The sequence below is a fragment of the Aythya fuligula genome, chromosome 5 (assembly GCF_009819795.1).
Source record: "Aythya fuligula isolate bAytFul2 chromosome 5, bAytFul2.pri, whole genome shotgun sequence".
NCBI lineage: Eukaryota > Metazoa > Chordata > Aves > Anseriformes > Anatidae > Aythya > Aythya fuligula.
In genome coordinates this window covers 4,103,974-4,363,076 of record NC_045563.1, presented here as the reverse complement: position 1 = coordinate 4,363,076, position 259,103 = coordinate 4,103,974, and the positions used below count along the sequence as shown (strand labels likewise).

Here is a 259,103-nt window from a genome sequence, read left to right as displayed (position 1 = left end):
TTCATTAATTTTTCATTTACGGTAGCAGCGAAAATTTAGAAAGGGCAATGACATCATAAATAAAATGGAAGAGCTGAAAGGATAAAATGATCTCGAGTATCATGGTGGCACCTTAAGAATGTGTTACAGGCTCGTGCCTAACACATAACTCTTTCCTAAAGACCCTAAAGGAGTTTTAAAAAGCAGAGTAGCTACAGAGAGTGACAAAGGCTGTTAGGAGGCAAAAAGGCAGTCATCAAAAGGCTACATCTAAATGAGGAAGAGGGAATACAGCATAAACACTGGTGAATACAAAACCACAACAAGACAAGCAAAAAAGATGTTACAGAACAGTTTGCCAAAGGCATGGAAATGCACAGAAAAATATATCAGGGACAGGCTGGGGACAGCCCACAGTACAAGGGTGAAAGAAATGGGGATAAAAAAGGATAAAATTGTGGTGGCTCAGCTCAGTGAAGCCTCTGCACCAGGACAGGGGCTGGAGGCTCCCAGAACAAAGCTGTCTTCATCAGGGCTGGGGAACTGCTTAAATACCACTGTCAGCAGCAGAGATTTTAAAATAAACAGGTTAATTGAGAGCGGAACAGATTGCTGGGGTGAGATGTCACTGGCCCAAGGGTTGTAAAGAGGTTCAGGTATGACAGGGCTGAATTATGAACAGCGTTTGTCTCCAGCAGATGGGAAACACCAAATTTGACATCATGGGCAAGCTTGAGAGCTGTGTTCCACTCGGTCTGGCTTCTGTACCACCAAATCTGTAGGAAATACAGTAAGAAGCAGGTAAATACGGATGCTTAGGGACGTAATTAATAAACCTGAGAGTGCAACAGGGGCTTTTGCAGAAAGAAGTCAAAGTTTGTAACCTCTGAAGCAGCCAAAAAAGATGATCGCATACCTGCATTTCACGAGAGTTTTGCCACATAAGGGCTGTGAAAGAAATAAAAGCAGCACGAGATAAGAAAGTTCTTCATGGAGTAACAGCAGGAGAAACCAAAGGCTTGGAGTTCTCTTCACGGTGGGGAGAGGTTACTGCCGGGACACCGTGGTCTTCTTGTGGGACCTTGGCCGGGCAGCTCGCTTATAATGGAAATGTTTGCTGAGAAGCCAAAAATTTTAAGCTGACTGCAAAGAGTTATAGGAGGACCTAGCAAGAAAACGTCCAAGTGAAGTACACAGAGAAGATGACCTTAGCCATATCTACCTAATGACTGGCTCTAATTGAGCTATTATCATTCAGCAAAGACACGCTGAGATTTTAGTCACTATAGGTCCTTCTCTTGCAACATTAGCCCAGAGATCAACAGAAGTCTCAAAGACAAATAAAATGTGCCAAGGAGCTCCTGTACGTAAACGTGTCTGTCTTTTCCAACAGCATGGGTTATCCTGAGAAAATCTGCGATGTCCCTGGCTGGGTGGTCCCCATCCCTTTCCCTGTGGGGTAGAGCCAAGGGCATTGCTCTGCCCCGTGCCCCAGCAGCTCACCCGTGCAGTTCCTCTCCTGAGGGGCTAGCTAAGGGGGAAAAAACATATTTTGTATGAGTCTGCCAAAATCAGAAGGAGCAGCAACCCGGCTCTCAGCATCGCCTCTCAATATGGGTCCGCCTGCAGCCCCAGAGCTGACCCCCTCTCACATCACCATGTCCCCTTTGTGGGATGCTCTCTCCCACCCCAGTTGCTCACCCATGAATGGACTTTCCCTGTCCAAGATGTTGCCCTTTTTCCTATTAACATCCTCTCTGTTTAAAAGTTAACACTAACACAGCGACGGTGGGAGGTAGGGAACGGGGACAGCTTCCCTTGAATTTCCTTGGACCCAATTTAGGGAAAATTCTGCTGCTCCAACCTTCATCCCAACAGACAAAGCTGGTGATCGACCAGTTCCCAGGATTAGATCACACTGTCCTAGTGCAAAAACCATCCCCAGCAATGACACTTCCCCCTGGGAAGACCCGGAGAGGAGCTCCAGCAGCAGATGGCTGGGTCCACATCCACAAAGAGACAATCAGCCAGCCCATAAATCAACCAGACCTCATCCACTGGCCTTAATGAGAATGCCCAAATCGCTGCAGGATATAAGGGGGGGAGAGGAGCTCCTCTTTTCTAGCTGGGATGCGATGGGAGCTCTGCTATGCCAGCAGGGTGAACCTCAGACCCCAAACTTTCACAGTTTGCAGCCGCTGAAGGATTTCACCCAGCAGCAATTCAGGAACACCCACAAAGCCACTTAAAATCAAGCACCGTTTGCACATATTTCCGCGACAGAGAATGAAATGCGCTTTAGAAATTATTGCATATTAGAAAGGAGAGAGGGTCCCCTGGCTGCCGTTCAGGCAGCGGATCACCAGCACGTTGCAGCAGCAGCCTCCAGCACGATCCCACACGCTGCTCCCCAGCAGAGAGCAGCTCCCAAAGCCCCCAAGGACCCACGGGGTCCTGCTCATCCTGCAGGACCACGCCGTCCTTGTCTCACTTATACATGCACCTGATTTTACAAGGAAAAAAATAACATCATTTTGCTGAGGTCTGTGGGATCTGTGGTTAATAGATCCTACTCCCAATTTCGGACTTCTCCGGCAGCAAGAGCTCACAGCTAATCAGTTTTCTCCCCTGCATCTGCTTAGGGTAAAGAGGGGCTGGGTCATAGCTGAATATGTTAAAAGCAGCGTTTGGTCTGCAAAGTATATACATCAGTGAAGTCCTGTAACCACCTCCTAGCATCTGACATTCTTTTCATTACTATAATTTACTAAGTGAGTGCATTGCCAGGTGCTCCTGGCAGGCATCCAGGCTGCCTTCAGCCAGGCAATGGATAAACTCAAAAAAAAAAAAACACAAACCACACAACCACACTGAAACCCCCAAAACCTTGAAATCTAAGCACGAGGAAAGAAATTAAAACAAACAAAACCCCAGCGAAAGCAAACAACAGATGGGCACAGATGTCAGGAAGATGTAGCCAAAGGAACAATGTCCTGCAGCATCCTGTTAAGGCACCGTGCAAGGGCAGCCCCCAGCACTGCCTTCCTCTTGGCCGTGGGAGCGTCTGCAGTTATCGATGGTGGCTTCTCCTACACCTGCAGGCTGTGGGCAATTATGAAGTCGTTAGCTTTGTAAGCTGCAAGGATCACCATCAGCGTGGGGATCAGCCGAGCCGCCGGTTGAGTTGTCATTATTATGGGCACTTCAGCAGATGGATGGCCGAAAAGTGTATTTCTCAGCAATAAGGTAATGACTGGGAAATGCGATTCTGGTAGCCCCCTGATTGCTGCCGGCTTTTGCTGGCATCATTAGGAGATGAAGATGCCTCGTACCTCATCAGATAACGACTTTCCTTAACAAGGGAGCGGAGTTATTTTGGAAGAGGGTGAGAACCCCGCACCTTTAGGGCCAGCAAAAAGGCACGGCCGTAAGCTGCTCTGCTGAGATTTACCAGTGATGTTAAACTGGGGAAGATTTTGTATGGGAACATGAGAAGAAGCTCACGAGACCATGAGAAAAAAAGACCATGAGACTTTTTTTTTTTTTTTTTTTTTTGACAGTAAGAGACGCAAGATGAATGAAAAAAGCCTTTGAGCTGAAAGAAAATCAACACGGATTCATTGCTAAGTGTTAGTGGCCGTAGATATAGCAGACGTCCAACCAAAGCAATGAAAAATCCATTATTGAAGGGATAGAAAGAACAGGCAGCCGCTTGCTAATAAAAATCACCTTCTGGAATGAAAGACTCCCTGTTTCAGATATTTTAGTCAAAAATGAGGCTGCCGGTCATTTTTTCATGCAAGAGAAAGCACCTGTATCCATCCCATCTGGACAGCGAGCACCCATGGAGCCAGTGGCAAACCCTCACTGACCTCACGGGGAAGGATGGGGTCCTACCAAAGGGTGAAACCCCCACCAGGCTTCACCCACAGCCCCCTGCCCAGCTGAATATTTGGCAAAAACACCCCAAACGTGCCCTGAGGAAAACACACGTGGACCATTCTCCTCTCTGCGGGCTGTAAAACCCAGTGCAGGGGAGGTGCTGAGGCTGATGGTAGGAACATGCTGGCATCTTTATTAGGAAAAGCAGGACCTGACAGCCCTGCGTGAGTTACTTGGTGCTGTGATCGTGGGATTTTGGGAACAGATGGGAGCGGGGCCACGGGAAGCCTCCCTCGCCCAGGAGCTGGCCCAATGTGCAACCCGCATGGCCGGACCCGCAGCTCGCCCCATCTGCAGCAGCCAAAAATCCGGGTGAGCTGCCAGCCCCTGCCTGCAAACCTTTACGTTTGCCACACGCAGCCCATCGATAACTCGAGGGTGTGAACGGAGCATATGGAGGCTGGGGCGAGCGGAACAAAGGCAGAAGCCGCGGGCGATTTCCAGGATCAGGAACAGAAAAGGGTCCCTCACCATGCAGAGGTCACTGCCTGAGCACGGCGAGACATTTAAATATTTCAGCGCGTGCTGGATCCTCTCCGAAACGTCTGTGTGTGAGCAGGAGCTCCTCTGAGCTGCAGCAGTGTCTGGGGTAAGATAAGGGAGCAAGGAACAAGTGCAGATGTCCCTGCTTGGCACCATGTGAGAACTTTAAAGCATCCCAGGGGCTCGGGGCTTCTTTTCTCCCCGTGCTTACTGTGCTGATACCCTGAGCCCAAGATAAATGCCGAGATAAATGTTTTTTGCCTCCCCAAATCCACGTGGGATCTGTGCCATGGCTGCTGGCACCGATGGATGTGCCCACAGGGGATGGGTGCTGCGGGGTGTCACCTCCACCACGGCCACCCCGTCACCTCCCCTGTGCCCGTGGGACATGGCAGGGTGAAGGAGACAACGTTGTACACTTTTTCCCTCCTCCTCCTCCTCCTCCTCCTCCTCATCTTTTTCCTCCTCCTCTTCGCGACTGTGCAGCAGTGAGAAGGGACATTGTCAGGCAGCCCGTGGGAAGCACAAAGCGGTGGCTGTGCCGACCTCCTTATGAAAATTCAAGGCTGTCCTCCTTTTTCCTGGAGGTTTCGGTGTTTTCGCACACACACGTATCTTTGTTGTTCCCCCACCCCAACACTGCCCTATCCAAAAGCCTCCGGAGCCAGCCCAGCCCTGCCACCCACCCAGAAAATAGCAAATTTTGATGTACACAATCAAAGCGAGGACAATTAGGGAGAAATCCTAATCATTCCTTCCTGGAAAAAAAAACACTCTTACTGCTGTTTCCAGCGGTGCTACCAGTTAAAAACTTCAGCTGGGAGCACTGGCAACTCAGTTTTTTCCCCAGATCCGTCCCTTGAAGCCTCTCCTTGCTGTGAGCTGGGTTTCCCAGGAAACTACTTAACATGTGTGATTTGGAGATTTTCATTTCAATACATAATCCATGACCATGAGGTCCCTTGGCTGGAGTCCGTGACTTTTAACAAGGATTAATGATGTGGGAGCCTTCATCCAAATGCCCCAAAAGAGGGTCAGACCCGGTCGTGTGCCCTCCTAAACCTTCAAATCCCTTTTGCTTTTCTTTTTTCAGCCCTATGCTGATTTTTTTCCACTTTCAGACATTGAAACCAGAAGTTTACACAGGTATACACAGCTTTTTTAAGATCCCTTGATTTAGCAGCCCAGCAGCTGGTACAACCCCCTGCAAGGCTCAGCTGCGTGGCAAGTTTGGGCACCCACGGGTGCTGTTGGTAAATATGGGCCGTGCAGGGGCTGTGCAGGGCTTTTCCCTTAGCCGCAAGCAGGATTAAGGCCGAAGAGCTCCTTCCTGCCAAAAATCAGGGAGAATAATCCTGTCATAAGCTATTAATGTGGAGCTGTGCTGGCACTTGGCAGCAAACCACCAAACCCGCAAAGTTGTGTTTAATTTGCTGGTAGAGGACAGACCGAGCCTTCTTCGCTCAATTATACCGAGACGGTATTTCAGCACCCAGCCCTGGAAAAAAGCCACCGTGCAGCTCGTGTCAGCCCCGTGTCTCCATCCAGGGGTCACCGGGATGCCCTGAGCCCCCGGTCCCCATCTCGTTGTGGCCCTACATGCATGCTAGGGTAGCAAGGACAAGCAGCAATAACCCCGCATCCCTCCTGGGAGAAGGGCTGGGAAGGGGGATTTTTGTCTTTTACAGGGTTTCTTCGTCAGCAGCGGGCTTTGCCTGTGCCTTCCTGCTTCCCCGGCTTCCCCCTCATGCAGGATGTCCTTTCTCTCTTTTCTATTTTTACTCAAATCCCTTTAACTTCTTGACATCTTTCAGGCAGCAGCCCGGAGGAAATGGATTATCCCGGCGGTGGCACCGCGCGGCTCCAGCCCCAGGCGAAGCAGATAAAACTCCTTCTTCCCAGGGCTCGCCACATTCCTGACCTGGCCACAGCTCCTGCAAAATAGGAAATGCAGTGCCCATTAGCTTTTGTTCGGTAAAACCTGATGATTAGTCATCATATCCTTCACGTCCATGGGAAACGGCAAGAAAGGAACATCTCTTGCTGCATCGACACGTTTCAACGCACACAGCCTGGGAGGCAGCCCTTATCCTTTCATCTCAGCTTGTGGCACATCTCTTTGCTTGCTCAAGGCCCAGCAGAGTCAGGAATCTGCTTCCCTGCCCCTGCAGTCAGCCTCCAGCGCGTGGTGACAGCCAGCAGGGCACACAGATGCAGAGGGTTTTTTTTTTTGCAAACTGCAGTGACTGAAGCCGGGGCTGCCGCTGGTGTTAATTTTTCCCCACGCTCGCTATGCAAAATACGAGCTTGATATTTCCCTCTTTTTGTTCTGCGACTGCAGGGCCCAATTTTCTTTCTTTTTTTTTTAATTTTTTATTTTTTAATTTTGAACAGAACAGCTGTTGTGTCCCTCTTTTCCTTTGTTTGCAGCACGCAGGGATGTGCAGAACAGCCACTGCCTTAAGAGCGTTTAAAGGCAGCACCGGGAGAAACTCCAGAGCGGCTCCAGGGAGAGCTCCCACGTTCCTGAGATTCCTCATCCAACGCTCCGCAGACAGGCTCGCAGTTTTATTTGCAAAAACTGGGAAAGCTTCCAGCTCCCAGCCTGTAAAGCCTCCCACTAAAAAATAAAATAAAATCAAGGAAAACAGGAAAATCACATTTTCCCCCACCACGGAGCGAGAGCCTTGCGAGCAGCGAAGCCCCTGCCGATGTGCCCCGGTGAAACACCGCGCTGCGAGTGCTCACCACTGATACATTGCTTCCCAGCGAGGGTGCAGGGCTCAGGAATTCAATTTGCAAGCACTGCTCTGGGTTGTGTCTCTTCATGCTCTTCGTCGGCAGGAAAATTCATGATGGGAATACACAGCGCGTGCTGGGAGCCCGGACAGAGCAGGGGCCCTCGGCTGAGCTCTCACACATGTGAGCAACAGCAAGGGTGCTTCTGCAGGGTTTTGCACCATGGGTTCAGAGCTTTGTAGCACACTTGATTTTTGTTCCTTCCTGTTTTATAGAATCATAAAATCACCGACTCATTTAGGTCAGAAAAGGCCCTTAAGATCACCATGTCCGACCATCAGCCTAACACTGCCAAGCCCACCACTGACCATGCCCCTAAGCACCACGTCCCCATGTCCCTTAAATACCTCCAGGATGGGGACTCCATCCTTGGACAGCCTGTTCCTGATCCCAACCACTCTGTGAAGAAGTTTTTCCTCATGTCCAATCTCTTATCTCGCCAGAGCTCAGAAAGGCTTTGACCTTGAGAGCACGCAGCTGCCCTTCTCTCAACGTACCTCCCTTGGTCAGTTGGTGACACCAAAGAGAGAAATAAAAACCCAAACGAATGGGCAATACATGGTTTTAACCTAATTTGAAACATCCCAAGCAGATGATGCAGAGAAATCTGAAATCTGTAATCAGATCTGTGGTGAGGTGCATTCATTTAACTGCAGATAAGCCAGGTTAGTGATGGAGAGGCTGCAGAGGCTGGCCGAGATGAGCACGTGAGGCTGGGGCTCCTCCGTGGCCATGGCCAAGGACGGTGTCCCGTGGCCCTGGCAGCACCAAACCCTGCACAGCTCAGCTCCAAAGGCTGGAGTTGCTGGAGGACCCCATGAGCAGCCCCGATCCTCAACGTGGAAAGATCTTCAAGATGGAAAAAATGCATTTTCCTGCCCTGTGCCTCTTCCCCAGTCCTCTCCACACCCAAACCTTTGCTCTGTCCAGATCTGGGCACCATCCTGCTGAGGACTGAAACACTCCCATCACCCCTAGGTTAAGGTTTGAACACAGATTGTGGAAAAGGAGTGAACCTGACATACCCAGATCCCGCAGGAGAACCTAGGCGCCTTTGAAAGCCTCCCCTCCTGGGTGCAGATATTGCTCTCGCTTTGATCCGAGCCGCCCGACAAACAGCACGCCGGGTCCCCCACCTCCAGAGCGAGATCCGTGCCTGCACAGTGCAGCCAAGCCCTGCTGGAGATGTTATCAGGAAAGGGAATTATTTGCTACTGGAGAATGTACTTGTGCCTTGCAGCTATTCGGCTGCACAAATATGCGGAGTGTTGCCGATAACTCACTAAGGGAAGTCTGGAAAATGGATTCTGCAACGAGATAATTCTGCTTGTAGACTTATTTTGTGTATTTCTGTTTCCTTCCTCCCCCCACCCCCCTTCAAATTTACATCTAAATGGGATCTTTGTTTTTTTCTGAGTCAATATTTAGTCACTGGCTCCCCGTTCAAGCCTCCGAGCTCGGTTTCTCAGAGCAGGGCCTTTCCCCGGGGAGAGCGGGGTGGGGGCGAGATACTGGATCCGCGCCCCACCGCTCCTCCAGGTACTCACGGTCCACCCTTAGCATGACTTTTGCACTTGGGTTTATAACGAGTGAGCCAAACCTCCTTACTGCAAGCACCCAGAAATGAAAGCCACATCCCATGTGCTGATATCAGTGGTATTTGGTGTTACAGAGGTCTGGGATTGTGCCCACCTTTAGCACCGATGGCAGCAGCAGATGGAAGTTCACATAACTTCAGATACAGAGACACTTCCCGAAGACCCTCCTCAGACAAGAATGTGTTTCGGATCCTCTGTCTTGCAGATCCTTGCACTACTTCCAGGAAGAGTCAAGGAAACCTATCCATTAATGGATTGATTTCCACTGAGGGATCGGCCGCTCTTCGTCCACTCTTGTCAGACCAGCCGATGGGGCTCGGTTGATGTACAAGGTCCCAGCACTCATGGTCATTGCTTTTTCTTGCTTTTTGCAGTAAAGCCACAATATACTTACTTAGGTTTGCTCCTATACACAAAGGTATTATTGGCTTGTCAATATGCAAAGGTATTATTGGCTTTTCAGCAAGCTGAGCTACACCCGCTGGAACACAAAGCACCACTTGTCATTATTTTAATGAAAGCCCCTCTTAAATCACATACTCTAACTAGATTTAATTTACGTTTGTAAATAAGTAGATACAATACGAAGGAAAAAAAACAGATCTTCTTAGTTTCACATAGAGCATCCCCACAGACTTGTGCTGAAGCAAACACGGGTTGGGTTACAACCTACAAACTTGGCAGTTTTTCCAGCCATAAACCCAATAGGTTTTTTTTCAGTTCCACCACATGGAGAACCTGCAAGGTGTGACATCAGATGGATTTCACCAGCCCTCATGCACACAGCCACATGGACCTTTTGGGTTTGTTTCGTGTGTCCCTTGTTCTGCCTTTGCCCAAATCAGCCAGGAATGGGACTCAGCTGCATGGCAGGAGCTGACTTCCTTGGGGAGCAGAAGTTGCCAAAAAAACAGGGGTGCAGAGCTCCTGGGTGGAGACAAGGAGGTTCCAAGCACCATCTCAGTACCCTGCCTGTGTTGCTCTGTAGAAATGTCCTCACCTGATGGGTCAACAGGAAAACAGATGTACTGGAGGGGTTAGGAAGAAAAATAGCTTGTGAGGACACCAAGAGTTGTCCAGGCCATGGATAATCCCAAGTTATCAGCCCACACAACCAGCAGGATGGAGGTGGGCTTCACTGTGACCAGAAAAGAGCAGGGAAGAGCTTGTGTGGGGACAGGGAGTGGAACAGCTGCCAGACAGCCACAAGGAGATGTGGGGTGCAGGCTACACGCCTTGGTGACCAAGGAGCTAAGGAGGATCTGTGAGATGTCCATGTAGTGAACAGACAAATCTGTGCTGGAGGATGAGTGTTGGAGACAAGGTGTGAACAAAGAAGAGGGACCCATGTCCTGAGTCCTCCTACTTAAACAGCTGGTAAAAAGAGGGAAGAAAATCAGCATCTTTCAAAGTGAAAAACAAGGAAAAAAAAAACATCTCACACCCTCTTTCCATGGGGAGGTTTGGTGCAGACCAGAGGGAGAAACACCCGCCCCCTTCAGCAGAGCTCTCCCAAGGACACGCATGCATATGCACACATCTTAATAGGCACACATATCTAATTGTAACCAAAAGTAGCTTGAATCTGAGTGATACGATCTAAAAACACCAGGCTGGCACCTGGCTCCAAACCCCTTCTGCCTCCTAAGCCACTGAACGCAGCAGGGTGGTTTTGCAGCCGGGCTCAGTGTAATTCTTCTGCTTGCTGTCTTGAAAACACGCGGAGATTGAATTATATAACAATATTGTTTAAGCGCTAGCAAAATGCACAATTTGATTAATCTCAGCAATGCACCAACTCAGAGATCTAAAAAGACAGCTATGTGCATTTTAACAAAGTTAAAGCCCAAAGCTTTTCATTTCATCCTAATGGATAGCAAAGGTCATTCTCCATTTGATAAATGACGACAGCACTGCTGCATTTGTCTTCTGGCTGGCAGTGCCGGATTCCTCTGAAGCTCTTGTTAATGAGATTCCTCCTACCACAGAAACAAAATCCTCCAGTGAGGCGCTGGCACTGGATTTATCACCAAAAAAATACCAATTCTGCATGCACACAACAGGATAAATGCAACTTCCCATCGCGCTGGAAACATGCCCACGGCAGCTCTGTCCTGATGGAATGACGCTGTCCATGACATAAATCCCAAGTGGTGGGAACTAACCCTGCAATGAGACATATTTCTTTTCCCCATGACTCAGCTGAGCAACATTATTCACAAGGAACACATATCAGCAAAGAATTAAAGGGTACATTCAGTATTCCCCCCTTGGGAAAAAAAAAAATTGCCTAAAATAAAGCTATCAACCCAAATCCAGGAGGGGTGATATTTATTTTGCTTGCAAAACCACCTGGCAACATCCAGAATCCAAGGGGTTCCCAAGCTGGGCCATAAATTAGCAGAGGCACGTGCACGTGCTTAATGTTGCTCCTGTGTCCTGTGCAGTGAGAGGTGGATGAATTAAAGCTGCAGGGGACAGAGAGCATCTCTTCAAAGGGTGAGCTAGGAGCCACAGGGGAGAGACCAGACAGGAGTATGGAGTGTGAGATCATGCCACAGAGGAGAAGGTCATGGTCAGAAGCTCTGGGAGCAGGCAGGGGTGCTGTACAACCCCCAGAAGAGCAAGCACTGCTTGGCAGCCCTCCTCCTTCTCTTCCTCCTCCTTCTCTTCCAGCTCAGCAGATGACCAGGGAAGCAGCAGGAGGAAAAGCCCAGGAGAAATCTCCAGAGGAGAAATCACAGCTGGAGCATCAGATGCCAAACTGGGCATGACTAATCTGACCCCAGTTGTTCCCAACTCTTTACCCAAAACCATGGGTTTTGAGGGCAGCTCCAGCAAGGAGACAGACTTTTTCCATGACTTGCTGTGTCTTCACAAGCATGTAAAAACCCCTGGTTTCTTGTGCTCTCAAAGAGATGCACACAGAACCCCTTCCTTGGGATGGAGAAGCCCACTGCGATTTTTCAAGTGGAGACCAGACCCTCAAAATCTTGAGGCTGACACTGAAAAATCAGCAGATTCCAGAAAGCACCCTCTTTATTTTCATTTGACAGCATGCTCTTAAAACTTCATATTTTGAAACTGCTCAGCACCCATGAAAAATGAACTTTTCATTTAAATAACACAGGCAGCTGGGATTCGGTGCTTTGTAAAAGATGAGCAATGCGGCAGCCGGCCACGCTGTGAGTCTAGAAACCATCCCCATGATGGACAAGCTGATTTCCACTGCGATTCCTCCTCCTCCACAAATGTGAGCGCTGCTGTGAAGGGAAATCATGGGCCATGGTGGGTCAGGGCTCTGACTCCAGCCCTGTCTCCTCCTGGGTGTTTTCCTGCCTCTCCTCAGACAAAACACCCTTCACCCTTTGTATCGTCCTCAAGTTGCACAAAGGGAGGTTTAGACTGGACATCAGGAAGAATTTCTTCATGGAGAGGGTGGTCAAACACCAGAACAGGCTGCCCAGGGAAGTGGTGGAGTCCCTGTCCCTAGAGGTGTTTAGGAAATGTGGGGACGTGGCACTGAGGGACAGGGCTTAGTGATGGGACGCAGTAAGTCATGCTGATGGTTGGACTTGGTGATCTTCAGGGTCTTTTCCAGCCTGAATGGTTCTCTGGTTGGTTAGGCAAGAACCTGCACAGGTACCCAAAAAGCTTTTTATATTTTGATGTCTCAGCAGCACCAGCTTTAGTGTCCCCCACCAGGACAGCCCATGGGCAGCAGAAGGTGCAAAGGAAAAACCTGGAGCCACCCAGCTGCTGGGTAAGCAACACAGCTCATGTGCACCCATCATCTCTGGGGACAGTCCTTTGGGGTGTCTATAGCACAAGAGAGGCACAGCACAGCCAGCATGTGCAGGCCAGGAAGGAGCAGGAGAGGTTTTAAAACAGCTCATCTGTGGCTGTCATCTTACCCTGCTGGGGTAACGAGCCCTGCTGGGTGCCCAGCCTTGCTCATGCTGGGTGCACTCAATGGCTCCTTTCATCCTGGCCTCCAAAAGTTACCTCCCTCAGGCACACACAGCCCTGCTGGCCACCACCCTTGTGATTTCACCGCCGTCCAGGCAGGAGATGTGGTCCTTCCCAGGAATCCCCCCAGAGAAGTTCAAAGATCTGCTCAGGGAAGCCTGACACTGCTCAGCCCGTCGGGTTTAGGGTCGATATCTGCACCCCAGCACCCCAAAGTGGGCCAGGGTTCACCTCTCTGAGCTGGTCTACAGATGGAAGCAACCAAAAAGCCACCTGTTCTGCAAACTTAGGGGCCTGTTTTGGGTCGGATATGTGTGTTTTGAGTTGGACACAGAGCCGTGAGGTGCTTGGGGCCAGGCTCAGAGGCTCTGGGCCTAGCACAGAGCCCTGGTGGCTCTGGGGGTTCCTCCTTGGGGAGCTTCAAAACCCACCTAGACATGGGCACCCAGCTCAGAGGGCACCCTGTTGGGGCTGGGGTTGGACCAGAGGCACCCAGAGGTGCCTCCAGCTCAACCAGTTTGGGATTCTGTGGTTTCATTTCAGTGCAGGAGCCGCTGCCATCCCTGCATTGCCCTGGGGGCCTCCCCTCACAGCCACGGCCCCGTAACTCCAGCATCAAGGCCAAGGGCAGCAGGGTTTAAGCATTAAAACATGAATCATATTTGGCTGAGTCACAGGGATTTGCCTGGACACAGGCTCCCTCCCCAACACACACAGATGCTGCTGTAGGGGCTGGATGTGCTTCTTGGGGGGGATCCTTTGACCCCCTAGGTCCACCTCCACGCTCCCTACAGTGGTGCTTCAGCTCCATCCCGGGTGCTGCTAATAAAAAATACGGCTGGCTGTGTTTGAATATGAAGCTGCGACAGTGTCTGAGACTCGTTAAAGGTTATCACGGCTGAATCACTCATCCCGGGGGCAGGCGGGGGGAAGCAGCTGACTCACATCACGGCAACACGCGGCCGGCGAGACCGGAGTCCTGATTTTCCCCCTGGCCCAGGGCTGCTGTATGAGCACAGGCTGTGATTTTCCTCCACAACTGCTCTTTTTCAGGACTGGCCTTACCACATGAAGCTCTCTGCTCCTGGATAAAGGATCTGGGAAGTACCAGGATAACAGCAAATTAACGCAAAAGCAAGAGGGACCAGATTTCCCCCTTGGTTATGCTGCTTCGATCTACAAGCAGAGCTGTTAAAGAGTGTGATTCTCTGTGCAGTGACATGCCAGACACTAAGAAGCCTTGGTTCTAGTCCTGAATTTTAAAGATTTGGTTTGAGTTTTTCTGCCATAACAAGAAGCCCCTTGCAGGTATTTGCAAGATGCACATCCCTCGCTGTTCACAGTAGAGATGCTCTTGCAGAGCCAGTGAGGACATGAAAAGAGGGGACCTGTCCGAATGCCAAACCCTCTTAAACCTGAACTCCCAGGAGAGGTTCCCTCTGGTTCCTCCTCATTGCAACAAGGGGAAAAAAATACTCCAATACTCACCTCTGGCAGCCTCGAGTGCCTCACGTAGCCTAGGGGTGCCTGGTCTAAGCCTCTTCCCAAAGCAACCCCACAAACTGTACATCCCATCCTGACTCCCACTCACATGTTCTGCACTGTATTAATGGAAAAGCCAGCCGACAGGCATGTACGTAAATTAAAAAAGCCATTAAGGCTCTTATCACAGCCATAAACCTCCAGTCGCCCTAACAGACATGCCAGACCCCTCTGCCTACTGGGGTGGGCTCAGCATCCAGACAAATCTCCAGACAAATGGGTCCATCAAACTGACCACTTCTTTCTTGGTGGGGGGCTTGGCCAGGGTGTGAAAACAGGCTCACAAGATCTGCTTTTCCCCTGGCCTGACCCTGCAGCCTTGATTACTTTACAGCAGCGATTTGAAAACATCCACGATGATCATGCAAACACCATGGGTAGCACCTCCTGGGGGTGGCATGGCTGTTAGAAGAGATGCTTCTAGCTTTCCCCATGAGATGCAGCAAAACCCCTCTCCCAGCAAAACAGCCGCTCCTGTTTTTTCCAGCCGTCTCTGTTATTTTTGTGTCACATTGCTAGTTAAAAATAACCCTTGCCAGCATGAAGGGAGTTATTTGGGGCGCCCTTGTTTATCTTTGTTTGGGAAGAGCTCAAGCCTCCGTCAGCTGCTGCACTCCTCCTGAAAACCAACTTCTGCAAAAACCATCAATACCCCCAACTGGTTCACAGCCCTGGAGGGATGCTTGTGGCTGTGCATTTAGCCAGGCCTGGTGTCACCAGCAAAAGGGGACAAGGACATGAATGTCCATCAGATATAGTGTGGGGGATATCCCGTTGTCCTGGACATCAGTTTGCGGCTTTTTAATGAGTTCCTGCGAGCACATCCTTGGCTGCAGGACAAAGCAGAGGGAGAAACCCTACAGCAGGCACTGGGGAGATGCACAGCCAGTGTCCCAAAACATTCTCCTGTCCCCTCGCACACAAGGAGGGGGACGGAGACACACCAAGTCCCTCCCAGGGTCACACAGCTGACAGAAAACACAGTGTGTGTGACTGAGAATGGTGACAAAAATGCTCAGGTCAGGGCCTCCTCAGATGATCCTCCCCAACCCCAAGGCAATCCTTCCTTGCTTTTATTTACTGCAGGACGTTTTATGACCCAAAAGCATTCCTGGGGAAACTGTAGCACCCTGTTTGCAGCCACGGCGTGTTCTCATCAATGAATCAGGCCTTTCTTCGTGCCCTCCGTGGCGCTGCCTTTTTTTTTTTTTTTTCTTTTAACAGGCTAAAGCAATCACATAGTAAAAGTCTGGAATCCAACCACAGGGAGCGCAAAAATATTTAACCAAGCTGTTTTAAATCAGGGCCCTGACTTGCTTTCACGCTGGCCTCCTTGCTTTTCCTTGCCTTGCACCACGCTTTCAATCCAACTCAAGGACTTTCAGTGAGGCTTCCATGTTCCCATGTCCATCTGTCCATGGGAAGACCCCAGCAGGACCCACAGAGCCCCAGAGGTGACACCGGTTCCCCGGTAGCCTCTATTTCTTAATTTTGTCCCCCTCTGCCTCCAGGCAGCCAGAAGGGCCGAGTGCCTCTGCTCCTCCATCCTCCTGCCCACCACACCATGGCCTAGTCACTGAGAGCCAGAGCTCCCTACTTTCCATGGTAAATAATGACTTTAATTAGGAACTATGCATAATTAACCGCACTGAGCTGATGACTCAGCTGGCTGTTAAAAGACCCTGCAGTCCCCTTTTTGCCCTGATTTTTTGAGTTTCTGCAACTTGACTCTGGGCCTTTCCCCATGGATGTCAGTGCAGACCTTTGTGCCCCTGCGAGAAGGTGGCACCAGGTCCTTCAGGTCCACCTCAAGCCAGGACACATTTCTGAGGAATGAGGGTAAAGCCCCTCTACTGCAGAGGAGGGCCAGTCCCTGGAAATGAGGTTATTGTTGTCCTCATTTGAATTTTAAAATGCAAGCAGGCTCTGTCTGTTCAGACGTTACACTTAGACTCGGCGTTGTAAATAATGCAAGGTTTGCTCTTTTTATCAGCTTGCTCGGCAAATCAATCGGAGGGCTCGGGAAAGTGTTGTCATCATAAACGAACAAATTCATTAAGGCCCATTGTGTGCCTTCATGTTTTAGTGGAAAGCAAAGCAAACACATCCAAGCAGCGCTCGCTCAGCCGGGCGGTCCTAGCAGGACAAGGATCTCCCATGGGATTTATTTTAACCCCCCAGGACGAAAAGGGAGCCTGGGTGAAGATGACTGGCAGTTTGAGGACTTACATCTCCCCTCCTGTACATATCCCAAGGGAAAGAAATTCCTCTCCTGAGCATCTTACCCAAGACCACCAATTCCTAGCAGGGAGGGAAGGAGTCTGGCTGTGCTCCCACCCTCTTGAGCCCCTCGTCCCTCGAATGGGAGAGGTTTCATCCCGTCAAAAGCACCCGGACAAAGCACTGCGTGCCAGAACTCTATTTCTTTAAGCCATTTCTGCGCCCTCTGACAGCCTTCCCTTTCTATGAATCACCACAGCCCAGCCAGGGCAGCTGTGCTGCTGCTTACACGTGCTCAGTAAATATGCTGTCTGGCAGTGAGCGGGGAGGTTTCTTCACAGCACGTTGGATGCGCAAAAGGGGAGAGATGCAGAGCATCAGCTCCCTCTCTGTTGCACGGCCGTGAGTGGTTTCACGAGCAATAACCCATGGGACATCCAGCTGGGATGTTCCCAGAGCTCTGTGTCCCCCACCGCGCTCAGCCCCTGATACCTCTGGGTCTGGAGAGAGCTCTGGTGTCCCTCTGCAGCTCAGGGGTCCCACAGACCCCAAGACTTTGGCTGTGGCAGCAAGGGAACTTCAGAGGGACCACGAGCCCACTGCAAGAATGCCTCTTGCCAAAGGGAAACGTGTTCTTGTGCAAGCCCCAAAACATCAGTCATCACACCCCTTCTTCGCTGGAGCTCCTTAGTCACCTCCAGGTACCTGATATTGCAGCTAAATTACACAATTTCATAGCATTTGCCAATTTTGCAGGTACCTGCAGCCACAGATGGCCTTAGAGCATTGCTCTAAGGACTTAAACTGTTAAAAGATTTGTTTTCACCCCACTTTCTCAGCAACAGAAGTGACCCTTGGGCCGCCCCTGCACTAAGTCCTCCTGGCACAGCCTCTACATGGGATTAATCTGGCCCCGTACAGCGCCTGCCTCATCCGAGCTGCCGCCAAAACCAAGCTCATTTGCACATATTTATCGTAAGAAAAAAAAAATAGCCATTCACTGATCCAGAACATTCATCTCTAAATATTTACAAAGCATTATTTATCCGAACGAAAGAGACGTTTTTCCACTCAACAAACCAGGCATATGGTGGTAGCAGGCGATAGGAGATGAATTGCACAGAGCAATTCTAAACAGATTTAATGCCAGCAATAATTATTTTTAATCAGACAGAAAGTTCCCTGGGTGATAACCGAACATCCAGCATTTTAAAGCGACTGCGTTGGCCCCACATTGTTTGATACTAGTTGTGCAATTAAGCTCATTGTGCCTTTTGATATTCCAGTGTGACTCTGCCCCCTTTCCCCCTAGTTTTGGGAAAAAAAAAAAAAAAGGAAAAAAAAAAAAAAGAAAGAAAAAATACACCAATCCCTCTGTCATTTATTTCAAGCATGTCTTTTAATTACGGAGCTGCACTGAGATGGTGCACACAATATTCCGGGCTGGATGCCGGATTCGCAGACTCCCCGGTTGCTGCTCGGAGCTGCTGGGCAGAACAGAGTGAATCATGAGCAGCTCCCCCACTTCAGACCGTACCGGGGAACACGGAGAACAACATGTACCGACACAAAGCACTTAACAAAGAAAGGCACGGGAGGAGGGATTTTGCCAGGTTTGTTTTTTTGGAGGGGTTGGACAGATGAACCCGCAGCCCTTAGCCTGGTTGTTTGCGCCCAGTCACACACCGGGGGGAGCAGAGCAGGGGACAGTCCCCTGCCACCGTGACAAGAGCAGATCCCACGCTCAGCCCCCAAAAGTGGCATCCCAGGAGAGATTAAGTTATCTATCTGGCATGGCTCATGGTTTGCAAGTCTCCTACAAGCCCAGTGACAGCTACAGTTAGGGTCAGCAGTGTAGGATCATCTGCAATTCAAGGGTTTATTCATACAGTTTCCTGCATAAGGGAATTGTGATTGGGATGGTCCAGCACTAGGATTTCATTGCCTAAACCTTCACTAACCTTGCACAGGGCAGTTTTGGGGTTCAGCAAGAAAATGTTTGGGGTCTGATGCACCCACAGATGCTCAAGGATCTTTTTTCTGCTCATCCCAGAAAAAAAAACTCATCCAGGAGACCCACTACCACTCGCATCATCTGGGGGAAGATACCTGGCTGGAGACGTGTCTCAGACCCTGGTGCCCTTTGCAGCTTCACCTGGGGGATGCAGCACAGGTGCCATGAGGACAGTCCTGCTCTGTCAGCCTTCAGGGCTCTCCTCCTATCTGCTGAAGTATTTCTGATAAATCTAAGGGGGTGCACACCGGAGCCAGAAATCCAGCCGACGAGAAGCAGGCTTTTCATCTTCACTTTGGGGACTGCTAACAAAAAAACATCTTCAGAGAAACCTGTCCCCTGTGTGTGAGAAGTGCTCTAACCTGCTTCTAAATGGGACGGACACGCTGGTTGTTTTAATATCCCTCCCAACCACCAGCATTCAGAAAAGATAAATGGGATTTTGCCTACATCCACAGAGCCTTTGCGCCTCAGCTAGGCTGGAGCACAGCAGCCGGCATGCACAGGCTGAGCTGAAACACAGTTTGTTCCAGCAAGCAGAAAGCTCAAGGGGAATCGTCTGCTGCCTCTGAAGTGATACCATCAGGCCAAGAAGGTCTACGGCTGGCTTTTAATAGGCAAGATTATTCTAGGCAGGAAAAAGGCAGCGCAGTTTCACTCCGGGGACTTGGCCAAGCGCGAGGAGATGGCTCTTGACTTGTTCTCCGCCTTGGCTCGTGGCAGCCCTGGGCACTGGGGTGTCCCTGGGGGTAATTTTGGGGGTGCTGGAGAGGGTTTCCCATGCAAATGTTGGAATTACTTTCCCATATAATTATTATATTAAATGTAAATAAGCCCAGGTGAGACCCGCCTGCCCAGGGCAGCTCTGGCAGGGCACAATGCACAAGCCCTGCCAAAAATCTCCATGATCTCCACATTGACCTCGACTCAAATAATCATCTCCCAGGGCCCAGGGGTGGGTTTTGCCATGCAGCTGTCCTAAACTTTGCAATTACACCCAGATTTACTGGCTCTGGGTGAAAGGATGGCTGCTCATTGCCGGCATCAAAGCTGCGGGTGCACGCAGCGCAGCGCTATCAGCAGTTCATTATCCCTCCCGGCCGCCCGGCCTCCTTCTCCTGCCCTGATAAGATGAGCAGCAGAAGAGAAAGGCGTCATTCTGGAGAAAGCTCTCGGGATCTGTTCATCAGATTTGCCCTTTTATAATAAGAGCCATCTAATTTACATGCTCATTTAAGGCTGTATGCAGGCATGCGTCTTAGAGAACCTTCCAGGTACTTTATTCCTTTATCTGAAAACCAACCCATTTACAAAAACAGCACTTCCCTTAAACCATAATTAGGTCACTGTGACCCCACAGAAGCTTTATCAAACCCCTTTTGTGTCCAAACAGCACAACTTCACAAATGCTTTATCCAAGCATCCCCATCACGAGGTTAGGCGTATTCCAGTCCAGTGCATTAACAGATCCACAAGCTTCATCTGATTAGCAAAACCGAAATGCCTAGGGAAAAAAAAAAAAAAAAGAATAAAAAATGGGGAAATCATTCCTAGTTCTATTTCTGCTGCAGAACAAGCACCACTTCCACCCGGGGAAACCTCTCCTGCTTCCCTCGCATGACCCTTTCCAAAATCCTACATGTGGCAAACCTCCCAGCGAGGACCTTTTCCAAAAAGCACCAAGAGGGCTCGGTTATTCATCAGCCTGGGGACTCCCAGCCTGCAGGATATTCAGACATTCAGAGTAACTGGAGGGGGAAGAAGTCAGTTTTTCCCATTTCTGGGCTGCTGAGTACCCTCGGTTTACGAAGCACTAATGCAACATTGCAATGCCATAACAGGACAGCCACAGCAGCTCAGAGCAGTTTTGCTCACCCATGCATCCTTCTCCCAGGCAGAATTTTTTGCAAATAGCGTGTGATAGATGGAAAAAAAAAATAATAATCAGAAAGCATGCAGCGCTGTGAACAGCCACCACCAGCAGTCCCATATGCTCAGGGTCACCGGGACACGGCGGGTGCAAAGCCCAGGAGCTCCCGCTAATTCGCACAGAAAAGGGATTTCCCAGCTCAGCTTTGGCTCTCCCGTCGGATCCGTCATCCGTTTAGCGGCGCTGCCTGGAAATCAGCTTTGTGGCCGCTCACCCCGGCTCTCCCCGGAGTCCCAGTGCCCCAGGACCCCGGAGGCAGGCTCTCAGCTCCTCCTGCATGTGTCTCTCCCAGTTTGGAGCTGCTGGATTTTCTGCTGACATCGCCCTTCACCTCCAGTCTGTTTGCTCCCTCCCCGGTGTTTACGCTCCTGCCGTATTTATAGGCAGGCGTCGCGTCCTCTCCCAACCTCCCTGGCCAAACACAGACAGCACTCTTCACGTCCTCTCCCAAAATAACCCCTTTTCCCTGCCCTTCCCAGCCTCACTTTGCTGCACCTGCTGTGATTTAAACTCTTCTTTCAGGGAGAACTGAGCGGGCCCCCGGGGCACGTTCCCAAAGGGATTTCCCGATGTTTTGGGAGCAGGGAGCACCATCAGCATGAGCATTTCCCTACAAGACTTTAGGGCCAGGACTTTAATTTCCCCATAGCTCATTAACTCACCCAGCACCTCGCTTTGCTGCCCACACTTTATATCACCAATTATTCCCTCCATCCCCTTTCATCCTACCTTATGAACTCAAGAAAAAACAAATCATCTCTGGCTCATGGCTGGCTCTTTTTCCCCCTTCTCAAGTCTTTGCCACTCCCCAGGCAGACGATGCCACCTCCAACTCCTCTGTCCACAAAGGGCTACCTTAAGTGTTTGATGCGGACGCTGCAGGGAGGAATACTCCCTCCGTTTCAGGTTATTATCTCACCAGAACACCATACATTATCCTGCAATCTCCAGCCGAGCAGGGGGTCTGCGGTATCATCGTGTTAGCTTGTTTTGAGCGCACAGATTGCTCGCTTCATGTTTCTGCCCACAAAGAAGGATGCATTAAAAAAATAAAAAAATAAATAAAATAAAAACAGAAAGCATCCACGTAGGCTGCTGATAATATCCTGGTGGAAAAAAATAAAATAAACTGAAGCAATGGCTGGTGGCACAGGATTTGTTGCAAGTGCGGAAAGGCTGTTGGGGAAGCACTCGTAGGGGTTTGCAACTAGGGGAAAAAAACAACCCTGCAGCCCTTGGAGCATGCCACGTGTTGTGATGCTCTGTGTGACCGTAGGGCTTCGTGACTGTGACTCTGCAGGATGTTTGGTGCATGTGTGCCAGCAAAGGATGCTGAGCTTCCCAGCAGAAGGCAGAGTGTAAATGCTAATGCTGCTCCAATGGGGCACAGCACCTCTTATGTGAGGAGGCAGAGACCCCTGGTTTTCCTTCCAGAGCTCAAAAACTTCACAAAATTTTAAAATACACCCTGTCAGACACCCAGCACCCTGGGCTTTTGCTGGGACAAGTAACCATCACTAAAGATATCTCCTGGCTTTCAGCGTGTTTGGGACTCATTTCTCATGTGAAGGGACCCCACGAGCAGCCAACCTCCCCAGCACAGCAAGGACCTCACAAGGACTTCCCAACTAACCTGGCACTAGTCCTTTAGGGGTTTAAAGAGAGAAGAAAATTTACATGTCCAAGATAATCAATTCCTCTGCTCAATTAGCCTTGCAGATTTAAGACAAAGATGGATCTTCTCAAGCAAAAGCCATCAGCATCTCCGTGGCACGGCTGCTCCCCGAGGCTTGACACAGCACCAAAGAGCAGCAGGACCTCAGCATGAAAATGGGCAACGAGGAGAGAGCATGGGCAGAGCAGGATGATGTCCTGACCCAAGGAAGGGGCAAATTCACCCGCCAAGGCACCTCAGAGCAACATTTCCCAAGGACCAAGTGTATTTTACTGCATTTGCTCTGCACTTTCCACCTGGAGAGGTGGTAGAAACCCCAGCTCTCTCCCGAGGAAATTTTCCCATACTCATCAGTGCTATCACAGCCTCGGATTAAATCCCTCTGTGTTTGACATAGAAATAATTGATGCTGATCCAACTGCAAGCTATTGCTTTTGGTAAGGAAAGGCTCTGCACCAAGCAGCATGAAGATCCGGAGCAGTGAAGAATGGTGCTGTTATATCCCAGGAGAAAAATAAATTGTGAATTTGGATTGGGGGGAAAAAAGGGAAAAGAAAAAAAAAAAAAAAAGGTCATGAGGACAAGCTGACCTTAGGGCAGCCTCATATATAATGTATAATTGGGGCGCAGCAGGACAGCGTTTGAGCAAAAGGTCAGCTTGTGCCTGCGGAGGGAGGAGATAGCCGAGGACACAGCTCCTGGGGGCTTGGAATGAAGAACTAAATCCTGCGGGGCTGAGCCTTTGAACAACCCCACGTGGCCAAAGCAACTTTGCAAATCATTCTTTTTTCTCTCTTCAGAGACACCACCTAATTCAGCCGCTGCAGCTGCCTCTCCGCAGAGAGCCGGGACAGCCAGAAAGCTAATCATGTTCCCCACAGCCACGTGCAGGGAAACGATGCTTTACGCCAGGAGCCATCACTCCAGGGCTGCTGAAGCTTTGCAAAGCTTTGCACGGGGCAGCTCAGGCTGTAGGTTGCAGGCTGGGCTGCGTTACCTTGGATCCACTTCCATGCTCCCCCCCTGTAGCCAGCGGGGTGCCACCTAAGGACCCTCCTGTGATGCTCAGGGATCTGTCCTTGTCAAATACAGCTTAAAAACCCACTAATGCTTATAACAATTACTGTATATAAATGCTTTTAGAATCCAAACTAGACATTATATAGGACACAGCCCACGCAGAGCACGTGGACCGTATAAAGCACCTGGGCCATGTATAGCACCCGGCCCCTATGCAGCACATTTCTGTGGCAGCGTTCATGCAGGGAAGCATGCGAAGGCAAGAAAAAGCAGCAAATGAGGCTGGAAAAAGTACCCGTGGCACAACAAAGCTGACCAGATACACGGATCGTAATTTAAGCTGAAGGCTTTGCAGAATGCAAATGTGGTCTGCAATTTCTTACATTCACAGCCAGAAGCAGGAGTCACGGCAAGAGGGAGGAAGAGGAGGGCACCAGGGATCCCAGCTCACCTCCAGGGTCAGTGCCATTGGGTCTCTTTTCATTAAGTGCACCTGAAGCAAAAGGGATGATGGTTTTGCAGTCCCAGAAGCTAATCAGCATTTTGCAACCTTCGTTTTTTTTCTTTCTCAATTTTCCAATACTTTTTCTTTCTTGCTAGAACTGGGTGTGCTGGCTTGGCTTGCTGGTCCAGGACCAACTGAAACTCTTCGACTAAAGAAATAATTATTAACTAGAGAGTTGATTTTATTGAATGAATGCACTTCACCATTCGAATTGAGTAATTTTTGACCAGCCTGTTGACAGTTTCTGTTGGAGCACCGCTGTTTTACTCATCTATGTGTGTGCACACATACATGAACCCTTTCCATCTGGGAACAGCATCTTACTACGGTAGGTTTGTCACGCAGAGAAGTAAACACAGTTGTCAACCTTTGTAATACAGATGAGAGCTGTGGTGCGGATCCAGGCACAAAATACTGCCCCAGATCCCCTGCTAAGCTGAATACTGTCTGATTTCTCATGTGCATATCTTTCTGCTCCCTTTCCCAAGCCCTGATGAAAAAGAAGCCGCAAGGATGAAGGAAAAGGAATAATGCTGCTTCACCTACAAAGAAAACAGATTTTTCTTTGCAAGGAAAGCCAAGCAGTGGTGGATTTCGGAGATGCTCTCAACCAGGGAGCTGCTCAATCCAGAGCTCAGCCCCCATGGGGCCATACAGGATCCTCTCCATTGCTGGAATTATTCAGGATTTGGGGTCCAGAAGAGCATTTCCATGCTATTTCTGAGTAGCTCTGAGTGCAGACTGAGCTACTTAGTTCTGGGCTCCACATTCACACCTGTACTTCCAATGGACTTGTAACCACAGGAGAGCCCTAAGGATTTTAGGTGGGAGCTGGGAGCATTGGGCTTGCCCAAGCACCCCTTGTCCCCTGCATTTTCCAAGACTGCAACTGCGTGCTGAATGGGGATGGTGAGTTTATTTATATTCCAGTGGGCAGCTGTATTCCTTCTGGTTTGCTGCACACAAGTGTTATTCTTCCAACAGAGCCGCTCCCTTCGCGTTGGCCCTTTGGATTACCCAAGCCCTGAAATGCTCCCTCCTGTTTCCCACAGCCCTGTGCAAACAGGACAGCAAGGCAAACACCGTGTCGCGAGGGCACTTACCAACGCTGCCAGCTCTTAAAAATGCTGGAAAAGTGCTTTCTGTGCACTTTCCTGTCCTGCTGTGCTAATGCAGGGTGTGCCCCCAGCCCAGGCGTCTGCCCTCGGGAAGGGAGCATCGTCTGGTGGTTGCGCACGGTCGGATCCTGAGCTCCCCGCCTGCCCTTTTCAGACAGCACGCCGTGCCAGGAAGGGCATTATAAATTCAATTTAATAATTTAATCTTCTCTCTCTTCGAATTAGGAAGGGCTTCCTTGAACTCCCCAATGATTTTGCTGCGCCGTGGCCAGCCTGCTGTCCTGGTGTCTCGCCGGCCGCTGGCTTCAAACGCGGCACAGCCAAATGGGAGGTGACACATCTCGGCACTGCACATGACCAGAGGCACAGCTATTTAATGTATTTATTTTAAAGCCCTTTTTACTGGTCCATTAGTCACACGCACGTAAACCAAGCACGTTTCTTGGGACTGGCTGGCGGCACGGACAGGCAATTATCTGCCCTTGGCTACCAGCAGCAGCGCTTGCTGCCCAAATTTGTGCCAAATTGGCAAACCGTCCCGGGATTATTTGATTTGTTGAGTGGTTGTGGCTGAAAACACAAGGAATTTTGTGAAATAGAGACACCATGGGCACAATGTAGGATCTTGGGATCCCTCCAGGTCAACTTTGGAGACCTCACTAGAGGTCCCAGGATAAACCCTAGCCCAAGGGACGTGGCCACAAACCCCTCTTTAACTTCAGCAGGGCTGGGACATCATCTCACAACCCTTAAGAAGGTCTCACCCTCTTCCTGAATCCTGGATCAGCTTGACTGGGGATTCCCGTGACAGACCCAAAGCTAAACTGTAGGTCCTGCTACGGAAATACGCTGGGAGGTTTTCCAAGGAGGAGGAATCCCATTTGGCACGGGTTCTCCAGGAGGCTCAGGCACCCACAGAAAGGCTGCTGCTCGAGAGGGCTCAGCAGCAGCAACACCAGGCTCAGCCCTGGTTATTTGGGGATGGCTGCAAACTTTCTTATCCCCCCCTAAACCTGGGAAAGGTCATGACAAGCAGAAGTGAGTCTGCTTCTGGGTGCATTTGGAGCTTGTCACCAGGCACAGGAGAGAAGCAGCAGAGCACTTGCTGGTGCACGCAGCCAGCTTGCCAGCCGAGCTTATCCATGGCAGCCAACAGACAGAGAGATGGAGATCTGCAGTAATTGAACGGAATAATATCCTGTGCAGGGATTTTAAATATTTTTCATTCAGGGATAAATTAGGCTTTAATTAAACGGTGTCATTTAATGCACTGCCCAATAGATATGGTAATTGCTTTATTTTTTTTTTTTTATAAGAGGCAGCGTGGTTATAGTTACTCATTCGTAAAGTGCCAGCGATGCTAATTCAGCCTGGTGGATGTACAGACAGCCACGCCGCACATCGCACCCCGGTGAGGCCAAACCCCAGAGCTGCCTTTGATCACCAGCACTGCAGCTTGTGCACCCTCTAATCCCCTCCTGTTCCCATCCAAACCTGTCAGGAATGAGCACGGGCCTCAAGGGGAGAGATGTGGCTCCTCTCTCCTTTTTGGCACCAAAAGTAGACCGTGCCCATGCTGGGGACACCCTTCTCGTGGGGCTTGTCTTTGAGGATGCAGAAGGGAAAGGGGATGCCTTGCCCTTAGCTGTCTGCTGCTTGTATGTGTAAGAACACCAGTTACACCAGTATAACTACTGGAAATTTAGTTTTGGAGCTGGTGAGGAGTCCTTTGGTTTGGTGCTTTATGTGAGGCACATTGCACTTACCCCGAGTTGCTCGCAGGTATCTCCCTCCCTGGAAAACCCTGGTTAGAACAGCATTTCACAACATTTTAAGGATTACCCAAAAATGCCTTTTACCACTCCACTCCCAGAGCCCCCCGTGCTGGATGTCACATCTCCCTCCATCTGCTCCCTGCTGGGTTAATTCCCCTCGCTCCGAGCTGCCCTGCCTTTCATCCCCGCTTTAATGAGCTAAGTCGTGGTTAATGATGCTCCTCTCTAAAGCAACAAAAGAAACCGGGTTAATATTCGGGGCTGTTCTCTCAGGCTCCCTGCAAACTCAGTCTGGATGGACGGCGTAAATCTGCCAGGCGAAGTGGCAGGTGAGGTGATTTATGGCACGGCTGCGCCCTCCGCACCAGCAAAAGGAGAGCTAGAAATATTTTGATTGTGCAGCCAGCACCACTTCACACCAAGAGCTTCCAGGTTTAGCACTGCTGATTTTTCTCCCTTTTTTTTTTTTTTTTTTTTTTAATTTCAGATTGAACAGTTATTTTGCAAAGAGGGCAGCTAGGGACTTGGGAATAAATTGCTATAGACACGCACCAGGACGGGTAGCTGGGGAGTTTTTGCAGCTCCAAGAGTTTTTTGTTTGTTTGTTTTTTGTACCTCCAGCACAAGGTTCAAGACAACAGGACCAAAGCTTGCACAAGGTGAACCCAAAACAAGCCCCAGCTTGGAGAGGAGCCGTGGTGTTTACTGCGGCGGCGGCGGAGGAAGGATGGAGAGCAGCCCTCACCAGTTAATTTTAACAAAGCGCGCATTTTCCTGGCTCTACAAGGCACTCGCATATTTTAGCTCCTATCTTCTGTTCAGCAGCTAAAAAGAGACTTTTCATGCCAGTTTTGGCTGCCGCGCCGCGTTCCCCATTCACAGGCTGCTCCACAGCACAGCCGGCAAGGGGAAAGTCAGGGTGTGGGGATGTGGGGACACCCCAAAATCTCCTCCGCAGGCAGCTGGGCTTCTCGGGCACGGTGCTGCACAAGTCCTCACTGTGATGCCTGCAGCGAGGCAGGAATGCCAAGCAGCACCCGGGCTGAATTAGCTTTCTGCCCACAGCTCGTCCCAGGAATCCTCACCAACAGAGATATATTTGTATTGAACAACAAAAAAAAGATTATAGGAAACCACATAAACGCAATCCATCACCCACAATTAGAAATAAATGAGGGCAGAATCAAGAGAAACTTTCCCTATTCACGTCCTCTTACAGCAGTATGCTCATGTATATGTATATATTCATATATTCAAGGACTTTCGTTAAAGATAAAGCTAAGAGAGTACATATACATTTACATATAGAGTGTGCATGCATATACATGTATATCTATATCTGCATATAAATATAGAACCATAGAATATCCTGAGTTAGAAGGGACCCGCAAATATGAAGAGATATATATATAGATGATAGAGATAGAAATATAGGTATATAGAGATGGTATAGATAAAAATATAGGTATATATATCAATAGAGATACAGATGATGGTATCTAGCTGTAGCTAAATATAGATATATAGATAATTCTAGATATAGATAGATAAACATACACATTATAGATATACACAAGCAGCCCAAAGATACAGACCTTGCTGGCCTTGCTAAAGCCCAGGCACATCAACACCCAAAGTCAATTTTATCCCAGCAATTCACCTATTTTACCCTTTTTTTTTTTTTCTTTTTCTTTTTTTTTTTTTTTCCTGCAAATAAAGACCCAGCTCCAGGAGGCAGGTGAGCCTTTCATAACCACGGCATTCTTCGGGAAAGCAACCAGAAAAGATTATTCAACCAAAAATATCTCCCGTCAGAGCACAGGATCCTTAATCCCCCGTTATTGCCTGTGGGTAAAAACTGGTGAAAAGTAGAAATTACTCTCACTTTAATGAGGGGCAGACCCCTGCAAAGCCCAAATAGCCAGCACAAGGCCCCAGCAGCCCTCTCACTGCCTCTCCCACTTGCTGCAGAAGGCACTTTGAGGAGCACTAAACTTACCAAAACCCCTTTATAAGATAATAAAAAACTTATTTACTTGAAGAGAGTGGGAGGTGAAAGGTTTCTTCAAGTAGATTTAAAGTGAAAACCATTAGAGGTGCATTGTTCATTGAGTTCCTTTACCCATGACATGAGAACAAAATGATCTGATCTAAGCAAAACTTCTGGTTTCATAGCAACAACGAATATATATTTTTTGTGGGGAAATTTAATGCAAATCAGCGCTTAGGTGCATAACTTGTGACTACTTTATTTCCTGTAGTCAAGTCTGTTGAATCTCTATTAAAATATAATTTAACTAAATGGTTTCCTGGAAAACAGGAATAATAAAAAAACTTGTTTTAAAGTCAAAAAAATGTCGACAAAAAAAAAAGCTTCTGAGGTTCAGTTGTTAAAAATAATGCTGTTTAGCTCTTGTAGCTCACTTTGCATGAGATCTCAGAAAACTTTTGGGAGACATCTGGGTGCCTTAGCCCTCTCCTAGTGCCAGGAGGCAGCAGGAGGGCAGCATCCCTGAGGTCCATAAGCATGCTGCGAGTTCACCACTGATGCTACACATCTTCACCGAGACATAGGAGCTGGGAAATGCACCTTTTCTGGGTTTATTCCCATAACTTTCACAACATATGGCCCAAAACATGTCACCTTGCTCCACAGACACAGCCACCATCACGTCCATGCCATCCCTCTCCAATGGCCACCTCACTTTGGAAACCAAAATCAGGTTCCTGCAGGATGCAAAGCATCTTCTATGCTGAAGAACAGACATCTCCACCAAATTTTCTGTCTCCAGGTTATGATACAAATATGAGTGGTAGCAGCTCCTCCTGGCCCCCAAATTTGGGTGAAAGTGTCCACATCTCTCATGCTGAGCTGGAGCTCAGTGCTCCGGACACAGACAGCCAGGACACCAGGTATAGAGGCAAAAATATAATTTTCTTATGCCATTTTTTAGCCTCAATCTTCAGACACAAGCCATCAGCCACTTTTGGACACATGGTCTTCAGTCCAACCAGGGAGATGATGGTTAAAATATAGGGGAGTGGGAGCAAGAGAAACTGCACCGTGATTTCTGGGCAGCTCATGTGTAAGCTACATAAAGAACCTAACCTCCTAATCAAAGCAGAATTTAGCCAGTATATGTTTTGCCTCTAATCTTCTTCATTTTCTGCAAAAGAAAGGAAATAGTTCCTTCAGGGCAATCAAATCTATGAGTTTCCAGGGCTGTTTTATCAGAAATTTCTCCCACAGGCTGCTGCTTCTGGAGTTTCCCTTCCCTGAGGGGAAAATGGGGACTAAAGGGAGTTTTGCTGCCCTCCCCATAAAAAAAAAATAAATAAATAAAATAAATTAAAAAAAAAAGCTCCTGGCATTTAATTTAAACTCCCCTGCTGCAATTTAAAACCTTTATTTCTTCTCCTGTCCCTGATGAACAATAACAGAGAAATATTATCACACAATATAAAATATTAAACACCTGTTGTAAATATTAAATTATACACAAATACAGCCTGCAAAGATAATACTCAATACATTGTTTACATTGCTACTGATTAATATTGGAGATTAAAATTAATACTCGCATAATATAAACATCAACATGCTTTTAGTGTGCAATTAAACTGACTGATTTCATCAGCACAGAATGTTCTCATCCTTGCAAAACAAGACACAGTAAAACCAAAACCGAAAAGCAGGTCTGAAAATATTGCCAAAACCAAACTCCCCACTACAACAGCTTTGGATTGCAATTTTTTTTTTTTTCCACTTTGGAAAATAATTTTCTCAACCTGGCAGGCGTTTGGTCTCCTCCACGTCAGAGTCCATCCCTGGCTATGGATGGGGTATCCCAGGGGCCATGAGAGCCACTGATATTTTCTTTCCTGAAGAAGCCTCTAAAATGGGATGTGTTAACACAGCTGCTGGGTGTAAGGCACGTTGAGAAGCTCACGTCTAACAAGGTCTCACCTGGAGAGTACCACCAAGGGAGGATGGAGACAAAGAGGGCAGAGCCCCAGGTGGTGAGGGAAGGGGGATCAGAGGAAGGGAAAGCAGAACCCGGGGAGCAAGGTCTGAAGGAAAAAGGGAGAGAAATCAGTGGGAAGTCTTCTCAACAGTCCTCAGGGGTGTGAGGTCCCCTGGAGAAAGGAGCGCACAGCTCTCCTCATCTGTGATGGGCAGATTGAAGTGCAGCGCATTTGTGTGAGACGTGAGGAAGCCTTTCTAATGACAAGGCTAATTAGGCACCTGTATAGATTAGCTGGGGAAACAAAAGACTAAATCATTGGAAATCTTTATGAACAAGTTAGGCAGGCACGTAGGAATGCTGCAGAAAAGGCAGGGTTCTTTTCCAGCCAGGGAGAAACCTGGCGCTGTGTTAAATGGCCATCTATTTTCTCCAACTGCTCCTACCCTTGGCTTTTTATCTCTCCAGGAGCCTGTCCTGCTGGATCTCAGCAACGGGAGCTGAGAAGCCGTGCATTAGCTCCTCTTCAGGCTCCCAGACACCAACCAGCATGAGGGGAGACCAAACCCAGCAGAGGTCTGTAGGAAAACCCCTTCTTGCTGTCACCACGCCGAGATGCAGCAGCGCTCCGTGTGCCTGCTGCCTCCGCAGGGGAGAGCAGGATGAAGACAAAACGTGGCTGTGCCATTAGGTAATGGCACACGTCTTGGCAGATGACTGCAGTGATAAAGCATGCCGTATGTCCCAGCTCCTGTCTTTTTTCTGACATTTTCCTCACCTGACATTGCTGTGGAGCGTTTGAGAACATGCTCTGGCCCTCAGTGCTTTCTTTGTCCCCACTATGTGCCACACACCTAAAGGCAGTTAACCTCTGACATGGCCTGGAAAGGATCTGCTGCATCCTCAAAGTGCAGGCTGGTCCTCCCAAATCTCCTGCTGCACTGCCTGCAGGGAATGTTGCCCTCAAGAGCCAGAACAAGTCCACGTAACACATGGTGCACAACGCAGGGGAGAAATCCTGCGCTCAGCAGGCGATATTGGCTGCTCTCTGCCAGGCTGCAAGGGCTCTGGAGGAGCAACCAGTGCCTGGGCATTCAAAATTTGCATTAGCAACCCCGCTGACAGACTGCAGAGCGTGTTACAGAGCGCACAGATAACTCTGGGCTAGGAGGACTGCAAGATTTTTTGGAAGGCAGCTGGCTAGAAATGATCTGAATAAATTTGGAGCGATTATTTTAAATGAGCTAGACAACATTCAGAGAGGCTAAGAGCTGTGCTTGGGATGGGTAACTGAGACACCCAGATCCAAGCTGGAAAGCAGCTTTTGGAGAGGCTGATAACCCAAAATAAAGGCGGAGGCAGTGGTGATGGCCCAGGCTGGGATGCTGAAGAGCAGCCAGATGTGGTCAGCCCACGTGGGATGGATTAAAGGACGGGAGGCTGCAGGCCCGTTCACCATCTGCTATTGAAAAATAACAACCAAAGCTCAGGTTTTAATTTGCCAGAGAAAAAAAAAAAAAAAAAGAAAAAACAACAACAACAAAAAAAAACAATAATTGGATACGTCCAGCTGTGGATTTCCCAATAAGCAGCCTCATGTCAGTGGTTAGGCCCCCAAAAAGGGGCTCTGCCCCACAGAGAGCTCCTGGCCAAGGTTTCCTTCTCGGCAATCCAGCACCAAGCTTGGTCACAATCCTGTTGCTGGTTGCCCTCAGGTGCTTGCATACTCCTGCAGCTTGCAGAAATGCCAGCAGTGAGATTCCTTCATTTTATTCATTTTATTAAATTTGTACTGTGGGCACAGGCACGTCGCCGTACCTTTCCTGGAACAGCTGCTTGACCTTTTCCTTCATTCTGTTGCTGCTCACCATGAATTTTTGTGAAGTCCTTTTCAAAATCACTTCTCTGGTGAGACTTTTTCCCTCGTTTGGGTTCCCTGAAGTTGATTTATTCTCGGCTGAGGCCTGAGCATCAGCACTAGGGAAGCAGGATAGGTCCCTGCAGCACAGGGTGGCTGGAGCAGGCATCATAGCTATTGTTCTCCGCATCCGCTGCTGCTACAAGGGGAGGAAATCAGCTCTACCTAAAGCAAAGAAAGACATCAATTAAGAAAATCATTAGAAAAAAAAAAAATGTCTGGCAGTAGTGTAGCAATGCATGGGAATAGGCAATGCAGGCAGCCACAGAAAACAGATGTAAGGGGGTGAGGGTGGGCACCCCTGCAGGGTGTTGGGGGGCAGGGGGTGAGGGTGGGCATCCTGATACATTTCCTGAGTGACTCTCGGATGGGGCAGGCACACAGTGGCTCTCACAGTGTGCTCTGGAGCCCACCCAAGCACCACCCGTGTGCAGGGAGTCCTCGCTAATGGGAAAGCCACCTGTTATTCCCTTACAAGGGGAAAAAAAAAAAAATGTTTTCCTTCTGCTAGCCCTAGTAAAGCGAACAAGCCAACCACCCAACAAGTCTCTTTTGACCAAATCTCCCCCTCTGAATAAAATTTGGGGGAGAAAGCAGGGTGATGTGCTAACCCCTGTGCTGCTGGAATGCCTGCTGCTGCAGAGCAAGCCCAGGCAGCCGAGGGGACCCCTAAAAAGGGGGGCTGCCAAAGCTCCTGGCACTGCCCCCAAAATCCCCATCTATTTCCTAGCAATCCCGTAGCCATGCTGACAGCACAAATGCTCCTGGATAGAGATATTTAGGGGAGCATCTTTCCCCTGAGCCTGTTGGTCCCTGATACCCCCTGCCTCGCCTCTGCATCTCTCCATCTCCACCTAATGAATTTGCACTGCTCGGGTCCCACTCCTGAAATAAATATTGCACACCCCGGGCTCCCTGGGGTCTGGCAGGGTTGGGGTGGCTCGTGTCAGGGAAAAGCCAGCGCCTGCCAGGGAAGGAAGCTCCGGAGGGGAGATGTATTTTTGTTACTGTGGCTGTGTTTGAAGTTTCTATAGCTACCAGAAGCGAGCTGTTGGGAAATGCTGCTGCGCCCTTCCCCACGCGACGCTTTGGAGCGGAAAAGCAGGAAACGGGACCCATCAAAATTGGGTTTTGATTTCCCTTCTTTAAGCATCTCTCATCTCCGTGCCCCCTTTCTGGCTGGGCCATTTGGCTGCGTGTTAGCCATGCTCCACAGAGCCTGGCGATCAGATTGCAGGGGCAGATGTCTCACAGCTTCCCCGCAGAGCTGCGAGCGACGGCGGCCAAGGACCCCAAAACCAGGTGGGGAGCAGCCTGCCAGGCTGAGCGGGGGCTGCCCAGCCCTCAGCATCTCCTCATCCCGGCCATCAGCATCACATGCTGCTGGGCAACCCCGTCGGGATCCTGCATTTCTATTTTTCCTCCCTTTCCCCGTTTCCATCAGTCCTTCAGCATTTACACACCCACCCACAGGCGCAGGCAGCACGCAGCAGATAACCTTTAACGAAGCTGTAATTCTGCTTTCTGATGCTGGCGACTCCAGCCCTGAGACCAGAAGGAAAAGAGACCAGATAAAAGAGGCAAAACCTTTGGAAAGCCAAAAGCACTGCTCCGAGCCCACGCCAAGCCCCGAGACCACCTTTGCATTCTGGTGCCTGCATCCCCAGCTCGCTGCTGTGATGGTTAAATCCACCTTCCCTCGTAAAACAATGAGCCAGTCTTTCACATGTGCTGGGGAATAATGCTCACTCTGTTATATGTGGAGCCGAAATTGCTCCGGGGGGACAGAGGGGTACTCAGCTACACGATGATAAATGGGGTGTAAGGACCATTGCCTCAAAGGGGTTCAGGTATTCGAGCCCTGGCGGTAACAGAACTCGTTTTGTTCACGGACGGAGGCGTTTCTGGAGGCTTTATCTAGACCCAAGGCGTTTCTCCTCCTGCTGCCAAGTGTTGGGACGCAGCAATCCAGAACAGTGCACTCACGTCCCTGTTATTTTACGTTACCGAAACAATTCGGTCGCCTTTCCACAGTGCAGACACGCACGTACAGAGAGGGGCTGGTCCCTCAGCGCTGATGAATTGCTGAAACGCGCTGCTGGGGAGGTCAGGGGTCGGGTGCGTGCAAACATCCTCAAGTTCAAATGTTTCCCCAAAGCTGGCCTGAACTTCGCACGACCTTCCTTGGTCTGGAAACACGAAGCAGCCGGCGCTCCTCGTGAGATTACCAACACTTCGTGAATCCAGCACCGTCCGCAGCACCCCCAGCACAAGTTGCTTTTCCTGGAGCATCCGGCCCTCGGCCCCAGCTGCTGACCAAGACCTGGAGAGCTGGGCTGGAGGTCGTGGCTGAACGCCAGGAATTGCTTCAGATGGCTTCCAGGTGGTCTCTGATGGCGTGGACGTGGCCTTCAGACGTTTCTCCACCTGCTGTCAAGATCCAGGGACCAGAAACAGAGAGGAGAGATTTTGTTATCGAGCAGAGGCTGCCTGCCCTTGGCTCGGGTCAGTGTTTTAGTTATAATTTGCCTAACGGCGTGCACTATTTCTGCTGTTGCTTCTAACAAGCAATTTGCCACTTTGGCTGTTGCCTGGAATGCCAGAAGATTAACAATCTCTCTCCTGGGCCCACAAAATCTCCTTTTACTGCTGAAACTAATTATGCTGTTAACCACTAATGCTGCCGAAGGAGAGCTAATGAGTTGCTAGACGGTGGGCGTTTTATCTCCCGTGCACAAGGAGCTGCAGCGACGCAACGTGCGGCACCACCAGGAACCTTGTGCAGGGGCCGCAGGCTGTCTTGAAAAAGAGAAAACCGGGGAGGAGAAAAAGCCACAGCTCCTCTTGCCGTCCCCATCACCTGCGACGCTCAGAAGAACAGCCGTGGAGATGGAAATGAAAGGACATCCCGCTGCTTTTACACCCCCAGGGCGCTGTCAGCCTTAATGAGTTAATATCGTTAAGCCCTTCTGCTATCATCAGCTGGGAAGTAGTGGAAGGGAGGCTTTTCTGAAAACAACCCCCCCCCCCCAAGACAGCGTTTGTATGTTCTTGGAACAATTTTTCCTCCAGCCGTCTGCTGCCTCTCCACCTTCCCCCAGGAGGTGTGACCTGCACCTTGCACCGCTGTCATCGCTGCTGGTTTTATTACTACTGCCATCACCATTCCTTAATATTAATATTAAGTGGCTTGGAGTGCTAATCACGGTCTTGACCCCCTCGTGCTTTGTTTTGCACAAGTTTTGGCACTGCTGTGAGCTGCTCTGGTCCCGGGCACTCTCCGGTGCACACCGAGTAAAGCTACGGCTTTGCTGTGCTCGGTGCTGCCTAAAAATCCCCTACACCCATCCATAAAGCTCCCGTGGGTTTGCAGCCACAGAGCAGGGCAGAAGCAGTGTGCAAGGAGCTGAGTGAGCTGTCCCCTTTGGGGGGCTGAGCAGGAGGATGCCCAGGAGAACCTGCACGATTTGGCCCCCCCATCGCAGCAGCTCTCTAAATTACTAATTTAGGAACTAACTTACCACTGCATTGGAGTTCAGAGGTGAAAAATCATCACAGGTATTGGTGACACTGCAAATTTTACATTGGACCTTCCTCCCCATTTTCTCCATATGAATTCTTCCTTGTCCCCACAGCAGCACCAGTGAGGAAATGCTCCCGGGAGCAGACCCACAGCTGGGGAAGGTCTCCAGCACCCTAAACCTGCACTCACACCTCCACCTTGCCGAGCATCCCACCCAGCCCCACAGCAGCTGATTTCCCTGCACATCACCCATTTTCAACCTCAATATTCAAGGCATTAATTACGCCCAACACAATTATTCTCGCCTCACACAACAGCCTCCACGCCTGCCTGCCCTCCTGCCCTGCTCACGAAACTCCAAATCCTCTGCGCCCAACTTTCTGCTCCGTGCAGCCTTTCCCCGTTTTGAGCACAGGAACATTTTTATTTTTCTTTCTTTGATGGATCATTCAAAGGCTTCGACAGCCGTGTTTGGGTTTTTTTGTAACCTTTTCTGAGCACTGCCTACTGCTCTTGTTTACAGCTGGGGCTTTCGGCTGCTCAACAGTTCCTCCATAAAAGCATTAGCTCCTCGCACTTGGGTTGAATGCTTGGCTTGAAATCGGGGCTCTCTATACGTTTGTGTGCATTTTCTGCACCTGGCTTGGCTAGACGGCAGCTCGCTGCGTCCTGGGGAGAAATTGCCTCTTCAAGAACATCCGCTGCATTGTTATGATGAATTTTGAAGGAAGAAAATAAAGCGTGCAGAGCCAGCAAGGTAGGAAAAAAGGAGGTCGAAACACTTCAGGGACTCGCACAGCCCTCGCAAGCTCCTGGATGTGGAGTGGGGAGCATTTGCAAGGTGGGCATTGCTTAGGGGAACTCGTTTTCCCCTAATTTACCCTTCCTCGTTGCCTTGCCCACGTTCCCAAGGGACCTGCAGGGTGCTTCCCCTTGGGAAAGGGGACTGGTCCCATCGCACCGAACCAGCAGTGGTAAAGGGCTCACGAGGGAAACAGGAGGGTTGAAATGACCCAAAAACTGCATGTGGGAAGTTTTATTAGTCTATGATGAACACCACACAGCCTCTCCTCTCCCCATGTCTCTTTCCTATCTTTACCAAGCCCCACAGCCAATTTCTGCCCCTCAGGCTGGTTTCTCCCCTTCTCCTTCTCCCCATTTGCTTTCTCATCATGTTTTCCCTTTAGCCTCCATCCTCCCAGCTGCTGCAGTTAGTGCTATTGCCCTCTTCCCTCTGAGCCTTGTTAGGTGCTTACACAAGAGCCGAACTCTCCCAAAATGTCAGGGAGCACCACGTGCTTGAAAACCCAGCCCTGCAGCGCCCTGGAAATCTCACTGATTACTGCAGAGGTTGTACAAACAGGGGGAAATACAGCGAGCCTGGCCTCGGGTGATTCCCAGCGTCCTACAACAGCAAGCAACAGGCAGCAAGGGAGGAGGGAAGCCGTATGGGTGTCGGGGTGTGCTGTGTGCCTGGCCAGGATGGGAACATTGCAGGCAGTCCTTGGTGCCAGGGGACAAATCCTGCTGTGCAGACGTGAGGATGGCAGCCAGGGAATGGGTCCCAGTGAGCCCTTTAGGCAGGCTGGGCTTGATGTTCCCCAGGGCCAAGGGTTTTCTGGGTGATGCAACTCCCCTCTGCTGTTGCACAGCATGCCCTGTCCGTAGAAGATGCCCATCCTAAAAAATCCTAGATGCCCATCCCCAACCTAGAAAATGCCCAAGTGGTCCTTCCCTTCTCCTTGCTCCTTGGTCTCTCTTTGCCCCTCTCTCCCTGCTGCTTGCACTCCTGCTTTCCCATATCTCCAGAGCAAGCAACCGAGTTCTTCATTTGGGATAGAGGAAGGAGCCCCATGCAACCCCATCCATAGCCAGAGCTCTCCACCGGCCTTATTAGAGATGAAAAATTAATGAGCTTAATCCCAAGAAAACACAAATTTCTCCTGTTTTTCTAAAAAAAAAAAAAAAAAAAAAAAAAAAAAAAAAAAAACAATGAGAGAAACAGCCCCTGAAACTTCAGAGCTTTCTTGCAGTAGCTCATGTTACTGCTGGGGGAAATGGCAGGGGCTGGGGTCTGCATTTTCAGTGTGTGGAGGCACATTGAGAGAGCCCGTGCCACCCCAAGAGAGATTTTGGTCCAAGCAGACAAAGAGGAAGAAGGACCTGAAGTGCTAGAGAAGAAGCAGGACCAGATCTCCTGCTTGCCAGCCCGGTGACCTGCTCACCCTTAACGCTTCTGAATTTTCCCCCGATGTGGGCTGTATGGCCACAAATTGTTGACTTTGCCCCTCTGGAGGACACGTGGGGGTTGAGTTTTATGGACTTGCAGGACGGAGCTCTGCTCACAGCGGGTTTGCTGCCTCCTGAGGAGTTATATTTGCTCTTCCTTTCCCTGCTGTTTCCTTAACCTAAAATAAAACGTCCCAGACTGAAAAAGAAAAAAAGAAAAAAAAAAGAAAAAAAAAAAGGAGCATGTTTTGCTCCCAGTGTCTGGACAAACATCTCACTTCCCAAGCCCTAAATAGAGCTAATGGGAGCTTACATGAGCTGGTGAGAGCTCGCTGAGATGCTGCAGCTTCAGAGGGTCACGAGAAACGTGGGGCAATGCAGCCCATGGATCCCCTCCATCCACCTTGCCAGACCCACAGGAGAGGGCAGCCTGGCCGTATCCCATGCCACGAGCCTTGAAAAAAAAACAGAAAATCAGCTCCCCCTTGAAAAATCAGCCTTCCCCTGGCTGTCCTTCTGTGCTTCTCATTACAATTGTGTGGCTTTAATTAGCACAGCCCGTGCTGCTCACAGCCCCTCCTCGGGGACAGCTGTGGCCGCAGACATTTATTTCTTCCCACCAAAACCCAACATTCGTGTGCCAGCAACTCTTCTGCAGGGTGAGAGGGCTCTGCACTTTGCATCGGGTGAGAAGCAATGGTCTGATTCGGCATTTTGGAGGAGTTTATAGTTTTTTGTTGGGTTGATGGAGAGGAGCCGCCTGCACCATCCTGCATGGGGATGGCACAGCTCCTGGGGTACAGACACGGGTCCTTACCCAGCTGTGGGCACCTCCAGGGTCCCAGCAGGGCAGGGAAGAGATGTTCTCCTTGGGTCACCACCAGGGCAGCTGGTTCCTGTGATGTGCACCCAGGCTCACCATTCCTGCTTTCCCCCTCCTCCAAACGTGACACAGAAAAGGATCCCTCCCCTCCTCTGGGCCTGTCTGTTTACACCAGGGACTCTCAGCCAAAAATACAACCCCATCCAACCACAGAAGTACATTTTCTACTACCCTGTTTGCCATGCTCAGCACCAACAGCAGCCCAGAGCACAGCTCCCAGTGCAGCTCTGCGACAGATACCTGTGCAGGAATCACAACCCCATCGCCTCAAGATAAGAAAGGGCAAGCAGAAGGAAATCCACCTCCATTGCTCAAAGCCCAGCATCATTCCCCCTCTAAACCAGCCCTGCGAAACCTCACCCCTGTGCTTTTTTATTTTAGTTTCCCTTTTATATTTTTGGGGGGTTAATCCCCTTCCAAGCTGGCCTTGCAAAAATAACCTTGCTTCTGGAAGAGGAGAGAGACTGCTTCTGATTTACTGTTTATTTACCACCAGGATTTAAGTTACACACTCAGGGATGGACATGAAGGGTGCCCAAATTGCACGGATTCAGCTCTGTCCAGCGGGGCTTTCACCTGGGAAGAACAGGCATCATTTCCATCAGCTCCAGGGCAAAAGTATTTAAGGGCAAGATACCGAGGCTCAGGAGCATTCGGTCCCTGCTCCATTCTATTTCTCAAGGCAGAGGCCCCTGGGCTGCCCACGCTGCTTCCTCCCCTTCCTCCCATACATCTCGCTGCTTCTGGGGCTGTGTGAAGCCCAAAACCTTAATCTGTTGCAAAAACATCTGAAGCCAACACATGTGCCACGTGCTAAGCCAGGTGCCTGAGCTGCCCAGCGTGCTCTTGCATTTGGGAAAGCCTCGTGATGTTGTCCTAAAATACAGTGAGCTGTTTTCGAACATTTCCTTTGCACAGCTCTTGTCATACAAAGCTTTAAAGGCAGGCTGTAAAAGCAGAGCAATACACCCCCGATCATTAATGCACTTCCAAAAGGTGTTCTCACTTCTCTGCTTTGCTTTTCACAGCCCAGACGACAAAAAGGCTGATGTGAGCAAATCTAAAATTAATCACCTGAGTGTCTTACAGGCTTCCAGGTAACGAGGGCAACTGCAAATTGCTGCCTTTGCGAGATGCACAGACCCTCACAGATTGCTCATCTCCTTGCTCCTCCTGCTCCTGACATGGGTTTGTTGCTCCAGGACTAGAGCAAACCTCCTGTCCTTACCTGCGGGTGTGAGAGGCAGAAACTGGGCAGCTTCTCTGCCTCACATGGACAGGAAGAAGCTTATTAATTAATTAATTAAGAATATTAACACTGTTCTTCTGCAGCAGGTTCTGCTCCAGCAAATTCTGCTCCAGCCTTGTTCCTTCTTCTCCAGCATCCAGGATGCTCCAGAAACAATCCCAGAGCCAGAGGTGATGAAGCTGAAGAGCTTAGATGACCACTAGTATGATGAGCATTATTTACACAACAAAATAAGATGTTTAGACATGACAGACCAGACAGAAGGTTGCACGGAGCTGGAGCCTAACAGGGTGCAGAGCCACTCTCAGGAGCACGCACCCAGGCTGTCAGAGCTGAGCTATGTGAGGGAAGGAGGAGATTTAAAAATCAAGCATGCATTAAATGGTGAGCAGGCTGGACGTCAGACTGCTCTGCCAGCAAGCTCAAAGTCAAAGGTTTCACCTACAAAACAGTCCATGGGTGAAGAACGTCCTGGAGAGAGACCTGCCTCAGACCCAGCTGATGGAGAATTACTGTCTGCAAGCACACCACTGCTGACTGCTTGGGAATGAGGGAGGGATTTAGGGGTTTTGTGTGAACCTGAGCACTGGGACGGGCGTGATCCAAACCTCTTGGAGTTCAGAGACACCTTGAACCAGACCCCAGACCAGTCGATCTCCAGAAATCCTTACTGGATTGCAAAGTCCTTAGGGCTGCCAGGGATGTTTGAGCTCACAGGAAGCTTTTGCGAGCAGGGATTAATTTGCAAGAGGAACTGAGAGCTGGAGCTGTAAGCCAGGGCCCTGACCCAGCACGGCAGGCTTCTTTCATTGCCACTGTTCCATAATTATTTGAGCAATGGCTACATTTTCCCAGATACTGCCTTGAAAACCTGGGGAGAATTTGATCTACGGCTTGGCAGAGGGTGCGCCTGCTGCCTACCTGCAGCAAAGGCAACACTCGCCTGCCAAGAGCATGGTCTGGATTCATTGGGATTCGGGCTGGAATTTGCAATATCCCGTCTGCCAAGCACATATTCAGCTTTATGTGTGCTTTGATTAAAGAGGGAGGAGAAGCCTTTGCTGTAGCTGATGTCTTTCGTTGCCCTGAGAACACCTTTCTGGAGGCTCTTTCCCCGTTTCATCCAGCCTCTTCATTCTGGCAAGGTTTTCCACCCTGCTGGGTTTCCCAGAGCTGTAAATCAGTGTGGCGTTGGCAGATTTCATGAATCCATCGTGCCCAGCTTTCTCCTGCCCAACTACAAGCAGAGCTCATCTTTTGCAGACCACTCCGAGAAACACCAGCAGGGTGAGGACAGTCACCTCGCCACATCTGGAGCTCCTTCCACCCATCCCCGAGGCATTAATGTTAAACTTTGCAAGCTTCTCCTTGCCTTTCCAGTTTTGTTGCCACAGAACAGACAAATCTGTATTGCTCCGACTTCTCACAGCACCTTCGGGCTGTGAAAACCATCCACCAGGAAGCATTTGCCAAAGCCCTCCATCTCCAGCATCCCGGCCGCGTGCCGTAAGCGATTGTAATCTTGGATATTGGAAACAAGGGTCTGTACTTGGTGCCTCTGCAAACCAGATGTCTGCAAACTTAAGATCACTTACAGGATGTTGTTCCTCATTTATCCCACATATATTTTCAGTGGAGACGGGAGGACAGGCACACCGCAGGTGACCTGAGGAGTCAGCTCCCCATCAGACTGCACACTCTCCTAGAGAATATGCCCTTAATAGCAGTTACTTATTGGCATCAGGAGATAAATGCAGACACCAGGAGTGCCGTATTTTCTTGCCTTTCCAACAAAACATGTAAGGAAGCAGCAGTGTAAGAGACTCCTGTGCAAAGCTTACCTTAGGGCAGCACCTGGGGCTATGACGTGTCCCGGCAGGGTCCTTTCCTACCAGACCCACTCCTGAAGTTTCCCTTTTCCTGTCATCACCCCCTTTCTATTCAAAGGCTGGAGGCTTTCCAGACCAGCTTGGGGTCACTGTTTGTGGCCATCCAGGAGGCAGGAGAGGGGCAGCTTTGCCTGGGACAACTTGTGGCCTCCCTGGCCCCAGCACCACTCAGTCCCTGTGCAACCCTGCCCCATCAGTGCAGTGCCTTAACAACAAAAGCATAAAAACACAGACTCACAGGCTGGTTTGGGCTGGCAAGGACCTCACAGTCCATCTGATTCCAGCCCCTGCCATGGGCAGGGACCCCTCCTGCCAGCCCAGGCTGCCCCCAGCCCCATCCAGCCTGGCCTTGGGCGCTACCAGAGATGGGGCAGCCACAGCTCCTCGGGGCAGCCTGCGCCAGGGCCTCACCACCCTCTGAGGGAAGAATTTCTTCCTCACATCTAACCTAAACCTACCCACTTTTAGCTGAAAACCATTGCTCCTTGTCCCACCAAGAGGATTCCCTTGCACACGGGATGCTGCAGATGGCATCCATTCAGGGCCAGCACAGGCAGCATCCCCCTGCTTTTGGCATCCCCTTTTTTCTGGAGCTGAGCAGAGGTCGGCTTCCAATCAGTGCCCCAAGTGTCTTCATTAGAGGCTGCTCAGAGGCTCCCGGCTGCTGCAGCATGGCCTCTGCCAGCTCCACGGTGGTCAGGAAAACCCTGCAGGCTTGGTGTGCTTGGTCTGAGATGACAGGTCTGAGAGCAGGGAGACTGGCTTAGAGCGCTCCAGTCTGGACACCATTTCTCATAAACTCCTAAAGCTCCTTTTTTTCCCCAGCCTAACCCAATCCAGCACATTTGTTACTCGGCTAAGATCCAGCAAAGAGTTTTATTTTGAATGCCAACAGCAAATTTTTATGACCACAAAATAAACCTTGAAATATGATATGTTTAGATAAGCGATGGGAATGCTAAGAGACTCTCAGCAAATTGAATCAAGAGGTGTGAACAGCTCTGCTTAAAGGACATTCAAAAATAATGGCACCGGGGCTGTGCTGCAAGTTCCAGGAGGAAATATGCTGGAGGCAACAGTCAGCAGACCATAATAATGCTCTTTGAATTATGGCTCTGCAAAGATGAGCTATAAAGGAGCAAGAGGAGACGCATAACGATCAGTCCTGAAGCAAGGGCGAGGTCCCAGAAGTTCAGACCCCAAAGAGGTGCCCCAAACCTGCCTCCCAAAGGCTCCTTCCAGAGCTCCTGAGCAGCACAACCAGCTTGGAAGAGACACGATGAATCCCACAGGGCATGCACGTGAGCTACAGCCTCTGCTCTCTTATCCAGGGCTCCTCAAAAGGCTGCGGTGGCCACAGCATTGGTCTTCTTCCCTAGGTGCTACACAGCCCAAGAAATCCCAGATGTGGTTTCAGGACATTCAGCAGCCCTTGACAAAGCTTCAGGGCTGTTGTGGGTTCTCTGCTAATGCAGAACAACACAACAAATACTGAAGATTGTGGCTGAGCATTTAACAAAGCTCAACGTCTGCCCAGAAAAGAAAACAGGAGACACTTTCAGGACATCACCTGGCTCCCGATTTCCCCCTGACGCCAGACTCAGGCACCAGGGCGGCACCTCCTGATGTTCAGACAATGCTGAGTGGGCAAACACCCTGCCCAGACGATGACCTGCCCTCGAGCAGGCTTTTTGCCATCCCAGGGCTGAATTGCAGCTGCGGCACAGCCTCAAGCCCAAGTCATTGTCAATCTGGATACCCCAGGGGGCTGAGGATGCTGCGGCTCACGTCCTCCATCTCGGCCTGTCCTCCCCTCTCTCTGCCTTCTTCCCCTGGGGATTTGGGGTCACCGGCTTTATTTCTGAAGCAACCCCGTGGTCGGGCTCCAGCCCAGCTGAGCAGACCAGTAACAAGCTCAGCCAGTGGTGTTTGTGCAGGGGGCAGAGCTCAGCTGTGCATTAGCAGAGCTTTCTCAGGGGGGTCGTTGGCGACGGGGATGAACTCCCCCAGGAGCCCTCGCAGACCTCCCCATCGCGTGCAGAGGCCGTTCTGCTCACGTCAGGAAGCCAAAACAACACGTTCTCAAATTAACAGGGAGCAAACCACACAAACACTGCCCCGGAGGGGAGGACGGGGCGGCACACACCTACCAGATGCCGGCCACCTGGCTCCAGGCGCGACTCGGGGGCACTCAGTGCTGCAGCAAGGAGCTCGGGGCTGTAAAATAAATCTGGGCTTCGACTGCCTGATGCTTTGCTGTAACAGTGATGTTGCCAAAGGGAATGGGAGTCAGTGTGGCTTACCCTCAAATTCAGGTGCACCGCTCAGCAGGGTTAATATTTCAATTAAAGCCCCGGGTTCTGGAGTCAGTGCGGTGATGGAGAGGGCTCCGCTCTTCATTTTATAACCAAGTTCAGCCCCTGAAGCCTGAACTGGAGCTGGAAACGCAGAGTCTTAAATATTTTAACAAATCCATATTTTGAAGCCAGACCCAAGGGCAAAGTGAAAGCCACCCCAAATTGCCCCGTGCACAGCTCCAAGACACAGAAATATTCTGGCACTGAGACCCCGCCCTGGTGTCCTGAGCCTTGCGTTGGCTTTCACTGTGAATTTTGTGAAGGAATGAGCCCGAGCCTGGGACTCCTCTCTATTTTAATCCTGTTCCATCACTCCCAGCAAGAACCAGACAAGCAGCCCCAAGAAATGCCTCAGAAAGTCTGGAGGACAAAAATAAATGCCCAGACTGTGGTTAGAGGGGCTGAGCTTGGCCAAGCCAGCTTGGGCTGGAAAACAAGTGGGCTGTTTTCTTTTAAAATAACTCCGGTGCCCCGAGACACAGAAATGCTGTCCCGTGAAAGTGTGGCTACAAAAGGCAAGGGAGGAGGACAGGGAAGGATTCAATTTTGGATGCATCCTGGCCTGGATGCATCCAAAACTGAAGCTGCCATAATCACAGGTGCTACATCAAAGAGCTTCTTTCTTTCCCTTCTGCATCCTCCTTGCCCTCCTTCTCCCTTGAAGTCTGTACCTGTATGAGCCAAAAATAAGCTCGGAAATCCTGCTTTCGCCAAACTTCAGCCACCCACAGGTTCTTTGCTCCCCTTATCCCCCAGATGCTTAAATCATGCAGGTTAAAATGAACCAGATGGATACGATAAAAGCTGACAAAGCAAAACTTGTGGCTTCTCCAGACCCAGTAGAGGTAGACTGACCCCATCGATGCTCTCCAAGCCAACAATTAAGCAACCCATGGCCAGATTTGGGCCAGGCTGTACCTCCAGCTGGCCTTGCTGGCAAAGCAACCTCCTCCTGCTCTTCATCTGCTATAAATAAAGCCATAGCCCACCTAAACTCTTCCATACTCTTGGTGGCTCTTAAGAAATTCATGCAATCCTTAGTAGTCAAAATAATGAGATTGTCTCCTAATGTGAGATTTCCTTTGCAGGATAAAGTACACCTAAGGGCTGCTGATGTAATTCTCTCATACTAAGCTGATTAAATGCTGAGGAGTTAGAGCCTTTTACAATTTTATTACATTAGATTCCAGAGATGAAATGAATAGAAATGACCAGACACTGAAGGAGGCAGAAATCTGTGTCCGCAGATTTTCGAGGCTATAAATTACATTCAGCCAGTATAGCTAGGTGTCTGCAAGAACAAATCTAATAATAGAGTGTCCGTCTGTTCGACAATATGGATAAACTTGGGCTATCGGTATTGTACAGCATTAAAAGGAGAATTACAAGCAGGACCACAGAGAACAAGTAAAGGTCGTCGGATCCCAAGGATTCGTGCCATCCACCCGAGGAAGATCAGCAGCCATAAGTACTGCTTAGCAACTGACTGCAGGCTCTTATTACCACCGCTAATTACTTGTGGTGAGAGATGAAGGCTGGCTGGGCTGGACAGGGGAATTGACATTACGAATCCATCATCCCTGCCCAAAAGGTCTGAGCTGGATCCAGCTGGAGCACATCTGTATATACAGGCTCGTTACGTCCTAGATTTGGCTGAGATTGGAGAGAAATGAGGATTGCAGCCCCCCTGAAGGAGCCTGGATGCCTCTCAAAATCAAGGCAGAAACAACAATATGCTTCTAGGCATGGATTGAGACGAGGTTTTGACTTTGGGTGATTTGTCTCCTTTCGATAGGCTCTGACCTACATGAGACAGCTGGGGAGGGTGATTAGCACCAAGGCTCCTGATTCTTGAGCTCCTTCCCATCTTCCTTCTCAAAGAAAGATGGATTCAAAAACCACTTCCAACCATCTTTCGTGCATGCTTTTAGTTCAGTATTGGCCACACGACCTGGTTTGTAGTCACCAGACGGGGTAATTTATGCAAGTGATCAACAAAGCAGCCAGTGTGAGTCGTGCGACCTAATGTACAATGTGAAATTCGAGGGATATTCATGCACCGATGCTTTACATTTTTTCTCTGGGCACTGCCGTCAGCAAAACGCTCCGGTATTCAGATGAGGGTCCTACGAAAGGTCAAATTGAAATTTGCTTGCATATCTGAACAAATATTTGTGAACAATTTTCCCCATTATTCTCTAAGCTTTACATATGGCCCATTCAGCTGAGAAGAGTGGTCCTTTTCAGGCTGTCAGGAGGGATTGCAATGACTTAAAAGCAGCCTGAAAGCAATTAAGAAGACGACTATTCAAATGCATTTTCTGCAAACAAAAGTTTATTTGCTATATATAGATAAATGCTGCCAGTGGGCTAATTTGGAAGCATTGTTGATTACCCATTGTAATGAGGCCTATTACATAATTAAAAGAGTTTTCTCCTAACTGCATTTTGCTGCTAATTAACATTTTATGCCATCTACAATGGACACTTTGGGCTGCATCAAAGACATTATTATGCAATTTTATCCTACGAGCAGCCTATGAATTATTAATTAATATTAAATCTGTTGATTAAAGGGTAATTTGTAAGTAAGCCAGTCATAACTACAAACATGCTTGGCCCATAAGTATTCCCCTGAAATCAGCTCCAAAATTGCACGGACTAAACAAAAGGTTAACCAAAAAAAATAAACAACATCCAAAAGGTTTGAGAGTGTGAAACATGGGATACCAGGAGAATTTATTTACAAGGACCTCTGATGTTTCTCCAGAAATTCCAGTTGCTGGCGTTTTAATTAAATAGAGTCTTCTGAGATGCTCCGTCATGTCCCAGAAGCATGCACGACGTGAAGGCAATGCAGTCCTCACTCGTAGCCCTTGCTCTTCGTGCACATCAAACAGTGACAGAGCCACACTGTGCAGGTTCACCACAACCTGGAATTTTGGGTCAAGAAATGCCCATCCCTGGGGCATGGCTGGGATCAGGGAGTATCTAAAGAGATGCCTTTGCTGCAGCATCACCTTAAAAATTAAATGTGGGCCAGACCAGGGCTGAACATGGGGACAGTTTCCTTCCTGACGGTCATCTATACAAATGCATTTGTCTTTGTACAGGTTCAGGGTGGCTGTTGAATTGAGATTCTGGGCAAAGTCCTGGCTTGCTGGAGCTGGGAGCAGACTCCCTTCAACGTGAGCCAATTCATCATCTGAACCGCCCACCACAGGTGATAATCAGTGCTGTCCAGGTCCCATAACTTGTACCCCCACCAGCTGCTCCCCCTGTACTGGGTGAGGGGGCTCTGGAGGGATGTGCTGCCCCTGGGCTTGCTGCTCTGCCTTCAGCTGAGGGGGATCCACAGGGAAAGAGGGGGGCTTGGGGGAAAAAAACTCTTGCTGTAGGTGAGGAAACAGGCAGACGGGGCTGGCGGAGCAGGACTCAGTCCTCTTTGAGCTGTCAGAATAGGAAAATGGAGCAAGTCACCCTGAAATGTCACACTCAGGGCATCACCAAAGGCCAGCACCCTGCAGCCAGGGCTCATCCATCATACTCTGAGGCACGGCACTGTCCCGTGTCTCAAAGGCAAAGGCACAGCCCCACGCGTCCTCCCCAGCCCCAGCATCTGCTCAGCGCTGCTGCAGCCCCTTTGTGCTCAGGCTCACCCCGGGTGCACCCCGTCTCGAGGTCGGGAACACTATAATAGTGATTGCAATAGCAATAACAGCACTGATAATAATAGCAATAATCAAAATAATCATTGTCATCATCACCGCCATCATCCAGCAGCCTGCTGATGCGCATGCTGTACCACAGGGAGAGGCAGCCAGGCTGTTTTTTCTCCAGCCTGTCAGGAGAAACTACCCGCAGCTCTCTTGTTTACCAACATGAGCAGGCTGCGGGAGTGCCACGTGTTACCAGGATGCAATCAAGCCCCGTGCTTTAATTATAATGGGGGGAACATGGGGGGAAGCACGCCAGGGGTGTTTGCAGCACGGTGCAGTCCTGACTCTGTGCAGTGGCTCGTGATGCGTCTCACACCCAGTGTGAGCACAGTGGCACGTGACTCGGGTGAGAAAAGTAGCAAAATAGATCAAAAATAGAAAAATAGGTCAAGCAGACAGCCACGCTTCAGCTCTCGGACATACAGAGATGTCTTGGATGGAAAGGGCATTTCTGAAGGCTAACAGGGGACCCATGACATTCCTGCCTCAAAACCAAATCTAGCATATTCCCACTCTCAAAAAAAGGGTGAAAATGACCCAGATTTCTGGCTGAAACAGATCCCAATGCTGAAGGTCACTGCCCTGTCCATCCTCACTGCAGTAGCTGCTCTCATGGACTCACCCCCCTGCGAGCCTGCATCAATTAGTCGCTGCCCTCCTCCCAAGAAATGTACACAGAGGAAATAATAGTTTGAATTCATAAGCCCTTGGATACTGAGATAATTAACGGGAGTATTAACTATAGAGATGTGCAGGAAGATACAGCCATGTTTACATCAGCCTTTCCCATTGTGTCTTCCTCACATTGCCTTCTCCCATTACCCTGAAGACCTGATGCAGAGCTCCTTGCAGTTATGTAGAAATGAAGCCAGACAGCTCCCAAGGTTTACAGCTCATAGAGGATCTGGAAGGCTTTTCTTTACAAGACTTAAAGTAATTTCGAAGAAGGCAGACTGGAGGAAAGGGATGATTGCATCATTTCTTTGCACTGTGTGTAGTCATCTCACCTTTGGCTAGACGTTTTGCACTTTGGATTAACTGGCAGCTCCGTGAGAAGCAGAAGGTATCAGCGACACAGTCTCTTGCTGCTTTGGGTGCTTTTCTTTGGTCCCCAGCACCTTCAGCCCTGCCAGACCCCAAAATCAAGGAGTTGCTTCCCAAAACTGCAGGGACACTTGTATGGCACACCATGGGAGCTGTGCCGTCCAGAGGCCGTCTTCTTCCCCGGCACACTTCTGGCCATCAGGGCTGCAGAGGGAAGCAGGAAAACATCAACTGGATGCACAAACAGAAGAAAAAGAGCCTATTAAATGCTGTTTTTCAGTTTTTAGAAGCAGTCTCTCCTGGCTAATTTCTGCTTTATGACTGTAGGAAAGTGGAGAGCATTGGGGTCACCCATCCACCACCCAACGCAGCTCCAGCCTCAGCATTTCCACTCCTCCCTGATAGCTCTCCCAACGAGACCGACCCCTTCATTTTCAAAGCCACGAAAACACAGACGGCAGCCTCCTCTCCCACCCCTGCAGGCTCTCCGGGTGGTGAAAGCCATGCCATATTTCCTCCTTCTGCCAGACGAGGCTGTGCACTTTCTGACCCGGGCCACTGGCAGAAAGCCAGGCCAGCCCGTGGACTGCAGCATTATTTTTTTTTAAAATAAACGTTTTGCTATGTGAGGGCCTATAAATACCCAGTTGGTTCACTGCAGATTTACCACTCTCCATTTTTCTGATCTCAGCGCTGACGCTCAAAGTTCAGCCCCCCCTTCCAAATTAATACACAGCAGTAGCTTTGCATGTCAATTAGAGCGAGAAGGTTATTCTCTGGCCCGACCTCGGAGATCAAGTGCTAATGCACTACAGGAAAACGCGGTGATTTATCACCCAAACTCCAGCAAGGAGCACTTTTTCCTACGAGGAGGGCTCGCAATAACTTACGTGGCACGATCAGTCATTTCTTGGCCTTCATCGCGGGGGCACTCGTGGTATTGCGTCCGTGTGCAGGAGCATTGAGCCCCCCGACGATGATTGAATGCAGCGTGGTGTTATTCATTTTATGGTCGTAGCTTCGTGCCCCGGTCATGGAGCCAGACCCAGTCGTGGAGAACAGCAGACCTTGTGCCCGGAGACTTTGTGGCTGGAGGATGTGCTGCATTTTCATGGCAAATTGTTACAAGGGTTGCTGGATAGGGCACTGGGTAAAGGAAGAGAAAGTGAAGTGGTGAACAGTTATGGCTGGAAGTGGCAAAACTTAATGTTTTTAAGCCATCCCATTGCCACATGTTGTGCTTATTGGTAATCCCAGGGAGGGCAGGCTATGGCACAGAGCAGGAGATGTCACCATCAGCCTCTCCTGAGCTGTAAAAGCATCCCCACGCACGGCTGTGTCACAAATTGGTGGCTGGGCTCCCTAAGGGCCAGGACGAGCAGCCTGGGCTCATGTCCCACAGCTGCAAGGACAAGATTCGAAAAGCCCTCCTGGAGCCAAGCTTAGCTAAGAATGGTCTTTATAGGGAATATTTGGAGGTGAAAAGGAAAGTTTAAAAAAATATATCTTAATTTACCATCTTGGCTTTCCTGCTCTTTCCCTTTTTTCCCTCCTTTCCTCCTGCTTCCCAGTGAAGCAGAGCAATTTGCTCTGGAAGCAGCAGTGGGAGAGGACTCATGGGCAGGCAGGGCTCTCTGGCCAGAGAGCTCTCCACGTGCCGCTGCGCTTTGAGGAGCATGGCACCATCCCAGGTGCCCGTCAGGGTGGCTCAGAGCCTTGTTTGCCTTTTCTCCCCAATTGCATATTCATCTGCTTCATCTGTAAATCCCCGGAGCCTCGTTTGTCCAATTAGTGCTCGCTGAGTCTCTCGCTGCTGGCAAATAATAGGCCCTTCCATGCGCTATTGCATTACCCAAAAGAAAATTACTCGGTGGCTCAGAGCTGAGCATCTCGGTGCCACGAGGCATGGAAGGGAGGAGAGGCAGCTCCTGCCCCTCAGCCTGCCCTGGCACGAGCCCTATTCAGCCAGGAGGGGACATGGATGGGGTCATTTCAGTGCTGGTTTGGTATTCTGGGAACTGGGCTGGGAGAAAACCCTGCCATGAACAAACTGCGTTGGCTCCATCCCTCCCCATCACCCCGTTGCAGGAGCTGTAGCATCCCGCAGCTCCTCGGCAGCATTTTTGCTTTGCTCCCCATCACTGCTGCTGAAAGTTAATCTCTGCACCTCCCCTCCAGCCAGACCTTTTGCAGAAGAATAAATCATTTGAGTGGGTTAAAAAAGACTCCCAAGCATTTGAAGAATGAGGACGCATTTGGGGCCAAAAAAAAAAAAAAATAATACATAATGAAAACTTATTTTTTTCCTCCTCCTCCTGCTGGTGCGGTGACTCCAGCAGCGAGAAGGCTGTTAGCTCCACCAGCACCCCAAACAGGCAGCACTGAATTTACCAGCATCAATATTGGAGGTACAGGTGGAAATTAAGCTACTGACCTTGACTTTTTGGGGCTGGGGCACCTAACACCATGGCAGGGCATCTTGCTGGGCACCCATTGCGTGGCCAAAAACGCAGCATCCAGATTCAGGAGCGAGGAGAGTGATATAACTGATGAAATCACCCGTGCTGGGACATAGCAGGACCACAGAGCTCTGGTTTTCTTTCCTCCAGCCTGACATTCAGGCAAGGCTTATATATATTCCTTGACAGAGGTTTGTGAGCAATTTGACCTGTGCTAATTCCTCACCCTGGCTGGGAGCGTGCTGCACACCAGAAATCAATCTGCCCGCTCGATTCCCTGTCCAGCTGCATGCAGTTCCTTCAGAGGAGGCGAGCGAGTCCTTCCCTGATTTATCATACAACTCTAATAAGTGCATTTTATAGTTTAGGTCATATCCTTTCACGACTGCCGTTATTTTAGACTGGCTTTATAGCAAAAAAAATGTGTCGTAAAAGTGTCTTTCTGGAGTGGAGTCAATTAGCTCTCAGCTCAAGCCCCCCTCAAGACTTGGAAAGAAGGAATTTTGTTTGTCAGTGGCAAGCGAGAAACCCAGATGACGATGTAAGTGCTTGCAAGAGGTGTCAAACGCAATTACAGCTGCAGCTGGAGTGTGTTGAGCCCAACATTGCTCACTCCCCAGGATGGGATGGGTGTGCTGCCCATTCACAGCTTGCCAAATCACGTCCCTGGTGAGGGTCCTGTGCCCACAGACCTGCCCTTGGCTTGATTTCGGCTTTACACGGGTGTAAAGGAGAACAGAACAGGGCTCGGACATGCTGGAAGATCACCCATCCACGAGTCAGCTTGGTATCAAGAAAATTCAAAGTTTCATCAAAGACTTCAGTGGACATCAGCTCGAAGCCTTTGTTCTTCTCCAGAACTGGAGATAAGCCAGAGTCAGAAATACCCACCCAAATTTCGGAATAATCTGACCTAAAACCAGGAGTTCAACCTAAATTAGAGATTGATCCAAGTATAACATCCAGGTCCAAACCCACTTGGCCTTTCAGGACAGCCTGGCACAGGAGCTAACAACATTTTGGGAGACCTTTTTGACACGATGCCAGTCTGTACCCTGGTGCAAGGACCAGGGACCTTTCCAGCAGGAGGCCAGAGGGTGAGAGAGGGTGAGAGCCCATCCTCTGGCTTTTAAAACTGTGTTTCCAGCTGGTACAGACAGGGAAGAAGGAGCTCTATATTTAAAAGCCATCTCAAATTAGCGAACATGAGCCAAGCCAGGCTGAAGGATTAAATAAGCCAAAGGCTGACAGTGCCTGTTAACCTGCTGTAAGTGGTTGCACGCTAGGTCTGTTCTACTCTTCCAGCAAACATCTCCCTGTCAGATCCAAAGCCAGGAGATTTCACCACTCCAACGTGCTCTGAGGTCTGCCTTCACCACAAGGATCCCATCTCCCTCTTCCCTTTGCTTTAGCACAGAAAGAAGCAGAGACCCACCTACAGAGGACGCGTTTCCCTGCTTTTCTGTACCCCAGAGGCAAGGTAAGGAAGAGCTATGAGCCACCAGCATCCCCAACCCTCCCAGCCACCCACAGATCTCTTCCAGCTGGGAAATACTCGGTCCTCGCCAGCCCACACACCCAACAATCCTTTTGCAAGCAGGAGCCGAAGCCCACGGGGAGGTGCATTTGCTCCATCGCATTTTAAGGTTCCCATCTCTCTTCCTCACAAGCATTAAAGGCTGGAAAACCACTCCTCAACTCAACCACCACCCAAAGCTCTCCAGCAAGGGACTGAGGACACGGGCTCCCCGTTTAATTAAGAGGCAGGTGAGCGTGGAATAAAAATAATTTGGCTCCACCCGTAGGCTGCATACCTCCCCCAGAGGCAGGCAGAGGAGCGCCCAGCATCAAAGTGGTTTAAGGCACTTTCAGAAGCATTGGGTGGAGATGCTTTGCTCCATTTCTGCTGTTAGTAGTGAAAAGAGGCCATCAAATATTCCCATGCAGACTAACAGGGTATAGATAAATCCATTCCCAAATACTCTCCCTTCAGCAAAAACCAAGACATCTGCTTTTGAACCACGAACTCAGCACCATGCAGCAATTATTCCTCGTGAGCCTCAATAGGTACCGAGTGAGTCACAACTCCATCGTTGAGCCGTTTTGGTTGTATTTTGCAAATATTTGCTCTCGAGCAAAAACGTTACGCTTGTCGCACCAGCAGACTGGTTCCTTTGTGGAAGGAGCCTCACTGTGCACGAGGAGACACACAGGAGACACACAAAAGACCTCGACGAGCAAATGCACACATAAGGAGAGGGCTCCGGGGTGAGCTGCTTGCAAATCCAGCGTTGTGTCCCGGCACAGGGCGGCCACAAGAAACGCTCCCCAGAGCCACCACTCTCCCTCCAGGCTTCTTCCAGCTAAAGCTGTTAATTAGGTGGGTTAAACGCCATCGTCTTCACAGCCCTCGTTACTGTCAGCCTCCGTTTGGCAGCGGAGAAGGAGGAGAGGCTGAGTCTGCCTGAGTTGGGTCTGATCGTTGGTGGATGTCATGAGGTTGTGGACACGGAGCCAGGGATGTCAGGCACTGCTTTGGGCTTCACGTGCACCAAAATGCTCAGGGAAGCAGCAGGTCTGTGAAACTGGGGGCTTTCAGGGTGTCTGTGCATGGTGGGTGTCAGAGTGTGGTGTTCTCAGCCCCCAGATTTCAGGAGGATGAGCTGAAGCTAAGATGGAGTGGCAAAAATAAAATAAAATACCAAAACTCCATGCCAAATATCAGCGGTTCCCCTATCCTCCCCAACAATGCTCAGACTTCAATGCATAAATCCGGGCCCCAACCCAAAACCTGAGCCACGTGGGACCAGGGAAGGACCCGCAGAGGATCCCACTGCCTCTGCCACCAACCCTACGTTTGGGCTGCCATGGTACAAGCCGGCACGTACCCAGCCACTGCAAACTGCCATAAAGCCCAAAATAACGATGCAGGTTGTGCTGGGAACGGAGAGCGCCTGTTCCTAACGCTGCGTTAAAGCGCCGAGCTTAGTGCTGTAACAGGTTTTTCAAACATTTCTGGCTCTGCTCTAATATTTTAACAGCGCTGATAGTGTTTATCATGCGGCTGGGGATGGTTGGGCTGGAACAAGCCGTGACTCCAGCTGGCAGCCACACCAGGAGGCAAGGAGCAACTCTCTCTCCTCCGCTCATGCACCCCGGATCATCCCTGGGACGAGAGCAGCAGGGAGCTCTTTGGGATGAGCTTTTTAAACGTCCCGGATGACCTGAGCACATAATTCAATATAAAATCAAGGAGGCTGAAAGCCAGAATTTTTTCAAAGCATTTCCAGGACTGAGGCAAAGAGTTTCCCGTTCCAAAAAGCTCTATATTAATCAACTTTTTCCGAAGAGGGCTCTTTCCACCAGGCAGCTCCGAGGAGGCGTCGATCAGGCGGCAGCGGTGCTTGTCTCAACGTGCAGCTCGCCGCGGGGAAGCCGGGGTTACGTTTGCAGGATATTCCCCACGGGCAGTACTTGCATTTACATCCCGGTGTGGGCAGGAATGAGGCAGGATCCCAGAGAGGAGGATTTTCCACAGAGGTGGACAGAGCCCGGGGCTGTGCTTTTCCTGTTATGCAAACAAAGTTTTAGGTGGGTTTCTTTGTGTTTTGTTTTGTTTTGTTTTCCATTTCTCTCCGACATTCCAGAGTTATTTGGTTGATTCAGGCTCTGTAGTCAAACCTCCGAGTGCACCACGCCTATCTATCGGGTTTCGCCCTGGCTTCGGGATGTTTAATGTGCATACATTTGCTTGCACGCATGCATCAGCCCAGGAGGATTTTCATGCTGCTCGGAAAGTTCTCACTGGCTGGAAAGGACTCCTCCAGAGACACCACCACGAGAAGGAGCAAACAGCATCAAGCAGAAAATTATGAGCTATGATACGAGCACGGAGCATCGCTCAGGCTCCTGCTTGCATGGTCCGCCTGCCCCACCAGCAGCTCCAGGGCAGGCACACAACCCCTGACCACCATGGGCTTGCAGGAGATAAATCCAGGCCCACCACCAGGTCTCCTTGGAGGTGCTGCAGCATCTTAACCATGCAGGAGACCACACATGGGGCAATTGAGCTGTATTCAGCAAACTGAATGTGCTCACCAGCAGAAGATCGCGCTCCCAGGACCTGCAGCATCCACCCAGGGGGACCCAGATCCCCGGGGAAGGTGATTTGCAGCTGATAAACAGGCTGGCTGCAATTTGCCTTTTTACATGTCAGGAACTGAGCTGGGAGGGCACGGAGTCAACATCTGAGTGGGAGAAATCGACCTTTGTCACCTCCTTTGGCCATGCACATGGTACATTTGGAACATCTCCTGGTGCAGCACGGGGACACCGGGAGGCCTGGGTTAAGCATTGCCTATTTTTTTATTTTTTTTTCATAATAAAAGCAGGAATGTTCCATGATGGATTATAGGGTTTTAATGAACGTGCACCTCACATTGTCGTTGGAAAGAATTAATGCAGCAGGAAGCGGCGAGGTGGGAGGTTGAGCACTGGGAGTCAGAGCCTCGGCTGGCGTAGCAGGGGCTTTGGTGGGGATGGGCTGGGTTATTGGGGCAGGAAACCCAGCCTGCCAGGGGAAGGAGCAGCCAGCAGGGAAGCATGGAAAAACCTTTTTAACTAGAGGGTATGAGGTTTCCAAGCAGGGACCCCACAGTCCCCCAGGAAGCCCTGCTGTGAGCATTGCTCCTTGAGCACAAACTTTTAGCAATGACAAACCCAGCAAGTGCAAGGTTCATCAAGTGTCCTTCACCCCTCTTTTGGTGGCACGAGGAGTTGGGTTGGGGTCTGGTGGGGTTTGAAGGCATTTGATGTTCACAGCTGGCTTCAGAAAGCTTGTTGTTCAGCTCCCCAACCTCTGGGCTCTGCTTTTTTGGGATCACAGCTCACAAGCAAGTGCCCGGGGCTGCAATATCGAAAGGAATCCAGAGCAGCAATGAATTTCCCTGGGATCTGAGCGCCGCCTCCGTCAGGTCCCTTTCCAAGCCCCACCCCAGCAGAAAGAAGGGTTTTGGGAACCAGAACAGCCCCGGGGGAGCCTCGCTTCGTCACCTGCACACGCACGCTTCGTACGCAGATCTGCTGGCCCCAAAATGTGCTGCTGACGGGGCAGCCAGCTCCGCAGGACAGACAGCAACCACAGGTCTGTGCACCGATGGACACACATCACCGACCTGCTGCCGCTAATTACCCTTGATATTAACGCTGTCGAGAGCTCGTAAGGCTGTAATTAGAAGGAAAAGGAGGAGATGGATGGGTGGAGAGGGGAAGAGTGGGAAGCGTGCGAGGCGGCGGGTCAGCTGGGCAGGCTGGAGAACATTTGCAACAAGAGACCTCCACGGGCGTCGTTAATCCGGATCTTCTAATTGGGAGTTTGGAAGAAGCCTCTTCCATCTGTTCTCAAGGAGGGAGGGCCAGGGCTGCCCAAGCTGGCCGGAGCAGCGTGCGAGGGATGGCTGCCGGCCCCTGCGAGGCTGACATCAGCTCTCCTGCGAGGATTTCCACCTTCCCTCACCGCCAGCAGCTCCGGGATGAGGGACATATGACATGGCACATCCCCAGCCCATTCCATCTCCCCACATCCCCAGGGGAGGATGAATTTCTAACGCTGCTTTCAAGTCTTGCTGCTGGTTATTGGTTACCGCCGTATCAGCCATCAAAGTTCCCATGAAGCCAGTGAATAGGACACAAATTGCAAATTAGGCTTTAATTAGAAGCTGGCACCTGCTTTCTGACCAAGAAATACAATGAAGATGTCTATATGTTGCTATGGCAGTCCAGCAACATAGATTTCTCTTTCAGGACCCTTTGAAGACAAATTTACTCAGCACTATAAACTTGTATGCCAAAGTGATTAACACTTTAATGCTAATATCAAGCTGGACCAGTTACACACATTTTATTCATTAGAAGGCATCATTTTTCAACTGTGTCTTATCAGTATGTAAATGAGATTTTGACTCGGTCGTTGTCTGCTCCCAAAAGCACAGCCAAAGTGAATTCAATTAATGCGATTTACATCCCAATGTGACACGCGAGGCTGCGCGGGGCTTGATAAGGCAGCCCAGATGGGAGCTGGGCCCCCGGCACCGCCGTGCCATCACCCCCAGCTCCCCCAGCTCCACGGGGCTGAGGACGTAAGGAAGGGAGTGGGGAAAGAAGCTCAGCTTGGCCAACCCGAACCCAAACCTTATGTCCTCGTCGGTGCCCCCACTGGCATCCTAACGTGTCAATAACCACGAATATCTGGTTATGGTCCCTACAAGTCAGCAAATTCACAGGCTGACAGAAGAGGGTCCATAGGCCGAAGGAGTTAGGTATTTTCATCCTGGAGAAGAAAAGGCTCAGGAGGGACCTCGTTGCATTATTCCAGCACTTCATGGGCAGCTACAAAGAGGATGGAGGCTCTCTCTTCATGAGTTGCCACAGAAGACATGGAGCGATGGGTCCAAGCTGCAGCAGGAGAGGTTTCGTCTTGATACAAGACATTTTTTACTGTGAGAACAATCAACGGCGTGGTACAACCCCCATCCCTAGAGGCTTTCAAGATGTAAATGGACAGGGTGCTAGAAAATCTCACCTAGGGTCCCTTTTCCCATGAAAGGTTGGACCTGATGATCTTCTGAAGTTGTTCTACAATTTCATGCTACATCCCACCTCCCCACCACCGCCCTGCTGCCCAAACCACCGAAATGGCACTGAAAGCACCGGGGACAGCATGGGTCACACTGGGGTAACTGAGGACAGATTTACCCTTTTTCCAACAGGCCCTGCAGGTAGGGAACATGACTGGAGGAGCAGCTGGAACGGCACAGCCAGATCCCCATGAGATCCTGGCTCTCCTTTTTTTGCTCAGTTGGCTCCAGCAGGGGCTGTGATGGGCGATGCTGCTGGGCCATCACGTGCCCGACCACTGGGACATGTCCTTCATCATCGGTGAGGTGGGAAACCACAGACCTACCAGGAATGGTCTCATGGGCCCCATGAAAACAGGAATGAGGTTGGGTCTGAGCATCCAGCACCCCTAAATGGTGTTTGGTGCCTGCTCGTGGCAGCCTGGGCTGGGGGCACGAGGCTGAGAGCCACCATCCCGCTGCTCACCGGGACGATTTGTGCACCATGCAATGAATTTTCTTGTGCCAGAATGAGCCCTTGCTAATATTTCTCAAGCAGGCAGTATTTACAGCTTTGTTTGTGCAATGCTGCTTGTGTCCAGGTAAATCACCGGTGTCTCACCCGACCTTGGGAATAAATACGAGGGAAAGGTCCCTGTTTATGGAAGAAGCCACTGATTTAGGGCTGGGTTCGGGCAGCACCCAAACACCTGCTGTCCTGATTTGGGGACAAAATGAGGGCACGGACGGAGCCCAGAGCCTGCCCCCAGCCCACCTGCCCCTTGTCCACCCTGTGTGGATGCTCATATCTGGGCGCTCCTCTCTTCTTTGTGCAAAGCAGAAAAGCTTTTCCAGCCTCGGCAGGCAGCGAGCAGTTTGTTATCACAGCTGGGAGTGGGTTTAACCTTTTTTAAAGACAGACAGAAACTTTCCGCAATAATTATTCACCTTAACAGTCTGATTGTGGAGAGGAACAAAGAGGAAAACATGTTTCTACAGAGCAGAAACACAAGAGGATATGAATACTGCCCCCAGGACCCCAAACACAAAGTCAATCGGTGCTAAAAATCCTCCCTGGCAGGGTCCAAAGGACAGGCAATATGCGAGCTCAAATTATTGTCGTGTATTAATGAAGTTTTACGTGAATTTAATGAAGTTTTACGGAATTACCTGCTTATTCACGTGAATTCACTGCAACCAGCTCACGTGTGTTGTCCACAGAGGGACATGAATATAAACAAGCTAGTTTGTGGGAGATTTGGCCCCTCTTGTCTGAGTGTACAAGTGCTGATGATGGGAGAGGTGACACCCTTGTGCAGGGCTGGGGACATCCCTGGGGCAAGGGAAAGGCAAGGCTGGGGTAGAGGGACATGCTGATGGCCGGGAGATGCCGAAGGATGCCAAGGTGCCACCCTCTCCTTGTCACCCCCCCCCCGGTGGCACCAGCAAAGTGCCAGAGCCCAGCTTTGTGTGTGCAATCTCTGTTAATCACGAAAATAAACACCGAGCTGGTGGCAGCTGGAAGCAGTGCCTCCTTCTGGGGGGACGTTATCAGCCCCTGTGCCAACATCAGCACCAATTTTCATGTCTCCTTCCCACACCACTGCAAACTTTAAATACAAAACCTCTGCTGCTTGTGTCATCTCAGGGAAGGATCTACTGTCATCGGCTTTTTAGGGCAGTCTCAAAGCATGGCCAGGGCATTCCCGGGGCACGCGGTGTGGATAACAAAAGAGACGAGCAACGTCAGCTCTTGTGTGCAAAGCGATTAGTGCACAGCTTCAGGAAAGAGGGGCTCCTTTGCAAAAATGTGATTTTTCCATTTGTTGTTTTCCTATGTGACGAGGCTGTTGCAGGAAGACAAATATCACCTTCCTTTTCCCTTATCGGCTGGGGAAAATAAAACCAACATGCTGCTGACCCCGGCCAACCCCATCCCACCTCAGCCAGCAGCAGTGATGCTGTGTGCACGTGCGCTGCTCCCCGTGGCATCAGCAGCCTGCTGATTTATTGCAGACCCAAAAACATCCCTGATGCCACAGAACAGCAACTGAGAGGAGAAGGGGGCTTGTTTGTAATGAAATATGTTCAGATTTTTGGGTGCCAAGAAAGTGAGGAAGAGCGGAATAATTCCACGCCAGCTTTGAGGCTCTAATAACTCAGAAAGGGCTCGGGGCTGGGTTGTTTCAGGGCTTGGTGCCCAGCTGGAAGAGGCTTTGAAGTGTCAGCTCAGGCACTTTCCAGGGCTTGGGGAGATTTTTATTGCATGGGAGTGCAGGACCAACTCACAGGTACAATGTGAGAAATCCATGAGAGATGAAATGCTAGGGTAAGGCATGGGTAGGTCATAATACCTACCCAAGGGTGTCGTAGCGCTGGTTCTTCAGCATTTTGGCCAAATGACGACATTGGTGCAAAACGTGTGTTGAAGTTAAATTTAAAATTTCACTCCTGTCCCTAAAAAAAAAAAAAAAAAAAAACCTATTTCAGAATATTTTTAAAGCCTACCAGCCTACCTTATTTCCGCTGAGCTTCACATTTCACATCAGGCCATCACCAACTAACTTCAGTGAAGGTATTTGGCAGCACAGCCAAGGCTCACGGTGAAACTTTCCTTCACCAGAGCACTGCTCCAGGGTGGTGGCACCTCCATCCTGGATGGTTTCATGTTTTCAGGACCCTAAAATGTTTTTTTCCCATTGAATTCACATTGTTCCTTTGGGAGATGCGTCGGTCACAAGGTTTGCAGCTCACCGAGCCTGCTAAGGAAGCCACGGCTGAAGAGCAACCTGCCTTTTCAAGCTCTTGGGATTTCATCCTTGGCAAGCTCCAAGGACAAATCCAACAGCAAATCGGGCTGGGAAGCCAAGAGCTGGGACATCACTATGGCCTGTCCACACATCCCACGGGCAGCTGCTGCCCCATTTCCACTACAGAGGTTATTTTTAATATAATTTGTCCCTTATCACCCCTGTCCCCAGCAGGGACTGGTGGTCGGGGTGCCACCGACCCACTGCGTGCAGGGTGTGCCCCCATCCAAAACCCCTGCTGCAGAAAGGTTGCTTCGGCTTTTTTTTTAATATTATCATTATTATTTTTTCTCTGACTTCCTTCCATGCATTCCATTCAAAAATAAAAGCAACAGCAGCTCCCTTTAGGAGCAGAGAACAAAAGAGCTGTAAAATTAGGCGGCTGCATCTGAAAAGCTGCTGTCTGTGCTGCTCGGGAGTTCGTGGTGCCCTTGCTTCCCTTTTGAAGCCTTCTTGTAAAATCCCATTATTCTTCACTCAAACACACAAAACAACTGCAGTTGGGCCCCTGTTAAAGGAATAATATCTTTGCCTCAGTGCCAGCACTCTGCCATTAATGTTTTATTGCTTTTAAAGCAGTTTACAGCCTCCCTTTCCTCCTTCCCCAAGAGGTTTTACACCTTGGAGACACGGGAGATGCTTCCACCAAGCTGCCCTCCAGCCCTTCATCCTCCCCAGCCGGTGCTGGCCAGCAATCGAAACTGCTCAGCCTCTCACAGGACCAGGGCTTTAATGGATAAAAAAGCCCAAAAGCTTCTGGGAACATCAGTCCCCTGATTGCTGTGGTCTCCTGGGTCGAATCGAGCCGTCCTGCTCTGTGCTGGCCAGCTGAGCTGTTGTGAGAACCATCCCATGGGGAAGGTGATGCTCAGGGATGAGTACGGCCTGGGATGGGCAAGCACCACTGTCACTTCTGCTCTGCTTGTTAAGCAATTAACAGCTGCTATAATCAACCTGCAGCAGCAATACTGTAACAGCACCACTAAGCCCTGTCCTTGCTCACCCCACCACCCCAGAGATGGCAGGATGACATTGCCTTGTGTTTATTCCCCATCTGTTTTCTGAGCTTTTCCAAAGGCCAGGGAAATCTTTTAATTCTCTTCACCCTTCTACGATGACTCCATAGCTTCTATTACAGCCCGTGACTGGTGGGCATGCAGCCACGTCGCCGGATGGATAGCAGCGCAGGAGAGTGCTGAGGAACCAGGCTGCTCCTGTGGGCATGAGCATTGCTGGCCAAGAAGGGAAGGGAATGCCTTATCCATGCCAGCACATGCTGGAGGTGTTTTTTGGAAGCCCGTTTCGACCTGGAGGAAGGTTTTGTTTCATAGCAGCAGTCCACCAGGCCAGGTGAGGCCATAGCAGACAGGATGAGCATTGCATCTGGTTCCTGCCACGATCATCCCATAGGTGGTCTTCTGGTGGGGGGCAGGATGGCTGTCCCCTCACCTGGGCCAGACGCTGGCCTGTGAAGAAGTCACCAAGAGAACAGCCACCCCCAACCCATTTATAAGTCAATGATATCGCTAGCAGCATCATGTCCTGTGTCCCCAGACCGCGCCGGTCACGTGCAGGGCAGAAAAATGCAAAGCACAGTAATTATCTGTTGCAGAGCCCTGTTAATGATTAAGTTTGGGAGCTGCTAACAATCAAGCCTATTGAAATGACTACAAGGGTTTCAAAGTGTTTCCTCCGAACCATGTGACGGCAAATTGTTCTGGGTAGACGGCTCTTAATTCAAATGCTGGTTGTCATGGGGACGGGATAACACCCCTCCTATTCAAGGATGCCACACAAGAAGCCTACTATTTGCTACAATAGGCTTTTTAGTTCGGGCTACCCTGTATAAATAGCCCCCCAAAAAAAAAAAATCCAGAGAGTGATATCGGCGCTGACCTTCCCTAACACAGCAGAGCCTAAGGGCCAGCGGGCACCAGGCCTGGAGGAGTTGCTGTGAGCACACAGACAGACAGACGGATGGACGGCGACATCCCGTGCTCTCCCCATGCTGATCAGGCTCAGCCATGTGAGCGTGGGCGAGCAGTTTCTTTTTAATTCCCAAATGTCACTGGCAAGGTTGCCTCCCACTCATGCTGGGGCTGAAAAGCCGCCCAGGTGCTGCTGGGCACTGTTCCTGGAGCCCTGGTTGGGAAACCCAGCGGTCACAGAGACCCCCATTTAGAGCAACCGCACCTGAAAACCTCTTCTCTCACCAATTTTATGGACAACAACAGAGGCCCGATGGCAGAAGACGGCAGCCCCATGGCCCAGGAGGAGGCCTGGATGCCCACGTCAATATACCGAAGCAGACACCAACCCCAGGACCCCCGGGGCTGCTGCTCCAGCCCCTCCATGGGCGCATCACCACAGGGCTGAGCCCACCGCTCATGTCCAACATCCACAAGTTTCCTCAAGCCTACCTCACTCCATTCCTGGGCCTCATAAGACACCAGGAGACACATTGGCCTATGCTCATGCCCACCACACATGGATCTGCCCCCACTGCAGATGAGGCCAATGATGAAGGCCTCAATATCGCCTTTCCCCTTGGGAAACTCCTACGGGGCTTTTTGGGTACATAAATGGGGCTCCAGCAAAGAAGCCCCAAAGAGAAAAATGTGGAAAAACAAGAGCCAAAAGCATCTCTTATGTTATCCTGAGCAAAAAGACAACAGGCCTACAAGAGTCGTATGTGACACATTTCCACCAAAGCACAGCCCTGGTCCCCTCTGCAGTGTTCCCCCTGCCCTGGACCACGTTCACGGCCCCTCCTGGGAACCCGTTTTGTGTCTAAAACACGCCAGGAATTTCTAGAACAAGGCTCCCAGGCTTAAAGAGCTTTGTTCACAGTTGGGGTTACAAATGCAGGACCATTTGTGCAGGAAATGCACCCCAGGAAATCCCATGTTGCAGCTCACTGGCAGCTGGAAAACATTGCTACAGCCCTGCCTCAGCTCTGCCCTGCACTGGCAGCTGTGAGAAGTGGGGTAAGGGGTTTGGGGAGCTCAGGATGTCACCCTGCCACCCAAAAAGCCCTTTTCTCCTTGGTGAAGCACAGAACTACAAAGATCCCTGGGGTCTGGAGCTGTGCAGTGGCACAGGGCAAGGGTCCTGATCTGCTTGTGCTGGAGGCATCCCCCAAAGCAGCTGGGGCTTCAGGCTGCAGGAGAAGGCACGGCAGATTTATCGCTTCCCCTGCTCAGGAAGGAGGAAAACCACCCTCCTGCGTGGGAGCAGCGCTGAAGGGCAGAAGCGACCTGCGAGACGGATGACTCATTTCCATCGCCACCTCCTCCTCCAGATCCTGGCACCCTCGGAAGAGGAGCACTGGAGGCAACTCTTCCCTTTCAGGCTCCTGCTTTGCCTGCAGGAGGACACACCGCAGAGCTGCAGCCCCCAGACCCCATCCCTGCAGCCCCCAGGGCAGCAGCTTCACTGTGAGGGGGTGAAAACCCTCAGAGCATCACCCTCACCCATCAGCACTGCCCACAGCAACAGGCTTGGACCAGGCTTTGCCCACAGCAGCAACCAAGCAGCAATCCCACGGAGGTGATTTCCCAGCCGAGGGCTTCCCACACCGCCTGCAGCAGTGTCCCAAACCAAGAGGACATGGGGATAACCCTGCCTGTGACCAGCAACAGGCCCCAGCCCCAAAATCCCCTCCAGCTTCTCCCAACATGCAGCAGGGGCTGCAGGCAGGGGGCTCCTGCAGAGCCAACACTGTCCTCGCTGCTCACAGCTGGTGACTGGGCAAATTTAATGGGGTAGGAAGAGACAAGAATCTTCCAAACCATCTTAAAATTAGGAGGATGGACAAAACTGGCCACACCTTTGATCCATGCAACTGCAAGCACTCCAAATGCAAGAGGGAAATGAATCAAGGGGCTCTTGGCTAAGCATTGGTGCTGCTGCTGCTCTGGGAGATGACATGGGGTAGGAAACGCAGGGTGCAATCGTGCTGCTGCGTTTTCAGCCACCAGCACATGGGATCTATCGTCTGCCAGCACGGGAAGAGAAATTGCACACACCGAGTCAGGAACATTGCCTTCTGTCAAGTAACAAAGCATTTTTAGTCTTCCTACCTCCAGGATACCTCATCCTCACCAGTCAGCAGCAGCAAGAAAAGACCCCAGGGTTTCACATTAAAGAGTTTGGGGCTGTGCTTTTTATTGTGGAAGAAAAGTAATGGAAGGGGGAGAAAAATAAATGAGTGGAAAACACTGAATAATGTCAGGATGCAGCATTTCAAAGTCTCTGTGGCTGTTGATCCATGTAAGCTTAGCTGCTTTAATCTGATCCATCATCTCACCTTCATAAGATGCCCGTTGCTCTACTCACAAGGTACACAGTGTGTTTGTTATGCAGCCGGTGAGCAAATGGTAATGGAATATTTTAATCAGGTTTAAACAAAATTCACGTCCATGCACCCAAGCGGGAGAGTAAGGCAAACACCAGAAAGGAAGGCTTAGCTTGACTTTCTGTCTCGTGAACCTCAGAGCTGCTACGGGGATGAGCGGCGTTCATCCTGGTCCAGCACGGACGGCAGTGCCACGTTGGTCTGAGCTTCAGCTGTCAGCAGGAACTGATATCAAGGATGGCCGAGGAGGGGCAAAAAACATCCTGGGGAAAAGATGCTGTCCCTGAGGACAGCCTTCTCCACCCCTACTGACAGCCCCACCACAGGGGTACCAATCTAGCTACCGGACTGGGCTCACTGAGCCACACACTGGGATGATTGCATGCGTAAAGCAGCGATTTTCCAGCTGGAAAAATAGGAATAAAGTCATGGTGTGAGCAGGATACGAGGAGAGGGGTTGGCCAGGGGCCGATGGCCATCACAGCTCTTGGGTGTCTACTAGGAGAACAACTCCAGCAACACTCACCAGGCCTTCCAGCTGGGGAAGGAGACATCACCTGCGTCCCCACTGTCACATCCATCCTGGCTCCGAGCCTCGTGCCACCCGCTCTCTACCTGCTGTTCCTCACGCTGAAGGCATCTGCCTGGTGGTGGGGGACACAGGGACACGGAGGAGGAGCCTCCCGTCTCCAGAGGGACAGATTAAGGCAGGATCTCCCTGTTACCGGGTTAGCACTCCCTGCTTTTCCTAATTGACACGATGCACCTCCATCCTTAAAACTTCAAGGATGACAGTAATTAGCTCAGCTAGCCTTTATTACCGCAATCATCTCTCCCCTTCAGGAAGCACAAGATCTAACACAGCAGCCACGAGCATGAAGAACGACGTTGCAAGGCGGGCATCGGTGAACCTCGCAAGCCGCCCTGCGATCTTGTAATGAGTGGATTAGCACAGAATACATATGTGTCCCTTTCAGAGCGAATATTTATTAAAAATACATCAATATATCACTGCTGTGGCACACACGCAGCTTATTAGCCAGAGACCCCCTCCTGAGCTGGCTTTTGGCAGCAGCAGAGCCGCAGAGATGAGCGGTGGCTCCTGTAATTAAAAGTAGCCCTTGCATTAACGCCGATTGCTCGTATGGCAGCGCGTTGTTCCTGCTTTGATTTATCCATCCTTGGGCAACGTTAACTGCAAAGCATGAACCTAATACCCGTAGCCTTATGGGTTAAATATATATACACACACACAAATAGATGCACGCACATATAAATGTGTTGTATACGTGTGTGTTATATATTTCAGAGCCCCCGCTGGGACGAGCTGTGCCTCACACCGTAGCAGTGGGGCTGCCTTTGGGATCAGCCCTGCAGGACTCATCCCTGCACCTTCAGCTGCCGAAAGAAGCCGTGACACTGGTTGCACAACTCCACCAAGAGACTTGCTAAAAGCTGTTGAACGCCGCAAGATTTACGATAAACTTGCCGAGACCGGCAGCAGGAGGAATCCAAGAGGAAGGGAAGCTCTGGGACGATTTCATGTCACGTATTTATGGCTATGCACATGGAGAGAAGTACACCTGTGTGGCTCACTTTCCCCAGGAGTCACGTTTTCAGGCTCTTTTATTTCCTTACAAACACTTGTGAAACCGAGGAGCTGGCTTCTCCCCTGCAACGATAACAGGTTGATCTCGCCGGTTTTCCCCATCAGGTTGCAAAAGTGGCTTGAGAGGGGAGAAGTGCCACCATCAACACCCTCCAGATGGGAATTGTGACGATGGTGTCCACAAAATGCCCGCACACCGCTGCTACTCAGTCTTCTTCACCCAGTGCTATCACTGCTGTATGAGCCCAGGAGCTGGAAAAACACCACGCAGGAGCTATGTTACCATCCTGCTCACGGTCACATCCTGCTCACGGTTACACATCCTGCTCAAAGCAGTCAAGTCCTGCTGCACGAGGCTTTAAAAAGCCAGGGATAAAAAGCAGACATCCTACAAACCAGCTCCATTTTTTGCATCTTGCTGAAGGCTGCTGGTCCCATTCAGCCTCACTGAAGAGCCAGCAAAGCCACGGTTTTCCCCAAAACCCTTCCCTGTGCAGACAAAAACATCTTTGGGCCAAGCATTGCTTTAAAAGAGCAGAAAAAAAAAGAGGAACACCCAACAAATGAAAGGCAACAATTCCCCTGCAAAGCATCTCAGCAAGGCTGCGGGGAAGCAGCAGTTGTAATTTCGGCTGCTGCGCGTCCTCAGCCTATTTACAACCGCATCCATTGAATTAATAATGATCGGCTGGGACTGGCGTCGCTGCTACGAAGCCGCTCGCGCGGCTCCTGAAATATTTATTGATTTTAAAGAACAACAGCCCAGCGCCCCGCGCAGCTCAGGTTGTTCTCAGTAGGGTTGGATTAGGACAAGTCTATTTGCTTAAGCAAGAGATCAGAGCTCCGAGGCTGTCCCCAGGCAGCCCAATGTACCACGGAAAAGCAGCTGGCCCTGAATGAGAGCTCCGAAATGGGCTCAAGCTGCTTTTTCTCTAGGCTTTAAGCTTGGCTGAGGATGGGATGGGTGTTTTAACCCAACAAGAGAGCAGCCGAAGGGCAGAGTCCCTGAAAAACCTCCCCAGGTCCCCGTCCATCTCCTGGCTTTGGTCCCGTGGCTATTTGTGTTGGCAAAGTCACCCCCGCCTTTGATTGCTGGTGGGCAGCCTGGAGAGAAAAAGCCCACCAGGTCCCTCAACACATCCAAGGAGGATGTTAACTCCAGATCCCACATTAATAGGATGCCCTTTTTCAGCCCCAGCCCAGCAGGAAGGGGGTTGCAGCAAACCGGGGCTGAAGCTTCAACAGGGAAAAATTGCAAAAAGGAGGAAAGCGGCAGCTTCAGCAATAGGAAACAGGCCCAGTGACAACGCCTGCCTTTCCCCCCCTGTTTAATTAGTGCTTCATCGACACAAAGGCAGAGTCTGCCTTCCCCCGGAGCCTCAAAATGTATTTTTAGGTGCGAAGGCTCCAAAAATAGAAGCAGCCCTGCAGGAAAGCCAAGAAAAGGCTGCGAGGAGCCCACGCACAGGTTGTGCTGCAGAGGCACGAGCCAAGAGCAAACCTGGGAGCAGCCGAGCAGGGGGGAGACCAAAGCACACGGCCTCTGAGCAGGGGCCAGGGGGGCATCCCACACAGGGCTAGGCCTGAAAATAAAAATAAAAATAATTTTAAAAGCCTTTCTCCCAGCTCCAGGTGACACCACGCCTGGTGGTGTTTCTCCCAGAGAGATGGGCAAAACCAGGCCCAAGCTCTTATAAATCATGGTTGGAAGCATTTCGGAAGGGAGGTATTTTGTTTTCTTTCCTAGAAAGAATATCAGATGGGAAGGAGGAAAATAAAACAATAACTTTTTCCCTCCTCACAGGAATTCAATTTTTTGAAGGGCAGGGGCGGTTTTGTTTTTTTGGCAGGGTCATTTTTCATTTACTATTGTTTTCCATTGACTTTTTTTGTTGTTTAAAAAAAAAAAAAAAGAAAAAAAAAGAGCCTTATCCTGATGAGAGCCTCGGCGACCAGCAAACGATTCAAGGAAATCCACAGCTGGCTGCAGGAGGCACCACGAGGGCTACAGAAAAGGGCCAAGGCCATGCGCTGAGCGAGGGGGACACAGGGGACCCTGGTGGCACCAGCACCCCCGTGGCACCAGCAGCCTTGGGGAGAGACGACAGCAGCACCGCTGCAAAATTGCTTTTACAGCAAAATTATTTGGGCTTGAATTAAAGTTGCATGAGATTTCTTTTTTTAATCGCGATGACAAAACGCTGAGTGAGTCACGGCCCGGGAGAAGCCAGCGGCGGCTACGAGACGAAGGGGGCTGCTCACTGCTGGGCAAGGGGAGGAAGAGGAGGCAGCACAGCTCCAGAGATGCTGTGAGATCAGGCAGGGGAAGGCTCGGAGCTGCTTTTCAGCTGCTTTTCTCGTTCCCATTTGGAGGAGCAGAGCGAGGGATGCCACTCGCTGCAGATCCAGCTCGAAGCCGGGGAGCGCTCAGCGCCGCACGTGGCTGGCGGCGTGCGGCTTCTCCGGCAGCAAATGGCCCCGGCACCGCAATTATTAAAAAATAAAATAAAATCTATTGCTAACATCTGAACACCCAACGCTTGGCCTTTTTCCAACAAAAGCATCTCTGCATCCATTAGCTATTGTCTCCCTCTAGCGCGGGCGCGCACCAGCGGCTCCGCTCGGGGCCAGGGGTGCTCGGCCCCGGGGGCACCTGCAGCCAAAGCCCTGGGGAGAGGGCTGGGAACACGGGCAAAGCATCAGCTCCCCCTGCACCCCCTGATTCTTCAGCTTCATCCTCCAGAGAGGGGAATGGGGTTTGCTCAGCAGGGCTTCCAGCTGCCTTTAACACCTCTGTGCATCTCCTAAAGCAAAACAGAAAGCCTGTACTGGAATTTGAGGAAAAAAAGATGTCTTGCATCCTCTCCTGGGAGGATTTCTGCCAAGAGAGATGTGAATGATGCCACAACTGTTTCTCCTTTTAAACTAAGCTCTGCAGCACCACTTAACCCCCTGCTCTGCAGCTTAACCCAACAGAACTGAGGACCTCAAGACACCACCAGGTTTCCATTTGGTTTCCATTTCCATTGGTGCTTTACTCCTTCAAACGCTGCACCCAGAGGCCCTCCAGGCACCACCATCACTTCCAGGAACATTTCTTCCCTACCTGAGGCACCATAAGCACCTGCAAAGCAACCTTTGAGAAAGAGGAGCCCTCACTTCACCTAGAGACCCGTTTTCAGTGGGACAGTGCCAAGCTCCAGCCAAGCTGTTGGAGAGGGAGGAGGACCAGGAGGCTCCTCAATCTGCTCTGAATTCATGGCTCAGCACCTGGGAGGAGCAGGCTGTCTCCTGAGAGATGCAGGCAAATGGACCCTGCTCCAGTTGCTGTCTGTGCAACCTGTTTCTTACTTACCATCACTTTTTCCACATCCAACAGGCTCTTGCAAAGCAGCTGCTCCGACCTGAAGACAGAGAAGACCACGATGGAAGGAATTCACTGGTGCCCATCCACACGGGCATCTACAAGGAGAGGAGCAAAGAAAGCCAAGACCCAGACCAGCCAAAGGAGAGCATCTAACCCAGATTTCCATCCCAATGCATGCTAGAAAGCAAACAGGACAGCCAGGAGGATAACCAAGGCCACAAATGAATTGCTCCATGACAGAGAGGCCTCCGATTCTTTCCTTGCCCTGGAAGGATTTGTACCACAGACCCCAGGCCAGTGCTGCCCTGAGAACCACCGAGTGGGTGCATTTCCCAGCCTCACTTCTCTGTCTCAGTGCCACAAAATGCAGGTCTGCTGTCCTGCACAAACACCCCAGCCAGTATCTGCCTCCTTGTGACTTGTTTAACCACATGAAACTGCTTTAAAGTGGAGGAACTTTCTAGCTGGGGTGCTCATGGGGATTCTGGCTGGGTAAAACCAAAGCACCACAACGCCCCCAGCTCTGAATAACCTCACTGACACCCATGGAATACATCCAGAAGTAGTTTCAGATCAAGCCTGCATGGATCCACTAAGCTGCTGCCCACCAACAAAACAGGCAGCCTGATGCCTGCTGAAGGACCAGCACCTGACCATAACCTGGGCAACTGTGGAGCACTGCAGGCCTTGGGTTTCCCTTAGGTCAAGCTGTAAGGGACGGCCCTGGCACCAAAAATGCTTTTCCTGCTCCAAAGCACCCATGAAACAGTTAGGCTAAAGGCCTTTGTGTTTTACTCTGTGAAATAACATCTCTAAGGAACTGACTGTTCACTTAAGTTTCAGCTGCAGTCGATGAAAAGTAGCTTTTGTACATGTTTTTTGTACAAAACCATGTTTTAGAGTTCTCTTTCCCTCTTCTGAGCTGTTCCTTAGCTCTCAACAGGATTTGCATCATCCAGGAAACCACCGAGTCCTTGTCAGGATGAAACATCTCAGCCTTCTGTCTGGTCAAGGGGGCTGTGTGCCAGAAGAACAAAATATTAACAAAAAGAACACAAAAGCAAGAGCATGAAAAGCTCAGGGTGAGCAGTTTGAACCGTTCTACCTCTACAATTAATTCGCTTTGGCCCCCAACTGTTTTGTTGCCTTCCCTCAGACAATCACGTCCTCGAGTGTTATCCAAAACTCAGCACGAGCATCTCATTCTGCTTATTTAAGAACCTCACGCAGAACCGAAGGCTTCCTCCGAGCTCAATGAAAAGAACAGAAACACCTCGAATAATAGCATCCCTTTATTTGCTGACACCATTACAAAAACTGATTACATTAGCAACCAAAAAAAAAAAAAAAAAAAAAAAGAGGAGTGTTTACTTGAGGTTGAAGTCAGAGGCAACTAATCCCAAAAAATGTATTTAAGTAAAACAGTGTACAACATCAGTATTAAAATGTTATAGCCCATTGGTGACTTTACCGTGTTGGAGATTTCTGAACAAGTTTTATTGAGCAAAATAAGATAGAAGATTACGTGTTTACTGTCTCTCCAGGAATGTAACGGTCAAATTATCCAAACAGGTTTTCTTTTTATTATAAAACTAAACTCTGGAGGTGTCTACAGAGTTGGGTTTTTTCTTTAAATCAGTAGTCTAACAAGGATTAGAAAAGACAAAACTCTGTTCAGTGTTTCTGACGAAGTAGAAAGGGTGAAAACATAAATAAGGCTTTAATTTGGCAAAATATAATACAATGCCTTCTGCTATCCTCAAATCAGCGATTCCCCCGTGACTTCATTCTGCAAAAGAAAGAGAGAAGACCACGTGAGCCCAGCACTTTCTGGAGGGAGCACTCAAGCAAATCCACACCCAGCAGTTCAGCAGCTCACACCCGCAGCTTCGTTAGCGTTGGTCAGTGATGAACCTGGCACTGATGGGACGCTGAACAAAAGCAGCCCCACAGAAGCCAAGATGCAGGCAGCACCTACCTCCCACAACCCCGAGGCAGCCCTACAAAACCAGCCTCATCCACCATGAGCACCCTAGTACTGGCTGCCCATGCTGTATTAGAGGCAGGAGCAGAAAAAAAAAAAAAAAAACTTAAATTAGGAAAAAAACCATCCTCAGTAAGTTTAAGAGGGAGTTCTGACATGTCTTGCACGCTCACTGCCAAGACTTTGCTGCTTCCCATATTGAGCAGTTCGCAACCCGCCTTCAGAGCTGCTTCCAGCTCATCTCGCAGGGCTTGCTCACAGATTCCTGACAAAGTTCACCATCCCAGCTTTATCCAGGTTTAGCTAACTTGGGGCCCTTTCAGAAGTTTACCAGCATGATGTAAGTCAACCACCAAGGCCCAGGTTTCAAAGCTGGACGGATATTAAAATAAAAGCCTTGCTCGTGTGCCTGTAATTGGATCAAGAGTTCATGCCAGGCTGCTGCTTTAGATATTCATTATCACCGTGACCACAGCAAGCCACTGCTGCTAACTCAGTGGAGCCCAGTGGGGTTACTTGATATCCTCCATCCCAAAGCAAGCAGAGCATGGAAACACAGACACTTTACTCACATAACTGGGAAGGAGGAAACAAGGCACAGGCATTGTTTTGTTGGGGACAAAACTTTGGGAAGCCTGCTGCATGGAGTGGTGAGCAGTGGAAAGGGATGGATAAAGAGTTACATGTCCAGAAAGGGACATGGGGTGTGAAATTAGTCCCACCTAAATGAAGTCTGGATCCAGAGAGGGATAAATCTGTCGTGTACTAGCAGCTTTAGATGCAGTGCACGTAGGCAGTTTCAGGTTTTAACGCCTGGCTCATTAAACCTGGACAAAGCCATCGCGGACCAGCAGCACCTACCTACTAGCTGGTAGTGTTCCCGTCCCTTTGACAGCATTTGGCTTACTGACACGAGCAGCTTCTTGAGATGACCTACATCCTGGTTAAGATTCACCGCCACATTTAGTCTTTTATCAGTCAATTCCTGGAAGAAGAAAAATCATTAAAAACTCATTTACAATCTAATTACCAAGAAAGTCTAGAATTAGCTCCTCCATATAAAATTACAACTCTTCGCACAGATGGGAACAATTCGTGTAAGTCAGAGGGTTATGGCCACATTTAAAGAGAACATTGTTCACAGGCAAGAAGCCATTTCCCATTCCAAGGGATTACCTGCACACCGCACACACCGGTAAGAGCATCACTGATCCCCTGCTCCTGCCCTCCCTAGGGCAGCATTGACTCACTGCTTCCAGGAATTGTGCTCCTAACCACAGCTCATCCAGCCTCAAATCCATGCCAAGTGACCACCACGAGTCCCTGCAAGCCGTGCTCCAAACCCCAGGCTGAGGAGAGTGCGTGGGTTATCAGGCAGGTGGCTGAGAACGGCGGTGGTGGCCCCATGGGGAGGATGGTTGGAGCCCACAGCTGTGCCAGCGTGGCTGTGGGACCACCAAAGGTTTGGTTTGGACAGGGAGAGCAGGCAGGCAGCTCGGGGGAGAGGTGGACAGTGGTTATTTCAGCAGGCTGGCACATGCTGCAGGCGTGTATCACTGGCTGAAGTCAGCAGGAGCCACAGCTGGCTGATGTCCCTGCATTTTAATTTTTATTTATTTTTTTTTTGTCCCGTGCCCTTTTCAAGGAGCCGAAGGAGCCACTGAAACCTTTCATCTGTAGGTCTACTGCCCTCTGTGGGATCCTGTCCTCAGCAGGACGTAATAACGGAGCACGAGGCAGCTCCAGCTGTGAGTGCTGACACCTTCCCCTGCCCACACTGCAGCACCAGCGCTCCCGTTCAGGCTCAGACCTCGGACACTGGCTCTGCCCCTTGGCCTCCCACGGGTTCCTGCTCTGCTCCGAGCCCCCAGCAGATTCCTGCTTGCCAGGGGCACCCAGGCTTGGAGAAGGACCTGGCAGAGCAGTGTAAGCACCAGTCAGCATGGAGACACACAAAAAAAGGGCTGCCCAGAGCTAGAAGCCTGGTTTCCTGAAATGAAGACACCAAGCTTGCTGTTTTTTCCTTTAAAAAACAAGGAGCTCATCAGTTTAATATTAATAGGGAGGCACTACAACTCTAAACAGACTTCCCTTCCTGCCTGCCCTTCTCCCCAAAGCCGCTCTTGCTGCGCTAACGCTGATCTAATCCCCGCTTTATTACCCTCATTGATTACCTCCTCCAGAGCCACACAAAGGGCTCCACGTTCAGATACACCTGCAGGAGAGCTTCCTTCTGCAATCCGGCAGCCACAGATCAGCAGATCTGCCTCGGTGCCAGCGATGCAGAAGATCCCAGCTCTCCGTGTGAGCACAGGCGTTTTCGCGAGCGCTCAGCACCCGCTGAGAGCAGCCTGCCAGAACGAGACCGATGCAAACACGCTGGTGCCAACCTCTCCCTGGGGTTTAAGGGAAATTAGAGGGAGTTCACGGAGAGCCACTTCCCCAGCTCCCACTTCTGCAGAGCTGCTGCAAGGCACAGGGCAGTAAATCAAACCCAAGCACCTGCCCCATTACGGAGACCGCTGCGGGCTCAGGCAGGAGAACAGAGCGATGCATCGCCAAGCTCCCGCTCGCACACCACTGCTAAACATTTTTCTGCCCTAAAAATCATTGGGAATCTGTATCAGAGTAGCTTTAACCCATTTCACCCTTATTAAGGTAGGAAAGCAGGGCTGTTAAGGCTGAGAATTTGCTTAACAGTCTCCTGTAGGTTGATGAAAGCAGAGAGGCAAACGCAATTAGCATCGCAGCGAATGACTGAGTCGTGGCACTGGCCGATGGTGCTGGCAATAGGACTGTGTGTGTTAGAGGAACCAGCACGAGCAGAAGCGATGAAGGAGCCTTTCCATTCACCCTCAGCCCTCCCCCCTCTCCTTTCCTCGCTCCTTCCTCTTCCTCCCCTCTATTTTGTGGCTCCGCTAATACCGCTCGGTGTTTACCCGTGAGTTACAGGCACACCCCCAGCCCTCCTGGGATCCGATCCTGACCAGCAATCGATGGATTTGGGCCAAAAACACACACACAGCAGCTTCTGTTAACCCAGGGCTGTGAAGCTGCCTTATGGGGCCAGTGCTGAAGCATCATTTGCCCTCTCTGGTTAAGCCGCCTGATGTTTGCACACACTGCCCCAAATCCCCTGGATAAGCAGAGGTCTGCAAGATCTCCTGGGGTCTGGAAGATCTCCTGGGGTCTGGAAGATCTCCTGGGGTCCTCTGCAATTCCCATGTCCCTCCTGCCAAGCATCGAGCTGACAGATTCAGCCCTGCCATGCCCTCCATGTACAGCACCTCCCATTTCCGAGGATGGGGCGTTTCACACAGATTTGGGGAAGAAAGCACGTTAGATGGCACATAATCCTCAAAATAAGTTCGCCACCGAGGAGAGCTGCTGAATATAAACGACCTCCTTACAGCACACTGAAAGGCAGCCTTTAGTCATCAGCCAGTCCCACAAGTGACAAGGAGGCTGATTAGAAAACCCAAATGCTCTATTTTTAAATAGAAAGAAAAGGAATCTAAAAGAAAACACCGAGTGTCTGAGGGTTTACGCAAGCATCATTTCTGAATTTTGGGGGCTGGGTCTAGTCCCCAGAAGGAACTAATATGCTCGTTTGCGAGCATGTGTTTTCAGGTCCTTCAGGAGAAAAAAAAAGGCACTGTTGCTAGGTGGAAGTGGCTGGAAGACTTTCTTTTTTAATCGGCGAGCTATTTTAAGCTAGGTTTTTAGGCTTCCGGGGAGACAGCTTTTTTTTTTTTTAAAAAAAAAAAAAAAAAAAAAAAGCAGCAAAATGGGTTTAGAGAAGGAGAGAATGTTCTAATTTCAGCCTCTGCCGATGGCTACCTGTTTAGACAATTAAGATTTCTACTAATGAAGGCTTAATTACAGGTTTATTAGGAGTGTTTTTTCCACATTTCCCAGAATAAAGCAATAGATATTCTGGAGGGGGAGCCTGGATGGGGCTCCCACGCTGCTATAGGGGAGCAATCCACGAGCCAGGGGGGTTGTGCAAGGCTCAAGGGATTAAAACCAGCTCCAGCCACAGCAGGGCAGATCTAACAGCGCCTAGCTGAGGGTCTGCCAGCACCTCCAGCTGTGAAATGCCATGGCTGAGGCTGTACCACCACGCTCCTGGGGGTTTATTTCCAGCTGTGATGGTTGTTGGGGGACAGCCCAGGGATGTTTGAGGAGCTTTGAGATGTGCTCGCTGCTTGTTTACGGTGGGTGAGCGTCCAAAGAGGTTGCACTAAGCTGGGAGAGCTCCACGAAGAGGGAGAATGGGCAGGACAAGGGATTTCCCTCATGGTTGGTTGTGTTATTACCCTGCCCCAAACCTTGCACCTGCCTTTTTAGCACCTCCATCCATCCGTAGCATCAGTCCCAAAGGCAGGCCACCAGGAAGGCAGAGCAGAGGGCAAGCAGTTTGTCACCGACGTGAGGAGGGCTTTTCCTCTCCTTCCTGCTGCAGACAGACCCAGAGCACCCAACTGGCACCGTCTGACCTTCTGCTGGCCACAAATACCTCACCTCCCTTCCAGGAAACCAGCTCCCAGGGCTGGGACGTGAGCGGTTTCGCAAGCCCAGCTGCGTCTCTGGCTCTGATGTGGTCAGCCCACAACACAGAGGTCGATCAGCATCCGTGACTGATCGCTCTGGGAAAGACATTTCATTTCTGCTAACGACTACAAAGGCAAAGGCTTTTCTACAGTGCTCCTTAGAGGACTCCTGGCTTCCTCTTCCAGCTGATGAAACTACTTATTTTCAGTGGCTAAAGCAGTCGATATAAATTATTTGTCCTACCAGCAAGCACTCGTCTCCCCCTCAAATGACAGCGTTTCCTTCCACTCGATCCATCAGAAGGAAACGGGTAATGAGTTCCATTGACACCACTTAGCTGTGCAAAATGTGCTGGGAAGACATCTGCTTCAGCCTCCCCAGCTGCCTTCTGCAAAGCTGTTCTGAAGCTGACGTGAAAGCTCTTGTTTCCAGGGATGGGGAAGCCCTGCTACAAAGCCAGGACTCAGCCGCTCGTACAGGTGCTGTCTTTTTAGGGCCAGCACTCTGGGAGTAACCCACAGGGACAGGTGGTTACCCACTAGCATGAGGAAGAAACCACCATAGACAGAGTTTCCCCAGTTCCAGATCCTGCAACCCCTTTACACATGCCAACCCATCAGTTAGTATTTTAAGCTTAGTTAGTAATCAGATCTATTTTTAGCCTTCTTTCTTGAAGGAAGGAGTCTGGGTATCTTCCCTGAACTCTTCCCACTTTTGCCCAAACCAAACCAACAACCCTTGGCAGTGCAGATCTCACGTCCAGAACCTCTCCCCCTCCTCCTTGCAAATTTGAGCTGTGGCAGGAAGTCACAATCCAGGTGACAGCAAAACTCCTGGTGCTTAGAACAAGGTCAGCATCCCTGGGATACAGCTCCAGGACAGGAAACTTCATCAAGCCTCACTCTTCCCATCAGCAGCACATTTCTAAGCAAGACGTGACTTCCCAAAGCTCACTCTTAGCATGAAATTTGTGCTGCCCCTGAGTACGGTCTCAAGAGAAACACTCACCGAGTCTGTGCGAACGTCGCTGTTTTCAATAACGTTGGCATCCCCAACCACTTTGCCAATTTCTCTCTCAAGAGATGCCAAGGACTCCTGGGCCTGTAGGGTGGGAAAAGAGAAGAAGAACAAGGGAGAGAACAATTAGCAAAGGCTGAGAAGCGAACCCCCAACTCTCTAGGAGCAATGCTAGAGACAGGAAATCATTGTTCAGTAGGAAATGTGTTTCATGCCAAATTTGCTCAGGGGACCAACACATTTGCCAAGATTGACATGTCTCCTTACAATCAGTGCGCCGAGTGTCAGCCTGCCTGCATTTTAAAAGCAATTCTGTGGGGAAGCTCTAATAGTCTCGTGTCAAGTTATTAGGTAAAAAATTGCACATTTTTTTTTCCACGTGAGAGCAGCAGCACAGGCAGGTCTCTAGAAGCCGGATTGCAGATCTTCATTTACACAAAGCACACCCTGTACCAGGGACATCAGCGCTGCTCGCTTCATATGTCAACATCCAGCATAACTGTCCTGAGCAAAGTGTTTTCAATGCTATCACAGCAGATCTCCTTTGTCTTCACTTCCTGCAGAGCTTGTGATCATATCTGTCCCCGTCCTTATCAGACAGCCTGCCTCCTAGCCCAGCAACAGCTCTCCCCCTCCAGCCCTGCAAGAACCCAGCCCCATTTCCTTGCAGCGCATCTGCTTTCCCCTTCCTTTTTTTTGTCCCCTTGCCTTGCTGAGCTACACAGCTGAATTTCTCATCCAGCCATTGTTTTTGATGAACACAAACTAACCTTTTGGAATCACATCTCAAAACACTACAAGAAAACCTCCCCCTTGCTTGACAGTTTGGTCAGAGCAAACCTTGTTTTGCTTTCTTCCTCTGCTTCCCATCACAAGCAGAGTGTTCTCCTCCTTCCAGGACTTTATTCTCACCTTTAAGGAGAAACTCACCTCCATCCTCTGCTTCTCAACCTCTTCTCATCTCCAAATACCAGGAGATGGCAACAGAGGTGTTTTATGTCCCACTAACCATTCTTCAAGCTGCCCCATGACAACAGCCCAGCTTCCACGAGCAAACACTTCACCAGGGCACCAGGAACATCCTGCCAACCACCCCACTGGCCCACTGATTCCTTCCCAGTTTCATGTCATACTTGTGGCTAAGAAAGCAGCCTCACTGAAGGAACAAGGTGGTGTAAATGCTGAAGCCAGACCTCAGCTTCTCTGCAGCCTATTCTTGTCTCTGTATATCAATTCTCCCATGAGAGGCTCATTTCTGGGGTGACAGCACTGAGACCTCATATGCTTAAAGATTTCCCACTCCATTCCATTCTCCAAGAGCAGTTGTTGAGGAAAAGCAGAGGTAACCCCACGTGCTCGTCCCACCAAGCTTCCTTAGAGCTAACGTTAAAGATCTACCAACCGGCTGTAGCCCAGGAGATGGCAACCATGTGCAAATGGGCAGGTGGTTTGTTAGCCAACTTGTAACCACTGCCATTCCAGTCGGGATTTAAAACCTTCAGGCTCTGACGTGGGTGGAGGGCTGTGGGATGGGATATTTGTTAGGCTGGGTTTCTTTAAAGAATTATTTGTCAGCCCCAAATCACCACTTGTTCCTGCTGGCATACAAGTATCACGGACAAGAGGCATTTTCAAGAAGTTTCCCAGCATTTTAAAAACTAGAGATCCTGATGACTCAAGTCACACTGAAGATCTGCATCTCATAAGGGTCTCTGCTTACCTTTGGCAAGTCACCAGCCACCTTCTGCCTCTCATTTTGATCAACTTTGAGTTTTGATAGTGTTTCATTTAACTGTGTTTTCAGCTGCAAAATAGTAACAAAAAAACATCAGTTTTACAAACATGCAGATTTAATTTGTCTTTCCCCTGGATAAACCCAGTGCACATGGACTGCAAAGGGAGCGAGATTACTAAAAATTACTGCACGCACTTGATTAGTCAACATATATGATGAGGTTTACAAGGACAGTCAAGGAAGAGAGATTCCATCTGTGCAGACAAATGTAAAGAATGGAAACTACAGAAGAAAAGACATGGTTGGAATCAGCTTGATTACAACTGGTCTCAACTTTGAGGCTATATTGCCAGTAAAACTATTAGCAGTACTGCATGTATGTAAGCCTCTCCAAGCACTCCTATCACAAGTCAGTCAAGACTTCAACTTAATTCTTGGTAAATATGCCAAAACGTAGACTGTCATCTTATTAATTCAAGCTAAACAGTCACCTTACTGCCAAATAAATTAAAAACAACAACAACAACAGCCACCCCTCTACTTGTCATCTTAATGAAGCACCACTTGTTACAACTCCGTTGACTTAACCAGTCTGCTAATGTCACATGAAGGAATGAATCACTGACAGGGGTATATTAAGTTGTCGATCGTGTTTAGATTCAGCCCAAGAAGTGAAACTATTTCAGTCAAGTGGGACAAATACTTTCTACCGGCTGCCCTTAAAATACAGCTTTGCAAAGAAAGGATATAAACATTTTTTTTTTAAAAAAAGAATATTTCGATTGCTCTTCAACACAGCACACAGAATGAACCACAGCACTTAAGGCGTGAGCCTCAAATAGGAACACTAACAAGAAGCTTGAGTGCCAATTCTGTTGGATTTGTGACTCTGAAGTGCACTGTGCTAATGTTCACTCTTCCTGCTGTCAATCTTCTTGGGAGCCAGCAGGGGATAAAAGAAGTGAACAATAGGCTACTCAGAGTACCAAATTCTCACTAGTTCCCAACCTCTGCATTACATTTGTCTCACGCACAGAAGGTTTCCCCTTCTGGAGCACCTGTACTAACGGGTGCTGGTTTTCTACATTTGGAGAAGCACCGTTGAGCTCCTCTGCAGCATCTGTTTCTCTCTCCTTGCTCACTTCATAAATTAGATGGGATTTCAAAATATATTTCCCAAATTTCTATCTCCCAGCCTCCTGCCTACTGAAAAAAAAAACAAACTCATACACTGGACAGCATTCCTGAGCCATTTGCACAGAAGTACTCGTTTGCCACCTCCTCACTCTCCAGCCAACACAGCAGCATCAGATTGCAGAGTCAAGCTGCCCTAGCAGGGAGCTCAGCTTTTTAAGCTTTTGTTGTTACAGGCATAATAGATTGTTGCCTCTTATATTCGAGAGGTTGGCGTTTACTGATTAACTTTAAGATATGCATTCAATTCCCATTTCCCTTGCTTTCAAAACGAGAGGCTTTGGTTGCTGAGGAAGGATGCTAATCAGTGCTGTACTAGACTTGCCAAGCATACGATTAAACTTAAGTAGATTGTGTTAGGGTTGTGGTTTTTGGTTTTTTATATCAACTATTTTAACCCAGTTACATTAGCAGCGGTGCCCTGGTGAGATCAGCAGCTTAGCCTGCAGTGACAGGTTATCCCATCAACTACCCTAAAACCCAAAGACACGGTGACAAACAACCTTCCCTGATTCCGGCTCAAAAGCACAATGAAAGCACTGTTCAAGCACAAGCAGAGGAAGGACCTGACTGCTGCAGCCTCAGAAAAAAAGCCACTGAAGCAAACGAGAAGTGAAAAGACTCAAATTGGAAAACCATGCATTTGGGGGCCTATAGGTCTGGCCTCAGTTAATCCAACTGCTTCTTGAGAAAACCTGGAGCACGAGCATTATTGGCTGGAGAGCATTTCTAGCCAAGCATGCTTACGTGGTGCATGCCACAAGCCAGAACAGCTATTCAGCCACAGCAGAATGCCAGCCGCCAAATGGCTGGGTACTCTGAATTAATCTAATGTTGTTTTGGACCCATTGCTGCATGTACAGAGAAGGATGGAAAAGCCTCCATGCAGTCAGAGCATGATTATCACTGGTGCATCCTCCAAAGCTTTGGGAAGAACAACCAGAGAATAATCCTCAAATTCAACTGATGAGAGCACAACTTTTGCTGCTCCGAGGGCATTACATTTGCAGTTCCTTACGCCTACACTGTTGATTCTCAAGAAGTTTCAGGTATGAAAGTCCTGAAGACTTTTTCCAAAGTCTTAAGAACCAGACATGCTATTGTTAGGAGCAGAGAAAGAGACAAATTGTAAAAGTCAGACTACATAAATGATTGCAATGGACAAAAATATCAAGCTGAAGAGGTTAGCAGAACAGACAGGATTTGGAATAAAGTCTCCGCTTCGTAAGTATGCTGGGTGTCTAGTTTTTGCCCAGCGGAGAACAAGCTTCTTACCAAATTTAACTCTTCATTCTGTCTTACTGCTTCAGAATATGAATCATCAAGTTTTTTCTGCAACTCAGTCAACAGATCTTTGAGCTGAAATGAAGTTTAGAGTTTTAGGATTTGTCTCCTTAGGATGCCCGCTTTTCTTCTGCTCAGTTATTAGTGTGTTGCTCTACCCTAAGGTCACAAGCATATAAACCCCTCAGCCGCAGGGGCTAAGCGTTAGATTAGTTTGCCAGCCAACTGGTAACCAAACGAAAGAAAAAGAACAGTTTGGTCAATTATGTTTACCTCTCTGACTTCTGAAACATAAGTAGATCGCTCTATTTCTGCCTTTTCTAGTTCACTTTCCAAATGTTCTCTCTCTTTTTTAAGCTAGAAACAGAAAAACAGAGTTAAAACAGACATTTTCAATGTCTTCCTTGCAGTACCATTTTCTTTATTTATTATTAGCTATGAATTTCTATCAAATAATAGATGACTTCTAGAGAACTTTTCAAATCCAATGACTGCACAACACCAATTTAAACTGTTAGACTTCAAAAAGATAAATATAGAAAGAATCATAAAAAAGAATCAAGCCCCAAATTACTTTGATATATCTGCTTGTTGGTAAACTGCTCTGTCTCATCCCAAAGAAAGGGCCCCACTTTCCAGAAATAGCAATCCAGTGGATGAGTACTGAAGTAAAAACAGGATAATTTCCAGTACTCTGCATCTATGCTTCTTAAAAACACTGGCCAAAAGGTTCAGCTTGAACTACAACACAGGCTGTGCTACTTGCATGAGAGAAGGCCCAGGAAGTGCGGATTCACAGCTCAAGATTAAATCATGTTTTGAATAACAAAAAGCTTCAAAGAGAAAAACACCTGCACGTACAGTTTCGACTTCTTTGATTTCTTCTCTTAACCTCTCTACCTCGTGCTCCAAGGAAAGGACTGAAGAGCGCATCTGCAGTTTTCAAGAAAGATAGAGACATCATTTAGTTGGTGTAAAACAAACTCTCCATATACACACAGACTTGCTTCTACGATTCAAAAAAATATTAGGGATGATAAAAACCAGTGACTGAATAAAATAAGATGCTCACTCAAATAATTTAACGTACTGAGTCTCCATTATGACACTTTTCCTACTTCATCCCAACGTGAGAAGTTCTGACATATATTTAGAGCCTAGATGCCCAAAAGATTTGGGATATAAGGACTAAAGCCAGCTGTCCTTCAGTCATGGTAGGAAATAGCCTTCCCCGTTAAGTGACTAGGAAAGATATTTCCATTCATGAACTACACGTAGCTAAACCCAGCATATTTTGCCTTATTACAGACTGTGCAAGTACAGCAGATGGTAGCACATCTATAGTTCACGAGCTGAGAGACTTTTATAAGACCCTCAAACAAGAGGTTTATAAATCATCTGTATGTTCGCTTCAGGCTCATGCTCTAGCAATCAAATTTGCTAAGCAGAAGTACTTTAGAAATATTTTTTTCAAAAACACAGTTTGACCTACTTTAACTCCAGATGAGGAAAGAAACATAAAAGTCTTTTTTCTTGCTACTTGTGCTAGCAACAGAGCCCTCCTAAAAAGGAAAGCTTTGCAAGCAATTTCAAGTGTAATTAGTTGACCATAATGGATTAAGTGCTATTTTAACAGCTTCAAAAAAAAAAGTTATGATTATATGATACTTAAACCTTAGTACAAAGAATCTGTATCTGTTCACAAATGGACTTGAAAAAAAAACAGATGCCTACAAGAAATACAATTTGAGCTGCCAGGATGATAAAATTATATTTTTGGGCACATTAATGGACACTCTTAGCATGAAACAAAGTCTTGCAGCAGAAAAATTCTTCTGCTATAAGGAGGAGTAGTTCCTATTATACTGGTTGCAGACTTCACCCTTTTCATCTGCTGGTCATGCACACATCAAACCAGGAAGCCAGCACTGTTCTACACCAGCCTTTGTGGCTCTCAAACACCTTCTGCTACTTCAAGCAGAAACTGCCTGGCTACTGAAAAAAAAACAGGTCTTCAGAAATACCTGTTTAAGTTCCTTCTGTGATTCTTCAACTTTTATCTTCCATTTGCTTTCTTCCTCTTCCACACTCCTCTGTAGCCTTTGTAAAATCCCCTCCTAAAAAGAGTGTGGTTTGAAAGCTTACAGCAGAATAAAGGCAGCTTACAACATCACAAGGCACAGGTGACCAGGCATTCTGCTTACCGTCTCTGCCAGAACTGATTTGTATTTCTCACACTCCAGTTGCAACAGTATGTGCATCTCCTCAGCCTCCTTCAACTTCTGCTCCATAGCCTGAAAAAGCAGGAAGGGGACCAGAAGAGTTCAATCTCAGCTGAAGATTTAAGTCCTATTATTTATTTCAAATAGCAAGCTGATGGCATTCCCATTGGCAGGTTTTTCTTTCCAGCGTGTACAAGGATGCCAAAAGCAAGTGCAACGTTCACCACAAGTTACTGCAGTAACTCCACATTGCCTAAAACCACCCCAGTTACTTGAAAGAGGGACCAGGCATTTCGAATGTGATTAATGTTTTCACAACTCCACAAGGTCCTTTTCAAAAATGCAAATGTATTTCCAATATACATTATGCAAGTAGCTGTAGAACAATTATCTCATCGCCTGTTCACCAATTTGAACTTCAATCCTGAGCACAATTTGTGAGATTTGTACCAGAAAACATGCGATGCCATGCACAAGGAAGTCATCCACTGTTTGTGCTTACCTTGACATCTTCGGATCCCGAAGCCCCTCGCAAATACTCCTTAGCCATCTTTTCAAATCCACATATCCATTCACTGTGACTCTGTTGGGAAACGCATTCAGTCAGAGCTCCAAGTAACCTCAATCCATTTATCTGGAGGACATTTGTCTCCCAGCTGCAGGCTTACGGAGCAGTGTTTCAGTCCCCCAGTTCCCATGAGCTAAGCAGCAGCCTGACAGCAGTTGTTCAGCTATTACTGTACGCAGCAGACAGTCAATGGGCAGCAATCCAGGAGCACAGAGTTATGAGGCAGACACAGTTCACAGGGGCCTGGAAGCACTAAAATCCAGCTGGGTCACTGAGGTCTCCCTGCAATTGTCAGGGCTCTCTGATAACTATTTCAACACTCACGGAAACTTTTTCTAGAAGTCTCTGAACCATTAAAACAGACACTTGCCGTGTAATTCTGGAAACCTCACTACAGAGGCTGCTTTATAACCTTACACAAACAGCCATTTTAAAAGGACTTTCTAGTTCATCACAAGACTAAACTTCAGGATATAAAAGTATTCATTTGAGAATACTTTTAAAAATGAATATTTAAAACCTCTAGATGTTACAAATCACACAGACCCCCACTTTCTGTAGCCTTGCTTTACATCATTCACACAGTCTAACCCACACAAACCCACTGCACTTTGTTTGCAAACAACTGAAAGCCACTGAGAGCATAAAATTGGAAGGTAGTGGCTTTCAAAGGAACTCGGGGAACAACACAAAGCCTTCTGAATTGTATCAGCTGGCAGCAAGGCAGTGCAGCCCCTCAGAAAAGAGAGGCCAGCAAAGATCTGCCTGTCAGGCAAAGAAGACTGATACCCATCCCATCAGACAGCGAGCAAACATACAGCAGACTTTATCTGCCCTGAAAATTTACCATCTCAGTTAGAGACACAGTAACACACGCAGGTGAAATAGTTGTTAAGGAGGTTAAAGAAAAAAAAAAAAAAGAAAGCAAACCTAACACTTTTCTCAAAACAGTTAATCTCTGCCTCTCTTCTGCTGGCAGTTATGGGTATCAGCAGCAGAAAGCATTCGCCTCCCACTGGAAAACCCTTGGGGAGCAGACGACCACAGGGATGTGGTGCAGGCTGCCAGCACAGTGGGACCCCAGCTCCCCAGCTGTATGGGATGAAGAGACTTCTCTTACCACATTAGTAGGAAGCGAGACGTTCGGGAACAGCTTCTGGAGTAGCTCTCTGGTCTCCACTTCGGCAGCTTCCAGATGCTGCTGCCTCTCCTAAAGCAAGAAAACAGCTCACATGAAACTGGGCAACACACTCCACTGACAAGGCAACAGCCTCTTCTACACCTACAGTAAACTTGTTTAACCCAGAAAGGCGGTTTGAACTGAGGAAAGGCTCTATAGGCTCTAAAATTGCCACTAAATTACTTCCAAAATTGACAGCAAATTGCTTCAGAATTTGGCCTTCGCATTTGTTCACACTTTTAAGCTTTTTTTCATTAAGATCTCCTCCAATCTAGCCTGCTCGTGGAGCACTTACACCATCGTTCACTTGTTCACAGCACAACACAAACTACACAGTGTTGAGTGACTGTACCCACAGATCACACCAACACTTCCACTTTGGTCGAGCAACCTCAAAAACAAGTTGGGTCAATCAGTATTTAAAAAAAAAAAAAAAAAAAAAACACTTTTAAGAACTATTTTAGGAGGAAAAGTCACCATAAATTAACATCACCACATAAAAAATGGAGAATTACTAAGTCAAAAGTAAACTTTGTGTTAATGCACATTTGAACCAGGCCAAGAAAGCAAGACTATCTTCTAAATATTATTTCTAATTAAGTGCTTAACAGGGAGACCCTTACATCCTCCTCCTCCAAGTTGGATGACATGGGAAATAATTATTAGAGCTGTGTGAAAATCTTCTTTTTTTTTGTCATTGCTCTGCAAATGGACATACACAGAGCCAAGGGGCACCACATATCCCTTGCTCCTTTACAATTTATCTAGCATTAAGAGCAGAGCAGCCACAGGACACTTGCTTGCTGTGCTTGTGGCTGGTGGGTTTATTTAGGCATACCCCACTGCTCAGCCAGGCTCCTGCGTGAGTTTAAGTGCAGAAAACCTAACCCCTGCTCAAAGGCAGCTTTCAGCAAGCCTCCATTGCTAGTATTTGTTTTTCTTTTCCTTTGACATCAGTATTACTGCTCTGAGTTCCTCTGCTGCAAGAGATCGGTGGCATTAGTAGGTTGGGATCCAGAGACAAAAACGGACAGGAGACACATTAGGTTGTGACGCTGTGCGAGGTGCGTTAGTTTTCAGCAATTCAGAAGCCACCAGTAAGTGGCAAATGGCTGCTTAATGAAGTCTTCGGACTGCAAGAGAAAGCAGGCAAGCGTTAGCACACAGCAAAAGCAGGTACACAAACTCCCCAGACACAGGGCTGAGCAAAGAGCAGAGACGTCTCCCAAACACAGACACGCAGCCCCAAACTAGAGCTCGTCTGCTCCTGGCTACCTGCCTCCTGTTTTTAAAATTACTTTGATGCACAGTGAATTCTGCACAGTGACAATTAGCACAAAGTCATGCTCATAACAAATGCAAGCTCCTTCCAGAGCAATCCGTGCCCCGTGTCATTTTAAGCATTGGGTTTGACGGGACCTGTCAAGCTTCAAATAGTTTCAAGGAGGAAATTCACAGCTGCGGTGACATAAGTTTTCCTGAGGAGTTCCCAGGTTTTGAAATAATAATCTACTTCTAATTCTACGTGGGGCCAATAAATTTATTCAAGCACAGAGAAAGCCCAACAGATGAAAGCAGGCTGCTCACCAGCGGTTTTTATTCCAGAACTCCTCACAAAGTGATTCACGACAGCTCTAACAATTATGCAAACAAATCAAAAGTCAGCATGCCCACAAATTAAGGATTAAAAAAAAATAAAAAGAAACCTGGAGACGACAGGGAGAAGCAGAGGTGAGAGTATATGAATGATCACTCAGAACAGACTGTATTTAAACTGCAGTAAAAGTTAAAATGCCTCCATTCCACTTAAAATAAACAGCTGCAGAGCTGCTTCTAGCTTAACGTATCGTTTCTAGCAGTTAACATTACAACCTTGGCAGTCTTGTTCACTTTGTCCTGCAGCAATTTTTCAGTTGATGCCAATGCCTCCATTGCTTTCCAGTTTTTCTCCCGAAGGTCCTAATCATTTTTAGAAAGAATGATTTCAGTTCAGCCAATATTGAAACCGTTTCCACTTTTACTTCAGAGATATATTTTGCATCACACTCCACCATTTGCATTTAAATGCTGGTTACTGCGGGATGGTTTTGCTGGGTAGGATGACATACACGAGCAAAAAACAAGTGTCATGTTCAACGAGGTCCAATGAAATAGTGCCAATTTCTCCCCAACCTGCCCCCACATCCAAAATCGATCCCAGTGCTACTGGGCTGCAGAGCTACCGTGCTAGCGACCCCACACTTTGACTGCACTTGTAAGAAGAGAGAGGGAAGTTTCCAAAAGTAGTGAGAAACACAGACACCAAACCACAGATTACACGACAGAGTGTTAGGCATGTCGCATTGCAGAACCCAGCGTGAACCCGAATACACATGGAGGTGTACACATTTATGCCCCTGATGGTGCAGCCGGATCTGCCCGTGCAGATCCTGATGCCTGAGCACGAACCTACTAAGCCAGGGCTGACTGCAGGAACACAAAGCTCAGGGCCTCTTCTCGCAGTACCTACCCACACAGCTGTGCCCAAAAAAAAACCCTGGGTGGCTCACCAGTGCCCTCCTGGAAGGCTTTGGGGTTTTTCACCAGACCAGCAGGGAAGCAAGGCAGCGCCGTGCTGCGTCTTTCTTGGCAAGGTCATCAAACGTGTACTCCACAAGGCAGCGCAGTTATAGGGCTGAGAGCTCTCACGAAAAGTAAATGCCTTACAGCTCTTCTCTAGGAAGGACCGTGGGCCTCGTGGGGAGGAGATTGCAGTGCTTGGGACTTGGATTTTTTTTTTTTTCCCTCTTCCTCCAAACCCTCAGAGCAACCTGCCTCAGCGAGGGACTGTTTCTGAAAGGCATCCGAATCCTAGCACATACCTACGCTGGCTTTTCTTAACCACTTCCTTGTACTACCTGCCTGTCCTAAGAGCTGTTTCACAGGCTAAAAAAACAAAATTGGATAAAATTGCAGTGTGGCAAGCTGGGACCTATAAACATGGTGTGCCTTTGTCAGTAACCAGGTTTGTGGTTGCACCATGAAGGGCACTGCGACCCTGCAGCTCCTCTGGAAAGGAGCCCACAGGAAGCACACAACTTCTACCTTTCCAGCTCACCTCTTTTTTAAGACCCAGCCACCTCCCCCCTACTTTCTTTCAGCTCTTAAGCAATGCTACTTGCTCAAAAGCAACACACAATCTCAATGTTTTCCTTGTGTGCATTATTTATATCATCTCACTTTTAAGCAATAAGGCACATTGCGTGGCATTCAGCGGGTTTTATAGGCTATCAAGGAGAGAGAGAGAAGTGAGCCAAACCCCTGTATTCTAACAGCTTTCTTCCATCTAATTTGAAGATGCCATTCTCTTGCCCTCCACATGTGTTACATGGAGGTACTTCAGAGATCTCTAGTGGAAGATATGCTCTCTATTTCACCCACCAACAACCTGTATTGCGCCGTCAGTGGCTGCTGCAAAGGAAGGCTGACTGCCCGCTGCCTCCCACAGAAGAGCAGGATTATCCGCTCCCAGGAGTGGGGAGAGGCAGATCTGAGAGCCCTGAAGGTAGCGCCTCCTCCCTTGTACCCGCACGACAAACACAAGTCGGGCAGAGCACAGCCCTTTCATCCTCCCACCCTCCCTCCCCTAACCCCCTCTCCTTCCCCTGGGAAAGGACACGTTTCTGAACAGGGCTGACGAGGCAGAATCCAAGGCTGAGAACTTGCTGCAGGATGTGTCCTCCAGCCAGTCCCCTCCCTCGCATCAATTCAGCACGAAGTCATGGAGCTGGCACAACTTGGAGCACTACGGGATGCTTATTCACTCCCAAGAAAAACGAGGAGTGTCCAGAGGACACAGTATGGCAGACAATCGTCAGAAATTTCTTAGCAGAGCACCCTAGGCATTGAGAGAAGTGTTGTGCATGAAGGTTTGGGGGAAGGTTGCCGTTTTCTTTTCTGAAGGGAAAGGGGGGGGAAGAGTTTTCTTACGTTGTTCTTCTTCCTCTGTTGCTCAAAAGCATTTCTCTGACAGGCGAGCTCGTTTTGCAGACTGGTGATTTCCTTCTCTTTCCCTGCAACTCTGAATTGGCAAAAAAAAAAGAATCAAACAAGTCAGGAGACATTTCAGACACTTCAAGTGAAGCAGCGCTGCCCTTTCACATATGCTAACTTGCCTTCTCTTCTAGCAACATACCCCCTTTGAAAAACTGCTCTCACCACTTGGCAACACTGTTTGCTTCCTACTGCTCTGTGAACTGTGGGCTGTCGGAGCAAAGCCCATTGTAAACCTGTTGTTTGCTTACAACAGGCATCTGCACACATTTATCAAGGCCATGGAAAGGCAACACATTAGACGAGGATAACTCAGCCAGCCCACGCTAACACAATGCCACAAAACAGGCATTGCCTGCTGAATAAAAGCATTCCTTTTCAAGCACCTAGCCCGCAATTTATAAGTCACTTAACTTAAAAGAAAAATAATTCAGCCAGCAAAGAAAGCATGACAGTGGCAATTTGTGTAGCACAGTATAAGCTGGCGTGGTATTAGCTTCCACACAGTGCTTTAATGCACTTCATCTTGACGTTATAGCATCCTTTTACCCCAAGACCTTCCTTGGGAACAAATTTCTACCAGGTGATTTCACGATATGAACAAGAGCCCTCTCCGTGGCTGAGGGTCTAACAAAAAAAAGCTTGTCACTTACTTGAAACGCCAACATTTAACTCTTCAGACATACAGCTGAGTTAGCATGCATCTAAAATTAAATCAATCGTGTCTTGCTTACATTGTGACCGTAACAGATACAGCAAGCACTGCTTGCAGAAGACTGCAGCCGCAGATTATTAATATGAGCAGAATCTTTATGTTCAATTTTTATTAGATGTTAAAGACATTCGCTGATTTTTTGCTTGTTTTTGTTTGTTTAGCTTGCCACTTCACACCTAAGTCTATCATATAGTTGGCATGTATTTCATACTCTAAATTCTCCACGCAATAAGTGAAATGAAGCACTAATTATTGCATTCAACTTCTGGCAGTACTCACACTTGCAGAAGCTCCTCGCTTTGGACAGCCAGAGATGCCTACAAACAGATCAGAAACTCATTAGGAGCAGATCAGCAGCAAAGAGTGACGCAGAGAGCATGCTCTGCCTCGTTAATCAAGCACTGCTGCAGCATTCAGCTCCCCTTCAAGGGAGTCCTGCCCAGCCTCCTTTGGCCAGGAGAACCCTGGCTGTGCTACAGTGTGTAAAGACAGGGTAGAAAGCTAGACGAGAACACAGGAGGCATAAGAAACAGCACAAGGCTGCAAAGCCACACATTAAAGGGAAGCAGCGACAGATATGCAACAGCCAGAAAAGCTGGCTTACTGCAAGTCAACGCTGCAGCTGTCCCTGGATTTGCATGGTTAATGCAACTACTGGTTTTCCATGAATCCACACAGGCTACCGCAGCCCGCTGACTTCGCTCAGTTAACAATGCAATTGGAAGCTGTACCTGTTTGCAGTTCTCCTGTTTTAATTCTTGAATTTGAGCTTTGAAAGATTCATTTTCCTTTTGCACGTCCTATTTAAAGAAGAGACACGATGTTTTATATATTTATGTATACAGATAACTATACACACACACACAGAGTAGATGCACTCCCCCTTACATCACAAGGTACTTCCACTGAAGCTTTACCTGCAATTGTTTTACTTGGCTTGCAATTTCTCTCTCTTTTTCTTCCAGTACGGCTTTCAACTTCTGCATTTGTTCTTTTTCCTCTTTCAAACTACAGAGGTGTTTTGGAAAGAAAGAAAAAAAAAAAAGAGTTAAAATACAAATTGATACTAAGAGACAGACGCTAGCTGGGACAAAGTTTTCAACAGCAGAAAACAACTAAGCTTCATATGCTATGTATAATCAGCTGCCACATGGAGAAGCAGCCATTAGAGTATGGCTCTAAATCAAGAAAACTATCCAAAATATGTGCCAGCTGCAGGAACGTGTATGGCAAACACTTACCTGCTAAGAACTGGAGTGAAGCAAGCCAGTCATTTCATGCGTCAATCAGCAAATGGGCTTAGTCATGACTGATCTCAGTCAGAGCAGTAGTGGGAGAGGAGCAATTGATTCCCCAGGCGAGTCCTCCAAGCCAGCTGGCTCTGAAGGAGGTGCCAGGCACAGGCTCCCAAAGGTGAGGCTGCCTTAGGCACCATGAGCAGGCTGTACAGGAGCCCTGCTTGGAGGGCAGTGCTTTACAAGAGCAGCTCTGAAGACAGAGTCTCTTTTGGCACAATCACATACAAGCTCTCTGCAACTTAGAGCAGCCGGACAAAGCAGAGTCAAAACAGAGGGAACTCGTGCTGCATTTCTTTATAAAACAGGAGCTGGGAAGCTGGTCACCGCATCTCAGACTGAAACCAGCAAACTATTCATTGCTTTTTACCAACTCTCAGGTACTTAAATCCACACTCTTTGTAAAAAACTTGCTAAACAGAAGAAGAAATTATTGCTGGACGCAAAAAGGAGCAGCAGTTTCACTGGCTAGTAGAGTCCTGAGCAATCACTCACTCTTACAAAGCGTATGAACACTGCTACTTACACCAGGCAGGGACGCCAGACACTTGCTCTAATACACAGCAGCAGACGTGCTGGCTAGTGTGCGTCCATCAGCACTAACACCTCATTTTAGCAAAGCCCATAAAATCCTTGAAACTCTCGTACATTCCAATTTAATATAAATGCCAGCACTGCGTGCATGTTATCATTAGGTGCTTGGGGAACTGCTACTAAGCATACTCACAGACTCTCCAGGTCCTGGACATGGGATGCAGCAGGCACCTGAAAAACAAAGCAAATCCCAATCTCATTTTGACTGCACAAACAGCGCCAGTGAAGCCTTCAAATTAACAGCAACGCTTTGCAGGGGCGCCACACAGCTTGCAAGACACTTGCCAAGGAAATACTGGCAAATTTGTGTCATAACAAAACACACGTTGCTCCAAGAATATCTAAACACATGGATTTCAGAAGCACAGCTTACACCAAGCATCACAAACTTTGCACCAGCCAGTTTCTTTCCATTCCACCTTTCCCCTGGGATAAAGGCCTGTCTAGACATCCACGCAGAATAAGAGTGTAGCTCAGCTTCTCCCCTGTATCACCACCAAAACCCAAACTGAGTGGGAATACCGCCCTATTGGAAGGATTTCTCCAATTACACCTGGCTTTGAGAACATCCTATCAACTGTTCTCAAGTTGAGTGAAGAAAATCAAAAGCCAAAATATCCCAGCCAATTGCAACTTCTGGAACAGGCAGACAGGAAGAAATCAGAGCAAAGCTTAGCCACTTCCATGTAAGCTGCTATGCACACAAACGGCAAGAGCTCCACCATGACCCATACCCCTGCAGGGACACTACTTCAGTGTGTCAAGAAGGTGCCTAGGACACAGCTATGCCTACATCTACGAGCTTTAACGTCTCCAGACCAGGGCTACTCTTTAAGGACAGCATCATCCGAGTTAAAGAAAAGCTCTCAGAACTCAGTAACTGTGCAACACCTGCTTTGGATAAGCACAGTTGAACTATTAGGCTTTCAATGCTGTAGACTCTACCAATTTAGTCAAGTAGAATTTAAAATAGCTCTGTACAGCAAACAAACCCTGTAAGAACAGTAGAGGATAAAGAACAAGCATCTTCCCGTTCAACCAAGCAGCCCCCTCAATCCCATCCCCTCTGCAGGCCATACCTGTTGGAGCTGTTGCAGGTTCTGTTGTTCTAACTCCTGAACTTTACTGGTTAACTGTGCAATTGTATCCTGTTGACCCTTTGGACAAAAAAACAAGAAGTGTAAATGTAGCCTTTCCACAAGCAGAAATACTGCGACAGAATTTATTTCCCTAGGATACCAAGAAAGCTTACCTTCAGCCATTCTCCTTTCTTAATGATCTCTTTCTCCTTCTCTTCCAGTAAGGCCTCCATGGTTTTCACCTGATTTTCCTTCCCCTTCAACCTGTACCAATACATACACACAGACACAGAATAAACCTCTGCTCTTTTACTCATTGCAGCTTGTAACAAACCACAGCCGCTTATGTGATCAAAGGTACAACCACAATTCGCCTGCTGAAAATGAATGTGAGGCTTTCACTTCAGTTTTAGCAGGAGCTGCCATTAATCAATGGTACTGATCAGTGAGAGCAGGCAGATTTTGCACCAACATACACTGCAGGGATCTTACATGTGCTCTCTTCACCTAAAAATAATTCCATCCTCCTCCCCAGCTAGGGACGTGAGGGACTGATGACCCTGGCAATTCAATTCTTATTTATCCACCCAGCTACAGTACAGGCATTACTAAAGCAAGCTTGACACAGTACCTTGCCAATATGCTTCTATTCTGACTTGAATTTAAACCCACGTAGGTTAATTTGGGCCCAGAAAGCCACAGAATACTTCACCTTGTTAGCTGTCTCAGACAGGATCAAGCAAATGTACTAAGGATTCACGTATACTAAAATTGGTGTGACCAGCCTGGCTCATTTCCTGAACATTTTAACTTTAAAATAGACTGGAGCAGGGAAGTGAGGGGTGCACACAGGGCAGATGAAACGTTAACAACTGTACTTACAGAGTCTGAAGTTCTTTAACTTGTGATGTAATCGACACCTAAAGAAAACAATCAGTACTTCAGTTCAATATACATTGAAAGAGACACAAATGCTACAAACTTTAGACAGAAATAGGGGAAGAACAATAAATATTATTGAAATAGGCACAATTCACTGCAGTCATGTAAGCATAAACACACATTCTTTGTGGAAAAATAAATTATGAGAAGCCAAACGTCTCCACTATCTACTTTCATCACATTTAAAACGGGAATTCCACAGCAGAAAGGAAAACAGTGCAAATGGGAACGCAAGCAGGCCAACCATAGCACCGTTCCACTGCAGGCAACAAAGGAAAAAGTGGACACTGGTGACAACCATCTCACCACAAACTGCAGCTCAAGTCAGAGATCACCTCTGGTCATTTAGATCTTTATAGAAGCAAGAGCTTTTTAGACACACTCTGCAATGTCAGTGCCCCTTTTAAGTTTCCATTGTAAGATTGAATGTGAATCGAAGAAACAAGATTGAGTGGGAATATTCCCTCTGAATTTTGTACAGAAGCCTAACAAACTGGAGACTGGCTATCTGTGTAGATACTGATGGTGCAAAGAAGCACATTTAGTTTAGTCCTCTTCTACAAGCTCTTAGACATTCCCAGAAAACACTGTTCTGCTCACAGAACACCCAGAGGTGCATATACACCACCTCTGGAGGAGACATCCCTTATATGCAGCTTTCCAGGGACAGCAACTCCAAAATGCATTTTGTTTTGGGCTCTGAGTCAGTTCCAGGGAAGGAAAAAACACACAAATAATTCCTCCAGTTCCTGGGAATCTGTCTTAAAAAAGAGGCCCAAGACGGAAACACTTTCTACGAAACTTTGCCTAAAAAAGGACAAAACTTTAACGCTAAGGAAAACAGAAAGTGGGTGACATGTTGGAATGTAGCTAGAAAAAATGAAAAAAAGCACAGACCAAAAAAGCCACGCACCCCCGGACAAACAAGCAAGCAAGCTTCCTGCCAGCACGATGGATTAAGCTGCCTGCAGAATGGGCTCCCTAAGGAAACATGGGTTCCTGTAGCTTCAGATGCTAGACAGCAGGCATGCCAAAAAAGCCAATAGTCCTCCATTTCTGAATTCCTGATAGCTAGAGTAAAAACTCCCTCTGCCAAGACAGGCTTTCTTTGGACACTGGAAAGATAATGGGCTTAGGTTTACCCAGAAACCAAATAAAATTTAGGTCAGTAGTATTCTAGCAACAGAGAAAAAGACCAACAAGAGGGGAAGCACTGTCAGTAGTGGAAATTTCTGAAGTCTCAGCCCCAAAGGATGTCCTGGGATTTCGTGTTTACTGCTGGGACAGTACATCCAGTATACACCATACCCGGACAGAGCTAATGCTACAGTGTTTTAAGTGCTTTGTCAATTATTTGGCAAGAATAGCCAAATCTCACAATAAAAGTCCAAAAAGCTCGGGCATCCATAGGAAGGTGGTTTCTGCAGGGCAGTAGCAGTTACACTACATATTTACAGCTTCACGTCCAAGGAAAAGTATAGCTCTACATTAAAAAGTTCCCGTATCCAATGACATTCAGTGAAACAAAAACTAGAACAGAAATGAGTGAGCAGTGCATCCAAGGCAAGTCTTTTCCACGCTTCTGGCACTAAGGCATTTTACCTGTTTTTCCATCTCAAGCTGGGAATTTCCTACTTCTTCTTTCAGAGCCTCTATTTTCTGTGTCAAAGCCTTTTCAATGACAAAACAGACAGGATTGGACAATGGAAACAAAACCACCAAAAAAAATGGACGCTACAAGTTCGTCACTACAGAATGCCATGCAGTAACGAATAAATGGTAGTTAATGGCATAGACACAGAAAGGAGGAAAAGTATCGCAAGGTATCGAGACAGATACCTGAACAGTCTTCTCCTTGCTTGCTACTTTAAGGATTTCAGCTTGTAGTAGTTCTTCCACTGATTTTATTTTTCCATCCTTCTCATGGATCCTGAACAAGAACAGAGGAACAACATTAGGTGGCTGAACAAGTGTGCTAGGTGAGCATAAAAATACTAGATTTGGTTCTGCCATCACATCACACTGCCAGCCTCTGGAAACCATCATGGGACTTCCCACTATTGCAGTTACATCTCACTGCAGTCCCAACACCAGAAGCAAGAAGCAGGAGAAAAAAGCAAGAGAAATAAGATGGAAATAGCACAGAACATACTAGATTATGTAACTAGTAGCTCGCATACTAATAGATACCTTAATTTGCATTTTTAGACAAAAATTTGATCATCTCTGGAATGACACACACACAGCTTCAGCCTTCACTCGATGTTCCAGCAATTTATTAACTTCAAATGCACACACACAAAGCGCAAACAAGCTCAGTCCTTTTAGAGTACCTACTGCAGAAAAACAATTATCTGACAATTCAGAGCAATCCCTTGCCTAGTCTAAGTTAGACTTATGAATTTAATTGCTTAGCAGAGGAACAACTGGATTTTCAGAAGGTATTGATCTGACTTGACATGTTTCCAAAGCCCTGATGCTTCCTGCTGCATACACGCACACTTCACCCAGTTAAAAGCAAATTCTTTCAGGAAAGCAAAACACAGTCATGAAATAAAACCACACAGAAGTAACGATCAGAAAGTAAATTGGCGCAGTAACTTACACTTTCTGGAGTTCTTCCACCAGTGACTGGAAGGAAACCTGTTTGAAACAGATCTTTAATTTAGAAAAACTGAAGAAAGCAAAACAATGCACAAGTGCTAAGGCATAAAGCATTAAAGAGCCTGGGCTCTTTGGCACCAGGTAAACTACGTAGCAGCCAAAAGATTTTATCTACCCTTTATCCTACAAAATTAACTATTGGTCTTCGGTATCCAGCAAGCCAATACTTTTGGGTCTGCGACAAGTTCCAGCAAAACAGAACAAAACACCCACCCCATCTTTTCCAGGAGAGGCTGAGGTTCAGGACCTGCATCTGACCAGTTAACCTTTTCATACTGGCATTGTACAACTCTCCATAGCTATTCATTCATACTTTTTTTTTTTTTTTTTTTTTTGCTCTCTCAAAATGATTTTCTAGAAGTGCTCTCCTGAGCTGTCGTAGCACAGCTGGACATTGAGGAAAAGCACTTCCTGATAAGTGTTGAGCGCATATCAAAAAATGGAATACTATGATAGTCACTGAACAGAGACAAAGAGAAGTGGGCTAAGTCACATCCATACAACTACAGATGGACATTAGAAAGCCCAAATATACAAACGCAACGCAGCATGAGCTTCCTACCAGCCATGCTTGTTGCACTAGGCTTCTGGAAAAACACAGCCTACAGCCTCTCAGTACGTAGCACAAAATCAACTCAGAGCTGCCGCTGAACTGGAACTTTTGGATCCACCACACTTCTGACACTTATGCAAAGGAAGCGTTTGACAGAAATATCAGCTTGCAGGCCAACACTAGAGGAAAACAGGATGCTTTGCCAACAGGCTTCAAAGACATCTTCACCTTTTTCCCTTGACTTTTGCAACCACAGCAAGATCCTTTTAGATTTAAGTTTAGGTGTAATCAAAGTTTTAGATGAAAAGTATTACCTGCTCTGATAGCTGAATTTGCAGACTTTGAAGTTCTTTTCTCAAGGATGAATTTTCCGTATGCAGTGCCTTTGAAAGCAGACACACAGATAATGAACGACTCATTTATTGGGGAAAAAAGTGTTAAGCTTGACAGAAAAATAATTTTGGAGCAAGTGAAAGACTATTTGAAAGCCTGAAAGAGACCCCCCTCTGCAGCAGTTGAAGCCAAATTATTCAGTGGAATAATTATTCAATTATTCTTCAATCTATAGGAACACTTCAACCTATAGCAAGTGGAGGGAAACATCTAGATGATGTGCTCGCGTTTTTGGCTGTTTGGTAGCCTGACAGTTTGCTAGTGTGCAACTTCTCCCAGGGGCCTCAGCAATGCACCTGGAATTTAGGAACACTAAGAGAAAATTGTCTTACTGTGTCCAGACAGACAGGACATAGCATTCCAGCAAAAACACTGCTGAAAACAAACAGGGATTTTTGTACTGCTTCCCAGATTTCTCATCGCTAGCTTTTTTTTTTTTTTTAAACAAATAAGAGTATGGAAACACCTTCAGCATCATCCCAAATTGCCACTTGTTTACAATTCGTTTAGCACTTCAGATTATTCAGTAAAAAGATGCAATAGTCCCACAGTGCCAAGTTTTATAAATACCCCTTTTCTAAGGACAGATTTGTTACAGGTTACATCAAACCGTTCTGGAGATGCAGGGCAAAATTTATTCCAAAAGACATCAGGTAAAGACACCAGTAAAATCTACTCTAGACTAGGCAGAGACAAACGCTTACTGTATACCATCAGCTTAGCTTCTGTTACCAAATAGATTTTAACCTTGTCTCCGGGATATGCCTCTCCTACTCGCAGGGAATGATCTCAGACTGCGCTATGAATGCTCAAACATGCAGATTAAGAGCTCTTGTGCAAAGTGTATTTCCCCATAAAAAGATAATATGAGGGATTTTACCTTCAGATCCTCCTCTTTATTAGCCACCTGTATGAGTCCTGCCTCAAGCAGCTCTTCAACTGTCTTGATTTTATCGTCCTTCTCTCTCATGCTGAGAAATCAAAAGTGAGTATTAGGAAAACAGCGTTAACCTCTAAAGGCAGTTTAGCTATCAATAGTAACCTTGCAGCCAGCAGAGCTGGATCCCTGTTTTATCCTCTGATTCAAAAGAAAAAAAAATAGTTTCTTACCTTCTCTCCATCTGCTCTATCAAGTCCTTGTTTGCCTATTAAACAAAATAGAAGGGTGATCACTAATTGGACCAATTGGTTTGGGATTTTAACAACAAAAAGAACTACAAGTATCAACTTCCCCTTAAATTTAGTTACTGAACTGCAATCCAGCAGGGAAAACAGAAGGGGGGAGGATATCTTCATAGCATGGGGGTCTAATACCAAGGTTAGAAAAGATGTCAGTCTTTCAGGAGAGGCACAGATCCAGCCCAAACAAGCACCCAAAAGATCTACCTCCTTTAAGCATTTCCCAAAGTCACAAACTCCACTTGGGGCTCACCCAACAGAGCATTTATGACTTCTCAGAGACCAATAGCGATGCATTGCAAGAGACTACACAAGAAATGTAGACCAGCTCCCAGGAAAAAAAAAAAAAAAAATCAGCTTTCAGACATGATACTAAGCCAGCCAGTCCTAGGGGAATAAGGGCTGCAAATCTGGTTATCTGCCAGAAGACAGGGAAGCACTCCAGACAGGTTACTGCAGACTGGCAGATACCAACATGGGGCTGAAAAGGAAACAAGTCTCCTGCCCTGCAAGTCTTTCTACTGTGTTTCAGGAAGCTCATTCCACAGTGGTATGAAGTCACGGGTGTTCAGGGCTCTCCCAAGCACCATGGGGAAAAAGATGGAAGACAAGGCAGGGGGGTGGAATACACCACAGTGAGTTTTCTTCCATTCCACGGGTCCATTCGTTGGTTACTACTAGTTTGAGAATTCAGTCTGGGATGGAAGAACACAGACAGTGTTAAGATCTTACTCTGGTCTCCTTACAGACCAAGAACACTTCTTCCCAGGAGGGTTGGTTGCTCATGGGGTTTTTGTATTCCACAAAATCGACATTAAAACTGGGAGAGGCTGCAGAAAGAAGTCCTTCCTTATTTTAAGCTAGCATTCTTCAGGGGAGGAAAAAGTCTGCGTTTTGTTTGCTTACTCTTGACTAGATTTAGAAGACAGCCACAGCTGTCCAACGTGGACTTCCCATGCATGCCTAAAATGCAGACTTTGCACATCAACCAGCTCACCCTCTGGCCAGCTTAGCAAGAAAACATTTAAGAACTTGAAAAGAACAGAGGATATTTGATACAACCTCAGCATGCACTGGCTGCACAGGCTCAGACAGGAGAGTCTGCAGCTTCTGAACTTCAGCTTGCAGAGTTTGGTTTTGATCCTTGAGAACCTGAAATTTAAACGTATCAGTTCAGAACTGCATGCCCAAGCTACATTTTCATAATGGCAATGAGGTAATTAAATAACACAGAAGTTGTTACAGTGAGTTCTTTGGAAGCTACAAGACTACAAAGAGTCCTTTCCCCATCTTCCTTGCCTTTCTGTATTAATACTTCTGTCCTTATGTTCCCATAAGGAATTCAGCTGTTACCATCTTTATTCCCTGGCAGAGGATCAGACAGTACCAGGCGTAAGAGACAAGAGAAACTGCATTTTCCTCCTGAAGCAGCATCAGCAGCATCTCCAGATTTGATAGCTGCTTTTTATGAAGCACTCATCCAGCAAATCCAATGGTCTAGGATCACCTCCCTGGTTCTCTTCAGCTGCCTTAACATTTATGAAGCACAGCAAAGAACTGGCAGCAGAGATTTGCACAGCTCCCACACTTCGGTCTGAGCGTGAGCTCAGGAAGAGGAGCAGCTGTACCACAGCCCTTGCCTCCCTGCAGCATCCCCTCTCAGAGCAACAAATGAAGCAACCCTTAGCAAAAAGGCTGACAACTCAGATGTACAATCGCTGCTCCTGGGAAAAGGGGTTCCAGGAACCAGCGTGGCTCTCTGCAGCAATTCACCCAGCGGACATCATACAACTTGCAACACTCTATGGCACCAACTGATCACTGCACAAGGTGCCAGAAGGAAAATCAGCCTCTAGTACACAAAACACCGGAGAGGTCGTGCCATTTAATATCACCGGTCGGTGCTCTCATCAGGAGCCTTCTTGTGAAGAATTCATTCAGCCTGCAGTAAAGCCCTCTGCTCACAAGAGGAAACGCTCAGACCCAAAGCCTTACAAGGACAACACATGCAGGAAGGGACAGCAAAGGTGAGGATTAACAAATTGCTGTTTTGAGCTCATTTTTTCCCCTCTTGTGTATGTGGAAAGAAAGGAACACTTGCTCAGGTAGAAGCATCCAGGGCAGACTTCTGTTTGGGATCAAAGACAGGGAGAAGAGATTAGAAGTGCACAGAACATCCACGCTGAGAGTACACTATAGGTTTCCAGAGTATCCTAACAACAACCATCTGCACCCAGGTCCCTGCTCACTTCCTAAGAAGTGACCAAATTTCTGCCAGCTGATTTTTGGCCATTACAGAGCACCAAGCTCATTTCAGCACATAACCACCCACAACACCTCTCAGGTCTTTTTCCACGAGGAAAGTTCAGGTTATTCCTCATCATATTCGTTTTCAGCACTTCGCCTGCCATTTTGAAACACTGCACCACCTTGAAAGCCCCCTGCAACTCCTGGGAGTCACACAAGGTAATCAAACATTATTAATAAACCTGCCACTTCTTCCTACTCCCCTTTCTCAATTGCTTACACATCCAGCACACATCTCCCTGAAGGTTCAGATGATAGCTTTATCGTGAAAACCAGCCATCTGAAGTCCTATTTTGTTACCTATTCTTTGACCAGATATGAACTGTGGGAACAGTTTCCCCTCTTACTCTCTGACAACCTAGAGAAACTACACGCCTTGCAAGGGACTCGCATCAAAACATCTTCCAAAATGCAACTTCGATATGTGAACCAAGTTCACTACTTGCCTGCTAACAGCTTCAAAGACCTCTAGGAGATCCATGAGGCACGACTTCTAGAGAAGCCTTGGCCCCTATCATCACCAGCAAACCTCCCAACATGGTATGAGATTCAGACAGTGACCTTTTTCACCCAAAGCAGCAGAAAAACAGCGCTGCCCAACGTGGGTTTTAAAGGAGTTAAGACAACTGAGGCACCAGCTTTCACAGAAGGTGGATCTAAAGCTAAAGTTCAGAAGAAAAAGCCTAAGGTGGCAGAGAGCAAGGAAGAGTTAAGTTGATCTTTGTGTACACCGCTTAGGAACAAGTAGCAGCTCTGCTTTGCAGACCCCAGATGGCAGAACTAAAAGCTTTGGCAATTTAGCTGCTACCTTATGAGAAACAATTTGGAAACCGGCAGGAGGAAAATAAGCATTTTTACACCTACCTTGACAGGAAAAAAATTACAAAAAAAAAGATCTGACAGCACGAAAACCCAAGCAATAAAAGCTCCCACCAAGGACTTGGAAGTTGCATTAGGGGGTAGAATGCAGAAAAAATGCAATAGTTTTTATTGAACGTTTCTAAGACCTCACTTCACAACTACATTTGACTTGAATTACGTCTCTCACTCAGCTGCACAGTCTGTTGCTACTACTCTGATATCCCACAGTGCTCCTGCCATGTAAAAAGAACGCTGTAACACAGCTTAACACCTGAAAGTCAGCTCTGTGTCACAAATCAACATCGTATGAACTGCTTCACAACCTCACAAGTCTGGAAAACTTGCTGTCAATAAGCACAAGGGTAGTTACTCTGCATCTTACCTTGAATTCTTCTTTTGTGTTTGCAGTCTGCGCAAGTTCTTCTCGAAGCTGCTCTTCAAGAGTTCTTATTTTGTCATCTTTGATGTGAATGCTGAGACACAGCAGAACAGTTAAATACGTCTTAGAGAAAGCATCAATTCAAAAGAACATAAAAAACTGATAAAAATTGTTTATCAAATGCCAGAGCCATTTATTTACCTTTTCTGCATCCTTTCTAGCTCATGTGCAGCAGCAGCCTAGATATAAAGAGGATTAACACAGACTTAGGATACATCACATGATTCAATCAACCTTTCATTCCACAGTATTAAAAAGCTAGAACAAGTCATTTGGCCTCTCAGCACATGACTCACCAGCAAGTGAAAGGGGTGAGCTTGTCGTTACGCACTTTTACACCACCAATACATACCAGGCAAGCATGCAATTATGAAAGGGGAGAAGATCTGGAAAGGATTCGTTTAACAGACAGGATTTTCTGTAATTAAACACAACATTTCCACCTCCGTAATGCACAGGCCACACAGCAGTAGCTGGGGAAAGGCATTTTGTTTGGTTCTAAAAACGCTTGTTGTCAGGGAAGGTTTGCATTGTGTAGTCTTGGTTTCTGCTTTTTCAGATGGATGCTTACAAGCCCTTCGTGCAATTGCCAGGTCTGTATAATCAACCACAGTTGTGTCTGCTCCTGTGCAACATCCTGCACTTTGCACCCTGCAAATCTTGATAAACCTAACGAGCAAAATGCTTCCTTAACTTGGCTGTCCAAGCAAGAAACAGATGTAGCTGGTGAAGAAGGGAGGACAAGAAGCATGCCTCTGACCAGCTACAAGAACTCAAGGATATCACATATTAACCCTATTCTGTAACTTCACACCCTTAATGGGCTTAAGCACAGCTCACTCAGAACAGCAGATCTGCCCTTGCTTTTACGACAAACTAGACAGCGGGAAGAGACTTAAATGAAGTCTTTAATGAATCAAGCAGCTATTTTACCTGCTCATTTGTCAGAGCCTGTAACTTCTGTACTTCTGATTTCAAGGACAGGTTCATGTTCTGCAATACCTGAAGGAAGAAAGGAAGGAAGAAGAAACACTTGCATTTTTCATACAGATGGTCTTTCAAGCATGCCCACTCTTCAGTGCAAAATATCCCTGGTTGCTTTTTGTGATAGTCTAGAGGTAATAACAAGGAAAAGCCTCAACCTTTGTTATGAATGACTTTCCAGCATCATGCATTGGTCTTGCCTGGAAGAGCAAAGATCAGCAGACTTGCAGCCAAAGGAGCTGGTTCTAGATCCAGACAGCAGCAGCCTCGCAGGCTTCATTTCATATGCACATCCAGCGAGCCTGTCCCTCTACCAGCTGGCATTTACACATTCTTTTATTATACCTTGAGCTCTTCCTCCTTGCTGGTTAAATTGGCGTGTTCGTTGCCTAATGAGTCCTCCATCTGCTTTAGCTGTTTGTCCTTTTCTGCAATCCTGCACAAATGAGAAGTGATGACTTATCAGTACTAAAAGGCCTTGGATGGAAGCTCCGCATGAAGCATCAGGCTAAACACAAAGTACACGCTGGCCCTTCGGTCCAGCTCCTGCTCTCATTCCTGCTGACTGTATACTTTTGGTCCAAAAGCTTTTCCATGCTTTTTAAATGCCTTTTGCTTGCCAAAAATTTATGGGATGTTCTCTAGCTCTGAAACACAGCTACCCCATCTCCCAAAGGGAGAAATCTCCTGGCACAGCAACACAGCCCGAACACAAACGTTCTCATGGTCACGCACATTCCTGCTCACTGCAGATCCCTGCACACAGGCAGCAGCAAACAAGAAGAGTCGCTGCTTTCCATGCAGCAGGGACACGTACAATGGGCTACAATTCAGAAGCCAGACAGAGAAGGGAAATCCGCAGGAAGCATTTTCCCAGCTCCTAAGTGAATCTTGCAGCTAGAAAGTTAGAAGCACAGACAACAACATTTCCTTGGCCAGTCCCTCCCGTATGCACTGAGCACACTCTGAAAAGGTGGTGTGTGTTAGAAGCCAGTGACACCTTCCAAATACCAGGGGAAATGAATGCTCACACTTTGTGGAGTTCTTCTGCCAGGACTGAAGCTGAGGTCTGCAGAAGGAAAAGAAAAAAAAAAGCAACTGAGTAAAGCAAGTCAAAGAATCATCTTTTTCAGTGAGCCAGGAATAGCATTTTTTAAGATTTGCCTTGTTATTTTAAACTGGCACAGGCAGATTTCAAGTATTTCCTGGCTAAGGAACACTGGAAGAATCTCAGCACATATTAACATCCCTTCCCTTTCTGCTTAAGGCAACATAAGAGAAAGATGAACTATCCTATTTGCCATTTTGCTCTTCAGCAGAATCAAAGCAGCACTTGTCTCCCAAGGACTAAACGCTCTATGGGACACTGCTGTCAAACCACTCAAAGAACTAAGAGCAAAAAACCCTGCACAGTGCATCAAGACTTGTCTTAGGAACAAAAACAGCAGCATAAGAACAGCAAGTGGCATCTTTTCCTCTCTGGTAAGAGCCTAATTCCTATATGGTCACACACACGTGTGGGCACAGTGGTCTGGACAAATCCTCCACTGGATCCGCACTCCAGAACAGGGCAGGAGAGAGCTGGCACACAGGTGATTAGGAGGCATCTAAGAACCTCTGCAGGCTGCCTCATGCCCAATTTGGTAGCAGCTACAGCAGAACTTCATCTTCTTTGTGCTTCAAACAACTGCTTATCCCTACCCAGCCTCACCTCTGTCCAAAATCCCTGGATCTCACAGAGCTTGTCCCCGTGGCACCCTACAGCACTGGGATTCCTGCACTGCCTCATCCAGCTTGTGCCACAGAACAGCAACAGGCACAGTCAGAAGGGAACAAACAGTTCCAGTCCCAGATCTGTCTCCTGAATGACCTAAACTATTTCATCAGCCCTCACATCCACAGAAGTATCCAGTCCGTCCCCGTTTCCCCAGAGTGGGATTTTCACACACACTGCCCATGGGAGAAAAATAGCTCTGCGTTTTCACAGCCAGACAGGCTACCAGGGGAAGGGCTTGTTCTTCCTTGGGTAACCCAGACCAAAAAAAATAGTGAAGTTTCCCTAGGGATTCATTTTCAAAATCCTTTAAAAGGACTGGGATAAGGGGACTAGGTCAAGAAGAAACCGTAAATCCAGAGTGCCTCTTTCTTCACTACTGTCCCAACTCAAAAGGTTAAAACCAAGCTCTTCAAACAAAGCCTAATGACACATTTTCAGCCTGATGTTGAATTTATTCAAACTACATCAAGCGTATCTGTAATTAAAAAGTCAGCACCCGATTGCATATGAACAGGGAGCTTATGACTGTGTCCAGTTGTGCCCACAGGAGTTAAGAGTTTTTCTGAGCTGATTTCTGTGATGTAGCTCAACATGGAACTCAACTTCAGAGACTCAGACACACTCTCTGAAGTTTTACACACTTATAACAATATTTTCTTAAAGAAATCAGGAAAAATAAAATTTTAGAGATTAAAGTGAGAAATAAGAGGCTTTGTGCACTGTGTGGGGTTTTTTGTCCTTGTTTGTTTTCTGTCACCACTGGAACCAGCACTGGACTGAACAAAGCTTTATCTAATAGCTGCCACAAGTCACTACTTCTCCACCTGATGCACAAGGGAAAGGCATTATCAGGTGGTTCACACAAGGAGTGCAAAAAGACCAAAGTACCACATGAGACAGAATACATATACATGCAAAGCTATGGAGAAAAAAAAAAAACACATTTAAAATGGTATTCCACCCTTGATTATAAATGAAAGCTGTGGCAGGAGGAGATAGGTGGATTTTTTTCCACTCCAGAAAGACAGCAGAAGCTTAAGTTTTAAGCCAGGTTAAGAAGCACTACAAAAAGAGGATGCTAACAAGTCTTCACTTTCATCATTACACATCTCGCATCCAACTACAAAGAAAAAAAGTCTGCCTTTTTACAGAAAGTTTACAATTCAAGACTACAAAAGAAAGGGAAGAGTCCAAGAACAAGCTGTACCTGGGCAGCCATTTGTGAATGAAGCTTCTGAAGCTGAGCGTTCAAAGCATCTTTCTGATCCATCAGTTCCTTGTAAGAAAGCACAAGAAAAAAAAAAAGCAGGTTGAGATCTGCAGCTAGTCAATTTTGCTAGCATTAGCTCCTAGCTGTGATTATGTTAGTAAGAACAGTTCAACATTTAAATGTCACATTCCTTGGAGATGCTATTTTTCTCCCCCACTAGGATCAAGTGGTTTGCAGGGAAGAGTAGCAGCCTGCTGTGTGTCACAAGGATTCCCTGCCACCACACACCCACTGGTTTCCCTAAAGCAAAGGCTACATCTCAGGTCCAAGATGACCCCAGACCTTCTCACAGCACTCCACGCAAGTTCTCATTTCGTGAGCTGCTAGATGACAGACTGGCACACAGGCCTCATTCTTTATTCAGTGGGAAAGCTCTGTGAAAACTTGAAATGCTGCTTTGACAGACACAAAGGGGGGAAAAAATAAGATCTGTGAGCACTACCTGCACCCGCATTTGCATGGAGTCCTCCTTAGTAGCTCTCTTTTGCTCATTCTCCATCAGCTGCAACATCCTCTGCTCCAGCTGCTGTTTTGACACCATTGTATCAGTAAGTTTACTGTGCAAGCTCTGGATTTCATTGTCTTTGGCCACAAGCTTATTCTGCACATCTGCAGCAGAAACATCAGGGTTTTAATTCAGAAGTAAATATTTGAACTCTGGGGGAAATAACTTTTACTGCCAACAGGGAAGCTGATTAGAAGCCTTGTTCCAGCAAGCCAAAGTTCTGCTCGTCAGCATTTAACTAACTTGTATCACAGCACACTATTTCCCCAAGGTGCTGAAGCAGTACTGGCTTCACTTGAGCTTTATTCAAGCCATTTATTCAACAATGCCTTTAAAAAAAAGAAAAAAAACAACACACAAATGGCAACAGCAAGATCACTGCAGTTAACATTATCTGGGAATTGTTTCATACATGCCTTGTTGTGCTGCTTCGTGTTCTGCTGTTCTTTTCCTGAGATAAGCCTGGATTTCTTCCCATCTTCTTTCTGCTTCCTGCTGCTGGACCTTTATATTGAAGACAGAGTTGATGAAAAGAAGCCTAACCTTTAATTTATTTTTGAAATATTCAGAGTTCATCACTTCAGTGCTATTCCCAAAACATATGGCAAGGAAGAAAAGTTGTTCCTTGTTTCCATTAGAGCACATCAGAGAGACGGAGTGCCCTGTAATCCTCCTCCTAGGACAGTTTATCCTATTAATTTGAAAGGCAAATTGTGAACAGGATTTCATCATGGGCTTTTAACAGGATGACTTCTGTAATATGAAAGTGTAGCATTTTTGCTCTGCAAGTTCAGAATTAACACTAGAAGCCAGACTAGCTACGTATCACACAAATCCACATCTTTTAATTAAAAGATGTCTCAGCCACAGATACCAATTCTTCACCTGCAAGGGCAGGTGAGGCCGATAGAACTTCTGGTGACCAAGATTTAATTGCAGATACAAAAAGAAGTAATGAGCTCTGAATCAGCATTCTCAACTGAAGAAGCCATATTTTTCTTCTGAAAAGAAAAGAAGCATGAATACAAAGAGACCTTTTCTTCCAAAGAAAATGAAGAAGATACATCAAAACATTGGCAGACTGGTTTTTGAAGTCTTTAGAAATACATTTCTTTAAAAATTTAGAAGTTCATTGAAGCCAAAGTACTTAGTTTCCAAAAAAAAATCTAATCTTGCTCAAATTCATACTCATAGAAAAAAAGTTCAATGCCACCAATTACACTTTGCAAATATATTTACTTGGGAGGGCAAGTTTCACTTCATAGTTTGGAACCACTGAAAATATGTAGTACTGAATGCAAGTGTTAAGTAAGCCCACGGGATGGCTCAGCAATTATCTATTTTCAGGTACTTGTGCATAAAAAGAAAGCAGATTAAGTGACCAGGAAAACAGCTGAAGTGATTCCCACACGCCTCGCATCTGGCTCATCTCAGGACTTGGCGCAGATAAACCCTCAAGCCCAACTCAGCAAGGCAGAGAAAAACCAAAGTCACCTTTAGCTGAGCGACTGCCTGCTCTGCGTTCTTCTTCTGGAGCTCTTCTTGCTGCAACTTGCTGCTCTTCTCTCCCAGCTCATTCACCAGCCTGGCATAATCCTGGCGTAGTTTGTTCAGTTCAGCCGACTGCCTAAAAATAAACATTTTTACCGCTTTTTTCAACCTTCCCTCTCTCCAAGAAGCAGGCAATAATCACAGCTACTCAAATACCAGCATTAGGTACATATTTGCAGCCAGAGGGCTGTACTGGGTTTTAATCACACTGCTTCATCCTAAAAGGATGAGGGTCGGAAGCACCAGCTATCAGCACACACAGCAGCTACAACCCACTGAGTCAGAAACGAAGGTCAGCAAGACGCCACAAGCAAACGTTTTAAAGGAACTGATGCAAGCTGATAAGCACAATTTGGATAGCTTTATGTAAAGAATTTCAGCTGAAGGAAAGGTCTCACTGAAATGCATGGTCTGTTCCTCTTCCCATGAAGGATTATTGATCTATAACTTCGAGACTGTTCCTTCTGGACTGCTAACTGCATGCATCTCTTTGGATTACACACCACCTTGTAGGCTTGGCTCATTATCAACTTGTGAAGGTGTACAAGGTATATAATGCACTCTCCCACTTTGGGAGAGATGATGTATTTGTATAGCCCAAGACAAGTGTTTTGAAAGGCTCCCCTTTGTATATAAGCAAGTAAAATGCATTTTGTTTTTATATTTGCTCAAATTAAGCATTTTTCAAGGTAATTTGGTGATCACAACGCTTCATTTCTACAAAAAGGGTACCTCTAAAACCAGGTACCCTCTCCTAGCACTTCTCACACAGGCAGGGAGCAGAACATGCCTCCACCAAGTTCTGCTCCACAATTCAGGAAGAGTCAACAGAAAGGTCCGTACAGAAGCAGCATCTTGGTGCAAACACCACGGCCAGAAAATGAAGTTACAGTGCCATTTCCAAGTCCTGACACTGTTTTGACACTCAAGTCCCCAAATGTTACAAATCAGTTATCTGAGAGCCTGCGAAGAGTGGTTTTTGCTTTCTATTGGCAGGAGCCCACCAGCAGCAGTTCACCTGTCTGGCTACATCTCTTGCTGGGCACTCAGATTTATCACAACACGTTGTGAGTTTGTCCTCTGTCAGCTCAGGAAGAACCAGAGATGAAACCTTGAGATGTTTTTCTGACTTCTGTTTCTCCAAACACCAGTGGATAAATCCAGCTGTCACCCAGTCACACCATTAACTGCAGAGTGTTGGTATTTTTTTTCTTATTACAAGACTGATTTAAGTTCAGAGCTGCTGTCCTCCCAGGAGCCCAGCAACAGCTCCTCCCCTAAAGCTACACGGAGAAGAAGAGACACCCTACAAAACAGGCTGAACACTTGTGCTAGCCTTCCTGTTGGACCTCAGCACCTGCTCTGCCTTCAAACTGATAGGAGACACTGATTAGTTTTGAAAGTCCTGGCTCGATGCAAATACAAACAGGTACCTGCCCAGTCCAAAACAGCTGTGTTTCCTAGTTTAACCACAAATTCAGAGACAGCCAAGAAAATGGAAACAGAAGGAGCAGAAGCCAGAACTCTACAGGGAAAACTTAAAAACACACAGAGCTCCAAGTAGCTGCTAACATACTTGCTCTCCATTTGATTGGTAGAAGTACTGACAGCATCTCTCAGGATACCATTTTCCTGCTTCAGGTGGCTTATTTCTGCCTCCATCTGCTCACGGAGTTGCTGGAACTGAAGGGAAGAAAGATCAATTCACTGAAGGAGAAAAAACAACTTATCACCGCAGATATAACTACACAGTACTTTAAGTAAATAACACCAAGTGTTTTTTGGGGAGAGGGACAGTTTTACCTCCTTCCACACACACCCACTCCTCAATTAAACTATGCACATCAGCCCCTCTTGCTTGAATAAAAGCAGTTTTCTTTTATACCAGTGTATCGAGACATTTAAGTGGTACACAAACATTACCTAGGGTACTGATTACTTGGCTGTGTAACTTTAGATATAACTGGTTATCAGTTTCCCTTTTCCTGAGGGAAAGAAAATAAACCCCCTGTGAATTAACATTAGAAGTCAACATCTTGAAATAAATCAGAAAAGTTTTAAATAACTAAAAATACGCAGGTTATAGCATGTGAACTACAAAAGGCAAGTCTTCAACTAATACCCTGAAGTCAAGACTGTGAAATAGATCTTTAGGCAATATGCTTTGACTGCGTTTTTCTAGCACAATTTGAGGCAGGGAGAAGCCCCAATAACCTAAAACTGCTTCAGAATAGTTCAAACACGATTAAAAGACAGGGTACAAAGGAAAAAAGAACGGATTTTGCATATGCAGATGACAACACAGCTGGTCTTAAAACCCAACAACCTGCTCTGAAAATCTTCAAGCGCATGTAGCATGTAATACTTTGTTCTTCTACCAGTGCCAATTTGCAGATACAGCTGACATCATTTCCAAGACCTAGTTTCTTCATGACTGACTCATCAACGAGGATCTCGTACACAAAGAAGCCCAAACAAACGTTTGCATAACAACCACAGCAGGAGACAGCAGGCCCTTGTAGGGCAGCCGCATCCAGTTCAGCACCAACACATGTAAAAAGCTGTCCCTTGGGCACCTACAGGCTTTTTAATGTTTGGTTTGTGGGTTTAAAAAAAAGCCACACATATACAGATGATCCCAACAGAAGCAGGGGTGCATGCCCTGCATAACTGGAAGCTTTGATAATTAAGGTTCAGCTTCTATGCAACGTTACGAAGCGGCAGCAGGGGGAGCAGAACCAGAACACCAATCCCTCTGCACGTCCTTCTCCAGCTCTGAATGCTGCAGGCACATTTACAGAAGTCACACCTTGGTGCCCAGACCTCCTTCAAACAGTATCTGCTCTGGAGATTGTGGTTCTGCTCCAAAACTGCAGAGATGGCACTCTCCGGGTTGCCGAGATGCAACAGAAGAAGCAGTGTTGAGGCTGGAAAGCTCACATGCTAGGCTTGACGCTGTGACATTTACGTAGAAAAAAATACTAAAATGTCATATCTAAGCTCCTGTCAGTAGGTATAGGAAGGGACATTTTTCTTAGAAAAAGAAGTCAAATTTTTTAATCCCGTGAAAAACTCTGGTGAGGTTACTCTGTTATAATGCAACTTCAGGAGAGGGTAACAAGGGTCTAAAACCAAAAAGAATGCAAGAGCGTGCCCTGCAAATATTTTCAGCAAAGCACTTTCCCAATCAATGGTATTTCTTGTATATTGACTTGTCTAATCACTCTGTACTACGATTTTAAAGTAAGATTTATCAGCTGCTATACGATCATCAGGATTAGTGTCTCTCTGGAGTTGAATATTTCAATGAGATTTCACACTTAATTGCTTAACATTTCAGCAGAAAGAACTGGACCAGAGACAGGCTGACTAGCAGTGGTCTTTCACAGACTATGATACAGTCACCTACAAAAAAAAACTTGTCTTTCCTTTAAGCCATGAATTTTTCTACCCTCTTGCAGGTGGGTCACACCACCAGCTAGAAGCACTCTGCACTCAAGGCTTGGGGTAAGAAGTGAAGCCAGTTTCTGGGGAAGTTTACCTTCATCTTCATCTGCTGGGATTCTTGGTAGCTAACGTGGATTTTACTCTGAAACGTGCCGTGCTCCTTTTCCAGAGTGTTGATGCGTTCCCTCATTTTTGCTGTAAGCAAGCCGTTCCTCTCCTTTTCTGCAACCAGCTCCTTGGGTGGGAAATCAAAGGAAAAGGGTAAGAAGTCACCTACTTCAACAGACACGATGTTTTATGTTTAGAAATGTATCAAGTATACAAACCACAGTCAGCATCATTTAATCTGAAATTACAGCATTACCCCTGACAAAGCTTTCAGTACCTTCATGAGGATTTCAGGTCAGCATAATTTTACATAAAAAGAGGTTTGCCATTTTAAACAGCAGTCTTCTGTTGTCTTATATCTACTGAGTTTGGCGAGTTTATACATGCAGAGTCCTAAGAATTAAAGCCAGAGATACTACACAGAGCAAACCTTAGATTTTCCTCCCAAGTACAGCAAAATGGAACAAGTCAGATAAACTGCAGTGAAACTACAAAGCATTTCAGAGCACGATTGCTTTGTAGCAGGTTGAAAGGCAACGTTGGAAACAGTTTTGCCGGAGGAGAGGGGCTATTAGTGCCCAGCAATAGCCAAACAGAAGTCCTGAATCCCACCAGCATGACACCACATTACAGCTTTCAAAATGAAAACACACATTTCTATTTGGATTAATCATTTATTAGCCAGGAATTCAACCTGGACACCTGAGAAGCCCACAGAGCTGCTGCTCTGTGATGTAAGTGCACTTGCTGTAGTAAGCAAAAACATTAAATGCAGCTTTCAGCAAGCCCCAGTCACTGAATGAGGCATTTGCAGCACCTCAGTTTCAGGTGCCTCCAGCTCCACGCAGCGCCAGATGTTTTTCCAGAGGAGATTCAAAGTGCCTGCATTAGGAGTCAGCCTCTCTTCTCACAATTTTAAGCACTTAAATGATGCCTGAATACCTCCCATCTCTTCACAGCTTTTTACACATTTTTATTTAAATAAAAGCTTTTTTTTTTTTTTTTTAGGATGAACAAGCTAGATTCAGGAAGCTGTTTCTCCCAGAATGAAATAAGCAAGATGAGTTCCCATGCCCATGTTCACAGAGGTATTTGGGAATTTAAGTCACCCCAAAAGTTTCAAGTCACTTCTGAAAATACACCTTAAACAGCTTGACACAAAACCTTCTCAGATATTAGTGTCGTGGTATTTGCACCCACTAAGATGCAAGAAGAGGAAGGGCACCAGGGCATTTTCTAGCTTCCTTCTCCACCAGTTTCCACCATCCATCTACAGTCCTCAGAAATCCATGCAACCTGCCAAGGCGGTGCCAGAGATGCTGCCAAGATTAGCTTTCACCTAGCTCATGTTTTGCCAAATACCGCAGAAGTCAGGCACCTCTTGCTCTCATTCATCCTCTCCAGTTTTCATTTGTATCAACACCCCTCAAGAACACCTCTGCACCTTCCCCTCAAAGTCCCTCCGTAGCTTTTGAGTGTGTTCAGAGGAATGCGTTGATTAGAAAATAAGAGCTTTGTGTCACTTGAGCTGAGCTTTGTCCCTTGTTTACCCTCACAATTCAGCACTGCAGCAGCTTTGCTTTTACCTGCTTCCTCCCAGCTTCCAGGAATGCTCTTTTATTTCTCCTTCTCCCTTCTCTCCCACAGCCCAAATTGCAAAAGCTAACAACGTTCCCTGCTTGCATGCAGGTCCTGCCTTGCCTTCACAAGCACCACTTTGCAGATTTTCCCCCCACACCTTCCTTCATCAGCTTCTCCCACACCCAGGCTCCTTCTCACACTCCCTCTGCTTCCCAGCCAGCTTTCCGTGCCTCGCTTCTGTCCCACAACCTTCCTGGTTCCAGTGCCAGCCAGCTTCCAGCTTACCCAAAACACAAGGATCTTTCCCCCAACAAGTCTGATTTACTACAACATCTGCACAGCTATCTCATTCTACACTAACTACTTCCCTTTGAAGCCTTCATAATCAAAATAAAGTTTCATAAACTGGTCTGGACAGTGGTGCATCTGTAAATATGTCTAAAATTAGCAGAGCTGCAACTCTGCTAAGCAGAATTTCAACTTTATGCAGCTTCTTTCATGAAGAAACTGATGAGTATTGTGCCTAGAAACACACAAGCATGCAAATACTAGAACACATACCGAATTAAAAACTGCACTGCAAAGGGGTGGTTTCTATTTGTGTCCACAAAACCATGTTATGCTCACGAAGGGAGCATTTGCTTTTAGTAATCTTTTGAGAAGGAAAATAATCTCAGTTTAAAAGTCTCTGTGTATGACCTATCTGGAAAAAACTACTGGAAAACAACTCTGCCTAAATACATTAACAGCATCATAAAAACAAACAGTCTTGGTAAGTTTTCCCAATATAAGAGATTTTACCTTTTAATATTTAAACTCAGCAAGCCAGCATCTGCCTGCTGCTCATTCTCCAAGCCCCTGCTCCTATCCCATGGCTCTGTACGCAAGAACTTCTTCACATTTACCTGGCTGAGCTGCTTGCACTGTTCCTTTGCGACGGCTGCCTCCTCCTTCACCGCAGCGAGCATTTTCTCTTTGTCTTGCAGCTGATGTATGGCTGCAGCCGACTCTGCCTTGCTAGCCTGCAGGAGAAGCACACACAAATGGTCATACATGGCAGGAGTACCTGCACAGCACCCCAGCAGGCAGCAGAACGAGCCCGAGAGGAAGAAACACCCTCTCCTGCCCCCAAAACAGTTCATCCGCACGGCATACATGGCACGGGCACCCAACCCTGCTGCTAATGGATCCTGCAGCACCGATTTCATGAGACCAGGAAATGCATTTGCCACTGCACTGAAACCAATTAAGAGGATAAATGGGCTCTTAAGGTGCTTCCGCTTGGAAGACAGCCACTTTGGTGGCACTGGGGAAAACAAAGAAGAGCCATTAAGAGAAATAAAGGAGAACAACACCGAGATGCTGAATCATTCAATAATTGAGCTTGGAAAGGACTTCCAAAATCACCTGGTCCAACCCACGCTTAAAGCAGATATAATCCAACTGGATTAGGACTACAAACAATCTCCTGAAGCCTCACTACAAAGGGAAGAGGGAACATTGATCTGCTCTCCTTCCTCTTAGCAGGAGAGCCTCCAGTTGATGTGATCACGTCTCTGCTGGGGAGAACTGCAGTGAGTTTAGAGATGCTGCAGGAAACCAAAGCAGGGGAACGATCCCTGCAGCCCTGCCATTTGTTCTCCACCCTGAAAATGGACTGACTGCCAAGGGGAGCAAACCCAAGTGTTTGCACTCAGACTCCACTCAAAGTCTGGGCATGGAAGAAGCAGAGAGGAGCCTCAGTGCCACAAACCCACCCTGAATTTACTTGGAAGCTCTCCTTTAACGGCACTGTTTCTGCTGTGTACTTGTGGTGGAAGGGAAAGGTTAAATAAATACTGAGAAAATTATTTTATCCAAGCTCAGTTCATGAACTAGTCAAGTGTTTTTCTCAGTATACAGGGAAAACTCTGAACTTAGCCTTCTTTCCACGAGGTCTGAGGGGTCAGGCAATAACCTAGATAGGAGGTACCTGAAACTGTGCACTGCAAAAACCTTCTGCACTGCATACATACACAAAACACACTGAAAATACCTTGCATGAGCCAGAGAGAGGAAAATATTCACATTTTCACCTACAGAAATTAACGTTTATTGGTTTTATACAAAACAAGGAACCCACTTGGGTCATAAAGGTTTAGCTTTAACACCAAACCTTTCTTTAAAGGAAATAAAAGCAGCAAGCAAGCTGTCTGCTTTTCCGAATAAAACAGGTGATTCCACTACAAGCAGATTTTCAGACAAGCAATGAAAACAGGGGCCTAGAGAAACTGTGAAATATCCATCCCTGAACGTTTCCAGGACCCAGCTGGACAAACCCCTAAAGAACTTGGTAAGAACACAGCGTTGATCTTGTTTTGAACAGGAGGTTGGACAGATTACATGAGATTACGTTCCTGAATTCCCTTCCAACCTGAGTTACTCCGTGATATGCTACTGCATTGTCCTAATTGAACTGACACATCCAGTTCTACATTTCTCTCCTGGCACCACGTCTGCAGAAGAACAGAAGTGCAAGGCCAAGTGTGACAAACGGGATGTTACAAGCACAGTGACAATGCAGGAACGTGTCATGGAAGAGAGGAGTAGATATATGCAAGGTATTGGTGGTCACTGTTCTCTTCTGTCTTGATAGATACAGAGATTATGAAAGCCAAAAAATAAAGAACCACCAAGTACTGCAACAGGTTGCCCAGAGAAGTTGTTCAATCCCAGTCCTTGAGGATTTAAGGGTAGGCTGGATAAAGCCCTGAGCAGCCCAGGCTGACCTTGGGGATGGCCCTGCTTTGAGCAGAAGGCTGGACTGCAGACCTAGCGAGGTCCCTTCTAATCTGAAGCATCCTAAAATCCTATGAAAAACATCCAGAGTCAGAGTACTAGAATATATAAGCTTACAAGATGAAATCCTACAAAACACAGAATTAGCTGGTACAATGCCCAGTCACACTTTTTTTTTTTCCCTTAATTTCTACTATAGTTTATCCTGTTTACACATTTGGGAAAGATTTCTCGTAAAGTCACCAGATAGCCTTTCCCAATGTCAGTACACTGGAGCGAGCAGCAACAGCAGCCCTATGCTATCCACCCTACACTTCATGGCTGTGCCTACCCTTTAGGAGCAGCCAGAAGCCACCAGCCTGGCTAGGCAGCCCACGGGATGGCAGCACGCAGCTATCCCACAACTGCTTTCCACCTGCAAAGCAAACTCAGACCAACTGGAAAACAATCTCCAATGACAATACAGAAGTCACAATGAAATCACCAATACAGCTGATTTCACAGCATCTCTCCAATTTCTGAGCATTTCACAGCTTTCTCCCCCCCACGCCCGGGGACATTCACCTTTTGTAAGACATCGTGAATCGCACCGGACTTCTCCTTCAACACCTCTACTACACAACGGGCCTCGTCTTCAGTGAAGATCATGTTCTTCATGGCCATTACGAAGTCTTTAAATTTCACTTCAGCATTTTCTGCAACACAGAAGGGAGGATATGTTTACTTTGGACTCCGCAGCGAATTATTTATTTTGCCTCGAAACAGCATGTGATGGGGTATCATTACGCATTATATTTAATTTCAGTCTGAAATGCCAAGAAGCAAAAGGTCACGAGCATTCAGCAAAAACAACATCTCCCATTTAAATCCGATAACAATCTGCCAGCTGACAGTTTTGGGAAAAGAATCCCACCGCTTTGTTTGTTCAGTTGGTAACATTTATAGTGTCACTACCAGGAAGACAAAGCATAACACAGATTTTGGGGGGGAAAAAAATAGCACGAATGTGAGAACTTGTAGAGTTCTTCCCAGTGTATTATGACAGTAATTCAAACTGAGCTCCCAATTGAGAGGGCAGCCTGGCTCCAAAAGCAACGTGCAGATGACAGCGTAATGAATTTAAGAAGCGGCATTTCTGATTACAATGCATGGAAACCAGAGAAATATCCCATCGGTCTAAGTTTGGAAATGAACTTGTGCAGCAGCAGACAAGCCAGTAAGATCCATCTTAATCGCAGATTCCAGAAGTGTTTAAAAAGACACAAGCAGGCAAGCGTATTTCAAATCAGTTACACTCTTCCAGAAACAAAAATCATTTTTCATTAACAAGGAGGATGCACACACAGAAGTCTTTAGGTGGCCCCCTAACTTAAGGAAATGGAAGTACAAGACTGAGGCACCCAGGATCTCTCAAATGTTCACTGTTGCATCAAAGTCTGTCAAGGGATTGGCAGGAAAAAATAGCACCAGAAAAAGCCTACAGATAGTGCTTGGTTCAGAGAACATCCCACAGAGCACGGAGAAGGGTCCAGCTTCCTCACCACAGGTACTGCTAAATGTGCCACTGAAACCAAGCCACAAGGCAAACCCAAACCTCTCCAGAGATTAAAACACGAATGAAAAAAAATCAGGAAACAAAATACTGACGATACAAAGCCCCTAAGAGAAATTATCGAGCATAAACTATTGAATAGCAGTCCAGAGAGGTGGGGAGAAGCCCTGAGGAATTCTAGCACATCTTCTCCTAGTCGTAAATCCAACTTCGCCTTGGCCAGAGACTTCAGATCACGTCCCTGCTGCACTGACACCAATGACACTGTTGCCAGGAATATGCCAAAACCCTGAGAGCAGAGCCTGGTTTGCTGGGAGCCTGCTTGGCTTGGAGCAGGCTGAGCCCCGCGCTCCCTGAACACAGCAGGAGCCTTGCCCTTGCACCCAAGAAGCTTACAGTTAAAATACGGGAAGATTTCTATATCGGGAGGGCAAATCCCAGCTGACACAGAAGAATTAGAAGCTCACATAGAAGGTTACAGCTTGCAAAGGAAATGAGAAGGGACGGGTGCACACGGAAGGCTGATGCCCCACAGCGATTAAGGCGCAGCCGCTGAGCTGGAAGCACAAGAGGAGCCTCAGGCAAGTGGGAATCCAACATAGGTACCAGAGAGAGCTGCCAGGAAGTTTTCGAGCGTGCATTTTAGAATTTAAGTCTAAAAACAGAGAGTGCAGTGAATCACCAAGCAGACAATGTGAAGAGCCAGCCCTCTGAACAGACCCGAACAGGGGAATCGCTGCTCAGTGACTTGCCTGTCTCAGCCTGCCTACAAATTGGAGGATCTCACCCCACAGCTCAGGAGGCCTGGCATCCTTGGAGCAGGTCAGTGACCTATTTTGAGGTCTCAGGTTGGGATACAGCGCTCAGAAGTCACATCAGGCCTCCTTAGGAAAGTAGGAAGGAAGCTTCCCTCTCCTAACTAATCCCAACTGCATTAAAAGGAAAAGTCAGCATCTTGGTGGAAGCCACCAGACTCAAACTCCAGGGGCAATTTCCATCAGGTAACCCTGTGCTGCACACGTATTTGCTAACTGGCCAGCCCAAGGCAGCTTTAGAACAGCACTGGAGCATGCAGGCTGCACCCCCAGGCACAAGCAGACTCCCGTGCTTGGGATTCCAGCACTGATACCAATACCTGACCCAGCCACTGTGCAGCTAGGGAACAGGAAACAAAATGCTGTCAGTACTAAGCCCTTAAGAGAAATCATTGAACATAAATTAGAGAAGAATAGTCCAGGGAGATGGAGGGAAAGCACTGAGAAATTCTAGCACACCCTCTCATGCATCTGTGTGGTCTGTGATCACCCGTTTGCTCACTGTTCGGACACAAAAGCCTACAGTCAGCACTAAAAGGGTTCAGATGAAGCAAAGCCCTTTCAGCAGTGCCAAAAACAGGGCATAAGTGAGCACAGACAAGAACAGTGTCCTGCAGCCACAAATGTTCTCCTCAAATCCTTTCTTCCTAACAAAATAAAAGATTCCCCTCCCCACACGCACAGCACGCTCCCTCCCTGCTCACAGTTTGATGCCCAAAGCAGTTATCTGCGTTATTTTCTTACCTTTATCAGTTTCATTCTTCATTTTCTTGCCACTGCTCTTCTGGATCCCCTCATTCATGTTTTGTTTCACCACTTCAACCACTTCTCTCTTCTCTAAAGCGCCAGCATCAGAATTATCCATCAAAGGAATATACGTGGTTGCTTGAATAAGAGGTTCATCCACCAAAACTGTAACCAAGAGTCCACAGGGTGGGTTAAAGCTCTTTAATAATTAACTTCAATGTATAGAAAAGGTGCATAACACATCAGTGAGACGGATTACAGCATCTCTAATCTCAATAGTTAGTTATATTAATAACCTTCAAAGCTTAACTCCTTAAAGCTCTTCAGGTAAATTCATTACACAAACTTCTCTAATGCATAAGAATTGAGTAGCTCCAACTTATATTTTCAAAGCTGCCTTTTAGCATTTTAAGAAGTAGCAGAGAAGAACCTTCACATTTTGATTTCAATTTCATGTTTTCATTTAAGTTGCATACAGCATCCGTGAGACTGGTTTACTTCGGGCTGTGTACGAAATGCATGCAGCATCCCTGAAACATGCATACAGTAAATCTTTTGTTCCTATTCTGTTTAAGGCTGGTACCTTACTGCCAGCATTTGCACCCAGATTACATCACCAGCAACCTAAACCACTTCGGCAGAACATGTGGTAAGGGCAGCAACCCATCTTATTCCGCAGGCAGACTCAGCTGCACTTAATAAAGACCTCTCGTCTGTCAGAGCAGGCTTCAGGCACCATTAATATTCAGAGAGACACCCAGAGGTGCTGGCCGACCTCAGTCTCTGTTCACACAGCACTGAATCCACGTGGTGAGAAACAGCCTCTGCCCAAGGAACTGCTCAGTCTGCGCTGCTGAGGTAGAAGCAGGGGAGGGGAGAGGAAGAATGACAGAGCAGGGACGACAGAAGCAGTCAGTGACAGAGGTGGATTTGGGGGTTTGCCCAGTGCACGCTGCCTGAAGCATGTGAGGCATCCTGCACAGAGCCACCACGCAGCAGGGAAGCTCCTGACCCACCCAGCCCAGCCGAAGGGCTGATGGGGAACAGATGCCATGCAGTGGGCTGGAGAGCAAAGGGAAATAGGTGGGAGAGAAGATTTCAGGCATCAGTGCAGCACAAACGTGGCTTCCTGGCTGCCAGAGAGCCAGCTGGAAAATGCTTCCACATTCTGCCTGCCCTTAAGGAGGAAAACAGGCCAGATGGACCTTCCACATAACCTGCCAGAGCCTCTCATCTTAAGCAGCAAGCAAACACCTGCACATGCATGGCAAGCACTGAAGTGAAGAGAGGTTTCCTCTACAAGAAATACCCAACATTAATTCTGTTAGCATCCTCATTTTTTATTTTACTTCCTCTCCTTATTATCTTCCCCTTGTTTCGTTCCCTTCCTCTCAAAAAGCCTGTTTAAGATCTGTGAGACACTCTGCTGCCAGTCTGACCTGACCAAAATGTAAAGGAAGCACAGAGACCAACACCATCTACTCCAGGAGCAGTCCACCAGCTTCTTCATCGCTGTCCCAGCGAGGAAGAGTTTTGAGAAGCTAACAAGGTGGCCTCAGAGGACTCCGTGGTCACGCTCTTCCCAAATGCCACAAACACAACAGCACTCATTGTAAAAAAACTGAAACACAAGAGGCAGACTGAGCCAAGAGACGAGAACCAGCATCTTGGCAGGGAGCGAGGGATGACGAACAGTAAAGGCCTTGACAGCGAAGATGAGCAGTTTATGTTGGAGCAACAGCTAGCTAACAAAAGGACAATAAGAGAGGAAAAAGCAATTGGCTAAAAAAAAACGAAACAAAACAAAACAAAAAAAAACTGCAGTCTTGTTTGGGGCAGATGACTGCAGCCGTTAGAGACGTGCCTTGCTCAGAGTCTGGGCAGCTTACACTATGTCAATACTTTGCTCCTCAATTCAAGTGGGGATGTGTGGATCCAAAAGACTCAGAAAGGTGAAAGGTTCACGGAGGCATGCCATGTTCAGTGGTACTCGTTGTTCATAAAATAAAGAGCAGTCTATAGGATTTTTCCTACCTTTAATCCCTGCTTTTTCAAATTAAGAAAATTAATCTACAGGTTTCTTTCCCAGAAAGAAGGCGAAAGAAAGAAAAAGGTTGAGTTGTCAGGCACGTCTGAGCTAAGAAACGCTTGGTATTCTCACCATTATCAACTTTCTGCTTCTTTGCAGAGACTTTCTTCTTTCCTGATACATTTTCTGGCTTTATCTCTTGGTGGAGCAGGACAGGGTCTTGCTTTTTGGCAGGAGATGCAACAGAATCAGTCTTAGAATCTTGATCATCTGTAACAGACAATTGAGACAATGAAGAGCATATTCTCATTTTTAAATCAGTGACTCTAATCACTGAGATCTAAGCCCAGAAAAAATCATGTATTTGAAATGAGAAGTTATGAAGTTATACACACAGACAAAAACGCATTTCCCAGACCAGATGAGACCCCAAAGCAAGAGAAAGGTTTAGCAGAGTGAAGGGCCACAGCACCGAGTGTTTTGACAGACAGGACTGTCAACTGCGAGCAGAACACAGGCGATTAAAGTGACCTTTTCACAAATCCAATGCAGCTTTTACTGCAACAGAGCACACAGCATGTGTTACCGTACCAGGTTCTCGTTTGCAGGATGTATTTCCCCCAACCCCATCCCCACCGTGAACCCCCTCGTGCCTTTTACACACACACACCCCCAACAGCTACTGGGACTGTGAGAAGCAGAAAATAAGTGTTTTGCATTAGGGAACTGTTCTTTGTAAAAGTTGTTTCTGGAGAGGGGTGCTTTTTTTGTTGTTTTTTGTGGTTTTTATTCTTTTGGGACAGCTTGTGCTACAGGATATGCTTGTCAGAGCTGACACACCACGCAGGGTTACGGCGTTAGCTCATGCAAGCAAGGATAAAAGTTAGTTGTGGCTGCCCTCGGAACAGCCTTTGCAGACCACATTTTCATCACGCCACAGAGATTTTCAGAGAGCACCCACAAATAAGATTTGATGCCGTTTTTGCTGGTAGTGGGCAGGTCTTCCTTCTCCCTTTTTCAGGAAAAAAAAATCACATCAAGCAGCAGTGTCGTTCTTTTTCCTCCCTCCCTGTAGCAAACCTGTTAACTACTCCTTATATTATCTGCAAATATTTTGGTTTTCACTTATTTTTGAAACTGGATTTTTTTTTTTTAAGCTTCCATGAATGGCCATCCACATATTTGCAAACAACTTTACAATTTTTCAGTCTAGTCTAGGTTGGATGCTTCAGCTGCAACGGCTGGATCAGTATTTTTGTTTCTGTTCCATCCCATTATAAAGGTGAAACGGGTGGGAAGTGACTTTACGTGCTTCTTTCTTCCCATGAATCAGCCACCAAACCCCTTCTGGCACATTAGGCCTGCACTTAAGCAGTGATTTATTTTGCACACTCAGCTACGGGGGTTCCCTAGACGTCCTTCCCTATTAGAGCAAGTGCTCTTAGGGCTCTGCTTTTTCATGGCTTGACATCAGAGTGCACACAGCAAACATTTAATGACTTCTTTCAGGTAATTAACATTTTGACAGCTTGAGAGCAAAGGAGCCAAGCCATAGAGCAAAGCAGAGACACAGGCTACTCTGTTTCCCTCAACGATCTCTAATAGAAGAAAGCAAGGACGGGAGGAGGAAAACCAGAGCATTGCCACCAGATGGAAAACAAGGGGGGAAAAAAAAAGCAATAGCTCGTAAAAAGGAAAAGGTTAGAAGTGAGCTTTGCCCCACAGAGATCAGGCAGAACAGTTCTGAGAGAGACGCTCTGTGGCCTCGCAGGAAGCAGAGCACAGTTTTGGCGTTCTGTGCAAGAAGCATATGCAACGTAAGGTACCCATGCCATTTTTCTGCTTCTTCTGCCCAGGCTTCTTCTTAGATGCGGCTGATTCAGATGGTGGAGTGGGCTGTTTTGTAACAGGGACTGGTTCTACTTTCTTGCCTGAAGACTTGGATCCTTCCGACTCCTTAGTTACATGATCATCTTGAGGTGCCTTCTGCTTCTTCTCCTTCTTCTTCCGTTCCCTGACGCCGCTCGATGCTTCGGCCATGCTCAAGGGAACAGGAACGACGTGCTCTTCATCCGTACCCAGGGCATCAGAGAGCTTGAAGTCCCGAGGGGTACTTTCGGAGTCAGATTCATGGATGTTCCCGTTCTGAGCTTCTTTCTTCTTGTTCTTCTTCTTCTCTGTTTTCTTTTTATCGCTCTTGGCAGGCGGAAACTTTAGGTCCCTTTTCTGTTTTGCAAGGACTTCGTCGTATAATGTTTCTTTCATGAAAAGCCAGAAGAAGAGGAAGATAACCGTAATAACCACAGAAGGAATGAGGATGATGAAGTAGGTAGACTCGTAAAACTCCATTGTGCTTCTTCTTAGCTGTATTTATAAAAAAATCTATAGGGGAAAGAAAAAGAAACAAGAATTAGTTTTTTGACCAGGTTTTGACACTTTTTTCCTCCTGCCAATAATATTGATAAAAAGCTTTGACACTGCCCTAGAGAAGCCTTAAAATTTGCTTTTAATAAAGTTACCAAACTAATATCAAGCATGGAAGAACTTTGAAGGCTTTCACTGTTTGCTTCAAAGCTGCTAACCTGCACAGAAAGGAACTGTAGCTGCTGGGCTGAGCCTGGATGGGAGCAGTTCCCTTTCTTTCACTCATCTTCCTCATTCTCCCTTCTGAAGTGAAATTCACTAAGTGAATACTTTTGACATCAGAACTGCTGTGAAATACGGACCCATACATTTAGAGGAACTCTTTTTTTTTTTTTTTTTTTTAACCTTTTTTCCCCCCCATAAATCAAACATCGTGATGTCAGTTTTTTTTATCTTGTCAAGCGGGAGTTAAATCTCAACTTTTGCTCCCAGTTTTATGAAACGCTCAGAAGCAGAGCAAGGAGAAGGGAGAAAGGCCTAAATGTTAGTCAACCATAAAGAATCAGGGTTTTTTTTCAGAACTGCTTTTTGAAGTCTAAACCAGCTTTAAACTCATGAAAATTCCACACGTTTATGGGAAAACAGTGAGATCTGTTACTTATTTTGTGCATGTAACGGCACGGCTCAGAGCATTAAATGAATAAAACAAAAAAGCAGGAACCACAGAATTTAAAAGAAAGTGAGAATTAAGGTTTATTTTAAAAAAACATTAGTTTTAGGGCCAAGATAAGACTGATTTCCCCACTTCACAACTCTGGTCACTATGAACAGACACAGATTTTTGCAGGAAGAACTCAAACCAGACTGTTCCAAGGGAAAAAAAGGCATTGATCCTTGAAAAACACAATCAAAATTCCAACTAAGCACACACAATTGCTGATTCACCAACTCAGTTTGAAAACTGCCACAGCAAACACGTGCTTCAACCATATTTTCCTCCACACCAAGAAGAGGACACTCCAACTCAAGTGCCCTTTGGGAAACCCATTCCCTTGGGAATGAAAGGCAAGGGATGTAACCCGACTTGTGTCTCCCATCACAAGAGTTCACACAGCAGGATGACCCCAAAAAAGGGTAGGGGGAACTGCCCCACACTTCTAAATTATATTTGTTGAAATGTTTGGGTTGGAAGGGATCTTAAAGCCCACCCAGTTCCAACCCCGTGCCACGAGCAGGGACACCCTCCACCAGCCCAGGCTGCCCCCAGCCCCGTCCAGCCTGGCCTTGAGCACCTCCAAGGATGGGGCAGCCACAGCTCATCCGGGCAGCTCATTCCAGTGCCTCACCAGCAAAGAATTTCCTCCTTATATTGCCTGGGGTATTGCCACCACTGCTTAGAAGAAAATAGACGTGTACACTGAATGCCCAGGGACTGCAGTTGGCAGAGACGTTGTGCAGCACAAGGAAAGGACAGGTTCTTGCTTCTGAGCAGAAGGTTACTCTTTAAATACCTTCTAGTATCACACTTCAGCCTTAAAAAGAAAAAAAAAACATCTCATGGCTGTGCTAGAAGCTGCTCTTTAAGTCAGCTTGCCATCCTGCCCTGTTGGGAGACAATTTATTTGTACAGGGCACTGAGCAGTACAAAGAGCAAGGAGTGGGAACTCTAATTTGGCTATTAAGTTATCAAAATAAATGGCTAACCTTTCAATGCACTAATTATTCATCAGTTGTCTTAACGCTGTCTCCTCCCAGGTTGTGTGTTTTATTTTCCGTGTGCCCAGCTTGCTGGAAGGGCTCGCAGCTGGAATCAGGCACGGGGTTTTGCAAGGGCTGTGAGGGAGGAAAAGCTCTGCTTTTGGGGAGAAAAAGCACGGATGCATGAAACTGAGCTGGAGCTTTCAAAGTGATTCATAAAACCAGCCTGCTGTACGAAGTGATCTAATATTAGTTATCGCTTGAAGGAAACAGATCTGGAAAATTTGCTGCAGCCAAAGTCAATATTGAGTGCTTACAGGAGAAGCTAAGCCCCAAAGAAAATGTGTAACGAAGCAGATTTCTCACAAACATGATGAGGTTGATCATTACAGGACCTTACTGCCCCAATTACAACACCGAACCACAAGGAGCCCCCAACGTGCCCAGCTCTGCCCCACAGACACCGGGGCACGCAGCCGGCCATGCACTGACCCTTTTACATGTTGTAAAGGACGGAGGCACCGAGTGATGGGATGGCCACCAAGGCAGGACCGAGACGTACACAGCTGCTGTCATTTTGACATGGAAAAGCACGAAACGTGGCATCAGGCATGATCACAGCCCGACCACACGGCGAGATCAGGTTCCCAGTTGCTTAAGCCCTGAAATACCTCCCAGCACCCCGTTAAAAAAATAAAGGCAAGAGAGTTTGTCTTTACGTTTTAACCAGAACCCAAAAAGTCTTTCAAAGTTGGAATTAAAGCAAGCCTGCTCCCGGAAAACCTGTGTTTTGTTTGTCGAAAACCTGTGTTTTGTTTGTCAAAGGGGTGTGCACAAAGCTGGGGAAAGCTCCAATCTTTCTGATGATCTGAACGCAAACACAAAAAGCTACAGAAAGGTTTGTAGCGTGGCTGAGTCATCCCCAAAGGGAGCATCAGGTACGGGATGGCTGGGATAAAGCTGTGACCTGGTAGAAATACTGAAGTTTCCCAGCCCAGCACGAACAAGGGAGTTTAAGCATCACCCTTGGGGTCTGTGGGCAGGTGTCACAAGGTCCTCACCAAGTGACACCCTCGCCACGGGGCAAAGAGGCAGGGGTTTGCCTCACACAGGGCTGTCCTCTGACAACCTGCAGTTACTCAAGGAATTTCTCCATTCCCATTTATCCTTCTATATTGCCTTGAGAAACCGTCTAGGAAGAGAGAAGCAGTCTATAGGGGAAAAAAAATCATATGCTGCCCTATGAGAAACAGGACAGAGAAGCTCCTCCTATTAAACCAGAAGAAAGAGAACACTACATGAAGTTAAAAACCTTCCCACGTGAGTTTAAATGCTCACCAGGACCCGGTTCCACCACTCCCCATATTCCTGCTAGCTGCAGACACACGAGATGCCCTCACACCTCTCATGCCACGCAGGACCGGTCCCTTGGGAACAAGCCACATCTGTCCCAGTGCACACACAGACTCTGTTCACGTTCAGTCCAACATTTTAAACAAAAGAATTGCACTTTTGTTCCCCCAAACAGAGCCCGTGCCACAAAAACTGCTTCTGAACTCCAGCGCAGCATCAGTGCCTGCACCTGACTGCCCCGCTAGTTAACGCTGGCCTGGGTTTCCCCACACACCCCCGGCTTTCTGCATTTACCTCTCGAGTTTCACTCAGCACAGAAAGCACATTTCACGGGATATTCGTTCAGTTTGGGTCCAGGGGATTCACTTACTTGAGAAGACAGAAATAAATTAGGGCTCCATCTGGCTAATGAGTCACTCGGAGCTCAGCCCCAGCACGGTACCAGCACCGCTTCTCTAAACGCCTGGCTCTCGAGATGTGTGTAACCGCCGGGGGTTTGTGCTTCTGAAATAAAATAATGTTAAATCAGGGGGAAAAAACAGGTATTGGGGCAGCCTCTGCACAGCCTTCCCCGTGATACTGGGCTTAACACCCAGCTCACGGCACAGGCATCTGGCCGGCAAGGGGACTAAATAAAACCCCTCGTGTTCAAGGCACTGGGAGCACAGCAAAAAGCCTCAGAGGAGCATTTGCGTTGAATAAATTCCTCGAGGAGACAACACGAACACTGTTTTCCCCTTCATCTGCACAGTTAGCAGCACAGCTCCTACTAGTCAGCTGCGTGAGAGGGTCATCTCGGGAACAGCTTCGCTCCCAAACTGATCTCCCTGCAGGGCTCCTGGTGAAGACATCCAGCAACTTGGGCACTACAAGAGGGAACCTGTGGGAAATCAGGGTTTGGTAACAAAAGGGAACGAGATTTTAAAATCCAACAAGTTCAGCCACTGCACAGCAGCTCTGCATCCACACGGCGGCTGGAACCAGCTCCAGGAACCCCAGAGCATCAACCTAAAGTGCTGCAGGGCTCAAGCCCTAGGACGAAAGGCTGCCAGAAACCCTAAAGATGGGGTTAACCCCATTTAATAACAGCATTGGTACAAGATTAGCAAAGTCTGCAGAATTAGAACTTAATAATTAAGAAACACTATTTAAAGCAGTGCTATGGTGGCACAGAAAAACACAAGGTGTGCTCCTCGTGCCCCGAGACGAGACGCTGAAGGCAGCAGAGCCCCTGCAATGTGACTTTGCGAGAGGCAGGGAGTGAAAGCTGTCACAGCAGGCAGGGATTTCAGCTCATCAAACCTGCTCCAAGCTCGTTAACACCTGGCCAACCCCTGCAGGTAATCAGCAATGGGAACAGAGGGAGCCAGCACGACCCAACCACCTCCACCTTCCTGCGCAAGGGTCACGCGTTCCCAAAAACTGCCCTGCAAAGGAGGGACTGCACCCGAGCCCCATTTTAAGACAGGGCACTGAGATATTGCACGCATCTCACCTGTGGCAGGAGGAGCACAGCTCCCAGGAAGCTCACACCATCTGCTTACAGCTCACTGTTAAAGCTGGCACAATTTAGAGGCACGCACGAGGCACCCAAAACCAAGATCTGTCGCCCTGCCAGTTTTGACCCAGATGGCAAACTCTAACCCATTTATTTTTGTACTTTTTTGTATGCTTTTCAGACACCTTTGGAGCTGCCCTTCCACGCTCTGCTGGCAGCAGTCCTCCCAAAACTCCCACCTGGGGGGGAGCACAGCGACCAGCAATGCAAGGTGAGGTCTGCAATTAAACCCTCGCCCCGACAGCACGATTTATACAGCAAGAGGAAAGCTTCAGCCACTTGAATTTACAAGCTAAACCTGCCACATCCTAAAGTAACCCTGATTTGGGAAGGAGACCTGTTCAAGTCAAGCTTAACAGTGCTCAAAACCCCCTCTAAAGTGTTCGCAGCAAGAAGGGGAGGCTTGTCAATAAATCTTTCCACTCTTCACTTGATTAGGCTGATACAATTAAGCCATTTGCAGAGCACAATCTCGGCGCTGCAAATACCCTCTAGGTAAATATTTTCCATTCCAAACGTGCCGCTGTTTGTACCATCTGTTGGGCTCTGCTTGATGTTAGTTAACAGAGACACACTATTTATTATACTCCAGAAAAGAGTAACTTTGCTTCAGCAGAAGCCTTTGCTTTTTTTTTTTTCCCCCCTCTTCCCTTTTTAAATGCATTTTTCCAGTCAACACCTTGGAAAAACGCAGCAGCTGCCGATGGGATAAAACCCAGAGCCAGAATTAACTTCAGCAGAAGCAGAGTGTGAAACCTTGCATTTACCTGGGGATAAACACTCCCTCCTCCATTCCTGCAGCTCACCCCAAAACCACACAGACCCCTTCGGTGAAGCCTCCCGGGGCTGTTGGTGCAAAGAAACAAGAGCGTAACGATATCGGCATCACTCAGGACTGAAGAATCTTCAGAAAATGAAACATTTCTTGCAAGAGGAAGTTATTTTGGATCAAAAACAGCTCTGAGAAATGCCATCAGGGCCAGAGCAAAGCGTCCTCACCCCCACCAGACTGCAGGTTTCCCCCTGAAACCACCACATCCTAACACACACACCCACTAACGCGCTGTCCTCTGCCTTTGGAGACCTCTTTACCTTCTCCCCAGCTGCCCGTACGGGACCAAAAGTTGTGGTTTCCACCTGGAGCAGGCTCTGGGCATCACCCAGCACATCTGCCTCTTCCCATCACTGCTTCCAGGGAGCCCCTGAGGCTTCCTTCCCTCCCAGCTCCTGCCGGGACGTGCTGTGCCCACCGCCTGAGCTGAGCTGTGCACACCCAGCACGAGCAGGCAGGATTTGAGGCACGCGTTTCCTTCTGCTGCAAGCCAGGACCAGATCCTCACCAGCTCTTAATTTTCTTGCTCACATCTCCGTACGGGGGAACTGGGAAGTGAAACTTCTCAAGCTAAGGAGGAAAAATACTCACTGCGATCGCGCAGACGGAGAAACCTGCAAGTGGAGATTAACAGACTCCGATTTGGTCCGCCGGCAGCGATAGCCGCCAAGGTCACTACAGCAAGGAGCTCCCAACAGCCAAAATATCCCCTGCTGTGTCTCTCGCTCTCTGTCTGCCGTGTTACATCAGAAAGTAAGGCTTAACAGCAAAAGAAAATAAAAAAAACAGCCACACGAATGCAGCAGCAGGAGCTGCTCTGCTGATGTTAAGGCAAGGGGAGCCGGCCGCGCACCGCTCAGCCCCACGGACCAGCTGCATCTTTTAACCACATCATAGGAAATGCTCAAGTTTGCATTTCTAACGCTCTCAAAATACCGATTTGCTCGAAAATAAACCTCGCTCTTCTCACCACGGCGCTGCTCAGCTGATTTGCAATGGGCAGCCACCATGAAGTGGCTTTGTAACTCTGCAGGAACACCGAGCCGTGGCGTTGCCTTGCTGGCACATCACGCAAGGCCATAGCAGGATTACCTCCTAAAAATAAGAGACAAAGCTAGCAGATTAATAGCTGGCTGAGGTTGGATTACCAGCCTGAAGAGCAGCTTTGCGTGCCATGTGGCTGCTCAACATCCAGGGGTCCCCTGCAGCCCCAAGCTGCCCAGCAGCGCGAGCCAGGCACAGGTTTCAGCCAGGATTTGGAGGTCAGCAAGGCAGAAACACCCAAATTATGTGTCTGGATGGGAGGCAAGAACCAGGCCACACCTAGTTTTATTGTGGTTAATCACCTGGGAAGTTCATCGTGGTCTGCACAAGCCACTTCCACACGTTAAAGCCACTAAGAGCCCCAAGAAAGGCCTTTTGCTATCTGCCTGGTGAATAAATAGGTGTCTGACTCCCTGTTCCCAGCCTGCTCTCACCTGGGCTGCACAGGCAGCCCTGGAGCACAGCTCTGCCAAAAAAAAAAAAAAGGCAGGGAAATGCTCAGCCAGGAGGGCAGCTCTTCTGATGAATTTGGGTTTGCTACACCCCTATCATCTCCAGGCACAACTCAACCTCCACAAGGACAGCAGAGCAGGTACAAGCAGCAGCTTCTCAGTACTCAAATTCCACTCGTGCTTTCACAGTGAGCTGCAAAGAACAACGGCTGGAACCAAAGCTTTTCCCCTTTCCAGTGTATACAGTAAATACGGCTACACAAACATACATTTCTCTATTATATTCTCTTGTTTATATTAAAAAAAAAATAAATGGAAGAGAAGGAGACAGAAACAAAAGAGGAAAAGGCCTTAGCCCAGCTTTTCTTTTTTTTTTTTTTTTCCCCCTGCAGATTGCTGTGAAACTATGAATGGAATCCAAGAACTGGGAGGCTCATTTAAAAAACAAAACAGGTTTTTTATACACCAGAGCTGCAACCAGTCAAGGAAAAGCCCCAAGCGTGTTATCGGCCTCTCCATCAGGCTGCCACATCCCAGCAGAGCCTCCTGCACCCCAGTTTCTGGCTGGGACGAGCTCCTCGTGGTCACAGCACCGCAGCCCGTGCCTGCTGAGTGGTGCCAGGAGTTGAACTTGATGATCCTTCCTTATGGGTCCCTTCCAAGTTGGGATATTCTCTGATTTTATGCTCCTGGGAGGCACAAACCAGCCTTCGGTTTGAAGTGAGGGCAAGGCAGACGTCCTCAGAGACAGGAAAACCACGACAGATTGCTAACGAGGAAGCTCTACATAGCAGCAGTTAGTTTTGGGGATGCATTGCTGAAGTTTGCACATACCTGCACTAAATTGTCCTCGTTTGCTGCTTGCTTCTCCGAGCGGCTTCCTAACCCAGCCCTCAGCCAGCTCGGTCAGTGATGTGTTCGCCTGCTCCCTAGGATCCCTCCAGAAGCACAAGAAATGCCATTTTAAACCTACCACATGTCCTGCACGTCTCCAGCAGCACAGCCTTTCGCCAAATTCCTCGCCAAAGCACCAGAGAAGAAATCCTGCGAGCAGCGGGGACAACTGAGAAGCCGAGAGGCTCCGACCTTGAAGGGCTGGCAGGCGGCTCGGGGCAATGCAGAATTGATTAACCTTCGTACCTCCACGCCCCAAAGGCACAGGGCAGTCCCACAGTCGAGCCCTAACAGTGTCCCATTAGGGCTTTTTGCAAAGCTTCCACCCACGGTGAACGTGGGGAGGGGGAGGCAACGGGATAGGAGGCAGACAACGAGCCAATCTGCAAGTTTTCCTCTAAAAACCCAACCCAACACCGTTTTCCTGCGAGAATAAATCACATCCCTAGCAAAAAGTATCAACTTGGCTCATCCTAGAATTTCTTTTCCCTATAAAAATAAATCAAAAGACGTTTTTAGTGTGAATCCCGTTAAAAACAACTTCATCCAGACTTATTTTTAAGCGTGCGTTTGACGGACGAGAGCAGAAATCATCCTCTGCCAAGGCAGGTATTAGCCCAGGAGAATCCATTCAGCACAAGATTTCCTAACCATACAAAGATTTCACTCAAGCATGTGCCTGCAGTCCTCTGCCCTGTTGCAAGAGGAACAAAGGAAAAAGGAAATGACTAATCAAAGCACCAGCACATTAATACATTTTGGTATGTGGAAAGGGAAAATTGTAGCGTGTATTTTTAACATTCCCAACAGGAGAATGCGCTCCCATGCGTATGCCAGCCACCACGTAGCCTCGGCAGCTCTAGGGAAGAGGAAAAAAAAAACGAAGCGAGCCTCAGGCCAGCGGAGGAGTTTTGGATTTTCCACCTCCCTCCGTCCTGCACAACCCAAACACCCACCTGGGGCCCTGCCTTGGACCCACCTGCTGCTGCACAGCAAATGCCTCGGCGATTTGGGGACCTGAGCTGGCTGCAAGGGCAGGGAGAGCCCCGCAGGAAGGTGGCTGAGAAGGGACGAGGCAAAGGTGCCGGGCTGCACCAAAGCACCTCGCCTTCAAACCTTCCCTCGTGGTTATTTTGCCACAGCACCTGCCCAAACCGGTGTCCCAATACAGAAAGATTTAATTTTATTAATTTTTTTTCTTCTTCATGCTACGTTCCCCACACTCCCTGCCTCCACTGGAGGCTTTTTGGGGACAGATTTGCTCAGCGTTTGCTCAAGGAGCCTGAAGGACTCTTGTGATGAACTCAAAACGAGAACTTCCCAATCCTTACCTAAAGCAACCCAAAAAAATCAGCTCAGCAACAGCCCGCGACGGTCATTTGTGCACTGGGATGGCCCGGCACAAACGCTGCTGGAGCACTGCCTGGCCGTCCGACCGCAATTTGTTCCCCCTGTTTCGTAATTAAGGACTACAATCCGCCCTTCTTCTGATGCCAAAGCCCAAAAGGCTCATTATAATAAAAACCATTTCAAGTCCTAAATGGGAAGCCACTGTCGGACCAACTGCGATGGTTCAGCTGCCCCCAGCTCTGATACTTAATCTGATACTTAAACTGATATTTAACCTTCCTGCAACGAGCTTTGCCATCAGCCACCCTACGGGCAGCTGGAAGCACGAAGCTGCAGCAGGTCTTCACCCTGGCGTTGCAAAACGACAGCCCCAGTCACTCCCTCACCAAGATTTCCCCATTATTTCTCTTCAGTCTGCTGCTCGGCACGGCTCTGCAAAGCAACTGGACCACAGACAAAAAAAAAAAAGTGCTTTGTTAACCTTTCTGTGACTCAACAATCCCTTTGTTAAACAGCAGAGGATGAGAGGAGAAGCGACAGCAGAGCGATGCTCCCTCTGTTTGGATTCCTGCAGCAGGCCGATTGCCCTGCCTTGGGAAGAGGCAACAAGTTAAAGGAGAGCTGTGAACAACTCACCCGGGGAAATCAAGGCTTCTAAGTGATTGTGAATCATATCAGACACAGCTGCTTTCATGTGGTTTCTCCTAACTACCTCGAGTTAGAAGATATTATTATTTATGGCCCAGATTATGGCGAAGCAGCTGAGTGATTTCAGTTTTCTCTAAAGGGAAACCAAGTGTGACTGCTGCATCAAACTTACTGTAAACATGGCACGGATTTAGCTAAATTAGAGCATCACGAAGCAGCACGTGAAACGAGACCACTATACCTCAGTCCCAGGCTAAATCTCCAGCTCAAGTCCTGATAATTCTTCACCTCAAAAGGCAGAGGAAATCAGCAGTGAAGATTTTTTGCCCTTCTCACCGCTTGTAGCATAATGAAAAAACTGGGAAAAAAAGTTTCCATCACTTGAACGAAGTCCAGAATGGTAAAAAGTTTTCAGATGAGTCCAGGGTTTGACACTCAGGGGTGTACAGTAGGTTCTCAACCCCAGGATTGAGAAAGGGCGACTTCAGCTGAGGCTGGACGAGAGGAGGAACGCGGACCTGCCATAGAGAAGTCAAAGTTCCTCTGGGTTGACACAGGCATCATAAATAGAGATCTCCTCAACGTGCACAGCTACCAAGTAGGGTTTGTCAGCCTCCCCAGCCCGGCGGTGCCCCTCTGCTGCCCACACAGCTGGGTAAGCACTCCATCAGCACGGCTATTTTTGCCCTCAGTGCTATCCACCCTAGTCATGGTTCAGGAAGAGGCAAAAAAAAAAAGAGATCCAAGGAGCCGTGGCCGAGCTGGCACCGCTCGCTCTCGTGGCGTTCCCCTGCTCTGAACTCCTCACCCCAGTAAAAAGGGGCCATACCCAGCCCATCAGCTTCCTCCAGCTCGTACCTTGCAGGGTGGGGTTGAGGCCAGAGGACAATGCTGGCATGGGAACAACCACGTACTAAGCCATGAATGCATTTTTGACTGCAAGTTGGAAAAAAGCACTCAGTCCTCAACACAACGAGCTGCTCGACGTGGCCGTGGGGTACCTACAGCCACCCTGCAGAGCTCCGTGGTTGAATTCACCTGGCCACACGGCTGCTCACAGCTCCTGCCGCTCAGCTACGGGGCAAACCTGAGCCCTGGGACCGCAGGGAACACGTTGGGACTGATGCAAGTCTTGTGCCAGCAGCAATCAGGGGGTTTTAAGTCCCGGTCACACTGTTAAGAACAACACCTGCAAGAGAGGGTTGGATTTTATTACACCTGCATTACATTTATAATCAACTGCCAGGTGAAAGCACTGCTCTTGCCACATTTATAAAACCCTTCAAACACAGGGGATGGGTGGAGATACGGTCAGGACAGAACCTGGACCGCAGCAGCTGCTGGACTACAGCACCAACCTGGTGACTTTGATCCAGCAGAAATTTGCAGGAATTTGCCCAAAGGATGAACAGGATCCCATCACCAAGACTTCCACATCAGATACGAGGCAGTGGCAAAGCTGTAACTCCAAATTTATCCTGAAGTAAGGCGTTACACAGCAAACAGGAAAGTACTTCCATAGCCAGGCTACATCCTTTAATGCTGTCGATAATCTTGGAAATATTAGCTAAAAGTTTCAGGATGGCTGGTGAGCAGAAGAGGCTTCAGAAGCAATCCCTGCACACAGCACCAGCAGCATATGAGTCTCTCCAGCACAGCTCCTCCAAAGTGTTTCCTAACACAGTTTAATTACACCTGAGCTGTGCTGTGAAGGAGCTTTTGTTAACCACTTTGCTCCTGTAGCTGCTGGTTCCCCAGGCGAGCCGTGCTGAGGCTCACTGCCATTCCCCTGAGCCCAGCACACCCTGAGCAGCCCTCAGACAGCCCTACCGGTCCTAATCCTACACTCAGCATAACATCGGGGACTTGGTGACAACAAATTCCCCAAAAGATGCGTGCAGAGTGCATCTCGGAGGGCTTTCTGGCTGCCTCCACTTCTGGCCATAACAGCCAGCCCCATAAAAGTTTCTTACAGTGACTTCAAAGACACATTTAGTTGTTTTCAGAGTATTGAATTCAAATCAATACCCCAACATCTCCCCCAAAACAAGCAGCACATCCCCATTTGAACCACAGCTTTCCTTAAAACATAGGCTTAAGACCATGGCAGTTTGCTTTAAAAAGCACCTAAAAACGCTCAGCAGAAGGAATGCGGAGTAATTTAGGTCATTTCTTTCATGCTTCCCTGCGTTCTCCCTCCCCTCGCTTTACTGTCCCACACTCTGCTCCTCCTCTGGCATGCGAGGATTTAACATTTCATTGCAACCACCCAGATGTAAGCGATTAGAAGCAATTCAGCTTGCACCTCTCTTGCTCCCATGGCCTGCAACGGAGAGGGGAGATTAAGAAATCACCTTAGAAACAGGCACACCAGAAGCCAAGAAATTCTTCCTTTGACACTCAAACAGCAGGGAAAAAAAGGGGGGAAGCCAGGGGGTCGAGGCAGGGAAACGCCTCCCCCAGAACCTTCTCAAGGTTTTAAAACTTTTGAGTAACTCATCAGTGACCCCATAACTGGCTCAGCCTGCATTAGGCAAGGTGTAATCGTGCCTCAGGAACCCTCAGCTCACCAAATCCATGCATGTGCTGAAACACACTGAGGTGGGGAAAACAAGTTTACCTGTTCACCCCACAACTGCTCCGGTGCTCTGCCGGCCGTGCCGGGGCAGCCTCGCTTCGTAGCAGGCTGTAACCCATTAGGAGCTGCTTGAAAAAAAAAAAATCCATTTTTGCATACACACTAAGCTGTAAAGAGGTTTACTAAATTTAGCAGGCAACCCAATCCTGGCAGCGGTGCAGCGCAGGGCTGTAGACGGGGAAGTGACCTTAAGTGGAGGTAACAAGCGAGGACCAGAAGTGCTCCCCTGCAGCTGATCCTGGAAAGCCCACAGCACCCAACAAAACCCCAACACGCCCTCCATAAAACCTCCCTGAAACTCTGTAGTCCCAGGATTTTCAGCTGCTACCTGGACAATGCTTTTTATTTGTCCACGCTTGGCGAGGACACCTTCTCAGCAAACATTTTTAGGGCAAACTCCTCCTCTCCGGTCCCGGTCTGAACGTGGAGAAGCACGGCTTTGAAGGACCTTGGCCACCAGGGCTGGGGACACAAAATGAGGTGGTGCAGGTGATGCAAAGCAGCAGCAGAGCTTTCAAGAAATCAAATCAGCAGCCAAAGCCACACCTGCTCCCAGCAGCAAAGGTCAGGAGGTGTGACACAGGACGCTGCTCACCAACTCTGTTTTTCCCCAGCATCACACCCACCGAGAGACCTCCTGGTCCCGCAGAAGGATGTGCTGAGCCCTCCTCCCCACATACATCGAGTTAAACGAGGCAGAAGAGGCCCCTCCTGGCCCCGGTGGAGGCTTTTACCAGAGCACTGCTAAACCCAGAGCATTTCTCAGGTTTGGAGCTGCTCCTGGAGAGGCTGGGGATTGCCCTCACGCTGCTCTCAGCTGGGACAGAGAAGGGCAGAAGCGATGCTGCAGCTGGCTCACGAACCTGTCTGTGGGTCTCTGCGCCTTGTACCATTAAAAAAAAGATAATCCTCAAATAAAAGCCACGCTGGGATTCATTTTCAGCTTAAAACACACACCTGCCTCAGCTTTCCCTTCAGTGAAATGGGAAGGGAGGCACCTCCACCCTCCTCACATGCCAGGGCGCACAGATAACGCCCCGGAGAGCTGGCAGCGGTACGGAGGGGGCAGAGGGCAGGCTCCCAGCAGGAAGAAATCCACCCGACCCGAAAACGAGGAGAGCCGACGTGCAGCAGGGCTGAGTCAGAGCCTTGAAATACCTCTGCCACCGGGCGCTCGCCACGAGAGGCTTGGGAGCTGCTCACTTCCTCCGACAAACTGGGTTGGTCTCTTTTTTTTTGTTGTTGTTGTTCTCTCTGAATGAAGGTTTTTCAACTCGAAACTCCCCAACAAACGGGCTGGGAGGGGAGGGGAGGGAAAAAAAAAGTCATAGCCAGTGGTCAGATTATACCAGGAACAACACAATTCTCAGCTGCCTCGCGTTACAGGCTCCCTTATCAGTCAGTCATGATTTGGTCCAATCCTGGCACTCTCCCCAAAGAGCTGAACCTTGTGCAAGAGCTTAGTCGTCATCTGCCTCGACAGCCACGCACTTGCAAATGGATTACGAGGCCACTCATATTTTCCTGCGAGCAGCAGCATCCCTGCAACACCCCCCCGGGGAGGGCCAGCAGCAGGACTGCATGGCACGGGGGAGGCAGCTTTTCCCCGTGGCTGGATGAGGGCTAGAGGAGAGGATGCTTTTCATCTCTTCAGCTCGACAGCTTCCTTCCTATGTGGTCGCAGGAAGACAAAAAGACACCTCTGAGCATCGCAAAAAGGAGCAGGAAGTGCTAAATTTGTCCCTCCCCCAAAATAAAACACCCCACTCTAAGTCCACGTGGGAGAGAGTAAATGCTATCAGCCAGCAACGCAGAATTAAGCAGGAAGAATTTGGAAGTGAGAGAATGAGCCCAAAATTAGGCAGGCTGAGCTCACGCTGCTCTGCTGGGTGGCACCGCTAAGCGAGAGGCTACGCACGCGGCTGCTCACTTCCCCTCCGCAGGACGAGGGCTGGAGAGGTTTTGGAAGCACCATGAATCACGGGCATAAATATGCCAGCCCTTAAACGCCTTCAACACCCGGGGGATCCTGCAGGCAGGCGTCATTCTCCCCAGGTCAGCCAGTAAACGCTCAGCGAGCCAGCCAGCAGCCGGCCCGAGAAGGTCAGCTCGCTGGTTAACACCTGCGATCCGAAAAATGAGGACTCACGTTTTGCTGGGCACCTCCTCCTGACACAGCAATAAAAAAAAATAAGCCCTCCTCGATGCTCAAGTCCTCAGTCGGCTACACCTTGAAGAAAACGAGAAGTTTTGCTCTGTATCCTCAATTCTACGGCATAAGAGGGCGTGGAGCTGTCGGGCAGCAGGCTCCATCCCCTCCCAGAGGGTTAGCAAGGGGCATTTTTCCCATCCTGTAATCTTAAATTTTAGATCAGCAGCTCAGGAGCACGGAAATCCCTGCACGCCTGACAGTGACAGCAGCAGTTAGCTGCTAATGCTGGCGGAGGGCAACGCTACTTGCAACAGGGCTGATTAGGGCGAGGAAATGAGCAGCTCGCCACCACTAATTTACAGATACTTTCCCCGAGTCCTAACGCAGCCTCAGAGCAAGCCGGGATGAGGCTGAGTTGGAAAAGAAAGCTGCTATTTGTAAGTCTTCTCGGGGAGAAAAGGGGAAGGAGCTTCACCTACTTCTGTTCGGTAACAGGAACGTAGAGCTGTGAATTTTGACACAAAGCACCAAGGAAAACAAAGCGTGTTACAGAGAACAAGGGGGAGAGCTGCAGAAAAGTCGTTATTTTCCTCCTGATTAACCCCACACCTTACTGTTCCTGTCCCTCCCCCACACATTGCACAGCAAAATTTCAGGCTTGGAATTCCTGAAGTACTTTTTTGCATCTGATAGAACCAATATCCTTCAGATTCCTGTTAGAAAGAGTTAGAAGAAACCTTCCAGAGCTTCCACAGGCATAGTTACTGCAGAAAGCTCTTCCTTTTTCCCTGTTTTTTCACAGTACAAGAGCCTTACTAAAAAAATCACCTTTAGTTAGCCAGGAAGCATTAAAAAGGATCATGAGATTTGCGTTCTTTAGCACCTCAGATGATTACAGTTTCCACAGCCATAGTTTTCCCCTTCCGACATCCCACCGAGCTTCGACTAAAGAACGCCCAAATTTCAGGGCTTTTTGACATTTCTTGGACCAACAAGACACCGCTGCACCCTGGCCAAAGAGACAGCAAGGCAGCAGAATTTCTGCATTCACAGGCAATCTCCATTCAATTTTGCTGTACCGACAGACACTGCACCAAGCCTGTCCTGCGCTCAGTACCTATTTTTAGGGCCGCAGCTGACCTGACAGTGCCCCCATAAGCTCATTTGTTCAGATTCACTTATTCATTCTAATATAATCTAATTAGGGTGCAGCACTCCCACACGCGGGCGGTAGCAGCAACCAGGAGAGGACGAGCTCAGAGGCAGGAAACCTGGGACAGGAGCTGCTTCTGTTCTCGTGTGGGGAAAAAAAAAAAAGCTTGTGGAGCAATTGCAGATGCCTGCACCCTGCCTCACCTCATCCAGCAACACCTGGATCTGCTCTCCGAGCCCCCTGGGCTGCTAAATCCTGGCTCTTCGATTCGCAGGAAGAAGCAGGAGCCTGGTTCAGCACGCAGCACGTATCGACGCAGCCGCTGCTGCTCCTGCTCCAAACTAATTGGAAATAAAAGCCACAATTAAGCGCCGTGGGGGGAAGCCTCCCGTGCTCAGACAATGCCCGCACTGGCAGGCAGAGAAGCGTTCCCAAATCAGAGAGCACAGACAACCTTCAGAAAGCATCAACAAGTCTGCATCTTATCAAAATTACTGTAAAGGCGTCGTTCTGGCGAGAAATGGAAAGCTTTCAAAGCTCAGGAGCAGCCACCTCTCTGCAACCAGCTGTAGTTCAGGCACGTGAACAGGAAGAAGCATTTAAGCTTCTAAAAATATAAATAAATAGTTGTGTTTTGTGTTTGTTTTTTTTAAAGGCATGGTGTGTTTCATTCTTTTGGACATCTTGTATAATGACGAGAGGAGAAACAGCTTCCCAAGCGTCACGGCCTGGTAATTCTCCAGTCTCTCACCTCCGTAGTTTATGCAGAGTCATTAGCAAGAGCTGATTTGCCTGGGACAGATTTTGCCCAGCACCTGCCTGTCTCATGGGTCTGAAGCCTTCACCTGGAGAATATTAAGGAGTTGGAGAGGTTAGCACAGGGAGCAGAGCCCCCAAACCATTCATTTTGAAGAACAGTCCAGTCCTGCTGAGTTGCCAACATAACCGAGGAGGAAGCTTAAGAAATAAACAGAGATCCGTAAAACTCCCTTTTCTAGTAAAAAGGTTTTGAATGGTAAAAGTAAACGAGGAGAGCACCGAGGGAACAGCAGGAGGAGATATAAAGACTTTGACTTGTTTAACCTATCAAAACAAGTGGCTGCAAGGGGATACAACTGCTCCCTCTAATTACCTCAGGGAGGGAAAACAACTGCTTAAACCAAACGGCAGTGCTGGAACACACACAGATTATACAAACTGGCCATAAACTACGTTAGGCTGGAAACGCCGTGATTGTTCTGAGACCTGGAGGAGGCTCTGGAGCAGCTTTCCTGCAGCGACGGCGGCGAGGAATAAACCGATCACGTTGCCCCTTAGAAGCAGTTATGTTACGAGCGGCACTCACAACACGGATGTTTGCTGTAAACTCAGAAACTAAACTCGATCAGGGGCTTTCTTCTGCTCCCAGCTTCGTGCCCGGCTGCCTGCTGGCTCCATTTTTGGAGCAAATAGCAGGGATTACCCTCCTCCTGCAATTTTATCTTGTTTCTTCTCCCCCAGACCACTCCAGGGGATGGCACTCGACCTACCAGGCACATCATCTGGGCACGGCCAGGGAATGAATCTTGGGAGCTGAAGCTCTCAGCGCAGTCGATGGCGAGAGGTGGGTGTCTTGGCAGCAAAGGAGGAAGGGATTAGGAGCAACCAAGCTCGATGCTTAAAATAAAACAAATGTCCTCTCCCCCCCATGTCCTTATGAGTAAGGGTCTCAGCCAACAACACACTTAATCTGGGTCCATAACCTCTGAAATTCACAGGGAATTTTGTTTCCTGAAGGATTCAGTTAACCCTTTGGTTTACAGTACTGATGTTCACACAATGATTAGACAATTTTGAGCCAGATGAGCCAGAATCATCTCATCTCAGACAGAAAGATGATGCAAGTGAAAGCTGTTCCACGCTCAACCAAGTAGCACCACAGTTTTTACACAGGCTTAATCAAGCCTTTCCTTTTCCTTTAAGGTGTTGGAGAAACAAAGTGATTAGCAAGCTAATTTAGCTGAAATAGGGGTTTTATGACAGCGGGGTATAAAGGATCAAATTAAAAACTAATTGTATACTTCAAATCCTCCTACTCCTGCTATTTCTGACAGCAGAAAGCATCTCCTTGAGACTGGCTAGATAAGGAAGGGGGGAAAAAATCTAACAAAAAAAAGGCTTTTCTGTAATAACTCTAACAGAGCATTAGCATTTCCATCCAAACCCCAACGTTTCCCCGCTGCAGCGACACACAAAAGTTATTTTAATCACAGTACGCAGAAAGCAGCATCAGCACATGAGGCAAGAGAAAAAATATGTGGCAAAGCGAGTTGCATAGCCTGCTCGTGGACGGGAATTACAGCGCAGTTACGGGCAGCACAGCACAGGGGTGCTTCCAGCCCAAAGCAGGCACCAGGACGCTCGCCAGCCCCCCAGAAAAAGGGGTAAGAGAAGTATCTACGAGAACGTGGAGTGCACAAACCAAAAAAACCCTCTTTGCTTCCCCAGCACTTCGAGTTTCTAGCCAGGGATTTCTGCCTTGTCATACACGAGGAGATTTTAAATGGGACCTGTCAGTTATGTCTGCTAAACACCATATGGGCATTGTTGGGCAGAGGCAGCAACAGAGATACTAAAAAGAAAGGGAAAAAAAAGAGGATTTTAAACAGCAAATGACTACAGCAAAGTATCAACTCAACTCCTCTCCCGCTACTCGCTTCCAGAGAGCAAGAAATGCTTTTCCTGAGGTTTTTCCGTCTGTAATCTCAAACAGCACAGCCTTGAAAAAAAGGTTAAACTGAGAAGCCAGAAGCAGATCGCTAGAAAGTAGCACTTAAAATCGCCTCACGCGGAACAGGCCTGACGCTACGTTATTCCTAATAGGCACCGAGTTAATTAAAGCGTTTTACCCGGCTGGAATTAGTGCCATAAAGGAGGAGCGCGGGGCTGTGGGGCAGCCCCAAAACCCATGGCTGGGACCAACGGGGGAGAGCCTGGGGAGCACCCCAAGCACCTCACTGGGTCATCAGCACCCCAAGGACCATTGCAGCGGGGATAATTTCGGATGCCTGACGGAAAACAGGCTCCACAGGGCTGCCTCCCTTCCAGTTTCGGTGCCTGATATCACAGCATGGAAACGGGGGGCGACCCCCGGAGCGGGTTTTTGAGGCAAATCTCTGCACCCACAGCCCTGGGTGTGTCTCGGTGATTTAGTGCAAACACTGACGGACAGACAGAAGGACAGCCGGACAGATAACCGGCCAGATAACCGCTCTCCTTCCCTCCCACCCTGGCGCAGTCACACCCCAAACCCCCCCCGGCTCCCTGAGGCCTCAGCCCGGCCTCGCACCTGCCCCGCAGCCCCTGCCGAGGCCTAGGCCCGCCCTGCAGGCCGCGGGCAGGGCCCGGCCCCGGCCATGTTCCCAGCCCCGAGCAGCCGGGGCCGGGTTCCCCCTTCCTCACCCCCCAGCCCCGGACTCACCGTCAGGCCGGGGCCGTGGAGCCGGGGCCGGGCCTGAGCCGGGGCGGTGGAGCCGGGGCCGGTGCCTGCGCGGCGCTGGCTGGCAGGAAGGGAGCGGGCGGGGAACGAGGAGGAGGAGGAGGAGGAGGAGGAGGAGGCGGTGCCGCACGTCCTCAGCATTTCCCGGCTCCCCTCCTGTTAAAGGAGCGGCATCGCCGCTCCCCTTCCACTCCTAGGGGTCCCCAAATGCATCCCACTGCCCCCCCATGGGGTCCCCCACTCGTGTGGGGCGCGCTGAGGGTCCCCTCACGCAGATCCCCTCACGCAGACACCCCCAGGTTGGGGATGGCATAAGGCACAAAACGGCCTCCCACTTTGTGGACAGCAGGCTCCAAAAAGGGCCTTTTGTGCCCATTTTACAGATGGGGAAAGCAGGGAAGGTGCAGGGGAAGCTGGGCTCTGACACTCTTCAGCCTTGGTGCTTGTGGAGAGCAACCAACACATCAGTGTGTAGTCTGGCCGTACCCTCTTGCTCCTGTTTAGTTATCAACATAAGCCCATTGACCTTAAATTTCACATAATGCCTCAAAACTGCCTGGATCTGTAATGTAAATCCCCCCAAGAAGCAGCCCTGCGCGCAGCATGCACCAGGATGTGTCAGGGCTGCAGTCAGCAAAAACCTTACAGAGATTTTGTGGGGTCAGACTTGTGAAAGTCCCAGCTTTTCCTTCACCCTCACGTATGCCTGTCCCAAAGTGCTCACACAGCAGGTTTCTCTCACCTTCAACGTCACAGCCCCAAACGTGAACAGGGAATAAATCAGCCCTGTGTGCACAGGGAAATTCACTCTTTTTGGCAGCATCCACGCCGCCCGCTTGCAAGGTGCAAGTTTAAGGCAAAACCTTGCTCCTTGGCATCGCTCAGGCAGCCACTGCAGTCAAAAAGTGCAGAGCCAGGTGCTTCAGCTGCAGGAGGTGCATTTTTTTTATTATTTTCTTCTGCTTTTAGCAACATGCAGGCAATCGTGGTGCCGACTGGAGAATGCTTTTAAACCACACGTTGTGTATCATCGCCCGGTGCGTAAGGCAATAAACTGTTCAGATTACTGCAGGCTGAGAAACCCGGTGGCAAAACTCACTGGAGAGTGACCGCTGTGCAAATCAGCCGGCGAGGCTAACGACGCTGCCTACCCCAACTGCAGGGAGGAAATAATGCAAATCATCGCTGAAATCCCAGCCACATTAGGCAACCACTCATGGGGAAAAAGAAAAGGGTTTTGAAATGCTGCAGGAGCACCAAGTCATTGGTTTTGTCGGGATTTTTGCTTCCTCAGATTGCGGGGAAAGTACTTCAGACCTGTGGACTCAGGGCAGGCCCAGGAAGACAAGCTGTGTGCTCAGTGGGGCTGGAAGTCAGAGAGGCTGAGTATTGCTAATTTAGCATTTTATAGGAGAGCATGAGAGATCCTTATCGATGCCAGAAATGAGCACCCTGCAAGTCTCAACACCTCGCTGATTCAGCCTCTCTTTCCTGGCTAGGGAAAAACAATGATGACCAAATTTTTCTCTTTGCCTCTGCTTATTTGCATTATTTTCATTGCACTGTTTACAAGCGTGAATTCCCACACTTGGTGGGAAGTGAAAATTAATATATCACATGCACGTGCACCAAAAAGATTTCAACTTCTGCTTAAAGAAAGTCACAGAGCTTGCTACAACTTTGTTCTCAGAGTAGTAAATGAGAAATAACCCCACTGCAGAAATTCGAGCTATGCAGAAAAAGACATTTGATTCAATCCAGCTGTAAGGGAATAAAAACACATCTGTCCTAAGCAGCATTTGTCAGAAGAAACAACTCTGGGAACTCCTGTAATAAGCATAAAAACTCCTAATAAAAAAGAATAGACTCAAACATGGCATTGTAAATGACCCAAAATCAACAAGGCTAATACAAATCCACATAATCCACATGTTATCTCAGTGTTTATATATATATATTTTTATTATTTTTTTTTTTTTAATGGAGCTGAGATGGCCAAGGACACATTTTGTATTACAGAAAAGCCAGCTAATAAAGTGAATGGTTAGAAGCTGCCTCAGAGCTCACTTAAAAAAAAAAAAAAAAAAAAAAAAAGGATAATATACTGCTGCTCAATTTTTTCACTTTTGCAAAAGATAAAAAAGGAAGTCCCAATGGGAAATCCCTTTGGGAAACCCCTTTCCTCCCCTGCCACGGCTGCTGCTCCCATAGGAGACACCTGACCAGCATGCATGTTGGCTCCTGCAGCACAGATCCTACACCCAGTCTGGCAGCAACAGTTAGTGCCTGCCACAGCCGCCACGCCTCGTCCACCCTAAGACACGCTGGAGCCCATTGGACTCTCCTCTGTGCTAACACGTGTGAGCAAAATAAAACAAGCACCCAAATCCTTGCAAGACCAGGGCCTGCAATCAGCCTTCACCGAATAATCCCCACTCATTTTCAAAAAGAAAAATTAAAAAAAAGCAACAGCTTTCCCTGGAAGAGCTCGCTGTAAAGGAAACCCTATTTTCTGTGACTCCATGGGTCATCGGGGCTGGGCCACAGAGGTGGAATTTAATTTCTAATCTGGAGTTTTCAAACCCTCAGTATCAGATATAGCTAAAGGGATCACAGGGAGGCTGGGCAGAAAAGCAGCTTTCCAAGCAACGCAAGATTAACCTCTGAATTAACATCGGGAGTTCTGTTTCAAAGCAGTTTTAAAATATTCCTCTTCTTTCTGCCTCTTTCTTGGTAGCATTGTAGCAGAAGAGGATTTTTTAAGAGCCGGGCATCATTAAGCAAAGCAAATGAAGAAATGACACAGAAAGTACCTAAAGTACCTCTCCTGCTGTAAAACACTTCACTTGGTGTAACCCAGTAACAGTTTACATCTTTTCTTCCATTCAAAGTTCAGGTTTACAGGTGCTGTTTACACTGTCCCACATTGAACTATAGCTATATATGAAATATATATATGTGTGTGTGTGTGTGAACTATAGGTTTTAAATTAATACTCTTCATCAGTGCCTAAGGAATGAAGATGTTTTTCTTTGAAAATAAAAATCAAAACAACAACAACAATAAAAATAAATAAAGAAAGAAGAAGACGACCCATTATGGGGTTTGTTAATATTAAAACATCCTTTCTGCAGCTACCCAAGGGATGTGGTCATCTGCCTGGTGCCACGAGTGTCACGCTGCAGGGCGACTTTGCTCTCTGGTCCCCAGATTGCCTCCGCTGGTGGTAACAGGCACCTGCCTCCCAAAGCTGGCTGAATTGTTTGTAAATGCCTGGTCTGAGCAGACAGCCCATGAATGGCAGAAGGATCACCTGTGAGATCGAGCAACAATTCCTAGCGGTGCCAGAGCTCACTGTACTTCCTGCTGTGAAATGCTGTTTTAGCTCCTCATGCTTAAAATGAACGTGGATTCTTTTCTTTGCCTCTGTAGCTGATCTTTTAGGTGGTGGCAGGTTTCTCCCTAGTGAGCTCAGCACCCTCCCATGCTGTGTCTCGACTCAGACACCCGAAAATCACACCGTTTGTAAGTCCTGGGGGAAAGGAAGGGTTAAGAAGCATCTCAGGTGCTCAGGGGAAGATAGAAAGGCACCAGAAGAGAGGCCGATTTTTTGTTTTCACCCAAGGGACCGAAAGAAGGCCTAGAAGTTCCTTTATAAAAAGTCACAGAGAAAAGCATTACTGACTTACAGGGAAAAACACAGCCATTAACAAATTGGGTGAGAGCTGGGAGAGGTGTAAGAGGTCTACGCCAGCTGCATTTAGGAATGTGTTTAAGCCATCTGTCTTTGTACACTCCATTTGTTTGGGGTCACAGCACTGCCCACGCCACTCCGAGGGTAAGGGGACTGTGAAAATACCTGGGGATAAATGTGAGCACTTTTTAATGATAATACACAAAGCCCAATGGTTCTGACATGATTTGTGTTTAGAAAGCAGGCAGCTTTGGACCCTCCCCAACACAAGCCCATCTGGGTTCCCAATTTTCCTGAAAACTTTGCTGAGAATACCTTAGCTCTACCTGAGCCCTGCTGAATGTGCTGAGTGCAAACAGATCTCAGCAGAGCTGCTCCTGTATTATTGACTTGGGCAAATACCCACTGAAGGGAGGCCAAAGCAATCAGAGCATTTAATTATTTCTGACAAGCCACAGATAAGTGGGCTGAAGAAAAAAAAAAATGAGGAAAAAATGACACCTTCATCAGGCAGGGCACTGAGACCAGTCAGCTGCTTCTACAGCATGCAGACACCAAAAACATGTAAAGATATTAAGGCTTTCCATAATCATATATTGGATTGTAGGGGAAAAAATAACTTGCATTCCTCTTCTATACATTGAGCATAGAAGCTAAGGCGTAGGAAAGCGTGGAGTCAGTAGGCGAGTGCCACAACCCAATCAAACATGCTCTCGTTAACAGAAACTGCAGAAGCAGCAAGTGAGAACAAGGAAAACCCAAACAAAAAAGCCCAAAATGATTTAAGGTTGGGTTTCTGCAATGCTCTGCAGCAGCATGTGCCCGCCGAGCTGTACCCGTACTGCTTCGTTACCGCTAATGATGTTCATTGGCAGGCTACAGCAGAAGGGGTAGAGAGACAGCAACATCACTGCCTTAACAGTTAATTACATGTTAAGGCACAAAAAGGTCAAGGCAGGGGGATTGGAGCGTCTGCTGACATCTGGCAGCGTTTTGGGGAAGTTGGGTTTCTCCCGAGGTCCCTGTTGACTCAAGCATGCTGATTTGCTCGCCGTTAATCGGAGGAAGTGGTAATGAGAACTGACTAATCACTGAGCTGCGCGCCCCGAGGACTCATTCCAGTGTCAGTCATTGCATCGTGCTGAGCAGCCAGACAAAAGTAACTTTTACTGGGATTTCAGCGACCCGTTAGCACCCTTCCTTGGCTCGTGGTGTTTGAACAATATTCATCCGTCCTCCCCTGCGTGATAAGCCAGGAAAAACTCTTGTGCTGGTATATTTCAGCTGACACAGCAGCGAAGGCATCGCAGGCTGTGCTCTAATTCCTGGAGAGCTTGGACCGGAGGTCCCAGAGCATCCTAGCACCATTGCTCATGTCTTCAGTGTTGCTGCGACCCCTGCAAACTAAATTAATAGAGGTCTGTTAACACCTGCCATCTGCACGCCTCTCTGCTTTTCTGTGCAAACACACTTGAGTGCCATTACTGTGTTGTTGCTCCAGATAAAGCTTAAAGGATCAGTATTTAATTGGAGCAGTAAGTTCAGGGTATGAGACATGGTGTTTGCATTAGGGCAATTTGTCACAAAACGCGGAGGGAAAACATCAGCAGTCAGATGATCCATTGCACACTCACCTCATTTAAATGCAATTCAATCTAGACAGGCCATTTGGCACAAAAATTAGAAAGATGACTTAACAAAAGCACTTCTGAAACCAAGTGTCAGATATATGTGTGTGTGACACTCAGGGGGGGAGCTGTCCAAGGAAGCCTGTAGCCATTAATTGCTAGGTAGCAATTAAGGTGTCAGCCAGTGTTTAAAGCTCTCCCCTGCCTTCCCTGGCCATTTTAAAGGCAACACAATGAAAAAAAAATAAATAAAAATAGAGCAAAGTGCTCTCCCCCACACCACAGACCAAGCGTGAACCCTTAAGAGCACGGCTGGGCCAGAAGTGGATTTCTATGCAAACCACACACCGAATGCCTCTGCTTAATCACTCAGTTGCTCTGGGCAAATAGGAAAATGAAGTGAAGATAACTGCACAGTTCTAAAGTCACCATTCAGCCCCTCAGCTGAGACAGATGGCTTTTACTGATGTTGCTTCCTCTGGCATTCAGAGGAGATTTTGGCAATGCTTTCTGGGTCTGGTTCTCAGCAACCCTGACGTGGGGGCAGTCAGTGCCTTCATTGCACATTATGCTCCACGGAACTGCAGAAGCCAGCAAAAAAGGCTCTTTTCCAGCCACTTTACCCCTTTTCCTTTTGGCAGAAGTGGCTTTCTTCACTGGTCCAGCAGTCGATGCACACCAAATGTTGGCCTCACCTTGTCTCTACCAGCAAGCATGGGAGATGCTCGCTTTAGCTGATGAACACTGAGAATAAACCGGTGTTTGCAAAGAGTGCCAAATCCCCCATCGCCGTCATTCGCAGGGATTAGGAGAGCCCCAGTTTGGCTGGGACAAAGACAAGGTGTCCTTACCACTGTGCGACCTGGGCGGCATCATCTGGTGCAGGGATGGAGCGAGAGCACAGGGTGATAAAGGGGAAGTTACAGCCCTTCTTCCCATCACCCTGTGAATCTGGAAAATTAAACTGGACTCTGGCCCAATTTCAAATCCTCCTGAGCACAGTCCTGTAAGGGGATCACTCCCAATCGACACAGGGCAAGCCAGGACCAAATGTCAAATCTAATGGGCCTGATTCTGTTCCTATTTACACCGACATAGCCCAATGATGACACACTTAATTACTCACAATTAAATGTCAAATTGCTCACTATTACTCATTGAATAGTCACGGTGTTTTCTCTCCTTCCCTGGCAATAAGTCTAATAGCTACTCTCACTGGCAGGTGTTGGCCAGGCCTAGGATGGAGTGTTATGGGACAGGTAGGTATGAGAACACGATGGTCATACTTGTCAGAGACTGATGTGCTCCCTCTGAGCTCCTTTTTGGGCTCCAGCTGCCTCTGGTGAGCCTTGCCAGCTCCTGCACAGCCCATGGACCTCACTGCATCTCTCCTGCCACCCTCCCTGACCCCCTTTGGGGTCCTGTGCAGCACCCCGCTGCACCTACATCCCTGGCACAGGGACCAAAACACAGCAAAATCAGACAGAAGGAATCTGCTCTGCAACCGGACTGATTCTGCCGTTGGCACGAAAGCCTAGAGCAATGGGGTAATTGGAAGATGCTGCATTTAGAGATAACTTGTACTTAATAAACGAGTCTTTTCTTGGAAGGTGATCCCGCTCTCATCTGCTCTTTTATCTCCTCCAAAGGCATGGCTTTAATTCTGTAGGCAGCGAGGGCACCTGCAGATGCAAGCTATACAAGAGACACCACGCTCTTTGGGGACAATTACCGCTATAAAAGTTTAGCATAAAGCTCAGGTGAGCAATAGCAGAATGCTGCCAGCCACGGGCTTTTAATTCCCAAAGTGGCTCCTGAAAAAGATAAGATAGAGCCCAACCAGATTAAGTAACTTCAAAGCAAGCAGCAAAGCATTTACAGGGTGCTGGAATAGAAGGCGTCTGTCGGGAGCGTTAATGAATAAAACAGGTAGAGCTTCCTCACTGATCTGTTCCTTGGCCCTTCCAGGCTTTTGGAAGCCTCCCGTGATTAGTACTGTCTGCTAACCAGATTGTAGCATCCAGACAATGCAGGAATGTGCGCTACAGAAACAGCTAAGGGACTGATACAGGAAAGTTAGAGAAGCTCTGCGGAATAGCCTTCTCCAATCAGTTATCTGAGGAAGAACAATGCCGAACCGCTCTTCAAGAGGATGCGCAAAGCTCTTATTGTTGTTACAATCACCAACTTGCTCAGGAAAATTAAGCAATTTGCTAACTGAGAACTCGTGACGCCTCATCATTACAGTAACGCTGTGCTTCAGGTGACTCACCCAGCCCGAAGCTGGCTGCGCCATTTGGGGCCGAGCAGCGGCTGCTCCTGAGTCACCTCGGCCCTGTCTTGGGGCGGCTGCTGCTTCCCAGAGGGGGCAAAAGTAAAATAAATGAGGCTTGAGACAGAAAGAATCTTGTCTATGTTGAGATGGGGAAAAAATAGCTGTGCTTTCTAACGTTGTTTGACCTGGATGATCAGAAACCCAGCAGATGAGTCTCACGAGTGCCAAGTGATGCATCTGAAATTAGCATCCAGCCAAGTCATAGCAGGGGCAGAGTCTCCCGCTGTAGAAGGCAGAGCACAGTTTCACAGTAGGCTCTTCCCTTCTCCTCCACCTACAGGATGGGTAAATGATCGTCAACCCACTGAACAGAGGAGGCACGAAGCCCTGTGACTTACCCAAAATCGCAGGGGCTCTGCAGCAGGCGTCGCTTCCCGCTGGTGCCCCTGCCATCTGCCCCTATCCCAGGCAAGAAGCAGCAGCGACATTTAGAGACTTGTATTTGTGTTCACCTCTGATATAGCCTCTCTCCGTCACTTAAATGCCATGGTTTGACGTCCCCATCTCCACTTCATGTCATGCAGACAGGTCAGACCCCAGTGGCTGAAGGATGAACATATCTCCAGGGGCTTCTGCAGTTGCCTATACACCTGATATTGTGTATAAATGCTGATATTGGCCGTGCATCAAAGGAATAAATAGACTGATTAGAGATTTAGTACTATGGCTGCAGTGCAACCAGGGAACACCACAGCCACCACAGTACTCCGGTTTCCTAATTTAAGCACAGCAATTGTGTTCACACGCTGGGGGAGTGCCAAACACTGTCCTGCGGAGCTGTCTGCAACCACTTCAACCGCCAGTCATCCCCAAAGGGGATGTTTTAGATCTGACCATCGTCAGCTGGTCTGAGCCAGCCCCACCAGCCTCTGTAACACCCCATGCAGCCTCTTGGAGAGTCCTCTCCTCGCTTGGCTTCCTGGCCGCTGCAGGACAGGCTGCGTAACGTCAAGCAACCTGCCTGAGGCTGAATTGTTCTGGGGCCAGGGGGATTTGGCATCTGCAAAGCATCAGGGCAAGGCGAGTCCCAAAAGCACCATGAAACCAGCCCAGCAGGCTGTGCTGAGGAGGGAGGGATGCTCGTCAGCCACGTACGCTCTGCTTTGTGGATATAGGATCCAAACCCCATCCTCCACACCCCTGGGGTGGCGAGAAGAGCCTGGCAGCACCTCCTGAAGACCCTCTGCACATGCAGACCTTGGTATCTTCTTCTGAAAGGTTTCTTCAGCCCAGACAGATGTTTGCAAGCAAATCTCACACCGGTGAGCAGACCTGTAAGCAGAGCAGCAGTTGTCACCCCCTACACCAGCCCAGACAGGGAAAAGGACCTGTCCCTAGCTGTGCCTCTGCAGAAACCCATCCATCCATCAGCACACAGCAACGGGACGGGACAGGAGGAACAAGTTGGGCAGCAAACATCGCGTCGAGAAGCTCCCAAAAGAAGCTGTGTTGGCAGCCACATTGCACCTAGGCTCTTCCTGAGTTTTTGGGAAGCGTTGGCAGCCCTGGCCCAGCTGGAGATGGGCAACCTCACTGCAACACCTCCAGACCCAGGTTTGTAATTTGGGGCTGCTCTCACAGTCAGAGGGGAGCCAGCTCTTGCTGCAAGACCAGCTGTGGTTTATTGCACTTAATGAGGCAGGTGGGAGAAATTAAGGGCCTGTGGATCACGACAAGCTTTATCTTTACACAGTCTAAGCATTAGACCCCTGTTTTCCTGCAGCCCTGAAGGGCGGAAGCCCAGACTCCAGCTCTGCTCACAGGCTGATGGCAAACACAAAGCAGAGCCCCGAAATCTCCAGCACCTCCCCAGGGTGAAACACACCCCAAAAGGCTGCTTGTGTCCCCTCGGGGGGGATCATAACCCACAGGTTTGGGGCCAGGCCCTGCTCCCAACAAGCTGCACCTGGCCCCTCCTGCCACCCCCTGCCTTAAAGCTGGGGCCGGGAGCCTGTGGTAGGGGCTTGTGCCCATGGATGGCGTTTCGCCGCTGGAGAGGTACCTGGAGAACTGCAGCGGGCAGGTACCGGGCTGGTAGAAGGGGAAAAATAAATAAATAAAGGGATTTAAAACAAAAATAGAGTTGCGTTGGCCGGGAATCGAACCCGGGTCAACTGCTTGGAAGGCAGCTATGCTCACCACTATACCACCAACGCCGCGATGAAGAGAGTTTCCCGCCCACCTCTGAAGTAAAACTTCTCCTCTGGGCCCTCCCCTGTTTCTTTGTGGTACTACAGTGTTTTTTGCCTTTCTCTGAGTTTTTTTCATATCCTTAAGCCCCCAAGTGATTTGTTTATACGGATGTGGAGCTGTTGGAGCACATCCAGAGGGTGCTCAGAGGCTGGAGCTCCTCTGCTGTGGGGACAGGCTGAGGGAGCAGTGCTCAGAAGGGGTAGGAGGCTCAGATCTCTTCATTCTGGCTGGCAAACTGTTGCAAAAATCTTTTTTTATCTATTAAAAACGTCCCTCTGGTGGAAGGGACTACTGCAGGTGGTTGTAGAGATAACTGGGAGAGGGCTGGGCTCCTCAGCTGAGCCTTGTGTTTGCCCAAGGGACGCAACTTCTTCAGCTGTGTGCACTTCTTTTCACTGACTTGCTGCCTCCTATCTTAAACTATTTTACAACCCAGAAAGTAAGTGCAATTCAAGCTGCTTAAATCCAGAGATCTACTGGTGGTAGTCAGCAAAGCCCTCTGAACTTGCCCCATGAGGTGTGTAACATGGTGAAGAATAACAGGGTGTTACAAATAGCATGCAGCTGAATTTGCTATTTCAGATTTGTCAGGGTAGCTGATAGTAGAAGATGAACAGGGTGCCATTAAAAAAGGCAAGAGCTGTCGCTAAAACAGCTGGATTTGATTTATATGTATCTGGGTCTCGTGGACTACTGCAGTGGAACCAAAACTGCTGTTTCCTCCCCAAACCTGGTGATCTCAGGCAGGATCTGTGCATAAAATCTCCTTTCTGGAGCTGCTGGGAAGTGTCTGAAGCAATGCAGCTGATGGGGCCTTCAGTGAAGTTAATTAACCTGGAGTCTACAGTAACAACCCTTGGCAGCCAGCCCAAGATAAACATGGTCTTGTGCCCCCCCTTTGGAAGCCCCTGAGCATCTGTCTAACAAGAGGGCAATCTTCCCCAGCACTTAACCCTATAAGAGCTTTTCTCACCAGCTTTCCATGCAATTGTTCTGAGAAAGGAAGACTTGCTTTCTGTTTCTATCTACTTTAAGCACTTTACCTGTTTTTTTAATTTTTTTTTTTTCAGTGGTCTAAAAGTTCTTGTCTCTTATACCGTTCATCTATTAGCGTTTTTCTTTAAGCAATACCGTAAACTGCTTTGCTATTGTTTTTTGACCATTATTTATAAGATGTCTGATACCTCTTAGTATGATACATTAATAGTCTTGCAAGCTTGCAGTGACAGGGCTTTTTTGTACCATCTTCTGCACATCACGGTTGGCAGAAAACTTTCCTAGCTGAGTCCTGTGTGGATAGGTCTTGGTTTATTGGAGGTCTTAAAGAGACTGTGCTTTCCTTCTCCTAACAAAATAAATAAAACCTTGAATAACTGTCCCATAATATTTTCCTATTGTAAGTAACCATCTACTGTTTTAAAATAATTTGTGTCTGACTCAGGTGGCTTAAGATGTGGATTGGACTTGCCAATTCCTGGGTCCTGCTCTCCGAAGAGCTGAGGTTTCATTCAGTAGCGCTCTGCCCCAGATTTCATATGGGGCTCTGCATCTAGAAGCCAGCTTTACAAACAGTTTTGAACCCCCCAGGTATTCATACTTTACAGCTAGACCAGCTTGTATCCATATTTACATGAAGGGTTCTCTGCAATGATTTGTCACAAGAGTTTTCCAAGCTGCCAGTGCTTTCTCCAGGCAGACATACTGCAGAGTAACTAGGTGCAGAGACCTCCTTGTGTGCAGAGCACGCACGGCTGTGTTAACCGAGCTGATTAGCACATAGCATAGAGCAGCACTAGCTCAGGGCTGCAGAGCATTGATCTGGAAACCCTGCTCCCTCCGGAGCTCAGGCAGTCGCTGCCAACTTGAGGGCCTCTGTCTTGTGTGCAGTTCTCTGTTCTGATTTGTGCTTCAGTTTAAGTCCTCGGTGCTAAAATGCCTAAATGCACACAAAACCTCTTGTACGGATCATCTACTCCAAGCTGTCACCTGCTGTGGGTAGCAGCAGCAATCTCTTTCTTGGAAGAAGCTTTCCACTAACTAGAGGCTTGTGCCCACATGAATAAGGGAATAAATTCCTAAACTCTTGCCTTCTCAATACCACAATGCCTTTAAAACACTTTTAATTCCTTTTTAAGTGATGCTGATAAAGGAGGGCATTAGTATGCAAGAACTTGCTTGCAGATATGTTGAATGCCTTAATCGCTTGATCTGGGAAGGATGCTGGCTTTGCTGACTGCGTCTCGCTTGAATTAGTCTAGTAACCTCCTGCAGCTGAATGCTTAATTCGCTCGTGCGTCTGTGAACTGCTGCCCTCTATTGCACAAATCTAACACAACGCTGACACCGTCCCCTGGTAGCAGCGAGGGGAAACAGCAATATCAGTATAGTGGAGTGAAAGCCAGCCAGAAAATGCCAGCTGTCTTCCTTGGAAAAACTCACGAACAGTTATGTTGGTTATGTATGTAACTGAGGCACGCTGAAGGCTGTGAAGGGCAAAGAGCCAGCATTGTTCCTCCAATTACTGCTGGTAGATACCTGACTTCTCAATTTGTGGCATCAAATCTGATGTATTCTAGACTGCCTTTGAAGTGTGGTGGGAAAATGAGCGTATGCACTATAAAAATCATTTGGGGGGAAAAGTTATCTGTTTCTATATGCTGACAGACAAGCCAATGACATCCTTTCAAATCTTAAGACTATTCTTTGCTGTAATACTTATGGGGAAAAATGATTGAAACTTATTGTTTGAATAGAAAATGTACCTTAATGTAGTCTCCCAGCTGAAGTAAATGTTTTGATACAGGATCCTTAGTGACACACTTTTTCTTCATTCAAGGATGACCTCTCAGCTAGTCCTCAGCTGTTTACTGCCATGAGCCCTTATGATGTGGACCTTCCAATTCAAACCGAAGATGGATTGTTTGGTTCTCAATTTAATCAGCCCAAGGAGCTTCCTGCAGACTTCTCCTCAGTGGACCTCAGCTTTCTTCCAGATATTACTCAAGATAAAGAACAAAACCTATCTGAAGATGGCCATGGAATGCAAGAGAAGCTTGATGGGTCAGTATCAAGAGATGAGGACAGTGGTACCTTCGTGAATGAAAGCAGCTTGTCATGCCCAGATGCATCTCAGCCATCCCCTGAAGAGTCCGGTGTGTGTCCCCCTCTGACACCAATGACTCCTATGACCCCAGTGACACCTGCTTCTGCTTCAGAAAGCTCTGGCATAGTTCCTCAGTTACAGTAAGTTTATGCAGCATATATAAGTTACAGGAACAGTATGACCTTCACTGAAGGTCAATCTTGCTGAAAATTAGCTGTCTTTCTCTTGAAGAGTAACATATTGCTCTGACTTCTCACTTACTGGAGAATGTAGCAAGTGTGGTTTGGTCGTAAATAATCCCACCCATAAAACTAGGGAGGGGGGAAAAGGGTGGGCATGGTTATTTTTTTATTTTTTTTTTTTTTTGAGAGGTGGAGCAAATGAACAGACAATATTGGAAGGCAACTAGATACTGTGCTGAACAATGCAAAATAGAAATGGCATGGAACAAAACAGCTTAGCAAAACAGAGGAGAGTGGACTTGATAAACATGCTGGTTGAATAAGCATCTGAACATCTGAAATGCCTCTGGCTTCTGAAGGGGGAAGACTCTCCTGGGAGACGAGAGAAGTCTCTCCATAGGAGAAGCATTTGGTAGAAGGATTTACTATATAGTATGCATTGCTAGTTACTTCGGTCTGCAGGATAAGACAGAAAACACTTTAAAAGGTCTCAGTCCAGCAAGGAGAATGCTAAGGATGACAATAGACTCCAAGGGTTTAAAGATCTGTCTGCTCTCCTGAGAGAAGGAAGAGTCTGAACTGAGCAAAGGAAAGGGACATGAAAAGAAGTGAGAGATCCTGACCTTTAAAAAGATCTGATCCTGTCTAGGCTAGAGCAAATACAGAGAACTTACACCTCTAGAGACTAACATACCCTTACCTACCTTACCAGTGCAGTAATAACTCTGTAATTCTCAGTAATGGTGCAATTCAAAGCAGTTAAAAAAAAATAATAAATCAGTGATGTAGTTATTGGAAGACGCACAAATTTAGTATGCCGGGACTAATAATTTTGTACCTTGTTATATTTCCTCCCATGAAAAACTAATTTTGATATTGAATTACTTAAATTCTGCCAGAATCAGCTTAGTGCTGGAGTGGGAAAGAGGAAGGCAGGAAACTAGCTGATGGCAACTATTAATTGGGCTGTGACTTTGTTAGCTAATAATGTTGGGGTTTTGCTCTGTAATGCCTTGCTTTTGTAATAAGAAAATTCCCTTCTCGTTCCTTAGGAATATAGTGTCAACTGTGAACTTGGCTTGCAAACTGGATCTGAAGAACATAGCTCTGCATGCCAGAAATGCAGAGTATAACCCAAAGGTAAATCTTGAGGGCTAGGCTTTGTTCCCAGCTCTCAGTGCTGCTGGACTCTACCATACAGATTCACCCTGAGCTCTGTACCTTTTCTGTCTTTTCCCATAGGGGAAAGTCCTAACAAATTCTGCAACTTGGGTCTCTTAAAGAAATACAGGGGACCCCAAGGGGATTTATTTTTTTTTTTTTTAATAAAGCCCTTGCAGTGAGATGTTACCAAACTGTTTAAGAAAGGAGGTGACTCTCCTTTCAGCTCGAGCCAGCTGAGATGGCTCAAGCAGCCCTGACTGAGGGAGGAAAGATCTGCCCAAAAGCTATTTTCTATAGGAAAGAGCAACACTGGAGCTGGGCTGGTATTGCATGTCTCTAGCAAGTGACTTATACTGCAGAAATTTACTGGGAATAGGTGGGAGTTTCTGTAAATTACTTCAGACTGCTCCACAAAATGTAAGGCAACAGAGAGTGAGTGGTCCTGTGATGGCTGTCTCAAGCCCACAGGTTGTAGGGAAGTACTTACCACCCTGAAATATATATAAAACAACACTTCTGCAAAGTAAATACATGTTGTGCTGAGCTTTGTGGAAGTGATAATTCTCGAGAGAATGAATCGATGTGTGGCACCAGCTGAATATCTTTGCTTGACTGTGAGCTTTTCCTTTTGAATTTGTAGAGATTTGCTGCGGTGATCATGAGAATCAGGGACCCACGAACAACAGCCCTTATCTTCAGTTCAGGAAAAATGGTCTGCACAGGAGCAAAAAGGTGGGTCGGTGGGTTTTTGTTTTGTTTTGCTTTGCTTTTCTCTCCTCTAAGGTCATACAGCTGACCAAAAGCCTTGTTTAAATTATCTAGCGAAAAGCTTGCTATTAACTACAGAAAAAAATGAAGCACTAGTCTTGAAAAGTCTATTTTTTTTTTTTCTCATGACAGGAGTTCAGTAATTACTGAGCTACATGCTTCTGTCCCTGAATATAGATTGAGCTGAGCCAGACATTAGCAAAAAAGCTGCTAAAATGCCCAGGAGTTGTTAAGGGGTTATTTGCATTTCTCACTGACTTTAAAGTGAGTTGGGACATAGCTTGTGTCTGTCAAGTCTCTCTTTTGGTGTCTGGCTTCACTAGTCAACACATCTGCCTCCAGATAAAATGGGAGCTGGAGAAAATCAAAGATTTCTGTACTCTGAAGGTTTTGTCCTCAAATTCAGCAGCTGCCTTGGTGTGTTTATTTTCAATGCATCATCTCATTGATTGGGTCTTAACTTATAGCTTAGAAAGCCTCTTCTCTGGCCCTCACCTAGCTAGAAGACTGCACTGATAACTGCAGTCTCCCTCCTGGATCAGCTTTAATCTGAGGGATGGGACACTGCTGTGCAATTCTTGGACAGGGGAAACTGTGTAACATAGCATGCTCCGGTGTGCTCAGTTAAACCACAGGAAAATGAACAACGAAGTGTCATTCCTTTTAGCTCACTGAAGTGGTTTTGGGGATAGAATCTCACTATTTGGAGTATTAGCATACCTTTTTCTGGAGTACAGATTAGCATGGTGGTGGCTCTAACCTGGATTCCAGCTTCAGAGCAGAAGAAAGCACTCAGCACAGCTGCTTCCCCCTTCTGCTCTTCCCTCAGTGAAGAGCAGTCACGGCTCGCAGCGAGGAAGTATGCACGCGTGGTGCAGAAGCTGGGGTTCCCTGCCAAGTTCCTGGACTTCAAGATCCAGAACATGGTTGGGAGCTGTGATGTGAGGTTCCCCATCCGGCTGGAGGGGTTGGTTCTCACTCACCAGCAGTTCAGCAGGTATGTGGGAGGGAGAGGTATGGCACCACGTAGCTTGGAGCATTGTCTTTGCAAGCTGTACAGAAACTCAAATTCTGAAATCGTACAAGCCTGGCAAAATGAATGTAATAATTAACTGGGTACTGAATATCAAGCACATCTTTTGCTCACCAAAACTGGTTCAGTGGACAAGAAGTGGCTGTAGGTAATATGTTAAAAATACAGATAGTAGGGCTTATTATATTTTATTTTTTTTTTTGCAATAACTCCTGTTCCGAGTGGGGCACAGGCCAAAATGACCCTCTGCTTAATTGCTACAGTGACGTACTGCAGCTGGCAGTAAAGCTTCCAGAGCCTGAAACTGGTGCAATGCAACAGGGATGGGCTCTGCGGAACTTCCCTCCCTGTGGTGCTCACTGCTTCCTCCTTGCAGGGATGCTGTTAGCAGCAGCTTTGGAAACCTCGTAACAGAGAGCATACCCCATGCATTTGAGCACTTTGGGGTAAACGGGAGGTACACCAGAGCTGGTTAAGATGAAGGATTTGCAAATTGCAATAAGTTAATTGCTGCTTTGGTTAACAAAGAACCTATTCTGTAAAAGCTTTCTTTGTCCATGAATATTGTTTGACAGTCCTGTGTTGCAGTGTATCAGCTACGTAGGGAGAAATGTACAGCAGGAACTTTTGTTTAATCCCAGTAGTACTGGGGATCAGAGTTCTACAGGTCTCCTATCTTTGCCAAGCGCAATGTCAAAGCATAGGTAGTGTATTTCTTCACTGCAGACTGTGAATAGGGAAAAAAAAAAAGATTAAACAATTCAGATTTAATTGAAGCAGCTCTGAAGCTACTTAGATCTATGGAAAATCAGACTCAGAAATGGCTCGTATGCATTTAAAAGTAGGCACAGAGAACTACCAGCTCTAGTTGGGTTTACTAGGTTTCTCTCCGAGACATTTAGACCCTGACCTGCCTTTCTCTGGCTAGCTAGCTAAAATCTGTAGGTTTAATTACTCAGCTGTCAGCATGGCTAAAGAGTACTTCATGCATACGACACTGAATTAGTATTTGCATTTTACTAATCTTACCTGCTTGTTTTGAAACAGCTATGAACCTGAACTATTTCCTGGCCTTATTTATAGGATGGTCAAACCAAGGATAGTGTTGCTTATCTTTGTGTCTGGAAAAGTTGTACTGACTGGTAAGTGGTCTCTTGCTCTATTATCTGTAACCAAGTGCTGCCACATCTTCCAAGGAAGTGTTTAAATTGAGCATTACTAAACTGATATCTTGCTGCAGTAAAGCCACTTAAAAATCTTTGTCATGCCTACTGCTGCTTATCTGTGTTTTCTGTGGATAATAACACCGGTATTGTTGCACTAGAACCTTATATTGCTTCATATAGTGTCTCAGCTTTCCATGTCATTAAACTTGAGTATCTTTATTTTATTCAAAGCGTAATGCTTTGTGCCAGCGTACTGAATCCTAACAGGAGGCTGACATGCCAGTAACCACTCACAATTGCTTCAATATGAATATCACAATAAGCAATTTAAAATTGGACAGGAAGCAAACTTCTTAAAACACTTCACTGACAACATGTACTAAGGATTATTAGAGGAAAGGGTGGAGACGTAAGAGTCTGTTCCAGACAGTTTGGCAAACTCATGAGAAAAAGCCTTATGAGTAAGTGTGCTCAGCAAATATCTGTACCTTGGATCCCATGGCAAAAAAAAAAAGCTGAAGTGAGTGCATGTTTCCAGCACATTCTGTTGTAAAGCTTATGAAAATGCCTTTACACAGCTGTACAGAAAGGTAAATGGGTACTTGTGGTTCCCAGAGGAACCTAACGTGACATGTATATTCATGACAGAGCTTTGAGGTATGTGAACAGCAAAAGAAGCCTTCGAGTTTCTCAAAATCATAGATCGTGAGCTAATTGAACTGTAGAGCAGTCAGGATGAAGTTTAAATGCTTCCCCCTCTAATGCCCCACCACCTTCCTTCTGGGCCCACTGAAATCATACTGGCTACCTCCAAACAGAACATGTTTGGGGATATACCAACACCCTAGAGTCCAAAGTATGCCCAGAAGGACTAAAGCTAGTCCTTGCCTGTGAACACTGGGCCCTAATTGTAATGACAAAACTAAATCTGTGAAGCTGAATTTCTTCCCTAATCCCAAAATGTTCTTGTGGTAACTCAGATGATTTAGCCATGTCTAACCATATCCTATGTTCATGGAAGGGGAAGAGTTTACACATCTGTCCTGAGTGCAACTTAGTCCAATTGTCAGTCCATCTAAATGCAGTTTGCCTGTCGTTAATGCCTATTACACTCGTGTGGTAGACAAGTATCACTGGCAAGGACTGTTCCTCCCTGCTGCAGTACAGTTGGCATGCAATACTGGTATTAAAGATTTGCTTGCAGTAATGTGGATAAGGATGGCTTAGAAATCACAGGTGACCTAACAAAGCTTAAAGCTTCTTGGAACTGGGAGAGAGGAATTATCAAACTGAATGAATGGGATAAATGCCCTTCATTTCATGTTTCCATCTTTCTACTTATCAAGAGAAAGAGCTGTTACGGTTAAGCAGATAAAAGTCTGATTCCTCTGACTGGCTTTATTTGACAGACAGTGTTTGGCGTCTGTCAGGAGGCACTAACTGCTGTTTTGGTGCTACAACACTAAACTAGTCTTAAAGCAAAGCAAGCTATAAATTGTTCTTTGAGGTACGGAAGTAACATGACAGAAATTCTGCCTTAAACTAACATTTGACAAGAATTCTTAAATTTGCTTTTAAACTCCTGCATTTCTTCATGGATTCTAATCTCATCATTAGATTTGAGGTGCATTCAGTTATTCTCAATGCTCTAATTCTTAATGTGTTGGTTTTATTTTTTGAATGTCTTTACAGGGGCAAAAGAGCGTTCTGAAATCTATGAGGCATTTGAGAACATCTATCCCATTCTAAAAGGTTTCAAGAAAGCATCGTAGCATGGCCCGTAAAGAAACTAGCAATAATTTACCAGTTTGTAATACAAGGCATGGAACAGAAGCCAAGGGTATTCCTGGACCCACTTGTACAGTTGTGGATTATTAAGCAAATGACACATGAACGCTGTAAGTGCTGATGCTTTGCTATAGTTTGTGAAAAGTTTTTTCATGAAGATTTGCTGTCTGTAATCCACTTGAGTTCTGACAACTTCTGTCAAGCTGAGAAATTTGCCAAACAAATGTACTTTTAATATAAAGCATATTAAGGTTGCACTTATTTTTGTAACAGAGGCCTTGTGCCTCAGCCCTGTTAAACAGATGAATAAACAATGTACTTCAAACTAGCTTCATCAAAATTCTCAGCTTTAAGTACTGAAGGTTAGCTCCTGTAATGAAGTACTTTCATGTTCAAACTCAAAATATATTTTTGTCTACAACACAGCTTACAAAATCCAGTATGACTTGATTCCAATGTTTTGAAGACAGACAATGAATGTAGAGGACATCTACTGACTCCCTCTAATCCCACAGGTTGGATAAACTATTATGTAATGGTGCTGATACTCTTTACAGAGAAGATATTCAAGGACCCTGGCAGTGTTGGAATGTGCCTGGAAAGGAGAACTGGGGTGGGGGAGAATGAAGCAAATTCTGTAATTTGTCTCACATGGGTTAACAAAGTGGTACCCACTTGCATTACTGAAATCCTCTCAGATGATGGGAGGCTTGCTTGGCCTGAAAAGCAAACCTGTTAATTAGGAACTACCTTTAAAGTGGACTTGAAGAAAATATAAAGTCTTGGATGTTCAAGGCTTAATTATCTAGGTTATTTAATCTGAGCTCAGGCAATGTCACTACATGAAAGCATTTGATAATTTAATTTTGTCTCTCATCTACAAGGGAACTCGAGGCTTCCTTTGCTGAAGCTGTCATGCTCAGGTGGGTAATGTGACAAGGAAGAGGGTAAAGATGATCCCTTGACTGTTCTGGTACCTCCTATGATTCCAAAAAAGCAAAGTTTTTTTTTTTTTTTTTTTTTTTTTTTTTTATTCCAGAACAGGGCTGCTGGTGTTCGTGTTGTTTCCTCCCCTTGTTTTCTACCAAAGGTGGGATAGATCTGTCAGGAAGCTCCCGGAGCCACTAGAGGTTGCTATTTGATGACTTACGCATAACCCATGCTAAAGGCTGCCTGCCCTTCCGATAAATACCCACAATACAGGCAACAGCTTAACACAGGACAGGGCGTCATGGGCTTAGTTTTGCTGTCACCAGTTCACCTCTGATTTGGTGCGGATGTGACCCCAACTTGTCTGTGATGTCTCACATGTGTTTTCATAACTGTCCCTTTGCTCCCCTGGAAAGAAAGCTTGAAAAACTTCGTGCACTTCCTGGTGATAAACCGGTCTTAACTATGTTATCAGCTTCTTTGTCACAATCAAACTGTGTATTTCCAAACTCAAATCTATTCTAAACAGAGGCTTACTTTTCTGTTTGTTTTCTAACCCTGCAGACTTTCCACAGCTATGGGCTGAACTTTTATTTGCACTGTAGCTGTAAAAGCTGATAAGCTTGAGTTACCAGAATCCTTGCAAGTGAAAAGCAGCAACCTGTTCTTATTGGGGTGTTGGGAGAAAGCTTATCTAAGATGAGCCTCCTTCAAGGAACAAATCTGCTTTTTCATTAAGAGCTAGCTGAATAATTTCACCAGAGAAGTCAATGCTCTTTAAAAGTGTGGATAAAGCTTTAAAGATAAGAAATGGTCTCTGTGCTTTTTCAGAGCTACTGATAACTTTGTTTGCTATGGTAACTTGTCTTAAAAACAAGTATCTGGGTTCTTTCCGTGGAGTGCTGCTCATGCTAGTATTTTGTAGTACTTAAATACAAAAAGAAGGGGAAAAAAGGCTGGCTTTTTTTACTTTTTACAAAGAACTCATGTCCCAGGTTGTGAGAGTAGTGCTTTGAGTCCTCATTTGGGGTTTCTTTACTTTGAATTCCCACTTTTCTCCCTAGCCTCCCGCAGAGCACTGCCTCTCTGATTCTGGACACGGGCTGACAACACCCATCTCAATCTTGACAAATCTTGACTTGTGGCTCCATACGGGGACCGGGGCAAGGAAATCTGCTAGCCTGTTGTTTTTAAGGATGTGTATTAATCGTTTTGACCCCTTTTACATAAAGGCTGATTCCTGATACTATAAGTACTACTCAAATAATTACCCAAACAATAAATATTACCTAAATTATTTAATTTTGGGTAGCCATAGCTTCTCTTGGGGTACAGGGCTGTGAGGTACATCTGCCATGAGGGATCTGTGCTGGATGCTGCCCTACACCCTTTACTCCCCCTTTTTCCCTCCGCTTGCCCCATTTTCTTCCCTAACCCTCTGCACCAGCACTGCCTGTATAACCTGGGCCGAGAAAAACACCCACAAAACAGCCTTTATATACATAATTTTATTTATTTATCGTTTCACACCGCTGAGGGGACTCCCCTCATACACACACACCCCCCCTGAGGGGCCGGGCCCTCAGCGCCCTGTTCCCACAATGCCCGGCGCCACAACACGGCCCCACGTGACCGGGGCGCCCAAGATGGCGGCTCCCAGCGGCTGCCGGCCGCAGCCCGGCGGGCAGGGGGGAACCGGGGCGGGACCGGGACCGGGACCCGGCCCCGGGGCAGGGCCGGCGGCCTTGAGGGGTCCCGAGGAGGACGCCGAGGGCTTGTACGTGGCGGTGGAGCGCTGCCCGCTCTGCAACACCACCCGCCGCCGCCTCACCTGCGCTAAGTGCGTCCGGGGCGGCGATTTCGTCTTCTTCGACGGCCGCGACTCGGAGAGGTACCGGGGGGGGGACGGGGAGGGGGCCTCGGGCCTGCCCCGCCGCTGGGTCCCGCGGGGGAGGCCGTGGGGATGCTCCTCACACGCCCCCATGGGGTGGGGGAGGCCCCTTGGGTTTGCTGGGGGGTCCCGGGGGTGGCCCCCCCCCGGTAATGGGGTCCTGGGGAGCTGCTGGGGTTTGTTTGGGGGGGTCCTCGGCCCCCTGAGCCCGGAGGTGGTGAGAGAGAGCGAGGGGAGGGGGCTGGGGGCAGCCCAGGGGGCTGTGCTGGCTTTGTGAGTGGTACTCGTCTGGTGAGGAGTAAAAATGTGTCAAATAATTATAATTGTGAAGGGTTTGGGTGGTGACACGGCCATATGGGTGCAACCAGCGAACCGGAGATAACTCCAGACAACTAAGGGCAAAAACAGTGGGACACTTGAAATACGTCTCTGTTCTCAGAAGTATACCAAAACAGTAGATAAAACAGTAATTTTCCAAAATTGTTTACCGAAATCAGGGAAGTACGCAAGCAAACAGCACCTCTTCTTTTCATTCCTGTTCATATAACTAGTCCTGATCGCGGGCCCTGATCATGGGCCCCCAGAAATATTGCACTTGAGTTGATCACGCCCCTTCCTGCCCCTTTGTGCAAGGAGCTGGCTCGGCAGGAGGGCTGCTGAAGTTGATCAAGAAGCAGGTAGCCCTGTTACATGCTTCAGATGCTCGTTTCCCCTCTGTAGCTCATTTTTGACTGTGAAACAAGCCGTCATTTCCAGCATGTCCATCCTGGATTCTTCAAAAGCCTGCCTAGCGCTGTCTCAAGAATAGCCCTAATTTTTGGCTGTGTTTGTGGTCCTCGATTTGTAGCTTCGTTAACAGCTGCTGAGAGTGATTTCTCCAACTATTTTGGGAAGGCAGCGAGCGGTGTGTTGTGTGGAAGGGTCCTCACACCTAACACTGTTTGCATCCATTTGCCAAATATAAGAATAGGCAGGGAAACAGCGGTGTCTTTCTTCCTACCCTGGTTCTCTGCAACAGCTCCAGGCAGCTTTTGATGGCCGGATGGTGTTTTCCTGCCATAAACTCTTTCTGTGGGTGTTTGCACAACAGGATGCATGACTGGACAATGATGTGCTTGTCTTACATTTAAGCAAATTGACCTTCTCAAGCATAACCCAGATACAGAAAGCCAGCTTGCGCCCAGATCTCTATCTGGGTGAGCGGACCCTTCACCCCTGCCAAGTTTCATTAAAGTTGATGGGAGTGGGCACGAGGTGGCAGCCAGCATGAATCAGCCGGCAAAAATGAGGCCTGAGTCTGCCACTGTGATGGGTTTTCTTCTTTTGCCTCAGAGGCTGTGGTGTGGAACCACAAATTGGATTTTAGCCCGTCTAAAATAGATGAAAAACCCGTCTTTGTGCGAGACTGCTCAGGGTTATCTGCCGTTTCCATGAAAAAAAAAAATTGGTTTGGGAATTTGGAACGTAAGCCAAGTATTTTCTCCTGCCCTTTCTGCAGCCTGAAGATTTTGGCTAACCATCAGGCTTCGTTACAGAAATCCAACTGCAGCATCCCTTATAGTGGAGCCACTCTCATCCTGTATAACCAAGGCTCAAGAAGTTTCTCTACGCATTGGAAAAACGCAACCATGAAGAAGCAGTCTTAAAAGTCTTCAAGCACCAGAGGCAACAGCTTGTTTAAAAAAATCTCTTCTCTTCCTCATATCAGCGACTGCTGTCACTGCATCCTCCTGAGATGCGTTAACTGTCCCATTCACCTTTGGATAGAAAACATTGTGATGATTAAGCCGCATTTCTTGACTGTAGGAAAAGTCCCTTTTTGTTTTTCTCCTCCCTTTTTTCCCCTTGGTTGGGACCTTGGGCTCGCTGTCTGTGTAATCCTCTCTTCTGTTCTCCAGCCTCTGCCCAGGCAGCCCCCCTGGACGCTGCTTTTCCCTGAGCTTTGCATCTCCTGCTGCTCAAAACTCTCCTACAGCAGCTCCGTGTTCCTGGAGTCATGGACTAACAAAACGAGAACAGCGTCAGCGTGATCGATGGCAGCAGGAAAAGTTCAGTGTAGGGACAAAGCTTCATAAAACTCAGGTTTCTGCTTCTTTCAAAGATAACAGAATTACTGACAGCCTGAAAGTGTGCTTGGAGTGTTTTATCTGCGTTGTGTAATTAATCCTTCGAGTGACTAATAGGAAAGTGAGAGAGAAACAGCCCGGCATCTCAGGTCAGTTTTTATTGTTTCCTCTCTGTCAGCAGCGAGGGGTTTCCGTGAATTTCTTGCGACGTGAGCGCGGCGAGGGAGGGAGCAACCTTTAAAATCATGGCGTGGTCGTGCAGGGACAGGTGCAGAGAGCTGGCTGGAGCTCAGGCTGTGTTTACTGTCGGCGGTATTTAGTTGGTTACTTTATGCCTTCTAGTAGCACCTGGGTTAATTTTAGATCGGGCCTGGAGGAGCCCGGCAGGGTCACGACAAGGGCTTTGCTGAGGGAGCGGTGTGAGAAATCCAGCCCTGGGATGCACAGGGCTCCCAGTTGTCTTTTGGAAGTGTTACAGGCTGGAGGAAAACGTTGGTACCTCTCAGTTGCAAGAAGTCAAAGGGGGTTACCAGTTGTATCCAGTGGTGGTCTACTCTTTTCTTGTTTTTATTTCCTCATAAAACAATAAATACTTTAACATTTCAACATCAAGAATTATTTCAGATTTTCACAGGACTATTTTATGTTCTAGTTGCTGTAAAAGCTACAGGAAGATTGTTCACATCTAACAAAAATCATAGCCTGTACCTGTGAGGGGGGCCAACTGAGGAGCTGTCAGGATTAATTAGTGAAACACAGCTACAATTAAAGATGAGTAGTCCGGAAATCCTGCAGTAAAATGATCACCGACATTCTTCTTTTCATTAGTAACGTGTTGTGTGTTCAGAGCATCTTGTTGTTCATTTCAGGACACTCTTCTTCCTCCCAGGAGTTTACCCCAGCCTGTCACAGAGAGAAATTCTCAGTTCATACTCAGTGGCTTTTTGAGACACTGGAGTTTTCTCGTGGTGAACGGGCCCAGCAGTGGATGTTCCTGTTGCTATCCTCAGCTCCTGCAGTGTTAATCAATTCCTATAGATTAGGGAGTCCTTTTTTCTCTTTTTTTTTCCTTTCTGATTATGTACACATGGAAATAAGCCAGGGAACCATAGGAAATCTCAGGTTCATCCAGACTGGAGGAAAAAGAAGCATCTGATGGATAATTTTAGATGCAGAGTCCTCCCCTTCTCTCAGTTTACATTTCACGGGAGTTGCTCTAAGAGTCCATTCAGAGCTTTGTTTCTTCACCAGGTTGAAGGGCTGTGGATATACAGAATAAAATGAGTTACATGATGCAATGAAATTAAAAAAGGGGCTGGATAAGGAGATGGAAACGTCTGCTTCGGGGAGAGCTGCTGAAGAAGATGGTAGGAGCTGGCTGACACAGTTGCTGAAGCGCGTGGCGAGCTGTAATTCTTGCAGGCTCTCCCAAACATTCCTGCCTTCCCTCACCAGAGAGAACTTAATTTAGTCCCAGGCCCTTGACAGATCGACTTCCCACTAGTGTGCCGGACACGATTTGGGAAATCAGCCTCCGTGCCCGTTAATTAACCCAGCTTGGAAATGAAGAATCCCCAGATTTCCGCGGCGCTCCCCGTGTGGCTGCCCAGCCTGGCCGAGTTATTTTGGGATGTGCCCGAGGTCAGAGGTGCAGGAGGTGCGTGGTAGGGCGTCGTAAACAGCACGCTTGTGCAATTTCCACGATGACTGGTGGGTGAAGACACGTGGGACAGACAGACACCGAGCAGCCAGGCTCCGGTTGCACCGCATTCCTCAGGCGCACGCGTGGCCTCTGGCTTTTAGAGCAGCACCTGCGTTGGGGATTGAGCTGCTTTGGAAGGAAAAGAGAGAGTTTTGGTCGTCTGCGAAGGCAGCAGGCAGAAGTTTTGTGGTTGTTTTCACGCTGCTGTCATCTGGAAGGGCGATTACACACTTGGTAAAACCGAAGCCAGTCTCCGAGCTTTCAGGTTCCAGCACTACAAGGGAAGAAATTAAGCGTTTTGGTTTTATGGGACATCAAATCCAGAGGGCTGAGCAGAGAGAGGCCCCAGCTGCCATCCTGTCAAGGCTTACTAACTCTGTGATCCTCTCTAAATAAAGCTTAGATAGCCCTGAAATGAAGAACTTGGTGGGTTCTGCATGAAACTGTTAGGATGAAATAGTGAATTCTACAAGTTCTGGAGCAAAATATACTGAATTATTTCTCCTTGCATGGATTTAACCCCAAGACACACGTTTGAGGTGTGGATCAGGATGGTGCTGTGGCATGGCAAGCACGAAGGAAAATTGGGAGGCCATGCACTGGCAGAACACAGCACACACTTGCTGTTTTTAGGTTGTCTACATCCCTTGGCTGTCTCTCTTGCTTTATCTTTGTCACTTTGTACTTCACTGTAATCTCTCAATATACTTTGTTCGGACACTGTTTGCTTTAAAAGTATTTCTCAGCGTGGTGAGGAGCATGCAGGTGAGCAGAACGTGCCTATTTGTACTCAGAGGATGGAAATGCAGGATGATGAACCCGAAAAAATTCCCTTCTGATCACTTTTTTTGGCAGTTCCCACACCTCACACATCCACTGGGGCAGACCTCAAGCAGGCATTTGGGTTGGGCACTTGTGACACCTACACGTGCCTGGTAGAAACAAGTAGAAGAAAATGCAGCTTATGGCTGCTAATAATAATATCAGAAGGATTTGAATGTCATGTAAAAGCCTTGAGAGAGTACTGTCCTGTCTGGAACCATTGCTGAGTAAAATCTGAGACTCTTCCAGGTGAGAAGTGAGAAAAATGCAAAGCTCAGCATGTAAAAACCTGCACTTCTTGGTAGCAGAGTGGGTAGTATCACTAATACCACCTAATGCCATCACAGGCTCCCTATGATACTGTTAATTTCTCCGGTGATTAAAAGCTTTTCAAGCAGTGTATGTGTTTCTTTGTACACAAAATATTGATGTTTCTAAGCAGCAAATCCTAGAGAAATAGAAGGTAATTAAGGGTAATGCTTACAAATTTGATAATACGATGTGTGGATGTTTCCTCAGCTTAGAGGGTCTGTTGCTGTTCCTGGGAGACAGGTGCTCTAGAATTCGGCAAGAATTTCATATATTGAGCCATTGCTCACAAAGATTAAGACAGATAGTTGAGGTTTGGAGACTCCCACAGGCTTCAGCCTTTTTATTGTTTCAGACAACTTAGAATACCTGTGTGCAAAATAGCAATAAAAGCGTTTAATCTCTTCCAGGTTCTCAGACAAGAAAGAAAGGCTGATGCATCTTAAAACCAAACAGAGAGAATTCCAAAAACAGTAAGTCGTAGTCATTAAATGAATAAAAATTCTGATTCTTAAAAAAAAATCTCTGACACGCTGTTGCTGGAGACAGATGTAGTCGAGATAAGTCAAATAACTTTCATTCATGTTTTTCCTCTAGTGTTTTGAAGGCCATGGAAGGCAAAGAGATAACTGATCAGCTGGTGAGTTATTCAAAGCATCCCATCGTTTTTGAACTCTCTGAATAGCCAGATTGTATTGTTTAAAGTTATATTTTACCTTGAGGGCATTGCATTGCTTTCCTAAAAAACCTGTTGTAAGCAAAGGCAAAATGGGCTCTGCAAGCTGAGCACTCCAAACCCTCAATATTTTTGATTTCCTACTAGGTATTTGTTCAATAACTTATTGTACCAATTGACTTTATACGAAATATTCTGTTTCTTTGTGGCATTCTTCTGTGCACAAACCGGTATATGAAATATTTATTTATTGGTCTGATTCAGTTCAGAACATCCTGCTCCTTTTGCACGAAAGCTGCTGGCTTTGTTGTTAATCATTAGTCAGTGTGTTGGAAATGGTTTGTGCCCTACGCTTGCCGAATGTTCTTTTGCAGAGATGGAAAATAATGTCTTGCAAGATGAGGATCGAGCAGCTGAAACAGACCATTTGCAAAGAAAATGATGAAATGACAAGACGTGAGTAATGCCTGTGCCTTTGTAACGTGTCAAACTGTGCCTTAAAGAGGGAAAAGTCAATCGCAGGAGATGTGTTAGTTTTTGAAAATAGCGAATTTCCAAGGCAAATCACTGAGTGGACTTTACCCCTTTTACGCTTGCGTTTTAATTAGAAAACAGTAGACATTATTCAGCCGGATGGAGATAATTTTGCAACAGCTTAAAAAGTAAATGCTTAGCAGCCTATGAATTGGGCTTTGTCCCTGGAGATGGCTTTATTCAGTGTAGCGTCTCTGATCGCTTCCCCTTGATAAAAAGGAGCAAACAGCTCTGCAGCTGCTACGGATTTCATCTAAGTGCTGAATTTTAACCCACACCTGTCTAGAAATCCTAAAAATCCTGTTGGAGCAAGACCATCACCAAAATATGGCATAGGCTGCTGAGTTGCTAACGTTCAGCAGCTTCGGTTTTGAAACTCATTAAATATGTTACACGCAGGAGATGTGTAGAGTCATTTTTCAGAAAAGAATAAGCAGCACTCCTTACAACCTACGTGTAAAGGAAAGATAGGAAGCATGTGCAGGATTGTGTTGACTGAATTTGAAGCATTTTAATGACTTGAGACTCAAGAGGAGCCATACAAAAAGTGGAAGCACAGGCGTGTAACTGAGAATAGTTATAAAGGAGTAGCACAGGCTTGCAGTGATAACATCAAAAACGCTGAGGCGCAAAATGATTTTCATTTAGTAGGGAGGATGGCTAGCACAGTATGAAATGTATAATAAAAAAAGATGAAGGAGAAGGCAAGCAGGCTAGTTAAGAGGAAAGAGGGGTGAGTAACTGCAGAGAAGTCTAAAATATTCAGTGCCTTCTTTGCTTCATCCTCTAACAAAGAAAATGCAATCAGGTGTTTAGCCAGATTAAATTTGAGATTGAGAGAGGACTTCAGGCCAAGGAAAGAAAGCAGCCAGTTTAATATTATTTTGATTGTGTCTGTAGGGCCTTATCAGATTCACCCCAGGGAGCTTAAGGAGCCAGCAGCGGAGCACCTGAGAACACATGAGGGAGAGAGGATGTCCCAGGGAACAGAGTGGAAGCAGCAGCTGTTTGCAGGAGTCTTACACCGATGACACAGCTTCTGACCACCTTGTAGGTACCTGAGGTACCTAGAAGATAATTAAAAACAGTCATCATCACTTTTTGTTAAGAGTAGGTCACGTCAGATCAACCCTTCTCTGTGGGTCAAGTGATCTAGTGGAGGGAGAAGCAGAAGGTGCAAGATACCTTGCCTTTGGGCTCTATCTACCCCAAGATGTCTCACGAGCAAGCAAATAAATCAGTTTTGGGTGTAATCACTGCAAGGATGCCACAGACTGCTAGCAGGGCTACATTCAGAGAGCAGTGATACTTGCCCAACAGAGGAGGTGAGGCAGGTGGAGCCCAGTTCTGTTTGCTATTTTCCATAATAGCTCGCATGGTAGAACAGAAAGTGGAGTGGAGGAACCGAAGGTGGATGACGATACGAGCTCAGTGGAGAACAGGATCAAATTCAAAACTGTGCAGGTAAATTGTCTGCATCGTCTGAAACGAACAAAGTTCAGTGCACGTTGTTTAGGAAAGAGAACCACGTAAACCTCTGGTGGGGAATGCTGGCAAGATTTGACAGGATGGGACCTGGGGAATTGCAAATTAAATACCAAATAACAAGCTAGTGCTGCTCCAGAAAGGTTCAGACCTCAGTCAGGGTTATACTAACACGGGCGTTGTATTTAAGAAGGAAGCGATTATCCTGCTGTGCTCAGCAGTGGCGTTGCCTCAGTGGGAGTCTGGAGCCCATTTTGAGCAATTTAAGTAAGATACAAATCAACTGGAGAAAGTCCAGAAGGGAACATTAGGAATAAAACACAAGGAGTGGCCAAGAAAATTGCAGTTGGGCTTAGTTTAAAAAAAAAAAAGATGAAGAAGAAGAGCATTTTTTCAGTAGATAGAAGATTATTATGAAGGGAATAATAACTAATTGTTCTCTTTAGCCTGTAGAGAAAGGAGAAGAGGAAGTCAATGTGACTTTGCATGAGGAATTCAACCACCTTTTCTCAAAGTGCAGCTCTGAAGGTGGCAAAACGTTAGAACCAGCTGGGGCGTGGAGCTCCTCCACTTTCCTGTTATTCTGTGAAATGAATTAATACTTAAATAGTTCTAATCTGCAGCTTTACTACGTAGCCAGTACATCAGGAGCTCAGCCTGGCTCACTCTTAGGGAGGAGACCACGTTACAAAACGTAAATGGCTTCTCTCTCTTCTCTTGGATGTGGCGTAGGTGGGTTTACTGAAATAGGAAACATTTCTAGATCGCTGGGCTCCTGCTCTTTCAGCTGGCTCTCCTGGGTACTTCAAGAATTGGTGTTTCTTAAAATAAGGTTTTAAAATGTGTGTGTTTTGCCTTCTGCCTGCAGAGAGCAATTCGAGGAGGTGATCTTGTGAATGCCTGGCGTGGCTCGCTGCTGGGCAGGCAATGGGAATGTGTGGGGCTTGACGGTGTCCTGAAATACTTCTGGGGACAAATTTTAATTGCCTCGTAAACTGGGTCATAAAGCAGAATTGCTGCGCTGAAAAAAAGGACAGTTGTTTCTGCAGCAGGGCTGCTGAAGAGGAAACGTGTTCGCAGTGTTCTCAGATAATTGCTGTTGGCCCTGCAGATAAGGGAGCTCGCTCGGCGCAAAAAGTAGCCTTGCAAGTAGAACATGAATGAAAATGGAACAAATTAATGTTTTATTCCTTCTTTGTTTCGTATTCTCTGGGCAAAGGGAGGGTTTGGGAATACGAATGCAGGCATTGATTTGCTGTTGATACTACAGGAGTGCTTAAAAGAAACTGAAGTGCAGGCTGGCACGTAGAAATTCTTGGTGCTGTTGAGAGAAAAATTCTCCTGCAGTTCCTCCTACAGGGGGTTCCTTATTTTATGGACCTGAGGATTATTAGTTCCTACCTGCCTGGGGAAGCCAGCCTCACCAGCTTTGATTTGGGTCTTTCCATCTCCCACGGATGAGATCATCCTTCCTACCAAACGCTGCTCAGATAAATGAGTAGAAATAACTTCTGCTAAGTTATTTCTAATGACTTATTAATGATAATAAGCTATTATAATAATACAATGGCTGTTTTAATATATAATTTCAATATATAATAGCTATTTCAGCAGTCCTGAGCTTGCAGTTCCAACTGCACGGGTGACAACCAGGAGGAGCAGGGATGTCCTGTGCTGACCGAGCACGGCTGGGCACGTACCAGGGGATGGGAACCAGTCGTGGATCCCATTTTTTTTTATGTAACTTCAATTTTTGTGCTTCCCCTCTGGGAAAGCTGATGTTTTAATAGTCTGTAACGTGGCTTCGTGGAGTAGCAGATGCCACGGAACATTGCTATTGTAGCTCTGGTCTCATCTGCGCCTCGCAATCCAAATCCATCAGACAAATGATGTCAGGCTTACTGCCTGCCTTCTGTGCAAGGGGCAGTTAGCCCATTTCTTGATTACAGGAAAGCGAGTAGGCTGCTGTGCTCTAGGAGAGCATGACTAATGCTGTTCCTCCTCAGCCATAAAAACTGAAATGGAGCGACGAGTATATGGGGGCTCTTATTCAAACTAGGGTACATTACAATTTTTAAATGTGCATTCGGAGACGTTTTCCCGTGCTTTTGAAAGACCGAGGCAGTTAACTCGCCCTCTGCAGCACCATATGTTTGCAGGAGCGTTCCTGCAGTGAATTATTTTATAGGAGAATCAGCAGATGCTCTTGAAGGATTTTTCTTCCGACTCTTAGCGTGCCTGATGCACGGAGGAAATTCAGGCAGATGCAGCTTTTCCGAAGCGTAACCACATGGGCCATTTTGTGACTGGAAAGGGAGCTTTCCCTCGTGGTAAGGAGAAGCCTGTGCCACTGGGATCCAAGTGCTTCAAGAGGACGTACGTTAGCAAAAGCCCGAATAACACAAGCTAATGGAAGCAGTGGTGCCAGAAATTGTGAATGGAGATGCTATCTGCACTAGATTTTGGCTGCAAGCAATGCGTGCCTTTTTGGCCAGCGTCGTGCGAGCATGTACAGTCAAGCTATTTCTGTCATGGTGATTACCCCAGAAGTTTAATTAAACTGTGAAATCTTGGCTTTTCTGCTCCAGATCCAAAAATAGCTGGGTGAAAGATAGGGAAAGATTAATTCCGATTTCAGTCCCTTTTGCGATGTTCAGAAAAGATTAAGAAATTGTACCACTTAGCAGCTGGAAAGCGTCAATGGTGAGGCAGGGTTTTCTGTTTTAAGCTGCTGTAGATCTTGTTTTCTATAAATATTAATCAAGCCTTTCTCAGGCTCGCTACAAGTACCTCACAGCTCATTTTCCAAGGCTAACATCTGCTGCTGCCTTCACAGATGCAGAGGGGCTTCTGAGAATCAAGGAGGAGAACCAGAAGCATTATCGCAGGGCTCAGCGGCATCAGGAGAAGAAGGAGAAGATCCAGAGGCACAACCGCAGGCTGGGAGACCTGGTCGAGAAAAAAACCTACGACTTGAAAACCCAGCACGAGCATCTGGCAAACCTTCGGCGGACGCATATCCTGGAGCTAACATCAGTCATATTTCCCATCGAAGAAGTAAAGACAAGCATGAGGTAGGGGAGGCTTATCCTTTTGGACTCGTTTTTCCAAGCTTTAGACACTCAGAGGTGAGTCATGTAAGTCTAAGCTAGACACTCTGGCTCCCTTGGCATCTGTGGGGAGAAGGAGGTGGTTTCCAAAGGCGAAGCATCTGACCTAAAGGTAGAAGTCCAAAGCAGAATGTGGAGGTGCTAGCATCTCCCCACTGAGAGATCTGAGGTATGTGTCCACTGTTAACCTTAAAAAACATCATTAAAAATCCCAGAACAAAGTAGTTTGGGGAACGAGGAGTTTAGCAGGAGTGTTTCTACAAGCATTTTGCTCTGTGCAATCTGATTAAGTGCCTGCCAAGTACGTTGGTGATTATATTTTTGAACTTCTTTTAAAAACTCTCTGTTCTTCTCTGGCTGCCACAGAGATCCTGCAGATGTGTCTTCTGAGAGCGACAATGCCATGACCTCTAGCACTGTGAGCAAGCTTGCAGAAGCCAGGAGAACCACGTATCTCTCTGGGAGATGGGTGTGTGATGACCACAACGGGGACACCAGCATCAGTATCACAGGGCCTTGGATAACCCTTCCGAATAACGGAGACTACTCAGCTTATTACAACTGGGTGGAAGAGAAGAAGACTACACAAGGACCAGGTAAGGAGCCAGGTCAGAATTAAAGGAACACCACTACAGAGATTAGTCCACTGAAAGCCTCTTCTGCAGGAAATGCTCGTTGGGACCCAGTGCAGAGCAAAAGAGAGATAAAGTTAATTATTCACAGTTTTGACATGGTTCACATGCTGTCGATTTAACAGGAATTCCAAGAATTACTATTTTCTACCGGCTTCTGACAGATTTCACTGTAAATGATTGCTGGATTCAAGCAGTTCTCGGCACTGACAAATGACATTTTCCAGAGTAGACTTCAGTAACACATTAACACACCCACTGAGGCTTCATTTATAATGCGACTTTCACGATGTTTTTATTTCTTTCAGATATGGAACATAACAACCCTGCTTACACCATCAGTGCTGCATTGTGCTATGCAACCCAGCTTGTTAACACTTTGTCTCTCATACTTGATGTAAATCTTCCCAAGAAGCTCTGCAACAGGCAAGTAGACCCAAGCCTCAGAGAAGGTGGATCAGTGACCACTTCTGAATGATCTTAGCTCAGTTTGGTTTTCTGAACAAAGTCATTATTTGGAACAGCTTTTATGACAATAGTCGATGGCTCCCCCCCTTTTTTTTGGTGCAATTTAATTTCACAGGGAGGTCTAGAATCTAGACCACAGTTAATCCTCCCTCCCATCCTCTCTTTCTGTGTCCTGAGAGCACAGCCCAGCCATCATAGTTCAGAATGACAACTTGCTAAGCAATTTATTCAGCGTCCTCACACTGGAGTGAAATATGACAATGCATGAATAGCACTTTACGTTTTATGAGACCCTACTGTGCTTTACAAACTCAGCAGCTCTTAGTCATCCTGAATAGCTCCACTCCATTAAGAGATGTAGAATGAGGCCTTATAATACGGCATGACAGCAGTGTAATTTTCTCTGGGCTAAAACACTGATGGGGAATGTAGCTGGCTGCCAGACGTTTGGGAGCATGCGCTTGTATAAACCCCAGTTGTGATGTACAGAAGTAATTCTGGGAAAGCTGTGGGTTTGGTTCAGCTTCCAGGGGTCTCAGCTATGCTGCTGAGATTCTTTTAAGTGTTTAAAATATCAATGGCCAAAGTGAGGGCACACATTGTGTGGGACCTCTGCAGCTTTTTATGCTATTATTTGGTTGCTCAGTCATTGCAGGAAGAAAAGGTTGGGAACAGGAAATGAGGCAAGATTTAAAAGGAGAACCAAAATGGCTTGGCCACAGTGGATCTTTGAGTTTGTGTATGGTTCACACCACCTGTCCTCTTGGAACCAGTGAGACTCGGGCAAGCTGTGCTTGTTGATAAAATTCTAAAGGTCTCACAAGGTGAAAAAATGATCTCCTGAGCACTCTGTAGCTGGTTGTACAGCTTCAACAAGTGCTTACAGCGAAGATATTTACTCCAGGGTTTGTTAGGAAGCCAGGGTACAGAATTGTGATGCTCCAGTGCGTGTATTGTCACAGCCTTTTGCTTTGTGCATACGTGTGTTTGTGGTCTTCCAACAGCGAGTTCTGCGGCGAGAATCTCAGCAAACACAGGTTCACGCGAGCAGTGAAGAAGCTGAATGCCAACATCCTTCACCTTTGCTTCTCTCAGGTAGGGGGAATGAACGTATGGATTCTTCAAGCAGCATGTTAAACAGCAACTGTGCCTGCAGGTTTCCTCCAGTAACTGATCGTGTCTTTTTTTTTCTTACCTTCTCCATGGTAGCATGTAAATTTAGATCTGTTGCACCCACTGCATACGCTCAGGAACCTTATGTACCTGGTGAGCCCAGACACTGAGAACTTGGGCAGGTAAGAAAAGCAGTTTGTGAACACACCTGTAACTGAATCCCTTGTGGGGTTGTGTTTGTGTTGTTATTCATGAGGGAAATAGTTTTTTTCTGCTTTTATTCTGCTCTATGTATGGTTGAGTCCTCAGCACGTCAGGCTGGTTATAAGGACGAGGCAGGAAAAGGCAGAAAAAGGGGGTCTGAGAAGGAAATTATATTTCAGAGACATCTGTATGCTGTGGTTCTGCATGTAGCAGGCTCAGCTGGTGGCGTTATGATTGTGTGGGCTTGTTTCTCCTGGGCTGAACTGCAGGAACTCCTTCCCTCCAGAGGACAGCAGCACACATCCCAGGCTTTCCCGAAATATTTTCAGTCAATGAGCACCCTAGGCCAAAGTCCACACTCAAATTATACTAATTTCTGTGTACGTTAAGATTAAAGACAGCTTTCCTGTTAACTTAGCATGTGATGAACATCAGTTTCTGTAGGCTGCACACGCCAGGCTCAATATTCTCCCTTTCTTTTTACAACTTAAGTGTAAGAAAGTCAACATTGATTTCCTCTTGGGGTAATCCAGTCACTTGTGCCCGAGACAGTCTGCAAATATTTGTTTATTCTGCTGCTTTATTCCCCCTCAAACACACGAGTGTTCCGACATCTACTTTTCCACTTTGTTCTGGTGTACAGGACTGGTTTTATTTAAAAATCTCACTAAGAGGAGCTGAATTCATGCCTCTACAGACTTACCTTATGTTCAAGTCCATCCCTACTTAGTCAGCCCAAAGCTGTGGGGAGCCAACTTAGCTCAGGTTGGAAAAAATGATGTGCTTGCTGCTGCTTGTCTGGAAACAAGGAGAGGGCAGGAAACACCCAGAGAGTGAAGAGTCCTGGAAAGCAGCTGCTGTAAAGAAGTGCCACAGTGGACAAAAACCTAAACCTGATGGCTCCTTAGGGTGGGAAGAGCGGAGAGATGGGTCTCGCTTCGCATCAGTTGGGTCCACGTGGTAACAGGAGAGGTTAGAGGGAAGTGGGAACATCAATTCCCACTGCCAGAGGGCAGCGCTCTCCTTCCCTCCTGTGTGATGAAAGAGGAGCGTTTACCTTCAATTTCCCAGCTGCCTGCAAAGTTTGCAGCAATCGGCTGGTTTTATTCTCCTTCAGACTTCCAAGCCTACAGTTGCCTGATAGCCTCCTTTATAAACTACTATTTTCGCATACATATAATTTTGTCAAGCTTTAATTGTTTGGATTAACATTTTCCATGCTAAATTGCTGCCTCAGGCTTCTAGATAAGGCTGGAGAACTGCAGTGGAGAAACCCCGTTATCCACATCAAATTCCTGCTCCTGTTACGCTGAGAATCTGTAAGAGCTTTGTGCTCTGGGCTGAAATTTGTTTGACAGGGACCTGCTGGCCGTGGGGAATCAGCTTTTCACTGCCTCCGTGAGCCCCTCTGGCTGCCCACAGACCTCTGAAAGTGTCTGGAGATGCTCGGTAAAGATATTTTGGATTTGGTCTCCCTGTTCCCTGGCGCAATGCTGAGCGCCTGGGCAGGATGCAGTTGCCTCTCCAACCAGGCAGTGGCAGCAGGGAACTCGGAGTCAGTGAGGAGGAGATGAGTTTGGGCAGGACCTCTGGAGATCTGGAGACCCCTGGAAAAAAAAAAATGATCTCAAGATCTTGCTGGGGGCGAGGTGCTGCTGGGGGCAGCGTGTTAGCGAGCTGTGCCGGCTGCGGGCTGCAACCTACGCCCTGCCCTGGCTGGCAGAGCTGGCGTGAAAAATAAAAGCTGTTCCGCATCGAGCCGAGATTCCCACCAGTGGAGCTGTGAGTTATTACCCACAGCTTTTTCTTCTGCGTGTGTGCTTCACCATCCACTGCCAAGGTGAAGGAGCTCTCCTGTTTTCCCTGCTCCGTGGACTGGAACCCAGCTGTAAGTCCCTCGTCGAGCTGCTGTCCTTTTATCATGGTCATAGCGTAGTTCTCCCCGTAGACACTGAGTTTTCTCTTAGCCAGCTGGTAAAGACAGAGGTGTTTTAATTCTCCTGCACGGTACCCACAGGGCTGACAGCATTCTGCCCCTGTTCACAGGTCTGGGCCTTTCGAAATCAGCGCTGATCTCGAAGACTCCATGGAGTTCGTGGACCCCAGCGCCGCCGGCGAGACAGACGAGAGCGGGGACGAGCACGTCAGCGACGAAGAGACGGACCTGGGGACAGACTGGGAGAACCTGCCGAGCCCCAGGTTCTGCGACATCCCCTCGCAGCAGGTGGAGATGCTGCAGAGCCAGAGCACGCAGGCGTCTCAGCCCATCGCCAGCAGCAGCGCTGGAGGCATGATCTCCTCCGCTGCTGCCTCGGTGACCTCGTGGTTCAAAGCGTACACTGGACACCGCTAGCGAGGATCCGTGGATCGCAGGATGCGAGGAAGGAATCCCTCCCCAACAATGCTGTAGTAAACCTTACGTATTCAGTTAAGTAGTGCCTGGAACAAAGAAAAGGTCGGACTTCACGTTTTGTAAACCCGAAGAACCTTTTTCTTTACCCGCGATGCCCGTGGGGTCCCCCTGTTTTGTAAATTGGCTCGCTCCATCCTCCCGACGGGTTCTGTCAGGGCACTTGGTGTCTCGGTTCTGTCTGCATTGTTGAGTGGCGAAGAAGAAGGACCCAGCAGGCTCCAGCTCTGCTTCCTAAAGAAGAAACAGATTTTGGAGTGTGTGGATCTGAACGAGCACAGAGGGAAGGCTGCTCGGTGTTCAGGCTGGACAGTGGTACAGATGCAGTTCACGTTTTCTTAACTCCTTACAGGGTTTATGTTTGCGTGTTTTAAATCTGTCTTGCGTAGCGCAGAAATGCATATTTCTAAATTTTTTTCATTCAGGACATGAAAATTATGCATTTTTAACATGTTTTCTAATCTCCGTTGCCATATTTTTAATACAAAGAATCAGCATGGGCAGGAAGTCACACAACAAATCGCTCTTTTACTTTAGGTTTGGCTGTGGATCTTGGCCCAGTTTCGCCATGGCAAACTGGCTGGTTTCATGCTGGTTCCACTGGTAGGTAGTCGGAAAGTTTCGTGTCGTGCTGCCCGAAGCACACAGGCTCTTTACTCCTAGTATCATACACCAAAGAAACACTGGACATTCTCTTAGCTAGACCCACATTGACGCCGATACAGGATTGCAATAATACCCATCAGCTACACCACGTTGCCACTTTTTAATCGTAGGAAAAACCTCATTTCAGGCTTGTTTGACGAAGTCCCGCGTCCTCCACACTACGTGCGTTGTGAACCCTGTCGCGTTTGACGTTTCTGGTGGGGTTTGCTCTTCCCTTGGTTCCTGGATGCCAAGAAGTTGATTTCATTTCACTGCAGAAGCGCTCCGGGCGCGGCTGGCCTGCTTGCAAAGCCACGGGAGGCGTGATGCTGACCAGAGCTCCTCGCTCCCTCTGCCCCGCGGTACGTACGACTTCAAGGTGGCTCTGCTCAGCGAGGCTTCCCATTTACGGTTTACATTTTACAGAGCTGGGACGTTTTGACTTCTCCGCGGGGCAGACTCGTGTAGAAGCATCCTCCCACCCCTCCGAGATGGAAGATTTCAGCCTGGCGTGCTGGCACATCCGAGGCAGCGTCCTCCTGCCTGGTGGAAAGCCCAGCTGCAGGCTGCCTTACCTGGCCCTCCCGTTCTCTGTCAAGCATGTGGAGTTTTTTGGGACGTTTTGGGATGCTGTGGGTCCTCCCCAGCCCAGCCAGCGCTGCCTCCTGGCTCCACCGAGTGGGTGGAAGAGCAGCACTAGTGCTAACACCCCGGTGAGCTCTGCACCAGGGACACCAGCTGAGTACTGTGCCTCCCAGCCCTTTCTCTTTGGCAGCGGGGATCCATTTTTGGTATTTTTTTTTGCTGGTGGTGGCTGTTTCTTGGGTTTTTTAAACCAAAGACCCTCAACTCCGCACCCACAGCGTGCGTGTGGCAAGGCGGGGGCCCCCTCGGTGCTGCCAGTTGGTTGTTCTGAGCCCAAGGTAGGTTCGTGTTGGGAAAGAGATGAGAAATCAGCCAAAACGCTGTTGGCTACCGTGGTCTGAGCAGGGACAGGGACAGGGAGAGGGAGAGGAGGCTTCGGTCACTGCTCAGCTGCCAGCACTTTATGAACCCGTTGCAGCTCTGAGCAGCCAGCACGTAGCAGTACTGCATGGGGGGCTCTCAGCATTGCACAGCCCGTTTTGGATCCTCATTTATTTTGCACTGGACCCCACCATATCGATATCTTCCCTCCTTTTTTTTTCTTTTTCTTTTTTAAGACACATTTCAGTCGCTCTTTCATCGCTACCTTCGCGCTGCGTAGAACCCTAAAGGCCAGGCCGCGATTCAGCTTTGTGTGCTGTCCTTGACTTATTTAGGGGAAAACACAACCACCACCCCCAGAACCTTTTAAGCCATATCCTTCCTACCCATCATGTTCTCCAAATAATTTATTTACAACCATGTCATGCTCTGGAGGTGCACAGCGGCACTGTGAGGGCGTTCAGATGCATCGAGAGAGCTCCTTTCGAGAGAGGTTTTTTAACAGAACAGATTGTGGGCTTTGTTGTTTGTTTTTTTTTAAAGTGTTTTGCACATGTGTAGCTAAGGAAGAATTAATTGTGTGTGTCCAAACCTTGAGTGCAATCGACAGGATTAGTTTTCCAGCTTGTTTTGGGGGGGGCGAGGGAGGGAGGGAGGGAGGGAGGCGATATCTGTAATTAGAGATAGTTGGAGACGGCCAGCTGAGAGTTTACAAAACAATTTGCATGGCACGAGTGCAGGGATCTCATCCCAGGCCGTGGCCCACGCGAGCTGCCAAGGAGGAGCCGGATTTGGGAGCCCAGCCCCAGCCAAAATCGGGCACCTTCGGTGGGTTTGGGACGGGAGGTGCGGGGCTGGCAGAACTCGGGGCCTCTCTCTGCGACTTCCAAACTCGATGTAACTAAACACGATTTTTTTTTTTCTAAATTTTATTGTATTATTGCAATAAATCTTTAACAGGAATTTTTTTTTTTAAAGTTGTATGTTTGTAATCGTTACTCCTGTGCGGTTTGTTCGTAGACATGCTGGGGAAATACACAACAACTTCCAGCCTTCAAAGCCTCCCGGGCACCAGACCTGTTACAGGGCGATTGTAAAGCATGAAAATATTTGATATGAGTTAAAAAATAATAATCTTATGTAAAATAACTGCATCTCCATGGGGGCAGGCAGAGAGGTCCTGTACGTGTGAACTGAGACGTTGCCACCTCCAAGGCTGGGTGCCAATTTTTAGTACGTTGCCAAATGCAGGTAGGGGGTTAATTTGATATTTTGGTTACGTGTTATTTTGGTTATTTGTTATTTTAGTTACTTGTTATTTCAGTCATTAGGTTGTTGGTGCACACGTTTTGGGGCCAGTGACCCTCCAGGGAGGACGGATCCCTGGGAGCCCACAGATCACTCAGCTGAGCGGTGATGGGGAGCTGCGGGGTGCCGAAGAGCCCAGCTCCAGGGAGCAGAAACACAGCAAGGAAAGGGAAAACGCTGCAGGAGGAGGCAGGATGGAGCGAGAAACCAGCAACAAACCTCAGCTGGGGGCACTTTGCTGGTGCTCAGAGCCCCCTGGAGCTTGACGACCACTTGGGAACGACAGAGGTGTGTTAGGGACGTTTCTTCACAGGCAGAGCTGGAAACCAGCCCCAGCTCCAAGCGCTGCGGGCAGGGAAGTCAAGATCTACTGAGTGAGTCCTCCAAAGCCAACGCTGAACATTTTTTAGTATCACCTTTTTTTGGTGATTTTTCTTTTTTTGGAAGTGCTCATCCCACATCAGGGGCTCCCTGAACAGCCTCTGAAGAACCAGAAACCTGCCCTTGATGTTGCTGCGTTTCAAAATATATTAAAAAAAAAAAAAAGCAAAGCCACCTTCAGCACAGCCCACTGCTGGATGCAGCAGTTTGTTCTGCGGAGCGATTCGATCATGCTGCAACCAGCATCCCCAGCGATTATAACACAGCCCACGCACCTCAACCAGCCCGGGGGCAGGGCGGGGAAGCCAGCAAAGTGTCCTCTGCCTTGAACTTTGAGGGACTAAAAGCTCCCCGTGCCACTGTTTTATTCTCTGGTTTCCCTTCTGGCAGCCGTGGTCAGCGAAGGTGACCAGAATCTCACAACCCCGGGCCAAAAAAAAAAAAAAAAAATGACCTCATTCGCCCCTTATCTAGTTACAAAATATTTTCCTCGGCTGCTTCTATTGCAGCCCGCCGGGGACTTTCCTCAGCGCCGCGCGGGTTAGCTCAAGTTTTCCAGAGTCTTGGGTGGGGGGCAGGAAAGCTGCCTCTTCCCCTTCTTCCTTCATCGAAACGAAGCTGAAGGGCTTTGGTCCTGCTGGTTTGGGCAATCTGGCTCCTTCCAGTTGTTTTTTTTTTTTGTTTTGGTTTGGTTTTTCTGCTCGTCCCGGTGCAGCCTGCGAGGAAACGAAGGCGAGCAGGGGATCTCGCTGTTCCCCTCCCGGCTGATGGCGAGGCGGCCGCGCCCTCCTTCCAGCTTTCTAATTTCATTCCTCCTGCTTCTCAGCACGTCTGCTGCATTGCAGGCAGGGCTGAGCAGCGCGGGGAGGGAGCCGGGCGCTGGGTACAGCAGGGAGGGCAGGCGAAGGAGCAGCCCCCGAGCACACTGCACTCACCCCAACACCTTTCAGGCAGCAGGGGCTCGGTTTTCTTCCCTATACCCTGCTAACAGCAAGAATAAAAGCACGTTCCTTGAGAAACAAAACAACTCCAGGCCTTAAAACGAGCTGGTTCATCCTGCCAGCACAGGTGAAGCGGGGACACGGGCACCTCTCCAGCCAGCGCTCCTCACCCGTTGCTCCGCGTGGGCTTGCACCCGAGGTCAGGGAACCACAGGCTGTGGCAGGAGTTGCTCCAGGTGTGGTGAGCGCTTCCATGAGTCCATCCTTGCTCGGACAGGGCAGAGAAACGGTGAGGGCACAGCCTGCAGAGAGAGGAGGGACTCGAGGCAAAGGCACCAGCCTCATCGCTCACCTCTGTAAAGCCTCTGGGAGCTGGGCACGAGGCGGCTGCTGCTGGCAGGAGGAAGGTTTTGGTGGAAATACTCCGAGGTGCCACGCTCAGCTTCCATCAGTCACCGTTCAGCAGCACTTCTGCCCCAAATCTTCCCCTGTCCCTGCTGAAAGCGCTGATGCTGGCACCAGAAGCCAGGGCAAAGCGCTGCAAGGATTCCTTGCACACAGGAAAAAGTCAGAGGGCAGCCAACTTCCAGCAAGCCCCAGGAGTTCACCTGCACCTGCATCCCTCCTGGCCCAGGCTCCGTCCTCAAGCTGAGGATGCTGCTGCTTCAGGTGGGTGAGAAATGGGACTGCAGAGGGAGAAACCAACAGGAGGGAGAGGAAAAAGCTGGAAGCTGAAGGTTACAGCAGGGAGATCTCAACGTAAAGCAGCTGCTCGGTGGTACAGGAGGAGGATTTTGCTCATGGGTTACAGGATTTTGAGTTTGGGGTAGAAGTTTCACAAGACAAAGGCAGGTAAGGCAGATCTGGAATGCACGTTTTATTTAAGTAAAAAAAAAAAAATCAAAAAAAAAAGAAAACAAATCAAAACAAAACAAACAAAAAAAAACAGACAACATGGGTAAGGTAGGCAAGAACTTTTTATATTCTGACTATACAATAATATTCATCTCTTTTTATTCACTGCCAAGGCTACTATAATGGATCTGCTCTAGGCTAATTTGTAAGGTCGTCCAGTTAAATTGTTTGAAGGGTCTTTAAACAAGGTGGCCTTTACCTATTTAGAGTTTCCTCTCGGGAACATTCATATATTATACAGGATATACAGATTTCGAAACGAGACACTTAAAAACACACACAACTATAGCCGCAACACTATCGGAGCTGCATTGTAGTGAGGACGTTGTTCAGCCAGCTGGAGACTCGGTATGTACAATTAGGGTTTTTTTTTATAGCGTTATTTACAGAGATGGACTAAAAGCTCTCTCTCACCTAACAGGTAAAGGCTCTTGTGTTTAAGGATGTGCAGTTTCATAGCCCTGTGAAAAAAAAAAAAAATAACATGACAATTATGTACACTGTAAACAGCACAAGGCATGAGAATCTCCTCCTCCCCCAAACAATCTCACAGGAAAAGTGTTTGTGCACTAATATTCCTCTTCCCCTTCGCCTCCGGCCCCTCTGCTCTTCTTGTGGAGAGCCCGGTTAAAGCTGTGGCAGGCAGGAACCCAGTGATTGTCATGCAGACCCAGCTTACAGCCCGGGATGCCCTTCTGAGACCTGTGGCAGCACATCCAGTACCCGGGGCCGTAAGGTAAAGCCTGACAGTAGGGTTTGGGGTGCCAGCGGCACAGGGACACGTCCCCTTTGACGTATTTCTTCTTGCACTGCTTGCAGGGGTCCTCCCTGTAGCGGGGGTCGCGGACCCAGCGCGAGTCCGCCGGCCGAATGTTGTAGTACTCGATGAGGAATTTGAAGTAGTAGCACGTGCACTTCAGGGCCACCAGGCTGCGGGTGGGGAGCAAGCCGAAGATCTTGACGATGATGTGGTGCGGCAGGAAGGCCATGTACTGCTGGGGCTCCAGGAGCTGCTGGATCTTAAACCGGGTCTCCAAAAAGTCATGCGAGACCTGCCTCTTCAGGCAGGAGGCGTCGAGCGCTTGCAAAGCGCCTTCAGGCTGGGGAGCGGAGAGGGCAGGCGGCTCCGGGGAGAGGTGGTTTTTGATGTGTGCTCGGTCAGACCCCAAAGCATCCTCATCCTCGTTTCGGGCTGCTTCTCCTCCTGCCTTTTCTCGGGGGCTTTCCCGCAGCGGCTGCTGCTCGTGCGGGGCAGGCTGGCTGGGCTGGAGGAAGAACAACCTCCCCGGGAGCTGATCTTCACCGGAGCGAGAGAGCTTCTCCTTCCTGCAGCCCTTCTCGGTCTTGGTGACCGAGATGCTGATGCACAAGGGCTCCTTCCTGGCAGGGCGCGGGCTCTGTTTCGGGACAATCCCGGCCTCCTTCGATGCACACTCACCACTTTTGCTCTGCGAGGCATCTTCGGGCACCCTGGTGGTGGCCGGCAGGGGTTGGGGAAGCTCCCCTCGCCTGTCAGCATCGCTCCTGCTCGCCGTCAAAGCCAACACCGCCTGAGCAAGTCCCGAGCCCGCACTCCCCACGCGAGCCTCCAGCACGGCAGGGAACGGCTCCACGGCCTCACACCCAGCCTCAGCCACCCCAGCACCTCCCAGTCCCTCGCCCTGGCCGAGGGCAGAAGAAGAGGAGGAAGAGGAGGAAGAGGAGGAGGAGGCTCTGCCTGCCTCGCCGCCGGGCTGCGTGCCGCTGGCCAGGAGCACCCTCCCCACGTTCCTGCGGAAGCTGTTGTTGCGGGACAGCCCGCCGGCCTCCCGCTCGCTCTGGCGCCGCAGGCACTCCGACTCCAGCCTGGCCACCATGTCCAGCACACGCACCGGCTCTCCTTGCTGCTGCTGCTGCTGCTCACCACAAACCCCTCTCTCGTGCACCTCGCACGCCCCGGCGGAGGGGAAAGCGTCCGAGCCGGGCAGCGCTCCCTTCGGCCTCGCGGAGGGCGCCGGGGCGCAGGTTTTCGCGCAGTCCACCAGCAGAGCGCTGGCTCGTTGCTCCAGGAAGGCGACCATCTCGATGACCGACAGCGAGCGGCCCGGGAAGGTTCCCTCACCGCCATCGTTGTGCACGGAGCAGTGCTCGATGCCGCAGGCGAAGGGCTCCGGCGGAGCGCAGCGGGCGCCGGCCTCCCGCACGCGCTCCAGCTGGATCTTGGCCTTTTTCAGATCCAAGGATTTTTTCCGGCGTTTGGCCGTCCTCCCGTCGATGTCCCACGTGCTCTTGATCTTCATGGAGCCCAGGCGGTTGCTGCCGCTGCACTGCTGGGCGGCGAAGAAGGCGATCTTCTCCTTGGTGTTGCCGGGCTTCACCACGGCCCAGACGTCCAGAGGCCCTTCCCCTTCTTCCCCCTGGTGGATGGTGGCGTTTTTCTTCTCCCTGGCGCTCGGGCCGTCCGCCGGACACTTCCCGCTCATATTGCACATGTTATTGGGATACAAAACCCCCAGGAGCTTTCGCGAGGGAGGCAGGAGGGAGGGTTTGGGGAAGGTGCGGTCGTTGCTGTATTTTTCTTCGGGTGCTGCTCTCTGGCGGCTCCCAGGTGGGCCTCTCAGGGAATCCTGGCTGATTTCTGGAGATCGCTCTTTCTTCTGTAACTTGAGATATGGCTTTAAGTGCATACCAGAAACCCTAGAAAGAGAAAAAAAAAAAAAAAAAAAGAAGAAGAACAGAAAGGGAAGAAATTATAGTTGCAAAATACGCCTGCCTGGAATTAGAGGAGAAGGCCCCGAGTAGGCACCAGCATGTCTCCAGCCCTACATCAAGCAGCCCACACCTCAAACGAAACCACATGAAACAGGAGCAGCAGCAGCCGGGCTGCGATGTTCACCCTCGGAGAGCTTCCACTCACGGCTCGCAAGGGGATTAAAATCTGAAGGGTGGCAGAGATCTCCCCGCTAGAGAAATTTGTTTCTCCAAGGAGAAATCCTAAAGCACAGTGAAAGCTGAAAAGGGAAGTCAGTAAGTGCAATTATATTGATTAACAGCGAGCCTGGTCGGTGTCCACATTCCTAAAACCACCTGAAACTAATTCCTTTAGCCCATCAGGAGGGGGGTGCTCGCCCATCAGGGTTCCTGTGCTATCCGTACGATGCCTGCTGCAGAAAAGTGGCAGGAGCATCAGGTACGGATGGAGAAGCCCTTCCAAGTGAGCTCCCTGATGGTCAGGACCCTACAAGCCTCTGGCACCACTCATGGACAGCCCCGGGCTCTCCGTTCCTAATTTCTGCTACGCCCCCGTGCTCATCTCCAAGGCAAAGCTCACAAAAACGCAGGAGCCCAGGGCCCTGCTGCCTCGAATCCCAGCACCAGGAGGCTTCAGGCTCTTCCCCCAGAGCCCCCACGTAAGCACGTTGCAGAACTAACTATAGGTTAGGTTTCCATGGCAATCTGGGAATCGTTACGTGAACAAAGCCAGCTTCATCTCAGCCACGGGGACAAGAGAGCTCCCGTCACCGCGGGTGCACCGACCTGGCCCCTGCCCCTCGCAGGAATTGGGGCACTTCCCGATTTAGGCTCCTCTGCGACATGCAACGGAGCTGTTCTGGTTTCAGTTGGATGCTAAAAACTGAAATCATGGCCTAAAATTGGAGCTTCAGGGTGCTGAAAGAGAGAAGGGGAACTCGAGGCTGCCATGAGTTTGCTGGAGGGGCTGTGTCATCTCTGCTGCACCTCAGGGCTGGTTGGGGTCAGGCCACCGATGGGCTTGGGTCTGAGCTCAGGAAGGGAAGGTCGGGTTCCAGCCCCGAGTTTTTGTGCCAGGATGTTGATGATGAGCCCGATTCTGGGTTAAAAAGGGCTTTCTCGGAGCCACTTTCAGGAATCCGGCCTTACCAATCAGCTCGGCACCCTTCGTTAAGAGGAGCTGCAGATGAAGGTGAGATTCAAGGTGCTCCCCGAACCAGAACAGGACTAACCTGGTTACCCCAACGTGCTCAGAGGACACGTTCAGCCTGCAGAGTTGGTTCAGCTGCTCAGAGCTATTTCTGCTCTGTGGAGAAAGACAAAGGGCAGAGAGCTACGCCTCACCTCCTGCGCATCGCTCCTTTAAGGCTCTGGTTCCTCCTGCCTTGCAGTTAGTCCCCGGCTAGGCCAACAATACCTTTTAAGGTTTAGAAGTTACGATTTACATCACAAAATTCCGCCTTAGTCAGAAATTTTCCTGCCAGGGTAATTGCCTCATTTGAATTCAGCGCTCCTTGCAGCGCTTTAATGGATCCGGATTTAAAGAAAACCTACATGGAGCAGCCTCAGACAGCTACAGGAGGGCTGCTGACTCCATCCAACCAGCCAAACACCAGTGCCACCTCCTCCAAATTTTACAAAATTTACAGTTTTACAATTTTTTCCCTTCCCTGCTGCCCGAAAAGGGATTTTGGTTACAAACCTTACCTGAAAGCGTTGCTCCGAAAAAAAAAAAAACGAAGCCTCGCCCCCACCACCACTCACGCTCTTGGCTGCAAACATTAAAAAGTTGGGACTTGGAAACACGCAGAACTCCTTCCCCGCGTGCCAGCAGCACGTTTCCTTTCTAGCTCCCAGGATTAGAGCACGGATCCCCAGCAGAAATTGCTTTGAAGAGCAATTCGAAGCAATCTGAAGGCAGAGCTCGGTGTGTTCCCCCCCCCAGCCTACCTGATTTCTGCACCACTCCAGTGCTGGCAAGCAGATAGTTGTGGCAGCTGCAGGTGAAGTTTTTAAATATTTTAACACCACCAAAAATAGTTGTTAAAAGGTGAAGTTGCTGACAATTCCCTCTGATGCTTCAGCGTGATTCTGTTTGCTTTCCTCCACCCTTCAACTTACCGAGCTTGCTAATTTTATCTTTAGAGACAGCGACTCCTCAGCACTTCACCGAGGCAGCATGAAAGGTTTCCAACCCCAAGCGTGCCGTTTTGCATCGCTGATAAGAGATAATTCTGCCAGGAAGCATCAGCACCGAACCAACTGCCTTCTCCTCTGTTATTCCATCCCTAAGCCAGCGGAATAACAAGGGACACGGCTTTTTTTTGTTTTAATTTCTAATCAGCAGCGCCTTAGGCACGCAGGAAAACAGGATACTTACAGCTCTGGAACGACACCGCTGTTTTTACAAGCTGTAACTCCAGCTCATTTTCACTACAGCTTGCTGGTTCCCACACTGGACTGATACGTAAATATATATATAAAATATATATTTATTTCTATATACACCTTTATTCATGCACGCACACCTCTCCTCTCCCTACCGAAGGGGAGATCCATCAGCTACTGCGCCAAGTTGAGCAGAATCTTTCTGCATCCTCCTGCCTTTATATTTCTCTTCTAATTCACAGCAGCCTAAAAATAAAATCTTGCCTTCAGTAGAAGCTCCAATGGGGGAAAACTCAATTTTCCCAGCTTCCTGGGAGCACAGGGAGCCTACATGTCCTGTCCTGCACCTCGGGCTGGGCTCCCACAGTGCCCCATGAAGCCAAAAGGTTTCCTCTGGCCAGCAAGAAGAACAACAGAACCCACTCCAGCAGCACATTCACACTGGGTTTTCTGGGCAAAGCACCGGAAGGTTTTATTAAGGTGAAAATTTCCATCAAAACCCCAAAGTTTCCTGTGAATCTCTCTCCGTAAACACTAACTGCAGTAGGCAAGAGCTCCCAGGGCTGCTAACTGCACGCACCGTGCCAACTCCAGCTCCGAAAAAACCCTCAGGACATGCTAGCACGAGGCACGGGCCAAAAAAAAAGACGAGAAAGAAGAAGCCAACAACAATGAAAAGCCACACCAAGCATAACCTCTGGCAGGGCACGTCTCCTCCCTGGCATCTCTTTTTTTTTTCCCTGACATAAAGCTGAGCTCCTCAGCGCAGATTAGGGAGGACGGAGCACCGAGTTCAACCATGGTCAACCACTTGTTGTTTCTGGAAGGGCTCCGGGGGTCCTCTGGGCTCACTCTCCAGCACCGTTTCCATCCCCTTGGCGCTGCTGGGGCAGGCAGAGCAGACGGAGAGCTGCTTCAAAGGCATTCCAGGGATTCTGCCGGGCCGGGAAAGTCCCAGCAGCGTAGCAGCCAGGCTGGACGATGCTCTGCTACTCACTGCAGCTCGTTCTGGCGCGTGGCGAACGTCCAAGCTTGGGGAAAGTCGTGTTGGGAAGCTCGATGCTCCAAAACGGGGCTGGTTCAACCTCAGCAGCTGTGGAAGTATTTTATTTCTCGAAAACCCACTCCTTTGCCGCGCTAACTTCATGCTGAAGCAACTTCTCAGCATCCCCCCGTGCCTGTCTAACTGCCTCCTGCATCAGCCAGAGGATTGCTGCAGGCTTTGCAGGTAGACAGAAGGATGAAGCGAGGAGCAGGAGCAAGGCATGCACACACGGATCAAGATTTGCCCAAGACAGCAGAGGAGCTAAACGCCAAGTAAATGCCCAATTCTTAACCCCGGGTCCCCCACAGCGTGTTCAGCCGCTGCAGGAGATCAAATAACTCGTGGGGTGACACCACTCCAATATTAGCTACACGCACGAGATAAGAGTCTTGCAAAAAATGTCTTCCTCAGCAAGAAGTTGCGGGTGACAGATTGCACGTCCCAGCCTGATGCGCAGGCAGCTCAGGTTTGAGGGCTCCCACCCATTGATAAGGTTTGAACAGACTTCCGAGTAAGCAGGTTCACACGAACCATGGTGTACTCCACTGCTTCCTACATTATAAACAAGAAAAAGTGACATTTCTTTGCCAGTCCTTTGTATAAAAGCTCTTCCCATCACTTGAGTGATGTAGAACCAATTTTTGCTGAGCCTCAAGCAGCTCAAGTGCACGTCCCCTACTTCCCAGCCATATCACAGATGACACAGGGATGACCAAGCAGAGGGAAACAAAGCCAAGTGAAAGATCTGGTGTTCAAAGTTACTCAAAGCTGGGCCAAAAACATTTAGCTCAAAGATGATGGGATAGCACGCGTGTGTGGTGCAACAGACAAGGACAAGAAGGGATCACAGAGGTGGAGTCATTTGTAAGGAAAAAAAAAGTGTTGGCTTTATCAGGCTTCTGCTGAAAGCTGCTCAGAGCAGCACAGACATTCCCCAATTCTCCAGAAATAGTCACGTTTCCTCCTGGAAACGTTATCTTTCTTGATATAAGCCTTGTTCTCTTATTTATTGCTGCTACAGGACCAAGATCCTTCTGGGTATGATGGCACAACAAAATTCTTCGAACACTTCAACACCAAGGGATGTTACTGAGTCTTCGGTTTTGTGCGCACATAATGAGGACACGTGAAAGGTTGTAGGAATTAACCTTGGATTGCGCCATCAGTGAGAAACTCAGAGCTCAGAGGACAGAATAAGCCGAAGGAGACCCGAAGGCAAGTCACCAGTTTGTTCTTTTGAAACTCAAGACCTGAAGGAGCTGGTTCTCAAAGGGGGCCACACTGCGGTAGGGAGCATTTCACTGCAGACAGAGCAGCCCAGGAGGCATTCTCCAGGAACCAAAAGGTGTTTTCATTGTAAAGAACACATCCCAAATAAGAACTAAAGGAACTCCACTTGAACACATTCCCTCTTCCAGAAGGATACAAGAAACAACCACAAGTTTCAAATCGCCAGGTCAGGATCACCTGGAAAGTTAAAACTTGAGAAATTAAAACGTCTAGGAATAAGCTTAAGAACTGGTGCAGGGTTAGTCCCTGCAAACATATAGACAAAGAAATAGTAAACCTACTATAGATAATGATTATATATTTTATATATATGCAATTATATATTATATAGACATATTTATATGGATATATAAAATATATAATCATTATTATATAGATAACAAAGGTTCTCCAGTTTGTGAGAAAGGGTAGGGAGAGAAACAGGGCTGCAAGCAAGGTCAGAGCAGAGATCAAGAGGACTCCAGGTTCAGCACAAAGCACTAAATTTGAGTTTATATTCTTCTCAAGAGGGGTGCTGAGGATGATCACGAGGCCACAAGCCAGGGGGTCGATTTGAAGAAGAACACTGGGAGATGGCAGGGTGAGAAGATTAAGAAGCATCATGAAAATTGCAAGGAATGGCTCCTTTCAATTTTAGATTCCAAAACAGATCCATAAACTGCAGGGCCACGAGCAAGATTTATAAAGCTCTTGAAAGGCAACATTCAGCGTTAATAAAACATGTGGTGCTGCAGGGGAGAAAGAGAAGGGAGAGAGATCACGGCACCTCCAGGCCTGCAAGGCTGACTTCAACACAAAAAGGTGTTCTGCAAGAAAAGAGGATCACAAAGCCACAGATAAACGGGGGGGAAGGAAGAGTTCAATATGCAAGACTAACCTGAAGGTTCTCCAAAAAAGATCTCTCTTGAACAATGCCACATATTGTGGTTTATTGATACGGGGTTCAGGGGGCATGAGGAGAGTTACTGGTTAAAACAGATTAAAAAAGAAAAGGTAAAACAAACCAAGAAGCTGGCTTAGCAGCAGACAGTCCCAGGTGATGCTGAATAATAAAATACCAGCCTGGAAAGCAAAGCCATGCCTCCGGAATCAGCCTGGGGAACGATTTGGGTTTGTTTGGATTTGCACTACGGCACCGAGGCAAACCTGTGATACATTCTAGGCATCACTTCAAAGCCCTCCTACAAGGGCTCCTCTGGAGTTCAGCACAGTTTCTGACTCAGAGGAGATTCACCCAGGCTGAGAAGAGCAGCAGTCACTGTTCAAGAAGCTCCTTGAAAACATTGGGGTCATTTCGTGCAGCAAAACCAGAGGTGAGGGAATACAACTGCATTTCCCTGACTGCAGCGAAGGAGATAACCCACTGAAAATAAGTGGTCCTTATGCAAAAAAAATAAAATAAAAAAATAAAGACAACGCAAGCTCAAACAAATCTATAAGCTGGCATGAATGTTCAGTCTGGGAATCCAAAGAAGGATCCCAGTTAGATCTGTCATCTTCAGTAACGGCTGATCTATGGGAGGAGAGAAGAGGTGTCATTGTTTTTAGGCTGGAATTCTGAGTTTACAGAAGGGATTATGAGATACTGCTTGGGAAAGCAAGGCGCTGAGCAACCCAGGCAGTCTTTTCCAGCACTAAATTACTACGAGGCTAACACAGCAAGTATATGTTGTCTGCATAACCACAAGGAACAAAGGTTAAAGTTTACTTTAAAACCACACAAATTTTGGAAACGAGAAAGCTGGCTCTCCTCCTCCGGATTGAGGAAGTTGAAGAGTCTTGGTTTCAAAAAATACTTTTTTTTTTTTTTTTCCCTCTCTCCAAGTAGCCTGAACTCAACCAAACTAGCACGTCCTTGCATTTGCATAAGCACAAGTTGTTCTGCACGGTGTTCCTATAACGAGACACAGTGAGAGGCGTTCGCTTCATTGTCACATAAGCACAAGTGTTTGAAATCAATCGTGCACTTCTTCTGAATAAGAGACACAGGAGAGCCAGCGATACAAAAAATTAAGCTTAAACTAATCCAATTACTTACTCCGGAGTGAGGCAAACCACAAAAACAATCGCCAGCGTTTCCACTTGCTGTAAGCTGACTGCATGTATCAAAGCCTACCAGGACAAGCCATCCTCCAAGTGAGTTTTACTTCAAAGCCATATTCCCAAACTAATTTACAGCTGTTGCTAGAAAATATCGAGTACAAACCAAGCGCAGCACCAGCTGTAGTTAGCCTGTAGTTGTCATTATCAAAAGAAAGTGTCAAAAACCACTTCTGCCCTTAGGCCATTACAACGTTTCACTTAGAGTATCCAAAAGTAAGAATTGAGACCAACAAAGTGACACGCGAGACGACAAGAAAGTAAGCAGAAGGCCAAATGGGTACCAAGTATTTAATTATAGGCGGACCAGCTGGTCTCCTCGTACCGTTTGACTTGATGGAAGGTGGAAGAGGAGGAATTCAGCGGTTCCCTGTGGAGGCCAGCTCTGCAGGAACTCTTCATCGTAACCACCTCTCCAGCTAAGGCACGCCGTCACAGCCAGTCCATCCTGGTTCACATGCAAGGCTCCCTCATCAGCGCTCCTTGCCCCGCACAGAGCCTCACCGTGTCTCTCCCACCTAGGAACTGAAAAAAGAGGAGAGAAACAAGGAGAATGGGTTGGAGGACGGCAGCGATCTGAGGCACGGATGACCAGGACAAGGACCCCTTCCCAAATAAGTGGGGCGGAAGATACAAAACATAAATATCTATATGCATAGCACACATATAGACGTGCACACCCATTTATACATATATAAATACGCTCACATCCACGTATATAAATGTAAAACAACTTAAACATCTTATACTTAACATCATGCCATTAGTGCAGCTGGAGTTGAACGCCCCCAACACCACCTGCCTGCACTGTGCTTCCCCTTAAATGTGACCACAGCCCCCCCAGGACGTGCTGTCTTCCCAGCTCTATGCAAACCGGGCTCGTTAAGATCTCCCTGCTCGTTAGCACGGTGCCAGGCTTTGGAGGGCAACTAGCGGCACGATTTGACGCTGGCCAGGAGTTAGGTTAGCCTTCTCGTCCCAGCAGCGTAGCCGATTTCCTCAAATTTAAAAAAAAAATGTGCCACCACGCAGCCTCCCTCCAAAGCTCAGGGAGGCTGCCCTGCCTTTGCATCACAGGCAGATAAGAGAGAGGATTTTGGCAGAACACGGCTGTGCTGCAATATCTCTCGCTCGCACTGGGCTGCCGCCTTCTACGCCTTGTCCTTGGCGCAGCCAACTCTTACCGGCGCTGTGACGGCCTTTGACGGTGAAAGAACAACAAGCAACGCGTTGGAACACAAAAGGAACAAGTGACACAGCAAAAGAGCCCTGGAAAAACTCAGATATTCAAGCCTGAGTTGCCGGTAAATTGTTTTAAAGGTTGCTCGCTTCCTTCCCTCCGGAGGTCCAAGCGCAGCGATGCCAAAATAAAGGCACGCTGCTTGAAGATGCTAACTGCAGAGCTCTGACCCCACAGCATTTGGGATTTAGGGCAGCAGGTGGTTCTCCTTGTCAGCAGCTTTTGCTCTTAGTGCTGCCCACTCCTGCAGCAGCATCTCCACGACCTGGCATTGCAGGGGCACAGAGATGGAGCCTCTCACGTCTCCCCTCTTTTAGCAACATCTGCCCAAGAAAAATCTGCCCTGCAGGGGAGGACCGACCTGCACACAGCTCGGTTACTGCCTGGCCCTGGTGCTTTACAGCTCAGGGCTGCCACTAAGCTCTCCTGGCCTGGGAAACCCTCTCCAACTCGTTAGCCACACGTGCTGAGAAAGCGATTCCGGACGGCTTCCCCAGCAGGGCGGCAGGAATTGGTTTCGATCCAGCCGACCTTCCGCCTGCTGAAGCGGTTTCACAATTCCTCTAGCGATGGGGAACGAGAGGTTAATCATTTGCCCGCGTTTGAGCAGGCAGGAGCCTAAAATAATACCAAAAATATCGTCTAAACACATTCCAGGCTGCGTGCAGAAGTCCCTGCTGAGCTCCGCACGACGCAAAGTGAGCCGAGCAGACCGAGGTGGTGCCCTGGCAGAGCTGGAGGACGGGAGCGTGCCCCCTGCTCCACGAATTCAGGAGGACAAGACGTTAGGCTGACACCAAAACTCAAGGCTTTGCGGTTAAACACCCCCTTTGTTAGGCTGCCCAGAGCCTAAACCAAGAACCGACCCGCAAGAATGAAACCTAGGCGCAAAAATCACCCATTGGGGACGTTTTGTAGGCTGACAAATGGATGTTTACTAACAGAAATTCAGAGGAAAAAACATGTGCTTTATGAAAACCCCAAAGTTAAACACAAAATCGTTACTTTCCCATCAACCACCAGCAAGAGGCATTGAGATTCTGACTTCTATCCAAGCTTTTGTCTGGCTTCTCCTTCTGGCTTTACTGACACTAGCATTTCAGACCCAGCAGGAACTGTATCACAGAAACATCCACACCCAAATAAATGCAGCCATACCACGCCGGGAATGCCAGGCACTTTCCAACTGGTTAAAACTCCCGATGTATTCCTGGCTAAGCACATCAGATGTTTTGCCTCAGTCCTATCCCTTTGCAGATCAGAATGAAAAAAAATAATAATAATAATGAGAAGCTGAAAAACAAGCGATAAAAAGCCAGGAAAAAGCAAACAAAGATCTCATTTGCAGCAGTTTGAGAAGCAAAACCACCAAACTCGTTCGGGTTTGGGCAGCCACGAGCTCAGTCCGAGCACAGGCATCACGCTGCAGGATGCCATGTGTTTAAGAAAGGAGCAGCACCTACTAGAGGAAAGCAAAAGCTGACAAAACAGGCACAGAAAGATTCGCCCGGGCACTGCAGCACCAGCACAGCTCCATACAAAGCAGGCTTTTTCCCCCCCTCCTCTAGCTGCTGGTCTGCAGAGCGGAGCTGAAACGGGCTATTAATGCCAGCCTGACAAATTCCTACTGTGTGAGCGGCAAAAAGCTGTGCCTGTGAATAAAAAATTAAAAGAATAAATAAAAAAAGCAACAGCTTCCAAGCTAGCCCAGAGATACTTACTGCCTTTTAACTACCACAGCATTTCTGAACCGAGGCTGATCCTTACCAGGAGGTGCTTCAGTCGTTTGCTTTAGTTTTGCAGAGTTGGGCACAGCCTGAAAATCGAAATGCACAGAGGAACAGAGCAGACGAGGAAAATAAGAACCTAATCTCGCTGTTCTCCCTTTCTGAAGCCACCCCCAAACATATGCCTTAATGCCTGAGATGTGGGAAGGACGGGGATTTTGGCAGCGGGCAGCATCACGCTCCCACAGCGATGGACGGCGATGCACGGAGCGGCTCCACCGAGCTCCCCGTTTTATCATCAGTTTGGAAGTGCTGCTGGGAGAAGAAATGCGCTCACCGAGATGGAATAAGGGATATTGGGCTGCAGTTTGGAGGAGAAATCCCACTGCTGGTAGAAGCAGAGCGGCCTCTGCCCGCCTGAGGGGACAGGGACCAGCTTTGGGATGTCCTGCAGCGGTGTAGGACCAAGGGCTGAGCCCTCCACCACAGCCAAGAAAGCAAAGGCAAGAATTTCTAAGGGAAATTCGGATGAATTAATACTGAAATACAGTCACTGGAAGGGACTTCACCAGTGCCGAGGCCTTGTAACTCACAGCTATGTTTGGCCAACACCAAACAGCCCGTGGCAGCCCCTGCACCCAAACCCTGTTGCTTTCTAGTCAAATGCAGCAAGGATTTGGGATTTTGCAGGGTGGATTCAACGCCATGTTTTATTTGACGTCAAACCAAAGCGTTGCTGTTCCAGCAGGGGCAGGAAGAACCACTCTCCCAGCTTATTCAACCAGTTTGTTTCCCAGCCTGGTTCCCTGCAGGCTAAAAACAAAGCAAAAAATGGAAGGGGAAAAAAAATACCAAAACCCAACCCCACAGCAGAAGTCTGAAAAGAAGAGGACTTGGGGAAAAACATATTAAAACACAGCTAAAAAGAAAGGCACAGTAATACCGACCTATTGTAGGCACCTTAAAGAAGGACTTTTTAACACCGAGTTCATCAGCTGGGTTTTATTTAGTTAACAGAACCGTTTTAAGCAGAGAAAACAAGCGTGTTTTAGCTAAAAACGTCTTACAAGTTTTACAGTGACCTCACATTTGTGTTTCCAGGTGCAGCCTCCTGTCTATTTGCACACTAAAACCTGCTGCTACCGCTGCTTCTCCTTACTAAAAGCCAGAGCAGCCCCAGTGGCAGGCTCTCAGTACCTCTGCCCTCGGGTCTGCTCCCCACAAAATTCACCCCAGCTCTCCTCCAAGCTCCTGCCCACGTTCCTTTCCCCAGATCACACCAGAAAGAGTGTTTATTTAACCAAAATGACCAAAATTTAACCAAAATGTGAGGATTCCCACCTGTATTTGAATCAGGCAGGGTGTTGGGGAACGCAGCACGGCCTCACAGCCATTTCACTCACCCTAATTCCTGCCATGCCAGGCTCTCGTCCTCCTCTTCCTCCCAACACTTGTATCAGGGCTGTCCCATTCCCACCTGAAGCAGCTCCAGGGGCTAAACGAGGAGGAAATTAACCCCAAGAGGCAGGCTCCCTGAGCCCAGCAGGCAGTAGCACAGCAGGATGAGGTCCTCAGCAGCTCAGGCTGGGTTCAACCCTATTAAATCCACACCTTGAATCACGTTGGGAGAAGCATCCGCCACAAAAAGGGTTTCTATATTTTTTCCAGTCAATGGAAATAAAAGTTTTGAATGCAAAATAGAGAGTTTTGGAGGAGGGGAACAAGTGTCTGGGCTCCAGAGCAACATTTGACTGCTCGCCACCACCAAACATCACTACCTGTTGGAGCAATAAGCACACGAAGTGCTCATCCTAACGAAGCTCTGCAGGGAGAGCCCGTCTTCCCCTCCAAGACCAGGTCAATAAATAATGAAAGGTTTCCGATTTGTAGCTCTCGTGTTCTCTCTCCTTTAGGTGTGGTGAGTGTTGGAACGATAATGTCATCCCCTTCCCCTCAAAAGGAAAATCTCAAAAGGGAAGAAAAGGGAAAGATCAGCTCTGCTGCCCCTTGCTGCCCCTCTACTTTAGTTCTGGAGACAACAAGAAAATGTTTCCCTTGCTCCACTATTCCTGAAAGGCTTCAGCTGCCCTGCCCAATTCGCTTAAGGACATCATCTGTTGTTCAACCAGGGGGGGAAGCTGAGAGCTGGCTCATTCGATCCATTCTGCTCGATCCAAGAGGAAAACAAAACCGGGGAACCCGTTAGGTGCCAGCGCTGCTGCGGTGGGGGTGACAAACAGGCAGAGATCCCACATTACTCCGCTTTCTCGAGAGCTGCCACCCCCTTTGGCACTTGCTGTCCCCGCAGAGCGTGTGGTGTGCCCCGAATGATAAGCAGGGGGTGGCTGAACATCCCCCAGCGGGGCTGCCGCTGCCGGGCTCTTGGGTTATAGGGTCCGGGGAAAGGCTGCCGTGCCCCGCATTTGGGGGCCGTGTGATGGGTGAGCCAGGTCTGAGTTCTTTAGCATGTAAAACTCGATTTGTTTTGCTATGCAGATGGGGAATTAATGAAAGCTCGGCTGAAAGGCTACTTTTCTTGGGGCGAGGGGAAGGAGAAAGCTTCCAGAAGCCTTCCTATTATAGAAGCAATAGAGCGGGTTCCAAAAATAGTAGGCGAGCACTCCCAGAGCTCTGGAGACGTTGTGCCCTGGTTTTATAAGGCTCAAGTCTCCCTGGATCTCTCGTGTACGTGCGGGGAACGCTAGAAATGACTGAAAGATGCAGAAGTGACGTTAAATGGGGAGTTTTTAGGACAAATACCAGGAAGAGAAACCCAAACAGACCCATTCAACTGGGGTACCAATGGAGAGCGACCTGTCCCGCTCCGGAGACGGATAAAACCAGGAAGCTGGCTCCCATCTTTCTCAAGAACTCAGCCTTAGTTTGCTCAAGAAGATCCCGATGATCAGAGCAATGACGTTGCAGATTAGGATTGTCAACAGCAATTTTGTCACCCTGTTTTGCTTTCGGCTGCCAGGGACCCTGGCCGGGGAGGTTCACCTGACTCAGCGTGGCACACGCCCGCTGGATTCGGTAACTAGCGCACGGACCATCACACGGTGATCTGCCTGGCATTAATTACTCACTGGTTAGCCAGAACTAGTTCGTTAACGATCCAGCACTACAACACAACCCACTCCTGGAATTAAAGTCTCTTTTAACTGTTCCACGACAGCATTTACAACCCAGTGAGAATAAAACCAGTGTGCAATACTCCTCTGACGACAAACTCGCCTTTGGATCTCTGTACCCCAGTATGGGACTGGCTGGTTTACTGGTATATACTGGCAAGGGTCAGGAGGAAACCAGAAATCTCATACTTGACACTATAAGGTAAGAAGTCCCCCTACACCATGGCATAGTAGTAACAGCTTCTGCACATCTTTTGGTGGGGTATGAAATGGCTTCTGAAGTAAAAGACAAAACCCACAGCTCACCCCTCGATAGCCACTAAATGCACAAATCCAGTTCCTTCCTTAGCACTTTGTTAATAAGGAAAACCCCACGGCAGGCCAGCTGGTATTTAACACCGAATTTATCAGCTTTGATGTTTAATTTGCTGATTAGGGCCCTGACTTGTTTGGCCCAGCTTTCAGGGTGTCAGTTCTGCTGTCGCATGCAGCCCGTCCCATGCACCGAGCACAGGTCCAGCAGCGTAAGCCGTACCTCGTTTCTGTTTATTTCTGCAGAATTTTTCCCTTTAACCAAACAGCTACGCTGTGGATTTCTCTGTCCTGGACTGCTGCAGACAATTTCCAACAAATCCCAGTCATAAAAAAAGGACAAAAGGTGGATTCATCCAGCCAGCCCACTGCAGAATTGAGAAGTTACGATATTCACTACGCATCTCAAAAGCGTCCAGATTTTTCCTAGGGGTCTCCAAAACCATATTCAGCAACTGGAAGCCCTGCTACAGCACCAGAAACACGACATTAAAGATAATGGTACTTTTGCAAAAGTGTTTTCTAAATAACTGTGCTATTCCTGTACTTCAAAATGCCCAATTCTTTGCAATACACTCCTGCATCCACCCTGTTTTTACATACTAGCATCTTCCACAATTTTTACCCCAACGTGTCTCACAATTTGTCATAAAATCTTAAAATCCTTTCAAATTTCTGTTTAAACCGGGAGACTGCTGATGCCCAAACTTCATTTTTTCATAGAAAAAATATCTTTCATCTTGCCAGGACAATGTAAAAATGCTGAACTCATTTGAAATTTCTAAGTGAGCAGTTTACAGAACCTTTGTGCTTCATAAATTCAGGCAAACAGATTAAGAATACCCAACTTTGGGACAGATTACATGCAATAGGAAGCTCAAACTATATTGCTCATAACTTTTTACAGCTCAGGACGTTTCTGTTAAGGACAGACAACTTCTAACAGAACAGATTTATTAGGAGCATTTCAAAACAAGCCATCCACAAAAAGCAGACCACCACCACCACCCTCTCAACAAGTGTTGGATTCACTGTCCCTTCCACTGGTATCATACTTAATAAAAAAAAATGCCCACAAAGAACAGGCTACGATCTCAGACGAAAAAATAAAAAGAAAAAACATTCATTAGCATCAGGCTCTGACGTGGCCTACAGATGGATTAATGAAAAGAAAACGCTGTTCTGATGCAGAAATTTGGTTCAGACGCATAGCCAGCCATATGCTACAAAACATATACCTTAAAAATCTGAAAATTTGCACCAAAAACCAGCACCGACTCTACCAAAGAAGCCTGATCCTATGTATTTCCCAGCTAGCTAATTTGAGCAGCAACCTAGAACACCACATCCAACTTGGAGATGATTCATACATCCACATCCAAGTAGCAAGTCTGAAAGGGAAGACAGACAAAGTTTTGGACCCAGAGGTTTAGCTCTTTATTTATCAATTACTTCCAGCAAACTGCTTCCCCAAAACAGCCTTCACTTTGTGCTTCACCGAGGAAATCAAACTGCCTCAAAACTCCTGTCCCCAGTGACCAGCAACCTGAGAAACCACCAGTCTGTAGAGAAAGCAACTCCACACCATTATCATCATGTCCTTAATTACTTGTCTCGGTGCTGGTGGCAGGGTTTTGGTGGTGGGAGACACCAGGGGTGGCTTCTGTAAGAGGAGGACAGGAGTAGGCCTCTGTAGGAGAAGGCCGGGGGTAGGCCATGTTGGAGATTGCCAATTTTGCCTCTTTATTAGAAGAATAACATTGTGGTGCTGGAGATGTTGGCTCGCCACAGGCAGGATTAGGCCCCCCTTATTTCAATCCAGCAGCCTATTTTTCACCTAGCACTGTGTGGTGCTAGTAGTGTCTCTCCAACAGCCCCAGGCCTGCAACATGGAGTCACACATGTGCATGGCACGGAAAGGGGACAGCAGGGTGTCAGAGCCTGCAAAATAAAGGTGTAATCCAAACCAGAAAGAGAAGGAATAAAACAAGCAATGCAAATCATGCCACTGCTCAGAGCAGAGCCTGCCCAGGAGCACACACAGGGAGAGAGCAGAGCATCAGCGAGCAGAGCTGGCGCCACACAAATGCAGTGAAGGATCCGGGAAACACCGCCTGGATTCAGAGGATGTGCCTCACCTCTAAAATGCTCTGCAGCCTACAAAACACAAAACCTGGCTGAAGAGACCAAAAAGGCTATTGAGAACTCCAAACCACGGGCGTGCGACCGGCGACACATTCAGGCTGAAGCGCTGGAGATGAAGACAGCAGGCAGGCAATAGCATGTGCTAAAAATCTTTCCCAGCCAAAGTATCTGCTTGTTTTTATACAAATTCTTTAAAAAAGAACATACACAGAACGTCTTCTGCTGAATTAACTCAGCTACAGATAAGCTTGGTTTTTTGGCAGGTAAATGGCAGTAGAGACAGACCAGCATTAAGAACGGTATTTTTTGTATGATTGTTTCAAAAGGCCATTGAAAAATCTAAGCTAATTTTGAAACCTACCAATTCCGTGGATCTTTAGATCTTTTTTTGGCTACATTTTGAAGACTTCTGCCATTAATAACTCAGAGTTACTTGATGCAAAAAATAACTTTACATTTTTTCAAAGTCTTGTACTTGATATGCCTAGCAACTAACACAACTAAATTTTCAGAAATTCCAAGCATAGCACAAATTCTGCCATAATTCAGTTTTCAAAGAAAAAAGCCAAAAATTTAGCAACTAAACTTCCACGCGTTCAAGCACTCTGATAACTGGGAGAACTGGTGCTGCATCTCTCTCACTTTTCACCCTTATCTTCAAAATTCAGAAGCACATAACTACAGCAGGACACCAAAAATTCTTGTTGCAATTCTTTTTGGGTAATTCTTTTGGGGTTTTGAAGTATGAACTTGGGTTTTGAAGTATGAACTTTCCTACAGGCTCATCTGAAAACATCAGGTCTGTTTCTGTTTCACACAACTTCTCGACTTTTTGGTGCAAAAACATCCTTATAAACAAGGCAAATGGGGAAAATATGCATACTCTATAGCTCAGTACTCTCTTCCCCAGTACAAACAAAATAGTCTTTTCTGGGTTTCCGCCTCTTGGATAAAACATTAAAAATACAAATGAAAATAAGGAGACAAATCAGCAGGAAACAGAGCAGAAAAGAAGAGTACCCCAAACTGTTTTTTAAAAAGGGTGGTTTAAGTGAACCAGATTTTGAGCTGGGGTTTGTTACTTTGCTGTGAAAATACTCAGCACATTTTTAGGCTTCCCAACGGAGCAGCCGGTGTGAGCACATCGTACAACAGAAGAACATAACCTTACAAATTAAACATGCCAGCTCCAGAGGTCCTACTCATCGCGCTGGCTTTCGTCAACAAATTGCTACCAAATCCCTTCCCTGAAAGCCAGCTGAAGCCTGCTAGCCTGAAAACTGAATTACTGAAGTAATAATCGAGCTGTATCAGCTTGATCTCTCTTCATTTAACATCTCGTACTAATTTTCTGTGAGCTTGCAGGAAATAGTTTCGAACAGCTCCCTCAAGAAAATAAGTTACAAGCCTTAGTTTTTTTCCATTCTGAGCCATCTCTGCACTATTTCATAGCTCTGATAATTGTACCACTGACTAACCTCCAACTGGGAATAACTGTTTTTATCATCAGTATTAAAAACAGTCCCTCACACTGTTAGGAATCTGGAAACTCATTGTAGCTGCATCCCACCCTTCAGCCTCTCAAAACACTACAGAGCAATGAAACTATGTGCTGAAACCAGAGGATCCCTGTGCTGAGCAACTCCTGTAATTTCAGGGTAATCACAAGTGCTTCCTCGGAGGAGGCAGCCATGGAAGTTTGATTATTGATTTTAGAGGAGCAAGTGACAGGAGATCGTAGAAAGCCAGAGTGAACTTGGCGTTTTCCACACAGGACTGGGAAATATAAATTATCCTTAGGAGCTCAGCAGCAAGGTGTGTGCCTCACACGCTCACCTCGTCTCGTAGCACTTGGGTTGTTTTTCAAAGTACAAAGATTCATCTGCAGTTTTTATTTCCTGATACCCCGTTATCTTGTTTTGTGCAGATTAGCCAGGAGAGTGACCAACTGCTCTCGGAGAAGCAGCAAGATGCAAAAAAAAAAAATAACAGTGCAAAGAACGGTGGATTTAAAAACCAGATTTTAATTACCTGGAGGTACAGTTGCCAAGTAGACGGCAAAGAGGCTGTGCATCACATACAGACAGGAAAATCCCCCTGGGTTTATTTCACAGCCAATTACAGTGGATTAACCTATTAGTAAGAGCAAAAAAAAATAATAAAAAAATTCACATGCAAGTTTCAACAACCTCAAAAAACCATTGCCACTCGTACTTTGATAGAGAGGATTAGCAAGCTGTTTTATCACGCTTCCAGTCATCGCCGTCCATAAACACACCCTACGAGGGACCTCTCCCTCTTTTTTAATGCATCTTCTGTCATTGTTTCCCTCTCAGGGGCTGACATCCCTCTTGGCTTCCTGCTTGGAGCCTCGTTTCATACACCCATTAGGATTGTTGTCGGCGTTGACGAGAGGCATCCAGCACCTCCAGAACTCCTTGCACAAACTCCCAGGTGCTCGTATTATTCACTCCTGCCTCTGCTAGATGTCACCACGCAACATCTGTCCGACAGCACAGCGCCGCTGCACCCGAGAGCAGCTTTCCAGGATCGCTGTGCTAAATACTGGGTGTGCCTACTTTTGTTTGGTATCGAGTTCGTGCTGCTGGCTCCACTGCAAGAGCGAGCGAGCTCCGTGGATAGCACAGCTCTCCCCCACCTCCACAAACATCTGGTGCTTTTCGAAGTTCTCCAGACTTCCTTCCCCTTTTACCGTATCACAAAGCCTCTCTTTTTAGCCAGGCTGCCTTCTTGATAGTCCATCACCATTATCTCCTTGTTCGCTGCCGAGCAGCGTGAACCACTAAATCTTGCAGAGCTTCCAGCCCTTTCAGCTCAAGGCCAGGCACCAAATCCAAGCATCCTGATTTAGAGGGATGGTTGCTAAATTCCTTCCCTGCCTCTTTTTTTTAAACACTCTTCAGCTTCCTGTCCTGGGAAGCAACCAAACTGCTGTAAGAAATGCCAGGTTCTGTTAAATATCCTCCATTCCCGTGACACCGAATATTCAAAACAATTAGGTTACTTCCAAATCTTGCCCTGTAGCAGCCTCTATTCCAGAAAGCGTGGAGATGAGTGAGAATTACTTCAGCACGAAGGACTTGGAGCTGGTCGTTTGCTGAATCCCACAGCGTTTCGAGTTAGCATTCAGCCTTGGCACAACCACCCATCCGCTCCGACACACAGCACAATATCACCCCTCAAAACCCCACTGTTCCACCCAAAGGCAGTTTTTTTCACCCCCTTTTTTTTTTTTTTTTTAAGGGTGCGTCAGCTGCTAGCTGAGAGTGGGAATGCTTCATTTAGCACATACACTTGTTAAACTGCTCACAGCATGCAAATAAAATACCGCATTGTGCAAAAGTCATTCACAGTCTCCCCGTCCGTAGATATGAGCAATGGAACCGCGTCCAAGGAAAGAGAAACTTGGAACAACGTGCAAATATTTCAGCCCCTTAGTCCCAAGTATTCCCGTCCTACACTGAAGCCCACAGCACTGCCATGCAGAGGGGTGACCACGCTGAGAATCTGCTGCATGTAACGGGTGGGAAAACTACCACTCTCCGTCCTTGCCCCAGTACTGCACCCTTTTATTTGTAGTTATTGCTGCAAACTGCCTTTTTTTTTTTTTTTCCAGACAATGGTTGTGTTATTATAGGTACCTTCATGCCGTGCCAAAGCACATACACACAGCAATTCAGAACAATCAGCCTTGTTTTCATGGGAGCAAAGGTTGCAGCCAAATGAAATGGGTGGAGATCACATTAAACAATCTTGGAATCTGCTAATAGGATATAGGAAAATGTGACCATAATGCAGATGCAGAGTTCCCCTTTCACCTTCCAATGTTATGGATAAAATAAAAGCTTTGGAAAACCAATTAAACTATTTGAACAACACTAAGCAAGAAGTGGTCTCAGTACGCTAACAAGAGGCTCTGCTACCAAGAAGTTCTTTAAAATCAAAACAAAACAAGTCGCCCTTTCAGAGGTCTGAGACCAACCAGAAAGTTTCCCAGCCCCAGAACACCACCTGCTTAAAAGATACAGGATACCTGCAAGACGTCTGCTTATCCACTGTAAACAGAAGCTCACCACGACGAAGTGTTCCTGTCTTAAAGACACGATCAGATCCTCCTCTGAGAGGGGAATTTTTATAGTGAAACACCTTGCTTGGTCAGCCGTAACCTGCACTCCCCTTGTTTGCTTTTGAGATGTGCATTAGTCAGCTTTCTCCTTCACGAATCTGATCGTGCCTCTGCATGATCGTACACTGAAGTCATGTCCTTGAGTCTGTGACATCAGTCTGTTGCCATGGAAATGCACGGGGCAGTCCAAAATTCAGTATTATGGCATCACTGCGGGATCAGGCAGCAGATCAAGCCAACGCCTGAGAGCTGCAGCACAAACAGCCACGACATCCCAACCCAAATGTTAACGTGTAACTGCGCTTTATCTTAATATTCATAACCAGGCCGGGAAGCCTCTTATCAAGAAAGATGACCCAGGTTGTCATTAACATCATGACGAAGAGGCAAGCCATGATGCATCAGTAAAGAAGGGCAATATTTTTTTCCAGGGATGGCCACCAAGTACGAGGGAGGTTCAGCTCTCAGAATAGAAGCTGCCATCTGCTCCCAAGGCAACACCCGAGCTGCCGAGAGAGATCAGCCCGAGGAACAGGGGTGGCCCCCTTGGCACCCTCTTTCTGGAAACGAGAGCACGGTGTCACAGTGCTGTCACCCTTCTGGAGAAGGAGGCATTAAATAAGACAGGCTTCCTCAGTTCTGAGCTTTGGCTGTGAAGCAAAGGCCCGTTCATCATTAACCCAACCTATAACGAAGTCGTGTATTAGTTAAAAAAGGGTGGTACCTTCACAGGGTTGTTACTCCATGTAGTGTTAGGCATTACAGTTGTGTAGGTTCCTCGCACACTCACGAGAAAGGCATTTCTGAAGAGCAAAAGGGAAGGAAAAAGGAAATTAGTTACAGGTTAATGGCGTTACAACAACTAACCAGCACCTGAAACCAAAAAGATCCACCAGCCTAAGGCATAACAAACACCAGCCACTCACTGACCCCATGTAAAGGGCACCTGGGAATGATCAATACACTGCTGACACCCAGAACACCAATTGAAGGGAATCTTTGGGGTCAACTGAGCCAGCACACCCCAAAAAGAGCCCACTAATTACCGTTGAAGGTGGCTGCCACAAGGACAGGTCCCACCGCCAGGCTAGGAAAACGCTTCAGCATCGTGGGACCCAGGCTGCAGGGACAGCAAGGAGCAGGCAGCAGCCGTGCTAATCCCTTCCCTTTACCTGTTCCTCTTTTCTCATCGAGCAGCCTGGTTTAGGTTTAGGGGGCCGGCTGCTGCTCTCCAGAGCCTCCCCGACACCCAACCCCAAAGCCCTGCAGCCCGGGCTGTGTGTAAACGGGGCCACTCCCCGCGCACCCGGCCGGTTTCAGTTCGCCTCCTTCCGCTTTGCTCTCATTAACCCGCACGTCTTCGGCAGCTCACCCGAGGCTTCCTCCTACAGAGCCGACCTCCATCCTTCCTCTAACCTCAGACGCACCCCCGGGTTTCTTCACAGGGCCATTAGCGAGCTGCAGGCAGCACTGAGAGCGCCGAAGGAGCGCTCCCAGCGCCCGTGTCGCCCAGCTCCCTGCTTGTAATTCCCCCACGCCGTGTTATCTAACACCAAACACCAGCCTCGGGGCTGGGAACCGCTGGTTATTTGCCTCCGCCGTGCCACACACCCCGGTGGCGTTGTATAAATCAATTCCACGACCTGTCAGAGCGTGAGCCCGAGCTGGATTCGGGGCCAAGCTGGATTCAGGGCCGAGCTGGAGCAGTTTCCAAAGGGCTGGTGCGAACACCTTCGCTCGGTCCCTGCTGCTTGAGCAATGCTGAATTATGCAAGCAGCCACCGCAGGCGGCTCCGGAGCCCAGCACCACGACAGCTGATTGCTGCTGTGGACCACGGCTGCGGAAAAAGCAGCCTGGAAAACCCTCTTTCACTTTTAAAAACAAACTAATTGCCAATTATAAAGGGGAAAAGTGGATGAGAGACGAGCTGCTGTCAGCACGAGGACTTGTGAGCGGCAAGCTCCACGTGCCGGTGCCATTTCTCGGCCACCAAAGCAGCCAGACTTACCCAGCCTCAGCCCTTTCGCCCTGCTCCCAAAGCTGTAGGGCCGCCGGAGTTTCCAACCTGAAGCCAAGTGGATTTCGGAGCAAAAATAAAGCCAGCAGGCTTCATCTCCATGGAGCTCCCGCAACATAACATCGGCTCAACGAGCTTCTCAGGGCAGAGGTCCTTATTAACTACCCGGTAAATTCAGATTAAAGTCAGCCTTTCCCTGCCCTCGGCACAAGGAGCAGCTGCACGCTGGTGGAAGCGACCCTAAATCACCTCCCAGCTGCCCAGGGGAGCGGCGATCGCACCCCGAAGGAGAAGACAAGAGAGGAAGGAAAGGCTGAGGGCGCCTTCCAACCACAAACGGGGAAATAAGGGGCAGAGATCCAAGGGCAGACAGCTGCCACTGGAAGCGTGGTTAACAAAATTCGAGACACGGAGCGTGGGGAAGGCAACCTGCTACCTGCGTTGCCTGAAGAAACCGTGGCCAAGAACAAGCTGGGCTAACGTCCCCAACAGGCTGCTTCTAGAGAGCACCCCAGGCCTGAAACTCATTCTCACTTACCCAATGCAACCTGCCAGACTCCTGTCCCTGCAAGATCAGTGGCTAAAGGTGAATGCAGAGGCGCGATCAGCTCCAGAAATAAACGCCTCCTTAAAAAAGGTGATGCTGTCGGTCTCATTAAGAAACCCACCTTGTTCTTAGCAAAGCACGGATCCTCCCCAGTCCTGTCTTTCTCTCTGAAAGCCACTCGATAAATGCAAGGCCTCGTGCTGTAACCCTTTGAAACTCACTCACCCCAACAAATTAGTGCTGCACTCGGATCCCTGTGCAGTTTTCTACGAGATCAGCCCGGCTACAACCAGCACAACACAGCCCAAACTTACGAAAACCATCGATGTAAAAAAGCACGTTGCATTTTTCTTTCCCCAGATGTTTTAAACATCATCAGAGACCCATCCCAGCACGTTACCATCCTCCCATCACCCTGCCCCGAGTCCCCATGCTCACAGCAAGGAGCAGCCAAGAGCGCTCCGCCTCGAGCCCCAGCACAGCGTGTGAGCACAGACCCCTTTTGGGGCAGCGACAGTCGAGTTAAAAAACAAACCCCATTTCCATCCGAGTCAAGAAACCAGAGACCAAAAATCGTGCCCGGCTCAGGCTGCACGCAGCCAGCTGTCTCTTTAGGAACAGATCAGATTTAACAGCTCCACGGCAGGCCAAAAATAAAACGTTACCCAAAAAGAGTTTCAGCACTGCCCGCTCCTGCCCAAGGGGATGCAGGCACAGGCTGCCACTCACCTCTCGGGCTCCCACCCTAAAGCAGCAGGCTGTTGCTTTAGGACCTAGGATCCTCAGGACCTAATGCAGAGGGAGAAACTAATTAACAGGCACCTCTCTGGGAAGGAAATATAACCCAAACGCTTCATATCTCAGCCCTTTGGGACATCCAGCGTCAGTGCTGAACGCCTTCACCCCGCAAAGCTCTGGGAGAAGGCTCAGTTGAAGCTGCCAGGTAAAGGAGAGCAGTGTTTTAGGGTATGTTTTAGGGTATTTGTGCTACGAAATGCTGCAGGCACGCCTCCGAAACGCGCAAAAAGCCCAGGGAAGCATTGTGACAGCTGCAAAAAAAAAAAAAAAAAAGAAAAAACTTTGCCCTGGCCAACATTCGCGTAACGAAATTACAGTTTCACTCCAGGGAAAAAGGAAAGAGCACTTAAGTTTTGTTTAGATTAAAGTGCTGCGAGCCACACCACTTATCTGCTATCAGAGCAGACTGCAGGGCTGCTCCGATGATAATTCAGTAATGAGGTAACTGCAATTGGAAGGTATGCAATTAGGGCCATCTCCTCCTCCTCCTCCTCCCTCCCCCTAGAAAGCAAGCAAGCAAGCAGACGTTATCGCATCTCCCTGCAGCTCTGCTACCCTCGCCACTTAAAATACCTACAAAGCAGAGCTGTCACAAGCTGCTAACAAGCCAGGCCCAGGGAAGCACGCTCAGCATCTCCCCAGAAGGAAGCTTTGCTTCCTGGGATGTGTTCTCAGCCCCCACACAAGGTTAATGTGCCTGCTGCTCCAGAAAAAGCAGTGGTCAAAGGAAAAAGGACTGCTGCTCCTGCTGAGGCTTTGCTGAGCCCAGCCTGGAAGTGCTGGCTCGTTTTACCCAAATAATTTGCACCCCATCTTACCTGAGGGAGCTGCAGGTGGTTCCTTGCACAGCTGAGGCTTATATATGGGACACGGCAGAGGTCCCGGACATCCCAAAGCCAAGCTGCAACTCCCAGGAACCCTCTGCTTCCACTCAGCAATTGATAAAATTTGTTCCTGCTCATCCCTCCTCCCCCCAGCCCAGTAACACCAATTAAACACCAAATTATTTCATTAAATATCCGACCCTCCCCAGCTGGCTGGGACTCCCCAGCAAAACTCTGGGACCACCAACTTCTACCCTATTGTTTTTTTTGTTTGTTTGGTCTTTTTTTCTTCCACAAAGCAACTCCTTTCTGGTGTGCTCTGTAACACAAGGAAAGGCTCAAGAGATGGGGAATTCCCCCTAAAAATTAAAATAATGATAATTAAAAAAAAAAAAAAAAAAAACTTATAACCAATATTAGCATAAGCAGCAACATCTGTGAACTTTCCCTGTCTGGCTCCTCTACAGATGCAACAATTTAGCAGTCAGATTAAGTTCCTAGATGTTTTTTTTTTTATAACAAGTTCTACCAAATTTCTTAGAAATCCGCTCCCCAAAGACAAAAGCAGCATCCCAACAGGACACCGGTGGGTGCCTTCACTTCTTCAGCTTCATTCAGCCCGGGGATGAAGCTGTATTTTGGTTAACTTCATGCTCTTAATACACAAACCTTTCCTCTGTGGCCACATCTACTGATCCAAAAAAGAAAAACGTGGGGGAAAAACCCTTTTAGGGTAGGAACGATGCAAAATTCAGCAGGGATGTTTGTTACAGAGGTATGTAAGCTCCTCCTATTCATCTCCCAGCTCACCCCGAAGCCTACAAGCTGCCATCTCACCGGCCACCACTCGAACAGTGGTTGGGAGCTGTCGGGACACGGCAAAGCCATCATTAGGAGAACTGGTTGAGTCTCCTGCCGGGGCCATCTCGTGCATCAGCAGCGAGGGAGCGTGTCTCACCGCTCGAACCACTCCGGGCTCCCCGTCACAGGCCTGCAGAGCTGTGTTAAAAGAGAACTCCCCGTGACCGACATCAAAGCCACGTCCCCAGCTGCTTCTGCTGAGCCACCAATTTACAGCGAGTTATTATGCGTTTTAATATGACTACATCTGCCCGGCTGCTGCTAAAAAAAAAAAAAAAAGTGTAAGCACTCCATGAGAAATATGTTTACGTGTGTTTGGTTTTTTCCTTAATGCTGAAGCTGGATTCGGTGCCATCAGGGATCCTCCAAAAGCCAGAATTTCCAAAGGGCTGGCAGATTTACTTCGATTTCGGGCGCATAAGCAAGCACTCTTTGCTTTACTTCATTCACCTGTTTGTTCAGACAGTTACCTCATTTAAAAAAAAAATAAATGACAGGAGAGTGCCACCCTCCTTTAGGAAGGAAATTAAATTTAAAAAAAGAAAAGTGAGAAAACACCCGTCTGTGCCACACCTCACAGTAAGCTCTGATGCCCCGATGGTTGAAGACAGGTCTAGAAAACCCACTCACAGGGTAGAGACTTGCCTTAAAGGATTTTTAGGGTTCACTTACCAACTCCCTAACGTTCCCCTTGAGCTACCACTAGCTCACACACAGTGGGCAGCAGAGGATTGCCTGGACCTGCAGCTCAAGGTGCTGCCCCAGGCAGGGGGCACGTGCTGGCAAAGACAAATACAGGAGAAAATCCCAGCTGTCAGAGGGAAAGCACACCAAAAGCTGAACAGGGCTGCTACAGAGGGCAAGGAGCAGCTTTGCACACATGTTGACAGGGAGTTTCTCTCAGCCTCAGAGCCAGGAGGACAAGAGGTGGCTGTGTGGAGATGTAAACACGCGAGGACCGCAGTCGTGGAAAGAGTTTTCCAACAGAGCAGTTTTCCAACTTCACGATGGAAAGGATTTTTACACTTTGCAATAAAGGCTTAGTTAAGGCAAAGCTCAGAACAAAGACCTTAATTAAGAGCTTTTTAAGTCAAAAGAGAGCTGGTTTGCCTCTAGAAGGCCATACAGCACCAGCACCCAAGCTGGGGAGCACAAACCCTGGTTGAACACCAGGGACCATCACTCGATCCATACCAAATCCTGGTTCAACCCAGTCTCCAGACTCCTTTTAAAATATAGCCTCAAGTAGGACACGTTGCAGAAAGCCAAACCACAGGCACAAGCTGTTCTTTGAAGCTTAGGTACAAGAGAAAATTGTTTCACCTACCCAGATGCAGAGGGATAGCTGCCTCCTTTTGCCTTTGATGCTACAAGAGCTTTTGGAAGTGGTGAGCTGCCTGAGAAGGCCTCCAAAATCGCTTGCTGGGCTGGACAGCAGCAACACCCCAGCCTACAATGCACACAAACGTAATTATGCTGGGTCTAAACTTGAAGAAAAAAAAAAAAAAAAAAAGAAAAAAGCCTTCTCAGTGATGTTAGCATGCAGAGAAAATAATAGCATGGACAAAGAAATCTCCAGAGTGACTTATGAACGAGATTTTACTCTGGCTTTCTGCCCGTTTGCAAAGGAATTAAAGAGCCCAGCAATACAACCCTGATCATCCCAGGGAAGAAACCACATTCTTCAGTGATCGACAGAACGGGAGGGAGGAGGAAAGGGGGACAAAGACACAGCACTGAAACGTCACGTAGCGAAATGGGAAGTTTCCTGAGGTACTGGGACAGAAAGCAGGCTAAGGCCACAACGCAGGGAGGATAACTCAAATTTTTGAAGTGAATTCAGCCTCCAGGAGGACATCAGGCAGTCCCTAACAGCTGACCACTAAAGCTGACAGCATTTCGTAGTGTAAAACTCCGATCACTTTAATATTTTGCAGATTATGGGCCGCCCTGGATTAGCTTCTAGCAAAACCAACCAGAGGAAGTCACAAGAAAAGCCAAACCAAGTAGAAAAGGTGCCAAACGCCTTGAAAAGATGAAAAATGTGCCCAAAACCAGCCTTTTAGTAACAGAGGGCATTTAGTAACCAGCTGTAATGATGGCTTTATATCCAAATTCTTTGTACCTTAAGAATTTATGCCAGGAGACCAGCTTCTAGCAGAATTAGGACCAGAACTGAGGTGCCCTCATTTCCCCAAGGTTACGTTTTGACAACTTATCAACACCTACAACACATCAAGTGCTCTTCACACACTCCAGAAGAGTGACTGGAGCTTCCCTTTTAATTTTATTATTTTAGCATTCATTTTAAAACAATTCAACTTCAGCATTTTATTTTATTTTTTTAACTCGAACAACAGCAGGAATCCTGTGTTAGATCCCAGGTTGAAAGTTACTGGGGATGGCAGTAAGCTGCTGTTACATGTGTAAGTCACCGTAAGGAGGAAAAAAATATGTATTTATTGGAGCTCACTAAATCAAAGCTTGAAAAACACCAAAAAAAAAAACACCACAAGACGAGCTAGAAGTAGCTCGGAGTTGCTAGGAATGTTTAAAGTTAATAAGATCCCGAGTTAAATGGCTGCCACTTCGGTTTGCCAACAAAATATGCAAATTTCCAAAGTTCATACATAGTAATTAGCACAGCAATAAGCAGGTCCCAACTAAGTGATGAAGTCAGCCTCGCTCTTATTTCTCCAGCAGATGGAATTAGCTGCGTGTGAAGTTATTTTTGCAATTGGAGATTAAAGATATTATCCTGAATATCAATGCTGCAAGCACTGCACCCGATAATGGTACCAGAAATCTGCAAAAAAACCAACATATTTCTTATCCATTGTCGTGGACAAGACACTAAAGAGGCCGGGGAGCACAGATTTAAGACGTCATTTTTCAAGCCAACTGTGTATCTACTAAAAACTTGGCTGATGTACTTTGCTGAGAGAACTTGTTTCAGTGTTAGCAGTCCAAACAGGTTCCTCCGAAGAAAAATGTCTGCTTTGACTAAAAATGCAGCCTCTTGATGTGCTAATCGGCAGAGCCCAAACGAAAAGGTATCCGAACTGCAAGCTCTAAGGACGTGCTCGAACAGAAAAGTCTCTGGTTTTTGCCCATTATTTTTCCAAAAAAAGAGGTTCAGATGCATATCTGTCATATATTGTCTATCACACAGAGTAATGCACAAACCCAGACCTTCTGTTCTTCCTGATTTGTCGCTTTATGCTTAAATACAACCTTCTCCTAAGCAGGCAACTCAGGAGCTCCCTGCAGCAGCACGCCGAAGGACGCTGAACCGCGCGTGCCCTTGACCAAAATACTCAACCTGCGCTCCACATTCCCAATTTAATTTCTCCAAGCGCACCACCCCCGGCTGCCCCAGTACAGCAAAGTCCTCTCAAAGACACCCAAAGACCCAGCAACTTTTCTCAGCTCAGGCACCCAGGACGAGTGGACACACCTCGAGGTCAACCCTAACCACAGTTACAAGAAGCGATGGGGAAGCCTCTTGTTTTGCATCAGAGGCACCAGCTCCCGAACAGAAAGGATGGTGCTAAAGGAAGCCACAAATCCTGATACGTTCGTGCTGCTTTGTAGCTCCAGAAAAGGTTTCCAGAACCTTTGGATGCTGCTAGAAAAACCCCAAAGCTCCAAATGTTTAAAGGGACATAGAGCGGAGAAGGGAAAGCCTAAATCCAAGTCGTTTACAAGGCAAACGTGCGACACACTGGGTATATATGCTATTAACCAGAATCATCCAACATTAAAAATCTATTTTCTGAAAGCAATAGGCAACCCTGGCTGAAACCAAGGGAGAATTCTCCCACAGACATACTTCTGTGGCCAAATGAAATACTGCATGCAGGTAAGAAAGCAAGCGCTTACACCGTGGCTTTTTGGGTGTTCCCCCCCCACTTCTCAACTAAGGAGTCTCATTTATCTCAAAGCAATCAGAAGAAAACACTTCGACTTCTAAAGTGAGAAGAGCTGCAAGAACAAAAGCCCCACCTGGCAGGAACAAACAATATTTGAGAAATAAAGAGGAGATTCTCCACTTTAGGGGAAAGGATGAAAACACCTCTGAATAATTTACTTTGCATAGCCCGCTGCCTGCCAGCACAGCTCCATAAATCCCACGGTAGTTCAGATAATTCCCATTCTTAAAGCTGAAAAAGATGGATTGAATATTAGCAACATTAATTGTGTGATATGCCCTGAATGATGCAAGAACGAGTAGTTAAGCGAACCACAGCATCTGCTGAATTTTTAATCGCTGGTTGTTTTGCTGCGAGGCAGAGGAAGGTTGTGTATCAGCTTCCAAGCGCTGTAAAGGATGGCACGTTAGGACACCAAGATTTCAACTGGCAGAAATTCAGCCTCCGTGCTACCAAAACGCCAGCACTTCGCTGCGAACTGCAGACGTAGCAGCCTCTGAAGGAGGTTTTTTTAATCATGTGGAAGAGAACGCTATTTTCTGCACCCCAAGGTAAGAGTCAGCCGTTGCTGAATAATTACAAAAAATATGAAATTTTCTTAACAGCCATTTACACGCCCCTCTGTAGTCTATTTTTACCCCAAGAACATTATTATTAGGCAGTCACGCAGCTGCCCAGCAGCAACGCTTTATGAAGGAGGCAGCAGAGCCTCGGATGTGTAGGAAGGTGATTTGTGTAAACATTCACCTCGCCCCTGTACTGCAACTGCAACAAGTCTCGGCATCCTTCAGCTATATTTAATGCATCTGCCTCTGATCCCCATCGCACTGACGCTGCAGAGACCCAGCTTGCAGCAGGTACTGGCTACCCAAGCACCACTGACACACGCTGCACCCTACAACAAGCCCACCCTACAAGAAAGCCAGTCCTGCTGTGCTTTCACTGCTTTTGATGCCCAAAGCAGCCAGAAGAAAGCTGAACACCACTCCCACCGTGGTGCTTCTCCCGTTATGCTACAGGCGTAAGGCTGCAACAGCAGGATTGGCAAGTGATACAGCAGATATTCTACAAGAAGGGAGAAAAATAATATCATGATGACCATTATTTGGGGAATAAACACATACTAATTCCTCAACTATATCCAGAAGCTACATGATGGGCAGTTATCCTGATTCATTTGGGTGGGAGGTTGGGGGGGATGACATTATTAAGAGAAAAACATTCATGTATCAAACACAAATTTTCAAGTCTGTCACACAGACTTGAATAGATTCGAACTTTACTAAGTTATTCGAGCCAAAATAGCTTAGAAAACAAGACCAGAAAAACGTGGTACAAATAAAAACAGAGCAGCCACATATACCAAAGCAACATTCCTGCGCCTCCTTCCCTGCAGAGCTTACAAAACCAGGCAGCAGATCCCTAACCAGCCACTTTCGCTGGACTGAAACCTCCTTCAAAGCTTCAACGTCCAGACAGGAACATCTAGTATTGAATCCAAATAATCCACAGGGGACAAAAAAGCACTAGACTGGGTCAAGAGACACGCGTGCTTGCAAAGCCACGTTATCTTTAATGACAGCCTTAGTACCAGTGCTGCGTTTTCCTCGTAGGTTCAGCTACAAGGAGTGCAAGGAAAATTGCTCCTCTCACTACAAGCAGGTATCAGACCTGCACTGCCCTGATGGGCAAAGGGAACAGATGAAAAGACACCACTGGAATGATGAAACACGCAATATCTGAGGGTACTGAAGCAACTGATGCTTGAGGATTCCACTGAATCCCTTGTTTTGTTAAGCTACAGGGCGTCACAAAACAAAATAACACATTATGATGAAGACATTGATTCCTGGAACCTCAAGAGACTCAAGAGCAGGTAGTATCTTGGGCCTACTACACTTTTTGGGGCACCCCTGTACCCCAAAAGCACAGCCTAGCATGGGAACTACAGGCAAGTCCCTGCACGCACAGGCTGTGGCTGCGAGCTGGTACTCGAGCAGGCTGGAGCTCACGGTCCAGCAGCACGGTACGCACCTGCAGCACGCTGTGGGACGAGCTTCCAGCTTTAAGGGGCATGCAAAGGGTGTTTTACACGCCTGTAAGAAAATCAGTGGCAGCTCGGCGCTTGGCAAGTCACTCACGCCCGTTCTCGATCCTTATCTAAATGGAGTGAAGATTTTAAAGAGCATTTAAGAGCAAGGGAAACACATAAAGCTTCCTCCTCAGCCTCTGCTTGTTCTCCAATTAAATATGAAAGAGACAACTTAGTCATACAGAGCGTGCAAGATGATTTTAAGACACTGGTATTAAATCAAATCCCACAACTTTTCACACCTATTAAAATGGGACTTTGTCATTTAAAGGGGAGATTTTGATCAGCGCGATGCAATTAACAGACACTGCCTTTGTTACCAGCCTGCTCCTGATGAAGCACAGACTCCCTGACATTCCATCTCTTCCCCTCAAAGGCGCTGCGCTACAGCAAAATTTATGGTTTTACCACGTAAGAGGAGAATTTGGGCATATTACCTTCAAAACCAGTCAATAAGGCTCTTTCACTCAGGCGCAGGGAAGGCGGGCGGCTGCTGGAAAGCAATACAGGGCACTCCCTTTCCCCTCCCCTCAGGACCAAAAACGCTGCATTCAAAACACTCCCATCCCCTGCAGCAAGGGATTAGCCATTTATTAAAAAGGAATCAAAACACTGTTAAAAAAAAAAAAAAAGCTTCCAGTTAAGATTTCAAGTGCAAAAAAGCAACTCTGGTGCAGCTGGAGTCGCATTAGGAATTCCACTGCTCACCAAAGAACAAGTTGCTCAGATGTGTGCAGGATGTCATTTGTCCGACTGTGCTGTTCACATCGCTCAAAAGGAGCACAGAAATAGATTTATTTCATTATTTTTTTCTCCAAGTGAGTCATTTTGCTGCCACCACATTCGGCACTAACAACATTAACAACCTCCAGGCATTCACGGTTTCGACTTTGGACCTCCAAAACAGCTGCCTACCTCCACTTTTTTTTTTTTTTTTTCCCTTTTTCCTTTTTCCTCCTTTTTTGGCTCTTCTCTAGGGGTGACAGACAATCCTAAAAGGCCAATTATGTAAAACCCTTCAGCCGAGAAAACGCGAAGCCCTACGCAAACACTCATTAAGGGCTCGCGGCTCTTCCAGCCTACCCCGCCAGCTCGCCAGTTCAAAGCCGCCTCGGCTATCTCCAGAGCCACCAAAACTGGATCCCGAGAGCAGCCTAACCCCGATAGCATGCGGCACGGCAGGGTGAACAGCTCGGCTATTTACCCAGCTTCACGGGCAGGTTTTACAGCCCGAGCTCCCGTGGCCGTGTTGGTTGTTTCCAAGCGGCGATGCCTACGGCCGCTGACACCTCGCAGGTCAAGGCGCTATCCCCACGTTTTGCGCTGATGTAAGGTGAATTTTTAGGTTTTTATTCCCACTGGAAGCCAGTCATCCACCTGGGTTTAGCGAAGGAATTACACGCCAGGCTCGCTGCTTCAAGCGAGGCCTCGGAGGAAGTAATTTGGGGAAGAAATCGCTTCCCCAGCGACTGGACTTTTCACCTTTCCTTCGCCCCTTGCACCACCCCCACGTGCAGGCGCTGTTGGAGGCACCACCCGCGGCACCCAGCGCTGCTAAAAACCGTATTTTTGGGTCACTTTGGGATTTACAGCGACCGCCACAACCCCTTCTCCGCAGGGCCAGCAGGCGCAGCGCAGCACCGGGGGCGGCAGCAGCGCTCTGCCCACGGGCTGAGGAGGCAGGGACCGGTCTCGGCCACCCGTGGGGAAGCCACCCGGGGTCGCAGCAGCCACCCAGGCCGGGACAACCCCGTGAAAACGACCGGGGAACGGCACTGATCCATCGGAGCCCACGGGCGGCCCTACCGCGGGGCTGCCGCCCTGTCAAAGCGGGCGGGAAGGCCACGGGGAGCGCTGCCAGGGGAAGGGGGCAGCGCAGCCAGCACCCCCTCCCCGCAGCGCGGAGCGAGGCTCCCGAGGGAGAAAATCACCCCGAGGGAGCAAAAAATAAAACCCAAGGAGACCGAGAGGGCGGCTCGAACCGAGGGGAACCGGCCTTGGAGCCGCCTTTCCCCGCCGCGCAGCCCCGGCCCGGCGGGCAGCCAGCGGCCCCTCGGCGGCCCCCGCAGCCGCCATGGCCGGCAGGGAGCGGGGCGGTGCGTGTGGGGCCTCCCTGCCGGCCTCCAACCCACTCCCCCCCCGGCCCCAGAAGCCTACCCGCAGCGGGGCTGCCGAGCTCCGGCGGGGACAAGGAGGGGGCGTCCCGGCGGCGAGCTGCTGGGAGCCGCCGAGCCCGGGCTCGGCTCGGCGCGGCCGGATCCCCCCCCCTCCTCCTCCCCTCCTCCTCCTCCTCCTCCTCCTCCTCCTCCTTCTCCCCAACCTCCTTGCACCGAGCAGCCGCGGCGGGAGGAGCCGAGCCGACCCAGCTCCAATCCCTGCCCGGGGCGGAGCGGGGAGGACCGCGGACTGGGAGCGGGGACGGGCTTCGCTTCGCCGGGGAGGGACGGGGAAGCGCCGCCCGCCCCCAGCGCCGTGCCAGGCACCGGCCGCCCCGCCGCCCTGCCGCGCCAGGCAGCGCCGGGAAGGGGCCGGGGACCCTCCTCAGAGCACCCCGAGCTCTCCTCAAAGCCCCCAGAGCCTTCCTCAGATCCCCCAGAGCCCTCAGCAGAGCCTCGGAGCTTCGCCTTGGAGCCCCCCGAGCCCTCCTCAGAGCCCCCGAGCCCTCCTCAGAGCCTTGCTTCAGAGCCCCCCGAGCCCTCCGCAGAGCCTCGGAGCCTCGCCTCGAAGCCCCCCGAGCCCTCAGAGTCCCCCGAACCTTCCTCAGAGCCCCCCAAGCCCTTCTCAGATCCCCTCAAGCCCTTCTCAGAGCCTCAGAGCTTCGCCTCAGAGCCCCCCGAGCCCTCCTCAGATCCCCCCGAACCCTCCTCAGAGCCCCCTGAGCCCGCCTCAGAGCCCCGGAGCTTCCCCTCAGAGCCCCCCAAGCTCTCCTCAGAGCAGGGCCCAGGGTCTCTGAAGCCTGGCTGGCTTTTCCCCAACACCATGCCCAAAGTTTGAGGCCCCCAGGGTGTTTCGAGGGGTGTTCACCCCAGAGTGTTGAGGTTTGGGGTTGAACGCCGCTGTGGTGGGTGCTGTGAGGTGTCCACCGACACGGCACTGAAAGCAGCAGCTCAGTGGCACTGACATTCATAGCTCTACTGCAGTGATAACTGACTAAAAAAAAAACACACAGGCCTCCCCTGCCGACCAAAGGATCTTGTTTGGCTTTAAAATCTACTTAAGTCCCAGCTGACAGGCAAAAGGAGTTACTGGGATGTTACTGGGTGTGCTGGAAGTGTTGGTAAAGGGTTCATCCTTCAGGTGTTCTGTGACCCATACAGTAACACCCGCCTCCCCAGCACAGCGCCAGCCTCTTCAGCTGGCTTGTTCCACTGGTGTTTCCTCCCCAGCACAACAACTAAATGCACTTTGTCATCGTTTGCGTGGTTGCTCCCCTTGGCAGAGAAAAACAAGCTCGTTTTCCTGGTGTGGCTGTGTCCAGGAGGCACTGTGGCATGGACCCTGGACACTGATTCGTCATGCAGCCGTCATCCTAGCTGTTTGCTGTGCTGTCCTGCCCAGGGAAACCCTCAGCCCACAGGGAGAAAGAGATAGGAACTGGAGAAATCCTCACAACCAAGGGCACTGAGAACCGCAGTGAAATGCAAAGGGAAGGCATTGGGAAAAGGGGAATTAAGTTGTACCACCAGATGGTAGCCTGAGCCGAAGGGTTTCCTATAAGAAGAAGCCTCCCCCCTCCTCAAAAGAAGATTTCAGCAGTTCATGTCTGCTTAGAGAGGAAGAGGGAGCAATGCAGGTCCCTGCGGGGGGACCACAGATGATTCAGGGTGAGAGCAGGACCAGGGCTCCCTATAGCCAACCACAAGGGCCTGGTTCTTGCAGCCTGCAGGAGGGCAGCGATGGAGAAACGGCTTATCCCGTGTAATGCAATACTACAAGATCCTCAAGACCAGCCTCACGCTAAAAAGCAGTGTAACTGTGTCAGCACAGCACTGTGCCCCAATAGTCCTGCTGAAGGGCAGAGCCAAGGCACAGGATCGCATGAACACGGCACCTCGGATGGCTGAGGTCCCAAAATCTCTGGGGTCCCTGTTGACCACAGCCACTATACACACAGATGAAGAGATCACAGGAAGGGAGATACAGGTAAAATGATTCGCTCAAGGTCAAATACCAGATCAGTGAGAGGACTGAAAATAGAACGTGCAGTTCCTCATCTCTCCAGCACTTTCTCCTCAGGACCATAACAAAACCCCAGAATAACGGGATTTAGCTGCTGGTGACACAGTAGCTTCACGTGTTCCAGGGGAAAATTATGTGTTTTGGTATAGGACCACAGTGATTTTTTTGCACACGTGGAAAAGAGCCTTTTTACTAGCACAGCACCACAGTTCAGTGACGCACACAGGGACAAGATATCTCCAGATGACTTAAATGGGAATGAAATATGTGCCCTGTCATATTAGAAAAAGGCCCCACGACTGTACAGACCCAATCTTTTGTTGTAAGTTGATAAAGACGGATGAATGCCATTTGCTGCTAAGTGACTTCTAATGGTTAAATAACCTTACCCCCACCCCTTGCCCCCACCCCTGGCATTTAGTGATAATATAAGAAAGATTTTGCACATTGTTTAGCTTACATGGCCATCTGGCACTTTTGCATTTCAGTAGCCTTGAACATCGAAAAAAACAATAGATAAAGAAAACTTGTCCTATCTTATCAGAGACCTGGAGAAGTTTAACTCTGTCAGAGTACATAGGATTAACCAAGTCCCTACAGCTCTTCCAGAGTTTCCATCTTAATTAGTGGTCATATTCCACAAAGCTTTTCATTGTCGTACACTCTAAATCAGGCTGTTCCTTATCTCCTTTGTGTTTGTTTTAGCCGTGAGACTCTTAACTCTAGCAGTCACTTCCAGCTTCCACATGAGATGCTTCTGGGTGATGGAGACACATGCTGAGAAAAAAACACATATGGATTTTAACCCAAGCTAAAAAATTACTGGAGTCTTGTCTAAGCTTGGGAAAGGGATGCACTTCTGAAATCAAAACACAATGGCCTAACTCAATTAGAAACGTACTTAATGCTGCTGAAACATCATCTACCACTGCACTAAGCGGTTTCTTCATCTGCTTTTGCTAAAGGGGATAACTGTACAATTCACCCACGGTAACCCACTCCACACGTGTCCCTGGAAACACCACAAAATTTGGTTTCAACTCAGCAGTGGCTTAAGGTTGATTTCCTAGGTTAATTCCCGTTCCCCTCTTTCATGGAAGAAAACCAAGGTCTGAGCCTGTTTGGAAACAAATGTGATTTCATTAAGAGTGTGGCTTTGGGGCCACAAAGCTTGGAGCTTGAAACCAGCTGTGGGATGCTTTCACCTGTAGTGCTAGAGTGGGTAGGGTTTTTGACTGAAATCTGTAACAGCAGGAAACATTCGGTGTAAACACGATGTAAATAACAGAAGATGTGAAGATATGCAGAGATAAAAACTACCCAGCCTTTGTTTCCAACCATTTGTGTTTTATACTTCACATTATAAGATCGCTAGTTTGCATTTTAGACTTGATCCTGCAGAAGATTGGAGCTTATAAATGTGCCACGACGTCTGACTGTTAGGCTATCAGGCTGCCAGAGTGCAACAAAATACCTCGAGTCGGGTACCTCGCCTCTCTATTTATAGCCGGGGGAGCGTCAGACACCTCTCAAGGGCGAGTGGAAACTCCCACCTCCTGAGACCTGCTTGCAGGAGACATCAAAAAGAGGGACGTATTCGGCTCGCTCTGCATAGCCAGCGTGTTCCTGCCAGATTGGGGTGGAGGGTGCACACAGCTGGGGTTTACGAGTCTACAAGCCCTCTTTGAAAGAACAGAGCAAGGCTACCATTTTATTTTCAACACCATGGGCTGTAGGGGTTGCGTCTGATGTGGTTTGTTGCGTGTACTAATCTAGATGGTAGAGCAAATACCCAGGGAAGGGAAGGTGCTCTCCAAGCTCTCCTTATCCTGGTGAGACTCCAAACATTTATCTTCTGCCTGGTCCAAGCTGGATTTCTACCTGGTCCAAGCAGGTGGGATATAGCTTACTCACTCCCCAGACATTAAGGCGTTGCTGGATCACTATTTCACACTCCTGTTAAAAATGTTCTACTGCATAAAACGAAATTCAAAAACAGATCAAGAAAATGCAGTGGAAGACGTAACTGTTTCCCAGTTGTTAGAAGGCGGAATTCATCTTCTATTTTCTGCTGCTGCAATTTGTTCCAGTTTTTAAACTAGCAACTGCTTTATGTTTCAGAAATGAAAACAACAGCCAGTGCACTGTGATGGCTTTGCTGCACAGCTCTTGACCAAGAGACTACCAAATAATTTGGCTGGAGGACTACCCTGTGTCCTCCCAATGTGCCATGGTCCATGCAAAGGAGTTCACCTGCTATGGCCTTTTTCTCTTTGATACCAGGTGAATGGCAAGCATGTGATGTTTTGGACTATAGCTTTATATCTGCATTTGCCTAACCTTTCAACAAAAATATATTCAGAAATTTTAAGTATTTCTGGTCTAAATTTGGGGATAGGTTTTCCTACATGCTCCGTATTGCTCTTCAATAAGAGGCATTTAGGCAAGGGTAGAAAGAGTTACCCTCACAAAGCACCATATCCCATATGAAAGAGTGACAGGAAGAGTAGAAAGAACAAGTTAGCAGATTTCCACGTAATGATCTTGGTACAAAATGTATCTGATAATGATAGTTATATTGTCAAGAAACAGAGAAATCCAAATTGGTTCTTTAAGCTTCAATGGGTAAAATGTAGGCATATTACCACAAAATCATCAGGACTCTGTAAGAATGACACGTTTAATCTTTCAGGCATGTATAATATCTGTACAGGATAATGAGTTTATATATTCATATTGCTTGTTTATCTCTATTAAATGGTAATGTGTTTATTCCCTTAACACAATAAAATCAGTAGCAATCAGGAATTTGGATGGAAAAAAAAAAAAAAAAAAGGATTACCATGTTTTACCTTAAAGTGTGACTGCGATACTTTAAAATCATGGCATTACTCATATAAACAGACAATTACGGTGACCTAGATAGTGTTAGTGGAAGGTGTAACTGCAGCATGGGAAGGAAACCCATTCTGGCTGTAACCTAGCCAGCTCAGGTAACAACCAGCAAAGGTCCAAGGCAGAGTCTGGGCTTGCCAAGGACCTGAGTTAGGTACTTGGGTTACCAGTCTGCACTGAGGTGTGCACTGCCGCGTTATCATTGATGTTGTTATCTGAGCTAGTGAGATTAAGGTCCAGGCTGTAGTGCAGTCAGACTTCCCAAATTCAGTATCAGCCCCCACATGAGTAGAAATTAACTCAACAGATGCTCCAGCCTAGGTGTTCCATTGTTTCAACACATATTCTTCAGGTTCTGGTATGCTGTACGAAAGAATGATTTTTGGTTGGAAGGGCAACACTCCCAAACCATTTTTTTTTTCCCAAAACCTGTGGTTCAAGATGTCTACAGTGATGATATCATAAGGTAGAACTGTGGAATGCCCTCAAATTCCAATGATTCAGGAAAAAAAAAAGGGGAGTAACAAAATGCACTAAACACTCTGGACTGCATTGGACTGAACTCTGTGGGCAGAGTCTACAGATACAAAGTCCTGTAGCTCTGTTGTTTTATCATATCTTTTTTATACCAGTGGGGAATCCGGCAGCAGTCAATAAACTCCAGACTGAACTTTTATCCAATACCTAACGGGGTAGTGGTATAGGAACAATAATAAAGTAAATCCATTACCTCCTATAGAAAGGGGTAATGGCTTTCAACTAAAAGAGGGTAGATTTAGGTTAGATATAAGGAAGAAATTCTTCACTATGAGGGTGATGAGGCCCTGGCGCAGGCTGCCCCGAGGAGCTGTGGCTGCCCCATCCCTGGCAGTGCCCAAGGCCAGGCTGGATGGAGCTGAGGGCAGATGGAGTTAGGCTGTAAGGTCCCTTCCAGCCTAAAACAGCCTGTGAGTCTGTGATTACTTTATAGCAAATTAGTAATTTTAGAGTTCTTCTTGATGTTTAAAGTTTCTGGACCTCTGCTCTACCCCCTGTTAGTTCATACAGGGAGCTGTGTGGTGGCATTTCTCTGACAGCCGCACCTCGTGAGGCACAGAGCCAGCCTGGAGTGATGCAGGACAGAGCGCTGCTGCGGGAAGCAGCTCTGCCTTCTGACCGAACGGTCTTTAATCCACTCATCGCTGTCTTCTCTCACTGTAATCGTGTTTAAATAAAAGTGTACCGCCTGTTTACTGTAACACAGCCCGGAGACGCCGCATTTTTACGCTGTTTGCAAGGTATGGGCCGTCATCCAGCACTGACCATACCCAGCACTCAGCAGTTTCCTGTCTGGCACTCATCTTTCCTCATCTGCCAACCTACATTTTGGCGGCGCCACCAAGCGGCTGCTTTCCTCATTAACACTTTTTACGTTTTAATTTCGCAGGTTTTTGTAAACAAGCGCAGCGCGAGCTGCCTGGCACCTGAGGAGGACCTCGAACAGGAGCCACCCCAGCAAACCTGGGGTCGCTGTGACACGAAGAAAACGGGAGATTAGGGCTGTTGTGCACTACGTTAGAATAAAAGTGGAGGATGTGTGATGGGCTAGGGATGCATTTTTTAAGTGTTTTGGTTAGGTGAGCCTTGAAACATCTGAAAATTCCTGCAGTGCTCGGGAGTCTCACACAGATCTTTATTCTTGCCCTGACAAAACTCAGCAGGATCCAAGATTTGGCCTCATTTTTTTATGGCTGACACCCAGCGGCCCGCCCCTCACGCAGCGAGGCGTTCCTGCACCGCGGGACCCACTGCGCCCCACCGCCCCTCAGCCCCCTCAGGCCGCCGCCATCTTAGAGCGGAGCGCGGCAACCCCTCACCACCTCCCCTCCCAGCCAAGCCCCGCCCCCGCGCCTCCACACAACCAATGAGCACCAAGCAGAGCTCGGGCGGCCACCAATAAACACCCGGCTCCGCGAGTTGGGTTCCGCCCACCGGCTGGCCGTTGGGGGCTGGCCAATGAGAGCGCGCGGATGGGCCGGGGCTGGCCAATGAGCGTCGGGAGGTGAGATTTGAAAGTGAGCGGGGAGGACGCGGGGAGAGGGGCGCTGAGGCCGGGCAGGTACGGGCGGGACGGGGTTGGGGGGGGGAAGCTCTGAGGTGGCTTTGGGGGCTCTGAGGGGGCTTGGGGGGCTCTGAGAGGATTTTTGGGGCTCTGAGGGACTTTGTGGGGCTCTCCCAGGAGGTTTCCCTCCCTGTCTCCTCCACAAGTCATCCTTGTGCTTCTTCAGCTGTAATTTAACTCGCGTGCATTAACTATTTCCGAGTCTTTCCCTTTATAAAAAGCTTTCCCTTTATATAAAGCTCTGTCCCCTCCTGCTACTAGTCTCGCCTCGCCTTTATGCCGATTTAAATCTTAATTATCCTTTAAGTCCTGCTTGGGCAAGGCGCTACTCCAAAAATAAATAAATAAATACAAATCTGGGGGTGGTACTTTTGTATTACAAATAAGGGGAAGTTCTTTTCTCTATCTCTGCTTCCATAACGCTTCAAGTTTCAGGTGAGTTCCTCCATAGGGCTACTTACTTGAAAGTAGATTACTTGCTCTTGGTGCTTATTCATGGCAGAAAGGTTTAGGTGGATGTGTGCTACAAGAGCGAGAAAAATGCTGTTTAAAATAGAAGGTAAAGTGTTAAAATGCTTATTAAAGTCTAAAACAAATGCAGCTTGTTGTAAGATTGCCTGATGCATAACATCACCTCTTCTGTAGTTATAGGCATATTAACTTTTACCAAGGCACTGAATTAAACATTATGCGTGCAATCTGTTGTTGTATATAGAGCACATAAAGGATCCCCAGGCACAGGGAACTTGTCCCACAAGTTGTTGGAGCTCTGGGGACTCCCAAGGTTTAGAACAGGTCAGGCAGAAGCTTTGTCAGCTGATCATCGAACATTTGGACAACAGCTCCTCCTCTGCTCCCCTTTCTTTGCCCAGTGATTGCAGAGACCTGACCTGTAAACTGCTTCCGAAAAACTAAAGGAAGAAGTGAGGAAAAACAATCATTTTGATTTTAATAAAGCCCATCCCTGGGAGAGATGAACTCCCTAAGATAAGAAGCCTGCTAGCTGTCACAATTCTGAGAAGGAATCCAACAGTCAATAGGGTGACAGTGGAGAGACGGCTCTTGGGGCTTATAAGGGTGGCACACCTAATGTTATCTTAGCTCAGAAGTGGGGAGTTGGAAACAATCGCAGACTTTCACGTGGAAGAAATACTCTTTTAGTCAGATAAACTTCTTAGCCAGACCTCTCAATTTCTTATATATTAATTTTAACACCACAGAGGATGAGTGTAGAGACTTGATGTTAGCTGCTGCTTTTAGGAACGATTTTCTTTAAGGAAGCGTGAGAGATCTGCTTCTTCTAGGAGGCAGATAGTAGCAATATACCACCACTAACTTTTAATGGTTTTCCATAATACCACAGGAACAACTAACAAGATCAGTCCCAAGATGATTATTGGAGAAGCTCAGGGTTTAACCTTCCTTAAACACTTACCTGTAAAGCAGGATAAATGTGACCCATGAGCGACAGTAGTTAGTCTGATCATTTGCAATCATTATTAATTATCTGGCATCTTTAATGAATCTCTGAAGGTTGGAACATAAAATGAAAAATGAGAGATAAGATGCTTGATGTTAATCAGGTGGCACTGATGTGTACCAGCTCTTCCAAGATTGTGTGGAAGAGATTCAGCTTCTGATCCGAGTACTTTAAGCTGAGTTCTGCTTTTATTCCCATTTGCTCATTTATTCTTCCTCTCGCCATTTTGCTCTCCTGCTCCGCTAAGCTTATTGGGAGAAAAACCTAAAATATACCCATTTACATTTCTGACTCATGCATAGCCTCCAGTATCTATTCCAAGCCCTTCCAGATGGCTGTGGAAGTGCTGTTGGTGCTGTGCAAGTTACTCGGTACGTGAGTACTGCCATGAAGTTAGGCACAAGGGGCTGCCACTGCCAGCTCCAGAATGCAGACTTTGTTTTCCTTCTTAGGGTAGTTCAGATTCTCTCCATGCTTTTTCACGAGGTATATATAATTTAAGAGCACACTGTTTGTTTCTGCTTATTTTGGTATTCTGTTTTTTCTGACATCAAGGTTTTCAGTTAGGTCTCTGGTGCTCATTTTTGGCTTGAGATACTGGTAGCAAATAGTATTTTTTGACTAAGAAATCCTGAATAGCCATGGTCAAGGCTGATCTTTTCTGTCCAGCTCGCTAACTATTCCTTTTGTTTGGCCAAAGCTCTTTGTCTTGAAGTTGAGAACCTCTGTACTGACCTTTGTTAGTTATTTAGCTTAGCAGTATCACCCTTCTTACCCTAAAATTGTTTTCTTTAAGATGAGGTTTCTAAAGCACCCTGGTTGAAGGGGCAGGCAGAGTAAGAGCAATTACAAGAACTGAGCCTGACCTCTCCAGGAAGCATGAAAACCCTCAGCAAAAAGGTTTTGGGTGGGAGGCAGGCTTTGGAGCTTTTTGTGTCCCTGCTAGCACAGCATGTACAGACCAGCTGATGTTTTCATCAGGTCTTCCTCAGGTTAAAAAAGTAGGGAGAAATCCTGCTTGAAATAAACGCTATTGTGTTACAGTTGCATCCTGGAAACTCTGTGAGGAAGCAGAGCCAAGTGCTCCGATGCATGACAAAAATGCCTTGCCATCAGATAGGGTATAATCTAAACGCTCAGTGGCAGTGTTGCTTCCAAGTATTGTCCTGCAGCCTTGTCATTTACTTGATGGTCTCCTTAACATGAAAAACATCTGTGTTGGGAACAGACTAGCCGGCCAGTCCCTGGCGGTGACAAAGCCTTCCCTGCTAATTTTGTCAGATTTGCTGACAGCTTGGTAAACAAACGAGCCCCTCGAATACATAAAGCAAATAATGAGGAGTCATGCTGAAATCACTATTTGTGTTGTCTCTGGTACACAACAGAAATGAAGAACCCAGGGCTTTCTTTGTTCATAACATGTAAACCCCAATAAAAAGGGCAAAACAAACAGTTACAGTTTTTTTTTCCTAATCATTATGATATTTTTTTTGTCCAGGGTAACCAAGATGGCTGCTACGTCCCAGTTCGCCGGTCGATACAAAAAGGATTTGAGTACAGAAACCATCAGAACAAAAGTTGCTCGCAGAAAATCCATGCTTCAGAAGGAGAACAGACACAAGTTGTTTGAAAAGGGCAGGCAGTTTGGATTGGCAGATGTCAATGTGCAGTTATCGAAAGACAGAGGAGTCTCTCAACGGAATGAGACAAGTGAGATACGCTCTAAAGAGAACAGCAGTGTGAAACAGAGTACGTAAAGCCTAGTTTTAAAGCTTTTCAAAAATTGTTAAAAATGTCTTTAAGTGAATTTCGTGATGTTATCCCAGGAACCAAACTGAGGTTCACATCTGAATGTGAAGGAATGGTTTAAGATTTCAAAACAAATGACTGCTAATTCTTCTAACTCAAGCAAATGGTCTTAATACAGCTTTGCCTTCCTTTATGGCTCCAGTGGTATGAATTAGCTTTTACTGTGATTTGTCTGCAGCAGACAAAGAAGAAATGCATTTGTCTATTAATATTCAATGAGAAGTCTCTTAATGGTTGCTCTGTTCAAGAAGTGAATAAACCTGATCTATAATCTCATCTACATATTACCAGTATCTGTCATGTGCTTAAAGCATGCTTAGCAATGGGTAATGCATATTGTAATTTTATTTTTCAAGCTGCTAGTTTCTTTGTGGGAATGGCTAAAACAATGCAGGTAATTTAAGTTTTTAGCAAGATGATAGATCACATATAAGTCTTCAACTGAAAATTGTAGGCATGTGCTTCAGAGTCTTCTACTTGCTGGCCTAGTATGTTCCTCTTGTAACTTAGAAAAAATAAATTTGCAGTTTCCCAACATATTTCCTGATTTTTCTTGGCTGAAAAATTTCTGTGATACTGTGTAATATTCCTGTCTTCATATTTTCTTCAGAACAACCTACAGATGCAGCCTCCAAGAGGATTGATGAGCGCAAGGTAATGCTTCAGCGCTATAAAGAAGAAAAGGAACTTCGAAAACTAAAAGAGCAAAGAGAGAAAGCAAAAAAGGGTGTGTTTAAAGTTGGGTTGTATAGACCTACTGCACCTGGATTTCTTTCTCTGGTACCTGAAGATCCTGTGACAGTGAAGCCAAGTGAGAAGGTAATAAGAGTAATATTAAATATCTAAATTAAGCTTATATACTATACAATGTTACTATTTGTATACAAACTTTATGGAAGTTATGTGAATTAAACCTTTTATAATAGGAATACTTGATATTTTATAATAAGGAACAATAAGGGAGCATTTTCCTTCTTTTCGTAAACAAAGCAGGAAATAATATAAATGTGTTGATTTTTGATTTTGTCTGTGTTCTCAGTTCACAAATTACAGCAGTTCATCTGCAAATGAAATGCCAGTTACCAGTTCTAAAGTAACTTGGCTGTTTAGTCCATCTAAGTTTCTCTCAAATCAGACTTGATCCACTTTGACTCAAGTGCACAGACATGTTGCTTCTTATCCTTAAGCTTCTTGCTCACTCTAGCAGTGATGGCAGAGGGAGGAAGGAGTTGTTAACTCTTTGTTTCCTTGGGAATGTTTCCAGGCAGCTCCTGCTTTCTCTGGGAGGATTACTCGGTCAAAGGCCAAGAACCAAGCAGAAAACGCTGTGATACCAGCAACATCTAAGCCTTCTACGGTTTGTCTCTTATATAAATTTAAGTTAATCTTGCAGAAAACGATGTAATTATCCTTTAGGCCGTAACTCAGAATTGTATTCTGACACAGAGTGCTGTCTCCAAGCAGGTTTTTCCCAGGGAGAATGACAAATTAGGTCAGAAAAGCTTTCAGTAAGCTGGTAGAATTTTTTTTTTGAGCATTGTGTTGAACCGAACTACAGAATTTGATTAGGTTGGTACAAACCAAAGGGAAGTGTACTGATCTTCCAGATCTCTTTTTCCATATGAAATATTGACTAGTGTTTGGACCATCTGACTGTTTTTCAAATCACAAACTTGATCCATTTTGACTCTTGAGTGCGCAGGCACTTAAATAGTCAGCAAGGAATGCAAATAAGGGTGGAGACAGTAATGAGTTAAATACTTCTTGGCTTGGGGAACCAGTGAATCTCTCATGAATACAGAAAATGTGCAATGAATGCAGATTATAAAAAGTCAATTATTTTCCTACATCACATTCTAGCTTTAAAAAGTTGAAGGTAACCCAGCAAATCAACTACATTGTTAGAACTTGTCACAAGTTTTGTATATTTTTCTTCTCCGAGTGAGAAAGAACGTTTGTTTTTAAAATTCAACCTAAAAATATTCTTGCCTGTTATGCCACCTTTTTTTATCTACTTGTTAGAGATGAGAGATTGAGTTACCAATCAGATCTATTAGTCTGACATCATGGAGTCTACACAGTGACAGATCTGGTGCACAAAGCTGTTGAAATCTTAGTTAGTTTTGCTAATTTGGCATCTTAATTTCATAAAGACGAAATTATATTCAAGTTCTTAAATCTGTAGAATACTTCATCTCATGTTAGTAAATTCAGCAATAGTGGTCTTGCATACATTATTTTCAGCAAGCTGGACATGGAGCTGTTTGTTTCATTAAGGGGAAGAATTTTATATGTAAGGGTTTTTGCCTTATGTTTTCCATACTACGGTCAGTAATACAAATGACTAAAACCAGTGGCTAAAATTGAAAGACAACATATAGCGGTTGTGCAGATTTCCATTTAATTTTAAGGCCTAAAACCCTTATAAATGGAGGTATGTGTTGTTGAGATGCAATTACTGCAGGCATCAGTCATGATTAATCTTTACTGCTCAAAGTTGGAATCACTTCAGTGTTGGCACGCTTTACTGTGAATCTTGGCAGTCTCTTTTGATATTACTTGTACAAAAAAGTAGTTTGAGGAATTTCACCTGCAGTAATCTGTAAAAAGCTATAATTTGAATCTAGCAATCTTGTCTTATGCAACTTGAATGCATTTGGAAGATTTCCAGTCATAACTGTGTGAAGGGAGAACGGAGTTAATACCGAATCTTTCAGAAAAGCGGCTTTGAAATCACATAAATCACCTAATACAAACTAACTTGGGGCAGTAATTAGCACCTACTTTCAAAGTAAACTAAACAGTTTCTTAAATTTTCTTCATTCTTTTTCTGAATTCCTAATTAGATGGGTAACATGTTAACACATGTCTAAAATGAGCTATTTTAGTTATCTTTAACTTCTCTTTACTCTTTAAAGCTGTTTGTACCAATTGCTTGGCCATTTGTTTTACTGGAGGCTAGGATAGAAAGATGAGGAAAAGTTGGGCTACTTCATTTCTGGAAATCCAGTGCTTCATAAAATGCAATCTTCTTTTGCAGGTCCGTGCCAACGGGCATAGCGTGCGCCCTACACAAGCAGCAGGATGCAAACAGAAGAGTACAGACAAAATGGCTGAAAAAGGGAAAGGTAGGAAAGTAAAAACACTTCCTACATCTGAATCTGCAAGGGCACTGCTGTTTTATTCTTCTGAGACGATTGTCATGTTATGGAAGTGAGGCGAGGAACATCTTTGAGAGAGGTCCACAATTCAGTTTTGGATATAGGGAACAAGGAAGTTTTTAGGATGACCATTCCTACCAACTACAGCCAGGGCAGCTGCTGACAGACTATTGAGCATGTGGCTCTAGGCATTGCATGTACTTGTTGCCTCTGTAGGCTGGGGAAATGAAGTGCAGGATACTTAATGCAGTTCTGGTTACTGATTATTCAGCCTAGTGAAGGGAAAAGAATAAGAGCAGTAAGTAGAATTGTATGACTGCTCCCTGCCTCCGCAGCTGGACATGTGCAGAGCTTCCTGTTTGTCTAGTTATAAGTACAGTCTTATGTTTTCATATTTTACAACAGTCCCTTCTGTATCTGTGTAGTTGTTGGACTTTCTGTGTGATTATTCTGTACTTCTATGGAGAAAACAGTGTAAAAGAGAAAAATGCCACGTTTGTTTAAGCAAATAGAATACCTTTGATTATGAATTCTTTCTGGTTGCGCAGTGATGTCAGTGCCTTAAGTTGATAATGCTAAGTCATGTAGAATACTTATGTTAACACACGATATTCCATAATTCAGGGTGAAATGAATTTCGTATCGCTAAAGTAATTAAATCAGCAAGCAGCAGATGTCTGCTTAAATAAATGTCATACCTTCAGTGAATATTGAGAAAATCTATTATTAATGTTTGGTGTAACAATTGAAACATTTAATTTTTGAAAAATTATCATCTACTAGACTCAATAATGCTTTTTCTTGAAGCAAGAATATGCATTACATGTATTTAAACAGTATGAAAATGTTAAGGAAGTGAACATTTGGATAAATCAGATGTTATAGTTATTTATCTAGTAATTTTTTTTCCAGCTTGTCAAGCAGTAATTATGTGGCAAGTAAAATGACATTTAAAAATAAAAGAAATATCATTAACAGCAACCAAGTGGGGCTAGATTTCAGACAGCTATAGAAAGGCAGATAACGAAACAGAGCTTGTGGGTTTTTTTTGTGCAAGAGAATATAATTTTTGAAGGAAATAAGGAAATTAGAAACCGTACTAAAACACAAAGATGACAATTACGAAGATGTGTAATACAGTATATGAATCAGAGTCCTATTTAATAAAAATAATTTGGGCATGACTCAAATTAAAGAATACTTTATTAAATTCACATCTTAGAATACTTTCATGTAATGACCAGAGCATCATAAGGGAAATGTTGAATTTGTCTATGATAGCAGTGAACATTGAGAAGGGATTCTTAAGCTTTGTATGTAGCTTTTAGCACACTGGTACTTTGATGTTATCAGGATTCTGGAAGTACTATTGTGCAACAAAACCTTCTTGTGTCAACATCCTTAATGCCAAGGCTAAGCTGGGCTCTCCATGTTTAGCTCTGTTTGCATGGAACTGACAAAAAAAACACCCCTCCTGATGATTCTGGCAAACTAATGCAACTGAGAATTGCTGGTACAACTTTGATTTTTACAAAACTGAAGCTTTGACTTACATTGCTTGAATACAACTCCTTAGAAAGCTTATCTCTGGAATTAATATTTCTCAGTGTTGCAGACTGCAGTCCAGACAGCCCCAAATGTAAGAATCACCAGAGCAGCCTCCTCTGCAGCTAGGCAGGTGCTGAAAACTACTGCTACTGCTGGTAAGTGAGGTGCTAAATATAGTCTTGCTTGTCTAGCTGATATGTAAGTATTTGACAGAGTGAGTGTGCTATAAAGAGATGTCCTGCCCAGTACTGTGTAAGTGAACACTGGAAACAACGCTTATGTTTATGTGCTGCTGCTAAACATATTGTCAAATGATATACTGGAGACAATTTTGTCTTTAGGATCTTGCTTATCTAGGACACTCTTTGCTGTAGAGATGCATATCAGCTTGTTCTGAACTGTCTTTTCTCGCTATCCTGGTCTGTAGCTGTCTCTTTGGAAAAGATAGACTAAATCATGCCAAATTGTCATGTAAGAAAAGGATTAAATACACTATCACTTCAGATCTCATCTGGAACTCTATTGCAATATTGAAATCAAGATGTTGAAACTAACATTGGATGGTTTCCTGTAAAATCCATCAGTGTGGAGCATCAATATGCATATGGTAATTACAGACAGAGAACGAAAACAGAACTGGGAAAGATTTGCCAGTTTGGTGCATCACTGTTTAAGGACTTGTGATTAATAAGATCAGGAACAGATGCCTCTGGAAGAGCTGAGAGCCTGTGTTCTTCAAGTCAGGCATCTTTCTTCATCCATGTTTGTTTACTAAACTAGAGGAAACTTTTAGCAATGTTATCTTGTCCTCAGGGTATTCTCCAAAATGTTTCTCAGCCTTCCATATATATGACAGAAGGCTGAAAGTACAGCTGCAATAGTGTTGGTTTCAATCTTCCTGTGGAAGTTGTAAACAAAAAATGAATTCAAAATCTGAACTCAAACTGACTTAAGTGTTTCTTCAGCCTTTAAGGAAATGAAGTGAACTCTTTTAGTATACGAAAACGTCTGAAAACTAATGGCTTAATGAATCCCTTTTCCTCTCCTGGTGATACATCTCTTAATAGGCTGTTCAATCCTAGTTGAGGTTTTCTTTTGAATGAACTCTTGCAATTAGACATCTGCCCTCTAGCCACTTACTCAAGAAGCAACACAATCTCTCCCTGTCTTTAACCACCAGACTTTTATGTCAATCTTCTGAAAAGATCAGTGAACAGTTGCCTTAATCAGATGCCTTTTGACCTTGTAGAGTTTCTCTCTCTCTCTAGATAACCAGTCACAGAGAAAGCCAGCAAGTGTAGCAAAGCAGAAGAAGGTGGCAGTCAAACCTGTTGTCATAGAGGTAGGTCATTTAATATTTGAAATGGAAAAGCAGTAAAACTGATGTAAGAGTAACAAATGGTAGTGAAACTGTTGCTTAAATGTGGTTGTACTCAGGCATATAGCTAATAGGAAGTTCACTAATAAACTAGATTTTGGGAAGAAGCTGTGAGTATTTATATTGTCTTATTTTTAAAACTTCGGACCAAATTTGATTTGCTTGTTTGGATGGCCTGTTTACTAATCCTCAAGTTTTGGACCATGAATTTAAATTAGAGGTCTTACACAATATCTTAGATGTGATATTTCAACTACTTAAATAATAATTAAAAAAAAAAGCCTGCTTAGTTTGCTGGTTTTATCTAGTGTCTGTAATTTTGTGCAAATTCATTGCTTTTTGTAACATACTCTGAATGTATCCTTTTGATGCTCAAGTAATAATACAAGACTTTAGAAGCTGAGAATTAAATACATTTTCAGGCTTTGAACCACTAAGAACGTATATGGAAATATTTTTCTGTGCAAGATTTATTGTAATTAAAGGTAGTCGCGTTTGTTATAGCACTGACAAAGGGAACTGAACTTTTTTGCCCCAGCACAGAGAACACTCTGAATTTGTCATATCCCTATTTAGGTTGCTAAACAATTTGCTTATGCATTCATGCCCCGACAGTCCTGTGCAAGAATCATCTGTGTTTTCTCCTTCCTTCCACTGTAATTCCCCTCTCACTCAGTGTCTCCCCCACACCTCCCATCCCCAGTCCTATTTCAGCAACTGCAGCTGTGCTCTAGGATTGTCTTAAAGCTGCTGCAGTCATGCACAAATACTGACAGGAGGTAAAAGGCACTTGCATCCTGGTTCAAGTAAGTACTTCTCTGCAAACAGGAGTTACTTTGTGCTGCCAGTTTGTAAACCCATGCTGTAACCTCAGTCATCTTTTCACAAATCTGTTAAAATCTTAATTCAAAGCTTACATTCCAAGCAAGGGTATTTGAAGTATAACAAGATTTCCAACAGATTGAAGATGTATATTTTCTTGAAAAATAGTCTGAAGTCTTATGGCTGGTTTGAGCTAACAATATCTCAGTGTAGGTATTTCAGAAATGTGTTCTGTGTGATTGTCTAGTCACTCATCTCAGAGGAATGTGGACTCAACTTATTGATTAACTTTTTGTCCTCTTTGAACAACATTCTGTAGTCCTAACTGCACTTGTATTCTCTTTGTTTTGGACTGCATTCCTCAGCTATCAGCTTTTCTTTAGCTTGTTCTTCAGTCTTTGAATAATTACAGTTTATACACGTATCCAACAGACCTAGTCGCATTTGGAGCCAGTAACTCAGCTCTTGAGGAGCTTATCACATTAAAGCATTTTTTTTTAGCAGTGGGAGCAAGCATTTGTTAATTTTAATTACCACTCTGGTAGGCCAGGTGTTCTGCTACTCTAGCCCCTTCAGTGGATTGTTGCATTCCTCATGGCCAAGTGCTGCCCTGCTGCAAAAATGATTTGTAGGTGTTAAAAGCCAGTTAGGCCTATGGTAAGTCAGGACTTGTGTACATGCATGCTGCTGTAGAAAGCAAATTACCTGAAATTGTTCCCTTCCTGATGGCTTTCAAACAGTCATGTTATAATGCAGCCCATTCCTATACTCATGCTCATTGATTTGATAATATAGTGTTCGCTTCGTTTATTTGTGCAGGTAATTCCTTCTGAATATAAAGAGAAGGAAAATGCTCAGCTGGATCCAGTGACGTGTTCAGCATCAGAACTTAAACAGGAACCGACCTCTGAAGAAAAGAACAATTCTGCTCCAGGGAGACCCAGAACGCGCTCCTTTGCACCTCAAAACTTTGTGTTTCAGCCATTAGATGGATTAACAACCTACAAAGTTACACCCATGACTCCTTCTAGAGCAAATGCCTTTTTGACACCTACTGCCTTCTGGGATTTTTCAAAATCTCCAGTGTAAGATCCTTATTTATAATGTCCTAAAATATAAATGGCCTTATAAATATAAGTGAAACTTCGTGGTGCTACAGGAAATACAATCTTTCTGTTGGGAGATTCCACATGTAACAAAGTGTTCTGATGCTGAAATACCTGATCATGGTTGCTACTGTTGCTTAATCAAAAGTGGACATAATATAACAGGAAAGCAAGCTATGTAAAGCGTAATCCTGCCTGTGCTTTAGAAGTAGAGCAGCTCCAAGTATGAGGGACTGTGCCATGGATATCTATGCACAGATGTCTCTTTTAATACTAACAGCTCGTGTTGTCTGTCATTGAATGGAAGGTAGTCTTCCAAATTTTTCAGTCTTATGTGTTTGGCCATGTTGGAGGTCGGTTTCTCAATGTGTCTTAAGTCTGAGCATGCCTCTTTTTGTTTTTGTTTCCAGTAATATAGCTGAAAAATCCAGTAAAACTAAATTTTCCTGGGAACAAGAGCCTGATTCAAAAAGTCAAATTTCACCTTTTTTAAAAGACCCTCAAGAGCAGCAACCCACTACAAGTCTGAAAGGAGAACAAGGTACGAAGTTCACATTTAGTTTATCATTTTAATGGTTCTTAGTTTTCACCAAATTCTGAATAAGTGCCTTTTACATTTTTCAGCAAGAGACTCAGATGAGAAGACTTCCATTCAGAGATCAAATGAAACAATTCCTGTCTCTACAGACACGAGAGCACTTGAAACAAAGTCAGATGATATAACAGAGCAAGAGCATGACGTGCCCTACTTCAGGTTTGTGTCTTTTTGTTTTTCTTCACTGTTGTCCCTTCTGAGGTCCTTAACATGAGTAATACAACATCTTGTAAACAGTTTACAGTGGTTGGTGTCTGTCACCAGTAACCTCAGAAATTCCCTCCTATCTTTCCTCTTGTATTAGTGTAAGTAAAGAATATAAAATCCTGGAGGCTAATGCCTCCTAAGGAACACAAACTTGAAAGCAGTAAAACATAAATTGAATCTCAGCTAGTCAGCAAATTAAAACAATCTAATGGGTTCTGCTCAAAGATTGCCTAGCTTCACTGAAAGTGAAAGGATAATAATAGTAAACAGTTATTCTCCAAATGTTCTCCAAAAAATATTTTTCACTATTTATTTTTAGAAACATTCTTCAGTCTGAGACAGAGAGGCTGATGTCTCAGTGCCTCCAGTGGGATGGAAAACTTGAGCTGGACATACCAGAGGATGGTAAGACTGAACTGTAGTAGGCACTGAGAGGGGTGTTATGGTAACCACAGTGACAGAAGAAACTTTGTGTACCTGAGCATATTTGCAAAGTAGCCTGCAGCCCATAGTGAGAGTTGTATTAGAGTTGTATCCATCTCAAGACAAAAAGCCATGCTTCATCTCCTAATACTAAAACTTAAGTATTTGATATGATACTAGTTGACACTGAAGTGCCTATCACAATAGTTTTTCTGTAAGTTCTAAGTATATTTAAATGCATCAACTTTCAAACTTAGTTTTATTTAAGAAAATGGTTAACTTGTCAGGTTTTTTTTGCCTTAAAGGCTTTGAGTTGGTAAAGTTTATTTGAAAGAAGCGAGCTTAGAGAAGTTCAGTGGATAGGTATGCTCCAGACTGTATTGCAGGTCTGAACAGTTCAAAATAGTTGAAATAATAGATTCCAAGCTCTTCAAGTACTTATTTACCTCCACTGTGAAATGATGGGTTATTCCAAGTTATACTCACTTTTGTTTTCTGTCACCATCAGCTAAAGATCTCATTCGCACAACCGTTGGTCAGACAAGACTGCTGATAGCAGAAAGGTTTAAACAGTTTGAAGGACTGGTGGATAACTGTGAATTTAAACGGGGTGAAAAAGAAACAACATGTACAGACTTGGATGGATTTTGGGATATGATTTATTTTCAGGTATGTACTTGCATGTTAATCTACTAGAATAAATAAGATGGGGGTAATTAACAAGCAATGGATTGGAACTACTCATTTGAAAATCCAAAATCTGTTTTCTTTCAGTATATTCCAAAAAAAAAAAAAAAAAAAAGCAGGTTTTTGTTTAACACTTTTAAATAGTGAATAGTACCTGATGTTATGCTATGGTTTATAGACCTGTTTACCTGTTATCTTGTGGCTGTGGACCTTTTTGTCTGGAATGAAGGCATGTAGCCAGATCTCATTCTGGTTTGGAGTGAGGAGTTGGTCACAATGTCCACCAGGATCACAAGCTGGGAGCTATTCCTGGAACTCACCTGGAAGTAGTGGTTCTATTCTTCAGTATGCCAATAACGCAGAAACTACAACATTTTAGAGGAGAGCTGGGTGATAGAAAACCATCTCTCCAGTGTTTCTGCTGGCTTCAGAAGGAAGTATAACATTCTAAATGTTCAAAATGTCTCAGCAGTTTTTTGTATAGCAGCATTCATCAAAGGAACTTGTAATAAATCCATCTTTGCATTTAATTTAATGCTAGGGTCCTTGTCATAGGTCTTGAATTCCCTCACGGAAGCATATGGGTTTGTTCTGCTTCTTGAACATCCAAGATACTGAGGACAAAGTTTGTAGAACCAGTAATTTGAAAAAGGGTTTTCCTGTGCTTTTACAGTCTCTGGGGGCAGTTTGTTTCCCCTGTGCATCCCCACCTTTTCCCATAGATAAACATGGAGTGACAGAGCTGCTGACTCTGCCCTACCTTGCATTCATTTTTTGCATCCTCTGCATTTTTGGGGATGATGTAAAGGACTTGTTCCTCCAGTGACAGACCTGCTATAGACAAGCCTTGTATTGGCCTTTCTAGCAAATAAGGCAAAGTGTCTCCATTACAGAGCTGGAGGAAAACAAGGCTGTTGGATTGAGCACCAGTAAGGGAGAAGGTAATGCTGCAGAACTAGTTTGTCTGTAGCCACTGGATGTCACAAGTGCAGACTGCATCAGGAAGCTGTTCAAGACCAGCTTAAAAGGACAAACAAGCTTGCATGAGGCATTTCCTAAACAATGGAAGACTTGAGCTGGTTTAGTGTAACAACCTGTGCAATGTGCTCTTTCGCATTCCTTAAATGTGAGCGCTGTCTCAGGTTGTAAACCAGCTCCTTGATTATCCCCCAGAATCACAGAACGGTTGGGGTTGGGAGGGACCCCTGGAGGCCATCTGGTCCACCCTCCCTGCTTAAGCAGGGACACCCAGAGCAGGCTGCCCAGGATCCCATGTCCAGATGGCTTTTGAAGATCTCCAAGGAGGGAGACTCCACAGCTTCTCTGGGTAACCTGTGCCAGTGCTCGGTCACCCTCACTGTGAAAAAGTTTTTCCTGATGTCCAGAGGGAACCTTGTTTGTTCCACACTGTGCCCATTGCATCTTGTCCTGGCACTGGGCACCGCTGAAAAGAGCCTGGCTTCATCCTCTTTGCACCCTCCTTTCAAGTATTTAAAGACTGAGATTCCCCTGAGCCTTCTCTTTTCGAGGCTGGACAGTCCCAGCTCTCTTCCACTCACACTCCACATCTTTGTGGCCCTTACCTGGACTCTATCCAGTATGCCCATGTCTCTTGCACTGGGAAACCCTAAACTGGATGCGGTTCTCCAGGTGCAGCCTCCCCAGTGCACAGCAGAGGGGAAGGATTGCCTCCCCCTGCCTGCTGGCAATTCCTTCCCTAATGCAGCCCCATGATACACCCCAGGATTACCACTATATGTATTGGATCTTGCTAAATCATTTTATACCTCTGCTACTGACTTTAAACTAAAGAAATGAGACCTGGATCTCGTGTCTGTTAGCATAACCATTCTGTCAGCTGCATGAGAACATTCCATACTTAGTGTTGGTTGGAGGTTTAGTTTGCTTCTATATTTAAAGCAAAATACCTAAATGCACAATGCTTAAATTGTTATCTAACTTCACTAAACGTTTTTTTTGTAAATCTTGTGAATTAACCTTGGACTTCTGGGAATTTCCAATAGATTGAAGACGTGAATAAAAAGTTTGATAATCTGAAGGTGCTTCAAGACAATGAGTGGCAACCACTTGATGTCCCGAGCAAAGAAATTGTCAAGGTATGAATAGAGCCTAAAGTGTGTCTCCTAAAGCATCAAGATGCAAGTGTGTTGAGGTCTTTTAAATAATTTGTAAGCTACTGCAATAATGAGTACTCTTCTTAAATGCAAGTTCCTTCTAAAGCCTTATTCATCTGTTGTCTTTATTTGAACATTAGCATCAACATCTATTCAGTAAAATTCCTCTCGAGGTGCACCCTTTTTTCCTTGTCTCCCGTATGCACTTACAGTTGGTGTTTGATATTAGTTGCCTCTTTTGGATGGTAAGATTAAAACTAAGAATTAATGACTTGAAGTCACTGGACTCTTTGCTAGTAAGTCTTACTAGGAAGAATTTGGAACAGAAATTACCTTTCAGATATAAAACTTCCTCTGAGCCACTGGTGTTGGCACTGACTTAACTGATAAAGCTGCTACAGAGGAATTTGGCAGTGCCTCACAGTTTTAAACACTGAGCGCTGAATTTTATCTGTGTCTTTAAAACAAGATCATGGGTAGTGTTAAACTACTAATTCTCTAAACATAAATGGATCTGATGCTATCCAAATTACGTTATTGATTATTGCAAAATAAGCTTTGATTTAAGCTATTTTATTGACTTCAGTTCAAAATCTCTACCTGTTTCTAATTGAAGATCAAGAATCATATTCACATTGTGTGAACTCCATACAGTTCCTTGAGACTGCTCAACTAATCAAAAAAAAAAAAAAAAAGGTGGTCGATAAGAAACTCCAGATGCATGAAATTGGAGGAAATGTGGTCTGTGTGAACTGACTATAAATGTCAGAACCATATAGATGATGCAAGAAAAACTTGAAAAATTGAGTGCCAGGAGAGAATTCTCTGGTTGACAAGTATCTGCCTTGCAGTTACTTTATCTCCCTGCCACTAGGAGTCCCTGTATCCCACTGTTCTCAAAAACATTAACTAGAAAGGCTAAAAAAAAGTTGTAAGAAAGTTACAAGACATATTTCTGAACTGCAGGCCTGGCATGAAAAATAGTTTAAATTGTCATCAAAACCTGACTTTAACCCCCGAATGGCACTCAGTGATATTCTGGAGATAAACAGAGATCTTGTGTCCTGCAATGCTGTTGTCTGCTGCTGTCTGTGTGGCTGGCAGCTATGTAGGTGTTCACATGCAGTTACCTCTGTCTTAAGCTTCCAAATGAGACCTTGACTTTCAATTTCAGAAAAAGACTGTTCCAAATGGGGTGTCCAAACCAAAGCTGGGAGCAGCTGGAAGAACTGCTGCCAGAAACAGACTTGCTGCTGTAAAAGCAGCTATGAGGGACAAAATGAGGAATGAGGGAGCTGCTGATTGTACACATCAGAATAAGCCACCAGAGGTAGAAAAAGTGGTTTTTGAAGCAGGATTTTTCAGAATTGAAAGCCCTGTGAAAAACTTTCCAGGTAAGTGGAACATCATTGTGATTTCTGTGACCTGAAAAAAATGAAGAGATTTGAACCAAGCTCACTAGGAAGGAATTATGCTACTTATGCTGGATACAGTTCCTGTGCTGGGCACAATGGTTAGTTACATCAGGAAACCAAAGTAAACTGTTCTATATGATTGTACTGTTTTAAGCAATTATGGCAGTATGGAATCCCTGCTTAGACTCAGAGGTAAAAGCAGGTGGTTCATGTTTTTTTTTGGTTGTTTAGCAATGGAGTCTTAATCTGAGCTTCAGACTTAGCTGACAACCCATTCATCAAAGTCAGTGCAGGCTGATGTCCTTTATTTGAAAGATGTGAATTGGAATTTTTGTGTAGTAAATCTTTCACTACTGTCTTCAGAGCTGAAATACAATATATCTGTGATCAGTGTTCATGTTCAACAAAGTTGTAATATATTCCCGTCTGCTATAAAAGCAGTCTAACACCTTTCTTGAGCAGACAATCCAAATACAACCTTATTTTCAGCATCTATCTTACTTAAATCTGTGAAGCTAGTATTTTCAGTAAGCCTTGATTCTTTCAGAGCTGTTCTGCTTCTCCCATATTTATGGTTCATAAGATGACTGGATTTCCCAGTTTAGGTAGATTTTCTCTTCACAAGACTAGTGATCTTTTAGTATATCTCCTATTACTGGAGGAGACCTGAAAAGCTTTGAGCAACTCTGTTTGAACTATTACAGAATTATATAAAAATCAACTATGAAACTGTCTTTTTAATTCTATCAGAAATACCTAATGTGGAATGTTGAAATTAATGACAAAGTCTTTCACCATATGTACTTCTTAATAAGAACAGCAAATCTTGTTATTCCAGGTTTTGTGAAGGGATGGTAATTACCAAATTGCTTAGTTGGAGTGAAGGTAGCTTTAACTTACAGACCTGCTCTTGTCACCATTTTCAACTTCTGCTTGCAGCATATATAAGATCATAATATAACATTTTAGAACAACAATTAAGCATAAAAACTAGTGTGTTCCTAGCTAGAATCTTAACAGTTCTGTCTTTTGGAAACTGCAGGGGTAATGAAACACAATGCTGTTTTTCAGACTTGCTTTCAAAGAAACCTCATAGATCTTCCCAGCATACTTCTGAAAATCTGGCAACTCCAAGATCATCCAGCAGAACTTTGCAGAGCAATTCTGCTCTTCTTTGTAACCCTGAGGATACAACTGCAGAACAAACAACACCAGCACTTGAAGGCTTCCACCCAGCACAGAATTTGAATATGCACCAATTTACCACTGGAAAAACTCTCCCTAGTGGTTGTCTTGAACAAAGGTAGACATGTTAAGGCAGCTTTAACTTTGTATAAGTAATTTTCTAGTTTTAATTGGAAAAATGAATACTAAATGCCCATTAAGTGTTACCTTCCAATTTGGTAGGGATGAAGGTGTTGTGAAGTCCTTGTGTCTTTTCCTTCCATCAAGCAAATGTGAAGAGCTTTTGTCCAAATGTAATTTCATTGCATTGAAATTGGGGCAGAAGTTTTTATTTTGTGCCTAGAAAGTTTTATATAGCTGGCTAGTGCTAAACCAGCGAGCATAATTGCAGAACTAATTTTAAGATTAGTTGGGAAAGTAAAAAATCTTTGAAAATGATTGAGAAGAATGAAAACATTCTTGTTTTTCTTTCAGCGTTTCCCTAGATGCAGAAGAACCCATTCCTGTTGCTGGCACGGTGGAGGAATCTAAGGTAAGTCATGCATTGTTCATGTCTGTGCTTTAAATAGTTCTCCACTATTACCCAAAAAAAATAATAATACTCATGTGTAAAGTGGTGCACATCTTAGAGTTTGATTATTAATGATCCACGTGTGTGAGGAGCTGCATGTTGCAATCAGTACTGCAAATTACTGCCTCCTGTCAGCAGCGGAGGCATAACATGATGCTTCAAGGCTGTCTGCTGTGCCAGCTCGAGTTACCTGAGAAGACTGACTGAGAGGAAACCCCCCTGGAGCTTCTCTGAGGACAGTTGGCTTCTGTGTTCAAAGCTTGTGCATTAGTTTCTCTGTTGTCCTGAGCTGAACTCCTGTCAGAAAATATCCTTCCCCTCAGGATAAGGGTGGCTTGCTGGTTTAATAGTTCTTTTTAGTAGCTTTGGACACTTGGATGTCTGATCAAATATTCATCAAGATGTCTTTTGCATTCTTCAGACTGGTGATTTTTCCTTCTCAGTGTAGACATCAGCAGGATCTGCTGCTGCTTTTGTATCTGTGTTCCCAGACTAGAAGTAACAGTATTAGTTAGCTCTCTGTCTTCATGTTGCCATAACAATTAGGCTGTTCCACTGTTTAAAGGTATAGCAAGAGCATTGTTAGCAGTACAATTATCAGCGCAGAAGTGGATGACCTGAGATGCCTGCAGACTCCTTTTTTGAGTGTAAAAAAAAAAAATAAAAAAAAAAATCCTTAAACTGGAATGGGGCCTCCATAATTTAGGCAGTACTGGGCTACTCAGTGCAGGCCAGTGCTTTGGAGTTGGTCATTCTTCAGTACCACTCATTGGAAATGTAGGATCTTAATTTTTATTTGATCTGTTGTTATAAATTGCTCAGTCCCAAAATAGGATTATAATCAAAGTTTACAATTTATTAAAAGAATAGAGGTAAGCAAACAGCGCTGGGTGCGTCGGGAGTCTCTGCTCCACCTAGACACACACCAGTTACATCAAGTAGCTGATTTTTATGCTCCTAGGCTAATACATATTCATTACTACTTCTAAAAAAAAAAAAAAAAAAAAAGGGGGTTATTATAATTGGCTTCCGGGATCCAAACCCTCCTACTGGAGCATGCGCATCAGTCTCCAGTGGTCCCCCTGGGAGTCTCTGGGGGTCTTTCATGCTGAAGGCTCCTAGTCTTCCTCTCAGGTGTTTTTTTTCTTGTCCTTCCCCTTTGTACTCCTTGGCAGCATGTCAAAAGCTTACACAGCGTCCCCTGCAAGTTTTGTCTCCTAGCCGTCCTTCAGCTTTTTTCTTCTCCTTAATCTCCTGGCCACCTGGCCAGATATCTGGGGCTTGTATAGTGTCCCATTCAGAAGCCGTAACAGTTACTAGTTGTTAGCAGTTGTTCTGAAACCCCCAGACATCAGAGACTTCAAAGAAAGAACATACAAACACAAATAGCTCTCTATTGACACTTCACCTGTTGTTAAAACATTCCTCACGGGCCATTCACAGGGACACTCCAGTCACATGCGGCCCTAGCACTGTTCCATACTGACACGAATCAATGAACATATCTCACATGTGCATGGCTACAGCAGGCTTTATTCACACACATGCATGTACACATGTATCTGCATTTTTTTTAAATCTTGGTTATTAATTTGCTCCTACCCCTTTTACTTCATCTTTTCCATGTCACCTGAGAAATTGCTTGTTAGTGATGCCACTGTGTAGGGAAGCAATCTTTCACAATCAGTATTTCTGATAGGGTTTTCCTTCAGGTAAAGTCTCATTAGGGAACATCCTCAGAATGCTTTTGGCACTTTAAGTTCAAAATCTTTTTCTCATGGGGAAGAACTTCCTTCATGCCCTCTTTCAGATGATATCAAGTTTATGAGGGTGTTTGGGAACTAGTCCATGTGAAATATATCAGTGTTAAGCTGTCACCTTTGTTCTGCCTTTCTTTTGTACAGTGACTGGAATTCACACCCCACTCTCTCTCCTGATTTGTCTATAAAATCTATAGGTTAGAAGCATGGATTGGACTTAACACAGATGTGCTGTAAGCTCACATCCCTTAAATATCCTGGCTACTTTTTACCTTTATGATTTCTGCACCAAAAGCTGACAAACTGCCTTTTACAGCAGACAAAACAGAAAATAAAGCTTCCCAGTGTCATTAGAACTGCCTTATGTCCTACTAATTTCACTAAGGCTTTCTTTTTGGCTCCCTGGGAAGCAAATATAGCTGACATCTTAGACTCTCAGAGGATTAGGAACAATTAATTCATGTTTTTCAGGTGCTGGAAAATTCTAACAGTGACTTAAAAGTAATGGATGGCATGGAAGAGATGGAACTGTCAGCCCCAGAGCAACAGGGACAAGATATCGTCATGGGCAGCCCAGAGAAGGAGGATACCTGCACAGAGACTGACTTAGCTCAGCATGGAGAACCAAAAATACATCAGACAGGTGTGTATCTTAGTGCTGCTTAGTGTAGTCAATGTGGTTGTGTTTAATCTCAAGTTTTGATGGTCTAAATATTATTCTTTGCAAGCACTGTCCTTGTAGCTTGGTTAATCTAGGCATGCTCATAGCAAAACCTACATTGGCTAGTAGGACTTATTCATGCTTTGCATGTGAGCAAACAGTTCCCCTGGTTTTTATTTGTAGTTTCCCTGTGATAAGTGAAGCAGAAAGCTGATGTAAAAGGCTTGCAGTAAAAGCAAGTGCAGACCACTTAGTTTTTCCTTCGGTAAACACAGAAAAACAAACTTTTTTCAGCTTTAGCAGTATCAGACTAACCTTAAGAATATTTTTTTCAGATGTTTTGTGTAGTGATTTGATATCTGTCGACAGAAGCCCCTTTGATACGGTAAGCTGACCCTTAAAGTTATTTGACTACAACAATCTGCCTGTTGCAATACTGTTAACCTTTGCTACAGAGTCAGTTACTACATGGAATAAATTAAACCCTGGAAAATGATGTTATCGAGTCAGATCATGCAACTTATTCTAATAAATTCAGGCCACAGTTCCTGAATCGCTGTACTGGCTCACACTCATTCCTTATTGCATGTGTTGAGTGTAGGATGAATTGAGACATTTGTCACAGAAAGAATGCCTGATCTCATTAGATTGATCATTTGAATTTTGTGTGGATTTCCTTGTAAATATTTACTAATATAATGAACTGCCTGGCCTTTTCCTTCCAATTCCTTGCTGGAGTTCTCAAGACTTATTCTATACCTTTTCTACAGCTTTATCTTACACGGCCAGAAGTAATATTCATGGGGAAAAGCATTTGTACAAAACCTTCCAAATTGTTAAAAGAACTTGGCTGTACAGCTTCCTTGGTTTTGCATGGAAAAAATTCTCTCTAAAACATAGCTTACTGCTTTAAGTAATGAGTATCTTCAAAATGTGGACCACCTATTCATTTCTTATGTCTGGAAATAAATTCAGAATTCCTTACTTATACTGATACTCACAGTGGTAAATTACTTTTTCAAAGCAAGAGCCGCAGTTCAAAATACCACTTAAAAGTAAGCACATGGCAGTATTTTTACATCTACTAAATTGCTGTAGTTTTCAGGAAGGGTTTCAGATCTTCCTGGCAGATCTGTGCTTCACGTTTTCTGAACCTGTGATGTGTCTGCAGTATTGACTGAGATGCAAGAGAACCGTGTGCTTCTTCTGCCTTATCAAAAGCAATTTCTGCTCGTTTTTGTACTTTGATTGTGTGGCCTTCCAAGCAGGCAGGCACCTGACAGAAGTAAGCAGTTGCCTGTCAGTAATTACTGTTGGTCTGCTGCTCTCACAGATGCCATTAGGGAGAAGAATTTGCTGTTAGCTTACCTTGTGTGTTCTTGCAGTGCTGGTTTGTAAAGCAGGTAACTGTGGCTTGGATGCTTACTTCACACTGATTTCTCTCGCAGCCGATGCTGGATGGGGAGCTGCTCTTCACGCCAGTCAAGAACAAAGCCCAGAAGCTTGCAGCAGCTGAAACGTTCAGTGACCTGATTGTATTTTCTCCTCTTCCTCCCTCTGGGGAAAAATGAGTGACTTGAGATGCAAAATGTGTAAGTTGCATAGAAGAAAAATCAGAGGATGTTTAGAATAGGCTGCAACCCATGAACTGTGTTTTGTTATATCAGTAGTATTTTATAATGGAACTTCTTAAAATATTTTGTAACTGTTATGGTGCAGTTGTTGCACTATAAATATTGCTGTATAATACTAGAGGTGTTTGCTGGTTATTCCTGCTGTATCCAGTGACTGCATATTCTGACTCTTACCTGAAATACTTTTATTTTTGTATAATTTCATGTATTTCCCGTCTACTTCACGTTGTCAAACTGTTCATCTCTAACCTTTTGTCTTGACCTTTGTTACCTCATGAGTTCTTTCTATAAGAGATGGGATAAGGTTTGTGTAACAGATGCTTACGAGAGCAGCTGCCCCTCTGCCCTGTTTGTGATGTGAGGGCACCTCTGAGGGAGAGACTCAACCTGTTACCCACCCCAAAGCACTGTTTTGTATTCAGTCAGTGTTATGAGGGTACTATTGCACCCTTGGGCTCCAGTATTCTGCGCATCAACTGTGCTTAATCAGCAGCTGGGACAAGATTTGATTTGTATTATTCTTTCCTGTGGGATTCTTCCTGGTGTTTAACAATCACTTGCTTTGTGACAGTAGAAATTAGAACAAGCATTTCAGGGTCAGATAGCATCTTTTCCTTGCAGTGTGTCAAGTAGGCATTGATTTTTTAGATACTCAGCAGAGAGCTGCGTCCTTAAGTACCTTCAAGCTAAACCCCATTCTCTCATCCCTTTTTCATGTAGAAAGTCTCTTAACCTTTCTTTGAACATCTGGCCTGTTAACATCAGCCTCCCACATCCTGTTCCTTTTGCATTCTCTTACCTGAACTGATGTATTTGTGCACAAGGAGTGTGCCAGTTACTGCTATGCAAATATAAAGTGTGTTTGTATATATATGAGTACCTCATGTTCTTGTATTTTTAAGAAGTACCTGACTGGGCTTCTTCTTGCAATGATGACCTCAGCGTAGTACACACATTCTTCCACTGACCTCTATTTTAAACTAAGCAAATGTAATACAAATTCCTCAGTAGAAAGCATTGCCTTTACAGCTGGGGCTTCTCCTTGGACTGAAGTTTTAACCTGGAAGATGTGTGCTGACTGCACTGAAATAAATAGAGGAAGCCAACTTGATGTGGTGTTACGGTGCTAGAATGAACTTCCTTCAATACTAACTTCTGTTTTTATAGACGACTACAAAAAGATGGCTCTTCCTGACTTGCCCGCTCTGTTCAGCGCTCAACACTGTGCAATGAGTAGTGGTAACGAGGGATTTTTGGCATCTGACATATATGCTTAAGCCAATGTTAGTGTGCTGGCCTAAGCGCTTGCATCTGCTGGAAGTCTGAACGCTGTTGTAACTTGGTACCTCCAAGGGTAAACAAAGAGACTGTTATAAAAGGGTATGAGGCATCGAAGAGATCCTTGAAGACTTCAGTAGTGGCTCTTGCATTGTTCTTGTTTTGCAGAAAGACTAGAGAATGACTCACAGAGAAGGGAGAAGGGAACACACTTTATTACCAGCCTGACTCATGGTGTGAACTTGCCAATAAAATTCCTCCCCACCCTGAAACCAGTCTTGACTGAGAAGTGAGGAGTTGAGAGAAGCAAAAGTCTCATGACCAGTGTGATGCAGTACAGAACGCAAGTACTGCGTGCGTCTCCCTTGAGACAGAAATGTGACCAGGATGTGCTGATTTGGGCCCCCCTCAGCAGCAGCTAGTTGTGATGGCTTCCTTTTTGATGCCAGTGAGAAGAAGATGAAGAGAAGGAAGAGGGATGACTGTTCTATCCACAGTTTAGGGGAGAGATTTTGCTCCCTTCAGGCTTATCTCTGGACCTCCTGAAATACCTTGTTCTGGGCAGATCAGAGGCTCTTGAGTTTTCTGTGTTTTCCAGTGGTGCCTGGCAGGCAGCCTCACTGGAGTGACACTGCTGTGACTCATGCACAGCCCCCTCACAGCTTGATCTTGCAATCCCTGCCCTTGTGGTTCCCCTGGGGAAAGAGCTGAAGTCCTTTGCTATGCTACTTTAATTCCTTTAGTGAGGAAGGAATAACTGCTCCACCTGGCAGAGGAATGGAGGTGAAGATAAGATGGGGTTGATGATTGATTGCTGCCCTAATTCATAGGACTGCTGCCTGTATGTTACAGGCAGCTTTCCTACATACTTCTCTCCTTACAAATCACAAATGGCTCACAGTCATTATCCTCTGGCAAAGAGATTCAATCACTGCAGCAGAAATTCAGCTCCTTCCACCTTTGAGCTTGGTGGAGGATATTGTCTTTTAGCTTCTTAGCCAAAAACTAATTTTACTTGTGAAAGTATTTTATTGCCTCAAAATATTTGTGTACAACACCAACCTTCCGCCCTGTTATAACCTTATAATGAGTGCTAAGTTTGTGATAAAGCTACACCATTATATCATGGTAGGCAGCACGCTGGTGAGAGTGATGTCCCCGTTGATGCACAGCTGGGTGATCTCATTCAGCCGCTTCTCACGGAAGTCGTACTGCATCAAGTGAGCGTCGTTGACTGCTATCTTGAAATGATCCGCCTCGCAGAGAATCTGGAGCTGAAATACAGAAGGCCAAATCAGCAACAAAAATCATCATTGGATTTGTCCTAGAAGGAAGTTCTAAGCCCTAATTTTAGCAGGTTCGCAGCGACTGAGGGCTGCTACCAGCTGAGCCCAGTCTGGTGACACTCAGCTTGCCAAAACACCACTGCCCTTTGCCTTCCTAAAGCCCTGCCCTACTCTTCCTCCTTGGTGTTTTAGCTCACGGTGTCTGTCTCATGACTATGACAGTGTTCTCAAGCAGCAGTATCCTACATTTCGTGCAGTGAGAGCTGAGTTCACTCGTTTTGCAGGAGAAACAGCTTGTGAAGAGAGTTTGGCTGCTATAAAGAATGCCTTACAGAAACCTGCCCAGTGATTGCTGCAGAATGCCAACATAAACAGGGAGGATGTCACAAGAAATAGGAATGAGTTACACCACGGGCACCTGGACCAGCAGGAAGGGGTAAGAAATGTAGGAAAGGTGCCATGAGATCTGCTGCCCTGTGCAGCTGGAGAAGCACACTGGTCATACCCCTGCTCACACCAGTTTACTCATAAGCAGCAGCAGCCTCTGGGACCTGATTTCTTGTGCAAAAGCATCAAGGCCCCTGCAGGGAGTCTCGTTACACAGTCCTGATAAAGGTCTCCCAGCACAATGTGGGTGCTGTTGCACATTAAGACTGAATTATTATTTTTTTTTGTTACCTTGAAAGGCATTCCAGGCTCAAAGGGAAATCTAGGAGCTGATCTATCCTCCTTTCCCCAGTTATTAAGGAACTTCGAATTGCAGACGATGACTCTTCTGTTATCTTCCTTGAAACGGGGATTGAAGTGGAAGGCAACGTCTTCCCCCCTCTTGAAATCTAGTGAAAATCTGCAAAGACGATAACGGATTAGCTGCTTTTCTACAAAAGCCCAGAGCTCTGTTACAGGGCTTGCCAAAAGCAGCAGCAAGTGAGCATAAAAAAAAAAAAAAACAAACAACAGACCCCATTAGGCAACGAGAGGGCATTTCTTTAACACAATTATTGTGTGTAAGGTTTGATTTTACACAATGCAGGTGTTATTCAGGAACAGAAAGTGAATTCCAGCCCCCCGCTTCATCCTGCAGCACCCTAACCCTGTAGAAGCCCCGCACCCAGGGTGCTGGACGCCCCCAGTACCTGTCGGGGTTTGGCTTCACCGTCCCTGTGATGGTTATGAGCAGCCGAGGCATGAGTCCTGCAGGCAGGGGCAGCTCGAAGGGGATTTTCTGGGAGAGAACAGGGACTCGGTGTGAGCAGAACAGCACATCAACGAGCACCAGAATGCTTGTGCTCAGGCAGGGGCTGGGTTTTGGTGCGACAACACACCAGGACAGCCCAGTGGCACCGTGACTGCGTGTGCAGCCTCCCAGAGCCACCCTCCTGGGGACGCACAGCCCCACATCCCTCCTGTGGCCAAGCAACATCAGGCAGAGGACAGAGAAACCCTTGAGACATGATGGAGCTGTTACCATTGGAGGAGCCATCCCTGGTACCGCCGGTGTTCCTATGGCATGTGGCCCCGGTGCTCCAGGATAGTGCCCTGGTGGTCCAGGATGCGGCCCTGGTGGTCCAGGATGCGGCCCCGGTGCTCCAGGATAGTGCCCCGGTGCTCCGGGATATGGCCCTGGAGCCCCAGCATATGGCCCTGGTGCTCCAGGATACGGCCCTGGAGCCCCAGAATATGGCCCTGGTGCTCCAGGATATGGCCCTGGAGCCCCAGGATATGGCCCTGGAGCCCCAGGATATGGCCCGGGTGCCGGTTGGTTCCCCCAGGCAGGGGAGGGCCAGCCGTGGGGCATGGGGGCGTTTGGGTTGGGGTTGTTGCCGGTGGACAAGGCGTCAGCGAGCTGCAGACGGAGGGGAGAGGAAGAGGAGGGTGAGGTGGGGCAGGCAGAGTCAGGTGGAGCCCCCCCAGGTCCCAATCCCACCAAAAGTCCCCTCTTTAGTGCAATGGAACAACACCGTGCCCACAGTTTTTAAAGACATCGATACTTACAGAGAAGCCGTCTGCCATAGCCCTAAAATGAAAAAAACAAAGGACATTTAGGTCTTTTAATTTTTTTTTGACATACACAGCCTGAAAAACAGAGGTCTGGGAGGAGAGTTCCAGCTCACAGTACTGGGAAGCGCGTCCTCCTACCGACCTGCCAGGCTGAGCAGAAACCTCAGCACAAAACCTGGTCTAGGACATGCGGGAGAAATGAGGACCACCACCCAACCAAAAACAGCTCAAACCAACCCAAACTCAGCCCTAACACCCTCTGGCCACCAGCAGCAGCACCACCATCGACCCTACAACACTGCTGGCATCAGCTGGAGGTAGGGTCCTGCTGCAGCTCGGCCCCGGGGGGGTCTCGGCTCCTTGCAGCCTCCCCCCGATTTCGCTCTCTGCCCACAGGGAAGCGCCGTGCTCGTGGCAAACCACAGCAGCACCACACCCTCCGAGCACCACACGCAAACGAGGGCAGAGCTCTGCATGTGACCGACCAGAACGTGCCAGATCTGCTGCATTCGCAGGGCTGGAAGATTTATTCCAACCTCCAAACACTTCATAAAAAATAAATCAAGCACGGGGAGCTGCTTTCTGCCTCCAGCACAACCCCTCTGCGGCCAGCCCTTCACTGCCCCTGGCTTTTCCCTGCACCCACAGCCCTTTTTGGGATGACAGAGGCAGAGGCATTACTCACTTCCCCGTCCCCGTGGCGTGATGCTGGAGGGGATTTCAACACAGGGAAAACTCCAAGACAAGTCTCTGGGGGAGCAAAGCGGGGAACGGCAGCCACAGAAGCAGCAGGAGCCCAACCTGCAGCCGGCCTGGGATGCAGGGAGGAGGGCAGGGGGGTCACCTTCCCCCCGAGCACCCCGCTGTCCCCATGTCACCGAGGGGGGGGTGACAGTGCTGGTGGCAACACCAGGCCAGCAGGTAAAAGCCCCTTTACAAGTTGTTTTTAAGTTTTGTGTTCGCAGCCTCAGCGGCTCGGAGCCGAGCTCCTCCTTGTCAAAGAGCGCATTCATAAACAGGGAAAAAAAAAATAAAAAAGGAAGGAAAAAAAAAAAAAGGAAAATTCCAAATTGAAAGCAGAGGAGCGACGCTCCCTTTGGAAGAAACATCCAGCTGCACAAGGGGCAGCGCAGACCTGGCTTTAGGATCAGCCGCAGAGCACGAGCTCTGAGGGGCACCAGCGAACCCAAAGCGCCCCAAACCTGCATTATTTGGGGCCAACCTCGCAACCAGCACCCAGCAGCAGATGTTTGCGCTGCCCGTACCTTGCGGCTTTTATTTGCCATCTCTTTTTTTTTAATTTTTTTCCAGCCTTTTTCGCTTCCTGCTTTGCGGGGTGAAGGCTCTGCCATCGGCTCTGCCCAGCGCAGGAGGAAAACCCTCACAGGTGTCCCTTCCCTGCCTCTCCAGCCTCAATATTCACCCACCTCCAAGCCTGTGGGGCTGGAGCAGGGCCACACCAGCCCCTCTTACAGCCCCGTAAGATCCGTCCCTATAAAACCTCTCCTGGCAGCGGGGGATTTCGTCTGCTCCTGGCCGCTGCCTCCTTTTGAGGCTCAGCCTTCGGCCACGCATCACCTTGGGCCTCGGCGTTGGGAAGCCATTTGGGAACGGGCTTCATTTTTTTTTTATTATTATTTTTTTAGGGGATTTTAAAGGGGATGAAGGGGAAGCGACACCCAGCAAGGGACGAAGCCACAGCCCCCCCCAAACCCCTTACCCTGCTGGGACGCGAGGCCTCAGCGCCCCGCAGCCCCCTTACCTGTCAGCAGCGGGACCTGCCGCTGTCTGTCCGTCTGTCTGTCCGTCTGTCAGCCGCTCTATTTGTCGGTCTGTCTGTCCGCCCTGCCTGCCCTACACCCTGCCCGGCCCAGCCCCAGTCCCAGCCCCGCTTGGGGCGGGGCGGCTGCGGCGAGCCCGGCCCCGGGGCGGCCTCGTCCCGTTGAGAAAACGCAGGGGAGCCTCCAAAATCCTCCCTGCTGGGCTTGTGGGTTTGGGGTCAGCCTCCAGCCCCCGTGTTTCCACCAGTTTTTAACCCCTTTTTTAAGTTTTTAACCCCCTGGTTCCCTCAAGAGGCCGCCTCAGCGGGGTGGCGAGGCACCAGGACCTGTGGCGTGAGGCCGGCCTTGATGGCCTGAGGCTGGCCACCAGCATCACCACTTGTAAAGAACCCAAATTCGTGTTCCCAAAAGCACCTTACTGCTGCCCCTGCCAACCCCAAAACCCCTCCGTGCCCTGACACCATCCGGCTGTGCACCCTCATGATGGCCGAACACAGAGCCTGAGGCCTCCGCTTTGCCTCAGGACGGCCACGGAAAGGGCGCTGCCGGCAGCAGCCACAATTTCCCCACACACGGTATTTTTTTTCTGCAGGCTAAGGCTGACACATCTCCTGTTTGCTCCGACTGGTTTTGTGGTGACACGAAGAAATGCTGGGGCTCTGCTCCGCTGTACGGTGCTGTTGGTGCCATTAAAGACCTAGAAATAGCTCCGTAAGGCAGCAGCTCAACTACACAGCTGAGCTAATGCTGCTGCTGACGCTGAAAAACAAGGGAATAATCTGTCAAGTTTGATTTTTAATGAATTTTAGTATCACTCTTCTGCAGTTCATCTCTGCTTAAAACGACTGGGCTCTGAAAGAGGGCGGCCTCCTCGCTCCTCTAGGGCTGTCCCCTCTCTTCGGGGGTCCTCCTCTCTCCTCTAAGGTCCCAAAAGCCCAGATTTTAGCATCCTTCGTCTCCAAATAATGCTCATAACAGGGATTCAGACCAAAGCTGCATGTGCACA

At 47.2% G+C, this 259,103-nt stretch overlaps 6 protein-coding genes and 1 non-coding gene across 24 annotated transcripts; 3 read left to right on the top strand and 4 right to left on the bottom strand.

Annotated features, from left to right (window-relative positions):
* Nucleotides 1-72,262: 72,262 nt before the first annotated feature.
* KTN1 (kinectin 1) lies at nt 72,263-144,168 on the bottom strand. Of its 6 annotated transcripts, none has more exons than XM_032187869.1 (44): nt 144,093-144,168; nt 124,323-124,878; nt 122,629-122,766; nt 120,465-120,632; nt 117,918-118,048; nt 115,481-115,597; nt 112,981-113,121; nt 111,016-111,122; nt 109,383-109,515; nt 108,305-108,392; nt 107,826-107,992; nt 107,321-107,389; nt 105,368-105,405; nt 104,682-104,772; nt 104,286-104,354; nt 103,494-103,531; nt 103,296-103,386; nt 100,808-100,897; nt 99,677-99,711; nt 99,447-99,537; nt 98,488-98,556; nt 97,562-97,599; nt 96,796-96,886; nt 96,559-96,627; nt 94,897-94,934; nt 94,188-94,278; nt 94,015-94,092; nt 93,069-93,106; nt 91,964-92,054; nt 91,778-91,846; nt 91,326-91,363; nt 90,269-90,359; nt 88,172-88,258; nt 86,240-86,329; nt 85,054-85,134; nt 84,534-84,623; nt 84,354-84,446; nt 83,191-83,262; nt 82,603-82,686; nt 82,321-82,404; nt 79,837-79,920; nt 78,108-78,200; nt 73,407-73,530; nt 72,263-72,350 (listed from the first exon to the last, which is right to left on the bottom strand). In XM_032187869.1, the coding sequence occupies exons 2-44, from the start codon at nt 124,843-124,845 to the stop codon at nt 72,346-72,348; spliced, it is 4,113 nt and encodes a 1,370-aa protein (XP_032043760.1). In that variant the 5' UTR covers nt 124,846-124,878; nt 144,093-144,168; the 3' UTR covers nt 72,263-72,345. The 6 variants fall into 6 exon arrangements, with proteins under 6 accessions (XP_032043760.1, XP_032043761.1, XP_032043764.1 ...); XM_032187870.1 differs by having other exon boundaries at nt 124,329-124,878; XM_032187873.1 differs by having other exon boundaries at nt 124,428-124,878.
* A 9,571-nt stretch (nt 144,169-153,739) lies between these two features.
* Nucleotides 153,740-163,148, top strand: TBPL2 (TATA-box binding protein like 2). Its single transcript, XM_032189218.1, is given in 7 exon segments — nt 153,740-153,790; nt 156,773-157,203; nt 158,298-158,385; nt 159,050-159,141; nt 160,007-160,174; nt 161,258-161,352; nt 163,069-163,148. Coding segments are annotated over 7 exon segments (1,005 nt in total).
* TRNAG-UCC lies at nt 153,852-153,923 on the bottom strand. The gene has a single exon. It is a non-coding gene; the product is annotated as a tRNA-Gly (tRNA).
* A 2,592-nt stretch (nt 163,149-165,740) lies between the features above and the next one.
* On the top strand, nt 165,741-183,757 carry ATG14 (autophagy related 14). The gene is made up of 10 exons (XM_032189292.1): nt 165,741-165,985; nt 171,295-171,357; nt 171,482-171,524; nt 171,935-172,016; nt 176,416-176,653; nt 177,056-177,285; nt 177,630-177,747; nt 178,794-178,884; nt 178,999-179,084; nt 181,153-183,757. Exons 1-10 carry the CDS (start codon nt 165,741-165,743, stop codon nt 181,457-181,459), a joined length of 1,503 nt encoding a protein of 500 aa, XP_032045183.1. The 3' UTR covers nt 181,460-183,757.
* A 1,516-nt stretch (nt 183,758-185,273) lies between these two features.
* On the bottom strand, nt 185,274-222,293 carry FBXO34 (F-box protein 34). 11 transcript variants are annotated; one of them, XR_004253319.1, is made up of 6 exons: nt 222,157-222,293; nt 209,652-209,730; nt 196,551-196,750; nt 187,224-189,348; nt 187,087-187,133; nt 185,274-186,620 (listed from the first exon to the last, which is right to left on the bottom strand). XR_004253319.1 is itself a non-coding variant. In XM_032188499.1 (5 exons), the coding sequence occupies exons 4-5, from the start codon at nt 196,625-196,627 to the stop codon at nt 187,242-187,244; spliced, it is 2,184 nt and encodes a 727-aa protein (XP_032044390.1). In that variant the 5' UTR covers nt 196,628-196,750; nt 199,233-199,281; nt 209,652-209,730; nt 222,157-222,293; the 3' UTR covers nt 186,712-187,241. The 11 variants fall into 11 exon arrangements, 9 of the variants coding, with proteins under 9 accessions (XP_032044390.1, XP_032044393.1, XP_032044385.1 ...); XR_004253318.1 differs by having other exon boundaries at nt 187,087-189,348; XM_032188499.1 differs by lacking the exon at nt 185,274-186,620 and adding an exon at nt 199,233-199,281 and having other exon boundaries at nt 186,712-189,348.
* A 6,827-nt stretch (nt 222,294-229,120) lies between these two features.
* Nucleotides 229,121-252,849, top strand: DLGAP5 (DLG associated protein 5). 3 transcript variants are annotated; one of them, XM_032189367.1, is made up of 19 exons: nt 229,121-229,171; nt 232,153-232,403; nt 233,074-233,282; nt 233,728-233,820; nt 235,504-235,591; nt 237,232-237,327; nt 238,441-238,514; nt 240,192-240,457; nt 240,889-241,019; nt 241,103-241,232; nt 241,600-241,685; nt 242,212-242,372; nt 244,415-244,507; nt 245,700-245,919; nt 247,012-247,243; nt 247,600-247,657; nt 249,928-250,099; nt 250,453-250,502; nt 251,566-252,849. In XM_032189367.1, the coding sequence occupies exons 2-19, from the start codon at nt 232,163-232,165 to the stop codon at nt 251,686-251,688; spliced, it is 2,523 nt and encodes an 840-aa protein (XP_032045258.1). In that variant the 5' UTR covers nt 229,121-229,171; nt 232,153-232,162; the 3' UTR covers nt 251,689-252,849. The 3 variants fall into 3 exon arrangements, with proteins under 3 accessions (XP_032045258.1, XP_032045255.1, XP_032045256.1); XM_032189364.1 differs by having other exon boundaries at nt 235,504-235,598; nt 237,230-237,327; XM_032189365.1 differs by lacking the exon at nt 229,121-229,171 and adding an exon at nt 230,049-230,097 and having other exon boundaries at nt 235,504-235,598; nt 237,230-237,327.
* Nucleotides 252,850-253,253: 404 nt separating this feature from the next.
* On the bottom strand, nt 253,254-258,185 carry LGALS3 (galectin 3). The gene is made up of 6 exons (XM_032188660.1): nt 258,079-258,185; nt 256,311-256,332; nt 255,784-256,161; nt 255,452-255,540; nt 254,994-255,162; nt 253,254-254,303 (listed from the first exon to the last, which is right to left on the bottom strand). Exons 2-6 carry the CDS (start codon nt 256,326-256,328, stop codon nt 254,148-254,150), a joined length of 810 nt encoding a protein of 269 aa, XP_032044551.1. The 5' UTR covers nt 256,329-256,332; nt 258,079-258,185; the 3' UTR covers nt 253,254-254,147.
* Between the last annotated feature and the right edge of the window lie 918 nt (nt 258,186-259,103).

Coding starts and splice junctions, on each gene's coding strand:
- KTN1 (XM_032187869.1), bottom strand. CDS start 124,845: ATGGAGTTTTACGAGTCTACCTACTTCATCATCCTCATTCCTTCTGTG. Junction 118,049..120,464: donor GAAGAATGAAACTGATAAAG/GTAAGAAAATAA, acceptor TCTGTGTTGCAG/AAAATGCTGAAGTGAAATTT. Junction 82,687..83,190: donor AAATCAAAGAAGTCGAAACT/GTACGTGCAGGT, acceptor TTCTGTTTCTAG/CTTAAAAAAGAGAGAGAACA.
- FBXO34 (XM_032188499.1), bottom strand. CDS start 196,627: ATGAAGAGTTCCTGCAGAGCTGGCCTCCACAGGGAACCGCTGAATTCC. Junction 189,349..196,550: donor ACCTTCCATCAAGTCAAACG/GTACGAGGAGAC, acceptor TTCTCTTTCTAG/GGTTTCTGGTATGCACTTAA.
- DLGAP5 (XM_032189364.1), top strand. CDS start 232,163: ATGGCTGCTACGTCCCAGTTCGCCGGTCGATACAAAAAGGATTTGAGT. Junction 241,020..241,102: donor AAGTCTGAAAGGAGAACAAG/GTACGAAGTTCA, acceptor TACATTTTTCAG/CAAGAGACTCAGATGAGAAG. Junction 242,373..244,414: donor GGGATATGATTTATTTTCAG/GTATGTACTTGC, acceptor AATTTCCAATAG/ATTGAAGACGTGAATAAAAA.
- LGALS3 (XM_032188660.1), bottom strand. Junction 255,163..255,451: donor GTGAAGCCAAACCCCGACAG/GTACTGGGGGCG, acceptor TCGTCTTTGCAG/ATTTTCACTAGATTTCAAGA. Junction 254,304..254,993: donor AGCCTGGAATGCCTTTCAAG/GTAACAAAAAAA, acceptor TCTGTATTTCAG/CTCCAGATTCTCTGCGAGGC.
- ATG14 (XM_032189292.1), top strand. CDS start 165,741: ATGGCGGCTCCCAGCGGCTGCCGGCCGCAGCCCGGCGGGCAGGGGGGA. Junction 177,286..177,629: donor GAAGACTACACAAGGACCAG/GTAAGGAGCCAG, acceptor TATTTCTTTCAG/ATATGGAACATAACAACCCT. Junction 178,885..178,998: donor TTCACCTTTGCTTCTCTCAG/GTAGGGGGAATG, acceptor TCTCCATGGTAG/CATGTAAATTTAGATCTGTT.